General features: G+C 57.4%; 17 protein-coding genes, 1 long non-coding RNA gene and 1 other non-coding gene across 50 annotated transcripts; 8 read left to right on the top strand and 11 right to left on the bottom strand.

Annotated features, from left to right (window-relative positions):
* Positions 1–28,104: 28,104 nt before the first annotated feature.
* IKBKG (inhibitor of nuclear factor kappa B kinase regulatory subunit gamma) lies at positions 28,105–49,564 on the bottom strand. Of its 4 annotated transcripts, none has more exons than XM_055337529.1 (10): positions 49,417–49,564; positions 45,798–45,999; positions 42,851–43,062; positions 36,181–36,296; positions 34,125–34,277; positions 33,522–33,597; positions 32,256–32,399; positions 31,852–31,994; positions 31,377–31,438; positions 28,105–31,169 (listed from the first exon to the last, which is right to left on the bottom strand). In XM_055337529.1, exons 2-10 carry the CDS (start codon positions 45,982–45,984, stop codon positions 31,027–31,029), a joined length of 1,236 nt encoding a protein of 411 aa, XP_055193504.1. In that variant the 5' UTR covers positions 45,985–45,999; positions 49,417–49,564; the 3' UTR covers positions 28,105–31,026. The 4 variants fall into 4 exon arrangements, with proteins under 4 accessions (XP_055193504.1, XP_055193500.1, XP_055193503.1 ...); XM_055337525.1 differs by having other exon boundaries at positions 33,501–33,597; positions 36,181–36,299; positions 49,417–49,563; XM_055337528.1 differs by having other exon boundaries at positions 36,181–36,299; positions 49,417–49,563.
* A 266-nt stretch (positions 49,565–49,830) lies between these two features.
* Positions 49,831–64,747, top strand: G6PD (glucose-6-phosphate dehydrogenase). Of its 2 annotated transcripts, none has more exons than XM_055337523.1 (13): positions 49,831–50,051; positions 50,897–51,024; positions 58,335–58,372; positions 58,458–58,566; positions 59,144–59,361; positions 61,710–61,868; positions 61,955–62,080; positions 62,451–62,544; positions 62,833–63,019; positions 63,267–63,502; positions 63,576–63,652; positions 63,788–63,880; positions 63,988–64,747. In XM_055337523.1, exons 1-13 carry the CDS (start codon positions 49,940–49,942, stop codon positions 64,076–64,078), a joined length of 1,668 nt encoding a protein of 555 aa, XP_055193498.1. In that variant the 5' UTR covers positions 49,831–49,939; the 3' UTR covers positions 64,079–64,747. The 2 variants fall into 2 exon arrangements, with proteins under 2 accessions (XP_055193498.1, XP_055193499.1); XM_055337524.1 differs by lacking the exon at positions 49,831–50,051 and adding an exon at positions 50,207–50,338.
* A 4,812-nt stretch (positions 64,748–69,559) lies between these two features.
* FAM3A (FAM3 metabolism regulating signaling molecule A) lies at positions 69,560–77,040 on the top strand. The gene is made up of 9 exons (XM_055337522.1): positions 69,560–70,061; positions 71,741–71,854; positions 72,360–72,383; positions 74,106–74,229; positions 74,355–74,413; positions 74,924–74,974; positions 75,286–75,370; positions 75,447–75,573; positions 76,324–77,040. The coding sequence occupies exons 1-9, from the start codon at positions 70,049–70,051 to the stop codon at positions 76,417–76,419; spliced, it is 693 nt and encodes a 230-aa protein (XP_055193497.1). The 5' UTR covers positions 69,560–70,048; the 3' UTR covers positions 76,420–77,040.
* LOC129517600 (uncharacterized) lies at positions 75,306–79,613 on the bottom strand. The gene is made up of 3 exons (XR_008666079.1): positions 79,273–79,613; positions 77,349–77,520; positions 75,306–75,435 (listed from the first exon to the last, which is right to left on the bottom strand). It is a non-coding gene; the product is annotated as an uncharacterized LOC129517600 (long non-coding RNA).
* Positions 79,614–81,148: 1,535 nt separating this feature from the next.
* Positions 81,149–85,039, top strand: SLC10A3 (solute carrier family 10 member 3). 6 transcript variants are annotated; one of them, XM_055337295.1, is made up of 4 exons: positions 81,193–81,224; positions 81,869–81,902; positions 82,021–82,290; positions 83,228–85,039. In XM_055337295.1, exon 4 carries the CDS (start codon positions 83,366–83,368, stop codon positions 84,797–84,799), a length of 1,434 nt encoding a protein of 477 aa, XP_055193270.1. In that variant the 5' UTR covers positions 81,193–81,224; positions 81,869–81,902; positions 82,021–82,290; positions 83,228–83,365; the 3' UTR covers positions 84,800–85,039. The 6 variants fall into 6 exon arrangements, 5 of the variants coding, with proteins under 5 accessions (XP_055193271.1, XP_055193272.1, XP_055193270.1 ...); XM_055337293.1 differs by lacking the exon at positions 82,021–82,290 and having other exon boundaries at positions 81,206–81,224; XR_008666011.1 differs by lacking the exons at positions 81,193–81,224; positions 83,228–85,039 and adding an exon at positions 82,466–83,210 and having other exon boundaries at positions 81,235–81,902.
* Positions 85,040–85,578: 539 nt separating this feature from the next.
* Positions 85,579–86,664, top strand: UBL4A (ubiquitin like 4A). The gene is made up of 4 exons (XM_055338316.1): positions 85,579–85,705; positions 85,871–85,976; positions 86,154–86,368; positions 86,479–86,664. The coding sequence occupies exons 1-4, from the start codon at positions 85,658–85,660 to the stop codon at positions 86,587–86,589; spliced, it is 480 nt and encodes a 159-aa protein (XP_055194291.1). The 5' UTR covers positions 85,579–85,657; the 3' UTR covers positions 86,590–86,664.
* An 8,813-nt stretch (positions 86,665–95,477) lies between these two features.
* Positions 95,478–97,024, top strand: LAGE3 (L antigen family member 3). The gene is made up of 3 exons (XM_055338455.1): positions 95,478–95,715; positions 96,408–96,536; positions 96,738–97,024. The coding sequence occupies exons 1-3, from the start codon at positions 95,510–95,512 to the stop codon at positions 96,850–96,852; spliced, it is 450 nt and encodes a 149-aa protein (XP_055194430.1). The 5' UTR covers positions 95,478–95,509; the 3' UTR covers positions 96,853–97,024.
* Positions 97,025–101,926: 4,902 nt separating this feature from the next.
* Positions 101,927–116,573, bottom strand: PLXNA3 (plexin A3). Of its 3 annotated transcripts, XM_055338785.1 has the most exons (33): positions 115,486–115,587; positions 114,251–114,873; positions 113,451–113,990; positions 112,859–113,041; positions 111,744–111,872; positions 111,573–111,673; positions 111,088–111,211; positions 110,844–111,000; positions 110,665–110,764; positions 110,427–110,541; positions 110,058–110,258; positions 109,848–109,944; positions 109,519–109,709; positions 109,294–109,439; positions 109,099–109,219; positions 108,865–109,001; positions 108,584–108,754; positions 108,164–108,257; positions 107,827–108,066; positions 107,609–107,752; positions 107,198–107,432; positions 106,971–107,113; positions 106,631–106,887; positions 106,459–106,525; positions 106,212–106,358; positions 105,968–106,127; positions 105,714–105,817; positions 105,401–105,497; positions 104,952–105,142; positions 104,561–104,730; positions 103,922–104,134; positions 103,591–103,741; positions 101,927–102,762 (listed from the first exon to the last, which is right to left on the bottom strand). In XM_055338785.1, the coding sequence occupies exons 2-33, from the start codon at positions 114,845–114,847 to the stop codon at positions 102,667–102,669; spliced, it is 5,619 nt and encodes a 1,872-aa protein (XP_055194760.1). In that variant the 5' UTR covers positions 114,848–114,873; positions 115,486–115,587; the 3' UTR covers positions 101,927–102,666. The 3 variants fall into 3 exon arrangements, with proteins under 3 accessions (XP_055194760.1, XP_055194758.1, XP_055194759.1); XM_055338783.1 differs by lacking the exon at positions 115,486–115,587 and adding an exon at positions 116,523–116,573 and having other exon boundaries at positions 104,561–104,739; positions 106,971–107,432; XM_055338784.1 differs by having other exon boundaries at positions 106,971–107,432; positions 115,486–115,588.
* A 4,414-nt stretch (positions 116,574–120,987) lies between these two features.
* Positions 120,988–131,730, bottom strand: FAM50A (family with sequence similarity 50 member A). Of its 9 annotated transcripts, none has more exons than XM_055337735.1 (16): positions 131,587–131,730; positions 130,940–131,116; positions 129,646–129,730; positions 129,443–129,542; positions 129,036–129,181; positions 126,792–126,868; positions 126,615–126,681; positions 126,438–126,499; positions 125,991–126,067; positions 125,675–125,729; positions 125,463–125,511; positions 125,305–125,375; positions 125,112–125,222; positions 121,554–124,973; positions 121,374–121,453; positions 120,988–121,163 (listed from the first exon to the last, which is right to left on the bottom strand). In XM_055337735.1, the coding sequence occupies exons 2-14, from the start codon at positions 131,048–131,050 to the stop codon at positions 124,965–124,967; spliced, it is 1,020 nt and encodes a 339-aa protein (XP_055193710.1). In that variant the 5' UTR covers positions 131,051–131,116; positions 131,587–131,730; the 3' UTR covers positions 120,988–121,163; positions 121,374–121,453; positions 121,554–124,964. The 9 variants fall into 9 exon arrangements, with proteins under 9 accessions (XP_055193710.1, XP_055193708.1, XP_055193712.1 ...); XM_055337733.1 differs by lacking the exon at positions 131,587–131,730 and adding an exon at positions 131,451–131,553; XM_055337737.1 differs by lacking the exon at positions 131,587–131,730 and adding an exon at positions 131,320–131,407.
* Positions 131,731–131,807: 77 nt separating this feature from the next.
* On the bottom strand, positions 131,808–138,069 carry GDI1 (GDP dissociation inhibitor 1). Of its 2 annotated transcripts, XM_055337730.1 has the most exons (11): positions 137,913–138,069; positions 136,558–136,665; positions 136,320–136,419; positions 136,035–136,169; positions 135,378–135,576; positions 134,971–135,102; positions 134,105–134,204; positions 133,514–133,685; positions 133,078–133,222; positions 132,901–132,955; positions 131,808–132,811 (listed from the first exon to the last, which is right to left on the bottom strand). In XM_055337730.1, exons 1-11 carry the CDS (start codon positions 137,955–137,957, stop codon positions 132,659–132,661), a joined length of 1,344 nt encoding a protein of 447 aa, XP_055193705.1. In that variant the 5' UTR covers positions 137,958–138,069; the 3' UTR covers positions 131,808–132,658. The 2 variants fall into 2 exon arrangements, with proteins under 2 accessions (XP_055193705.1, XP_055193706.1); XM_055337731.1 differs by lacking the exon at positions 134,971–135,102.
* Positions 138,070–138,633: 564 nt separating this feature from the next.
* On the bottom strand, positions 138,634–146,314 carry ATP6AP1 (ATPase H+ transporting accessory protein 1). Its single transcript, XM_055339094.1, has 10 exons — positions 146,126–146,314; positions 145,763–145,889; positions 143,331–143,405; positions 142,858–143,051; positions 142,311–142,351; positions 141,422–141,507; positions 140,746–140,984; positions 140,047–140,094; positions 139,729–139,960; positions 138,634–139,486 (listed from the first exon to the last, which is right to left on the bottom strand). Exons 1-10 carry the CDS (start codon positions 146,266–146,268, stop codon positions 139,277–139,279), a joined length of 1,395 nt encoding a protein of 464 aa, XP_055195069.1. The 5' UTR covers positions 146,269–146,314; the 3' UTR covers positions 138,634–139,276.
* A 7,093-nt stretch (positions 146,315–153,407) lies between these two features.
* TAFAZZIN (tafazzin, phospholipid-lysophospholipid transacylase) lies at positions 153,408–166,770 on the bottom strand. Of its 3 annotated transcripts, XM_055338485.1 has the most exons (10): positions 166,410–166,770; positions 166,110–166,238; positions 165,061–165,106; positions 164,732–164,817; positions 155,456–155,536; positions 155,343–155,384; positions 155,120–155,182; positions 154,900–154,952; positions 154,397–154,474; positions 153,408–154,276 (listed from the first exon to the last, which is right to left on the bottom strand). In XM_055338485.1, exons 1-10 carry the CDS (start codon positions 166,516–166,518, stop codon positions 154,175–154,177), a joined length of 789 nt encoding a protein of 262 aa, XP_055194460.1. In that variant the 5' UTR covers positions 166,519–166,770; the 3' UTR covers positions 153,408–154,174. The 3 variants fall into 3 exon arrangements, 2 of the variants coding, with proteins under 2 accessions (XP_055194460.1, XP_055194459.1); XM_055338484.1 differs by having other exon boundaries at positions 153,408–154,474; XR_008666178.1 differs by having other exon boundaries at positions 154,208–154,276; positions 154,397–154,952.
* A 1,935-nt stretch (positions 166,771–168,705) lies between these two features.
* Positions 168,706–175,749, top strand: DNASE1L1 (deoxyribonuclease 1 like 1). 6 transcript variants are annotated; one of them, XM_055338307.1, is made up of 8 exons: positions 168,706–168,864; positions 172,330–172,536; positions 172,797–172,885; positions 172,965–173,051; positions 174,196–174,296; positions 174,450–174,562; positions 174,643–174,891; positions 174,973–175,749. In XM_055338307.1, the coding sequence occupies exons 2-8, from the start codon at positions 172,405–172,407 to the stop codon at positions 175,087–175,089; spliced, it is 888 nt and encodes a 295-aa protein (XP_055194282.1). In that variant the 5' UTR covers positions 168,706–168,864; positions 172,330–172,404; the 3' UTR covers positions 175,090–175,749. The 6 variants fall into 6 exon arrangements, with proteins under 6 accessions (XP_055194282.1, XP_055194284.1, XP_055194283.1 ...); XM_055338309.1 differs by having other exon boundaries at positions 172,324–172,536; XM_055338308.1 differs by having other exon boundaries at positions 168,706–168,868.
* Positions 175,750–177,018: 1,269 nt separating this feature from the next.
* Positions 177,019–179,921, bottom strand: RPL10 (ribosomal protein L10). 2 transcript variants are annotated; one of them, XM_055338311.1, is made up of 6 exons: positions 179,761–179,921; positions 178,827–178,885; positions 178,623–178,730; positions 178,070–178,208; positions 177,316–177,478; positions 177,019–177,231 (listed from the first exon to the last, which is right to left on the bottom strand). In XM_055338311.1, exons 1-6 carry the CDS (start codon positions 179,781–179,783, stop codon positions 177,079–177,081), a joined length of 645 nt encoding a protein of 214 aa, XP_055194286.1. In that variant the 5' UTR covers positions 179,784–179,921; the 3' UTR covers positions 177,019–177,078. The 2 variants fall into 2 exon arrangements, with proteins under 2 accessions (XP_055194286.1, XP_055194287.1); XM_055338312.1 differs by lacking the exon at positions 177,019–177,231 and having other exon boundaries at positions 177,359–177,467.
* Positions 177,526–177,659, bottom strand: LOC129518979 (small nucleolar RNA SNORA70). Its single transcript, XR_008666304.1, has one exon. It is a non-coding gene; the product is annotated as a small nucleolar RNA SNORA70 (small nucleolar RNA).
* Positions 179,922–193,757: 13,836 nt separating the features above from the next.
* Positions 193,758–219,006, bottom strand: FLNA (filamin A). 2 transcript variants are annotated; one of them, XM_055337559.1, is made up of 48 exons: positions 218,867–219,006; positions 215,374–215,861; positions 212,214–212,462; positions 212,025–212,122; positions 211,758–211,905; positions 211,141–211,259; positions 210,982–211,059; positions 210,728–210,890; positions 210,435–210,635; positions 209,811–209,948; positions 209,603–209,726; positions 209,384–209,520; positions 209,113–209,306; positions 208,852–208,965; positions 208,619–208,762; positions 207,775–207,898; positions 207,528–207,688; positions 207,351–207,441; positions 207,091–207,260; positions 206,704–206,821; positions 206,347–206,609; positions 205,541–206,138; positions 205,272–205,445; positions 205,027–205,189; positions 204,776–204,936; positions 204,512–204,682; positions 203,992–204,115; positions 203,737–203,893; positions 202,903–203,092; positions 202,724–202,747; positions 200,145–200,392; positions 199,952–200,047; positions 199,669–199,771; positions 199,442–199,582; positions 199,206–199,334; positions 198,846–199,019; positions 198,588–198,749; positions 198,289–198,492; positions 198,060–198,212; positions 197,821–197,943; positions 197,470–197,736; positions 197,203–197,340; positions 196,886–197,001; positions 196,239–196,371; positions 195,316–195,492; positions 194,949–195,167; positions 194,652–194,852; positions 193,758–194,270 (listed from the first exon to the last, which is right to left on the bottom strand). In XM_055337559.1, exons 2-48 carry the CDS (start codon positions 215,744–215,746, stop codon positions 194,083–194,085), a joined length of 7,941 nt encoding a protein of 2,646 aa, XP_055193534.1. In that variant the 5' UTR covers positions 215,747–215,861; positions 218,867–219,006; the 3' UTR covers positions 193,758–194,082. The 2 variants fall into 2 exon arrangements, with proteins under 2 accessions (XP_055193534.1, XP_055193535.1); XM_055337560.1 differs by lacking the exon at positions 202,724–202,747.
* Positions 219,007–224,563: 5,557 nt separating this feature from the next.
* On the top strand, positions 224,564–226,890 carry EMD (emerin). 2 transcript variants are annotated; one of them, XM_055337557.1, is made up of 6 exons: positions 224,564–224,808; positions 224,894–225,001; positions 225,163–225,240; positions 225,458–225,591; positions 226,011–226,080; positions 226,160–226,890. In XM_055337557.1, the coding sequence occupies exons 1-6, from the start codon at positions 224,727–224,729 to the stop codon at positions 226,534–226,536; spliced, it is 849 nt and encodes a 282-aa protein (XP_055193532.1). In that variant the 5' UTR covers positions 224,564–224,726; the 3' UTR covers positions 226,537–226,890. The 2 variants fall into 2 exon arrangements, with proteins under 2 accessions (XP_055193532.1, XP_055193533.1); XM_055337558.1 differs by having other exon boundaries at positions 224,570–224,808; positions 226,034–226,080.
* Positions 226,891–231,258: 4,368 nt separating this feature from the next.
* On the top strand, positions 231,259–234,749 carry LOC129518148 (collagen alpha-1(I) chain-like). The gene is made up of 2 exons (XM_055338153.1): positions 231,259–231,819; positions 232,626–234,749. Exons 1-2 carry the CDS (start codon positions 231,259–231,261, stop codon positions 234,747–234,749), a joined length of 2,685 nt encoding a protein of 894 aa, XP_055194128.1.
* A 7,778-nt stretch (positions 234,750–242,527) lies between these two features.
* Positions 242,528–269,183, bottom strand: TKTL1 (transketolase like 1). 2 transcript variants are annotated; one of them, XM_055338580.1, is made up of 13 exons: positions 269,050–269,183; positions 264,373–264,490; positions 259,744–259,841; positions 258,651–258,842; positions 258,440–258,567; positions 256,801–256,994; positions 253,181–253,345; positions 250,157–250,313; positions 248,407–248,537; positions 246,596–246,679; positions 244,914–245,010; positions 244,658–244,777; positions 242,528–243,387 (listed from the first exon to the last, which is right to left on the bottom strand). In XM_055338580.1, exons 1-13 carry the CDS (start codon positions 269,181–269,183, stop codon positions 243,215–243,217), a joined length of 1,791 nt encoding a protein of 596 aa, XP_055194555.1. In that variant the 3' UTR covers positions 242,528–243,214. The 2 variants fall into 2 exon arrangements, with proteins under 2 accessions (XP_055194555.1, XP_055194556.1); XM_055338581.1 differs by having other exon boundaries at positions 264,373–264,472.
* Positions 269,184–270,616: the final 1,433 nt, after the last annotated feature.

Raw genomic sequence — 270,616 nt, 5'->3', positions numbered from 1 at the left:
TCATATTGGATTTAGGGCTCACCGAACTCCAGTATGAGCTTGCCTTCTTCACTTAATTACATCTGCAAAGACCTTATTTCCAAATAAGGTCATACTCACAGGTAACAGGGGTTAGAACTTGACCATATCTTTTGGGAGGGGGGGGTCACAATTTAGTTCATAACAAGGAGCCTCAAACACTCAGTTGGTCCTCAGCTCAAGACATATTTGTATTTACTACATATCAATAGAATGGAGGAGAGAAATCACATGATGATCTAACTAAACACAGGAAAAGTATTTGACAAAATCCAACACCCTTCATGATAGAAATACTCACCAATCTAAAAATAGGGGTGCCTGGCTGGCGAAGTGGGTGGAGCATGTGACTCTTGATCTCCAGATCATGAGTTCATGCCCCCTGTTAGGAGTAGAGATTACTTTAAAACAGAATGTTTTAAAAAATAGAAAGGAAGTTCATCAACATTATAAAGTACATGCATGAAAAACTCACAGCTAACATCATACTTAATAATGAAAGACTGAAATCTTTTTCCTTAAGACCAGAAACAAACAAAGGATGTCAGGACTTGTTTTCTTTTTTTTTTAATTTATAAATTTATTTTTTATGGTGTTCAATTTGCCAACATATAGAATGACACCCAGTGCTCATCCCATTAAGTGCCCCCCTCAGTGCCCGTCACCCAGTCACCCCCACCCCCGCCCACCTCCCCTTCCACCACCCCTAGTTCATTTCGCAGAGTTAGGGGTCTGTCATGTTCTGTCTCCCTTTCTGATATTTCCCACTCATTTTTTCTCCTTTCCCCTTTATTTCCTTTCACTACTTTTTATATTCCCCAAATGGACTTGTTTTCTATTAAACATTGTACTGGAGTTTCCAGCCAGTATAGTCAAGCTAGGAGAAGAAATAAAGTCAGCCATAATGGAAAAGAAGATTTAAAATTGGGATCCCTGGGTGGCGCAGCGGTTTAGCGCCTGCCTTTGGCCCAGGGCGCGATCCTGGAGACCTGGGATCGAATCCCACGTCGGGCTCCCGGTGCATGGAGCCTGCTTCTCCCTCTGCCTGTGTCTCTGCCTCTCTCTCTCATTCTGTGTGACTATCATAAATAAATAAAAAAAAAATTAAAAAAAAATAAATAAAAACCACATTCTAAAAAAAAAAAAAAAAGAAGATTTAAAATTATCTCTATTTGCAGATGACATCATCCAGCATGTGGAAAAATCTAAGGAAAACACTAAAAAACTATTAAAGCTACTAAATGAGTTCAGCAAGACAGCAGGATACAAGATCAACATACAAAAATCAATTATATTTTATACACTTGCAATGAACAATCTGAAAATTATATAGGAACCTATTCCATTCACATACCATCCAAACCAATAAAATATTTATGAGCAATTGAGGCACCTGGGTGGCTCATTTGTTAAGCATCCAACTCTTGATTTCAGCTAAGTTTATGATCTCTAGGTTGTGAGATCAAGCCCCATGTCGGGCTCCCTGCATGGAGCCTATTTCTCCCTCTGCCTGTGTCTCTGCCTCTCTCTCTCTCTCTCTGTTTCTCATGAATAAATAAGTAAAATCTTTTTTAAAAAATCATATGATAAATAAACCTAGAATATCCAAAGCAATCTTGAAAAAAAAGAAAGTGGGGATCCCTTCGTGGTCGGCGTTTGGCGCCTGCCTTCGGCCCAGGGCATGATCCTGGGGTCCTGGGATCGAGTCCTGTGTCAGGCTCCTTGAGTGGAGCCTGCTTCTCCCTCTGCCTGTGTCTCTGCCTCTCTCTCTCCCTCTCTCTCTCTCTCTCTCTCTCTCTAACTCTCTCTCTCCTCTCTCTCTCCCCCTCTGTCTCTCATGAATAATGAATAAAATCTTTAAAAAAAGAAAAAGAACAAAGTTAGAGGACTAGGTACAGTAATCAAGACTGTTTGGAAAAAAAAAAGACTGTTTGGTACTGGCATAAGGACAGACATGAAGATCAATTGGAACAGAATTGAGAATCCAGAAATAAACCATCATATTTCTGATCGACTGATTTTCAACAAGGATGTCAAGACAATTCAATGAGGAAAGAACTATCTTTTCAACAAATAGTACTGGGGTAACTGAATGTCCACACACAAAAGAATGAACTTGGACCCCTACCTCATACCATGCACAAAAATTAAATCCTAAATGATTGTGGACCAAAAATTTTAGAAGCAAAACTGTAAAACTCTTAGAAGAAAACAAAAGTGTAAAATCATGATCTTGGATTGGATGATGGTTTCTTAGATATGACACCATAGGTACAAGCAAAAAGAAATATAGATAAACTACACATCATCAAAATTAAATTTTTTCTGCTTCAAGGGACATCATCAAAAAAAATGAAAATACAATCTACAGGATGGTGGATCATCCTGCAAATCATGTATCTAATAAGGGTCTACTATGCAGAATATAAAGAACTATTACAATTCACTTTTTTTAAAAGATTTTATTTATTTATTCATAGAGACAGAGAGAGAGAAGCAGAGACACAGGCAGAGGAAGAAGCAGGCATCATACAGAGAGCCTGACGTGGGACTTGATCCAGGGTCTCCAGGATCACGCCCCGGGCTGCAGGCAGCGCTAAACCGCTGTGCTACCGGGGCTGCCCACAATTCACTTTTTTAAAAAAGAAAATTTCCTAATTAAATTTTTTTAGTTATTTTATTTTAAGTAATCTCTACACCCAATGTGAGGCCACTGACTGAGCCAGCCCGGTGTTTCTGTTATTGTCTTTTTAAATATAGGCATCTCGATGGATATGAAGTGGTATCTTGATGCGAGCCAAGGACTCATGCTGTTTGACAAAGTCCAGGCATGAGGGTTAATCCTGAAAAATCGGGAGAAGCCACAGCTGGCTCCCACTGATTCCTTTCACTTTGTTTTTGGCCATCTTCAGCATCATAATATTATTGGGGAATTTTCATAAAATAAATGTGGAGTCTTAAAATAATCAAAATCTCTAACGTCCTTCTTATAATAAAACCCAATGCCCCGGGCTCTGTAATTTCTCTACTATGAGAAATGCTGAGTTTTTTAATCAGTCAAGGGTAAAAGAGATCTGGGAAGCTAGCCCAGTTAAAGCTGTCACGGAAGAAGTCCTTCAGGCACCTCTTAAGCGTCAAGACAAGGAGACGAAGTTAATTAACCAATGGAACAAATATTTAATAAAATAGGTTGTAGGTAGGTTGTAGGTATTGTTAACTGACAAAAGAAAGTTAAACACTTCTGCATATGACCTCTAGACTATACTAACCCATTTCATGTAACCATAGTACCATAGACTTGTTCTTCCACTAGAGTAGGTCACGCTCTGTCTAGCACCTTTGTCTTTTGTGTCGCGTTCACTGCTTTCTCAAGAAATCAATAAAGGTCGTGTTAATTATAGCAGTAGAAGCTGAAAGGAAAAACATTTTGTATGAAAAAGAGGTTTAGAATGATCTGAGATGCTTGCGATAAAATGTAAAATGTAATTACCTACTAACTGGGAAAACAAGGCAATGTAAAATGATAGAAATAAAGCCCCTCCGAAATGATCTGGAGATGTATGCACCCTGACTGTGTGTGTGCGTCTCCTCACTCACCGACACTGTCCTTTCCTTCAAGAGACCCACCCCAGTTGGAGCTGGACTCCAGCAGTATCTGATTCTGGTTTTCATTTACATTTCTCTGACGTCTAGTTATTTGGAGCATCTTTTCATGTGTTTACAGGACACTTGTAGGTCTTCTTTGGAGAAGTGTCTATTCAGACCTTTTCCTCCATTTAAAATTAGGTTGTGGAACACCTGGGTGGCTCAGCAGTCGAGCGTCTTCTTTTAGCTCAGGGCATGATCCCGGGGTCTAGGATTGAGTCTCGCACCAGGCTTCTTCAGGGGAGTCTGCTTCTACCTCTGCCTACGTCTCTGCCTCTCTTTTTCTCTGTGTCACTCATGAATAAATAAATAAAATCTTTAAAAAAAATTTGGTTGTTTAGGGGTGCTGGCTGGCTCAGTCAGGGGAGTGTGGGACCCTTGATCTTGGGGTTGTGAGTTCAAGCCCATGTTGGGAGTAGAGCTTATTTAAGAAAAGAAATAAAAAAAGAAAAGAAAAGAAAAGAAATCAAATTTTTCAATAAGACAGTAACAAATGTTAGCTAGGATAAGGATCAACTGGAACCCTCATGCATTGCTGGTAGGCATATTAAATAGTACAACCACTAATGGAAGACAGTTTGGCAGTTTCTCAATAAGTTGAACACAGAATTACCATATGGCCCCCAAATTTCACTCCTAGGTATATACTAAAAATACGTGGAAAGAGATACTCAAACAAAAACTTGTATAAGAATATTCATAGCAGCACTATTTACAATAGCCAAAAGGTAAAAATACCTCAAATGTCAATAACTGATGAATGGATAAGCAATATGTAGTATGCCCATACAATGGAGTGTTCTTCAGCCATAAGAAAGAGTAAAGTATTGATATATGCTACAGTAGAGACGGATTTTGAAAACATTATGGTAAGTGAAAGAAGCCAGACACAAAGGGCCACATAGTATATGATTCCATTTAAATGAATATCCGGAACAGATCAATCCATAGAGATAGAAAGCAGATTAGTGGTTGCTAGGAGCTGGGGGGCAGGTGGAAGGAAATGGAAAGTAACTGCTTAATGGATATAAGATTTCCATTTAGAGTAATGAAGAAATTCTGGAACTAGAGAGTGGTGATTATTGCACAACATTGTGAGTATACTAAATGCCACTGAATTGTATGCTGTAAAATGGCTATTTTTTTTTTTTAAATAGCAGAGTAGATGGAATGCCTGGGTGGCCAATGGGTTGGGTGTCTGCCTTCAGTTTGGGTCATGATCTCAGGGTCCTGGGATCGAGCCCCTAATCAGGCTCCCTGCTGAGGGAGGGAGCCTGCTTCTCCCTTTGCCCCTCCTGCCACTCATGTGCACTCTCTCTCTCTCTCTCTCTCTCAAATGAATAAATAAAATCTTTTTAAAATAAAAAAATAAAACTTTTTTACTGGAGATCCCTGGGTGGCTCAGCAGTTTAGCACCTGCCTTTAGCCCAGGGTGTGATTCTGGAGCCCCGGGATTGAGGCCCACATCGCACTCCCTGCATGGAGCCTACTTCTCCTTCTGCCTGTGTCTGCCTCTCTCTCTCTCTCTCTCTCTCTCTCTCTCTCTCTTTCTCAAGAATAAATAAATAAAATCTTTTAAAAAATAAAACTTTTTAAAACAATAGCAGAGTAGAAATTCCTACAGTCTTGTCAGTACTGTGTAGACAAAGACCCATACCCACTAGAACCCACTAAGGCTGTCAATTGAAAGCCCTAGTGAACCAGAAGTAGACTGCAACCTGGCATCAACATAGACCAGTCCTTAATTAGAGAGAGTATGGTGATCAGCCCCCAAATTCTATCTACCTAGGAGAAAAAAATGCTTAATCCTTTCTGGTGAAATATAAGTTCATTTTGGGCATCTATAGTATTTTTATACATCTTTGAGACTCAATTAAAATTAGTAGCCATGAGAACTGACAAGACCATATGACCAGATAACCAATAGGAAAAACAGATAACCAAGAGAAGCAGACTTAGGGGTGACCCAGGTACTAGAATGAGCAGAAAACTGGCTTTAAAATAACTATCACTAATATGTTCAGAAAAATAGAGAAGAAGGAGATTGTCCCAGAGAGTTGGGTGATAAAAGAATTAAGTGGGCATCCTAGAACTGAAAATGCCAATATTTGAAATTGACGTCAATGGATTGGGGCGCCTGGGTGGCTCGGTGGTTGAGTGTACAGCTTTTGATTTCAGTTCAGGTTGTGATCTCAGGGCCCTGGGATTGAACCCTGTGTTGGCTCAGTGCTCAGTGAGGTGTCTGCCTGAGGATTCTCTCTGTCCCTCTCCCTCTGTCTTTCCCCTTGCTCACACTCTCTCTAAAATAAACAAATATTGTAAAAAGTCAATGGATGACGGACCAAAAGAAATTATCTAAACTAAAACACAAAGGATTGATTTTGGAAAAACTGAACAGTCAAAAAGGCCCGTAGGACATGGTTAAGAGGTCTAATATACATGTAAATGGAGTTACAGAAGATGAGAAAGATAATGGAACAGCATCAATATTAGAATTCAGATTCTTCAACCTCTGAAACTAATAATACATTCATGTTGATTAATTGAATTTAAATTTTTAAAAAGAGGGCAGAGGAGGAGGGGCAAGACGGCGGAAGAGCAGGGTCCCCAAATCACCTGTCCCCACCAAATTCCCTAGATAACCTTCAAATCATGCTGAAAATCTACGAATTCGGCCTGAGATGTAAAGAGAGACCAGCTGGAACGCTGCAGTGAGAAGAGTTCGCGCTTCTATCAAGGTAGGAAGACGGGGAAAAAGAAATAAAGGAACAAAAGGCCTCCGAGGGGGAGGGGCCCCGCGAGGAGCCGGGCTGAGGCCGGGGCGAGTGTCCCCAGGACAGGAGAGCCCCGTCCCGGAGGAGCAGGAGCTGCACCAACCTTCCCGGGCGGGCGGAAAGGGGCTCGCAGGGGGGTGGAGCAGGACCCGGGAGGGCGGGGATGCCCTCGGGCTCCCGGGGACACTAACAGGCACCTGCGCCCCGGGGGAGTGCGCCGAGCTCCCTAAGGGCTGCAGCGCGCACGGCGGGGCCGGAGCAGCTCGGAGGGGCTCGGGCGGCGGCTCCGCGGAGGGGGCTGCGGGGCGGGAGCGCGAATCCACCAGCGCAGGCCCCGGAGCACAGGGCGCCGGGACACAGCCCAGGATCCGGCCTCCCCCGGGACAGGCAGAGGCCGGGAGGGCCCAGGACAGCGAGGACGCTCCTGCCCGGAGCTGAGCAGATCAGCGGCCCCGCCCGGAGCCTCCAGGCCCTGCGGACGGAGAGCCGAGAGCCCGAGCCGAGCCCCGTAGTTCCTGCGGGGGCTGAATCCAGGCTTCCAGAGTTGCCATAGCAACTGCGGCTGTTCCTCCTGGGGCCCCACGGGGTAAACAACCCCCGCTGAGCCCTGCAGCAGGCAGGGGCAGAGCAGCTCCCCCAAGTGCTAACACCTGAAAATCAGCGCAACAGGCCCCTCCCCCAGAAGACCAGCTGGACGGACCAGTTCCAGGGGAAGTCAAGGGACTTAAAGTCTACAGATTCAGAAAATACTCCCCCGTGGTTTTTGTTTGTTTTTTTTTTCTTTTTTTCTTTTTTCTTTTCTTTTTGATTTCTGATTGCTTCCCCCACCCCCTTTTTTTCACCTTTCTTTCTTTTTCTTTCCCTTTTTCTTCTCTTCTTTCCTTTTTCTTTTCTTTTTCTTTTTTCTTTTTCTCTTTTCTTTCCTTCTCTCTCTTTCTCTCCTTTTCCCAATACAACTTGTTTTTGGCCACTCCGCACTGAGCAAAATGACTAGAAGGAAAACCTCACCTCAAAAGAAAGAATCAGAAACAGCCCTCTCTCCCACAGAGCTACAAAATCTGGATTACACTTCAATGTCAGAAAGCCAATTCAGAAGCACCATTATACAGCTACTGGTGGCTCTAGAAAAAAGCATTAAGGACTCACGAGACTTCATGACTGCAGAATTTAGATCCAATCAGGCAGAAATTAAAAATCAACTGAATGAGATGCAATCCAAACTAGAAGTCCTAACGACGAGGGTTAACGAGGTGGAAGAACGAGTGAGAGACATAGAAGACAAGTTAATGGCAAAGAGGGAAACTGAGGAAAAAAGAGACAAATAATTAAGGGACCATGAAGACAGATTAAGGGAAATAAATGACAACCTAAGGAAGAAAAACCTACGCTTAATTGGGGTTCCCGAGGGCGCCGAAAGGGCCAGAGGGCCAGAATATGTATTTGAACAAATCCTAGCTGAAAACTTTCCCAATCTGGGAAGGGAAACAGGCATTCAGATCCAGGAAATAGGGAGATCACCCCCCTAAAATCAATAAGAACCGTTCAACACCTCGACATCTAACAGTGAAGCTTGCAAATTCCAAAGATAAAGAGAAGATCCTTAAAGCAGCAAGAGACAAGAAGTCCCTGACTTTCATGGGGAGGAATATTAGGGTAACAGCAGACCTCTCCACAGAGACGTGGCAGGCCAGAAAGGGCTGGCAGGATATATTCAGGGTCCTAAATGAGAAGAACATGCAACCAAGAATACTTTATCCAGCAAGGCTCTCATTCAAAATGGAAGGAGAGATAAAGAGCTTCCGAGACAGGCAGGAACTGAAAGAATATGTGACCTCCAAACCAGCTCTGCAAGAAATTTTAAGGGGGACTCTTAAAACTCCCCTTTAAGAAGAAGTTCAGTGGAACAATCCACAAAAACAAGGACTAAATAGATATCATGATGACACTAAACTCATATCTGTCAATAGTAACTCTGAACGTGAATGGGCTTAATGACCCCATCAAAAGGCGCAGGGTTTCAGACTGGATAAAAAAAGCAGGACCCATCTATTTGCTGTCTACAAGAGACTCATTTTAGACAGAAGGACACCTACAACCTGAAAATAAAAGGTTGGAGAACCATTTACCATTCAAATGGTTCTCAAAAGAAAGCAGGGGTAGCCATCCTTATATCAGATAAACTAAAATTTACCCCGAAGACAGTAGTGAGAGACGAAGAGGGACACTATATCATACTTAAAGGATCTATCCAACAAGAGGACTTAACAATCCTCAATATATATGCCCCGAATGTGGGAGCTGCCAAATACTTAAACCAATTATTAACCAAAGTGAAGAAATACTTAGATAATAATACACTTATACTTGGTGACTTCAATCGAGCTCTTTCTACCCTCGATAGGTCTTCTAAGCACAACATCTCCAAAGAAACGAGAGCTTTAAATGATACACTGGACCAGATGGATTTCACAGATATCTACAGAACTTTACATCCAAACTCAACTGAATACACATTCTTCTCAAGTGCACATGGAACTTTCTCCAGAATAGACCACATACTGGGTCACAAATCGGGTCTGAACCGATACCAAAAGACTGGGATCGTCCCCTGCATATTCTCAGACCATAACGCCTTGAAATTAGAACTTAATCACAAGAAGAAGTTTGGAAGGACCTCAAACACGTGGAGGTTAAGGACCATCCTGCTAAAAGATAAAAGGGTCAACCAGGAAATTAAGGAAGAATTAAAAAGATTCATGGAAACTAATGAGAATGAAGATACAACCGTTCAAAATCTTTGGGATGCAGCAAAAGCAGTCCTGAGGGGGAAATACATCGCAATACAAGCATCCATTCAGAAACTGGAAAGAACTCAAATACAAAAGCTAACCTTACACATAAAGGAGCTAGAGAAGAAGCAGCAAATCGACCCGACGCCCAGCAGAAGAAGAGAGTTAATTAAAATTCGAGCAGAACTCAACGAAATTGAGACCAGAAGAACTGTGGAACAGATCAATAGAACCAGGAGTTGGTTCTTTGAAAGAATTAATAAGATAGATAAACCATTAGCCAACCTTATTAAAAAGAAGAGAGAGAAGACTCAAATTAATAAAATCATGAATGAGAAAGGAGAGATCACTACCAACACCAAGGAAATACAAACGATTTTAAAACATATTATGAACAGCTCTACGCCAATAAATTAGGCAATCTAGAAGAAATGGACGCATTCCTGGAAAGCCACAAACTACCAAAACTGGAACAGGAAGAAATAGAAAACCTGAACAGGCCAATAACCAGGGAGGAAATTGAAGAAGTCATCAAAAACCTCCCAAGGCACAAGAGTCCAGGGCCAGATGGCTTCCCAGGGGAATTCTATCAAACGTTTAAAGAAGAAACCATACTTATTCGACTAAAGCTGTTCGGAAAGATAGAAAGAGATGGAGTACTTCCAAACTCATTCTATGAGGCCAGCATCACCTTAATTCCAAAACCAGACAAAGACCCCACCAAAAAGGAGAACTATAGACCAATATCCCTGATGAACATGGATGCAAAAATTCTCAACAAGATACTAGCCAATAGGATCCAACAAGGGATCCCTGGGTGGCGCAGCGGTTTGGCGCCTGCCTTTGGCCGAGGGCGCGATCCTGGAGACCCGGGATCGAATCCCACGTCAGGCTCCCGGTGCATGGAGCCTGCTTCTCCCTCTGCCTGTGTCTCTGCCTCTCTCTCTCTCTGTGTGTGACTATCATAAATAAATAAAAAAATTTAAAAAAAATAGGATCCAACAACACATTAAGAAAATTATTCACCATGACCAAGTAGGATTTATCCCCGGGACGCAAGGCTGGTTCAACACTCGTAAAACAATCAATGTGATTCATCATATCAGCAAGAGAAAAACCAAGAACCATAGGATCCTCTCATTAGATGCAGAGAAAGCATTTGACAAAATAGAGCATCCATTCCTGATCAAAACTCTTCAGAGTGTAGGGATAGAGGGAACTTTCCTCGACATCTTAAAAGCCATCTACGAAAAGCCCACAGCAAATATCATTCTCAATGGGGAAGCCCTGGGAGCCTTTCCCCTAAGATCAGGAACCAGACAGGGATGTCCACTCTCACCACTGCTATTCAACATAGTACTGGAAGTCCGAGCCTCAGCAATCAGGCAACAAAAAGAAATAAAAGGCATTCAAATGGGCAAAGAACAAGTCAAACTCTCCCTCTTCGCAGATGACATGAAAACCCAGAAAACTCCACCCCAAGATTGCTAGAACTCATACAGCAATTTGGTAGCGTGGCAGGATACAAAATCAATGCCCAGAAATCAATGGCATTCCTATACGCTAACAATGAGACTGAAGAAAGAGAAATTAAGGAGTCAATCCCATTTACAATTGCACCCAAAAGCATAAGATACCTAGGAATAAACCTCACCAAAGAGGTAAAGGATCTATACCCTAAAAACTATAGAACACTTCTGAAAGAAATTGAGGAAGACCCAAAGAGATGGAAAAATATTCCATGCTCATGGATTGGCAGAATTAATATTGTGAAAATGTCAATGTTACCCAGGGCAATTTACACGTTCAATGCAATCCCTATCAAAATACCATGGACTTTCTTCAGAGACTTAGAACAAATTATTTTAAGATTTGTGTGGAATCAGAAAAGACCCCGAATAGCCAGGGGAATTTTAAAAAAGAAAACCATAGCTGGGGGCATCACAATGCCAGATTTCAGGTTGTACTACAAAGCTGTGGTCATCAAGACAGTGTGGTACTGGCACAAAAACAGACACATAGACCAATGGAACAGAATAGAGAACCCAGAAGTGGACCCTGAACTTTATGGTCAACTAATATTCGACAAAGGAGGAAAGACGATCCACTGGAAGAAAGACAGTCTCTTCAATAAATGGTGCTGGGAAAATTGGACATCCACATGCAGAAGAATGAAACTGGACCACTCTCTTGCACCATACACAAAGATAAACTCAAAATGGATGAAAGATTTAAATGTGAGACAAGACTCCATCAAAATCCTAGAGGAGAACACAGGCAACACCCTTTTTGAACTTGGCCACAGTAACTTCTTGCAAGATTCATCCACCAAAGCAAAAGAAACAAAAGCAAAAATGAACTATTGGGACTTCATCAAGATAAGAAGCTTTTGCACAGCAAAGGATACAGTTAACAAAACTCAAAGACAACCTACAGAATGGGAGAAGATATTTGCAAATAACATATCAGATAAAGGGCTAGTTTCCAAGATCTATAAAGAACTTATTAAACTCAACAGCAAAGAAACAAACAATCCCATCATGAAATGGGCAAAAGACATGAAGAGAAATCTCACAGAGGAAGACATAGACATGGCCAACATGCACATGAGAAAATGCTCTGCATCACTTGCCATCAGGGAAATACAAATGAAAACCACAATGAGATACCACCTCACACCAGTGAGAATGGGGAAAATTAACAAGGCAGGAAACCACACATGTTGGAGAGGATGCGGAGAAAGGGGAACCCTCTTGCACTGTTGGTGGGAATGTGAACTGGTTCAGCCACTCTGGAAAACTGTGTGCAGGTTCCTCAAAGAATTAAAAATAGACCTGCCCTACGACCCAGCAATTGCACTGTTAGGGATTTACCCCAAAGATTCAGATGCAATGAAACGCCGGGACACCTGCACCCCGATGTTTCTAGCAGCCATGTCCACAATAGCCAAACTGTGGAAGGAGCCTCGGTGTCCATCGAAAGATGAATGGATAAAGAAGATGTGGTTTATGTATACAATGGAATATTCCTCAGCCATTAGAAACGACAAAATACCCACCATTTGCTTCGACTGGATGGAACTGGAGGGTATTATGCTGAGTGAAGTAAGTCAATCGGAGAAGGACAAACAGTGTATGTTCTCATTCATTTGGGGAATATGAATAATAGTGAAGGGGAATAGAAGGGAAGGGAGAAGAAATGTGTGGGAAATAGCAGAAAGGGAGACAGAACATAAAGACTTCTAACTCTGGAAATGAACTAGGGGTGGTGGAAGGGGAGGAGGGCGGGGGGTGGGGGTGAATGGGTGACGGGCACGGAGGGGGACACTTGACGGGATGAGCACTGGGTGTTATTTTGTATATTGGTAAATTGAACACCAATAAAAATTAATTTATTAAAAAAATAAAATAAACCAAACTCCAAAACTTAAAAAATAAAAATAAATAAAAATAAATAAAAAATAAAAAGAGGGCAGCCCGGGTGGCTCAGCGGTTTAGTGCCACCATCAGCCCAGGGTGTGATCCTGGAGAGCCGGGATCGAGTCCCACACTGGGCTCCCAACATGGAGCCTGCTTCTCACTCTGCCTGTGTCTCTGCCTCTCTCTCCACCTGTGTCTTTCATGAATAAATAAATAAAATATTTTAAAAAATAAAAATAAAATACAAAGAGAAAATCTTAATAGCAGCCAGATGAAAAAAGAAGGGGAAAGAACACTAAAATCAACAGCTGAATTCTGCACAGAAACAGCAGAAGCCAGAAAACAAGAAAATCATACAAAGTGCTAAAAGAAACTCATTTCCAATCTAGAACTCTATAGACTCAGTGAAAATATCCTTTAAAAATAAAGGTGATGTATGTGGAATTCCCAGTATGAGGAGGTTGACAAATCCTGTCCACAAAAAATCAAGTACAAAACTAGGCAATATTATCAAAAATATTGCCAGAACTATTGCAGGGTTCCGAAAAGCAACCAAAGGGAGACAACAAAGCATTACAACTTCAGTTAAGAGTAGCAGGAGTCTGCAGTCTTCTTGCCCAGGGCCACTCTCAATCTCCCATCCCTTTAATTAGGCAGTTGCCTGTCACAGGAGGTGGCCATAATTGGGGGAAGGGTGCAAAAGTCAAGGTTTTATTGGCTGAAAGTGGAGAATTTGATAGGAAACAAATGGGAAATCCCAGAGTTTGAATAACTTTGTGATCATGGGTAAGATGAGCAGGGAGCCACCCAGATATTTAACAGTCCTAAAGGTCAAAATAAGATTTCACTCATCCCTAGTTGACTAGGAAATTGCATACATGAGCCGGGGAGATCCAAGAGAGCCCAGCAGAAAGTGAAAGCTACAGGAGATTTGAAAGCTGTCTAAGGGGCACCTGAGTGGCTCAGTAGGTGAAGCGTCCTACTCTTGATCTCAGTCATGGCTTGATCTCAGGGTCATGAGTTCAAGCCCCTCACTGGGCTCCACATTAGGCATGGGGCCTACTTTAAAAAAAAAAAAGGTTGTGAAAGCTGTGTAAACTTGGAATGCACTCCCTGTAGAGGCCACTTTTAGGCAAACAGGCATAAGCAATGGGATGTAGAAAGAGCAAACCAAAGGAGACTCTTAACTATAGACAAGAAACTGAGGGTTGCTGGAGGGGAAGTGTGGGGGGGTTGGGCTCAATGGGTGATGGGCCTTAAGGAGGGCACTTGTGATGAACACTGGGTGGGTGTTATATGTAAGTAATGAATCACTAAATTCTACTCCTAAAACCAATGGTATACTATACAGCAACTATCTTGAATTTAAATAAAAACTTGGAAGAGGGGGACCTGGGTGGCTCAGCGGTTGAGCGTCTACCTTCGGCTCAGGTTGTAATCCTGGGGTTCTGGGATTAAGTTCCGCATCAGGCTCCCTGTAGGGAGCCTGCTTCTCCCTCTGCCTGTGTCTCTGCCTCTCTCTCTGCATCTCTCATGAATACCTAAATAAAATCTTAAAAAAAATCTTGGAAGAAAATAATAGTAGTTAATTAATTAATTAAAGTCCACAGTAACCACCTAACTGAACAGACAGGCCCAAAAGGTAACCCATCCAAGATATACCCATGAACCTAACTATCCAGTGAGGAACTCACAACCAAGCAGAGTTACCGAAAAAGGAACAATTCCATGTCACGATACCTCCTGACCTTCCCCCCTTAAAAACAAGCACTACCCACTGCCGTGTTGCAGGCAGCGTCTCCTTTGCTGTCCTGCCCACGGCTCCCTTACAGTATATACAATAAACTCCTATTTCCTTTGTTCTGCTTCAGGTGAATTCTTTTCACCATCCCCGGCACCAGCTTCTGTCTGATTATGACCCCACGTTTGGGAGCCCCCATCCAATCGAAAGAGACACCACACTCCCAACCCTCTCACAGATCAACCTGCAAGTAGCAAAAGTGTTTTGGGCTCAAGAAGTTTCAGCACAATCTCTCCCAAAATCACTGGCTTACCACTGAGCTATGCAACACTAGGAAGTCAGGTTAAAAAAATAAAAATAAGGGGCACCTGGGTGGCTCAGTCAGTGAAGCTACTGCCTTCAGCTCAGGTCGTGATCCCGGGGTCCTGGGATCGAGCCCCACGTTGCACTGCTCCACACTCAGTGGGGAGCCTACTTCTCCCTCTCCTTCTGCTTTTCACTCCCACTGCTTGTGCTCACGCTCTCGCTCTCTGTGTCAAAAAAAGTAAATAAAAGTAAGAATTTTTTAAATCTGAAGAGAAAAAACAGCAGCTGTACTTCAGGAGAAGACAGATTGTGGGAATGACCGATTCCACAGTTCAAGCCTAGGAAAGTCACTAAAACAGAGCAAAACAAAACAAAAACCAAACACTCAGAAAAACTCAGAAGCCAGAGTTGCTACATCATCTAAAATGCCCATTTTCAACAACAACAACAACAACAAACAGGTAAGGTGTAGGGGAACGGTAATTCTGTGTGGCACCCTGATGATCTTGCACATGTCCACATAGGGTACACAGGCAAGAATTGATTACAGTCTGACATGTGTCTTTGCAGAACACCCTGTGACTCTCCTGGAGCAAGGTTGGGGGGAAGGCTGGGATGGAGCTTCTGTGAGGCATTTTCCCATCCATATCTTATGGGAGACTTCAACAAGGCCATTTTCATCTATCTCCCCAGTTACAGCTGAGCAGAGAACTTTCACCTTGTCTCCCCTCAGCTTACAGCTTCAGAATTCTATACAATTCGGTGAACCCACTTGGCTGTAATTTTAGAGGTGACTACACAATGGCAAAGGGCTCCACTGCCTGTGTCACCTGTCATCTGGTCCCTCTGGTTTGGTGTCATCCTGTGAGACCATCCTGTGTCATCATGATCTGACACTACACTGATCTTACTTTTGGTGTAAGTAACAAAATTTCTGAATCCATTTGTGCTCATTGTTTTCCTACCAGCTGAATCTATGGAAATGTGAAAGCCAAAACCTAGAGCCACAGTGCTGCAGTTTAGGAGCCACCTGACAACCTGACACAAAGAAAATGGAAAGTTTGGCCCATGGGTAAAAGCAGTCAAGAGAATCTGACTTTGAGAGGGCCTAGATATTCAATTTCATAGTCAAAGGCTTCAAAGCACCCACTATGAATATCTTCAAAGAATTATAGGAAACTATGTTCAAATAATTAAAGGGAAATATGACAATTCATCAAATACAAAGTCTCAATGGAGAAGGAGAAATACATAAAATAACCAAATGGGAATTCTAGAGTTTAAAACTAAAAATTGACATGAAAACTCCACCAGATGGGCTCAACAGCAGATATGAGATGAAAGAGGAAAAAATCAGCAAACTCAAAGATAAAGCAATAGAAAGTACCAAATTCAAATAATAGAAAGAAAAATACATTGAAGAAAAATTATCATAGCTGCATATACTGGTGGATGCCATCAAGTGTCATAGCATAAGTGTAATGAGACTCCCAGAAAGAAAGGAGTTAAACAGAGAGGCAGAAAAAAGTACTGAAATAAAAATGGCTGAAATCTTCCCATATTTGATGAAAAATGTTGATCAGAACCAGGAAGCTCGGCAAACTCCGAATAGGACAAACAGAAAGGGATCCATACCTAGACACACCATAGTTGAACTGTTAAAAGCTATAGACAAAAAAATCTTGAAAGCAGCAAGAGAAAAGCAATTCATCGTGTACAAGGGAACAACATTTCCCTCAATGGCTGACAACGCCTCAGACTCAATGGAAAGCCAGAAGACAACTGATGACATTTTCAAAGTGTTGAAAGAAAAAAAACTGTCAACCAGTAATTGTTTCCACAAAAACTAGACTTGAAAATAAAATTAAAATAAAGACATTCTTCCATGTATTTGCTTGTTAGCCTCCTCAAACATGGGTGTATTTTAAAGACCTTTGGGACTAGAGTTAAGAAGAATGAAAAAGGATATTCAAGGAAAATAAGCACATCCACATGGAGATCTGGAGGACACTTTGGTCAAAGAATTTCTTTCTTTTTAGAGCATACTGTGTTCACGTTGCAGATATTTCCACATTGTGACATTTTTGAGTTTCTGAGGCACTGCCAGGTCTGTGAGGGGGTGGTAAAGGGGAATGTAACTCTATATGTTGTGAATATATATTATTTTCAAGTTGAAAAAAATTTAAGACATTCTCAGATAAAGAGTGAGAGAATTTGTTCCTCGTGGACTTAATAAGAAATACTAATGGAAAACTTTCAGTATAAAACAAAATAAATCCACGTGAAGAAATAAAGAAGGAAGGAAATCATAATACAAAAAGGGCTTTCAATACACCACTTAGAAACTTTTTTAGAGAGAGAGAGCATGGGGGGCAGGGGCCCAGGCAAAGGGAGAGAGAGAAGTGTAAGTGTAAGTGGAGTAAGAAGGCTCCCAGCATGGAGCATTGGACTCAGGTCCAATCTCACCACCCTGAGACCATGACCTGAGCCAAAATCAGGGGTTGGATGCTTGACCAACTGAGATACCCAGGCACCCTTCAATGCTCCACTTTAAACAATGGATAATCATCTAGATATAAAGTCAATAAGGAAACATTGGACTTGAACCACACCTCAGACCAAATGGACCTAGCAGACATAGACAGAACATTCTATCCAACAGCAGCAAAATATACATTCTTCTCAAGCACACGTGGAACATTCTCTAGAATCAATCGTGTTAGATACAAAACAAGTCTTAACAAATTTAAGAAGATTGAAATTATATTACTATCTTTTCCAACCACAATGGTATGAAACTAGGAACCAATAAGATCAGAAACAAAAGAAAACAAAAAGACAAAGATTCCCACTCTTAACAATTTTTTTTAAAGAGTTTACTTATTTATTTGAGAGAGAGAGAGTGAGCATGCACAAGCAGGGGGAAAAGCAGAGGGAGAGGAAAAGGGAGAAGCAGACTCCCCACTGAGTGTGAAGCCCTATGTGGGGCTCAATCCCAGGATCCTGAGATCATGACCTGGGCCAAAGTCAGATGCTTAACTGAGCCACCAAGGCACTCTCCATCTCTTCCATTTCTATTCAACATATTACTGAAAGTCCAGAGCAAGTAAGCAAGAAAAAGAAATAAAAGGCATCCAAATCATATAGAAAGCAGTAAAATTATCCCTAAAGACCACCCTAATCATCCCCAAAACTGTTAGAACCAATAAATGCATTCAGTGATGTTGCAGGATACAAAATCAACACTACAGAATCTGTTGTGTTTCTATACGCTAACAGCATACTACCCAAAACATAAATTAAATAAATAATCCCACTTACAATCACATCAAAGTGATAAAATACTTAGAATTAAATTTAACTAAGAAGGTGACAGATCTGTACAGTGAAAACTATAAAACATTAATGAAAGAAATTGAACACAACACAAGTAAATGGAAAGATAACCCACGTCCATGGATTGGAAGAATTAATACTGCTAAAATGTCTGGACTACCCAAAGCAATGTACAGATTAAAGCAATCTTTATCAAAACTCCAATGGTATTTTTCACAGAATTAGAAAAAACACTCCTAAAATTTACATGGAACTACAAAAAAGACCCCAGATGGCTAAAGCAATCTTGATCAAGAGGAACAAAACTAGAGGGATCGCACTTCCTGATTTCAAATAACATTACAAAGCTATAGCAATCGGGAGTCCCTGCGTGTGGAGAGTGTCAGAGGCAGAAGCAGAAGCAACAAAGTTCCCGGAGCTTCTCCAAGGCTGCCGTCTGGGTTGCCTGTTTTTTGTTTTGTTTTGTTTTGTTTTGTTTTTGTTTTTTGTTTTTTTATTGTAGTTCAATTTGCCAACATATAGCATAACACCCAGTGCTCATCCCACCAAGTGCCCCCTCAGTGCCCATCACCCAGTCACCCCAACCCCCCACCCACCTCCCCTTCCAGTACCCCTTGTTCATTTCCCAGAGTTAGGTGTCTCTCATGTTTTCTCACCCTCACTGATATATTCACTCATTTTCTCTCCTTTCCCTTTATTCCCTTTTTTCCCTTTCAATAATTTTTATATTCTTCAAATGAGTGAGACCATATAATGTTTGTCCTTTTCTGATTGACTTACTTCACTCAGCATAATACCCTCCAGGTCCATCCACATCGAAGCTAATGGTGGGTATTTGTCATTTCTAATGGTGGGTTGCCTGTTTGGCCACTCCCTTCCTGCCTGGCAAAGGCAATGGCTTCCAAATTCCTGCGCATGCAGTCATCCTTGGGCCACCTGGTTCCAGCAAGGGCCCCATGTGCCACAGGATCACTCAGAGCTTTGGCCTCTAGCATGTGTCCAGCAGCCACTTCTTGCAGGAGAACATCCAAGCCAACACCAAAGTTGGTGATATGCAAAACTGAAACCATAAAACTATGAGAAGGAAACGTGGGAATGCTCCCTGACATTGGTCTCGGCATCAATTTTTTTAATGTGGCACAGGGAACAAAAGCAGAAATGGACAAGCGGGATTAGATCAATCTAAAACAAACACTTCTGCACAGCAAAGGAAAGAATCGCCAAAATGAAAAGGCAACCTACAGAATGGGAGAAAACATTTGCAAACCATACATCTGATAAAGGGTTAATATCCAGAATATGTAAGGAACTCATACAACTCAATAACTAACAAATAAATAAACCTATTTTAAAATTGGCAAAGGACCTGAATAGACCTTTCTCCAAGGAAGACATACATATGGTAAATAGGTACATGAAAACGTGCTCAATATCACTAATCATCAGGGAAATGCAAATAAAAATCATAATGAGATATCAACTCACACCTGTGAGGATGGCTATTATTTGGTAAGAATGTAAATTGGTATAGCCAAGATGGGGAAAAATATGAGATTCCTCAAAATATTAAAAGTAGAACCACTATATTATCTAGGAATCCCGCTTCTGGTTATTTATCCAAAAGAGATGAAATCAGGATCCCAAAGAGATATCTGTACTCCCCTGTTCACTGCAGCATTATTCACAACAGCCAAGACGCAGAAAGAACCTAAATGTCCATCAACAGATGAATGGGTAAAGAAAATATGGTATAGGGGTGCCTGGGTGGCTCAGTTGGTTGAGTGTCTGCCTTCAGCTCAGGTCGTGGTCCTGGGGACCTGGGATCAGGTCCCACATTGGGCCTCCTACTCATTGGGGAGTATGCTCCTCCTTCTGCCCATCGCCCTGCTTGTTCTTTCTCTCTCAAATGAATAAATACGATCTTTTTAAAAAAAATAAAGAATGAATGTACGGTATATGCATACAGTGGAATATTACTGGGCCTAAAAAAGATGGAAATTTTGCCATGTGCAACAGCCCGGGGGACCTGGAGGACATTATGCTATGTAAGAAGAGCCACATACAGAAAGACAGTTGCTATCTGATCTCATATGTTGATCTGAAATAGTCCCACTCATAGAAGCAGAGAGTAGAACAGTGGTTGCCAGGGCCTGGTGGGAGGGGGAAATGGGGAGATGATGGTTACAGGGTACAGAGTTTGAGTTATGTAAGATATTAGGGACGCCTGGGTGGCTCAGTGGTTGAGATCCCAGGGTCCTGGGATTGAGTCCCTCATCGGGCTCCCTGCAGGGAGCCTGCTTCTCCCTCTGCCTGTGTCTCTGCCTCTCTCTCTGTGCCTCTCATTAATAAATAAATAAAATATTTTTGAAAAGTCCTAGAGAGTATAGCTAACAGTACTGTATTATATACCTAAAATTTGCTCAGAGGGTAGATCTTATGTTAAGTTGTCAACACACACAATGATGATGATGATGAGGATGACGATGATGATGATGGCAGGAGGAAACTTTACGGCACAGATTATGGTGGTGGTTTCACGAGTATACTTGTCCTCGAACTCAATGGGTTGCATACATTAAAGATGTACAGTTTTATACAATCATACTTCAATCAGTGTTTTTTGTTAAGGCAATAGAAGGAAGAGGAGAAAAAGGCAACATGAAGAATTATTACACAATAGTACGTGATTAAAACAGTAGCAAAACTAACAAAAAGAGTAACATAAAAGTCAGGATGGGGGATCCCTGGGTGGCTCAGCCATTTAGTGCCTGCCATTGGCTCAGGGCGTGATCCTGGAATCCCGGGATCAAGTCCTGCATCGGGCTCCCTGCATGGAGCCTTCTTCTCCCTCTGCCTGTGTCTTTGCCTCTCTCTCTCTCTCATAAATAAATAAATAAATAAATAAATAAATAAATAAATAAATAAAAGAAATATTTTTTAAAGAGTCAGGATGGTGGTTACCTCTAGGAAGGAAGTGGAGTCATGATTGGGACAAGGTACAAGGAGCTTTCTGGAGTTCCGACAATGTTTTCTTTCTCGCCTTGGGTGAGGGTTACACTGGTGTTATAATAATGTATTAAGTTGGACACTTATGTTTGTGCACCTGGCTGTGTGTTATATTTTCACAATACAAGGCTAAGAAAGAATGAGCCAAGCTGGTGTGTGTATCTCTAGTTCATTATTTTCACTGCTGCACAACACTCCAGAAACTGATAGCACAGGAGTATAAACAGGAAACACAACCTGATCACACAATTAGACGTGAAGCAGCTGAAAGTCAGACGTAACCCAACTGGTCACTGCCTTTCCTCCTCTGTCCAGCCTCCGGTCTCCAACAGAGGCGGACTAAGGTTTTTACTTTCGACTCGAGCTCATGGAAGGGAGGGGAAGGCCAGGAGTCGAGGCACATATTCCTTCCATCAGGAAGCCAGACGGAGGGAGGGTCTGCCCCGTATTCTCCACACCCAATATCCCCAGATCAAGTCATTAAAAGTCCCAACTATCTGGGAGATTCCAGATCACTGCCCCTGTCCAGGAAGTCCCCGCCATGGCAGTCGGGATCTTGATGCCAGAGCAACACCTGCCTCTCGATGGCGCCAAACCCCAGGTAGGATCAGAACAGTTTTGGGTGGCCCAATAGGCTTCCCCATTCATGTCCTTAATCCCATAATGACACAATTTCACATTTTATGTGATTGAATTTCTTGCAAGCTCTCTCTGACATTATGGCCGGGTTTAATATCGCTCCGATTTATCCGTTCTGCTGTTGACGGGCATTTGGATAGTTTCCAGCCCTTGGCTATGATAAACGAAGCTGCTATTTATCTAATTAGATCATCGTTAATTTCATGTTTTGTTATTTTCAGCTGAGAAGCGTGTACCTCCTTGGCTAATTCATTCCTAAGTATTTTTGCTCTTTTTGGTGCTATTCTAAATAGAATTGTTTCATTTCAAATTGTTCTTTGCTAGTGTCTAGAAACAACTAATTTTTGCTCGTTGATCTTGTATCCTGCTACTTTGCGGAATACATTTATTACCTTTAACAGTTTTTTGTGGATTCCTTAGGAATTTCTACATATAAGATCATGCCATCTGCAAAGAGATCGTTTCACCTCATATATATGCCAAATTATTTATTTATTTAGGGTCTCATTGCTGTGGCTAGAACTTCCAGTACAACGTTGAATAGAAGTGGTAAAAGTGCGCATCCTTACCTTATTCGTGATCTTAGGGAGAAAGTCATTGGTACAATGTTAGTCATGGGTTTTTCATAAATGCTCTTTAACATGTTGAGAAAGTTACCTTCTATTCCCAGATTTCTGAGTGCTCTGTCATGAAAGGGTGTTGGATTTTGTCAAATGCTTTTTCTGTCAAGGATTTTTTGGATCCACATTTTTAAGGGATATTGGTCTAGTTTTCTTGTGATGTCTTTGTCTTGCTCTGGTATTAAGGTGATGCTCATGGAATAAGGTAAAGAAACGCCTCCTAGGTGGACTAGGAAGCATTTCCTCCTCTTCTATAATTGGAATGAGTTTAGGAAGGATTGGTGTCAATTCTTTAAATGAAGCCATCTAGTCCAAGACTGGTCTTTCAGGATGTTTTTGATCACTGATTTCTGCGGTCTATCTGAGCTGCTTTAGCAAAATGCCCCAGCTGAGTGGGTTATAAACCACAGAAATTAGTTTCTCATCTGTTCTGGAAGCTAGAAATCTGACACCCCAGTGTGAGCACGGTCAAGCGAGACCTCTGTTCCTGGCGGCAGACTTCTCGTGGTATCCTTACGTGATGGAAGGGGCAAGCAAGCTCCCTGGAGCCTCTTTTATAGAGGCAGTAATGCCACTCATGGATCCCATCCCAATCACTTCCCAAGTGCCCAACCTCCGAATATCATCCTGTGGGGAGGGGGAGGACAGGATTTTGACATATGAATTTTAGGGGAAACAAAAATATTCAGATCACAGCAACGATTCAATCTCTTTACGCATGAAAGGTCTGTTGAGTTTTTCTATTCCTTCTTGAATCAATTTTCATAGTTTGTGTTCCCAAGAATTTGTCCATTTCATCTTAGTTACCTAATTTGTTGGCATACAACTATTCATAATATTCTCTTAGGACTCTTTTTTTAATGGTGGAATTCGAGATAATTTTATTAATAATCACATTGTTTATAGCTTACCAATAAACATATATTAAGGATGACAATTTAATACCGCCGCAGATATAAACAGAAATACATATTCTCAAAGGAAAGAAAAGCCTTGAGACAGAGTTCAAGATCTCAATAATAAGAGATGTGCATTCTGGGCAGCCCGGGGGGCTCAGAGGTTTAGCACTGCCTTCTGCCCAGGGTGTGTCCTTGGAGACCCGGGATCAAGTCCCACGTCAGGCTCCGTGCATAAACCCTGCTTCTCCCTCTGCCTGTGTCTCTGCCTCTCTCTCTCTCTCTCTCTCTCTCTCTCTCTCTCATGTCTCTCATGAATAAATAAATAAAATCTTTTTTTAAAAAGAGAGATGTGCATTCTGTAGCGCCAATAATAAATATTCTCACAGCTCTTCTCTTTTATTTCATTTTTTTAGTAATCTCTACAAGCAATGTGGGGCTCAAATTCATAACCCCAAGATCAAGTGCCACGTGCTCTGAATGAACCCGCCAGGCACCCCTCTCACAGCTTTTCTCTCTCAGGTGTAACAGGGTTAGGGTCTGCAGTGATGTCTTCTCAATTCTCCAACATCCACTCCACACTCAGGTGGCTCCACATAGCCCAGAGTGAGGCCCTCATAGATGCTCTTCTGGGACAGAGCACAATGTGGACTTCCAGCTTCCGTCATTAGGTCCCAACGTCCTAGGAACCATGTCTCAAATTAAGTTTGGTCACCATGAACTGTTTGATTAGAAAACCAGTAATGGGATAAAGCTGATATATAAACATTCCAAGTGGATTTCAGGGGAAGTGACAGCAAATTGGAAAGAGATACAAAGATATTTAGAGAGTCTTGGAAATTCACAAATTCATTTAAAAAGAAAATACCATTAACTCAATTTCAGGAAAAAAAAAAATCCCAGACTCCTCTAATTCCTGGTCCCTGCATCCATATTCTCCTAAGATGCTTCTTTGTTGAAAGAGGAACATTGAAGCTTAGGGAAAGATTTCAAGTATTTTCCTAGCTTTTCATTCCCTCTTGTATATATCCTCCAATTAAATGTTAACTGGTAGCTGGTCATCCAGAAGCACAGACTGTCGTGGCTTTTACGTCCTTCGTAGTGCCTTCCTAAATATCCACTTGTCAACTGCATCTTTAAGCTCACAAGTAAACACTGACGGCTGTAAAATGTAAACTCACTGGTAAAAACTGATCTTCGATCAAATAGATCATGGAAACATCACGTCACTTCCACTGCCAACACAATACATTCTAAAGAATCAGGGCATTTTTAAAAAAAGAATCAGGGTATTTCAAGTTTTTATTGATTTTTTGACGAGCGGGGGCAGAGGCAGAGAGAGAGTCCTAAGTGGGCTCCGCCCTGGGCATGGAGCTAGGCATGGGGCTCGATGTCATAACACATGACATCATGACCTGAGCAGAAACCAAGCCAGCTGCACAATCAAATGAGTCAACCGGGTGCCCCAGGATTCTATTCTATTTCTTTCTAAAGATCCCATCCGGGCAGCCCTGGTGGCTCAGCGGTTTAGCGCCTGCCTTCAGCCCAGGGCGTGATCCTGGAGACCCCGGATTGAGTCCCACGTCGGGCTCCCTGCGTGGAGCCTGCTTCTCCCTCTGCCTGGGTCTCTGCCTCTCTCTCTCTGTGACTCTCGCAAATAAATAAATATAATCTTTTAAAAATAAATAAAATAAGAACATATAATGTTTGTCCTTTTCCGATTGACTTACTTCACTCAGCATAATACCTTCCAGTTCCATCCACGTTGAAGCAAATGGTGGGTATTGGTCGTTTCTAATGGCTGAGGAATATTCCATTGTATACACAAACCACATTGTATGTTCTCATTCATTTGGGGAATATAAATAATAGTGAAAGGGAATATAAGGGAAGGGAGAAGAAATGAGTGGGAAATATCAGAAAGGGAGACAGAACATGAGAGACTCCTGACTCTGGGAAACGAACTAGGGGTGGTGGAAGGGGAGGAGGGCGTGGGGTGGGGGTGAATGGGTTACGGGCACTGAGGGGGACACTTGATGGGATGAGCACTGGGTGTTATTCTGTATGTTGGTAAATTGAACACCAATAAAAAATAAATTATTTAAAAAAAAAAACCAAAGGTGGTACCTTATTAAGAAGCTCTTGGCATGTCTTTGAGGTGGATTTCAGATTCAAAATGACTTTACCACACTAACTTGTTCACTCGGTATTTATCAATAACTTAGAGGCTTCATTCAAGAAGCTTACTGAGTTATAATTACCTGAAACCCAGGGTCAATCAAGGTCTTGTGGGGCCTGAACCTCATCTACTTTGGAAAATCCTGTCTAATAAAAACATGCAAAATCATGAGTATAAAAATTGCTAGGACTCCTCTCAAGACCTTGGAAGGGGTCTATGGAAGTGAGGTGCCCTGAAGTTCAAGCTTTGGTCAGTTCAAAATAAATCCACCTCAGCTAGGGCCTATAAATTTTACAGAGTTCTTTAATGCCAGAGAAAATATTGTTTCAACTTATAAACACCTTGGTAACATGTCACACAGGTAATAACATGACTAATTCAAGGGGTGGCATCTTCCCTTGGCAACTTGCCTTTGGAAAGAAATGCAATGAAGTTTGTATTTAACTATGGCCGAGATTTCCTAAAGCAGACTAGGTTTGTCTATTAGAAAAATTTGGCCCCAAACAAAAAAGGAGCCTAACCCGCAGTACACACTTACTGTATTGTGATAATCTTTCAGAAGGAACTGTGAATTAGTTTTCGAAGCTCTATTCAAGTCACATGACATGAGTATTAATTTATTATCAATACTGGCTAGGGGATCCCTGGGTGGCGCAGCGGTTTAGCACCTGCCTTTGGCCCAGGGCGCGATCCTGGAGACCCGGGATCGAATGCCACGTCGGGCTCCCGGTGCATGGAGCCTGCTTCTCCCTTTGCCTGTGTCTCTGCCTCTCTCTCTCTCTCTGTGTGACTATCATAAATTAATTGATTAATTTAATTTTAATTTAATAGACCTGCCCTATGACCCAGCAATTGCACTGCTGGGGATTTACCCCAAAGATGCAGATGCAGTGAAACACCGGGACACCTGCACCCCGATGTTTCTAGCAGCCATGTCCACAATAGCCAAACTGTGGAAGGAGCCTCGGTGTCCATCGAAAGATGATGGATAAAGATGATGTGGTCTATGTATACAGTGGAATATTCCTCAGCCATTAGAAACGACAAATACCCACCATCTGCTTTGACGTGGATGGAACCGGAGGGTATGATGCTGAGTGAAATGAGTCAGTCGGAGAAGGACAAACATTGTATGTTCTGATTCATTTGGGGAATATAAAAAATAGTGAAAGGGAATAGAAGGGAACGGAGAGGAAATGTGTGCAAAATATCAGAAAGGGAGACAGAACATGAAGACTCCTAACTCTGGGAAATGAACTAGGGGTGGTGGAAAGGGAGGAGGGTGGGGGGTGGGGGTGAATGGGTGATGGCACTGAGGGGAGCGCTTGACAGGATGAGCACTGGGTGTTATTCTATATGCTGGTAGGTTGAACACCAATAAAAAAATAAGTTTATTTTTAAAAAAAGCTCAAACAACTAAATATTTATGCTGCCAACATGGGAGCACCTAAATAATACAAACCAATTAACAACAAACATACAGGAAGTTGTGCTATATGTTGGCAAATGGAACTCCGATAAAAAGAAAAAAAGAAAGCACATCCCCGTCAGGCCATCCCCGTCAGGCCGCGCTTCCGCGCACAGGGCACAGCCTAGTGCTCTCTTTCCGGGGGATCTTGGCAGCTCCTCTCGGTGGTCGGTGGTCGGTGGGCGAAGCACATAGGATTGGTGGCAGCTCCGGGCATTTGGCTGCCGCCTGCTGCAGCTCCCAGTCATTAGTCAGCGGCAGCTCTGCCTTGCCCCGCGCCCCCGACGTCCACGTGTCAGGGAGCAAGAGCAGCCCTTTGCCCTGAAGGCCGCTGGGCACAGCCGCCCGCCGTGTCCGGCCCCCTGTAAAGCAGGGCTAGTGTACAAGGGGGTTGGGCTGACGTGTGTCCCTCCCTCCCCACGGACTGCGGACCCCCACGCCCCAGGGCCTCCTGGGAGCCGCGGCCTTCCCGAGGGGCCCGCTGTCCGAGGTCGGGGGGCTGCGCCCCGGTCCCACGGGCCCGCCTCCTGATGTCACGGGGCCCCCTGGACCCCCAGAGGGCGGCCAAGGGCAGACGCAGGGTGAGGACCACCGCCCGTGAGCCAGGGACCCAGGCCCGCACGGCCTCGCTCTCGGCCCGGAGACCCCCGCGCTTCCGGCCGCCGCCCCGGAGGGGCCACGTGGCAGGTGCTCGGCCACCGGGGCCCCGTGTCGCTGCCGCCCGGCCGACGCACGCGCAGCACCTGGAGGGCGAGGCGGCCACGCTCCCTGCTGGGCAACGGCAGTCCCCCCCCCCACGCGCCGCGCCCGCCTGCCAGGTCGAGGCCACCCACGCGCTGCCAGCCGCCAGGGAGCCAGAGCGCCCAGCACCGCGGTCACTGCTGCCAAGGCCGGCGCACACGTGCACTCACGCGCGGCCCTGGCCGTTCTTGCACAGCCACGCTTCGCAAGGTCTGTGTCTGCGGGCCGCGGGCGGCACACCCCGGAGCTTGGCTCCCACCAGCAGGGCTCCCCCAAACAGGGCTCCCGCCAGCACAGCTGCTCCGAGCAGGGCTCCCGCCAGCAGGGCTCCCCCAAGCAGGGCTCCCGCGCCAGCCCGCACATCAGCAGAACCCGCAGGCGCCACCACAGTCACCCCAGGCCCCGGCGGCCACCGCGCCCTCCATCCTGCCACGCCGGCCCCCCGGCCCACCGGGGGTCTCCCTCTGTTCCTGGCTCACACCCCCCTTCGCCTGGTTTGCGTGTTTCAGGTACAGGTCAGGGCCGGAAGCGTTCTCATCGGCGACTTTATTGCTCACCTGGGTTTCTCTTAAGCACCGACGAGCGGGTAACAGAGGGCACGCGTGTGCGAGCAACAAGAGGGGACACAGGTACAGCGGGAGGTGCTTCTAGCTGTCTCTATCGGCAAGGCCAGGGCCAGGAGGGTCAAGGGGCCGCAGCGAAGGAGGCAGGCAGGCTGCTTCCCCCGCAGGAGGGATCCAGATGCTTATTCTGGAAGCCCGATCTAGGGAAAGCCAAAAGGGAAAAAAGCGGAACCCCCCACTTCGGACTGAAAGGTCTGGCTTAAAGCCCGCACCGCCCGAGGCACACCGGGTCACACGGGGTGCCATCAGCAGCAGGCAGGGAGCAAGCGCACCCCGGGAAGGGAAGCTTCGGAAGACCCGTGGCGCCCAGCCACTGCCAGGCCCTGCCCCCAGAGCGTGGCTCCGCCGGCCCGGGGCCCAGGCACGAAGGGCTGCACAGCTCCTGGCGGCTGCTGCTGCGTGGCCCGCGTGGACGCCACAGCCAGAACCCCAGGAAAGTTCCCCAGGAAGTCACCGTCTGCCTCTCTCACTGCGCCTGCATCTCATCTTCGTCCTTTCAACTCCCATTCAGAGGAGGAAGCCAGAGGAGGACTCGAAGCCCAGCCCTACACCGCTGGTGGCTGTCACCCACCCGGTCAGTCCAACTGCTCTGTCCTATTGCAGGCAGCCTGCACCCTTCCTTCTGCCTGCAGCCACCGGCCCTGGCCGCGGTGTCCAGCAGGAGACGAGATGTCCCGAGGAACGGCAGTTCCCATACCTGCAAGGGCCTGCCCCACACCACACCAGCTTTCCTTCCCACGGAGCGCCAAGTGCCTCTGCAGCCCAGCAGCCACCCTCACCCCAGGGGACAAGCCCCCACAATGGAGCTGCCAGTCCTGGAGACACTGGTCCTCAACTGCACCTGCCCTAGTCTGTGGGCCCCAGGAGATATCCCTGTGCCGGGCCGAATGGTGGCCCGAAAGACATATGCACGTCCTACTGCACAGAATTTGTGATTATGACCCTATTTGGGAAAAGTCTTTGTGGATGTAATGAAGATAAGGACCTCAAAATGACGTTAACCTGGATGATGGAGGTGGGCCCTAAACCCAGTGACTGGTGTTCTTGTAAGGGACAAGAGAAGATGCAGCCAGGAAAAAGAAGAGGCCACGTAACCACAGAGGCAGAGAATGGAGTGACACGTCTACCGGCCCAGAATGCCACGGGCCACCACCCATGGAGGCTGGGAGACAGGCCTGCAGCTGATCTTGCCATGAGCGCCACCAAAAGAAACCAACTCTGCTGTCACCCTGATTTTAGAACCATGAGAGAATGAATTCTTGTTCTAAGCCAAGCTGGTCATTTGTCACAGTGGCCACGGGAAATAAATATATCCCCCGAAACTGAAGTGCTAATGCAGAAAACTGCAGGTCAGGACTGAAACAGCACCCGGGAGTGGGGAGCCCGTCTGCGCCTTTAACGTTTTCCCAAAGTTCAGTCATCTGCGAGGAGACATCCGGGGTCCGGGAACCGGAAAAGGTGCTCCCGCTGCTGCACACGCCAGGCGCCCCCCGGGCCAGTCTCGTCTCCAGAACGGGCTGCCGGCCAGGCTGTCTTCGGCGACACCCCATTCCCAACCAGGGGAGGCCAGGGCATTCTTCCTCCACTTCTGATGTCCTTTGCTGACAACTGCGGGCTTAACGCCCTTGGCTTTGGCATCCGAGGAAACAGCCAGAGATCTTGCAAAGCAACAGTAAGGGGCCCTCTAGCGTTCAGAACCTGCCAATTGTCACCAAGTGGCTTCCCTTCACAAGGCTGGGGCATTTGGGGCTGGTGTGGGGAGCAGCATCACAAGCTTCTGCAACGTGATGAAAGGCAGCCACCACACAGAGCGGCAACACTCTCCAGGAGGACAAGAGCACGCGGTGGTGGTCGGTCGGAAAAGGAAAGGAAAAGTGCACATGTGGAAGCACCTCCCGGTCAAACCATGAGCCTGTCACAACAATGGTAAACCCAAAGCAGGGAAGGGAAGGTGCACAGACATGGCCACACAAGGATGACCAACTTCAAGCCCAAAACACACTCACAAAGTTAGAGGAAGAGAAGACAGTGGCAGTTTCTATCATACACAAGAGCCCATCCCACCAGTGACCAAAGAGCTCAAACCCACTGAGGAACAAAAGACTTACAGCCCAACAGAAAAATGGGCAAAACGTACAAACGAGCCATTAAAAGCAGAACTGGAAAGGGTCCTTCAAGCTCCGCAAACACGCTCAGGCTCAATAGAGAGCGCCGTGCCCAACAGATGGCAAAAGCCCGCAGGCCGGGCGCCCCTCGTGTGGGCAGGACTCAATGCTCAGCAGTGCTGCTTCTAAGACCCTGACCCAAAGAGACACGTAAGTGACGCCCAAGGATGTTCAGTGCAGCATTGTTTGTGACAGTGAGTGGCGAGGGCCCAAGTGTTCATCCGAAGCTGACTGGTTAAATGGGCCGGTGGTGCAGCCTCCAAATGGAATACCACGCGGCCCACGAGGGCGCTGGGGCCACGGTGTGCGGGAGCGTGGGCGGGAGGCAAGGTTTCTGCCCATCTTGGCTCGAGAAGTTCTCTGAGAGCCCTGGCCTTGATTCTTGAGTTCCCCGGTGGACGTGGAAACAGAGGGAGCCCTGGGGCAAGCAGTTCAAGTGGACAGAACGAGCGAAAGGAGCAGAGCATCAGGCCTAACCGGGGTTCCACGGGCCCTAAAAGAGGCAAACCAGCAGATGGGGGAGCTGAAGCGTAAGGTCCTAGAGCTACCTCGTGGGGCGCACAGAAGTGGCCTGTTCTGTGTCACCTAGCCCATAACTCTGGACCGGGCAGGCAGGAGAGCTCGCACCGGGCCGTCCTGTGCTGCTTACTGGCAGGCAGCCCTACTCGATGCACTCCATGACGTGTATCTGCAGGGTGTCCATATCAGGGGCCTGATACTGGCACTTGGGGCAGCAGAAGTCCGGCGGCTCCTCAGGGGGGCTTCTCCTCTGGATGGACACGGGCACGTGAAAGGAGGCGTGAACTGGAGAAAGAGAGGAAGCAGCAGAGAGGACTGAGACTTGCTAGGCCTGTCGGGTCGGCCACTGGGGTCACCGCCGCTTGCGCCTTCCCTCTCGGCCCGCCCCGCCCCCAGGAGGGGACTGCACTCGGGACAATGACTCTGGGGAGGCGAGATGGGCCCTTCTCTGGCACCCTGCCCTCTCCATCCTCCCTCCGACCGCTCACTCACCTGGGGTGACGGGTAAGGGAGCCTGGGAGACCTCCACGTGCCGCTTCCTCAGATCTTCAATCCTTTGAGAAGAAAAACTGTCAGATCAAAAGTATGCACGGAGGGGATCCCTGGGTGGCTCAGTGGTTGGGCGCCTGCCTTTGGCCCAGGGCCTGATCCTGGAGTCCCAGGATAGAGTCCCACGTCAGGCACCCTGCATGGAGCCTGCTTCTCCCTCTGCCTGTGTCTCTGCCTCTCTCTCTCTCTATCTCTCTCTCTCTCTCTCTATCTCTCTCGAATAAATAATAAATAAATAAAATCTTTTAAAAAAAAAAAAGTATGCACAGAGCCAACGGAAGGACGGGGCAGGACAGGGCAGGAGAGGGAGAGCCGAGAGGGAGGGCAGGCTCAGCCTAACCTGACACATGCAAGCGGTCACCACCGGGACCCCCGCACCCAGTCCCACCCCCCGTGGGGCGGGTCCTCCGAGGCCCACCTGGCCGACTCCTGACAGCTGGCCTTCAGCCTACTGTACTCCCTCTGCAGCTGCTCCAGCTGATCCTGCAGGATCTCCTTCTTCTCAGCCAGCTTCTCCCGGGCCTGCCTCTCGGCCTGGAAGTCGGCCTTGTAGATATCCGCCTGGCAAAGCCAAGAGAGGGGCACGCCCGCCAGCTGTGGGCCATTCACTGCCTGCTGGGGGATCGGGGACAGCCGGCTCCCACCATCCCAGAGCTGGGGCACAGAGAGTCACCGCCAAGCGCAAACAGATCAAGAAAGAGCAAGGGGCTCAAAGGGCTTCCGTGAAGCCACCACAAAATGACACCAGGGACATACCAGGTCCCAGGGCCCAGCAGGCCCAGTCGGCTGACCCGCACACGGGCCACAGAGAAGTGCCCTCACCTGAGCCTTTAGCACCGGGACGGTCTCCATCACGATCTTGTGCTGCTCGGCCTCTTCCTTCAGCTTGTCGATCACTTCCTGTTTGGCCACCAGGGCCTCCTCGGCCTGCTGGAGCTGCTGCTTGAGATCCTCCAGCTGCATTCCCTAGGAACAGGCAAGGGGGAACTGCGGGAGCCCAAACTGGCCCACAGCAGGCACCAGGCCACCACCAGGCTGGCTGCTGCTCCAGGTGAGAACCAAAAGGAATGAATGAAAGATGGGCCCTGGCTGGCCAACGCTGGAGTGGTGGAGAGCACAAGATGACAGGGCGTGCACGGCACAGGAAAGGCAGAGGCTACAGGGAACCTCTGACGTCATGTGGCACAACTTCCCACCCAGGCCAACACTCCCTTCCCAGAATCCCCAGCCAGACAGCCCGCCTCTAACCTTTCAGTGGACAGGGCCATCCTCCCTCCTGAGGCCATCCCCTCCACGCTCAGCTGCTCTCCTGTGCTAACAGTCCACCACATGCCGCCACGAAGCTGAGACCTGTGGGTCCTGCCACCCTGCCATCCTACAAAGGTCTGCTGCTCCCTCCCAGATGCCCCCAGCCCCCAGATGCATGCACACACAAACACAGCCACACACGCCAGCAAGCCTTCCTCCTGATCGAAAGGCCACAGTTGTGTAACTAACTCTTCCTGGTGTGGTCGGTGTCAGGTGTTACCCTTACAAGCCTTAGAGATGTCCCCTGGGTACATTCGGGTTTGACAGCATCCTTCTTAAAATGCGATCACTTGACATTGCACCCAGCACAGGTCTGATGAAAACCAACCAGAAGAGGGCTCCCAGCACCTTCGGTAGTGTGATGAAGTGTCCCAGGCCTCACCTTGGCTCTGGGATCTCTGAGCCAGGAGCCAAGCTGGTGGGGAGGACTGGCCACAGAGACAAGCATGTTCCCAGGCCACACAGAGCACCTCCAGAGGCCCGGCCCAGGGGACCATAGGCCACAAACGGCACAGCCCTAGGATCCCAGTCTCCCACCACCCGCGCTGAGCTGTCACACTGTGACCTTGACAAAGGTCTAGGACAAGTCAAACATCCCCCCCAAAATCAAATTCTGGCAAGTGTTCAAATAAGAACTTGAGCTCCCATGGCCCTAAATCAGTGGCAGCAGGTCCCGAGCTCTGCTGTTTCTAGGCGGCAGGGAGAGGAAGCGAAGCAAAGTCAGTCCTACAGTCCCAGCGACAGCCCCACCATACTCACTCGGTTTCGCTCGCTGCTCACCATGCTGCTCTTGATGTGGTTGTCATACTCCTGGAAGAGCTGGTGATAGGCCACCTGTAGCTGGGCCAGCTTCCGCCTAAGGAAGAGGAGCCTTTGCTGGAGAAACCACCTTGTCCTGACCCCGCTCCACGGTCCTCCTCCTCCTCATGTCCACAGACCAGAAAGGGGCTTGCTTGCAGGGTGCGTTTGTGCCTTCAAGGCCAGCAGCCCTAAGACAGGCTTTACTAAATGCTTAGTATCCCTTTGCTTAAGGCTAACGTTTTCAAAACTAAAAACCGTCTATAATAAGGTGGAACAGTCCTGGGCTCTTCAAAAAAGTGAACTCTGTGAAAAACACAGAGATGCGGGAGAAGTGTTCTAGATTAATGGAGACTCCAAGGCACACCAACGGATGCAATGCAGGGCCTGGGACCAGACGCTGTCGCCGCGTGGGCCCAACGGGGGTGTCCGGATGTGGACTGGAGAGCACATACCATCGCATCAGAGATGGATCGTGTAGGTGTGATGACGGTAAGGGACGGCCCGCAGACGGGCTCGCTGACAGGCAGAAAGCCCCCGATGGCCCTCTGGTCTCTGTCCCCCCGGGGGCAGGAAGCCACTCACTTCTCCTCCGAGGCAGCCTGGCGCTCCATGCGCAGGGCCGCCTCCACGCTCTGGCTCTGCATGCGCAGCTGATCCACCTGCACGCTGTGCTGCTGCTGCAGTGCCTCCCGCTCACTCTCCAGCTGCCGGGCCTGCTCGCTGGCAGCCCGGGCCCTGGCACGGGGGAAGGGGGAGGTCATGGGAGGGCCTCGGCAGGAGTGGGGGGCAGGGTGTCGGGGCGCTCACGGGATCCCCGCGGCACTGAGGAGGAGCTTGAAGCCCGACAGCCCTGGAAGCTCTGCGGCCTGCAGGCAGAGCGCTGTCACGGGGGCAGGAGTTGCTCAGAACATCCTGCCAACGCACAGCCGATCTGCCGTGAGAAAGGACGTGGCTCTCGAATGTCAGGAGGGTGGGGGGACACACGTTACCAGAGATGGGACAACCACAGAGAGCCAGCTTGGGGGCGACTCTTTCCCTCCCAGTCACTGTTCTAGAAGCGGCAAGAAGGCGGCTGACCCACCTCCACGGCTCAGCTGCAGTCCCAAATGCATCCGCCTGCAAGAGGAGCCTCCCCAGCCTGGCTGGGTGACAGCAATGGTGCCACAGCTCATTTCTTCTCACCAGGCCCTCCATGCTCTAAGCCCTAGCACCCCCTAGCCCCCAATCTCCCATCTCTAGTCTCCTATCTTCTCACAGCTCCCCAGATCTCTAACCATGTCATCCTGCTGGCCCCAGGCCCTGCACGGTCCCCACCCCACCGCAGAGGCAACAGGGGCTGCTAGGGCGGAAGGGGGTGGGGCCTGCTGGGGATCATTGCTGGTCTTGCTGTTTCTCCACACCTGTCCAAACACACTGAGCATGTTTCCATCTGTGAGCTGACGTGGTCATCACCAGGTGGGCCCGCTGCCTGCCCAGGGCGCGGCGCAAGGGTGAGTGCCACTCCCGCAGGACAGACCCCAGGCTCGGGGGACCTCCGTGTGTCAGAAGCGTAAAGCTCTTCAAAGGGCCACACGGAAGGACCTGAGACACCAGCAGGGCTGTGAGGCCGAGCTGTCCAGCTCACCATCTATATGGCCAGCCACAGGGGGTGGGACACAGAAGGACACTGCCTGGGAGCCCACACTTGCTGACGTCTGTGCATGGTCGCTAATGGACCAAAGTTGCCCCCAGCGTTTTTTTTTTTTTTAAAGATTTTATTTATTTATTCGTGAGCAACACATAGAAGAGGCAGAGACACAGGCAAAGGCAGAAGCAGGCTCCCTGTGGGGAGCCCAATGCGAGACTCGATCCCAGGACCCCGGGATCACGCCCTGGGCCAAAGGGCAGACGCTCGACCACTGAGCCACCCGGACGCCCCACCCCAGCGGTTTCTTTCACGTACACAGAAAACAGGCAGAAAGGACACCAAATTGCCCTAAAAACGACACATGGGATTGTAGACACCTGGAGGCCGGGGCGGGGGGGGGGGGACACAGGGGCAAACAGCAACGCGACAAGCCCAAGGCGAGCAAGCACAACCTTGTGACACCTTTGCTCACACTCCGATTTCTAGATGGAAGCACGTCCACAAGGTCCCCCCAGTGCGGACACCGGCCAACACCATCCTGCCTCTCCCCTGGGGGGAAGGCAGCCCTGCCGCCACCACGGGGGTCCACCTTTCTCTCTGGAGGGCAGCACCCGGGGCCGTGAGAGCCGAGGAAGCACCGGTGCCTCAGACCCGGGGAGCCACTTACGGGAACCCCGCCGCACAGAAAAGAGCAACTGGCCGGCCGCTGGCTTCAGCGGGCCACTTGCGAAGTTGGCCCTCGGGGGGCACCTGGGCGGCGGGCTGCGGCGAGTCCCCTACGCCAACGTGACACCCGTACCACAAAGGATGGTCCCTGTGCCCGGACTGCTCGCACGACAGGAGAGTTTGTGCAGAGCGCCTGCTCTCCCGTGGGAGGCGGGAAACCCTTTCCTGGGATCATTACAGCTGACCTGACCCCTCGCGGACGAGGCCGCCAGACGCCCCTCAGCTGCCTCTCTCTTCTCGGGCACCCCAACGGCAGCCCCGGGGGGGCGTTCCCGTCCCACTCACCTGCCCTCTAAAGCCTGCCGCTCCTTGGTGGCGGCCTCCAAACGACTCTGGCTCTCCTGGAGCTCCCCCAGCAGGGACGTCACCTGGGCTTTCACGGAAGCCTTGTCTTCAGCCATCTGCTGCATGAAAAAAAAGCCACTTCCTGTCAGTGATGCTTTCTTGCCAGCTGCCACCCACCCCCGACATCCCCGAACCCCAGGGCAGCCGGCAGGTACTAAGACATGTCACCTGAAGGCTTCTGTCCTGGCCCCCGACACCACCACCCGTCTCACCACTCACCTCTGGAAGCTTCCCAGGCCCCCGCAAGGAACCGTCCCATGACCCCACACTCCCCAAGCCCTCCTCATGCCTGCAGACACAGGGGCCCAGAGCTGCCTCAAGTCCTATGAGGCTGACGAGCAAGCTGTGAAGAGGGAGTCCAGCAGGACGTGGTGCCGAGGGAGGTTAGACCTCATGGGTCTAAACACACGCTCCAGGGGCGCCTGGGTGGCTCAGTGGTCGGGCGTCTGCCCTTTCGCTCAGGGCGGGATTCTGGGGTCCTGGGATCGAGTCCCGCATCGGGCTCCCTGCGGGAAGCCTGCTTCTCCCTCTGCCTGCGTCTCTGTCTCTCTGTGCCGCTCATGAATAAATACACGCTCCACTCCGCAGGCCAAGGCCACCAGGAGAGAGCCAGCCTGACACTTTCCAGGAGGCCTCTCTAGCAGTGACAACACTCAAGAGTTATCCGAACTCCCCGATGCCTGGTCCCCCTCATCCAACCATCCAGACCAGGTCCCTGGAGACCTCCGGCCGCTCGGCCCAGAGTCGGCACCCAGCCCTCCGCATCCAGACCCCTCGGCAGCAACGGCCACTCCCGGCCCCCGAGCCCCTGCCGCGGCCTCCTGTGCGCGCCCACACCATGCCGGCCACTCCCTCCCTGCCCTGCGAGCGCAGTCCCAAGGCCCCGGCCCTCGTGCCCCAACGTGCCTGCGTGTGCTCTCGACGCCTGCCGTCCCCTGCAGGCTGACAGCTTCCAAAATCACACCTCCAGGACAGATTCCTGCCGTGCGCCCCGGCCTAGCTATGCAGCTACCTGCCCCCTGCCTCCACATCTGTGCCTTCAGCAGGCCCTGGGGCGCGGGCCCACCCTGCTCAGAGGCCCTCGCCAGGAGCTGCAGTGACTCCCACCTGGGCTCCCATCCACTCCTGGGTCATCTATAAAGAATCACGGAGTGGGGAGCTCGAGACACTAACAGCACGTCCCGGTTTGGGAGGCCAGAAGTCTGAGAGCAAGGTGTGAGCAGGGTTGGTGCCTTCTGAGGGGTTGCGGGGGGGGAAATCTGTGCCAGGGTTCCGCCAGCCTCCTGGAGGCTGCCAGCGGTCCCTGGCGCTCCTTGGCTCGTGGGTGCATCACCCCAACCTCTGCCTCCATCATCACGTGGCTGTCTTCCCTGTGTGTCTTTGCGTCTGTCTCTCCTCCGGTAAGGACAGCAATTGCTGGATTTAGACCCAGGCTAATCCACTACGACCACATCTCAACTTCGTTACCTCTGCAAAGACACTCTTTCCAGAACACATTCTGAGGTACAGGGTTTAGGATGTGGACTTTTTTTTTCGTGAGACACCATTTAATCCCGTAATACCCCTGCACACTCTGTAGCCTACAGGAAACCACATCAGGTCTCACGCTATCACAGCAGCCCCCACAGTCTCTGTCACGCTGGAGTCAAAGCCTCACTCCTTCCACTGGCCCTACTAAGCCCACATAACCAGCTCCTACCATGACTCTCCCCACCCACTCTTTAGCCACCTCCACACGGCTTTCAGCCATGTTTGCCTCTTTGGTGTTCCCTGAAAATGACAGGCGTGTCCCTGCCTCAGGACCTTTGCACATGCTTTCCCATCCCCTAAAACATGCTTCCCCCAGATACCCCTCACTGTGTTCTGGTCCTTACTAGAATGCACTTCAGCAAAGGTCTCCCCACTGACTAGTGCAAATACCACCCAGCACCTGGCCTGTCACATCAATGTCTCCACTTGGATATTTAGTAGTGCTCTCAAGACTGCATGCCTGGGACGACGCCTGGGTGGCTCAGTGGTTCAGTGTCTACCTTGGGCTCAAGGCGTGATCCCAGAGTCCTGGGATCGAGTCCTACATCGGGCTCCCTGAGGGAGCCTGCTTCTCTGCCTCTCTCTGTGTGTCTCTCAAAAATAATATTTTTTAAAAAAACTGCAAGCCTGGCAGCCCCCAAAAAGCCAGTTCCACTCACAGCCCTCCTTGTCAGCTGAGAGCAAATCCATCGTCCAGCTACCAGGAGAAAAACCTCGGAGTCCCTCCTGACTCCTCTCTGTATCTCACAGCTCACATCTAACGCATCAGGAAATCCTGTCAAAATATACTGATGGCACGATATGGTGTATCTATTTGATGACGCTAAATGATTAATGTTAACTGTTTAAGGTGAGATAGCGGTTTTGTAGTTAGTCTTTTTTAAATCCCTTTTTAGAGATGTACGCTGGAATTTTCACAGATGAAATCATGGTGTCTACAACTTGCTTCAAATTAGACGGGGAATTCCTAGATATTTACCTGATAATGAAAACACATGTCCACACGCAAATATTCATAGCATTACTGGGGGCGCCTGGCTGACTCAGTGGGAGAGGTAGGAGAATCCTGAGCTCGGGGTCATGAGTTTGAGCCCCACACTGGGTGTAGAGATTACTTAAATAAATAAAACTTTAAAAAATAAATACAAATCAAAACCACCATGAGATCCCACCTCACACCAGTGAGAATGGGGAAAATTAACAAGGCAGGAAACAACAGATGTTGGAGAGGATGCGGAGAAAAGGGGAACCCTCTTGCACTGTTGGTGGGAATGTGAACTGGTGCAGCCACGCTGGAAAACTGTGTGGAGGTTCCTCAAACGGTTAAAAATTATACCTGCCCTACGACCGAGCAATTGCACTGTTGGGGATTTACCCCAAAGATTCAGATGCAATGAAATGCCGGGACACCTGCACCCCGATGTTTCTAGCAGCAATGTCCACAATAGCCAAACTGTGGAAGGAGCCTCGGTGTCCGTCGAAAGATGATGGATAGAGAAGATGTGGTCTATGTATATAATGGAATATTCCTCAGCCATTAGAAACGACAAATAACCATTTGCTTTGATGTGGAGGGACCTGGAGGGTATTATGCTGAGTGAAATAAGTCAATCGCAGAAGGACAAACATTATATGGTCTCATTCATTTGGGGAATAGAAATAATAGTGAAAGGGAATAGAAGGGAAGGGAGAAGAAATGTGTGGGAAATATCAGAAAGGGAGACAGAACATAAAGACTCCTAACTCTGGGAAACGAACTAGGGGTGGTGGAAGGGGAGGAGGGCGGGGGGTGGGGGTGAATGGGTGACGGGCACTGAGGGGACACTTGACAGGATGAGCACTGGGTGTTATTCTGTATGTTGGTAAATTGAACACCAATAAAAATTAATTTATTAAAAAAAGAAACAAAAACTAAGTTTAGGTTCAGAAATCTATTAAAATTAATAATGAAAGTGAATCTTCTAAATATAATAATGAAAGTGAATCTTCTAAATATAAAAGCGATAGAAAAATCAATAAAGGAAAAATTCAATGAATTGACAAAAATTTCCAACTTCTGTAATAAAGCTCATAAAGTCAAAAAAAATAAAAAGAAAAATAAAAAAGAAATACGGAGGCGCTTGGGTGGCTCGATTGGTTAAGAGTCTGCCTTTGGCTCAGGTCATGATCCCGGGTCCTGAGATCCAGCCCCGAGTCAGGCTCCCTGCTCAGTGGGGAGTCCGCCTCTCCCTCTCCCTCTGCCCCCTGCTCATGCACCCGTGCTCGCTCACTCTCTAATAAACATAATCTTGCAACAGCTAAAGAGTGGAAATTACCCAATTGTCCATGAACTGGTGAATAGCTAAACAAAACGTGGCCTCTCCATACACTGGACCAGGACGCCACCATAAAAGGGAAGGACGTACTCCTACAGGCTACAACACGGATGAACCTCGAAGATATTTACACTGAATGAAAGAGGCCAGATGCGAGGGGCACGTACTGTATGATTCCATTGGTACGAAATGTCCAGAATAAGAAGCCCGCAGACAGAAAGCAGAGTGGAGAGTGCCAGGGGCTGAGGGGAAGGGCGCAGAGTGCCTGCTAATGAGGATGCACTTTCTTTGGTGGGGGCAGAGGTGGATGTTTTGGAACCAGGGAGCGGCAATGGTCACACAAGTCTATGAATATACTAAAAAGCCCCCGGATTCTATACTTTAAAAGAGTGAATTCTGAGGCACCTGGGTGGCTTAGTCAGTGAAGTGTCTTCCTTCAGCTCAGGTCATGGCCCCAGGGTCCTGAGACTGAGCCCCACGTCCAGCTCCCTGCTCGGCCGGGAGCCTGCTTCTCCTTCTCCCCCTCCTCCTCCCCCTGCTTGTGCCCTCTCACTCTCTCAAATAAATCTTTTTTAAAAAATAAATAAATAAAAGGGTTATTTTATGGTGTGTGAATTCTATCTCAGTAAACCTTTTTTTTTAAAAAAAAAAAAAACCTCCAGGGGATCCCTGGGTGGCTCAGTGGTTTAGCGCCTGCCTTTGGCCCAGGGCACGATCCTGGAGTCCCGGGATCACGTCCCACGTCGGGCTCCCGGCATGGAGCCTGCCTCTCCCTCTGCCTGTGTCTCTGCCTCTCTCTCTATGTCTATCATAAATAAATAAAATCTTTAAAAAAAATAAAATAAAAAAAACTCCAACCTATGGTTCTACTGGCTTCTCCAGTGATGGGCACTTGCATGGTGCCTGGGTTGTTGTGCCAGTCAACATGGAAGAGCTTCTCTTAGAGGTGCACCTGGGGTGAGGCTGCTGAGTCTGCAACCTGAAGACAAAATGCTCAACAGTTTTTCAAAGTAGTGGCGCCAACTGCCACTGCCACCAGCAATATGAAGTCGGGTCCCCTCCAATAGCCGCTACTGCCAGGCGTGTCAGCCAAGAAAGAGCACTGCGGCAGCGGCGGTCCTGATCCCTGCTCTACTCTGAAACCAGCATCCCATCCCGGGGCCGCACGGACAGATGCCCTGAAGGCATTCAGCAGAGAGCACAGAGTCCACCTGTTCAAGGCTGGGATGGGCCGAATGGTGGCCCCCAAAAGATATGTCCAGGTCCTAACCCCCAGTACCATAGATGGGACCTGATCTGGAGACAGGGGCTTTGCAGATGCAATCAGGTCACGACCAGTCATGCTGGAAGAGGCGGGGGTGGGAGATACAGTGACTGTGGAGAATTACAAAAGAAATCCGCACAAAAGACTTGGATTCCTTCCAAATCCCTGCGCTCCGCGACCTGACCACGCTTGAACACGGCTTCTAGCAGCCAAGGGCCGCGATCCTGGGAGACCCGGCCCCCCACAGGCATGTCTACCTGGGAAAGTTCAACGATGCCAAATCTGACCGGTTCAGCCACCACTGGACACAGGGCCCGCCCCTTCCCCAGAGCATTTGTAAGAGGGCTCCCAACTCGGAACCCTTCTCCGTGCCTTTGAAACGTCTGTGTACCTCCTACAACCCAGGAGGGTCTTTCTCAAGGCCCTGAGAAGCCCTCCTTTGAGCTGGACTCCCCATGAAGGACAGAGCCTCAGAAGCCCAGGCCCCATGCCAGAGGGAACCCTAACTTCCATAGCCAGCTCCCCTCCGCATTGATGCTGACCGACCCTCTGCGAGTCTTCGCTTCAGCACCTGCTCCCTCCTCCTTCCCCTCCTCCCCCTCGAGAATACAAGTCAACATGGAATGGAGCTCAGCTCTTTCCCCTGCTGTCAGTAATTACCAAATAAGACCTTTTCTCCCCACGGTAACTATGTCCAGCTGTATTTCTCTTCAACGCTGGCGTCTCTGTAAGAGGAGAGACGCACAGACACGCAGGGAGAAGGCGCTGGGATGACTGACGCGGAGGTGGAGCGATGTATCTACAAGCCAGAGGAGGCCAAAGACGGCAGGCAGAGCCCAGGCTGGGAGCATTCTTTTACTCAGGAACAGGTTCTCCCTGGGGGCATCCAGAATGTACCGACCCTGCCTGTATCTTGCTCTTGGACCTCTGGCCTCCAGAACTGGGAAATAATATGTTTCTGTTTCTCAAAGCCACCCAGTTTGTGGTCCTTTGTTATGGCAGCCCCAGGAACCTGGCACACTCACCAGGAGCCTCCCAAGTGCGGAAGGTGTAATTCCTTGCGGGGGGACACACCTCTCGGCTTCATGTCTGGGGGGCAGGGCCTGGGTATCCGAGGTCACCCCGTAGGAACTCCAGGTCTCCGGGCCCAACCCCACACCCAAGGCCCTGGACACCAGTACCTCGTGCAGGTTGTCACACATCACTGCGGGAGACGCTGCCCCTGCTCTCTCCCAGACCCTGCCCTGAGCTCCTTTCGTCCTTGCTGGTTCCAACCCGTGTGCTTTCACCGTGAGTGACCACAACCACCGTAACTGTGAGCCGATCTATGGCTCTTCTGAGTCCTGGGAGCCCCCCTGGTGGAGCACCGAGCCTCAGGGTGCGCTCGGGGAGCGCTGAGCATACTGCGACCCCCGTGGTTTTCAGAATGTAGGTGGCCGGTGTGACAGGCGGCCAGAAGCCCCGGCTGCTGGGGAGGGACCCAGGCCGCCCCTCTGGCTACCTGCTGACATCGCTTCAGGTGTTCCACCTCCTGCAGGGCCTGCTCCCTCTGCGTCCTCAGGTCGAGCTTCTCCAGACTCAGTCTCTCCACCAGTTTCCTGGCTTCCTGGAACTTCTGCATGAGGAACTCCTTCTCCTTCCTCTGGCTGCCCTGGAAACGCTGCAGCTCCTCACAGCGCTCCCGGAGCATCTGGTTGCTCTGCCGGATGGCATCTGTGGCAGAGGAGATGGGAGGGAGGTCAGACTCGGCAGGCGGGCCCATCACAGTGCCCTCCCTACTGCGCTGTGCAGCCTCTCACACAGAGATGGCCTTGAAACACTTCTTCCTATTTTGCATAACACTTTCAAAGTTATTTATGGCACTGATAAAGCCCCTAAATTTCTCCAGAGAGACTGAATACAACAGCTTTGTTTACAAGTGTGTGCCAATGGGACACCTGGGTGGCTCAGTGGTTGAGCGTCTGTCTTTAGCTTGGGGCATGATCCCGGGGTCCTGGGATCGAGTCCCACATCGGGCTCCCCACAGAGAGCCAGCTTCTCCCTCTGCCTCTCTCTCTGGATCTCTCATGAATAAATAAGATCTTCAAGTCAAATAAAATATAAAAGTATATGCCAAGTGCCACTTTCTTTGTAAGTGGCTCAAACCCATTGGTATCCTGGCCAGGTCCAGGGCTCACCAGCCTGCCCTGGGGCGCTCAGGCATCCCCTTCAGAATCAGGAAACCCCAGGCTACCCACAGACTCAGGGAAGGCCACCAGGGCAAATGGCCCCTTGGCATCGCTAGCCACAGCCTGGAAGGACCAGAAGGCTCGAAGTGCCCCAGTGAGTGGCCTCCCTGAGCCTCACCATCCCCACCTGCGTGTTCAACAGAAATAATCACACCCACCTCACAGGATCACAAGAGTTAAATGAAAAAGCAAAGTGCTCTGGGCACAATGAACGTTCGAGAAACCACCAGTCCCCCCATCACCAGGCTGAAGGATGAGTATGTGCCAAGGCCAGGCAGTCAGCAGAGGCTGAGGAAAGGAGAGCCACACACTCAGGGACACCCTGGGCAGCAGAAGACCATCGAGGGGTGACAAAACTGATCGGTGACACACAAAGGTTCTCACAAGTACAGAACTGTGTAAGATCAGAAAGAGCAGTAGCTTCATGTCACTCTCTAGTCAAAACCCTTCACTAGCTAACTAGTGCCTGTTGACGGAACATTCTTTTACTCAAAAGGCAGTAGCAGTGGCTTCTGAGCCCAGCTCACTCTACTGCCCCCATGTGACACCCCTCTGCAGGGGAGGCAAGCTGAGTGTGGCCCTTATACAGGGTCTCCTGCCTCAGGCATGCTTCTGCCACCCACCTCCACCCTCCCCCACCGAGCCTCAACTCATAGGCAACTTCTTTTTCTATCAAGGTAAAATTCGCATAACCCCAAATTCATCATTTTAAGTATTTTATAGTACACAGTCATTCAGGGGTTTCTGTGTACTCACAAAGCTATGCACAATCACCTCTAGCTAGTTCCAGAACATTCCCATCACCCCCCCAACAAAAAAACCTGAATCCAGTGGCAGTCACTTCCCCATCACCCCCAGCCTCTGGCATCCACTTAGCGGATTCTCCGGATCTACCTCTCCTAGACACGTATCATCAACAGACTCCTGCACTAGGTACATGCAACTTCTTTCCTAATGTCCCCCCGAAATATTGCAAGCAAAGTCTACATCCACTCCCCTGCCCCCTCCTCCCTAGGCACAGTCATCAGCATTGTTGGGGGTGGACACCCTCAGGGCCCCGGGGGGTTTAACCCAGGGCCTGACACATGGCACCCATTTGACAGAGATGTGCAGAGCCAACACTGTGTGGGGCCAACACACTGCACAACCGAGCATCAGCGCAGCTGGAGGTCATGCAGCTTCAAGGTCTCCATGGGCTACTAAAGCCTCAGCTCCCTGCGTGGGGAGCTGGTGGTGCCGTGATCCCTCTACAGCCAACCTGCCACACTCTTGTCCCCAAGTCTCCCTTGCTGGAGCACCCTCTTACAGCAGAAGCTACACACACAGTCATCGAAAGAGTGCACCCTCCCCACCTCCAACCTGACTCCCAGCTCTATGTGACCCCAAGACAGTTGACATTAGGGACACCGCTGGCTGTCATAACTGGAAGAGTTCTATTGGCATCTAGTGGGTAGAGGCCAGGGATGCTGCTCAACACCATGCAGTGGCCAGGACAGCCGTAGATGTCTAAGCATGATGACAAGGTGGGGGGCGGGTGAGGGCGGGCACAAATGTGGCCCACGCAAAGGCCGCCAGCCGCCCCCCTGGGAACCGGAGAAGCTGCCCACGCCCCATCCGCGTGAGGACAAGGCAGGTGAGCGCGCGGTGGTCGAGGTGGGGATGGAAATGGGACCCCTGGCCCCCCAGCACCATGGGCACGCAAACCCTGACCTCGCCTCCTGCCCGGGCCGGCCACGCCCCTTCCCAGGGCCGGTCACTCCCCCCAGGAGCCGCTGGGCCGCTCCCAGAACGACCTGGCGCTTAAGGGACCAGGATGGAGACACAAGAGCCCGGCCACGGTGGCCCCACTGGGGCAACTCGCAGGGCTCGCTGCAGCCCCTGAGCTCCCTGCAGGGTCGGCGGGCGCTGCTGTCCCGCTTCTCCCTGTGCCCACTCCCGCTTCTTCCCTGTCCTCTCCCTCCCTTCCCTTCCCCAGCGGGGGTCTGAAAGCACTCTAAATAAAAACTTCCTGGACGTCAATCTATACCTCAGAGTCCATTTCCAGGGAATCTCACCTGAAACAAGCAGGAAGGTGGTCGAGTTTGAATCACCAGCTGGCTCTCAGGTACACCCCCACCCAGACCCAGTAAAAGCAGACACAGATGAGTAGACTAAGCCTCCCCCACCCAACAGGGCTGGGATCTCTGACGTTTTACCCCGCACACTTGCTGCCCTCCTCACCTCGGAGCTCTTGATTCTCCTCCAGACAGCGTTGGTAGGTCTCAGGAGTGCCCTGCTCAGAAGGTAGGTGGAGCATAGCTGGCTTCCCCAAAGAAGACTCTTCACCCAGCACGTCCTGGTCCCCGGCCGGGCCGCCACTGGGCTGCACCATCTCACTTGGCTGACTCTTCCAGGGGGCCCTGCTCATCCAACAAGTCAGGGTCTGGAAGAGAAAGGCAGCAGAGGAGTCACATGACACCCCCCGCAGAATTCTCTTACCTTGCAGGACAAGGGGTGCAGTCTGTGCAGAGTTCTGGGGCTACACTTTAAGCAGAATGCTGAGCACTTTATCAAGTGTGATAGAAAGCTAAAACAGGCTTTTCAGTCCACAAGGTGGCATATACTCTCATTCCGAAGGGAGTTGCAGCCCCATACGTGGGGTCAGAAACGCCATGCTGCAGCACTTGTTAAAAACTACCAAGCACCAGTCTCCAGGCTGCAGACTAAAATTAAGAATTTCACAAGAGAACGGAAATTAGGGAGAGGGTTATTTTCATAGGGAGGTGTCAGTGTGCTGTGGATCCTACCTACTACATACACCTCCAAGCTGGAGTGAAGAATGTTAGCCCCCATCTCCTGTAGTACCTTGAATCCTGACCCCCCAAAACCTGTGAATGTGACCTTATTTGAAAAAAGGATTTTTTTGCAGGTCTAAGTAAGTGAAGGATCTTGAGATGAGATCATCCTGGATTAGAGTGGCCTTAAATCCAATGACAAGTGTCCTTAGAAGAGGCACAAACACAGAGGCCACATGACCACAGAGATTAGACTGACAGTGGCCACAAGCTAAGGAAGGCCTGGAACCACCTGCAGCTGGAAAAGGCAGGAAGGATCCTCCCCGAGTCCGCTGAGGGAGTGTGGCCCTGAAGACACGTTGATTTCAGACTTCTGGCCTCCAGAATTGGAGAGGATAAAGGTCTGTTGTCTTAGCCACTCGGCTTACACTCATCTCTCACGGCAGCTTTAGGAAATTAATCCACGTAGGATGAGGGGCTTCAAGGACACTTAGAACCTGATGAGTGTTTGCTGGAACTGAGGGCCTGAAGGGGATATATAGTATCTGATGCGTGCCAAGGAACCTAAAAGTGGGGCAGCCTGGGTAGCTCAGCGGTTTAGCGCCGCCTTCGGCCCAGGGCGTGATCCTGGAGACCCGAGATCAAGTCCCACGTTGGGCTCCCTGCATGGAGCCTGCTTCTCCCTCTGCCTGCGTCACTGTCTGTGTGTGTGTGTGTGTGTGTGTGTGTGTGTGTGTCTCATGAATAAATAAATAAAATATTCTAAAAAAGGAATCTGAAAGTGGGAGCTGCCCAGCCTAAGACAGCAGGGCAAAGACACACGCAGAGCTGTTTGCACTGTCCTATAAACTACAGAAGTTGGCCGTGAGGGACAGCACTAGCCTAAAGGCCTTTTAAATTCTGCCCAAGAAGACTACCTGGAGGAGGAGGCCGATCCTAAGACAAGCTTGCAGGAGCAGGCCCTGAGCTGAGAGAGGATGGCTTTAATGCCATAAACTGTTACATTTATACTGCTCCACTGGATTCCACTGAACTCCCCCCACGAACCCATCGGCGGTATCTGGGGAGCCACTGATCCTTCTCTGAGCTTCCAGAAGAGCCCACTCCCTGGTTCTCCCCCGCCTCACTGGCTGCTCCTGCTCAGACCCTTTCACTGGATCTTCCTCACTAACCCAGCCCATCATGTTGTGGTGCCCCCCAAGCTCTGTTCTGGGGTCTCTCCTCTACCTAGAGTCACTCCAGTACACAGTTCATTCAGCCTCACAGCTTTAACCCCCACTCTCATGCTGACGATGCTCCAAATTATACCTTTCCTCAACTCCAGACACCTAGCAAACTCAACATCTCCACTTGGTTAGCTGGCATTGCTCTCAAACTAACCTTAAAATCACACTCCTGACAGCCCTCCAAAGCCAGTTCCACCCACAGCCCTCCTTATTGTCAGCTGATGTCCAGCTACAGGACAAAAACCTCGGACTCCTGTGACTCCTCTTGACTCCTGTGTCTCTCAGCTCACATGTAATGCATCAGGAAATCCTGTCAAAATGTATCCCAGAACCTACTTGATGATACTAAGCAATTATTAAGTATTTTAAGTGTGACAGTGGTGTTGTGGTTGTTAATTCTTTCTTAGACGCGTGCTGAAATATTTACAGATGAAATGATATGGTGTCAGGAACTTGCTCCAAATAATGTGGGAACTTCTGGGTATCTACCTGAGAAAAACGAAAACACATGTGTACACACAAATGCTCGTAGCAGCATTATTCACACCAGCCAAAGCATGGAAATGAACCAAATGCCCGTCAACTGATGAGTAAACAAAATCTAGTACATCCACATGCTAAAAGATGGACAAATCTTGCAAAAATTATGGTAAAAACAAAAGCAAGTCATAAAAGCCCGCATATAATATTATTCCATTTACATGAAATGTGCAGAAGAGGCAAATCCATAGAGGCAGAAACATTGGTGGATACTTAAGGGCTGGGAGAGATGGGGTAATGGGGTGATAGCTAAAGAGACACCGGGTTTTTTGGAGTCCTGAAAGTGTTCTGAAATGAGATAGCAGTGATGGCTGCACAAGCCTGAATATACTACAAACCAATGAACTGTACACTTTACATGGGTGAACTGTGTGGTTTGAGAATTAGATCTCAATAAAGATGCTATTGAAAATAATAAAGGAAGAGGATTGTGAGGGGTATAAATTAAACAAAATTAACATTGAGTTGACAACTGTCAAAGCTGGAGAGTTAGGACATGAGATTCACCATACTATTCTTTCTACTTTCGAACATCTTTGAAATTTTTCATAATAAAATGCTCAAAGCATTTTGAGCATCCACCCATCTGGATTACTGCAGTGACATCCTAACAGATCAACCTGCTCCTATCGTTGTCCCCTATAGTTTGTTCTTCCCACAAGGGCCAGATCAGCCTAAAAGGGAATTCCGATCATGTCCGTCCTGTACACTGTTCCCTACCACGGTTCCTCATTGCCCCGCGTGTAAAAGCCAAAAGTTCTAAAATGGCCCGCAAGCTCTGAACGACGTGGTCCCTCATTGCTTCCTCTCCGAGTATTCTCCCCTCACTCACTCTGCTCCAGCTATAGTGGCCTCCTTGCTGTTCCTCGAAAATGCCAGGAGGGCTCATCCATCCTCGGGTCACAGAAAAGGTCTGAGCTCGGGTAAACATTAATCATTTTTGCAAAGTGAGTAAACTGAGGCACATGAAGATATGTAATTGCCAAACTACATCTGAGACCTTTTAAAAGAATTTAACAAGCTCTTATGTAGTCAAGTTTGATGAACAGAAAATGTCTCCAAACTATAGAAGAGTCACCCACGAAGCAAGGGTGTGGTCAGACTCCGCGACGGCGGCGGGAGAGGCAGAAACAGCCCCAAGGTAACCCGGCTCCTGCATCGGGCCAAGGCGGGCTCTATAAGCAGGCGGCAGAAACGAGCCAGGGCCCAACAAGAGGGGGAAGCAAGGACGTCCGAGCGAGTGTCGGAGGCGGCGGAACGCCCACCAATAGTACCCTGTCTTCGGGAAGAAGACCACACCTGTCAGCAGCGTCGGTCCGACGTGAAAAGGGCAGGAATGGCGAGCCTCGAGCACTCCTCGGACCCTGGCGTTCCGAGAAAGTCCGAGAACCCTTCCCTCGTCCCGCTGCCGAAACTCACACTTCCGGCTTCCGGTGTCGTAGCTGTGAGATCCGGAAGTAAAACACACAAGCCCCGCCCCTGTACGGGAACCGGCAGAGGCGTGCCAGAGGCCGTGCCGGAGGGGAGCCCGAGCCCGCCAGCCCTGGGCGGCCCGCAGGATGTTCCTAGTGATTTGTAGCACCTGCTACTTTTCGGGGGCGTCGCGACCCAATCTCCAACTCGTCTCCCGGGGGCTAGGCCGCCCCGCCCCCAGCCAGGGGAGGAGCTAATAAGGAGCCGCACGGGCTGTAGGAGGCCCCGCCCAGGAACAGGGTCGAGGAGGCGTGGCCACACCGCCGGCGGAAGTGGAGCCCTCCGCGAGGGCGCAGGGCCGCCCGGGGCGGGCTAGAAAGCTGGACCGTAGGGCTGGGCCAGGCCAGCGATGAGTACGCGGGCGAACGATGCAGAGCTGCACGAGGACGCGCGAGGCACCGAGGACGCGGCGCAGAGGGAGCGGGGACAGAAGGCACCCGGCGGCCGAGCGGCCCGCGCAGGTGCCCAAGGGGCGGGGCGGGCCGAGGGTGGAGGCTTTGCGCGGCGGGAGGGCGGGCTTTCCCCTCCGCCCCAGCGCGGGCTGCGCGCGCACCTCCCCGCGCCTGGGCTCGGCCCCACCCACGGGGAAGGGCCTGTTGCGGCCCCGCCCACGCGCCTCGCCTGAGGCGGGTCAGCTCAGCCCAGGCGCCCGCCCCCGCTGGTTAAATGAGCCGGCGGGGCGCAGCCCCCGGAAACGGCCGGGAATTCCGGGGCTTTGAGCGCGGCGTTCGACGGCAGCGGGGCGCAGGTAACGTAGTGGCCAGGCGCCGGGCCAGCGGAGGGGCGTGCGGTGCCGCCAGGCCCTTTGATTTGCCCAGCTTGGGAGCGGAGCAAAATCGAAAGGGCTTACCTGATCCCAATGCCCCCCCATCCCTCCGTTGGCCCCCTGGGGGGACTGAGACCCTTCAGAGGGGCCGCGACCTGCCGGCGACTCCCAGCTTAGCAGGAGGAGCGCCGGAACTGCCCTCCGTCATCGCCCGGTCTAACGTGCTCCAGCTCATTGTGGAGTTTGCGCTGGAGTTTGGGGTGAGGTGGTCCTGGGCAGGTTGTGCAATGCTCCAGCAGTTCCACTAGTGCTCTGAGTAACTCCGTAAAGTACGCCGTGCAACAAAGCCGCCTAGAGAGTATGGTGGGAGCCCAAATCCTGCAGTCCCTAATCCCCCAACCATCCTGTTCCCAGGCTACTCAGTGAGCGGTTTTAATAATCAGGCATCACTGGGTGAGACCCCAAAGGACCCCTCCAGAAGGGGGCCAACTTCCCCATGCTCTCCTGTTCTGGTGTGTCAACAAGCCTTTCTTTAACCAGAGAGCATCATGGCAGAGCAGGTGGCCCTGAGCCGGACCCAGGTGTGCGGGATCCTGCGGGAAGAGCTGTACCAGGGCAATGCCTTCCATCAATCTGATACCCATATCTTCATCATCATGGGTGCATCGGTGAGTCTCCCCCAGGCCCCACATCTCAAAAGCCAAGCTCAGAGTGTGCCATTGCCTCATGTCCCTTCCTGCTGGGTGCCTGGACTTTCCCAACTGATTGTCCTGGGGCCCCAAGGGCCCCGTTCGGTTGGTCTCTCCCTTTTGGTCCTGCCTGTGCGCCACTATCATCCCAGTACCGCCCAGTATACATGCACTGCCAGGCCGTTCTGAAATCTGTTTGTGGCCATTAATTGTAGACCCGTGTTCTGGAGCTGGGAGGGCCGTCAAGACTCTCTGGTTGGACTTCTTCTTTCACAGGGAAAACTGCAAAAAAAAAAAAAAAATACTGCATCTTTTTCAAATTTGTTTGTAACTTGGTAGATGTTATACGTTGATTAATTCCAAAGACAGGATCTGAGGTGTGAGCTCCACCTTGTCTGTCTCTACCCCAAGTTCCGTGGGAACAAACACTCAACCTTCCTGTGAATACCATGTCATTACCCCAACTTCCAAGGCCTGCCCAGGAGCAATGACCTGTCCCACCCCACCATATACCCTGGGGAACTGCCATTTTCTAGAAGATCAAAGGGTACAAGCAGAAGCAGAGGCATAGCACATGGACCGGAGGTGAAGGAGGGTGGGACAAGAGAGGGAGAGTGGGTCCTAGTGGAGCCGTGACCCCCAGACTAAAGCAGCCTGCTGGTGCGCCACATGGAAACAGGATCTGTGGGGCGGCAAGATGAGCTGCCAGGGTTTTGTCTCCAAGTAAAAGCTTTCGCTCTTTGCTTTCACCCTGGGCAGGACCAACAACCTGTTAACTGTCTTGTGACGTCTCTGCTGGTAACTTGCTGTATAATCTTAAGGAAGAATTCCACCAAAACTAGCTATCTGTGACAGGGGAGGCATCGTGTCTCTGCACCCATGTCAAGATGCCCTTAGCCTTAGAGGAACCTGCTTCTTCGTGCATCAAAGTGCCACTACCTTTGCCTTTGCATAGCCTGCTCTCTGCCAGCTGTTGGGAGTCTGATCAGAACTCTGCAAAGGAGAGCAGGAGGCTGGAGACAGTGCTGGGGGTGGAGATAGGGCTCTGCCAGAGGCAGGGACGGCGGGCCACCCCAAGCGCTGTCCTCTGACTCCATAATCCCGAGAGTAGAGGGACCCAGGGACATGGGGGAGGGGAAAGCAGGCTTAGTCTCTATCTACCCTGGCCCCGGCATGTCCTCTTTAGAGGAGCCATGCCTGTGTTGGCCACAAACCCTCATACCTAGGATTCTGACCATGAGTTCCAAGAAACAGGTTAGAGGAGACATTTACTTGGGATTATTACTCCTCTTCCTCCCACCCCCATAGCAGGCCGTCAGAGGATGCTCCCCCAGAGAAGCCCAGGCCACAATAAATGACTTAGGACCCCAGGCTCTCAACTGTCAGGTAGTTTCTTGAGAGCATCCAAGCTTGCTGTGTGACTGGCAAGTGTCTTTCCTTCTCTGCACCTCAGCTTTTCTTAGGAGCCAATGAGGACTTTTGAAACAAATGCCAAGAGACCTCGGGCTGAGCCGATTCTGTGACTGCTCACTGCCTTCTCCTGTGGCCAGCTTGGGGTTGGGCAACTTTTGTTTGCAATTGGTAGGGTTCCCCTTTGCTCTTCTCTGCTCCAAGAGTGACAACCAGATGCTCAGAGCAGAAATGGGAAGTGCTCCTACAGCAGGGTGGGGTGGGGAGGGACCCCTTGTCCGGGAGTTGTTTGCTCCAGGGGGTTGGGGCTGGGCAGGTAGGCAGGTGGGCCTCCCGTCCTCAGGCAGCATCTGGAACAGCTCCCACCCTCCAGCCCCTGAGGCTTGCTCCTGCCTGTTACGAGGTAGGCACAGTGGTGCTGAGGGTGCACTGTCCCAGAACCTACACTTCTGGGAACCCAGCAAGCTCACTGCTCATTCGTCCAACACTCAGTGATCAAGTGCCTCCTCTGCAAGCTGGTGAGCGTCGGCCCTGCCTTCCCTGTGTGATCTGGGTGGTGAGGGAAGGGACCCAAGGGGAGTCAGTCACCCAATAAGAGCTCGTAGTGGCACATGTGACAGAAAACAGAACTGGGCCCTTGGGCCCCACCGCCTCCAGCACACAGGTCCCACGAGGAGAGCCTGCGGAGTGAGATGTGCAGAGCCAGGGTCAGGGAGCATTCCGTGCAAAGAGCAGAGCAGACTCAGAGCCCTCAGTGGCTGGCAGATGCCCTGGGGCAGGCTGGGCCCACATGGCCCTCCTCTGCCCCTCCTTCCTTCCTTACCTGCTTACCTAAGCCTCGTTCTCAGGCCCAGCTTCCTCCCTGAGAGCGCCCTGGTGCTGGCTCATGGTTACCCAATAGGCTTTGAGCTGCTCTCTGTTCCTCATATGTGGCCACTTACCACCTCCTCGGGACTCCTGCCCCCAGCCAGGAAAGGAGTAGAGAGACTTACCGTCCCCATCTGGAAAGCTCTGGAATTAAAGAAACCAGTTTCTCCTTACAGACCAGTGTTGGGGGCAAGGGGCAACCCTGGGCCTGACAGATCCTAGCAGATCCTGGCCTCCCCCATCTGATAGGACCTCGGGTGGGCGAAGGACTCTCCCCCAACGGGGGGTGAAGGAAGGAGGGGAGGGCCGGGCAGAGACTAGGATGGGGAGTTGGGGGGGGCAGGATGGGCTCGCTGCAGGCTGCTCAGCAAGCCCCTCACCCCCCTGGACCTCAGTCTCCCCACCTGGAGCACAAGGGCCATGGACTTGATGGGTGTTCAGGCCTCCTCCCAGTTTGTGCCCAGACAAGGGGTGACCGAGCTGTCTTGGCCCCTCACTTTTTTGGGGATATTTCAGGGCCACTTTTCCCACCTTGGGTCGATAAGATTCTTGCTGTGTCATGATGACCTTGGCACTTCCCCAAAGGCCTGATGATTCATGAGCCCCAGGGTGGAGGAGGGAGCCTACATCAGCAGCCCCCAGGCTCTCTCTCCCCAGTTGCCAGGAGCCAGCTGGGCCCCAGCCAGGGCCCAGGCCCCACCCCAGGAGGCCGGGCAGATCCTTGACCCCGTGACCCTCGGGGGACTGGGCTGGCCCACCCCTCCCAGGCCTACAGCTGGCCGCCAGCCTCCAACGCCCTGAAATCCTCACACAAAGGTGTCGCCAGTGCTTGGGGCTTGTACAACTGGCAGCCGAGGTCAGAGCCAGGCGGCGACGGGCAGGCGGTGGCCCAAGGCCCTTTGCCCCAGCCGGGAGGGATACAGCGGCTCGGGTCTTCCTGAGGTCCTGCTTCTCCTGCCTGTGACATGTCCCCCGCGGCTCTTCCCCACTGTGCTCCCCAAAGTCAGGAGGCGTCCCACTAGTATGTCGCCCGCTGTGCCTGCGATTGCCGCCCTCAGCTTTGCTCCCTGTCTTTCCGTGTTGGTTCTTGCAAGTGTCTGGCGTAGGCTGGCGGGAGGCAGGCCACCCCACTTCCCCACTGGAGGAGCAGCAGCGCGGGCCCCCTCCCACCGCCCCGGGGTGCACGTCCCCCTCCCCCGATGACGGGGATGCTGCTGCGGCGCTGAGCTGAACAAGGCAAGCAGGTTCTGTCGGTAGTTAATCCCGAGGGGAGCAGAACAAACAGCTGGGGTGTTGGGCTCCGTGACTCAGCAGAGGGACACTAGGCCCCTGCTACGGGTCCTCTGAGCCCCTGGAATGTGATCGGAAGCAAACATTACCTGCCACAAGGGAGGTGAGGATGTGTTTGCAGGCCACTGTTCTGGTAGTTTCTCCGGGGTGCTTGTCCCCAGCAGGCCGGTCCTCCCTGGAGCTGCGGGGCTGAAGTGCCCTGAGCAGGGGTCTCCCTCCAGCCCCGCGATGGGAGAAGCCCGAGGCGGGCACTGGCACTCTGCCGTAGTGGGGGCCCCTGGACAGTGAGGGTCGCAGGCAGGGAGCCAGCTCGCTCCCCAGGCTGAGGCTTGGAGTCACACTGAAGGGCCAGGCGGGCAGCCATGTGAAGGTGGTGGTTACCACAAGGACCCACGGGCCTTGGGAGGTCAGTTGTGAACAGCAGACGTGAGCCAGGGCGCCAAGCCAGGGGACCCGAGTTTGGAAACCACCCGCTTCGGGCCTCCAGGATCCCAGGGGAGCCTGGAGATGACCAGCGGACACTTGACTGTGTGGGCCCAGTGCTCACTAGGATCTGGGCAGGGACAGACTCCTGGAGGGGTCCCCCTGCGGGTCCCCACCTACAACCCCGGGGGAACATGGGCTCACCCAGGGAGACTCGAGGTGAAGCAGACGACGGGAGGGAACTCGAGCATTCAAGGCACAGGGCCCCCGCCCCCGAGCCTGCACCCCCCCAGGGGAGGGATCTCCCATCCCAGAGCCCCCTGGGTGCTGTCCGAAGTGCTTGTCTCTGGGGGGCACTGAACCAGGCAGGAGCTGCTCTCGTCTGGTCACGAGGCTTCCGTCGTGCAGTCGTTCATGGAAACGAACTTATCCAGTGGTCACATTGCTTCCGAAAGGTCACTTCGTGTTGAACATTCAGGTCCTCATCTGTGGATTGAGCTCTGCCCACGGCAAGTCCAGTCCACCCCAGCCTGGCCCATTGTCTCCCCGCCGATTGGCAGAGCTTGGCGCCGCGCGTGGGCTTGCACCCCAGGCCCATCCCACGCTCTAATTACGGGGTGGGCAGATGAAGGGCCCCGGCCTCCTGTTCTTCAGCAGCCGGTGACCTCTCCCGCCCCCTCCTCTTCCACCTGGAGTACGGTGCCTTTGTCACGTTGCAAAATTACAGCATATTGCGATGGCGGCAGTGACCGAACTGGACCCCAGGGAGAAGGAAGCCTGTGATTCTTTCGAGGGAGGCCTCTGTTGAATCTGTGGGCTCCGCCGTGTTGTCACTAAGAAGCTGCCATATGTTCACACCCTTTTATTTTGGGAAATTTCACACATCCACGAAGTTGACACAACAGTGTGATGAGGGACGCCTGCACGGCCCAGTCGGTTGAGCCTCCGACTCTTGGTTTCGGCTCAGGTCGTGATCTCAGGTCGTGGGATCGAGCCCCGCATCGGCTCCGTGCTGGGTGTGGAGCCTCTTGGGATTCTCTCGCTCCCTCTCCCCCTACCCCCTGCTCGCTCACTTGCTCACTCTTAAAAAAAAAAAAAAAAGGAAAGAAAAGAAAGAGTACAACGAATGGCCGCTGTCCATTACCTAGTTCCCACGACATTCCGCCTCTTGTTTCGCCCACTCCCCACTCTCTGCTCAACTGTTGTTTTTGTTTTTCAGGGTTTTTTTTCTTGGACAAAACTGAAATGTGTTGAAATGCACGAATCCTAATGGTGCAGGTTAAACACCTTTATCGGGATCCCTGGGTGGCGCAGCGGTTTGGCGCCTGCCTTTGGCCCAGGGCGCGATCCTGGAGACCCGGGATCGAATCCCACGTCAGGCTCCTGGTGCATGGAGCCTGCTTCTCCCTCTGCCTGTGTCTCTGCCTCTCTCTCTCTCTCTGTATGACTATTGTAAATAAATAAAAAAAAATTAAAAAAAAAAAAATAAAAAAAAATAAACACCTTTATCATAATATAGGACCTTTTGGGGCACCCGGGTGGCATAGTTGATTAAACATCCGATTCTTGGTTTCAGTTCAGGTCACGATCTCAGGGTCCTGGGATCCAGCCCCGCGTCGGGCTCCACGTTCACTGACGAGTCTGCTTGAGATTCCCTTTCTCCCTCTCCCTTTGCCCCTTCCACGTGTGCGGTGTCTCTGTGTCTCTCGTCTCTCTCAAATAAATGTATTCTTTTAAATTAAAAAAAAATCAACATAGGACTCTTCATCTCTGCAGAAAGTTCTTAGACGGCCACCCCAGTCAGTCCACCCCAAACAACCAGCGATGTAATCTCTACCAGGAGAGATTCGTCTTGCGTATCCTAGAGCTTCACTTACAGCTTGTCCACCTACCTGGAGCCTTTGGGTTGTCTCCCACGTGGGGACACTGAGTTGAGGCTGCTGTGCACGTGCATGTGTAGACGTGTGCTCCGCATCCCCTCCAACACTAGGTGTGCTGCTTTCGTTTGCATTTTCCTGACAACTGAAGATCTTGAAAACTTTCTCGTGTGTTTGTTAGCCGTTCATTTCTCTTCCCCGCAAAGTATTTGATCAGTTTTTTTCTTTTTTTTTTTATTTGATCAGTTTTTAAGTGGGTTTTTTAATTTTGCTGCAGGAGTAGGTTATGTTTCCGGGTTGCAGACAGACTCTGCCTCAGAACGGGATTCCATCTTTCTGGCTTTGTGGTAGCCCCCCCCGCGCCCCCCGCCCCGGGAAAGCGTTCTAGTGGCAGGGTCAGTGTTGCCATTGCCTTGCTGGAAAGGTTTGTGGTCACAATCCAATTTCCTTCACGACCATTGCCCACTCGGGTCCCTGTCTCTGGGTAGGTGGCATTTTTTTAGAATTTTGCCCATTTCATTGAAGTTGTGTTTTCCTGGTTGTACTTGTGTTCTGTTGCACCCCTAATTCCTGGCACCTTTTAAAAAAGTCTCACCAGAGGGTTGTCGGTTTTTCTTCAGCTCTTTCAAACACCAGCTTTTGGATTTCTTGATATTTTCTTTTGGCTTATTTTCTATTTTATTTATTTAAGTTTTTCATCATTTCCTGCCTTGTAACTCGCTTGGCTTTGGCTTTCTAATCCTACTCTTTTGTCTGAAAATTTTTTAAGAATTTTATTTCTTTATTCACGAGAGACACAGAGAGGGAGGCAAGAGACCCAGGCAGAGGGAGAAGCAGGCTCCATGCAGGGAGCCCGACGTGGGGCTCGGTCCCCAGGATCATGCCCTGGGCCGAAGGCAGATGGTCAACTACTGAGCCACCCAGGCGTCCCTCTGTGACTTCTTAAATCGGACACTAATAAGCTCATTGGCCCCGACCTAGAGGCAGCAGCCCAGGGCACACCGCATAGGTTTTGCTCTTTGCTGTTTCTGTTCCGTTCAGTTCTAGAGTCTTCCTTCAGATTTTCTTCAGCCCGTGGGCCTTCGGAGGTGGGCTTTGGGGCCTGGCTGTGCTTTCCTTGCTTACACTGTGACCAGAGACCGTGGTCCGTGTGATCCCAGGGCCTGCAGGTCGGGCAACAGGCCTCCTGGCATGAGGTCCGTTCACCTCGAGGTGGCTACCGCGGGACGCGGGCGCTGTCACCTGAGTCAGGGTGAAGTGCCAGCGCAGGCTCCCATTCGAGCTCCTCCTGCTGCTTGCACGGGCACGACAGGCGCGCTCGCGGCCCAGTAGGGACCCTGGGCGAGTGCCCAGGTTGAAAGGGAGCAGACCGTCGAGGTCGTGCCCACGCTTCTCCTAAGCACCCCCTTCCCTCTGCTGCAGGGCGACCTGGCCAAGAAGAAGATCTACCCCACCGTCTGGTAAGCAGCGCCCGCCCCCGAGTCCCTGTGTCCCCGTGTCCCCAGCCCTCCCCATCCGGCCGCCCGAGTCACGCTCTGCCGTCAGGTGGCTCTTCCGGGACGGCCTCCTGCCTGAGGACACCTACGTCGTGGGCTTCGCGCGCTCCCGCCTCACCGTGGCCGACATCCGGAAGCAGAGCGAGCCCTTCTTCAAAGTGAGCGGCTTCCGGGGGTGTCCGTGAGGGGCGCCCCTCCCCTGCCTTGGTGGAGGTGCTCCCGCCCTGGCGCTTCTCACCCCCAACTCCCCACACACCCCGAGCTCGCACCCTGCCCACGACCCACACAGCCGTGCGCCGCCCGCTCCTGCCACTTCTTTGATGACCCAAGTGTCATGGAGCCCGGCGCAGGGACCCTGCCAGCTTGAGGCCCCCGTTCCCCAGCGCTCCCAGGGTCCTCCCTGCCGTGCCCCCCACACCGTCACCCCCGCCAGGGCCAGGAGCTGAAACAGCATCTTCCCACAAAAATCACAGAGCTGCCTCTTGCCCACACACCCGAGGCTGCTGGTGTGACTTCAGAGAGTCCCGCCGGGTCACGCCTGCTGAAGTGTCACCGCTGTGTCAGGGCCCCAGGGCCCCCGGGGGGTGCCTGCGGGCCGAGGGCCCAGCCTGGGAGTGCTGGAGCCCGTGTCCCGCCCCGTGGGCGCGCAGAGCTGACGGGAGGGGGCCCGCTGGGCTGTGGGGCGAGAGGGAGGGCCGGGCCGCGTCCCTGTGCCCACCTTTCTCACTGTCTCAGGCCACAGCAGACGAGAAGCCCAAGCTGGAGGAGTTCTTTGCCCGCAACTCCTACGTGGCCGGCCAGTATGACGACGTGGCCTCCTACGAGCGCCTGCACAGCCACGTGAACGCGCTGCACCAGGGGCCGCACACCAACCGCCTGTTTTACCTGGCGCTGCCCCCCACGGTCTACGAGGCGGTCACCAAGAACATCCGCGAGACCTGCATGAGCCAGACGTAAGGCTTGACCTCTGCCCTCCTGCCTCCTAGGCGCGCCCTGGCCCGCCCTGGCCGCTGTCCGTCCCCGGGGCGGCCGCGGCTGCGGAGTCCGCAGCAGGTGGCGACCCGTCTGCGCTCTACCTGCGTTAGCCCTCCGAGGCGCAGAATGGGGTCCCCGTGGGGGGGACGCCCGCCCCCCCCCCGCCCCCCCTCCCTCCTGGGGATCCTGCGGCCCCTGTGCCAGGAGTGCCCCTACCCCCAGCTGCTCCCGCGACGACCACCGGGGGGCGCTGTTGCTCCACGAACCTGGAACCTGCTGCCGGCGCTCTCGGTCCTTCGGGCGGCGCCGGGTGCCCTGGCGGCCGCGAGGTGGCGGCGGCGCTCGCGGGATTCCGCTTCCTCCAGCCCTGGCTCGGCTGGCCCTGCTTTTTTTTTTTCTTTTTTTCTTTTTGTTTCTCTTTTTTTTCTTTTCTTTCTTTTTTTTCTCTTTTTTCTTTTATTTCTTTCTTTTCTTTTTTCTTTTTTTCTTTATTCTTTTTTTCCTTTTCTTTTTTTCTTTTTCTTTTCTTTTTTTTATCATTCTTTTTTTCTTTCTTTTTTTTTCTTTTTTTCTTTTTTTTTATTGGAGTTCAATTTGCCAACATATAGCATGACACCCAGTGCTCATCCCATCAAGTGCCCCCCTCAGTGCCCGTCACCCTGTCACCCCACCCCCCGCCCACCTCCCCTTCCACTACCCCTTGTTCATTTCCCAGAGTTAGGTGTCTCTCATGTTTTGTCACCCTCACTGATATTTTCACTCATTTTCTCTCCTTTCCCCTTAATTCCTTTTCACTAATTTTTATATTCGCCAAATGAATGAGACCATATAATATTTTTTCTTTTCCGACAATGGAATATTACTCGGCCGTGCTTTTCTCAAAACCACAGTCATGTTTCACTTTGCCTCAGGTTTGTGGGGATTTTTTTCTTTTTTTAAAAGTATCATCGACATTTATTTTTTTTCTGGAGAACACCTTTTCTTCAGTCGTTGAGGACTTACCTCCTTACATAGACTTCGGTGGAGGTCGTGGGGCAGCACCCGCGGGTCTAAATCGGAGTGGGGGGGTGCTCGGTCCTTCCGCGCTTCATGAGAGTGATTCCTGAGTGGCACAACTCACGCAATAATAGAGTTTCACATACAGCTTGGGAAGCACATAGGCGTCGAAGACACTCACTTCAGAAATGTCCCTAACGGCGGCAGCCTCCACTATGTCCCGAATAATGAACTTTTTTTTTAAGATTTTATTTATTTATTCATGAGACACACACAGAGAGAGAGAGAGGCAGAGAAACAGGCCGAGGGAGGAGCAGGCTCCATGCAGGGAGCCCAACATGGGACTTGATCCCGGGACTCCAGGATCACACCGTGGGCTGAAGGCAGCGCTAAACCGCTGAGCCACCCGGTCCGCCCCACCAAATAACAAACTTCTTAATGGCCTTGTCCTTGAGCACACAACAGGCACAGTTGGTGCAGCGGATGGGCTGCACGTGCCACGGCCTTTTTTGGCACAACCATTATTCCTTCTTTTCTTGGTCATCTTGGCCACGGGACTAAGAGCTGTCCCACATTTTGTTTTCTCACATTTTTTTAATTTGAATTCAATTTGCCAACATACAGTCTAACACCCAGCGCTCATCCCATCAAGTGCCGTGCTCAGTGCCCGTCACCCAGTCACCCCAGCCCCCCCCCACCTCCTTTTCTGCAACCCTTGGCTTCCTAGAGTCAGGAGTGTCCTGGTTTTGTTTGTTTTTTTTTTGTTTGTTTGTTTTTAATTTTTATTTATTTACGATAGTCACAGAGAGAGAGAGAGAGGCAGAGACACAGGCAGAGGGAGAAGCAGGCTCCATGCACCGGGAGCCCGATGTGGGATTCGATCCCAGGTCTCCAGGATCGCGCCCTGGGCCAAAGGCAGGCGCCAAACCGCTGTGCCACCCAGGGATCCCCGTGTCCTGGTTTTGAAGGCAAAATGCCACGTTCACTGCCTGCGGGGAGCAGCAGAGAAAGGCTCCCCAGCTGTCCCGCCCGCACCCAGGCCACCTCTGACCAAGGACCCTGCACGGGGCTGGAAGGGAGTGGGGCCACCCAGGGGCAGCACCAGCGGGTCGGGCAGGGAGGCTTCAGAGCAAGTTGTCTGCGCGGCTCTGACTGGGGGACACGAGGTGCCGGGGGTGCAGAAGGGCCTGCCCAGCAGGGCTGTGCTGGGCACCTCAGGACGAGCAGGGGCAGGGAAGGCGCTCCCTCTTCTCGAGGAGGGGGACTTACGGGGTTCGGGGCCCTGCTGCCCAGCGAGGGTGTGGGGTGACACGGCGCTGGGCCCCCGCAGAGGCTGGAACCGTGTCATCGTGGAGAAGCCCTTCGGGAGGGACCTGCAGAGCTCCGACAGGCTGTCCAACCACATCTCGTCTTTGTTCCGCGAGGACCAGATCTACCGCATCGACCACTACCTGGGCAAGGAGATGGTCCAGAACCTCATGGTGCTGAGGTGTGGCCCGGCCCAGCGGCGGACAGAGGGGCCGGGGTGGGGGCCCGGGGGGCCCAGCACCACCCTCTGCCCTGCCCCTCCTGCAGGTTTGCCAACAGGATCTTCGGCCCCATCTGGAACCGAGACAACATCGCCTGCGTCATCCTCACTTTCAAGGAGCCCTTTGGCACCGAGGGCCGCGGGGGCTACTTCGATGAATTTGGGATCATCCGGTGAGAGCCTGTGTCCCCTTCCTGGGGAGTCAGCACGAGTGACGGGTGCCATCCTGCCGTTCTGCAGGGTCACCCCTCTCTGTTCTGGGGGGCTCCTTCCACGCCAAGGTTCAGATTCGTGGGTGGGTGTGAGTGCTCGGTGGTGGCTGTGAAGGGAGGGGTCCCGGCTCTTGCCTTCCCCGAGGGGACCTCCAGGGCCAGACACGGCTCAGGAAGCAGGTCTCACAGCTTGTTGCTAGAAAGCCCCACTTGAGGTACTAAGTCCCCAGAGCCTGGCCAACAGGGACGGGGCCGAGGTGAGCCCTCCTTGCTCCTTCCTCACCGCCCGAATGCCCCCCGAGCCGAGTTCCACGCACTTCTCCCTCTGCAGGGACGTGATGCAGAACCACCTCCTGCAGATGCTGTGTCTGGTGGCCATGGAGAAGCCTGCCTCCACGGACTCGGACGACGTCCGCGACGAGAAGGTGGGCAGAGGCGCACCCTCCTGGGTCCTGCTGCCAGGCCTGCGGTGGCTGTTGGGGGACCCCAGGCAGACTCATGGCGTCTAGCTCTCAGCCTCCCCTTCGGGGGGGGGGGTTCCAGGTGGTCCCACAGAGCCCTTGGGTAGGAGGGCCGTGGCCGTACCCTCAGGAGGGTGAACACGCTGCCTGTGCTGACCCGTCACCCACCTCCAGGAAGCCCACCCTGCTGGGTCCCGTGTGTGGCTGCTCCACCCGGTTACCCACGGACCCCGTCTCCTGATCCTCTTCCAGGTCAAGGTGTTAAAGTGTATCTCGGAGGTGCAGGCTGACAACGTGGTCCTGGGCCAGTACGTGGGGAACCCCAGTGGAGAAGGGGAATCCACCAAAGGGTACCTGGATGACCCCACAGTGCCCCACGGGTCCACCACTGCCACCTTTGCAGCCGTCGTCCTCTACGTGGAGAACGAGAGGTGGGATGGTATGTGGACGGGACGCCGCCGGGCCTGGCGGGCAGGGCCTCGGGGGCCCCATGGAGCCCTTGCCCTCCGGTCCGAGCCCCTCCCAGGAAGGGATGCTGGACAGGAGAGGCCCCGGGTCAGGGGACGTGGCCACGCATTGCACACGCACGTGCGCACACACCTGCACACCCGTCCCCACGCTCCGTCCCCTGCCCCTCCCACCCTCGGGGCGGCACCGCGGGGCCTGACGCCAGCCTCGCCCACCAGGGGTGCCCTTCATCCTGCGCTGCGGCAAAGCGCTGAACGAGCGCAAGGCTGAGGTGCGGCTGCAGTTCCGCGACGTGGCCGGCGACATCTTCCAGCAGCAGTGCAAGCGCAACGAGCTGGTGATCCGCGTGCAGCCCAACGAGGCCGTGTACACCAAGATGATGACCAAGAAGCCCGGCATGTTCTTCAACCCTGAGGAGTCCGAGCTGGACCTGACCTACGGCAACAGATACAAGGTGGGCACTCGGCCCCGGGGTAGGGGTGGCTGCGGTCCGCGTGGACAGGCGGCCTCACCCCTCCTCCTCGCAGAACGTGAAGCTCCCCGATGCCTATGAGCGCCTCATCCTGGACGTCTTCTGTGGGAACCAGATGCACTTTGTGCGCAGGTGAGGGGCACCCGTGTGCCATGTGTGTGCGGGGGGATCGAGCTGGGCTCCAGGTCAGGGGGCAGCCTTCTCCCTCCCTCGCTCCCCCCGTACCCCCCAGAAGCACCCCCCCAAGCCACACCGTGTCCCCCTCAGTGACGAGCTCCGGGAAGCCTGGCGGATCTTCACGCCACTGTTGCATAAGATCGAGCGCGAGAAGCCACAGCCCATCCCTTACGTTTACGGCAGGTGAGGGGCCGAGTGGGGAGGGAAGGACGGGACCCCTGGGCGGGGGGGGGGGGGCACGGGAGCCCAGGGCCTCCCTCACATCTCCCCTCTGCCTGTCACTCTCCCAGCCGAGGCCCCCCGGAGGCAGATGAGCTGATGAAGAGAGTGGGCTTCCAGTACGAGGGCACCTACAAGTGGGTGAACCCCCACAAGCTCTGAGCCCCGGGCCCCAGGTCCCCACCCCACCCACCTTGGCCCCATCTGTCTTTGTTCGTCTCACTTGCCTACCACCCTAACCCCACGTCGGGAGGGCTTCAGGACCATAGGCCTTAGCGTCACATTCCTGGTCCCTGGTCACCCCGGGCCTAACTACATTCCGCAACCGCCAAGCACTCGAGACTCGCGCCGTGACCATCCCTAGCTGCCACTGGCCCCTCCTGAGCCAGCCTCTGCCCCCAGGACTGAACCCCAACAGAAGCAAGTAGAGTGGCTTCTCCACTTGTCCTGGGCTCCTCCACCTAGGACAGGAGTAAGGGGTGACGTTGGGGGCGGGGAGGGGGCCAGTGGCCACCCCACACTCCTGCTGGCTGTGGGCAAGGACCTCGGAACTGGGGGTAAGGGGTCAAGCGCTCTCACAGCAGTCTCTGTGCCACTCGACATTCCTGGTCACCTGCTGGAAGGGACCTCCATGCTGCCCAGCAGTCAGTCCCCTGTGTCTTGAGCCCCCTGAATGTCCCTCTGCCCCACCAGCTCCCCCACCACCCCAGCTCTGCACTCCATGGCCCGCCCACCTCAGCGCACCTACAGGGGACCCCTCGCCACCGGAAATGCAGAAACAGCAAGTGGCACACCCCATCTCAGCCCCCTGCCATTAAATCCACAAACAGACCCACCTGTTCCCTGGTTGTTTCCTTCCTGCCACTTGTAACCGTGGAGGAGGCCGCCTGCGCCTGAGGCTGGCCCGCAGCCGCCTGACTCCCTGACCACCCATCCCTCACCCGGTTCTCCCCCCGCTCCCAGCGTGGGCGTGGCAGTCCGGGCCGCCTTCACCCTGACCCCACGTCTAGGCACCACTGAGTCCCGCCCCCCACGTGGGCTCTTCACTCTGCTCCACTCGGGGGTTTTCGGCACAAGACCACGTAGGGGTACGAGATGGGGTCACGTTGATTCACACCTTCCAGCAAATGCTTCCACTGCACGCGCTGCCCACGTGGGCCCCCACCCCGGTCCTGTCCCTGCCACAGCGAGGTCACATCACAGAATCGCTGAGGGCCAGTTACACTCCCTGCCGGTCCGTGGAGGCAAGAAGTATTTAGGAAGGAAAGGCAGCGGGCTTTTGTGACCAACCTTGGCGCGGGGGGGGGGGGGGGTAGCTGTGACAAGGCACCGTGTGCGGGGGACAGGGAGTTTAAGGCAACAGTCGTCCGTCCTCCCCCAGCTCCAGAGGCGAGAGGTGAGAAACCCAGGTGTTGGCAGGGCGGAGCTCCTCCGAAGGCTCCAGGGGACCTGCTTGCCTCTTCTCACGGCGGGTCGTGGCCAGCGTCCTTGGCCTTGCTTGGCTGGTAAACACAGCACCCCGGTCTCTGCCGTCTGCACGCACTGCCTTGTCTGTCCGTGTGTGTCTCCTGGTTTGTCTTAGGACAGCAGTCACGGTGGATCAGGGGCCCGCGCCGCTCCGTCACGTCAGGCTAACTTCCCTTGATTATCTCTGTAAAGTCTATTTCCAAATAAGGCCACGCTCCAAGGACCCGGGCGCACACAGATGGGGCGCTCTGCTCACCCCAGCACAGCCCAACAAAGGCAGCAGCCCCTGAGTGTCTGTCCTGCCCTCCCCCAGCTCTGCTCAGCTGAGCTCTGGGGACACAGCAGGAGCCTGGGTCCTGGGAGACGCAGCCCCCAGTACCAGAATGGTCAGACGGTGGTACACTTTACGGAGGGAACCAGCAACCCAGAGAATCACCAGCGTGGGGAGGCTCTGCTCCCGGCGAGGTGGCGACTTAGCCCGGGGCCCTGCGGTTGTCAGGGCCCAGAGGTACAGGACGGGGAAGGCTGGCGGGCTGTTAGCAAGGACTTGGCCGCCGCGAGTCCTCCCTCCAGCTTGTCCCTGGGCCCCTCTGGTCCCCCATCCCTGCTTGGGAACCAGTTGCCCAGGGCTATTTGCTCCAGCCATCCAGGCCTCTCAGCCCACCACTGAACACCAGCTGGGCTCCTGCGCTGTCCCCCTGGGCTGGGATGGCAACAGCTGGGGGGCCTGGTTAGGGGGACAAAGGCCAGGGTGTACCTGGCTGGCTGAGCGCCGGCTGTGGGGGTGAGGCGGGATCCAACCCACGAGCAATACGTGGGTGGAGGAGAGACTAACGGCAGGTGGTCTGTTCCCGTCCCGTGTGTCACCCTTGTGCACACAAATTGCACCCCTGGGTGCCATCTCCACTCTCCCTGTCCCCTCCTATAGCCAGGGGAGGTGGTGCCCCCAGATTAAGGAAGGAGGGAAAGGACCAAGTTCACCTGAAGAGGGAAGGAAGGAACTTGGTGGGGTAGGGACGCATCCCACACCCTCGAGTGTGGACTTTGCTCCGTGGGATGTGGACTCAGAATCCCGCCCAGCCCGGGGCCACGCGGAACAGCAGAGAAGACTCCCGCGTGGCCAGGATGGGAGGCCGGGCTTCGGCCCCGGGGCAGCGGCCTTGGTCCTTCCTGGTGCCCGTGGCCTCTGGGGAGGGCACCGCGGCAGATGCCCCCGGGGGCCGGTGGGACCAGCCTGGGACTCCCGGGCCCCCCGCGTAGCTGCAGAGGGGCTTACCCTTGACTGCGGTGCAGCCGCATGCCCTGGATGACACAAGGGGATGGGGTCGCAGAGTGGGGTCGCGGGGGGGGGGGGGGGGGGCTCTGCGGAAGTGGCCACGCCATCCTCTGCTTGCCACCAGAGGGTGCTGTTCTGCCCATGTCGGCCTGGGGGCCGCCTCCATTCCCAGAAGCTGTGGCCCGCGTCCTGGAACCTCCCATCCTCGGGCTGGGGACCAGAGGGTGACTTCAATCCCCTGGGGGTCGGGAAGAGCCCTTACTGACCCTGGCAGGTGTCTTCAAGCTCAGAGTCCTTTCCAGAGCCCCCACAGACATCCGTGGGCCCTGGGGACCCAGCAGGGCTGTGTTCTGGGGATGGTCTCAGGTCCCCAGGGAATCTACTGGCGTGGCATCACCAGGGAGGATGCCCCTGAAGGCGTGGGGGGATCCACGTAAGGGAGGCAGCAGGAGCCCAAAGTAGGAGAGGGACCCAGCTCCCCCGGGGCGCCCCACACGTAGTGACCATGTGTGAGTGGGGAGGGAGGAGGGTTGGGACCTCCCAGTCTCCTGCTCCGAGGGTCCCTACTGTGGCAGGCACAAGGACCCCGGTGAGGGCAGTCAGCTGACGCCTTGGAACTGGGTGCCACCCTGGGGCATACACATAAGGGCCTTGGTGATGCCACTCAACTGTCACCTGAGCCCTGGGTGACTGAGGAGCAAAGACAGAGGGACCCGATGAGGACAGTCAGCTGTCAGCTCTAGGAACCTATGGTGGAGAAGAGGCATGAGGTCCCAGGTCATGATGATCAGCTGTCCCCTCCACGATGAGGTACAAGCGTGAGGGGCCAGGTGAGGACAGTGGCTTGTCACCTCAGCTCGCTCTCAGTGAATACAGTCTGACACACAATTTAGGGCCTCGCTGAAGTGAGACAAGTGACACCTCAGTTTTGGAGTCCTACAGACCCAGTGAGGAGACACGTCTGTCACCTCGCATCCCTGTGTTTACAGCAGGCAGATGCAACCAATCCCAGGTTAGGAAAGACGTCTGTCACCTCAACTGTGAGGCATGAGGGGTCTGAACTGGCTCCAGATCCCTGCATGGGGATGGGACAGGAGGGCCCCTGTGAGGACAGCCCACAGTCCCCTCAGCTCTGGGTGCCCACACTGGGGTAGAGGCCCTGGGCCCGGTTCAACATTCAAGTAACATGTAACCCCTGGACGCCGACGCCAGGGCAAGGCCTGGGGCCGGAAGGGGAGCGTTCCCTTAGGGGTCAGCTCCTGGTGCCTCACCTTGGGCGGAGGGGTGAGGGCCTCCGACCGTGAGTTCGGACCTGGGCTCCTCCAGAAGCCAGGCCACCGTGCCCTCCCGCTGCAGCAGCGCCAGCTCCCCGGGAGCAGAGGCTGGAGCCACATGACAGGGTGCTCGGGCCTCCCCCGCCCCGTGTGGCACACGAGTCCCAGACATGAAGGCCTTGGGGCCCGGGTCCCAGTGGAAGGCCAGAAAGGAGAATGGGGCACTAGGTAGACACACAAGGGTCCTGATGACGACAGTGACATGAAAACGACATTTTGGTGCCTGTCCTGGAAAGCAGGACAAGGGGTCTTTGAGGTCATTCCAGCTGTCATTTAAGCTGTGGGCTGTGAAAGGCAGAGGCATGAAGTACTGGGTGGGAGAAACCAATTGTCACCCGAGGTTTGGTGGCCTAGAGTAGAGGCAAGCCGTGCGGGGGCCTACTCAGCAGAGGCATGTGGGCCTGTACCATCCCCTTTGACAACCCGCTTCAGTGTCTACACTGAGAGAGGCAGATGAGATCATTTGGGGACAGCCAGTGGCAGCTCAGCTACGGGGGAGTACATGGGCCCGGCGGAGATGAGTGCCACCTCAGGCTGCGCGGGCAGGAGGGACCTGGGGCCGTGACCCTGTCTACGTCCTCATTGAAAACAGCCCCGGGGACAATAAGGGAGTCCTGCAGGTGGGGCCCAGAAGGCACTGGATCCCATCACTTCTGTGCTGCCTGTGGGGACGCGGGATGTGCCAGTGGACCCTCTGGAGGACTCATTAAGCCGATCTTTCCGAATTGCCTGCTCGGAGCCAGATGTAAACACCGCGAGCTCCGAGCTCCGGGTCCGGCCGCGGCCGGTGTGCGCGCAGCGGCTCCCTCTGCTGGGCTCCGCCGGTGCGGCGCGCGGCCCGGAGCCAGGAGCGTGTGAGTTTGACGGGTGGTCCGCTTAATCTCCCATCCCAAACTCCATGAAAGAGAGAGAGAGAGAGAGAGAGAAACCCGAAGCCCCGATTGCAGCAGTAGAGACCTGAAACCGGTTACCTCGATCTCGAAGTTGCGTTTGCAACCTTACAAGGTCCCTGTGGGAGGATCGCTGGGTCCCAGGGCACGGGAGCCGCCCTCCAGACAGAACGGTGGGCCCCCGTGACAGCGGGGCAGCGCTCGGGTGCCGCCGGTGGTGACGGCGCGTCGGGCGGCGGCAGGGGGACCTTGTGGACGTGTGAGCAAAGGCGTCACAAGGCCGCGGTTGCTCGCCTCGGGCTCGTCGCGTTCCCATTTGCCCCTGTGTCCCCCCCCACCCGACCCGAGCCTCCCAGTGTCTACAGTACACACCTGTCACTTTGCAATCACTTTCTAATTACGCCCCCAGATCGATCCACTTCGTCCAGGCCTCAGAACCCCGACCGCAGGCCACGAGCGCAGCCCCAGGCCCGGAGGCCGAGGAAGGCCGGTATCCGCCGCCTTGGGGGAGCCGGAGGGAGCCCCCGCGGGAGCCGACGTGGGATCCGGCCGGAGCCGCACGGCCCCTCCCCTGCGGCGGCCGGGGGCGGGGCCGGGGCGGGGCCTCGCCGCGTCCCGTCCTCTGAGCGCCCGGCGGCGGGGCCCGGGTGGACGGCGGGGGTGGGGCCTGCGGGCCGTGGCCCCGCCCGGGCCGCCATTGCCGGGCCTGCCGGGCAGCGCTGCGCACCTCCCTCGCGTCCCCTCGCCGCGCGCAGCCGGGCGGCCGGCCTGACGGGGCTGCCCCAGCCCAGCTTGCGCCCGCCCCCACGGCCGGGGCAGCGCTCCAGCAGCCAGGCCTGCGGGGTGACGGCCGGCCCGGGCCCAGGGCCCCCCTCGGAGGAGGCCCGCGTCCGGGAGAACCGCCTTCACTTCCCCGCCCGGAGGCTCCGGTGGGCACGACCGTGAGCCGACGGGTTCCCGAGGACCGTCCTGTCCTGGCAGCGCCCCTGTGCGCGTGCCCGAGGGCCGGCCCGCTGCCGGGCCGAGCTCGCGGCGCAGCGATCGCCAAGCCCCCGCTCATCCTTGGGTCCCACCCAGCGCTGCGCTGCTGCTTTGCGGACCCCGGAGCGCACCGTCCCCAAGCAGCGCACCTGCCGGCGGCCCCCACCCCCCGGGAGCAGTGGACATGAGGTTGGCAGGTGAGTGGCTTCCACGGCGAACGGGAGGCAGCTGGAGAGCGGACCGCACTGGAGGCCCAAGGGGCCGCGGGGGCCCGGGTGGACCACAGAGTGTGGGTGTGGGAACGGAGGGCGCTGCTCAGACACTCTCTCTGTGACCTTGAGCGAACCCGTTCACCTCCCAGGACTTCAACAGCTGGGAAATGAGGATTCCCGCACTCGGTATTTGGGGGAGGCTCCTGGGAGCGCGGCGACGAGGTGGACAGGGGGGCGGGGTGTGGCGGAGGGGCGTGGTCTCGGAGGAGCAGCCGACCGGAGAGGCTGGACGGGGCTGGGTAAGAACCGGGGCCAAACCCGCGGCCGCCCCACAGCCACAGACCGCCGGGCTAGGGAGGGACAGGTGCGGGTGGACGATGGACAGCAAAACTCAAGAATTGCCGGTTTGCACCTGCTGATGTTGCACTTTGTAAAACGTATCCCAGCAGAGCTGACCCACGAGGAACTGGCTGCGAGGACGTGGCCTCAAGATCAGTGAGGGCTCAGAGACCTGGGTGGCTCAGTGATTGAGCTTCTGCCTTCCGCTCAGGTCGTGATCCCAGATCCTGGGATCCAGTCCCCCATCCGGCTCCCCGCAGGAACCCTGCTTCTCCCTCTGCCTCGGTCTCTGTGTCTCTTATGAATAAATAAATAGAATCTAAAAACAAAAATCAATGACGGCTGGAGCGAGAAAACCCTCACTGCCCTGTGTGTGAATTCCAGGCCGGGAGCTGAGGAGATCACCTATAGGGAGAGCACATTGCACGCAGAGAAGGCAGCCTGAGACGGAAGCCAGGGCACATCCAACTTTTCAGGGGAGAGTAGAGGAGGACGATGTAAGCAAGGAGGAAGAGGAACTGTCCACCCAAAGGGGTTAGAACCTGCTGTCTGTCACAGAAGCCACTGGGGAAGTGTTTCCAGCAGGAGGACCTGCACAGCCAACGGAGAGGTCAGGAAGGTCAGGGCCAACAGGTGACCCAGGGAGTTGGCCCCAAGAAAGTCACACGTGGCCTTGGCCACATGCTGCTTCAGTGGGGTGATGGAGACAAGGCCACACTGGAATACATTGGGAAAGAGTGATGGGGAGACTGGGAGCAGCAGACGGAGAGGAGAGGGGTCAGTGGCTGCATGGGGATGTGATTAGACGAAGGGCCACTCCTGTGCTTTCTTACAATGGGAGGTGTTGCAGGTAGAGGTGAACAAATGAGAGAGGACGGTGATTCCTGGGAGGAGAGCCCGGGGTCCAGCTCACAGAAGCTGCCGGAACTGCTCTTCAGAAGTAGGGATCCCACCCTCCGTCCCAGCAGGACAAAGAGAGGACAGGCCAGGTGGGATCTGCCTAGCTTGGTAACCACAAAGGCAGGAAGTTAGGGAGCTCCTGAAGGATGCTTGGTGCATCTCGAGCAGTGAGGTCTGGAAGGCTCTTCCGCATCTGCCACAGAGGACCAAGCCAAGAGCCCTGGATTCAGTGTCCCCCTTCCACCTACCTGGGAGCTCACATCCCCCTCTCAGTCCTGCTGGACGATGCCTGGCAAGTCGCCACCTTCCTGTTCTCTGCCCACTTCTTCCCAAGCGGCAGAGAGACTCAGTCCTGACAGGCCCCAGGGTCATCCGGGAACTCACTGGCAACCGAAGTGGCCTTGCCCCTGTCTGTCTGCCTCCAGGCCCCCTCCGCATTGTAGCCCTGATTGTCGCCGTGGGCCTCACCTGGATCGTGGTCAGCATCCTCCTGGGTGGACCTGGCAGTGGCTTTCCTCGCATCCAGCAACTCTTCATCAGTGAGTGTGGGACACTTCCTTGCTCTGCTGTGGAGGCCACCAGGGTGGGCACTGCAGGTCTTTGGTCAGAGGCTCAGAGTGCGGTAGGGGTGGCCTGGGTTTTCTGTCTCCTGGCAGGCCACGTCTAGCTGCCCCCAGTCTGCCTCCTGGCACCCGGCCTGGTCTTCCCCCTCCCACCCTGTTGCATCAGCTGGGAACTCCCATCCCTGCTAAATAGGACTCTGTGCCTTGTTGGAGTCCGAGTCTGAGTGACGGACAGGGGGGTCCTGCTGAGCTTTAGGGACGGCGACATCCCAGCTGTTCCCTGCAGGCCTCGGTGGACTCTGTTAATAGCACTTTGGCCAAGTACTGTTGACAGTTGCACTTGACCGTTTTCCTGGAGCAGGGACTTGCATCTGGCTTAGGCCCTGGGCCCTGGGCCTGACGGGCTCTCCACATTTACTTCATGGTATGGGGCCAGCCCCTGGAAGCCTCCACCCTAACACAAACAACTCTCTTCCCACAGGCCCAGACAACTCAGCGACCCCAGGTAAGGCCCCTGCCACTCCCCCGCCCCGCCCCATACCCAGCCCTCACACCGCCCCTGCTCTCCATTCGTCCCTCCCCACACTGGCCATCACAGCACACTGGAGCTGCTGGCATGCTGTGAACCTAGAAAACTAGTTACCTGCTGTCAGGATACACTGATGAGACAAGTGTAGGATAGACATTCCCTGGGAGGAATGAAGGGGTCACCAGTCCCCGCCAGTCTGAAACCCAGCAGGACCAATGCCATCAGGATTCAGGGCCCGAGAAGAATCATCTGGGCCCGTGCTGTCCCTTGCCCTCTGCAGCCACTGTTCTGCCCTCAGAGCACTCCTTGCTTCTTTCTGTCCTGTTTCTGTCCCTGTCGGCCCACGATGGCAGCGTTTCCGCTGGTATAAAATCCTCAAAAACCTTGTTGTTGTGTTGTGCGATTCATGAGGCGCTCAGCCGTAAGACAGGAGGGCCCTGCAGGTCTCTCCTGGACGCTCCCGCTCGATGCCCGGCCCTCCAACCACAGCCTTGCTCTTCTATCCAGAGCCTGCTTTCTCGCGTTTCGCACTAGCGCTAGACCGAGTATTTTCCAAGTGTTCACATTCTGGTTCCTCTGTGCTTGGCAATTCTGTTTTCAACGGCTCTTCCTGGGAGCAAGCGGGAGAAACCAGGCTGTGCCCTCAACGCTGCGTGGGGAGGCGTCATCACCTAAATATCCAAGTTCCGCACTTACAAGTCCCGTTCTACACAGAACGTTGGAATAGGATGTGGCCGAGTCGTTGGCCCCCTTCTGACAAGGCCCGCCTTGTCCATCCGTATTGTGCCCACAGTCCCGTGAGGCAGTCTTGGCCTGGCCTAGCTGCCCCTTGGAATCCTGCAGCCATTTCCCACGTGGGGGACCTGTAATGGCAGCAGCCCCCAACACCTGCGGTGAAGATCTGTCTCCGTTTCCTGGGGCAGCTGGGATAACCTACCACACACTGGATGGATTAAACACCACACATTTCTTGTCTCCGGAATGTTCGGGAAGCTGGAAGCCTGAAATCTAGCTGTTGGAGGGTCACAGCCCCTCTGCAGGCTCCAGAGGAGGGTCCTTCCTGCCTCTTCGGGCTTCCGGGGGCCCCGGGGGATACTTGGCTCGTGGCTGCATCCCTCCCGTCTGCGCCTCTGTCTGCGCTCAGTGCTCTCTGTCTCGGTGTCTTCTTTTCTACCTCTTATAAGGACCCTTGTCATTGGATTTCGGGCCACCCTGATCCAGGATGAGCTCATTTAACAAATCATATCTTCAGTGACTCTTTTTCCAAACAGGGTTATATGCGTAGGTGCTAGAATTAGGACCTCAACACATGTTTCGTGGGTCACAGTCCAACCTGTGACGGAGGCCACCCTCCTCCTGCCCTGCCACCTCTGCCTGTGGAGGTCAGGTGCTCTCCTCGTCACCGCATTCCTGCGGTCGCCCTCCCAGCTGCTCCCTTCCCCACCTCTGCTCTGTTCCTGCCAGGGCCACAGCCAAGGCCAGCCTTCCTACCTCTTGTCTCCCGCCAGTGGCAGAAAAGCCCCCCTGAGGTCCTGTCGCCTTGCCCTGAGGCCAGCCCCAGGAGGATGCGGTGTCGGTGGAAGTATCCCTGTTCTGTGGCCACTCTTACCCCCTGTGGGCCGGTCCTGACCTCCCCCCTCTCAGATCTCAGGTGGCCCGGGGCCAGGCCCATGGGTCACCCCTGCTGTCCCTGCCCAGAGCCACGAGCCCGGAAGTACAAATGCGGCCTGCCCCAGCCATGTCCCGAGGAGCACCTGGCCTTCCGCATGGTCAGTGGAGCTGCCAATGTCATCGGACCAAAGATCTGCCTCGAAGATAGGATGTGAGCTCTGTGGGCTGGACGGGGGATGCCGGGGCGGCGGGAACCAGAAGCTGGATCTGTGAGGGAGAGTGGAGCGAATGTGCCATCTGAGGGCCCTGCCTCCCGCTTCCCGCTCCCCCCGCTAGGCTCATGAGCAGTGTCAAGGACAACGTGGGCCGGGGACTGAACATCGCCCTCGTGAATGGTGAGTCCCTGTGACGTGGGATCAAGGTTCAGAGCACAGAAGCAGAGCTGGGCCGTGACCTGCCACCCTGCCCCCGCCCCGTGCTCTCCCCGTGAGCAGGTGTCTGGATATTTGCCTTGGTCTTCCCCCGCCTCCCTGCTGGGAATGCCAGGGAGGCCTGGGAAACAGTCTGTGCCAGCAGAAGCTTCCCCAGAAGAAGTGACCCAAGAAACAAAAAAGCACAGTATCCCTAAAGAACCAGAAGCTTCCAAGAGGTTGGAGGTGCTTCCTAGGGAGCCCCTGGAGAGCCTCAAATGGCACACGGAACCGGCACAGCCTTGGGTGGGCTGCAGCTGTCCGAAGAAGGGGGCACAGTGGGCATGAATATGGAGGCGTGTCTGAAAAGCTTCCAGAAGGTCTGCACCAGTGGCCACCGCTGTGTCCTTAGCTTCACCTCAGGGGGCTGAGGTGGTAGGGTAGAGCTGCCCTGGCGGCTCGCCCAGCAGGACCCCTCTCTCCCTCTCAACCCAGGGGTCAGCGGTGAGCTCATCGAGGCCCGGGCCTTCGACATGTGGGCAGGAGGTGAGTGGCCGCCATGGCCTCCTGCTTTTTGCCTGTGCAGCAGAATGACTGAAGTGCCGCCCTCTGTCCATTCACTGTGGCTTGAGCACTTGCCTGGGTTTGGGAAAGGCAGGGAGAGGGACAGGCGTGTGGTCAGAGGGATGGCCCTGGCCTCTTACACCAGTTGGTCCCTTCACTTACTTGGTGACCCTTGGTGGGTGTGTCCCTGGCCCGATCCCTGCTTTAGTTTCCTTGTTTGGAGAACGGGTTGGTGGGGAAGGGGTGCTCTGTGGTGCCTGACGCTCCATGTTCCGTGGGACCCGTCGCCCCAGATGTCAACGATCTGCTGAAGTTTATCCGGCCACTGCATGAAGGCACCCTGGTGTTTGTGGCATCCTATGACGACCCGGCCACCAAGTAAGTGACTGCTAAGGCCAGCCTCAGCCTCACCCTCCCACGGCGACTGCTTCTATCTCTTCCTTCTGTGTGGCAGGATGAACGAAGAGACCAGGAAGCTTTTCAGCGATCTGGGCAGCAAGAACGTGAAGGATCTGGCCTTCCGGGACAGCTGGGTGTTTGTGGGGGCCAAGGGCGTGCAGAACAAGAGCCCCTTTGAGCAGGTATGGGTGCAGAGCCTGGCACCCCCACTTCCCAGCCCAGACCAGTAACTCGGACCCCTCCAGGGTCTGTAAATGGCAGAGCTTTCACGGTGGCAAGACTCACAATTAAGAAAGCTTTCTCCCACACACCCTCAAGACGCTCGGTCCTGTCCCCGCTCCCTGCCACCCAGTGCCCCGATTCACACTGCACTTCCTTGTCTCACCAGCCCCTGCTGCCCTCTCGTCCACTGCTCCTCCAGAGCCACACTTGTTCAAGCCCCATTTGAGGGGCTGGGGAGCCCCAGGCACCATCCTTATGCTTGGGAGCCTCCTAGCCTGGTGACAGCCACGCTGCCCCCTCAGCCCCACCCCCCACAGCAGAACCAGGCAAATAGGCTGTTACAGTGCTTTCTGGAAGGCGTTTTTTGTGCTCTGTCACAAAAGCGCAACTCAGCACCCTGAGAATACATGCTCCCTCTGGCTTGGTTCTCCCTGAAGCTTCTAGCGCTCCCTGAGGGCCAAGTAGGGCAGGAACGTACGCGGTCCCTCCTTACCTTCCCGGTGTGTGCCGTGCTCACACTCCACCCGTGAGGGACACAGGCCTGTGCGGCAATTGCCGTTGTGTGGATGAGAAAACTGGGTGCTGGGGCAGACAGGGTGAGTGCCCCGGGCCTGCAGGCTTGCGTGACAGCAGCGCAAGGGCACTGACAGTTCTGTCCGTCCCTTACACCGAGGGCTGAGGCCCTGACTTCCGCTCCCCAAACCCCACAGCACGTGAAGAACAGTAAGCACACCAATAAGTATGAAGGATGGCCCGAGGCGCTGGAGATGGGAGGCTGCATCCCGAGGAGGACCGTGGCCGGCTAGCAGGCCGAGCGCGAGGACCAGGCTGAGGGAGGCTGCGTGTGCCAGGGCCAGTGCACGGCTGAGGCCTGAGCCCACGCCCAGCCGGGAGCACCGTCCTGCTCCACCACATCGGGGCTTCGAGGCAGTGACCGGGGACCAAGTGTGACAGGTGCTGAGGGCTGCAGGGGCCAGCCCCGGCTCACTTTGCCAGGGGAAGCCGGGTACCCATCTCCTTTGTCCAAAGCTGCTTCCCCGGGGGGAGCCCTAACCTGATCCCCAAGCCCCCGCAGCCACGCACGAGGGCCCGGGGTGCTCGCCCGCCTCGCTGCACAGACGTGGTAGCGGCTCTGCGGCAGGTTGGGACGTCTTCCAGAATCTCTCCATCCCAGAGCCACCCGCTGCTCTTTGGGCTGATCCTGTTTCCAGTGTGATTCCTTCCGATGCGCCACACCCGGTGGCCGCGTCGGGAAGCCGGCCGGCTGCCTGGCTCCTGCCTGCTCCTGCCCGGCTCCGCACGGGAGGGGCCTCGGCGCCAGCAGCGAGCCTCATCACCATCCTTAGCGCAGCAGACGACGGTTCCTGCAGTTTGCCGGGGGGCCCGCCTTCTAGATGACCTCTTAATAAATGAGTGGCCCCAGTGGAGTCAAGTGCGTTCAGTGGGGAGTGGGGTGGCGTTGTCCTGGCGGGGCGGGACATTTCCTGGAGGCTTGGCGGACCTGCTCCCACAGCCATCGTTTGCAGGGCTCCTGCCATGGATGGGCACGGGGACACTCCCCAGCTGGCATTCCCACGGCCTTGCCCGGGAGAGAGGCCTTTGCCCTCCAGGGATGCAGGAGACCCACCAACTCCCTCAGACACCTCCAAGGCCGGCGGAGACAGGGGTGAGGATTCCCACCCACCCGGGTGCTCCCCCGCTCCCCACAGCCTCCCCCAAGAGCTCGGGGGTCTACCTGCAACACTTGGCTTCCGACGCCTTAGAGATCAGGAGATCAGGGCTTCCAAGCTCAAGTGATACGAGCTTCTTGGCATTTCTTGAAGATTCTGGCTGTTTCCCTTCATGAAGTGGGAAGCAGCAAGAAACCAGTGCTGCAGGAGAGGCACATCCAGGGGCAGAGGGCCGGCCTGCGGTCAGAAAAAGGAGGCAGGCCACTTGGAAGTCCCTCGATGTGGGGAGTCCAGTGCTGCCAGCGTGTGAACGAAGTGTCAAGAAAGGAGAGTATCGAGGGGGGAAGCCGAGGAGGAGTGAGGGGCCCAGGGCCAGGCTGGGAGGAGAGGCTGCAGGCATGACGCCGGGCCCCCAAAGGTCAGGGACGCGGAGGCACGAGGAAGGCCGAGGTGCTTGCCCAGGAGCTGGTGGCCGTAGAGGTCAGGTCCCAGCCTCACCCCGACCCAAGGGCTTTATGCACATTCATTACCTATAGACTTTCTTAGAACAGTTTTAGGTTCACGGAAAGTTGAGCAGAAAGTAGAGAGGTCCCCAGCCTACACCGACACATTGTCATCACCCAGACTTGAGTTGATATTCGAGTCCCCTCCTGGTATTACGCAGTCTGTGGGTTTGACAAACGGTTAATGACATGTGTCTACGACTGCGGAATCCTACGTGTATTCCCTTTTAAACCTTTTATTATAGAACATTTCGAATGTCCCCCGAAGTTACAACAGTACCTACTGGGCCACAGTGACCACCATGTGGCCGCTGTTCCATCTGCACCCCCCACAGCACCTCTCACCTTAATGCTGCCACTGTCATTCCCGTCACACGTTCCCTCCCCTGGCCTCAGGATGACCCTAGCAGGAAAGGCCTCTCCCCATCCCCATTTATGGGACAGATCAAAGTCCCTGGCAGGTTCGAAAGAATTTCCCTGGGACCGGAAGGTTAGAAGCCAGTAAGTGGGGTTCCCCAAGGTTGGTAGCCTGTCCCCCGTGAAACAGAACCTCACTGAAAGTCCACACTGTGAGGCTGGGAGGTGGGGGCTCCACTGTCCTCTCACACTACTGCTACCATCGCCCGCCCGGCCTTCCCCAAACCTCCACCACGGGCCGGCTCTGGACTGGGTTACATACTGGGAGCGAAAGAGGGAGCCCCACTGACGGTCCCTAACTCCTCGGGGGGCTGTGCCCTCACCGGGAGTCGCCACAGTCACACACATGGAAACAGCAAGCCAGCTCTATGGTCCACTTGGCCCAAGCCGGGCTAGGAAGCCGGTGGTGGTGTGGCCCGCGGGCTGCCCGACCTTCCCAAGCAAGTAAAGCTTTGTCCTGCGTCCCCGTCCACCAGGGAGGTGCCCCTACCCCCACCCCACCACACATACACACGCCCTCTACGAGTTCTGTCACCTTTGGTCATGGGTGCCAGGATCCCAACTCCAACTGACTTAAGCAAAAATAAGTAATGACAGAGGAGGGGGCCCTCAGTGTTCCCATAGGGGGCCCCAATGCCCCCCGGTGAGTCTAGCCCCAGTTACGTTATCAGGACATGGGCTCTCTCCATTTCTTGGCTCTACTTTTGCCTGTATTCACTTCATTTTCTAGCATGCTGTCTCCTCCACGGAGGGGGAGCAATAATTCAGCGAAGAAAGAGCCCCCACCTTCGCGACAGTCCTCGTACAGGGCCCTGGGAACGGAGTCTCGTTGGTCCAAGTGCATCTGGGCCGATCCTTGTATCGGCGTGGCTGGCTCTGACTGGCTACCCCAGGCGTGTGCCCACCCCGAGGCCTGTGTGGGGTGATCCACAGGCAAAGCTTGTGTACTAAGTGTGGAGGAGGGTCGGTTCCTGCCACCAAAATTGAGGTGCTGTCACCTGATGCTGGGCAGGCCAAAATGACAGTTGTCACTCCTTCTCAGTCAATACCCAATGCGTGCCATACTTACCCCCATATAGAATGTGCCCTCCGTGTGCCGATTATCACGTAGAACTCCTGGAGACCAGGAGGTCAGCGTATGTCCCAGGGTCACCACTGTGTCCCTATTCCGTGGTGCAGTGGCAGGTCGGCCTTCTGAAGTGTGTCTCTGTTCAGGCTGTCACCATCATCTGTTCTCTATGTTCCCTCTGTCAAGATGACTTTTCTTCTGGAAGTGGGCATCCTTGACTGATTTGTAGAGCCCTTCCTCCTCCTCCTCTGGGGTAAATGATTAGTCCCCTAAACCAACTAGGAACATTCTCTTCCCTTTAATTTTCACCATCCTTTTTTTTTTTCCTGAAGGGGCCCCCGAATTCCTGCATGCCAGACACCTCAGCAGCCCAGTGTGGCTCTTCCGGGAGGGCAGAGGCGATTGGCAGTAACAGGGAGCAGCCTCCTAAGCACATTTGTTCCCTTTGACCCCTGGCACCAGTTTCCATTTAGCTGATTACAACAGAAGTTTGTCCAGGGCCAATTCTTTAGGGTTGCCTTTCCGAGCTCTTCCGGGTGACCCATTCCCCTCTCCACGTGGCCGCTAGTAGCTGGTCCTCACGCAGCCACACCCGCACTGCTCTTTTGCAAACGGCACTGTTCCTTGCTGCGCTGTGTCCAACGCAGGCCTCTCGCCCGTGCCAGGCTGCTTCCGACCCCCCCAATGTCATTTGGCGGGGGTAGTAAGGGGGATGTTCTGAGACCCAGAGTCCACACACACTGATGGCTTATGCCTTACCTGCCCTCTGAGGCTACAGAAGAGCCTAGAACTAGGGCCTTGACTGTGTTTCATCACCGACATCAATCAGCGTCTTGCACATACTCCCCCGCTGCGTGTCTGTGTGCTTATGTATGACATGCACGTATTCCTGTGAACTTCATAAAACAATTTTTTTAAGATTTTATTTATTTATTCATGAGAGAGAGAGAGAGAGAGAGAGGCAGAGACCCAGGCAGAGGGAGAAGCAGGCTCCATGCACCGGAAGCCCGACTGCAGGACTCGATCCTGGGACTCCAGGATCATGCCCAGGGCTGAAGGCGGGTGCTGAACCGCTGAGCCACCCAGGGATCCCCCATAAAACAATTCTTTAAGCAAAATATATCTAAGGTTCATCTAATAGGCTTTTATTAGTTATTATGTGTCTGAAAAGTGAAGTACGCTGCACGTGCTAATTTGTTTCATTTTCGGTCGCAGGGAGGCGTCTTCAGCCCCTCCCCGCGGGCCAGTGCCTGTGACTCAGGAGCACGAGTCACCGTCGTCGCAGCCGGGACAAGGTTTTGCCGAGCAGCGGGCGGCCACCGTCCTCGCGGTCACAATGCGGGCACCTGCCCTGCGGCCGAATGGTCGGGACGGCATGCCCGACCCCTTACACTGAGCCGTCGCTTATTGTCTCCCGGTGTCCCGTCCACACCCCCAGCGCCTGTGTGCACAGCTCGTGCCATCTGTTCGCATCCCTTTCCGGGAGGCCTGCACCCGGTGCGAGCGGCGCAAGTTGGGAAAGGCGGACACGCCCACCCGTGACCCTCGGTCAAGGCTGGAGCGAAGCAACGTGGACCGAGGCGGAGCCCGAGCCCGGGCCGCACCGTCCCGCGGCCGCAGAGCGCACACGACCGGCGCCGCGCCCCGGAAAGCCCCGCCGGGCCCCCCCGCCCGACCCGGAAGGCATCGAGCTCCGGGTCCCCGACGCTTCGCTCCCGCAGCCGTCACATCCGCTCGGGACCGGCCCCCGCGGCGAGAGGTGAGGCGGCTCCCGCGGGGGCGGGCCTAGGCGGGGCGGGGCCTCGGCGGGGCGGGGCCTCGGCGGGGCGGGGCCTCGGCGGGGCGGGGCGGGGCGGGACCCCGGGGCGGGGCGAGGCCCCGGCGGCCCAGCTCGCAGGCGTCCGCCGGCCGGGCAGGCGCTGGCCGCGGCGCCGAGCTCCCGGGCCTAGGCGGTAGGTGAGAGCGTGGGGCCGGAAAGGGCGGGCGGAAGGCGGCCTCCGGCCCCGGCCCGGAGCCGTGCTCGCCTGCCCGGGCGGCGGGGCCCGGCCGGGGACGGGCGCGGCCGCGGGGCCTGGGAGTGCCGTGAGGGCCCCGAGCGCGATCCGGGGACCTCGGGGGCCGCCCGCCCGCCCGCCGACCGCAGGACGGCAGCACGAGCCCGGCGGCGGCGGTGCGGCGCTCCCTCCTCGGTTCGCGCCCCGGCCCCGTGCCCAGCCCGGCAACTTCCGGACTCCCGGGCGGGCAGGAGCCCCGGGGCCGGCATGCCCGCTGCCCTAACCGCGAACGCGCGGCCGCGGTGCCGAAAGCGGCCGGCCCAGGGTTCCCTCCCTTGCCTGGGGGTGGACCGGCTCAGACTCTTCCAGCCCCCGAAGCAGACCCGGTGTGGGATCTGGGCCAGAACCCTCTGGCAGTGACTCAAAGCCGCCAGCCGTACTGCAAGGACAGGGTGGACGGCCCCTAGCCTCCTCTCCCTTCTGAACTGGTTCTCACCACCCCACCCCGGCGGCTTCAGGCCCGGCTGCTGTCATCTTTTCCCTGTGACTCCCCTCCGCTTTGCTTCTCATACTCCCTCTGGTTTTCCTGCCTCCCTCTTCAGCGGTGGGATGCAAAGCTGGACCAAGGCCTCCCGGGTAAGTGACCCGAACCCCAAACCAGCAGAGGCCACGGCATGCGGGTGTGGGAGACCTTTCCCAGGGCTGAGCTTTTGGCTTAACCTGCCCTCCACCCCCTACTTCCCCTGCCCTCCAGTCTCACGTGAGGTGGACAGGACCAAAGACTGATAGGATCCGGAGAGACAAGGGCCTCCTCCAGCACTGGGACACTGCAGACAAGCACTGTGCGGCAGCCAACAGTGGCGATGACAAACCGCTGTGTCCCGGTCCTGGTGGCCCCAGGCCCAGCACCTGATGGAGGCTGCCCAGACTGACAAGTGGAAGCAGACGAACCTCTGAGGCACCCTCCCCACACCACAAACACTCATGGTCCCACCGGAAGTTCTGGACTCTGCTAGAGCCACATGTGAGCATGGGGAGGAGCCCCTGGACCCCAAGCAGAGCCTCTCACATGTGACACAGTGCTTCTAGAAGCTCACATTCCAGGGGCTGCCAGGGGAGGCAGAGCTCGGACAGGAGGAAGGAAAGCACGCAGCAAACACATGGTCCCATCTGAACCCCCCTCCCACTTCCCCTTCCAGCAGTTTCCCTGGGGAGAGAGGACCTGCTCCCCACCCAGGACCCCTACCTCACACTGTCAGCAGGCGGGTGAGGCCAGGTACCCACAGCAGCACGATTCACCACTGCACAGCAGTGCTACAGGTCAGCCCCCGAGCCTCCGGCCAGATGGTTACCCGCTGCCCACACTACCTTGCCAGCTGCCTTCTGCCTGGCCGAGGACACACAAACGCCCTGCTGGCCTCTCACAGCAGGCCCAAGCCAGGGTGTCAGCGGCCTTCAGCACCCAGCTCTCAGCAGGCTTGTCTCCTTGCCATTCCCATGCAGCCTTTCAGAGATGTCATCATGCCTGCAGTGTCACCGTGGCCCCTCTGTGTCCTTCCCATGGAGCCCGTGGGGGGCAGGCTAGTGGTGACAGGACTGGAAAGATTAATCTCCTCAATCTCTCGGTATCAGAACACTGGTGCCTGTTGGCTATGCCAGAAAAGGACAGGGAGAGGGGCAGGTGCCAGTGGCCTGACCCGGAGATCCGGTCTGCCCGCGGCCCCTCCGGGTCAGGGATGGGAAACGAGGCGGATGTGCTGGGATAGGGGACAGCCAAATGGCTCTCAAGGGCCAGCACTAGGCATTGCCCTTCTGTTCCCGGCTTCGGGGCGAGCGGCTCTGCTGGGAGGCCAACGGGCTCTGCTGGGGCTCCCAGCCATGGGCTTGCAGATCCCATTGCTCCTGCATTCAACAGGTGCTCACCCTTACCAGCCACTTTTCTGTGTCCCTTCTCTCCTCAGGAAGAGCTCTGCCATCTGGGAACACAGCCCAGGGCCAGGCCCAGCCCATGGACCCTTCTCTGGGCAACCGGACGGCACCAGCGGGGCTGCTCTCCTGAGCCACAGAGGGCCTGGACACACGGTCTTCTGGGAGGAGCCATGGTGTTCAGGAGGGGCAGGGGCAGCTGTTGGTGGTGGCCTGGACTGGGAGTCAGGGGAGGTTGCCCAGGCCCCCTAGGCCTGCTCAGGGCTTCCTTGCTGCTTGTCAGCCTGCCTTTGGGGGCACGGGGAACAGCCAGTGCCAACCTCAGCACAACTGTGAGTCAGACGGTGCCACTGCCAGGGGGCCGATACTTGAGCATTGGGGACGGCTCTGTGCTGGAGTTTGAGTTCCCAGAGGAGAGCGAGGGCATCATCGTGATCTCCAGCCAGTACCCGGGCCAGGGCAACAGGACAGGGCCCAGGCCGGTGCTGAAGGTCACCTCCTTGGACACAGAGGTGCTGACCATCAAGAACGTGAGTGCCATAACCTGGGGCGGTGGGGGCGGCTTTGTGGTGAGCATCCACTCAGGCCTGCCTGGGCTAGCCCCACTCCACATCCAGCTCATGGACCCCCGTGAGACCCCGCCCATGCTAATTGAGGAACGGAGAGATTTCTGCATCAAGGTGTCACCTGCCGAAGACACCCCCACCGCCCTCGGCACCGACATGGTCCACTTCTCGGAGAACCCAATACTCTACTTGCTCCTGCCTCTTATCTTTGTCAACAAGTGTTCATTTGGGTGCAAAGTAGAACTCGAGGTTCTGAAGGGGCTCCTGCAGAGCCCCCAGCCTATGCTGCTGGGCCTCCTGGGCCAGTTCCTGGTCATGCCCTTCTATGCTTTCCTGATGGCCAAGGTCTTCATGCTGCCCAAGGCCCTGGCTCTAGGCCTCATCATCACCTGCTCGTCGCCCGGCGGCGGGGGGAGCTACCTCTTCAGCCTCCTACTTGGAGGGGACGTCACCCTGGCCATCTCCATGACTTTCATCTCAACAGTGGCTGCCACCGGCTTCCTGCCGTTGTCCTCCGCCATCTACAGCCATCTGCTCAGCATCCATGAAACCCTCCACGTGCCCATCTCCAAGATCCTGGGGACCCTGTTGTTCATTGCTATCCCCATAGCAGCAGGCGTGGTGATCAAGTCCAAGCTCCCCAAGTTCTCCCAGTTGCTGCTGCAGGTCATCAAGCCCTTCAGCTTTGTGCTTCTCCTGGGTGGCCTCTTCCTGGCCTACCGCATGGGGGTCTTCATCCTGGCTGGCGTCAGGCTGCCCATTGTACTGGTGGGCCTCACAGTGCCCCTGGTTGGCCTCCTGGTGGGCTACTGTCTGGCCACCTGTCTGAAGCTGCCAGTGGCCCAGCGGCGGACGGTGAGCATTGAGGTAGGGGTGCAGAACAGCCTGCTGGCCTTGGCCATGCTGCAGTTGTCCCTCCGGCGCCTTCAAGCAGACTACGCCTCCCAGGCCCCCTTCATTGTAGCACTGAGCGGCACCTCGGAGATGCTGGCCTTGGTGATTGGCCACTTCATCTACAGCAGCCTGTGCTCAGTCCCCTGAGGCCACTGGGTCGAGCTTTCACCACCCCTCGCCCCCCAGCCTCCAGCCACTGTCCCCACAGTTCTTGTGTACCAAAGGCCTTCAGCTCTCATGCACTATGCACTCAGACGAAACGAAAAAATCCAGGCTTATTTTTTTTACTCGTTTTTTATTCTCCAGCTTTCAGTGCCAAAGAGGCCATGCTGAGTTAGGTAGGTGGGCACTGCTCAGAAAATATATTTCAATAAAAGAGAGAAGCAAGCTGTGGTGCCTTGCAGTCTTTGCCCTCTGGGGCCTGGGGGTGGGGTGGGAAGGCGCGGGCCGGCTGGAGGACTGGGGTGCAGGACTGGCAACCTCTGCACCACAGTGTCTCAGCCCCCCTCCCCATGCATCCGCTGTCCTGCCGTTCTAGAATGGGCGTGGGACGAGGAGGGCAGGGGCCGGGCGGCTCCGTCGATCCCGCGGGGGCAGTGAGCGGGCTTGGCTTGGCGGGGCCGGGCCATCATGCGGACTCCCGAGCGACCGAGGCAGGGCCGCCCCCACCTGGCCCACAGCCCGCTGGGGCGACCGTGCTGCGGGCCCGCCGCCCGGAACCGACCTGGCCCGGCTCGCTCCCCGCCCCTCCCGCGGCGGGCGGCCCCGGGCGGCCCCGGGCGTCGGCGACGCGGGCTCCAAGGTGACTCCTCCACGGCAGCCGGGCGGGGCCGGGGGCGGGGCCTGGGCGGGGCCTGGGCGGGGCGGGGGCGGGCCCGAGGGAGGGGCGGGGCCGGGCGCGCCCCTCGCGCTGCTTCCGGCGGCGGCGGGCGGTTCCGGCGCGCGCCCGGGGCGGCGGCGCGCAGCGGGGGGCGGTTGGGGTGCGCGCCCGCCGCAGTGGACGCCATGCAGCTGACAGTGAAAGCGCTCCAGGGCCGCGAGTGCAGCCTGCAGGTAGCGTCGCCGGGCCCCCGCCGCCCCGCCGGCCTGCGCACTCCCCACCGGCGGGCGCGGGGCCGGGCCGGGCCGGGCCGGGCCGGGGAGGGGGAGGCCGGGAGAGCCGCCCTCGCGGGGGGGGCCGCGGACTCAACCCCCGCCTCGTACCCTCGGCCCGGCCAGGTGTCGGAGGACGAGCCCGTGTCCACGCTGAAGCACCTGGTCTCCGAGAAACTCAACGTCCCCGTGCGCCAGCAGCGGCTGCTGTTCAAGGGCAAGGCCCTGGCAGGTACCCGGGAAGCGGAGCCGCCCAGGGAGCCCCGCAGCTTTTCGGGGGACGGGGTGCCTGGGCCGGGTGATGGATGGGGCGCTGGCCGCTCCGCCCTCGGGGCGCTGACCGAAGCCTCCGCGGACGGCCGCCGCAGACCCCGCCGCGGGGAAGCCTCCATCAGTCTTTCTTTGGCAGATGGGAAAAGACTCTCGGATTACAGCGTGGGGCCCAATTCCAAGCTGAACCTGGTGGTCAAACCTCTGGAGAAGGTGTTACTGGAAGAAAGCGCTGCCCGCAGACTCGCCGAGGCGCCGCCTCCAGCCGCCCCAGCCTGGCAGCTGGTCTCCAAAGTCTTGGCCCGCCACTTCAGCGCGGCGGATGCCAGCAGAGTCCTCGACCAGCTACAGAGGGTGAGAAGGGTAGCCGGGGGCATCCCCGCCCAGCCGCGCCCATCCCCTGCCTCCGGCAGAGTGCACCCCCAGCTGCACCCCCCTGAGTCCTTCTGGCCTTCTGTCCGCAGGATTATGAGAGGTCCCTGAATCGCCTGACGCTGGATGACATCGAACGCTTGGCGAGCCGCTTTCTGCACCCTGAAGTGACTGAAGCTATGGAGAAGGGGTTCTCCAAATAAGATCCTCACAGCGTGGGGAGGAGCCTGGCCAGGCTGCAAGCTGCATGTAGCATTAAATGTGTTCTCTTGTTGCAATTTGACTCAATAATAATAATAATAATAATAATAATGGCAGGTACCTGGTTACCCATACCTGGTTCTTGCTAGGTGCCAGGTACAGCTCAGAGCACTTGACGTGGGTTTCCTCCCATGCCTCCCGCAAAAGCTTAGACAACGAGGCACCCAGCAGTGAGGTCGAGGAGCCAGCATCTGAGTGCAGTCAGCTTCTAGAAATGCCTCAGGGTGCAAAGGAAAAAGGGGGCTGTTTGGTCGGGTTCCAAGGGACGGCCTTTGGCATATCATGTTTAGCGCACTGAGAATCAGCCCTCCAGCACCTCCTCTTCAGGCCTGAAAGGGGAAGCAGCTGGGCCCTGCTGCCCAGTCCTGTCACCCGACCTCTGACAGGTTTGGCATTGGTGGGATGCCAAGTGACAGCCAAACCCTGGGCCCCCTCTCCCGGCTGCTGCGGCCAGTGTGCACTTGACAAGGCAAAGCAGGTTGGGGGGTCAGGGACCTCTGCAGTATGACCTTAGGCAATTCCTGGTGCCACGTTGGCCCCTGGTTCACTCTGCACAGTGGGGACCGCTCGTGAAACCTCCCATTTCCTTCATCCTTACCCAGCCCGGGTGACAAGTCTGCAGCACCCGTCCCCTGTGATCCATAAGCACACAGGCCAAAACCCGATGAATGGCCAAGCAAGCATGGCCCAGAGGGCGATTCCTGGCCCTTCGTGTCACAGCTCTTTGGGTACTCCGTCTGCTTGTGTCCCTCTGGGCGTGGGCATTTCTCACCTCTTAGGGATGACAGGTGACTGAGTCGAGGTCGCTCAGCCTTGGCCGGGCCCCCACACCCTGCGTTCACCCACAGTGTGGAAGTGGGCCCTTCCCCTGCCACATGGATACCGGCCTTTCACGCCGCACACCCTTCACAGCCTGAGAGGAGGCGTCAGAGTGCTGGGCCGGGGGGCATGGGCTGCCGCACCGATCCTCAAACCTCGCCTGGCGCGTGGGCACTAGAGGTCATCTAGGCGCCTACTCCCTGGCGGGGGACACCTCGGGCTGCCCTCCCGCCTGGGCCTCGCGGGCAGAAGACTGTGAACAGGGGAACGCAGTGCCCGGCCCCCGCGCCCGGGAGCTGATGTGTCTGCCAATGTACGTGACGCTCGCCCGTGCGCTCATTTTCAGTCCAGAGAATTTTTGTTGCTCCAATTCTGAATCCCACTGAAGGTGAATGTGAGACTGACTCTGATCCAAACGGAACTCTGTTAGCCAGGCAGCTTTCGGTTTCCGATAGTTGGTCGAACCATGAAAGACATTGGTTTAAACAATAAACATTGGTTTACAAAACTGAGAAGTCCCGGGGTCTTGGCAGCAGAAGGACCATTTCACCAAGTACCAGTCTCTTCCTACCTCCCGTCGCGCTCGGAAGTGTCCCCTCCGTCCCGGGCCGCTGCCTCAGGATCAAAAGATGGCTCTTTGCAGTTTCCCTGGTTCACAGCCAGCAAGGTTAGGCCTCCCGTCCTGCAGTGTGGCTCCTTCCTCTGATGCCCCAGCAAATAACCGCTGGCCTCTTACTGGTCGGAATCCGCTCATGCTCCAGTCACTTTGGCCAGGGCTGCGGTGGGTGGTGGGCCGGAGGGAGGGAGAGGGCGATTCTCTGCAAAAGCCAGGACTCAGTGGCGACCCCAGGCAGCAACCGTTAGCTGCAGGGGAGTGACACAGATGGGCATCCGACAGGCCCTAGACACGGTCGTCGAGTCCCTTGTGCCAGCGCCTTCTGGCCCACGACTGACAAGAACCCTCTGGTGATGAGGAGCCATCCACGGGCCACTTGGACGTGGAGGTCAGGATGGACGTGGAGACAGGAGTGAGGTGTTCAGGGTGTGCTGGGAGCCTGATTGGGAGAGCTGACTGGGCCCCCGGCCCGGCCAGTTCCAGAGCACTGTGCAGCGTCTACAGTGACCATCAGGACTTAGGTGGGCACGGGATGTCCCAGAATCTCTGAAGGCGGATGAGGTGGCCTCCCCGAGAGTGCAGGAAAGAGAAGAGAGGACTGGGCCTAGAGGCAGTTTGCCTGCTGGGGACACGGTAGAAGGCAAGGAGCTTCCTGACACTAGGCCACAGGGGGAGCCCCGGATGGGAAGCCAAGAGCACCCTTCCAGAAGGGGGCCGGTGTCTGGTACTGCCAAGAGGCGTTGGTAACAAGAAGGTCGTTGCTGATGTCGCGGAGCAAGAGGTGGCGGGAGGGTGGCGAGGGGAGGAGGTGGTGACAGTGACCCGGGACCGCGTTCTGGAAGCTTGTCTGCGCAGAGGCCGGTAGCTGTGGCTGGGCAGGACGGGAAGGCTGGAGAGGGGTGCGGTGCTGTGGGGCTGGGAGTGGGAGGCGCGGGGGCAGGGGGGCTGTGCTGTCAGGAGAGGAGCCGGGGAGTCCTGCTGAACCCCTGCGAAGCACCTGCAGGCTCCGCTGCGTCCGCCCAGGAGGAGGGAAGCGGCCGCCCGCTGGGCTTTGTACCCTGGCCACTGCCTGCCCCCAGGTCGGGGCGCGGTGGGGGCGCCGGTGTCGTCCTGCGGTGACACCAGGGGAGCACAGGAGCCCTGAGGTGCCCAGCTCGAGGGGCCTCTCAGACAGAAATGCTCTGGCACTGGGCTCCGATGCCTGTGGGGCCCTTTCCCACGGGGCACACAGGACTAGGGGCAGATTCAGGACGGCGGCCTTTGCTCTGGGGTGGGGCTCGCGGAGTTGGAGGTACCCCAGCAACTGGGCGGTCCCCACAATTTGCTGGCGCCTTCAGGCCTCCTGCGCAGGCCTGGCTAAAGCCCTGGGCCTCGCCAGCTCTGATAGGTCCAACAGGGGTGCAGCTCAGCTGGGCCGGGCGCTCTTGGGACTAGATCTGACCCTGTGGCCAGCCCCAGACCTCCGGGCCCCGACAGCCAGCCTTGCCCACCTCCCGGCTCCCGGGGAGCCGCCCTGTCTGCACGCCCCTTCGGGGTTCAGTCCTCCTCTGCTCCTTTGCTGGTTTCCTCCCCCCATACACCCGACCTCTTAATGTGGGGGGCTCCAGGGCCCTGTCCCCAGACCACTCCTCTCTGTGTCACTCCCCACGGGAGCTTGCGCACCCCCGTTCCCATTTCTGTGCATCACCCCCTCTCTGCCGAGCTCCACACCGCATCTGTACGGTGAGGCAGCTCCTGGCCCTCTGGCCGACACCTCGTCCATCCCTTCAGTACTCGTTCCTGAGCACCCAGCATGGCCCAAGTGCTGGCAACATGCCCTGGGAGACGCAGGGCCCTCCCCCTGCAGCCCCTCCCCTCAGCGAGCCGGTTGGCCCCACAGCCTGCCTCAGGGGATGGCAATAGCGCGCAGCCAGACTTCCCAGCAGGAAGCAGGAGACCACGGTTGTCTCTCAAAACTCTCCCTTTTGGGGTATCCGTGGGTGGCTCAGCGGTTTAGCGCCTGCCTTCAGCCCAGAGCAGGATCCTGGGGTCCTGGGACCGAGTCCCGCGTCGGGCTCCCTGCATGGGGCCTGCTTCTCCCTCTGCCTGTGTCTCTGCCTCTCTCTCTCTCTCTCTCTCTCTCTCTCTCTCTCTCTCTCTCTGTCTCTCATGAATAAATAAAACCTTTAAAAAAAACTGTCCCTCTCCATAAGCAATCAAGCAACAATATTTTTGAAAGAGTCCAAAGGGCTTTCCTTGTAGAATGTTCCAGAGTCTAGATTTGCCTGATTCCTTCCTCGTTAGATTCAGCCTAAGCGCTCTGACAAGCTGCTGGGTCCTTTGCCCTCCCCGCTCCAGCAGCTCCAAGAGGCAGTGGGGTCAGGCCTGCTGGGGAGGCTCAGATTGGTCACATGGTCAAGACCCTGTCTGTCGCGCCTCACAAAGTTGCGTTTTTCTTTCCTAAAGCACAAGTAGTCTGGGGTAATGCCCTGAGGCCGTCTGTGGGGGACTCTCTTAGTCCCCAACAACCTCAGTCTAGTGGTTTTCCCACGCAAGGATGAATCGCCCCGACGGCTCCACGAGGGGGGCTTGCTGATGCTTGCTTGCTTCCGGTGATTATCAGTGGGCAGCATTTCTCTTTCAAGAACTTTCCTTTTTCCCTGCTCTCTTTTCTTCATTATCATGGTGGGTGGATCAGGTTTCTTTTTTTGTTTTTTTAAAGATTTTATGTATTTATCCATGAGAGACACAGAGAGATTGAGAGAGAGGCAGAGACACAGGCAGAGGGAGAAGGAGGCCCCAAGCAGGGAGCCTGATGTGGGACTCGATCCCGGGACTCCAGGATCACGCCCTGGGCCCAAGGCAGGTGCCAAACCGCTGAGCCACCCAGGGATCCCCCTTTTTATTTATTTATTTATTTATTTATTTATTTATTTATTTATTTATTTAGGTTTCTTTATTCGACAACTTAGGGGGCACCTGGGTGGCTCAGCCAGTTGAGCATCTGCCTTCAGCTCGGGTCATGGTCTCTGGGTCCTGGGATCGAGCCCCACGTCCGACTCCCTGCTCAGCCAGGGGTCCCTGCTGCTTGTGCTCTCTCATTCTCTCTCTCTCTCTCTCAAATAAATAAATAAAATCTTTTTAAAAAACCGTAGAATCTAAAAATACTGGTTTGGGGGCAATTTTATTGAACTATAGTGCATTAATCATGAATGTACAGCTCAACGGAATTTAAAGTAAATACACCCATTTTCTGTCCCCCCCGGATCAAAATATAGAGCATCGCCAGCACTCCAGCACCTTCCCTGGCGCCCCCTTCCCAGTCACGCTCCTCCCTGAAAGGTCTAATATTCTTTCGGATGATCACATTGTTCTAGGTGTGGTTCTTCCTACTTGGTTCCTGAGTCCTTTGCCATGCCTCATCCTTTTGGGTTTTAAGCCAAAAAAACATTTTTTTAAAAAAGTAAGAAAGTTACTTTTTGGCACTGCAAAGTGCTCCGGGCTTATCTTGTATTTTCTCCTGCCCTGGCTCTGCCATCAGCCATTTCTCCAAGAAACTCTGGTTCCTTTTACTAGAGGATGGTACTGAGAAGCCAAGGTTTGGGTGTAAGGTGTGTTCATTGCTACCGAAGTATTCCTGCTTCTAGACTCTTCTACCAGACAAAACTAGGAAATACATATTTCTGAAGTTCACACCACAATCCTCAATTCCAACCCAATATCACAGTCCTTCCTCACCTTCCACGGTGAGAATTCTGGTTCTTGACAACATCAATATATTTCTCATCTGATGCACCAGATAGTCTACCTGGAAGTACACCCCAAGTAGCTTTGCTGTAGCCTCATCACCATCATTTCTGACAGCAAACCTATGAAGAATAAGGTTGATTCTTTTGGCCTTAGAATATAGCCCATGAAGGGATGTACAAGCAAAAAGCTGAGTTAAAAGTCACCTGAATTGGGGCACCTTGGTGGCTTGGTCAGTTAAGGTCTGCCTTCAGCTCGGGTTGTGATCCCAGGGTCCTGGGATCAAGTCCCACGTCGGGCTCCCTGCGTGGGGCCTGTTTCTCCCTCTGCCTGGGTCTCTGCCTCTCTCTCTCTCTCTCTCTCTCTCTCTCTCTCTCTCTCTCTGTGTGTGTGTCTCTCATGAATCCACCCTCATCTGAAGGCGGATGCTCAACCGCTGAGCCACCCAGGCATCCCTGAATTATTTTCTCTGTGTAGTTTTATTATCATTTCGATATGCAGTTAGGCTAATTTGTTTTGTTTTGTTTGTTTTCATTTGGTTTTGGTTTTATTCAATTTTCACATTTGATTTTTTTAAAGATTTTATTTGTTTATTCATGAGAGACACACACAGAGAGGCAGAGACACAGGCAGAGGGAGAAGCAGGCTCCATGCAGGGAGCCCAATGTGGGACTCAATCCCGGGACCCAGGGGTCACACCCTGAGCTGAAGGCAGACATTCAACCACTGAGCCACCCAGACATCCCTGATTTTTTTTAACTCTTTCAAATATACTTTTTGTCCAAAACCAAAAGTATACAAAATGATGTGATCCAGGGATCCCTGGGTGGCGCAGCGGTTTAGCGCCTGCCTTTGGCCCAGGGCGCGATCCTGGAGACCCAGGATCGAATCCCACGTCAGGCTCCCAGTGTATGGAGCCTACTTCTCCCTCTGCCTATGTCTCTGCCTCTCTCTCTCTCTCTGTGTGTGTGATTATCATAAATAAATTTTAAAAAATTAAAAAAAATGATGTGATCCAAGAAATCCTACCCCATCCTAACCCCCTATAGGTGACTATTTTGATTAGTTTCAGGTTTCTCCTTCCTTTTTTAATTTCTTTTTTTCCTTTTTTTTAAATTTCTAATAAGTGTGTGTCTGTTTCCTTTGCACTTTGCCTTTTTTTTTTACACAACAATATATCCTGGAAATCATTTCATTTTTCATTAGGGATTTTCCTTCTTTTTTTTTTTACTGCTGCCTAGGACTATTGTATGAATGCCCCATAGTTGATTTCAGCAGTTCCCTGCGGATGGGCATGTATATTTTGTCCATTAGTTTTCTGGGACTAATTGTGTTACAGTGAGTGATTTTGTGCATATGCTGTTCCATATTTGTGAAGTAGCTGCCTATATGGAGGATTGCTGGGTCCAGACAGTGATGACTTGTGTTTACTTAGGACTGTCTTTCATTAAACAAACAACAAACCACCTACCACAGAAATTGCTCTTACGGGGGCGCTGAGGTGGCTCAGTCAGTTAAGCATCTGCCCCTTGATACTGTTGATTTCCACTTGGATCATGATCTCAGGGTCTTGACATCCAGCCCCACGTTGGGGTGGGGGTTCCCCGCTCAGCAGGGAGTCAGCTTCTCTGTGTCCACACCTCCCCCTGCTTGGGCTCTCTCTCCCTAAAATAAATAATCTTTAAAAAAAGATACTGCATAGAACAACAACAAAAAAAGGAACCAGAGAGACATATGAACGATACAGAAGAACACAAGATTATCATTTCAGATTATGATGAATGCTATGCAGTAGAGTGAAATGGGCAAATGTACTGAATGATACCTGGGGGTAATATATTAGATTGGTGACCCAGAAGGCCTTCTTTTGGCCTTAGAATATAGCCCCTGAAGGGATATACAAGCAGAAAGATGAGTTAAAAGTCACCTGAATTGGGGCACCTAAGTGGCTTGGTCGGTTAAGGTCTGCCTTCAGCTCGGGTTGTGATCCCAGGGTCCTGGGATCTAGCCCTATGTCGGGCTTCCTGCTCATCAGGGAGTCTGCTTAAAGGCGACACTGGAGTCAAGATCCTAATGACAAGGAGGAGCCAGCTATGGGAAAGTTTGTAGACAGAGTCCTCCAAATAGAAGACAAAATGCAAAGAGGTAGGGGTAGGCCACCCTTGGTCAGGAGCAAAGAAAAGGCCACACAGGGTATAGAAAATGTGGGAGCAGACAGCTGAGGGTAGAGGATGGACAAGCTGGGAACTCAGGTCACACAGAGTTGGGTTTTTTTGGAGATTTACTGATTCATTTTTGAGAGCGGGTGGGGCGGAGAGAGAATCAGAATGGCAAGCCGACTCTCTGCTGAGCGTGGAGCCCTCCGCCGGGCTGGATCTCACCACTCTGAGACCATGACCTGAGCTGAAACCATTTTTTTTAATAAATTTATTTTTTATTGGTGTTCAATTTACCAACATACAGAATAACACCCAGTGCTCATCCCGTCAAGTGTCCCCCTCAGTTGAGCTGAAACCATTTAACCAACTGAGCCACACAGGCAGCCCCCCAGAGAGATTTTCTAAATGACATCAAGGAGTTTTGATGTGATTGCAAGGGTAACAGGACATCATTTTAGGATGTTAAACAAGAATGCAATGTGCTGTGATTTATATCAAAAATTAAGAGGCAGGGCAGCCCCGGTGGCGCAGCGGTTTAGTGCCGCCTGCAGCCCAGGGCGTGATCCTGGAGACCCGGGATCGAGTCCCACGTCGGGCTCCCTGCGTGGGGCCTGCTTCTCCCTCTGCCTGTGTCTCTGCCCTTCTCTCTCTCTGTGTCTCTATGAATAAATAAATAAAATCTTTTAAAAAAATTAAGAGGCAATTCTGTTGTGTAGAAAATGGGCTGTAGAGGAGCAAAAATAGTAGAAAAGCAGTCAGGAAGCTGTTGAAGGAACTGAGGGAAAGATCGTGGCTTCCACTTGGGGCTTGCAATGGAGAGGGGTGGAAGCGGTCGCCGTCCAGGCTGTGTGGAGGGGGCCATCCAGCAGGATGACACAGGTCCGCTGCGTGTCCCCCGTCCGGATTCCCCAAGGGGGAACACAGAAAACGGACGCGACACTCCGCCAGGGCCGTTTCGTGTCCCCTTACACACCCGTTTTGCCGGGCAGGGGCGCGCAGGCGGCTGGCAGGTGGGGGGGGGGCGGTCGCTTGCGACCCTTGGCCTGGGGGCGCTGAGGTTCGGGCCCCGGTGGGGGTAGAGCGTCCGTACAAACCCCAGAGCCCTGAACGTGCTGGCAGGTCACCGTGGGCCTCCGGGGGGGGGGCCCAGAAGGCCTCCGACCGCTCGGGGGGGCACCTGCCAGCCCCCTGCACAGCGTTTGTCTGGGGACACTGCACCCCAGGAAGGGACGGGGGGGGGCAACGGGCCCCGAGCCCCGCGGGGAGGGCAGGCGCCCCGGGGCTGCGGCGAGCGGCAAGCGGCGGGGCTGCGCGAGGGAGCGCGGCGACCCCGCGGCCCCCGCTGCCTCCGTTTGGCGGGAAACTGCCGGGCGCCCGCAGCCCCCCGGGCCGGTGTGCGCAGGCGCGGGGCGGGGCCGGGGGCGGGGCCGGGGGCGGGGCCGGGGGCGGGGCTCCGGAGCCGCCTCAGTCGGTCGCCGGCAGCGTCGAGGGCGGGCGGGCGGCGCTCGCTCGGGGCGGAGTCAGAGGCGGGGCGCGGCGGCCATGCAGGCGGCAGACGCAGGCGCGGGAGGCGGCGTGGAAGGCGCGGACGATGGCGCGGACGGCCCCAGCTCTCCCGGCGGGGCGGGCGAGGCGACTGCTGCTGCCCTCGGCAGAGCCCCGCCTGTCACGCGGCCCCGGCACGCCCCTAGGCCCGGCGGAGACGCCGCCGCCACGGCTGGAAGGTCGGGCGGCCGCACCTACGTGTTGTATCCTGCGCGAGCCGGCCGGGGGGCGGCGGGGGGCGGCGGGGGGCGGCGGAGCCTGAGCGGGGAACGGGGGGCGGAGGTGCCTGAGGGGCGGTTGGGGGGGGCGGCGGTGCCTGAGGGGCGGCGGGGGGGGGTGGCGGTGCCTGAGGGGCGGCGGGGGGGGCGGCGGTGCCTGAGGGGCGGCCGTGGGGGAGCGGCGGTGCCTGAGGGGGCGGCCGTGGGGGGGGGGCGGCGGTGCCGGGGGGGGGCGGCTGGGGGGGGCGGCGGACGGGAGGGGCGGCGGGGGGGGCGGCGGTGCGGGGGGGGGGCGGCTGGGGGAGCGGCGGTGCCTGAGGGGCGGCTGGGGGAGCGGCGGTGCCGGGGGGGGGGGCGGTGCCGGGGGGCGGCGGTGCCGGGGGGGGGGCGGCTGGGGGAGCGGCGGTGCCTGAGGGGCGGCCGTGGGGGCGGCTGGGGGCCGGGCCGGGGCTGCCGCGGAGAGAGCCAGCACAGCACGTGGGGGCGCAGGGGCGCCGCGTGGGGGGCCGAGTTGGGAGTGGGACGCCCACGAGGAGGCTGCGGGGGGGAGGGGAGAGGGGCGATCGCGTGGCGGGGGGCGGGGCAGGAGGGGGCGGGGTGGCCCGGGACAGGGGTCGCGGCCGAGCAGGGCCCGGGGCGCCAGGTCTTGCCGGAGGTCCCTTGACTAATGCCCCCAGTGCCTTCTGCGTGCCTTTCCCGTCGGCCGTGGAGGCAGAGATCGCCTGCGGGTCCCTGGCCCCCGACGCCGAGCCCCACGGAGGGGCCGTCGAGAAGCAGCTCACCGTGAGAGGCAGCGTCCTGGCGGTGTAAGTGCGGGAAGGGGCGGGGGGGGGGGGGCGGGTCCCCAGGACGGGCGCGCCGCTGGACTCGGGGACACCCCGCCTGGGTGCGGCCTTCTTCCGGGGACCGGGCTGCGGTGCGGGCCTGGGCCGGGGGCGCCCGGGGGGTGTCCGGGCGCGGGGGGCGGCGCCTCCAGGTCCCACAGGCCGTGTCTGCTGCGCTTCCAGCCGCTGGAGAGCTACGAACCCCCGTCTCCTCCGAATCTCCATCATCAGTTTTCTGGACCAGCTTTCCCTGGTGATGCGGACCATGCAGCGCTTCGGGCCTCCCGCCACCCGCTGAGCCGGCGCGGGGCAGGGGCCTCACCTGCTGCCCTTTCCTGGGGCAGCCATTACCAGAGCAGCACCCCCCCCCCGCATTCTGTTCGTCCTGCCCTCGTGGCCCCCGGGGTCCCTTTGTTTCGTTGGGCGCCCCAGTGTTTGTGACTGCAGAAAATAAATGTGATGTTTGCTAAGATACGCGCACTGTCCCTTGGGCCGCGGCCCCGCCTCCGGGTACACCTCCCTTTGACCTCAGGGTGCGGAGGAGCCCCTGGGAGGCCGACACCCCGGAGCTGAAGGTGACGGGATGCAGCTGGGGCGGGGCGGGCCTGGCTCCATGGGTGAAGCGGCTGCCTGGGCCCGGGGTCCAGTGCCCCTTCGCGGGAGCTCCGCGTCTCAGCTTCTCTGCTCAGGCGCGTACCCTCGCAAATAAGTAAATCTCTTTTAAAAAGACCGTTTCGGGAAACGGCAGCCTGTGGGCTGTGTCCTTGAGTATCTGCGGCTGCGGACCTGTTGGGACGCGCCCTTGGTTTTACCCCCGGCGCTATACCCACGCCCACAGGAATACGGGCGTGTACTGTGTGCGTGTCCCGGAGAGTCTCCGCCGAACGTAAGTTTCTCCGTAAAACCTTTGAAAACCTTCTCGAACAGGTGCGTGAAACATGCACTATCATGACTGAACGTTTACGTTCTCTTCGACTTTTTGCCAGATTAGAGTAAGGACTCAGTGCAGCTCTTGCATGTGAGTCTTGGCATGAATGATGCTTCCTTAAGATAGGTTAATAGAAATAGAATTACTTGCTTAAATATTTACTATTTTTTAAAGATTTATTTATTTCAGGGACGCCTGGGTGGCTCACTGGTTGGGCGTCTGTCTTCAGCTGAGGTCATGACCCTGAAGACCCAGGATCAGGTCCCACGTCTCCCTGCATGGGGCCTGCTCCTCCCTCTGCCTGTGTCTCTGCCTTTCTCTGTGTCTCTCATGAATAAATAAGATCTTAAAGGGATCCCTGGGTGGCGCAGTGGTTTGGCGCCTGCCTTTGGCCCAGGGCGCGATCCTGGAGATCCGGGATCGAGTCCCACGTCGGGCTCCCGGTGCATGGAGCCTGCTTCTCCCTCTGCCTGTGTCTCTGCTTCTCTCTCACTGTGTGCCTATCATGAATAAATTTAAAAAAATTAAAAAAAAAAGATCTTAAAAAAGATTTATTTATTTGACAGAGAGCACGTGGGGGGTGCAGATGTTGAGATAGAATGTCAAACCGACTCCCTGCTGAGTATGGAGTGCAGCTTGGCCTCCGCCCCACAACGCTGCCAAATCAAGAGTCATGCTTAGCTGACTGAGCCAACCAGGCACCCCACTATTTTTTAAAACTTTCACTCGAGTGCAAACTTAGCAGCACCTCGGTGGCTTAGTCAGTTGTGTTGAACTCTTGATTTCGGTTCAGGTCATGATCTCAGAGTCCTGGGATCCAGCCCTGCACCAGGCTACATGCTCAGCATGGAGTGTGCTTGGCCCCCTCCCTCCGCTCCTCCTGCACTCTCCCACTCTCTCTTTTATTTATTTATTTATTTATTTATTTATTTATTTATTTATTTATTTATTTATTTATTTATGATAGTCACACAGAATGAGAGAGAGAGGCAGAGACACAGGCAGAGGGAGAAGCAGGCTGCATGCACCGGGAGCCCAACGTGGGATTCGATCCCGGGTCTCCAGGATCGCGCCCTGGGCCAAAGGCAGGCGCCAAACCCCTGCGCCACCCAGGGATCCCTCTCCCACTCTCTCTAAAATAAATAAAAAATAAAATCTTTTTAAAAAGAGCAAAGTTACTCTCCAGAAAATGTACCTTCGCCAGAATGCTGGTTTTCCTACACCTGTCACCACTAGCCCTTTGGCCGATTTTTTTTTTTTTAATTAGTTTGCACGAGATGGCTCAGTGGGTTAACTGTTTGCCTTTGGCTCAGGTCATGATCTCCAGGTCCTGTGATGGATCTGGCATCGGACTCCTCCCTCTCCCTCAAATAAATAAAAATCTTTAAAAATAAGTAGGGGCGCCTGGGTAGCTCAGTCGGTTAAGCATCTGCCTTCAGCTCGGATCATGATCTCGGTCCTGGGGTCAAGCCCCATGTCTCAGGCTCCCTGCTCAGAGGGGAGTCCACTTCTCCCTCTCCCTCTGCCCCTTCTCCCTGCTTGTGTGCGTGTTCTGTCAAATACGTAAAATATTTTTAAAATTATCTAAAATACATAGTCTGCATGAAAAGAGCAAACAACTCAGAAACAGTAAAATCAGAGTTTTGTGGCTGACTGGGCTTAGCTGAGTGAAGAAGCCTGCTGTGACAACTGTTGGAGCTTTTTGGTGGAAGGAATGTGCTCCCTCTAAAATACTGTGTCCTGCAGACTTACCAAGCCCAGGATGCCTGGCAGCTCTTCGGTGGATGTTGTGGGATTTTCTCCGTAGGTGACCGTGTTTCCTCACAATAAAGGCAATTTTACTTCTTCCTTTCCAATATGTGTATCTTTTTTATTTTTTAAAGATTATTTATTCATGAGAGACACACGGAGAGGCAGAGACCCGGGCAGAGGGAGAAGCAGGCTCCATGCAAGGAGCCCGACGTGGGACTCGATTCCGGGACCCCAGGGTCACACCCTGAGCCGAAGGCAGATGCCCAACCAGTGAGCCACCCACATGCCCTCCAGTCTGGGTGCCTTTTAGTGAAGAATTTGTCTCCTGCTTGTAGGTTGGATTTCCCTGGTTGTCTGCATGCCTGGTAATTTTAGGTTGGATGCCAGACAGGCTTTTCTTTGGCGGTCGGATACCTTTGTCTCCCAAATAGGTTTGTGAGCTTTATTCTGCGATGTTGTTAAGTTACCAGGAACGGTTTGATCCTTTTGAGTCCTTGAAGATTTCTTGCATGGGATGGGGCCAGAATGGCTCAATGTGGGAAGCCTTTCTCTCCCACACCTTGCTGAGGCAACACCTTTGTAGGTGGCCTGCCTGATGCCTCCCGAATTGTGAGGTTTGCCCTCTTGGTGGTGGGGCCAGATACTGGTCGCTGTCCTGCTTGAGCACTGGACAAAGTTCCCTTTCATTCGTCTAGATGGTCCTCACCCCCACCCTGGGTAGATTCCTCACGCACTTGTGCTGAGGCCAGCTGCTCACTCAAGGCTTCTCTCCCTGCACTGCTCCCCGGGCCCTCCGCCCTGCCAACTCTGGGCCCTCGGAGTTTCAGTTCCATCTCCTAAACTGGGAGTGTCCGCTGGGCTCCACCGGGAAACTCCCTCTCCAGACACCGAGCTGGGGCAATTGCAGGGCTGAGTCCTTCCATTGTCCTTTGTGCATGACACCTGGTTTCTTCACAGGCATCATCTATCGTGTCTGGTTTGGGGGGTTCTTTCAAGGAAGTGGCAGGGTCAATCCATTCCCTGTTCCATCATATGACAGAACAGAGAGTCTGTCATTGAGGACCAAGGAGACTGCTCCTGTTGCAGGCTGGAGAGACAGAGGCGCTTGGGGGGGGGGTTGTCGTGATGGTAATGACAATAAGACCGTCCCCTGACAGCAGGCAGCAGTTGAAGTGGCTTTGGCAAGGGTTTCTTTTGTTCCCTTGCTTTCTTTTTAAGAATCGCTTTTTAAAAGATTTTATTAATTTTAGAGGAAGAGAGAACAAAGTGTAGGGGCAAGGGGAGAGAGAGACCCTCCAACAGACTCTGCACTCAGCACAGAGCCCGATGTGGGCCTCGATTCCAGAACCCTGACATCACAGCCTGAGCCGAAACCAAGAGTCAGATGTTCAACAGAATGAGCCCCCCAGGCACCCCTTAAAAATCCTTTTTATGACTTTTTTGAGAGATGAGAATTTCACTTTTATCCCACCGCCCACTTCACCTCCCCTCTTCCTTCTCCCAAAATGGTTCTCTTCTATTCACTTGGGGTTTCTTTCCCCCCAAGGATAAAAATTGCTTTGATTAGTCATTCATTGGCTTAGTTTCTGTGATCTCAAAATGCGAATGTTCTAAAACCATCTTCCTTAGCCTCCGCGGTCTCTTCCCACGTACTTCCCCCCAGGCCACCTGCCTGCAGAGCGGCCATCCGACCACTGCCCTTGGTCTGGGCTTCAATCCTTACTCTGGGTCAAGCAGCTTTCTCTTCACCTCTCTCATTTGTGTTTGAAGTCCGGCTCAGTGAGGTTCAATTTCCATCCTGTAAACCTCCCCCCTCTTAGGTGTCCAAGTCTAGTAGTTTTGGCAAATGCACAGTTTTGGAGCCGCCACCACCATAGCCCGTTGCCTGCGGGGCTGCGGAAGCTGCTGGGGGCGCGACAACGGTCAGGCCCCTGACCTCCGCACTCCAAACCCTCCCTGGGCTCCCCTGTCCCTCCGAGAGCAGCACCTGGCCCTTCCAGTGGCGTACGCGGTTGGATGTGACCCTCGCCCCCCACATCTTCTCTGGCCTCCTCCTGTCCTCCCACCTGGTCCCTGTGACCCCGCCACACTGGTCTCCTCCCTCGTCTGCCACAGGCCAGGCCCAGGCCCCCTCAGGGCTCTTTGCTGTGGGAACTCTCTGCCCTGGGTCCGCCTGGCTCACCGCCCCCGGTGACGTTAGCAGGCCTGCGGGCGGGAAGCAGGCAGGTGCGGCCCAACGGAGACGCCGCCCAGCCACCCCCCGGGAGGAGTGTGGGTGCCACGAGGACAGTGAGGAGCCGGGCACGGAGCCCGACAAGGTCCCCCCGATGTCCTCTCAGGTCCCCAGACCCACTAGGCGGAGAAGAGGGTGGATAAGGGCAGGCGGGGGCAGCAGCGGGGACACGACCCCACACCCCAGCTGAGGGGCACTAGGCCCAGGGGGACTGTGCCGGTGGGTGTGGGTGCTGACGGGGTGGGGGAGGCTGGCAGGGGGAGCCCCCAGGGCTTTGCTGACCACGGGTGGCCACGGCCGCCCTCCCCGGATCCCAGACCCTGCACCCCCTGACCCTGCCTCCTGTTCGTGCAGAGGCTGATGCCCCCTAACCCCCGCACCTGCCCCCAGGATACCCCCCACCTGCCCCCAAGACACTTCCTCCCTCAACCTGCCCCCAGCATGAGGCCACACCCCGACTCCACGTTCCCGACGTTTAATTCGGAGAACAATCCGCGAACAGCAACAACGCAAAGTTCATGCCAGAGACGAGGAGGGGACCAGTTTGCGGCCCAGGACACGCAGCCCGACTCCTCCTCCTCCTCCGAGGGAGAGCCAAGGCCTAAGGCACGGCCCCTCTCGGCCTCGGGGGGGCCCCCCCCCACAGGGCGGCTGAGGGTGCAGGCAGGGGGGCCGGGGAGGGGAGGGCTCACCCGGGCCCCCAGACCCGCTCAGGCCCCTCCGCCAGCCCCCCGGGCTGCAGGTGCTCAGAATGCGGTCCCCCCCAGGGCGCGGAGGGGACACTGCGGCCCGGCTGCGGGGGGCCCCAAGCGCACCCTGCCCCTGCCCTGCACCCCCACCCCAAGGGCTGCTCCCCCGGCCAGGCCCCCACCCGTTGGGCCCATAGGAGGAGGAGGGGTAGCGGGGAGCACTCGGGAGGAGCCGGGAGGCTGCCGCCGACCCAGGGGAGGCCGCGGTGCCACCCGCAGATGGCGGGGGGGGGGGGACATAAATTAAATAAATAGGTGGCTGGGGTATAAATAGCGGGGGGGGGGTATTGCTGCCGCGGGGCTCAGGGCTGGGTCCCGTCCCCCTGCCCCACGCAGGGCCCGAAGGAAGGCACTCAGGAAGGGGCCCGCGCGTCCCCGGGGGCTGTTGGCCGGCGCCGCCCCACTCCAGGGCCGCCCAGGACCGCGGGCCGGGGCCGGCCGCCCCCTCGGTCAGCCGTTGCCCGACGCCAGCCCGATGATCTGCTCGAGCTTCTGGCGCAGCTTCTGCTTCCGACAGGCGGCGTCCCGGTCCAGCGCCGCCAGGACCTGCGGGGGGCCGCGAGCCGGGCTGGCGAGGGCCCCGGGCCTTCCCCGGGGGGGCGCCGCCGCCCCCGGCCCCAGCCCTTCCCCCCCGCGCCCCGCGAGTCCTCCCCCACGGCCCTCCGGCCCGCACCCCGACCTCTCCTGTGCCGGGCGCAGCCCCTGCTCGGGGCCTCCTGGCGCTCGACCATCAGTGGCCCCCGCGCCGCCCCACGCCCCGGCTTCCTGACCGCCTCCCTCCGGGGGTGGACGGGGGGGGGGCTCATTCCCGTGCCAGGAGGCCCCCCCCGCCCTCTCGGGGTTCCCCCCACCCCACCCCTGCCCGCTCCACCGCCCCGCCGCCCCCTCCCGAGTGTCCCCGGCCCCGGCTACGTGGGGCTTTCTCCCTCTGCCCCTGCTCTCTTCCGGAGGGGAGCTGGGGGGGCTCGGGGCTGCCAGGGCCGGGCTCGCAGGTCCTCACTTCCGGTAAGGAGGCATCCTCCAGTGCACACGTGTGCGCCACACGCCCGGGGGCCCTCTAGGGCTCGGCCCACCGACCCTGCGGCCTCCCCCCCCCCGCCCCAGCGCACCCGTCAGCCCATCCGTCCCCTGCACCTCCACCAACCACAGCTCCGTTCCCTGCCCAGCGGCTTGTCGCCTAGGCCTCTCAAACCCCAGCATCCCTGGAAAGCCGGGGGCCGGTTGGGCGAGGCGTCGGGAGCGATCTACAAGGTGGGCTGCGTGTCCCCCCATCCCCTCCAGCACCCTGCAGCGCCCTTCACCCTCGCTGAGCCCACCAAAGGCCCCGCCTTTGCCACCAACCGTGTCGTCAGGGCCTGTGGGCCCGGCACGCACCTCCTGGCGGTACTTGGTGACGTAGAAGTAGAGTTCGCTGAGCGCGCTTAGGATGTTGAAGTCACTGGCGTGGAGACGGGACTGCTCCACCAGGTAGGCGTCCATGTCCTGGTCGCTGATGGATGCCATCTTCGCGATGTCCCGGTAGTACCTGCCGGAACCCTGAGGCGTCACAGAGGCAAGTGCGCCCAGGCTCCTGCCGTGGCTGCCAGGCCAGTCCTGGGCCTGTCTCCTCAAGCGGACCCAGCCCAGGGAAGGGGGTGCGGAGTGGGTTCCCCGGGCGGCCTGGCCCCGCTCCCCCACCCGGCCGGGGCCGCAGGGCAGGGCGCACCTCTCCACCCAGCTCTTGTAGTTGGGGATGTCCTTGGCGTAGAGCAGCTTGTTGGATGGCGAGTCCTTGCCCAGGCGGTGCTCCGACGTGGAGCAGGAGTCCATGAACGTCTGGGCCACCACAGACAGGCAGGCGTCCGTGATGCTGCTCTTGTGGATGTCGAACACGAACTGCGGGTTCTTGATCACGTTCACCCAGAAGCGCAGGGGCAGGCTGCAAAGAGGAAGAAGCCCCCGACGCGCCCTCCCGTCACTGCTCCCTTCTCGGCTTCCTGGCTGGCCCGGGCACGTCTTGCCCACGGGCAGCCAGGGTGACACACGGACGTCAGCGGGCTTGTGTTTCAGCGTCCACCGGACCTCCAGCCTTCTGCGTCGCTGCACTCCCCCTCCGCCACAGCCGCCACAGCACCTCTGCCCCATGCTGGCCCCGCTACCAGCGTCCCACGTGCCCCACAGAGCCCACGTCCGGCGTCACGCTCACTCCTCTCTGCCTGTGCCAACACTGACGCACGTCCCCTCCTGCCCGGACACCCACTCCAGCCCCCATCAGCCACCCTACCCCGTGGTCCCCAAGTGCCGCCAAAGCACTCGTCTCCTCCAGCCACCCGTCCCCCAGCAGCAGCCCAGCACCGGGCAGTACCAGTTGCTCTTCCAGGTGTGGCGCACGTCGGGGTCACTGATCTGCCGCTGGTCGGCCTGCTCGTCCAGGAAGTCGAACATGTACTTGATGGCCAGGGGCAGGGCCGAGCCGCGGTGCGCCGTGCTGAACACCGTCTCAAAGAGGTCATCCACAAACTTCTGCAGCGTGCCCTGCGGGGGCTCAGCAAGAGCACAGGCCGTGAGGGCGCCCGGCGGGCACGTCCCCGCAGCGCACGGGGGACGTAGGGCTCCCCTGCAGGGACCACCTCGAGCCCGGCTGGGAGTTCCCGAGGCCCTCAGAGCCACCTGCTGGGTCTGACCGACCGTGGCCTCCCCCCCAGGCCGGGCCATCCGCGGGGCCGAGGCCAGGGCGGCCCGGGGCAGGCCCACACCTTGGTGGCCAGCAGCCGTGTCAGGTAGATCTCCGAGACCATCTTGCTGCCACGGTCCCCCTCGCGGTGGTCGGCGTGGTCGTGGTTCTTCACCAGGTGCCACAGCTTGGTGCCCGTTTCCTGGTCGGGCGTGATCATGGGTGCCCGAGAACGGAGGCTGTCGGGGCTGCTGGCCGTGCGCAGCAAGCTCTCTGGGGTGGGGAACAGCGCGCTGCTCAGGCCAGTGGGGTCCCGGCGGCCACGACCTCAGCTCTTGCCCCCCTCTGCTCCAGGAGCCCAGCAAGCCGAAGGGGACCTGCCCACTCTCACTGGCCCTCCCTCCCCACCTCTACGCTCTGCGAGCACCCCCAGGCGCCAGCCCACCGTTCGGAGAGGGGGCTCCCCATGACGGGTGACGCGGCCTCGAAGGGCATGGGCCTGGCAAAGGCAGCCACACCAGAGGCACGTACCATAGCGGCTGAGCGAGCGTGTAAAGGTGAAGGAGTTGGCCATGTTATAGGCGGACACCTGTTTGGGCACCAGCGCCACCAAGGAACCGTCTGTCACCTGCAAGCCCCAGAGACAGAGGGAAGCAGTGCGGGAGGCTGAGAGGCCTAGGGGCCTGAGCCAACGCCCAGGGGTGCACACGTCGGGAGGCACCCGAGGGTCCCCGAGGAGGGACCGTGAATGCAGGAGCAAGATGAGGGAGGAGGGGGCCCCAGCTCCTGTGTCCTCAGGGCAGGGCCATGGCTCCCAGGTGGAGGAAGGCCCCCAGCCCCTCACCTGGTAGTGAGCCAATGAGTTGACCCTCTTCCAGTCACACTCGATCTTGGTGGTGACATCTTCGTCCTGCAGGATGATGCGGGCCATGCGACCCTGACGCCACTCTGCAGGCCACAGACAGCCCTTGAGGTGCAGCTCAGGGTCCCCGGTCCCTGGACCTGCTCCCCTCACAGGACAGAGCCCAAGTGGGGGTGTGAAGGCCCGACAATGTCATATGGCTGCAGGGTGGGGACCAGGAGGCAAGGGCAGGTCACCTAGGTCCATGTCCTCGGCTTTGGGGCGCTGGGAGTACGGGAGGCCCTTGTACACAGCGTCCAGCAGCTTATCTTTGGCTTGGGTGATGCTGTCACAGTTGAGCACCTTCACTGGGACCTGCGCGCTGCTCTCGCCCTCCGGGAACACGCAGTGCAGGGTCTGAGCGGGAGGGGAGCACAGGCTGGGACCCGGGCGGAGCTTCCCCCCGTGCCTGGAGCCCTGCCCGCCTGGCCCCCAACTCACCAGTGTCTTATAGTCGATCTGCTGCCGAATGAGCTTATCCTCGCTCAGGGAGTAGCGGGCCTCGCCCGTGATGGCATCAATGGGGCCCTTCTCCATCTGCTGTTTGATGGCGCAGTAGAGCAGGAAAAGCGGCTCTCCGGCGCACTCCTGCGGCGTGGATGGGGGTCAGGGTGGGGGTCGAGGTCGGGCACACAGCTTGCGGCTTCCCCCCACCCCTCTGACCCTCTACCCACCGCCCCCAACGTACCTTCAGAAACTTGTGCAGCAGGAACGTGAACCAGTTGGTAAGCATCTTCTCGGCCACCGACTCGGTCCTAGGGCAGAAAGGGCGCTGGGCCGGCGGGCAGAGCAGGGGCCCAGGCGGGATGTGCTCTGGCAGGGGTGGGGGCGGCGGGGGGCGGGGCTGGGCCTCGCGGTACCTGCGCAGCAGCAACTTCGGGTGGTTCTTGCTCTGCAGGTTTTTCTCTATGAGGTCGGCCAGCAGCTGCTTGAGCAGCCCAGTGGCGTAATCGAGGCGACTCTGCAGGACCACCATGGTGAGGGAGGCCACGGTGCCGCGGTCCCGCATGGAGAAGCTGCTCTGGGCCTCCAGCGTGTGGATGAAGGTGAGCACGAAGGCGCGGCTGTGCAGCAGCTGCCCGAAGAGGCGCAGGGCCTTCTCGACGTTGGGGGGCGTCTGGGAGGGACGGCAGGTCTCAGACAGCGGGCCGGCCCCAGGGGACGGGGGACGGGGCGGGGGCGGGCAGGGCAGGGACTCACATCCAGCTCCTTGAGCACCGGATGGGCCTCGATGCCCGGGAAGAGCACGCGCACGGCGTACGTCCGGTAGTCCAGGAAAGGGATCTGCACCCCGTCCATGTGGCTTGTCAGCTCGTGGATATCCGTCTGCAGCTCAGCAAAGGCTGTGGAGGGGCAAGGAGGGAGAGTGAGCAGAGCAGGACGGGGCCCCGGGCCCCCCGCCCTGCACCCTCCCCCGTGCCAGGCACCTTCCTTGCATTCCAGAGCCACGCGGGACTCCAGGTTGTCCATCTGGAGCTGAAGCCGCTTGAGCGTGCGGTCGGCATCCTGCGTCTTCCGCTTATAGGCCACCAGCACGGCGGCGATGGCCAGCAGCAGGAGGCCGCCGCCCGCCGCCAGGCCCACCGTGGCCGGCAGGGTCAGCGCCCGGTCCGCCGTGATGTGCAGGGTTCCCAGCCAGAACTCCAGGCCGCCTACCAGCACCTGCACGCCGTGCTCGCCGTGAGCCCGCCTCCCTGGGCCCCGGGCCCTCCCCACGCGCCCCTGCCGGCCTCCCCGGGCCCTCCCCGCGTGCCCCTGCCGGCCTCCCCGGCCCCGGTGCCCTCCTCGCGTGCCCCTGCCGGCCTCCCCGGCCCCCGTGGCCTCCCCACCCCACCCACCATGACAGGCTGCCGGCCCGTCTGGCTCGGTGAGTCGCACAGGAGCTGCGTGTCGGAGACGGTGAGCGCGCAGGGCTGGCCCCCGATCAGCACCGTGTAGTTGAGGCGGGAACTGCCAGCTGCCGCGGGGATCAGATTCTTGCCCTGCGGGTGGGGGACACGGTCAGCCGGGGGCGCCCAGCCCCCTGCCTCTCCCGGTCTCTGTGCCTCACTCGTACCTTCAACACTACGTGGGAGCCAGGCTTGACGTCCAGGACACCAGAGGGCCCAAGTGGCTCAAAGCTGGGGTCAGGGTAGTAGGTAAAGGAGGACCGGTTCAGGGAGCGGGCTGTCTGCACGTGATCCAGCAGGAAGCCAAACTCGTCCGGGTGTTCACCCTGGGCCTGGGGCTGGGGCCGCCCCAGGAAGATGCCGGGGGCCTTACAGAGCATGGCAGTGTCGTTGATCACCTGGCATGTCTGCGGGAACGAGGGCGAGCAACCTGGCACGTGAGGGCACAGGGGGCAGGGGCGGGGCGGGGGTGGGCAGGGCATGGTGTGGGCCACTGGTACTCACGTTGATGGTCTCGATGCCCCGGTACTTGGCCCGGACCCGGGGCTCCTGGACTGTCAGCAGGTGGGTCCCGCTCACGGTGATGGCAGTGCTTCCACTGGGGGCAGTTGGGGAGGGGAGCCTGAGGCCCACTCCCCAACTATGTCCCCCTGCCCCCCGCAACTGCCCCCAAGCTAGCTCTGGAAGGTTATCAAGGCTGCTGGGGAGCCCAGGGCCCCTCCATGTAGGGTGCGTGGTGAACGCCAGGGGCTGTGTTGTTGGGAGGACTCTCCCATCTGGCGATGAGGGCTCGGGCTCACCGGATGTGTAACTCAGCGCCCAAGGCCCTGGTCACCAGGCAAGGCCCCGGGACAGGAGCTCAGGGCCACAGTCCCTGATCCCCACCGATGCTGACCAGGCTCCCCGTCTCTCCTAGAGTCTTACTTGATTATGCTCCAGGTAGGCTCAAGGCGAGTGACAGTGGGGTCCTGGGTGTAGGTGTAGAGGACTCCAGGGCTGGAGATGTTGGCGCGGTCGATGGCCAGGGTGATGGGGGCCTGGCTGGGGCCCAGGGTGGACACGGGCGAGATACACACGATTGCCTCCGCGTCTCTCCTATGTGGGCAAGGGGGGCATTCAGGGCAGGCGGCCCGGGCCCACGACCCGTCCCGTCCTCGGGGCCTCCTGCCCAATGCCCAGGCCGGGGCTGACGGGGCCCTGCCCACCTCACAAACTGGCACTCGCCATCTCTCACAGTCACCATGACCCTGCTGCCGGCATCCAGAGAGCTCCCGGAGATGGTGAGCCGTGTGCCCCCGGACGCCGGGCCCCGACTGGGACTCACGCGGTCAAATGCTGGGGTCTGTGGGAGAAGCAGCCCTGAGGGGAGGGAGGAGGCAGCCCGATGGGGGTGGGGGGTCAGAAGGGGTGGCAGCGGAAAGGGCAGGCAGCCCACGCACCACAAAGCTGTAGAGCTGCTCGGACTGCGTCCGGAAGTCAGCGGAACAGTCGCCCACACAGAGCTCCGCAGGCCCTGGCGGCGGGCTGGGCACCAGCGACTCCTCCATCTCACACACGATCCTAGGGGTCGATCGGAGCCAGTGAGGGCAGGCGCGGGCGGCCCAGGGCCCAGGCACCCGCACGGCCGCACTCACCTTTCGGCGCTGACGTACTCAGAGGGGATGGAGTTGCAGCGCACGCCTGCCACCCGCAGGCCCACCTCGCGGTAGCTGAGGCCCAGGTTCTCGCCCACGATGGTGACCCGCGTGCCTCCCTCCTTGGGGCCCATGAGCGGGTGGATCTGCAGAGCAGGAGAGGCGAGAGGGTGAGGCCAGAGTCGCGGGCGCCCGGCAGACAGACCGGGGGCGAGGGCGGCCGACCTGGGCGATGCGGGGGTGGCTGCAGCGGGTGCCCTTCTGGCTCGGGTGCATCCAGTTGGTCTTGGGCGCCGGGCAGTGGGCCCGCAGCTGGCACCTGTGCTCCGAGACGCACCAGCCGCAGTTGAAGCGAGGGTCGGCCTTGAGGCAGAGGCCGCAGCTGGGCCGCTGCGCCCAGCACTTATACAGGAGAGCTGCGGGCAGAGGGCGCTGCTGGTGGGGGGGCAGCTGCAGGCAGCCGGGGGCGCTGGGACCCCGACGAAGGGTCTCCCCTCCCACCTTCCCGGCCCCAGCTCATGCCAACTGCGGCCCAGGACCATCCCGCCCCTTACCTCGGAAGGTGGCAGGCTTGTCGATGGGGAAGTCCCCGTCCCAGACCACAGAGAAGTCCAGCTCGGTGTCACCGTACTCGTCGCCCTCATAGGAGTACTGGGAGAGAGGGACCGCGTGACCCCAAGAAGGCGTGCCAACGCCCGGCGGGAGAGCGGGGCGCCCCGGAGCCCCCACCCGCCCCAGCACCCCCAGCCCGGCCCGGGCCGCACCGAGGCGTTCTGGCACTGCACGCTGCTGCTGTTGAAGCGCACGGCGGGCACCCGCTGCTGGCGCCCCTGCACCCGGACCACGCACTCGTAGTTCTTCTGGCCCGACTGGGGCTGCGGCAGGTTCTTGGCCCGCAGGGTGAGGGGCTGCATGACGCCCACCGGGATCAGGAGGTCCCCGCTGGGCAGGATCTCAGGGCAGCCCTGAGGGGAGAACGTGCCCGTCAGCCACACGCCCACCGCCACCGTCTGGACCCAGCGGGGCCGGCCCCGGGTTCAAGGGGCTCCAAGGAACCAGTGAGACGAAAGGCAGAAAAGCCAGCGGGCAGCCCCCGTGGAGCCCAGCCCCCTCGCGCCCGGCACCCGCCTCACCTCAGGGCTGTGGACCCTGCCCTCCTGGAAGGAGCACTCGTGGGGGTGGCTGGTACACACGTGGCGGTACTTACACCAGTGGCAGGGGTAAGGGCTGCTAACGCAGGACATGCACCTGCGGGGGAGAGGCTTCACGAGTCACAGAGAAGTCTCTCTCCTACGGAGGCCCGCACGAGGACGCAGCAAGGGACAGGGACAGAGCGACGTGGGGACAGGGCGGGGAAAGGCCACGACTCACGACTGGAGCGCGCTGCAGTTGTAGAGGACGAAGTCCACGCCGGCGAACTTCACGCCAGTCTCCCTGGAGAGCAGCCGCAGCCGCACGGTGCGCGTGGCCCCTGCGGCGAGCCCAGGGGCGGCGGTGAGCAAGCCGGGGACCGGAGGCGCCCCCAGCCCGGAGAGCCCCAGCCCACTGACCGTGCCCCCGGGTGAGCGCCCGGAGCTCCTGCGGGGACGGCGAGGGGCACTGCAGCTCCCCGGAGGGCAGCAGGACGGCCTCGCTCGGCGTCGCCTCCTCAAAGGCACAGCTCACACCGGCGCGGAGGTCTGGCACGTTGCGCATGGCCAGCGTCAGCTGGGAGAGGCACACGAGTCAGGGCAGGAGGCGCCCCCGTGCGCCCCGCCGCGCGCCCCGCCACAGCCCGCCCACCACGCCACTCACCTGCACCCCGGGGGATGTCACCGAAACGTTGTTAGGCCGGACCCGCACCTGGACACACTTGCTCAGCTCCTCGGCAAAGCCGTGGGGGGCGGAGGCGCCCGGACAAGCCCCTTGGCGGCAGCACCTGTGTGGGATCGGGCCGGAGCCGGCTAGGCAGCTGCCCCGGAGGGCCCTGGCCAGGGGTGCGCTGGCGCTCTGGAGGGAAGAGGGGACACCCGGCCCAGCCCGTAGTGCCAGGCAACGGCGCGCTTTGGCCTCATCCCCCGGAGTGCAAGGGCCGTCACTGGGGACGTGGGTTCTGCTCATTAGTCGGATGAAGCAGAAGGGGAAGGCGGATGAGGCCACAAGGGCACGACTGGGAGGAACAGGCACGTGGGCGGGGGCAGGCAGTGCCCCCCCAAGCAACAGCCGGCCTCGCTGGCTCCTCCCCAGAGCAGGGCCGCTCCAAAGCCAGCCTCCCACCGGTCCCCCGCCGCCACCCTCACCTGTGCTGCAGCACACACCAGCCGCAGTGGGGGTCCCCGGAGCCGAGGCAGGCTGCGCAGCTCGCGTACTGCTCGCAGGTCTCCACCGGGAGCTGGCTCACCTGGGGACAGGTGCATCAGTACCCACCCCGCCCCCACCCTGCCGCCCGCCGCCGCCCGCCACGGGCCCACCTGCTTCTCACTCAGGAGGTAGATGTGCCGGTGGTCAGGGCTAAAGAGCAGGTCTCGGAGAATGGGGCTGCCATCCACCACAGGCACCGTCTCGTAGAGGTGGGCATACTGGGAGCCATCAACCCGGACCTGGGCCGCAAGAGATGCCAGCCTGAGGCCAGAGCGCCACCACACGCACCCAGGAAGTCCTCTTATCAAGGCGGGGCCTTCCCAGGCTCGACCAAACTGAAGCTGGGCCCAGTGGGGCCCGGCACCCGACCTGCCCACTACCCCAGGCCCGCACAGGCAGGGAAAGGAGGGTCCGAAGGCCACCCTGGAGGCTGTTGAAGGTGACTCAGCCACTCAAAGAGGCCCCCAAGAAAGAGAGACGGGGAGATTAATGTCGCCTACGCTGAGGGGAGAGGGGTGAGTGCTCCAGTAGGAAGGCTTTTTAGGGGGATGACACCGTCCTGGAACAAGAGAGCGGTGAGGGCTGCCCGGCCCTGCGAGCTTGCTGAAAGCACGGAGAGGCACACTGTAGAGGGGGAGCAGCGTGTGGTTTGGGAACGATGCCTCCCAACGAGGGCCCGAGAGGGGAGCAGACCAGGCCCCCAAGAACCCAGCAGCTCCCTTTACAAACCTGCCCCCACCCCCCGCCGTTCTCAGACCTCAGGGGGGCAGCTCCATAGCTGCCCAGTGTGCCAGCGGGTGAGCACGTGGAGGCCGTCCTGACTCCTTCCCTTCAGAGCTGGACACTGGAGCTCCCGTGCGTCTCTCCCTTCCCACTACCCTCTGCCCCGGAATGGAAGCGGCCCCGGTGTCCGCGAGGGGACAAGAGCACACAGTGGATTGCATCCAAACTTCTTCCTCGTTAATGCAACTGAGGACTCGGCAATGATGGCTCAGCCAGGGCCCTGCTCGCTTAACAGGGACACCCTGAGACGGGTCTGGGCTGTCACACAGCCGGCAATTGAGGCCACGGCAGGCACTGGTGCTGGTGAGTGCGGACGACCGAGGAGCCACCCGTGCAGTGTGGCCGGGTCTCCAGGGCCCGGCCTGGAAGTCCGCCTTCCCCCGTGGGCCGGGTCCCCTTCAGGGCCTCGCAGTGCACGATCCTGCCCGAGCCCCCGGCCTACCTTCTTCAGACTGCCGTTGCGAGTGCCGATGAAGACCACGGAGTGCTGGCGGTAGGTGTAGGCAGCCACGCTGGCCATGCCGTCACTGCTGTCGGCCAGCAGGGGCAGCCCCTCGATCACATGCAGGCCACCCAGGGGCTGGTTCAACACCAGCCCGCAGAAGTTTCCATTTATCTGCATGGGCTGGTGAAATAGGAGGGATAGAGTGAGAGTCAGAGCTTGGGGGCACCAGCTGGACCGAGGCCACGAGACCCCATATTCTGGAAGGAAGCGGGATGCGGAACTGGCTTCCCAGCAGCCAAGACCAACTGGTCGCCCTGGGACCTCACGGGAAGGCAGGGGCTGAGGAGCAGGAGCGGGGAGGGGAGGGGGAGGCGGCAGGCGGCCCCAGGCCCAGATCCGAGGCCTGCAAGACGGGGCTGCCTGGGAGCGGGAGCCGGCCGCCGGCCGGGCCGGGCCGCGCACAGGAGGGGCCAGGGTAGGCCGCGAACAGAGAGAAGGCAGGCCGGGGAAGGAAGGACCGGCGAGGCCGGGAGCTCCGGGCCGCACAGCACCCAGGCGGGGCCGCGGCCAGGGGCGAGGGCGCGCTCACAGTATTGATGCAGGGCAGCTCCTTGTTCAGCAGCCAGGGCAGGGCCAGCGTGCCTTCCCCGCGGTAGCAGGACTGGATGCGGCGCCGGATGTGCGCGTTGATGTTGCTGAGGGTAAAGAGGCAGAGGATGGTCTGCCGCGGCGGGCTGGCCCGGTTCTTCTGGCCCTGAGAGAAGACGGTGAAGAGGACGTCCTCGTCGGGCGGCACCCCCAGGTCCTGGGCCAGCAGCACGCCGGGCTTGGCCAGGTGGGCACTCTGCACCAGGCGGTATTCCACGCCCCGCCAGGAGCAGCCGATGGGGAACTCGACGTAAGAGTAGAACTCCGAGTCCCCAGCGCACATGCGCACGATCTTGGACGTGAAGAACTTCTCGCCCGCCGTGTCCAGCAGCGTCTGCTGCGTGTCCAGCTGCAGCGTCAGGAAGTACACGAAGGAGGCGCTCACGAAGCCATAGATGTAGTAGATGTCGAAGGCGGGGTACAAGGACAGCGTGTCCGAGGGGATCTTGATCTGCGAGGAGACAAACTCGTCCTGGTACACCTGGGGAGCAGGGTGACGAGAGCATGGGCTCCCAAAGCCTGGCCTCGCGGCCCCCACGGCCCCACTCCAGCCCTGCTCCCACAACACGGCCCCTGCCGTGGCCAGGAAGGCCACAGAGGGTGCGCGGCCCCATCCTACACCCTGGCCGTGCCCGTGCCCCGCAGCCGCCCCCCTCTCGGACCGGGGCTCTTGCCAAGGCGCCGATGGCGGGGCAGGGGGCCTGCCGGCGGCCGGGAGTGTGGGGGCGCGGGCTCACCCACCAGACTGAACATGTCGGCGCTGTCCTCGTCGCTGATGAGCTTGCGGGAGCTGAGGGTGGGGAAGTACTCCGACTTGCCGTCCACGGCCGTGCCCACGAACAGCTTGCTGGGCCCCTGGCCCTGCTCCACAATGACCCCGGCCATGGAGTCCGGCTCCTGAGCCCCTGACAGGTAGTGTTCCTTGCGGTGGTGGGGCTCCCCCAGCTTGAAGAGGTCATCGAGGCGCAGGAACTGGCAGATGCCCTGCCAGATGCTGCCGCAGGCCACCAGGCGGCGGGCCGCGTAGTCAATGAGCAGCAGCTTGTTCACGTTGTCCACAGGTGCCAGGCGGTGGGCACACACGCGCATGCTGGGGGGCGGGTAACAGCGGGCATTGTCCTCCACGGGCCCCGTGACGTGGGCCCGCAGCTCGGTCAGGTTGGGGGCCAGCTTGAAGACGCGGTTCACTGCACCCACGAACACCTCCCCGGTGACCCGGTGCACGGCCAGGTGGGTGAGCGTAGTGTCTGTCACCAAGAAGGCAGGGAAGGGCCTGCTGCTGCCCACGGCCCCCGCCACGGCAGGGAGCACCAGCAGGAGGAGGCAGGCAGCAGGCATGGCCGGCAGCTGCGCCGGGCACCGGCCTGTCGGGGCAGAAAGCAAGTGCCAATCAGCGGCCCCCAGCGGGCGCGCCCCGGCCGCGGGCGGTGGGGCCACTCGTCCGCCCCCAGACCAGAGTCCCAGGTGGTGACCGCGGCCGGCGGGACGGGCCTCCGCCAGGGCGCAGGAGCGAGCCGCGGGCGCAGGCAGGCTTGCGGGCCATCAATCATCCCCCAGCCCCCGCTGGAAGGGAGCCAGGAGGCCTCCCCTCAGCCGGGCCACACCCAAGGGGGCAGCAGAGCCAGATGCTGGGGAAGGAAGGCGGGAGGCCCGCCCAGAACGAGACCCCAAACAGCACATCCCGGAGGCGATGGTGGCCGGCCACACACCAGAGCCGCTGTGGGCGCGCCCCGGGCCACAGAGCCACCCCACGCCCAAGTCGGGGGGAAGGGGAAAGGCAGAGAGTGAAGAATCACGAGTGTGTGTGTTGGGTGGGAGGGGGGACAGCACTGCAGAGTGGCACTGCCACCGGGAGACCCAGGCCCGAGGTGTGAGGCACGCGGGTCTGGGGTGGCCCCAGCGCCAGCACGTCCCCCTCGCCACCCCGGGGCCTCCGTGAGCTGGCCGTCCCGGGGCCTGGTGTGTGGCCTACGCACCGCCACACAAAGCCGAGCTGTGCCTGTCCCCACAGCCACGCGCCGAGACACAGAAGTCAGCCTCTGCTCAGGCGCACCAGCCAGATGGCCCCGGCAGCAGAGCGCCTCTCCCTCAAATCCAGGGGCAGCCGCGGGAGGGGCGGTGTGGGGGGCACCAGGCGCCCCGGGGAGCATGCGAGGTCCCCAAGTAGGCAAGGCCTTGGGGGCGGGGCCGGGGCCAGTGTGCGGGGTGCCCAGCTCGGCCAGGTCGGCACCCCCAGGCCACACCCAGCTCCAGGCAGCAAAGGCAGCAGAGCCGGCGGTGGCGGCCGGCGGTGCAGGGCTCGTGCTACCCTGTCTGCGCGCCAGCCCCCAGGGACACCCAAGGTACCGGCTTGGGGCGCAGGGCAGCGAAGGGACAAGGCCCGGGAGACAGGAGCTGGGAGACGCCTTTGCTACAAGGAACAGGCCCTGCTCGAGGCCGCAGAGTCCGGTTCACGCTGCTCGTCTCTCTGGGGCTCTTTTGTCGGGTCTGCATGCTGGACCCCCGATGCCGCGGCCAGGGAAGGAAGGGGGGCGCAAGGCAAGGGGCCGCATCGCACCCCAACCTCCTGCATGCCCCGCAGGGATGGAGGCGCACGCAGGCCGGGAGGGGGGGCAGGGGCAGGCTGCGCACCCCCGGCCCAACCCAACGTCCACCTGTAAGCGGGAGCCCGAGGGGGCGGCCCGAGTCCGAGGCGGCTGCAGCGCCCGCCCGCAGCGCCCTCGGTGCCGCGGCCCGCAACCCTGCCCGCGCAGGGGCGCCCTCGGCCGGGCCCGAGTGCCGAGTGGGCGCAGGCGCCGCCACAGTCCTTGCAGGGGCCGCTCCTTGGCCACAAAGGGTCCCCATGGGGCCGGGAGCCGGGCTCGGACCGGCCGTCCTCGGGGCGCTGGGCACGAAGGACCGGCGAGGCCGGCGCCCGCAGCGCCCCACGGGCAGGGCCCGACCCCCGAGGCCGAGCCCCGGGCCGCCGAGCCGCCTGGCCGCGCGCGGGCGGCGGGGCGCGGGGGCCACCTACCTGCCCGTCCCTCCGCTGCCGCGGCTCCGGGTGGCCGCCCGCCAGCCACGTGGACGCGCCCCCGAGCCCCACCGCGGCCCCGCGCGCGCGCCCCCGCCGCCGCGCCCCGCGCGCGCCCCCGCCGCCGCCCACACACTGGGCAGGCCCGCGGCCGCCGGGGCCTTTTAAGCCCGGACCGTACCACCGCGCCGCGCGGGGGCGCCCGGGGAGGCCGGCGGGCGGGCGGGGGGCCCGGAGGCGCGCCGCCCCCGCCCCCGCCCCCCCCGCACAATGGCCGCGGCCGCGCCTCTCCGCCCCGCCCCCCGCGCCCCCGGCCCGCGCGCCCCGCCACACCCCCTCGGCCCCGCGCGCTGGCGCCGCCGCGCACACGCCCCGCCCCGCCCGGCGCCCGAGGCGCGGCCCGGCCACCTGCTGCGGGAGCGGCCGGCCCCGGGGCCTGGGAGGCGCCGAGGCCGGGCGGCGCGGAGCCTGCTCGCGTGGTGCCGCCAGGTGCGGCGGGGACGGGGGCGGCCGCCCTGCCCTGGGCCTTCCAAGTAGCTCTGTTGAGCTACGACGCACCTGTCACACGACACCTGTCGTTGAAAGCCAGACGCTCGATGACCTGCAGCATATCCACAGACTCGGGCCACCATCGCGCCGCCAAACTCGAGGACATGGCCCCCCCCGGGGGGGACCCCCGGACTCCCAGCAGTCACCGCCCCACCCCCGTAAGCTACTTTCGGACGCTGGGTGTGCCTGTTCTGCGCACATCATGCGCGTAGACCCACGCATTCCGCGCGTGTCGCTGCTGTCTGCGTCCCTTCCCTGGGCCGCGGTGCCTCCGAGGCTCATGCTGTTGCAGCGTAGATCGAGCTTTGTTTTTTTTAGGGCCAAATAATATTCCCCTGCATGAACATACCGCATTCCACGGGTGCGTTCAGGGGCTGCTGGGCATCTGGGAGCGTCTATCTTCTCCCTGCTGTGAATAATGCTGTTAGGGACATTTGCGTACAGACTTTCTTTTTTTATTCGCAAAGATTTTATTTATTCATCAGACGCACACAGAGAGACAGAAGCAGAAACACAGGCAGAGGGAGAAGCAGCAGGGAGCCCGACGTGGGACTCGAACCTCGGTCTCCAGGATCACGCCCTGGGCCGAAGGCAGTGCTAAACCGCTGGGCCTCCCGGGCTGCCCCTGTATACAGATTTTCATTTCCCTTCCACCTAGGGGTGGGATCTCTGGGTCACGTGATACCTATTTTTAACATTTTGAGAAAAACGGCCAAAGAGCTTTCCTTTTTTTTTAGATTTATTTTTTATTGGTGTTCAATTTGCCAACATACAGAATAACACCCAGTGCTCATCCCGTCAAGTGTCCCCCTCAGTGCCCGTCACCCAGTCACCCCCACCCCCACCCCCCTCCCCTTCCACCACCCCTAGTTCGTTTCCCAGAGTTAGGAGTCTCTCGTGTTCTGTCCCCTCCCTGATATTTCCCACTCATTTTCTCTCCTTACCCCTTTATTCCCTTTCACTATTATTCATATTCCCCAAATGAATGAGAACATACACTGTTTGTCCTTCTCCGACTGACTTACTTCACTCAGCATAATACCCTCCAGTTCCATCCACGTTGAAGCAAATGGTGGGTATTTGTCGTTTCTAATGGCTGAGGAATATTCCATTGTATACACAAACCACATCTTCTTTATCCATCATCTTTCGATGGACACCGAGGCTCCTTCCACAATTTGGCTATTGTGGACATGGCTGCTAGAAACATCGGGGTGCAGGTGTCCCGGTGTTTCACTGCATCTGCATCTTTGGGGTAAATCCCCAGCAGTGCAATCGCTGGGTCGTAGGGCAGGTCTATCTTTAACGCTTTGAGGAACCTCCACACAGTTTTCCAGAGTGGCTGCACCAGGTCACATTCCCACCAACAGTGCAGGAGGGTTCCCCTTCCTCCACATCCTGGCGAACCCTTAGTATCTGACTTTGTTTCTACCCTCCTGGTGGCTGTGAGATGATACCTCATGCCAATTTGCATTTCCCTGATGAATAATGACGTTGGGCACATCCTCGTGAGTTTGCTGGCCATTTGTAGATCTCCTGTGACACGAGCAATGTGACACGTCTGCTCCAGGTCTTTGCCCATCTTGTGCTGGGCCCTCTGTGCTGTTGTCAAGTTGTATGAGCTCTAAATATATTCGGGTTCTTAATCCCTTATAATTCGCAAATATTTTCTCTCATGCTCTGGGTTCTCTTTTCACCTTCCTGAGAGTGTGCTTAGATGCACAAAAGTTTTGAATTTGGATGACATGTGCCGGAGCCTTCATTGTTGCTTGTGTTTGTTAGAGCTAAGGAACTGTGGTTTCATCCAAGGTCACAAAGATTTACCGCTCTGCTTTGTAATATGAGTTTTATAGTTTTTGCTCTTAAATTTAGGTCTCTGGCTCCAGTCAGGGTTAGTCTTTGCATATAATGTGAGGTTGTGGTCCAGCTTCATTCTTTTGCATGTGGCTGCTCTGCCATTTGTTAAAAAAGGATATTCTAGGGATCCCTGGGTGGCGCAGCGGTTTGGCGCCTGCCTTTGGCCCAGGGCGCGATCCTGGAGACCCGGGATCGAGTCCCACGTCGGGCTCCCGGTGCATGGAGCCTGCTTCTCCCTCTGCCTGTGTCTCTGCCTCTCTCTCTCTCTGTGTGACTATCATAAATAAATAAAAAAATTAAAAAAAAAAAAAGGACATTCTAAAAAAAAAAAAAAAAAGCTATTCTTTCCTCATTGAATGGTCCTGGCCCCCTCATCAAAAATCAACTGACAATACATATGTGGGCCTATTTCTGGACTCCCTCAATTCTGTTCTGTTAACCTATATGTCTGTCTTTACGCTCACATCGCCCTGTCTTGATCACTGTAGTTGTGTACTGTTTTGAAACTGGGAATTGTGAATCCTCCAAATTTGCTCTTTTCTGAGAGTGTTTCGGCTGTTTAGTGTCCTGTACACCTCCACAGGCATCTTAGAATGACCTTATCAGTTTCTGGGGGGAAAAAGCCAGTGGGAGTTCAATAGGGATGAAATTGAATCTGCAGACCAATTTGGGGAGTGTTGCCATCTTAATAAGATTAAGTGTTTCCATCCATGAACATGGGATGTTGATTAATTTTAGATGTTTATTGATTCCAGCTTGGCTAGGCTGTAGTCCCCAGTTATTTAAGCAAGCATTCACCTAGGTTGCTGTGAAGGTATCTTGCATATGTGGTCAACACCTACAACTGAGTGACCTTAAGTAAAGAGTGCCCCTGAAAAAGAAAAAAAAAATAAAAATAAAAAAGAGTGCCCTCTGCAGCTTGTGTGGGTCCCGTCCACTCAAGCGAAGGCCTTAACCGCAAAGTTAAGGTTTCCTGGAGGAGTTCAACGGCCTCAAGATTGCAACATAGGAATCCCGCCTGAGTCTGCAGCCCGCTTGCCTGCCCTGCAAAGTTCGGGCTTGCCAGATTGCCGGCCCCCACGCCTGTGTGAGCGGGTCCTCAGCGTAAATCCTGTGTGCGTCCTGCTAGGTTTCTCTGAGGAACACGCACTAAGCAGATGTTTCTGTTTACTCTTCTTTCAGTTCTTTCAGTGATACTGTGTAGTTCTCAGGGTACAAGCCGGGTACTTCTTTTGTTGCATTTATTCCCCAAGTGTCTTTTTCTTCCTGTTACTATTTGTAATGAAATAATTTTCTTGATTTCAGTTTGGGTTGCTGATTGCTAGTGTATAGAAATCCAAGTGGTTTCTGTCATGATCTTTTGTCCAGCAACCTTGTTGAACACATTTGTTACTTCTAACCGGTTTCTTTTTTTTTAAGAGTTTTATTTATTTATTCATGAGAGACACAGAGAGAGACACAGGCAGAGGGAGAAGCAGGCTCCCTGTGGGGAACCCGATGAGGGACTCTGTCCCAGGACCCGGGGTCACACCCTGAGCTGAAGGCAGACGCTCAACCGCTGAGCCACCCACAATCCCCTACTAAGGGGTTTAAAATAAGAGACAGTCATGGTCCCCAGCTCCGGAGGCTGGAAGTCAGAGATGCGGCTGTGGGCCGGGCGGAGCTCCCTCGCCGAGCCCTCCTCGCCTCTTCCAGCCGCCGCTGTTGCCGCAGTGTCCTCGGCCCGCAGGAGCACTGCTCCTGTCTCTGCTGTCACACAGCTTTCTCCCTGCATATCTGTCTCCTCTGTTAGGACACTGGTCATCTTGGATTAGGGACCATTCTCGAGTATGATCTCATCTCAATTTGATTCCATCTCAAAGCCCAGGTCGCAGTGAAGGGTCCTGGGGGCGGGTACTGCAACATTTCTTTCTAGGGACACAATGCAACCCATCACATCGAGGGGTCAAGTTCACTTTTTCCACACAGGTATCTGACTGCTCCAGCATCATTTCTTAACCAGAAACGTAAGGATTTATGTCTGGACTGCTAGTTCCGTGCCCCCCACCTCTGCACCTACCCTCGTGCTTAGACCACATTGCCTCGGTCACCGTGGCTTCATAGTAAGCTCTGCAATCAGGTAATGAGAGCCCTGCAACTTTGCTCTTCTTTTTCAAAATGGTTTTTGGATTTCTAGGTCCTTCGCGTGTCTATATACCCTGACGGTGAGCTTGCCAGTTTCTACAAAAGAGCACACTGGGGTTTGGACGGGGATTGCATGGAGTCCACAGATCACTGGGGCAAGTTGTCATCATGGGGCCAGATCCTCAGATGGCCCCAAGGCTCCCACCTCCCAGCATACAGGCCTGTGTCACCCCCTCCCCTGGAGGCGCACACACACGTGCACGCACGCACACACACATGGTGAGCCATCCCTCCCGGGGTTATGGGGGTTACGTTACTAACCAGCTGAGTTCCTCCAAAGGGAGAGTGTGCGGGACGGCGTGGCCTCCTCAGGGGAACCCCGCACTGCGAAGGGGCCCTTCCTGCAAGGAGAGATGCTTGAAGCAAGAACGGGCCTCGGAGGGCACCAGGTGGCACGGCATGAGAAGAAGGACCTGAGTCCTAGAGTCCCAGGAAACTGACCTCTACCAAGAATGACGTGAGCTGGGGACAGGCCCCAAGTCTCTGATGAGAAGGCAGCCCAGGCGACCTCCATGGCGACCTCCATGGCAACCCCGCGAGACCCGGAGCAGAGGACACAGTGATGTCATGCCGGGACCCGTGAGCTGCAGAAAGTGTCAGGTAAGAGCCCGGTGTCGTCACAAGCCACTGAGTTCTCACCGATCTGTTACACGGCAGCAGAAACCTAGAAGAGACACCCCGACTACCGAGTCCCCCAATCCAGGAGCATGAAACGTCTTTGCCTCTAAACAGAACTGTAATCGTACAATTCCATTCCTGTGAAATTTCCAGAAGAGGTAAAGGCACAGAAACAGAAGTAGATGAGTGGTTGTCAGGAGCTCGGGGAGGGGATGAGGGGAGGCTGCTGAATGGGCACAGGGTCTCCCTCTGCGGTGACGGGAATGTTCTGGGACCAGACAGAGGTGACAGCCGGACTATACTGTGAACATACTAAATGCCACTTTGATACGTATGTTTTTCAATGGTTACTGGTTTTCTGTTCTGTGAATTTTTCCTCAGTTGCCAAAAAGTACTTCTAATTAAATAAGGGGCGTCTGGGCGTCCTAAGTCGGTTAAGCACCTGATTCGATTTCGGCTCAGGTCATGATCTTGGGGTCCCAGGATCCTCAGTGGGGCCCTGCACTCAGCGTGGAGTCTGCTTGGTGGTTCTCCATCTCCCTCACCCCTTCCACAACTCCTGTGCTCTCTCTCTCTCTCATAAAAAAATCTTTGAAAATTAAATCAAACCCTATGCTGGGAGAACACGTGGCTCAGGTTGCATGTCCGCTGGTGGGGAGTGACAGGACCGCGGGCATCCAACCTCTGGCTCACATCCCAGGCTCCACCTGTCTGGCCTGCCCCCCGAGCCCCGCCCTGCTCACCCGCAAGCTGCCCGCAGCATGCTCTGCTGGAACACCCCGTCCTCCGTCGTGGAACGGCTGACTTCTCGCCCCTGCTCGCGTCAGGACCTCAGGAGGGCCTCTCCATCTCAGGCGCTTCTTGCTGCCGCTTGGTGCTTCTATCGCCCACGTGCGGACTCGCCCCCCAGCAAGGAGGCCTGGCCGAGCAAGAGAGGGCCGGCCTTGTCTCTCGGGTGCATCCTTGGCACCTGGCCTCCCCGGCCCACGCTGCCCCCCCCCCCGGGCCGGCTGGGTGACCGCTCACCGGGCCTGGTGGCCTCGTGTAGTTCCAGAGCCCAACAGCCATCCCCGCAGCTTCCCAGCTTGTCTGCGGTCCATCCTCTGTGAGCAGCACGTTCAAACGGGTGCAAGGTCCCAAGAAGAGGGCCCCCAGAGCTGCAGCGCCCTCCTCCCAGGAACTCCGGCCCGGGCCAGCCAAGCGTGAGGCCAGAGGCCCGGCGGCAGCAGCCTCACTGAGGACAAGGGGCCCTCTGTCAGCCCCAGCCCCACCGTGGCTGCGATCCTTCGCTGGCTAGAAGCTGGCTAGAAGGAAGCGGCTCTCCCTTCCTTCCAGACCCCCTGCCCCCGGCCCTGACCGCGAAGGCTGCCTCCTGCCCCAACCCCACCCAACCTGTGCCTCGAGGACTGAGGCCCCGCTTCTCTCATTGGCTGTTGGCCAGGGAATGCCCTCCACTCCCAGGGGGCTCCCCTGAGGAGGCCACGCCCACCCGCACACTCTCCCTTCGAGGAACAACGGAACCCCAGGAGTGGGACCCCGGGAGTGCGGGCCCACCTGGCCTACCGTGTGTGTGCGCCTCCGGGGGAGGGGGTCACACAGGCCTGTATGCTGGGAGGTGGGAAGCTTGGGGCCATCTGAGGATCTGGCCTCACGAGGACAATTTGCCCCAGTGATCTGTGAGTTCAGTGCTTCCAGAACCAGGTCGGCTCCGGCCGGGAGCCAAGACTGGGCCTTAAGGCGCTTGCTTTCCGGAAGCTGTGGGGCCTGAGGCGGTTCCCTTGCAAACCATTTCCACTGGGTAAGCTGGCTGAGAGGGGTTCCCTGGCCGGGAGAAGCCTACTCTTTTCAAGGACGGCAGGGGGGTTGGTGCAGAAGGCCAGATGATCCCTTCTCCAGGCTTCCCAATGCCATACAAAAGGCCCCATTGAGGTCCTCACACTTGTCCCCCACATCCAGTACCTAGGGTCAGGCTGGGCCACCCGTTGCCTGCCGTGCCCGGAGGTCTCTGGCCTAGGCGACTTCCCTCCCCCGCCTCCTCCTCCAAATGACCCCGGATGGCTCTGCCCCAGACACAGGGCCAGGAAGCCCAAAAGAGAGCTCCTAACTGCCAGCCAGGAGTGGCCATGCCGCATCGGAATGGGACACAGAGCCCTGCCCGTGGGAGGAGGGCACAGGAGCTTCTGTACCTGGCGAAGTCGCCCGCTGTCATATCTATGTATTTGTCCAGCACGTGGGACCGGACCCAGAGCTGGGATGCTGACTGCCAGCCAGGGCTTGACCCTGTTCCCTCTGCTTACCCGACGGGAGCCAGGGGATCTGGCTGTTGCGGCAAGGACAGGGAGCAAGAGCGCCCACCCCAAGGCAGGTCGCCCTCGGGGCCAGGACGGCAGTCCGAGCTGAGCAGCGAGCACAGGGCACCCCCAGCAGCCTTCCCACGCGGGGACTGCGAAGAGATGCCGGACGGGCTGCAGCCCCGGGAGGGCAAAGTTCGTTTCTAGAGCTGTGGTGGGGATGTCGGGCGGCTGGGAGCCACAGGGCAGCCGTGTCCCCTTCGGACTGGCAGCTAGGAGACAGAAGAGGAACCGCAAGACCACTCACAGTAAACGACCGCAGGGCCACGAGGTGCCCTGCGGGGTGCTGGTTGGCTGCCGGGACGCGGGCCCACCAGGCCCCAGTGGGTCACCCACGGCCCTCTGCAGACTCACGTTACTCTTCCACCCTCCCACCGCCACCAAGTATCCGCTTCCTCACCAGATACAAAGACCAGAAACTGTCTGATTCCATTTCTGTGAAATATCTAGAAGAGACAAGTCCACAGAGATAAAGTAGACAACGGGGTACCAGGGGCCGGGAGAGACTGCTAATGGGCATGGGGCCTCCTTGTGGGGTGACAGAGGTGTTCTGGAAGTAGAGGTGATGGCTGCACAACACCGAATGTACTCAAGACCCCCGAATTGTACACCTTCAAATGATCAGAATGGTGAACTTCAGCTCGATAAAAAAACGTTTAGAACAAAGCACAGTGCAGGTGCTCCAACTCTGACATGTGCATTTATTTACCATAAAAGAAACAGAGAGGTACAGGACGCCACCGGGGGCAGGGGACGGCCAGCCCCGTCGTGTCTCACCCCTGTCACGTCAGGGCTGAGGGAAATGGGGGGCGGGAGCAGCGCCTGGAGTCCCGGAGACCCCGGGAGGGGCCGAGAACCAAGGGAGCCCGGGGAGCCTCGACGTTCACCGGATCTGGCGTGACAAGAGCACAGAGGAGGCTAGTGTTGCGGTGCCACCCGCGGTGGCTCACGGTTGCTCTTTGGGCGGCCACCCTGCAGCCAGGCTGGCTCCCGTGCCCCCAGCTCGGGCCACCCCAGGGGATCCACTCACCGTGTACTTGTCCCACTTCTTCTCAGGATCGTAGGGCTCCCAGCGGCTGGCGGGGAAGATGTGCTTGTTCTTCTCGTACCAGCTCCGCAGCACCACCTTGCCCGCGTGGGACTGAGGAAGGACACGGGCCGGGCCGTCAGCTCGGGGCTGCCAGGCGCCTGCCCTCCTGCCCACTGCCCCCGGGCCACCGCACCTCGTCCTTCTCCACGGTGGCATCACTGAGCAGCCGCACATCGTCGTGGACGTCAAAGTTAAAGAGCGGCCCTGCGGGGAGAGAGCTGCTGTCGGGGCGCCCTGCGGCGCTGGGGCCCGAGGTGCTGGGAAAGGGGCAGGGCTGGCGGGCGCACTTACCACTCTTCCCTCGCGCCTTGGTGACGATGAAGTCGTAGAAGCTGTGGTGCTAAGAGCCGAGGGCAGGAAGCGATGGCTCAGGACCCGTGTCGCCTTCTCCCGCCCACACGTCCGACCACCAGCCCCACAGGCTGGGGTGCGGGGACACTGGCGAGAAGCCCCTAGGCACCCCCAAGCCCCCACCCAGGGCCGCAGGAAGAGAAGGGACTCACGTGGGGTATGATCAGGTCCTCCTTGATGTACATGAGCTGCTCCACCCCTGCTGACCTGAGGGAGAAAGGCAGGACGGTGGGGCCGAGGGGAGCGGCCAGTCGAAGAAACCCGGCGCACAGCCGGCGGGCAGCGGTCTGGGCGGCAGCCCCAAAGGCTCCGGAAGCACGCTGCAAGGCTCGGGAGCCCAGGACCCCACCGCCCTCCACTCCGGCGCCCCGACCTGAGTTCCCCGCCTCAGAAGCACAGTGCCCAGGCTGGGCATCCTGGTGGGAGTCTCGGGGAGCCGAGCCGGGCGTACGCCGCCTGCACCCTGACCTGAGCTCGCTGAAGTCTTTGCGCAGGATCTCCAGCGCCTTCTGCAGGAACTGCTGCATCGTGTTGCCCTTTTTCATCTGCACGAGCGCCCGAGTGCCAGGGTCCGGGAAAGTGAGCGGTGAGGAAGGGGACATGGAAGCCTGGAGAGGCACTCTCCAGAGGGCAGGGGCCCGGAGGCCGCGGCCAGGCACCCTGGAACCCCTGGCTACCCCTCCAAGGGCCAGGCCCCCGTCCCTGCTCCCCCGGGGGCTCTGGGGGCCCACCCACAGGAAAGGGCTCATGAAGCACCCAGGTCGGGATTGAAAGCTCCTTCCAAATAAGTAAATTAATTAATTAATTAAATTTAATTTATTTTAATTTAATTTAATTTAATTTAAAAAAAAAAAAAAAGAAAGCTCCTTCCAGAGGAGCTCCCGGGGAGCGGGGTGCGAGCCCCACACGACCTACCTTGACCGTCCGCCGGTGCCCAGACCCATCCCAGTAACTGAAGGTGATTTCGATCTCCTCACCTACAAAGCAGAATTGCGCCTTGGCCTCTGCAAGTGCCCAGGAGCGCGGGGCGCTGCCCTGGAAAGTGGGGGCAGCAGCAGCCTCTGCCCCACATCCCCCGCAGCAAGCACTCACTCTTGATCTTCTCCTGCTTGGCTTCCCACTCCTGCCGCAGCTCCTCCCGCAGCCGGTTCTCCTCTTCCTGGGAGAGGAAATGGGTCAAGGACGGAGGCCCAGGGCTGCTCGGGGGGCACACGGTGCCCCACGGCCTGAGCAGAAGCCCCGGCCCGAGCCGAGATCAGCCTCTCTTACCTCGCGGTCTCGGTCAGGCAGGAAGCTGGTGTCCACATCGGGGTTCTTCCCCAATTTCCTCTTCTTTGTGGAGACCTCTGGAGCAAAAAGAAACAAGGAGTCAACTGCGTCACAGGCCCCACGTCCAGGGCACCTGGAACCCTTGTTTCTCAAGCCTGAGCTCTGACACGACCTCCTCGGAGGCTCCCTGGAGCTTGCTGGCCCTGCCACCTGCTCCCAGCCAGAGCAGCCGGCTGTCCTCCCCACAGCCCCGTGGAGACCCATCCCGGCCAAGGGGCCTTGGCCTCGGTCTCCAGCACCGAGCTGGGCAGGAGATGGGGGCCTGTGCTCTCACCCCATCAGCTGTGGCCTGACGTGCGTCGGGGGCCCTAAGGCACCAGTGCCAGCATCTGAGGGAGCGAAGGCTGTGCTGCATGGGAGGAATGGGGGCACCCTCAGAAGGCTGGACACCCAGACAGGACCCCGCCACGCCAGGCGCCGTGCTGCTCACAGCTGCACACCTGACCTGCCATCCGAATGTCACGGCAGCCCCAGGCCCGTAAGCGCTGCTTGCTCCCCGGGAAGCAAACGGAAGCCCGAAGCCCTGCAGCTACAACACCGGGTCCGGAGGGGAGATGGGAGAGAAGCCCCACCAGGGCTCGCCCGGCATCTCGGACTCTGACTCAGTTTCCACAATCAGGACATGGATGAAGTAGCATGGCGGTTCCTCCGCTGGCTGCGCTAGCACCCGCGAACACTCTCGCGGCTCCGAGGCCCCTGGAGAGCGCTTGTCTAGGGGCGGGGGGACTCCGAACCAGGAAGGCACCGCTCTGTAGGCTAGAGTGATGACGTCATCACGCCCCAAGCTCAAGAGAGACCGTGATGCAAAAGGCTGAGAATGGTTTGGGCACAATCAGGAAAGTGGTCTTGACCTCGCAGACCCCCTGAAAGGGTCGTACAGACTCCTAGGAGCACTTTTTAGAAACCGGGGACCTAGAAGACGAGCCTACACGCCAGCCTGCCGCTCCAGGGCAGCGGTTCCAGAGGCCGCCTGCACCTCACACTACCCAGAGAAGATCCTGCGCTACTGCCCCGTCGAGGGGCCCCCTAAACCAAATCATGGCGGGGTGAGGGGGGGAAGTATTCGCGACGCCCTGGCGACACGCAGTGACCTTAACAGCCTTGCCCCCAGACCCGAGCTGTCCCAAACAGTGGTCCCCCTGGGATGCCACCAGACGTTACTCAACACTTAATATGACCGAATGGTACTGAAAGCCCCCTAATAGAGCCACAGTCCCTTCTGCGGCTCTGGGAACACACGAGACCCCAGGAGGCGCGCGCTCTTCCTCCTAACGGCACCCATCACGGCGGCGGTGGCCGCACCGTGCATGCCATCCCCTGCTTCAGTTCCCCGGCCACCACCGCCACAGCCCCCCAGGGTTTCAGATGTGGCCCCCAAGCCTGCCCCCGCCGGCTCTGCTTCTGGGCACACTCATCACTTGGCGCTACACGCCCCCCCCCCCCCGTAGTCTCTCTGGTTGCTCGTGGAATTCTCCTCATCCTAAAGGCCCATCTCCACTGTCCCCCCACGGGACGCTTTCCCTGGCCCCGAGCTGGTCCCCGACCCCTAAGCAGGGCACAGACCGGCCTGCGTGACTCGAGGAGAGGGATGGCACCCCGCCTGTCGGCCTCGGGGCCGGCCCAGAGCAGGCATGGGCCACACGGGGCCCGTGCTGGTTCATCCTTGTTACCCGGCCTTCCCGAACCGTCCCTTCACCCCACTTTGGCCTTCGGCTGAGACCTCTCCTGCCCACTGAGTAGCCCCTGGGCATCTGGGGCTGTGTCAGTTCAACCTGAAATTCGTCACAGTGCACAGTTCGGTGTCCCAGTCACACCAGCCACATGCTCGGCAGCCACCTGGCCGCACAAACGTGAACAATTTCACGATCACAGGAAACCCATTCTTCCTGGCACTTGTGAAGGGCAGCTTCCAGAGACGTCTTGCTGAGGCATCAGCCTCCCTCTGGCGGCCTCTTGGCCTGAAGGCCCCGTGGCCCGGCGCAGAGGCCAGCCACCTGCCTCGGATTCAGGTGGGGCCTGGCGGCGAGCCCCACCCCATGAGGCTGGACCCCGTGGTGCGTACCGGGTCCCCTCTGTGGCCTGAACCTCCGCCTGAGCCTCAGGACCGGGAGCGCAGGGGCCACCAAGGCCAGTGGCAGGGCCGCGTCTTCCTGCTGGAGCCTGGTCGCTAGAACCGGCCCTCACCTTCCCTTTCCAGCTCCTCTTCATACACGGCCACCTCATCCTCCTCGTCCCCGGCATCCTCCTCTTCCTCCAGGGTGAAGGACAGGCTGGAGATCTTCCGCTTGGCCTCCTTCTTGCGTTCCTTCTCTCGTAGCTTCTCGAGCTTCCTACCAAGGCACACACACCATGAGGCACCACGTCCCCGCCTCAAGGCTCCTCCCGTGACCCAGAGCTGCCCGCGCTCAGTGGGGGGGGGGGCGTGCAGCACAGGCCCAGAGCGGTCCTAGCGGTCCTACCGGCCTGGGGCATGTCAAGCTCACGGGCAGACCCCACCAAGGGGCAAGAACAGCCAGCCTGGCCTGCCCCCCCTCCCAAGCACTGGCTCTGGCTTGAGGGGAGGACTGACAGCTGAAATGACGGGCACCCACAGCTGCAGCTCCTTCGACTGCTCTTTCTTGGCCAACTGCTTCTCCCGCTCCTTCACCAGGGCCTCCTGCTTGGCCTTCATATCATTCAGCGTTACGAGACCTGTGAGGTGCAGAGAGATGGGAGGCAGGGTCGGTCACCCAGAGCCAGCCAAGCAACCGGCATCCGGGTCCAGGATGGGGTGGCACACACAGGCTTCACTCACCCACGGTGCTGGACTTGAGCTCCGCCTCCACAGCGTCGTAGTGCGCAGAGAACTTCTTGTCGATGTTAGATTTCATTATGTTCTCCTGTTGAGGACAGAGGATAGCAGTGAGGACCACCCGCCGCCCCACTGTGGAAGTGGACACCTGGGTTCTAGTCCCAGGTTGGCCTCTGGACTCGTGACCTTGGGCAAGACATGTCCCCTTTCCTTGGTCACTGGAAGGTTCTACGGGGCTATGAGGGGCCCTTCCAGTGCTGAGGATGCCAAAGGAGGTGGTTCTCAGAGCCCTGTGCTCTCCTGGCCCCTCCATGTCTCCTGCTGGGGCCCAGAGCTCCCCCAGTGGCCTGGGCTCACAGGCTCTACGTGCCTTTGGTGCTCTTCACACCCAGCCTTTAAGCTCCACGTGGAGACCCCAGCCAAGGGGTGACAGGGCAGAGTGAAGACCGGCCAAGGGACCTAGTCCTCCACGGAGCCATGTGGCTCTGTCTTGGCCCTAGATGTTGCCAACAGCTCCCATGAGCCCGCGCTCCAGCCCAGCCCCATCCCACTTGGTACCACACAGGTCCCCTCTGGCTGGTGGCCTCCAAAGGAGGTGGGCAGCAGAGAAAGGCAAGTCCAGCTGGCCAACGGGTCCACCCTGAGACAGCAGCGCCGGGAACCCAGCGTGAAGTGAGGGAGCCGGGCCTCGGCGTGCGGCTGCTTCCTTGGGCCTGGTTTCCACCGCGCCTAAGGTAGCCCACTCTCCCTCTCGCCCCGAGTCCCTGCTCTTTGGACAAGTCTCCCCAAAAGGCCCAAGCAGAGGAACCCTTTCTTCCGGACAGTCCACCGCCACCGGCCACTCACTGAAGCCTCGGTGAACCACCAGCGCCCAGGACGCTGAACCTTGCCTTTGTTCCGGCGCAGAGGGCTCTGCAACGAGCCTCGGTGGCCGGTGGAGGTCCAGGGCCTGTGGGGCCTCCCTTTCCCAGCATCCATTGGATCAGGGCAGAGGCCTGGTTCTCAGGCCTGAGGGGCGGGGGGGGGGGGAGCCCTAATTCCCCCAATGGGACCCCTGGCTATGGCTCCCTCCTGTCGGAGGCTTGTCACAAGCTAGCTCATCTCGGCCACCTGGGCACGTTTTACGGATGAGACTGTCGCCGGATCGCTTCCGCCCTTTCCTGGAGCTGAGCAAGCAAGGGCCCCGCCCCGGCCCGCCATCGGGGCCGTGCGGCCGCCGCCCAGGCTCTCGCGGGGCCCGGGAGGGCCGGGGCGGCGGGCAGCGCGCGTGCTCGGGGCAGCCCGGCCTGGCCCGCACCTCGGCGATCCGCTGTTTCATCTGCTCCATCTGCTCGCGCTGCTTCTCCCTCTTCTTCATCAGGTGCATGGCGCGGCCCGCCTCGCTCGCGGCGCCCTTGTACTGAGCCATGGCGGCGGCGGCGGTGGCAGAGACGGCGGCGGCGGCAGAGGCGACAGCGGCCTGGAGTCTCAGCAACTGCAGGGACGGCAGCAGCCGTGCAGTCAGCTGACGCCCGCGCGGTGACGTCGGCCACCAGGGGACGCGCAGTCGCCCCGCCCCCCGCGCCCCGCCCCGCCCCGCCCCGCCGGCCCCGGGGCCGGACCCCATTCCCGGCGCCCTTGGTTCCCCGTCAACTCCTCCGCGTCAACCCCGGCCCGAGACCGGGTCCCCAGCCCTACTTCGTGCCGCTGCCCCAAGCCCGAGGGCCGCGCCCCCGCTGCCGTCCTGAGCCCGCTCCAGGGCCCTCGCCCCGCCCGAGGCCGCCCGGCTTCCCGCTCCTTCCCTCGACCCCACCCAAGCGCCGGCCCACCTCCCGTGCGCGCCGCGGAGCGGCCCGGATGCCCTCTGGGTGCCTCCTCCTCGACCTGGAGCCGGGCCCTGCTGCCGCTTCCGCTTCCTCCCGCGCCCTGGGCCGGACCCCTTTCGCCCTGCGTCCCCCCGCTGACCTCCAGGGGCTGCCGGCCGGTGCCAGCACCAACTTGCTGGGTGGCCGTCGGCTCGCAGGGGGCAACACTTGCCCTTTTGACCCAGGAGCTAATCGCCTGATGAAGGGGGCCGCCTTGTACACTCCCGGAGCGGAAGTCTGATACTGATACAACGTAACAGCCCAGGAAGCCAGCGCCCCGCCCACTGCCCAGGTTTGGGAAATAAGACTAAAGATCTGGGCTCAGGTTTCAACACAGTTTTATTGGGAAGTTTTCTGTGAAATACACTAGAGGTTGGGGAAGGGGACACATTCACTTTGCAAGGTAAGGGGTTCCCACCACTAAGGGACAGGTCGTGGGGTGGGGCAGGGCATACTGGGGTTTGGATCCATTTTCCCACCTCCTTCTGCTTTGCTCACATTTCTTTTCTCTCTCAGCAAATGCCAGAGAACACAAACACAAAAACAAGAAACAAAAACAGCAAGATCAACCTTCAACTGGGCCGCACCCAAGCCCTCTCCCCTCCCAGGCCGCACCACAAGGCTGCGGGCAAGAGGCACAGTGCTCCCTTCTCAGATCGGGCGGGCCAGAGTTAATAAATTAGAATAAATTAACGAGGGCGGGGGGGGGGGGGGGGAGGAATGCAACTTTGTGCTGGGAGGGCCCCTTCTCTCCAACACACAAGAGAGTTGGTGGGGGGAGGCAGGGGGCATCTCCAAAGGCCACTACAGTAGGGGTAAGAGCAGTGGGGGCAGAAGTCAGCTTTTCCTCCACGTTCTTCCCAAACAGAGCAGAAGAATTAAGAGTGGAGGGGGAAGAGACACACACAAGGAGAAGAACCCTCTTCCCAGAATAAGGAAGGGCCAAGAAAGAGGATGCTATCCAACCCCCCCGTCTCCCAAACCATCGCTAAGGTTAAGGATTTGGTCAGTGAATCAATGAGGTGGGTGACAGGAATGTAGAATGTGGTGGGGGAAGCAGAGAATGCTGAAAACCGGGGTGCCCAGCCACACCCATCTCCCCAGCCCTCGAGGAGAACAGACTTGGGTCAGGAGAGGGGGCACCAAGGGCTGGGTTGGGGTGGGGTCGCCAATCACTGGTCAGCTTCTCCAAACACGTCATTCTGTTTGCGCTTCATGTTCTCAAAGTCAAAAGCGGAGCCTGCCATGCGCTTGTAGATGTCTTTGATGTCATTGCAGGTTGTCTCGAAGTGTGTGGTGGCATCATAGGAGCAGGAACAGAACACCTGGAAACATCCAGAGCCCAGGGCCAAGGTGAGTCGGGCAAGGGCCCTGGGTGAGCAGCTAGGAGCTGGGGCCAAGACAGCCTGCTTACCTGGCTCTCAGAACCGTCATCAATGGGCTCGTATAAGTCACTGATGGCCACAAACCTGAGGGGCAGAGAGGGGAGGGGGAAGACCTCGCAACAAGCCTTCGTCTCCTTGGTCTCTGCCCCCCAGGCCCTTGGCCCCCTTCTTTCCCCCCAGCCTCAGCCTCGGCCCCAGCCCCTCACTTCTGGTCAATGGGCTCCAGGAGCTCCAGGGCAGGCTCAACCTCCTTCTCCGGCTCAGCTGTCTCCACTGTGGTGCTGGCAATGGCGATGTACTTGCCCTGTGCAGCCACGTTGTGTGCGTAGGAGATCATGCACACGTAGATGTCTGCCCACAAGAAGGGTCTCCGTCAACATGGGCAGAGGGCTCCTGGAGGCTGGACTCGATTCAGGTGTGCCGGCCCACTCCTCCCCAGCCCTGCCCAGGAAGCAGCATCCAAACCCACCCTCACAGAGGAGAGTCCAAGCCACCTAATCGCTAAGGCCCCAAGCTGTGGGGACTGCTACGCAGGTCCCCGTCCTTCCATGCAGGGATTAGGCAGTCCCAAGAGTGACAGAGAAAGGCAGAGCCACTCTCAAGAGAGAACACACTGGAAGAAGTCACGTGAGACTCAACTACCTGACTTCCTGTTAACTTGGTTCTGGGGGATAATGATTTGGCAGGAGTTGGCATCATTGGTGTTCTTGATGGGGTGGCTGAGGATACAGATGATGCGGATAACCTGGCCGGCCTTCCGCACTCGGTCCGGAATGTAGCTGGGGTCACAGATCAGCTGCTTGCAGCGGGCCACCTGTGAAGACACCAGCGGGCCCATCCAAGCACTCCCCTGGGTGGTTGTGGGGCTGAGTGCACAGTGAGGGCCGGCACTACGCTCCTCTGAGCTGTCACCACTGACCCTCCTATAGTGTTCCGCTTCATCCTGTACTTCAGGGAGCTGGCCCCCCTATGCAGGGCTGGGAAAACCCTTCTGCTGAGACACTGTGATCAAGAACACTCCCTGGTCCCTGACGCGGCACGTGGGTTTGAGATACCTCTCGCCAACAGAATTAGCTACGTGGACTTCTTCTGGAGCTCTGGTCCCCAGCCCAAGGCTCTTGGACCTGATTAGCAGCAGGCCCAGCAGGGCCAGCGTCACTCACTGGGCAGAGTGCCCCGAAAGCGGCCAAGCCCCACCCAGACCATGATGCTTGCACTGTGGCGACGACATACCTCTCCCTCAGACTTCACACCCACCACCTTGCCATTCTCCATGATGATGTCATCCACAGGTTTGTTCAGCATGTATGTCCCTCCGTAGATGGCACTCAATCTGTGGTGGGGAGAACGACCAGAGAATCCCTTTCCAGGAGGAAACAGGGACTAGTGCCACTGTGCGCTCCCTCCACCAGCAGTGGGGTACAGAGAAGGCTGCCCTAGGCAGGCAGAGCTCAGGAGACCTGGTGGTTCTTCCCAGCTCTGTCACTGCCACAGACTCGGGATTTTATCCGGAGTACTCCTTCCTCTCTGGAGCTTCCACCTAGAATATTCTGCAAAGAGCTAGTATGAGGGTGGCCTGAAGGTACAGCTAGCTCCTCTGGGGAACAGAACAAAGGCCTCTGGAAAAGCCCTCTGACTCCAGGTTCTTTTTTTTTTAATTTTTTTAAATTTATTTATGATAGTCACACACACACACAGAGAGAGAGAGAGGCAGAGACATAGGCAGAGGGAGAAGCAGGCTCCATGCACCAGGAGCCCGATGTGGGATTTGATCCCGGGTCTCCAGGATCGCGCCCTGGGCCAAAGGCAGGCGCTAAATCGCTGTGCCACCCAGGGATCCCTGACTCCAGGTTCTAAAGCTCCAGGACCAGCCCTGGTGCTGCCTGACTCAGGCTGGAAGCCAAGCAAGCCTGCTGGTGCAGGCCTGCACTTCAACGCCCTGCTGCAGCACACTGCCCCCCACCCTGTCATCCAAGCACGGCAGGAAGTAAATTAGACCATGCAGGGAAACTACGAATGCTAGATGCTCAGGGGGGCCATTTCCATTCTTGGCTTTAGTCCTCCTGAGTTCTGTCACCAGAAAGAAACCATGCCCTCACCTTGCAAAGCCCTGGGGCAGCTCACCAAGGCCGTAGAGTGGGTACAAATAAGGACTCTTTCCATACCGAGCCAGGGACTCACTATACAACTTGATGCGGTTGATGGTCTCAAGACAGGGCTGGTCCAGGTAGCTGGGAGGACGGGGTCAAGAGAAGAAGCTCCAGCGGCAGCAAACCCAGCTCACCTCCACCCAAGCACCAGGCCGACCTCCCCCACCACCCTCTACAGCCTGGGGAAGATTACGGGTCAAATAAATGCAAAGAAGGAACAACAAAAAAAGGCAATGGATGAGCATGTGGCTGAGTACGAGAAATGTGCAGGGTGGGTCAAGGGAGCGGCACACGGGAACGGGGAGAGCAGGGTGCAGGCCAACAGGGGGCGGTCTGCCATGCCAGCTTCCCCTCACTCATCAGTGCGGTAGAGGGCCAGGGCATGGCCAGTGAAGTCGATGACATCCTGGCCCAAGTCAAACTTCCGGTAGACGTCACGCATGCTGGTGCTCTGGGGGTCAACACCCTCGAAGGTCTTGGGGTCATTTTCATCAAAGTTTGCCACAAATACCAGGAACTTGCGGAAACGGCGTTTCTCAAACATGCCCATCAGATCTATGGAGGCAACGTGAGAAGAACCCTCACGCCACAGACCGGGAACATCTCCTTACCACCAGGCAGACCAGGAAAGCGGGCACCCTGCTCCCAGCTGTGTTTTGCTGCTGACAGCAGTGTTAACTTTAAATTAGCCTCTCTGAGCTTCTTGGCCTGTTTCCCCATCTGTACAAAGAGGGGATTGGACTGGACAAGCTCTGAGGACCCTCCTGGCTGCAACACTTGGGGATATTTCACCGGTCGAGTCCAGCCCTTGTCAAAAGGCTTAAGTCTTTCAAGATAGAGCAACCACCCACGCATTCCCCTTGGCACGTGGACTTCCCTCCTGGCATCCATCGTGCGGCTCAAGGCAACTGAGGGAGCACAGAGCAAGCGGGCTTCCGGTACTGCACGGGGAACGCTCCCTTGGGCAAGGGGCACCCTGCTCTCTGCCCCTCGCCATGGGAACGTGTACTCACTGGAAGCCAAGGCTTCGGTCTCAGTGGATGGCACTTTATAGATCTTTCCCCCCTTGTAGACGAAGCTGCCCTCCACCACCTTGAAGTCCAGGTAGCGCGTCACCTCTGTATATAGCAGCATCTTTACCAGCTGCCCTGTGAGGCGGTGGGGCGAAAACAACATCAGCATACTTCCCCCCCCCCTCCCAGAAGCTCCCTAGCTGGTGTGGCTGTCCCTTTTCGGGAGCCTGACCCTACTCTAGTCATCGTAACCACCGCCCACAATATCTCTTTCATCCCTCTCACCATTGGCCATGAGGAACTTCGGGATCAGGTCAACGTTCCAGTCTCGGCCCCTGCCCATCGCCTCAGGGGGCCCCTCCAGCAATTGAAAACGCTTATAGAGCTGCAAGCAGGAGAAAGAGAGGCACCTCGAGGACCATCGCTTCCTGTCCCTGCCCCCCTTCCCAGAAAACCTGGGGAGCTGCTGTGGCACCCTACGGGAGAGGTTACTGGGGGATGGGTCCAGGCCTGGCAGCCTCACCTCTTCCAGGGGTGTGATGGAGGAGCTCTCACCCCCATAGTAGGGGTTCCGGTCCATATGCAGCACTTTCTTGCCATTCACGGACATGATGCCGGACAAGATACATTCCTGGGGAAGAGGGCAACATGCGCGGCACTCCCACCTGCCCACGTTCCCACCAGCAGCCCTGATTTGTTCCCCACCCTAAACCTGAGAGGAGAGCAAAGCTAGCGACTTTGCTCCAGTGAATGGTCCTTCCACCTTTTAGGCTGCCTTGCCTAAAATCAGGGGTGACCACTTCACCGGGCCAGTCTCTGCTGTAACTTTGCTGGGTAAAGGGTTGAATGAGGGAAGACAAATAACAACGGTGCTGAGAAAAAGAGCGTCCAGCAGACCCAAGGATGGTCTTCTGGCAACTTCCATGCCAAGAAAGTCATCTACCTAGGTAGGGCCATGCTTAAAGGCAGACGAGACACAATGAGCCACAGAGGAGGAGATCCAGCTGAACAGCCAAGGGCACCAGAAAGGGAAGTGAAGAAAGGCCGAGCACTGTCCCGCAATCTCAGGCCCCACCCTGAGCTGCTCTTCCCTCAAAGGACAGGAGCCTCTGACCCCTGTGCCTGCCCAGCCGCGGGAGGGGCTCGTGCACCCTGACACGGGCAGAGCAGTGTCTCCAGGGGAGCTGTCCAGGAGGGTCCGGGGAAAGGGGAGCAGAACCGCCCTCCGCAGTTACTGTCAGCAGGCCAAGGACAAAGGCTGCACATACTACTCCGCCCGAAATCTCCATGGGAAACCGTGGTGGGGTAGCGGGAATGTGCTCACTGGCCCCACTGCTGCTCCTTCTGGAACATTCCTTGGGTCCCCGGGCCCCATGAGAAACCAGGAACGCAGGAGGACGGCCCACGCAGGCGAAGCCCCCCTTAGCCAGGGTCCTTGTACTTCATCCCCACCGGAACCACCACAGGCCAGGGGAGGGGGGGATGCTGGGCGGGTGAGGGGCGCGGATGACGGGTGGGGGCCGGGTGGGCGGGGTCGGGGGCACGGAGGGGGGGCCTCGGGCCGACGGGGCTGCGTCTTCGGGCCCAGGAGGCCTCGACACGGAGGGAGGGAGGGACGGGCCGGGCGTCGGGCCCCGGGGGCCGAGGGGGCGGCCAGGGAGGGGACCGTGTCACGGAGACGGGCCACGGCGGTCGAGAAAACGATGTCGCGGACGGGGGAGGAGGTGGGGGTTGGGCACGGGGCTGTCGTCTCGGGAAGCCGGGCGCCGGGGAGGCAGCGCGGCGGCCGCGCCGGAGGATGGGGGCGGCGGCCGGGGGCGGCGGCGCCGCGGGGAGGAGGGCCGGTGCGGGCTCCCGGGCGCCCGAGGCCGCACTTACGGTGAGGCCGGTCCCCAGCACGATCACATCGTATTCCTCGTCCATGGTCAGGCCTAGCTGGCAGCGCGCGACGCTCCTCCTCCTCCTCCTTCACCACAGCCGCCGCCGCTGCCGCCGCCGCACTGGACCAAAGATGGCGGCGGCCGACGCCGCTTGACCCCTCCGCCGCGTCAAAGAGTCCCGGCCCCTCCCCGCGTCCCGCCGCTCCCGCCGGGGCCCCCGCCTCCCCGGCGCGCGGCCCGGAGGGGCGGCCCGGGCCCGGGCCCCAGCGCCAGCGCCGTTGCGCGGTCGGCCCCGCCCGCCGAGGGCCCCGAGGGGGCCGGAGAGGGGCGGGCGGGGCGGGGCGGCCGGCGGCCGGTGCTGCGGCCGCGAGGGATCCGTGCGCGGGAGCCGCGCGCCCACCGCCCCGCCCCGCCCCCCCCCCCCCCCCCGAGGCTGGGCGCGGCGGGCGCGCGCTGCTGCAGCAGCCGGGGGCGGCCCCGCGGGACGGCAGGGCGGCTATTGTCACGACGGGCCCCTCCCCGCGGGCGCCGGCCGCCGCGCCCTGCCCGCGCGCCGCAAACCCTCCGTAGCGTCGCCCGCCGGGCCCGGCTTGCCCTAGACCCTCCGGCCTCCCCTTGGGCCTGGCTCCGGTGCGGCTACATCCGGGCGCCTCCCGCGGCAGCCCTCAGCCCAGGGCATCCCCTGTGCCCAGCGCAGAAATGAGGGACAAGAGGCCGGAGCGTGTCAACCTGTCTTTATTTTATTAGGAAGGAAACCACCGAGAAACCCAGGCTCCTGCCAGGCACTCCTGCCTGGAACGTGCCAGAAAACCAGTGATCACCCCCGGACCAGCTGCTGTGGAGGCCCCTTGGTTCTCAGGCCACAGAGATAAACCCCAATGTACTGCTTATTATTAGCACAACATCACCAAAAGACAAGGACACCAGCCAAGCGGGGCGGTTAAATAGTACTTCCACACCCCCCAAACTCAGGGAACCTCCAGCTTGTAGCTGCTGCAGGGACCCCCTTAAGCCCGGGGAGGGAGCATTTGCTACACAAAAGCACTATAAACAGCAAGGGGTGAAGATGGAGATGAGAATAAATAAGGGGGAGGAGAAGGGCCATAGAACTCATGACCTCTCCTACAATGACCGGGCCTGGGAGATTTGTCTACTATCTATGAAGAATATGTACACCTTGTTGGTACAAATAGGGGTGGGAAGCCCCTCAGTAGGTTGAACGGGGAACAAGACAGGCTGAGGGAAACTGGGGGTTCATGCTACGGTTAGGAAGAGGGGAAGCCGTTCGGTCCAGGATGCCTGGAGGTGGGAAACTGACAACCTGGACACCATCACGCCTGCAACCCCCCCACAGGAACAAGGTCACACGATCTGGGTCAAAGAGATGGTGGGGCCCTTGTGGTCGTCAAAGCGGTCCATGGTTTTGAGACTGAGGATCATGTGCAAGCCATAGGTGAAGATGAACAGCATGAACAGAGAGGTAAGCAGCCCCATCCAGATGCCCGGGGAGAAGAAGCCCGCACAGTCACTGGCGTAGGAGAACTGCTCGCCGCTCACGTTGAACGCTTGGATCTGGGAGGGGAGAGAAAGGACCATGTGGCCCCACACCGAGGGAGACCCAGTGAGGGCCACCGTGCCCAAATTAGTGGGTAGTCCAAATCTCGTGGGATGGGAGCACTGTGGGACAGGATTCTGGACTACATGTCCGAGCCCGAGCCCGGACCCAGAGATGCTGCGACGCCATCGGGTCTCTGCTCCCTCCCGCCTCTCTACCAGTACCCCACTATCTCCAGTCTGGGCCCCACGTTCCCTACCTGGAAGTCCCGAAGAGTCACCTCCCAGAGAGACGGCTGCAGGCGGGGCACGAGGAGATTGCCGTTCTTGCTAAGGCTGCTGACATACTCGCAGTGAAAGGAGTAGATGCTGGGCCCCGTGACCTGGGAGGCATTGAAGTAGGCGACAGAGCCATTGCTGTGGATTTCGAGGCGTTCCATGGTAAACCAGTGCCGGGCAGACACTGGGTAGAAGCGGTTGGCCAGAATGAACCTGAGGCAGGCATGTGGGGTGTCAGGCAGCTGGGAAGGCTGGATCCACGCCAGCCTGCCCACATGTCAACTGCACCTCCGACTCACCTGAATGTCACTGTGGTACCAAAGAGTTCCTCATAGGTCAGCGAAAGCCTGCAGGGCCAGAGTAAGAGGTGAGCCTGCCCCCTGGGAGGGCCTTTAGCATCTAGCCAGAGAGCGAGCTCCTCTGGCCTAGCCCATCTATGCTGCCCCAGGTCCTTACAGCCTCCCGGGAAGCAGTGCCCCCCCAACGACAAATGGGAAAACTGACGCCCTATCACACCCAGCTCAGAAACCAGCACCCAGGTTCCGCACCTCCAGCTGAAAGCACCTTCTTCTGGTTTCCCTGAGCCCACTGCCCCTCCTTTCAGCTCCCCCTTGAGGTTACTTAGATGCCTAGATTGGGCTTTGGGGATAAAGGTAGTCTGTCCGTCAGTATCTGTGTCTGTCTCTGTGTCTGTCTCTCCACACAGGGAGGGTACAGAAGCCTTTAAAGGACCTCAGGCCTGGGAGATGCCCCCGGGCAGTCGCCCTGAGGCTGTTAAGGGCAGGGGTAGGGGTAGGGGAGTGTCAGGTTCCCAGGTGACTGGGAAGTGTTAACAACCAAGGTTCCAGGAAAGGACTAGAAGGCATGGAGAGGCAAAACTCTGAGCAAGCCCCATCCCCAGAGCCCTCCAGCAGCCCCACCCCACTATCCCATCTGCTTCCCACAGTGAACACCTCCCCCACACCCACCCACCTGCAGGGACAGGTACCTGCCCTTACCTGGCGTAGGAGTCATTCCAGAAGGAGCCAGTCAGGTTGAGCTCCTGGATCCCAAAGGTGAGGAAGGTCAGATCCTCCCAATGGTCCCTGTATGCCACCGAGAAGTTCTGGGCCCAGAACAGGATCCGGGGGGCAGTATCATTGTAACTCACAGGGGGATAGACCGTAGCCGACGCTAGCTGTTTCTGCAGCAGCTGGCGACCTAGCCCCCCGGCCACCATGGCTACATCACGGGCCACCTGCACAAACAACCCACAAGCCTTCTCTCAGAATGGCCCAGAATCACATGACCTGCGCTCAGTGTCCCCACTGGGCACCCCGTCTAGCATCTGCAGTTCTATTGGTCATGCTCAGAGGCCCCTCTCCAGGAAGCTTTTCCTGGCTGAGCCCTAAGCCCTGTGATGTTCCTGATCTCCCCAAAGTAGGAACACTTGGACATACCATCCGACCAAGCCAGGAAATAAGACCCACCGGATAAGAAGGAAAGCTACCGCCTGGAAGGAGGAAGCAGGACTTTCTGGTCCATCCTGGTCCCCCCACCCCGGCCTCCACAGGCCCAGGGAAGAAGGCGACCCCCCTAAGGCACTCTGCTCAGAGCCACACACCCTCCAGGCCCACTCGCCCTGCGGTGGCTGCCCACACCTCCCAGAGCCCTGCCGAAGGCTACGCTGCCTACCCTGGAAGGGCGGACCGCTGTGAGGGCCGCTGTGTACGGGACATCTTCAGACTTGAGTGTGCTCAGCACCTGCCCGATGACCTCATCTGAGGAGCAACAGGGAGAGCAGAGGACCAGGTCGTGGGCAGCTCCTCACAGCAACACCCTAACGCCGGCTAGAAACCATCTGGCCGTCCCACACAGAAGACTGCTGACATGAGGCCGGGCCCTTCCATGCGCCACATTAGTGGGGTTCAGGGGGATCACGTCGTTGGGGTGGGGGCCAGCAGACATCTCCCACCCCTGGCAACTGGCACGTCCTCTGTGGTGGGGCGCTGAGACCTTCCCAGAGCCGGCTCCCATCCAGCTTCACTCGTTTTTTCCGTTTCCACCAAGGCCCCCCAAGAGCAGCTACTCCTCCTACCCGTCCACCCCAGCCTCCCTGGGGAAACCTGCGGCCGGCCTCAGTAGTTGCCTCCCTAATGCCAAGCCCCAACTAACTTACACAAGACAGAGATCAAGAAAACTCCAAATCCGCCTATACGTTTTCAATGACCTTTCCGTGGGGAACGACTGCCCTTTATGGCAGAAAAGGAGTCCTCAGAACTGTTTTTTGAAACGTTGCTGGTCTCCCAAACCCAAACTTCTAGGACTCGTGCTGCTGGAGTGGAGACTGGCTCCACAGGCTCTCACTCAGAAGGCCCACAGATGCCCTAACACCTCTGCCCAGCTGTGGAGGGGCGAGGCCCGGGGGGCCGGCATCTTTCTGCTCAGCTGCCAGTTGTTCCGGGGAGCAGGGGAGCCGCCCTGGGAATGAAGAGGGACTGAGGAGGAGCCGCGAGGCAGCTCTCTGCAGCCAAGGGCTGAGTGAGGCTGGAAAACGTGTGCCCTCCCTGACCCTGCTACTCACCATTGCCCGTGAGAACCTCCCTCGGTGCCATAAGACCTGAGCTGTGGAAGAGAGACAGAGCATGAGAGCCCCCGCAATCCGGACAGCACCCCACCACCTCGGGACAGCTCCTGTCTACGCCTCCAGCATGCCCTCCCCTCCAGGCCACCGTCCTTCCCCACGGGCCGCGTTCAAGTAGCACAGTGTAGCTGGGGGCTCTGGAGGCCACGCTCACTCCTCCCTCTGCACCTTTGCTGACTGCCTGGCCCTGCCCTCGTCACCCCTGTGCCAGCTGCTCCGGGAACATGTCCCAGCTCAGGGAGCTAGCTCCCGCACCAGCAGGGCCCACGTCTGCCGCATCTCTGGAGGTCCGACAGGCCTCACTCAGTGCCGGGCACTAACTCCTGAGTCCCCGCTGACCAGAGGCCCTTCCTGCCTCTTCCGGACACACAAAGCACCTTCTGATGGGGCTTCAAGGGACTGAACGGGAGGACCGTTGTCTCTGGCTGACCTGTGCCACCACAGCCCAGAGCCTCACCACTCTCTGGGCTCCGAAGCTGGGGCATACCTGGACGTGTAGGGCAGGCGGATAAGCAGCAAGGCCGGGAGGCTGGCATTGAGTTTCAGCTCCCGCAGGGTGGCCAGGTCCACATGCAGGGGGCTGGCCCCGAGCTTCTCCTGCAGGTAAGTGGTCAGAGTGCTGACCGCATACCAGTCGACAGCAGGAAGCACCAGAGAGGAAGGTGCCAGGTCCAGGGCATTCTGGGGGCCAGGGAGAGACAGAAGGATAGGTTAGCAAGGGACCAGCAGGCCTGAGCCAGCCCCCAAACCTCTCTGGCAAGGCAAAGGCACACCCACACTCACACCAGGGTCTTATTCAGAGTCAGAAAGAAAACACCCCACACTCCTGGTCCCTGACATCTCAGGCCTTTCTACCCTCTGAAGCCAGCACCTCTGGTTCCTAATGGGACAGTATTTATTGAATGGAGGTAGAGAGTGCAGGAGAGCCCCCATGGCCCTTGGCTGGGAGAGGACTCTTACCTCCAGGTTAGAAAAGGCGCTATCCTGCTTGTTTCCAAACACGCCGCCATATGCTGTGAAGTCCTCAATGCTCAGCTAGTAGGGAAGCAGAGAAGGTGCCTCAGAAGGTTGGGCCAGGACAGGGGGCAGACACCTTCCCTGCGCATTGGCAGGGACAGCCAAATCTCATTTGCAATCAGACACGGTCTAGTCAAAAGGGTGGACAAAGGCACGTTTGGGGGTAGCGAGTAGAGGGATGGGAGGTTCTCTTTTTCTCCTTCCTGGTAGGGTGAGAAAACATGGAAGGTGGTCATAGGGTTGGAAGGCAATCTGCAGGCAGCTGACTCGTAACCTCAAGATTCAGAGTCAGCCACCTGCCTTTAGATGAGGAACTGGCTGGGGAAGAGGGAAGCTGGGGGAGGGGCTGGGGGACAGCGAGGAACATTTTCGGCAGCTCCCCCACTGCCACCGCCGCCCCATCCCCGGGGCGGAAGTCAGAGAAAAGGAGAACCTGCGTGCCAGCTGCAACGCCTAGCACCGCCTATGTCCAACCTGGACAAGACCCTTTTTCAAAGAGAGCAAGAAGTTCCTTCCCTGCCTGGTTTTGGTGGAAAGGGAGAGAGGAAGATGGTAGAATCTGCGGGAAAGAGCACTGAAGTCCTTGGAGCTCTCCGGACCAGAGTAACCACGATCCCATCCCTTTTCCTCTCCAACCTAGACGTGTCCTTCAACTCCTGCCCTCCACCCGACTCCCAGCTTCCTCTGGCTTTTCCCAGTTAGGCCCAGAAGCGATCTTAATCCATTTCCCTAACCTGATTCTGTTTAGTATACACACTTGCCCAGCCTCCTCTGCCATCTAGACAGGAATCCTAACCCTGTTTGGCTGCCTGGGCTCTCATTCTGAAAGCCCAGGAACCACCACCGTGTCCTCTCAGGACTCCTTGCTCAAAATTGCCCAAAGCTTCCTGCCACATTTAGAACTGCAACCAGCCTTTCCCCGGTTGTCATCCCTTGGCTACCTGGCTACCTGGCTCTCCCCTACTACACTCCAGCCACACCAGCTCTTTCATGGGCTTGCCAAGCGCACTCCTTGCCCAGGGCCTTTGGACCTACTGTTCCCTCTGCCAGGAGCACTCTTCCACCCATACCCACATGGCTGAGGTATCTGCTCAGCCACCCTCCACTGAGGTATCTGCTCAGATAGCCCTCCTCAGTGAGCCCCTGTCTGATCACCCTTATCTTAAACGGTATCACTAATCATTCTGTTCCCATGGCCTGCTTCTTTCTCTGAAAACTACAGCAGCATTGCCATTATATCATACACCAACCTAGCATGTACCTGTTGCCCTCCCGAGGCTGCCAGCTTCCTCCGGGAGGGGCTTGGGTTACTCTGCTCGCTGCTATGTCCCCAACACTTGCTACCTAGGACACTACAGGCAGTCCATATTTGGCCAACGAATGAATGGATGGATGCCATAGGGGGATCCCGGAAAAGTGTTTTACGAGGCTTATAAGAATCCCTCCTCACAGTCTTCTGATACAGGTGGTATCTTCATTGTACAGAGGAGGAAACTGGCATTCACAGATTATCTCCCACATCCAAAGGGTGGTAAGTAGTAGAACCAGAACTGAGTTCCCGTCTAACTACATTATTTACCACCTCCTGGAAGGAGTGCAGGCCAGCATGACCACCACGACATGCCCAGAGAGCAACTGAGCAAGACCACAGGAGAATGAGCCACACAGGCCACCCCTGAGGAAGGAATAAGCAGAGGCTCAATAAGTTCCCAAACACCAATTCTACACTGCCCTAGAATCTTCTCATGGTCCATATGCCTGCTTCGGAGGCAGAGACCTGCATGGCAGGGAAAACTGTGTGCCTGAGCACAAAGTGGGGGGTGTCTGACAGACTCCGGCTGGAACCAAGTGTGGTGAGCATAAGCCACGGATCATTCGTCAATGGTTGCACCTCTACCAGCCTTAGTTTCCTTGGCAGTGAATCCAAGATAATGACATCAGCTTAGCACCGTGCATGTGAAGCACTCAATTAAGTGATCATTTTTCGATTACCTCTACTATCGTCATTAAAGTTAGGATCACAGCTCTGTCACCCATTAGCTGAGTGACCCTAGGCAAGTCATTTGCCGTCCTTGGACCCGAGTCTTCTCATCTGTAAAGGGGGACGATAATCCCCCCACACGCAGAGTAGCTCGTATAAGTGCTTGGTACTGGGTAGGCATCTGGCCTCTGACCCGGGGCTTCAACCGAATCAAGTCAGTGCCATTTCAAGGCCCTCACCGTTCCCACGGAGCCTTCCCAAGAGAGGAGCCACACTTCCCTACGGTTGAGACAAGGTCACTGAAGCCTCCCCTGGGGAATGGGCTCGGTGTCCTGGGGGGAGGGGGGGCCTGACTTCTTCCGATGACAGGGAGAGAGGGCTGGGGCGGGCGCACCTTGTCCTGCAGGAACAGCAGCACATTCCGGGGGCCCAGCTCCAAGGCGGGGTCTAAGTAGGTAGAGAGCTGCATGTCGCTGGTGATGTGGCCCTCGTGGGTGCTGGCCGCAGGACCCCACAAGTCCCTGGCAGGGCACAGAAGAGGTGCTGTCAAGTGGGGGGTGCAGGCTTACGACCATCGTGACGCGCGGGGCCCCGAGCTCTGACCCAGCTGGCTCCCCACGGGCCGCCGAGTAAGGGACAGTCCGCCTCTGCCCCCCTCTGCCGCCGCTCGCTGAGGACAGCCCCAGAGCCGGGCGAGGGCGCCTCAGCCGCCGCGGCGCGCAGAGCAGCCTGCCCCGGCCCGGCCCGCCACGCTCACCGGTCACTCGACCACAGCACCAGCGGCACCTGCTGCTCCGCCGCCGCCACCGCCACCAGCAACAGCGGCAGCCACCGCATCTGCCTGAGCGCTGGGGCCCGGCGCGTCCCCGCCAGCACCCGAGCCACAGCCATCGCCGCCATCACAGCCTCGGCCTCCACTGCCTCGGCCGCCGCTGCCGCCGCAGATCAGGTGACCGCCGCCTCCGCCCGAACTCCGCCCCGCGCTCCCATTGGCTCGGGCGCAGGCCGGCTCGCCAGACGCGCCGGTGATTGGACAAAGCTCACGCCACTCACGGCCGCTCCTTCGCACGGATTGGCTGTACGTGCCTCCGGCGCGCACGCTCCGTGAGGGAAAGGCGGCAGGGCGGGGCTCGGCCGGCTCCCACCGCGGGCTCCCAGCGGGAGCGGGGCGGGGCAGGGGCGGCTCGGCTCGCCGGGTCCCCGCCCTCCGGGCTTCGCGTCTCCCGGCTTTAATCCTCCTTTCGCTTAAAATGGCAGGAGTGGCTTCTTTTTCCCAGAGGTGGGCCCCGCCGAGACAGAGGAGGCGGCCGGAGGGGCCGGGCTAACTTCCAGAGGAAGGTCCCGCACTGAAAATGGGCGGGGAGGAGGAGGAGCGTCAGGGGGGAGGGGAGGAGCCAGAGAGAAGCGCGGTTTCAAGGGCACCAAGATGAGCAATGTCAGTGTCACCTGCTGCCACGAAGCACGTAGGATGAGGACAGAAAACCGTTTCTTGGACTTGGTAACACCTGGAGGCCTTGGCAGGAGCGATGTCAATGGGAGGAAGGAGATGTGGTTGTAGATCGTCTTTTCTAGACGTTTGCTTTAAAGAGAGGAAAGAGGCCGTGGGACAGCTAGAGTCAAGGTGGGAGACACCGCGTCAAACCCATTAGAAGACTTCCCTTTTCCTGGGTCATTTTTGATTTCTCAGGTTGGTGACTATTAGAGATCAACAGTCGAAACACTGGAAACTATAATTAAATATTGAGCTCCCGTTAAGGGTATGCACACTGATTTCGGAGGAACTGAAGTGATGCCCGCAACTCAGTCTGAAATGCCCCAAAAATAAAATAGAGCGAAGTGGGACTACAGACATAGGTTTGTGATGAAGCAACCATAGTAAACTGCTAATGACAGAACCTAGCGGGTGGATCTATGGGTGGGCACTGTAGGGTTGTTTTTTGACCTTCCTATATGTACTGGATATAAGGTTGACCCCCTAAATTCATAATCCATCCAGAAATGTGGTCTTATTTGGAAATAGGGTCTTTCCAGATGTAATCCAGATACGGTCATGCTGGATTCAGGTGAGCCCTAAACCCCATGACTAGTGTCCTTATAAGAAGAGGAAAATTTGAACACCGAGAAAAAGGCCACGGTACAGTAGAGCTAGAGTAAGGAACCCCGGGACCCAACAGAAGCCGAAGAGGCAGGAAGCATTCCTTCCTAAGGGCTTTCATTCAGAGGGAGTGTGCACCTGCCTGTACCTTGATTTTGGACTTCTAGCCTCCAGAACTTCTCTTCTCTCCAGAGAGAAGAGATTTCTGTTGTTTTAAGCCTGCTGATTTGCGGGGCGTGCCTGGGTGGCTCAGTCGGTTAAGCATCTGCCTTTGGCCCAGGTCATGATCCCAAGGTCCTGGGATCAAGCCCGCATCAGGCTTCCTACTCCACTGAGGGGAGCCTGCTTCTGCTTCTCCCTCTGCCTGCCGCACCACCTGCTTGTGTGCTTGCTTGCTCTCGCTCTCTCTCTCTGTCAAATAAATAAAATCTTTTTTTAAAAAAAGCCTGCATTTTTGTGGGAATCTGTTATAGCAGCCCTAATAAACTAATACGCTGTATGTTTGACATTTTTCATAATAAAATATAGAGAGAAGAAAGTTTGATAATGATCCTGGAATCCCAGGATCGAGTCCCACATCAGGCTCCCTACATGGAGCCTGCTTCTCCCTCTGCCTGTGTCTCTGCCTCTCTCTCTCTCTCTCTCTCTCTCTCTCTCTCTCTCTCTGTGTGTGTCTCATGAAGAAATAAATAGAATCTAAAAAATAAAAAAAAAACTAAGAGTAGTTTATCCTGACAGTTTAAAAAATGTAGAATAATTATAAAATACAAAACTCACGAATTTCAAGAAGAATTAAACATGTAAGAATTTGAAATCCATTTCTCTTTCAGGGAGAAATATTCGACCGGGACATGGACTTCTAATTTTGAATTTCTGGCCCAAATTTGCCACAACAACACACCCAAAATAAATTACCCACACCTCACCAGCAATTCTAAAAACTGATGGCATTATGTGAGTAAATCAGACGATTTCTCTGGCATGCCCAATGAATCAAAAGGAAAGCGGAGAACAAATGATGGAAGGCCAAGAAGGGACAGGCTCAGGGTAGTGCTTCAATCTAAGCCAAAGAAGCTGCAGACACTCAAAAAGCAACGTCAGCACAGAGTCTTCCATGTATACTCTGGTTCATAAACCATCTATTTGAATTTGGGGCATTTCTATTCTCTAAGTATAGCATATTCTATACTTCTAAGAAAGAAAGACAGCAAGAAAAATAAAATTCAATTATTCAGGTGAGGTACTTGGATTTATATATAGGGGCTGACAAAATGATACTTGGCAAAGTGTATATTTATAGGTAACTCAAAAAAGAGGCATTAACATGTTCATATAATCAGTCATAAACTTTAGCCCAATCACTCTTAAGTACTTTTCATTCTACGACTAAGTGTTAATTATAGACAAGGCTACTTTACCTAGAAGGCCACTTGACAACCCTGTATTGTTTTTTCTAGACCAAAGACTCATAACTTAAAAAAAAAACAACCATTTACACTTACTAAGAAAAGCAAATATTTATTTCAAATTGCAGTATAGGCTTTTCAATCACAAAAAAGAAAGAAAAGAACAGTGATCTGACAGTGATTGCATCCTGGGCAAAAGATCTGATACAAAAACAGTAACACAAAGTATTTGAGCTGCTTACACTACAGGGGATAAAGGAAATAACAGTAGCTGAAATACTGCACTCCTGGGGATCAACTTCTAAACCAACAGAATGCCTTGGAAATGATTAAATTTATTCGTGTATTAGTAAGAAAGCCCACCACCATAAATGGTACAATACTTAATTTTTTAAAATTATATAGTGCATTCTTTTATTTGCAAACTAGGAATTGCAGTCTGAGGATCATTTAGAAGGGTAAATTCGGGGATCCCTGGGTGGCTCAGTGGTTTAGCACCTGCCTTTGGCCCAGGGCACAGTCCTGGAGTCCCGGGATCGAGTCCCACGTTGGGCTCCCGGCATGGAGCCTGTTTCACCCTCTGCCTATGTCTCTGCCTCTCTCTCTGTCTCTGTCTGTCTCTCATGAATGAATAAATAAAATCTTAAAAAAAATAAAAATAAAATAAAATAAAAAATAAAAATGAGTATTATGTTAAAGACTTAATTTGAGACTTTAACCTGCTGGCAGTGCTAAATGAAATTATGCAACTTTGATAACATATTTCTTTTTATTTTATAAATTTTATTTATTTATTCATGAAAGGCACAGAGAGAGAGAGGCAGAGACCCAGGCAGAGGAAGAAGCAGGCTCCATGCAGGGAGCCCGATGTGGGACTCGATCCTGAGACCCCAGGATCACGCCCTGGGCCGAAGGCAGGCACCAAACCACTGAGCCACCCGGGGATCCCCCATAGTAAACTTTGATACCTGGTAAAGTTCTCCCACTTGTTCTTTTTCAACAGGCTCTTCTTGGGCTACTTTGCTTCCATATAAATTTTAGAATCAACTTGTCAGATTCATTAGATGATTTCTAAAATCTTGAGTATTTAAAATTGTGGTAAAGTAGGGGCACCAGCGTGCCTCCAGTTGGTTAAGTGTCTGTCTTCCACTCAGGGCGTGATCCCAGGGTCCACGTCGGGCTCCCCGCAGGGAGCCTGCTTCTCCCTCTGCCCGTGTCTCTGCCCCTCTCTCTGTGTCTCTCATGAATAAATAAGATCTTCAAAAAATAAAAAAAAACAAATAAGATAAAGTTGTGGTAGATAAAATTGTGTGGCACAATTTGCCATCTTAGCCAATTTTTATTTAATATTTTATTTAAAATCAATTTGCCAATATATAACACCCAGTGCCCATCCCCCAGTTACCCCATCCCCCCGCCCACCTCCGCTCCCGCAACCCTTTGTTTCCCAGAGTCAGGAGTCCCTCATGGTTTGTCTCCCTCTCTAATTTTTCCCACTCAGTTCCCCTCCTTTCCCTTAGAGACACTTTCACTATTTCTTATATTCCACATAGGAGTGAAACCATATGATAAAATTTTCCTGTAAAATATCCATAATACATTTACATTTTACCCATTCTCTAAGTGGGCTCCACATCCGGGATGCCTGGGGGGCTCAGCGGTTGGGTGCCTGCCTTCAGCCCAGGGCCTGATCCTAGGGTCCCGGGATCAAGTCCCACGTCGGGCTCCCTGAGTGGAGCCTGCTTCTCCCTCTGCCTGTGTCTCTGCCTCTCTCTCTCTCTCTCTCTCTCTCTCTCTCTCCCTCTCCCTCTCTCTCTGTGTGTGTTTCTCGTGAATAAATAAATAAAATCTTTTTTAAAAATCTTTAAAAAATAAAAAAATTAAATCTTAAAAAAAAAGATTTTCCTTATATGGGTCTTTCACATATTTTGTTAGATTGATTCCTAGGTACTTTGTAGCTTTTGTAAATAGTGTCTTATTTTCAATTATATGATTTAATTCTTTATTGCTAGTGTGTGTATAGAAATACAATCGAGGGCAGCCCAGGTTGCTCAGTGGTTTGGTGCCTGCCTTGGGCCCAGGGCATGATCCTGGGGACCTGGGATTAAGTCCCATGTTGGGCTCCCTGCATGGAGCCTGCTTCTCCCTCTGCCTGTCTCTCTCTCTCTCTCTCTCTCTCTCTCTCTCTCTGTCTCTCATGAATAGATAAATAAAATCTTAAAAAAAATACAATCGATATTGTACATATTGATCTTATAGCTGGGAAACTTCCTAAGCCCTTATTTCAAAAAAAATCGTAAATTCTTTTGGGTTTTCTATGTAGACAATCTTATAATCAGCATACAATGAATGTTTTCTTTCTTTCCTTACAATCAGTATATTTTGATTTCCTTTCCTTGTCTTACTCGTCTGGTACCACCAGCACAGTGTTGGCATCCTCATTTTGTTCCAAATTTTGAAGGGAATGTTTCTAAAATTTCAAACTCAAAAAATAATATTTACTCTAGTTGTTTATAGTTTACATCAGATTAAGAAAGGTTTTTGGGGGGCACCTGAAGTGGCTCAGTTAAGCATCTGCCTTTGGCCCAGGGTCCTGGGATCAAGTTCCGCATCAGGTTCTCTCCTCGGCAGGGAGTCTGCTTCTCCCTCTGCTCTTCCCCCTGCCTTGTGATCTCTGTGTCAAATAAAAAAATAAAATCTTTAAAAAAGGGTTTTTTATAGACTTTTTCAGATTAAGAAAGTTCCATTTGGGGGATCCCTGGGTGGCACAGCGGTTTGGTGCCTGCCTTTGGCCCGGGACGCGATCCTGGAGATGCGGGATCGAATCCCACGTCAGGCTCCCAGTGCATGGAGCCTGCTTCTCCCTCTGCCTGTGTCTCTGCCTCTCTCTCTCTCTCTCTCTGTGTGTGACTATCATAAAATAAAAAAAATAACAACAACAAAAAAGAAAGTTCCATTTGAGGCACCTGGGTGGCTCAGTCGGTTAAGCAGCAGACTCTGGATTTTGGCTCACATCATGATCTCAGGGTTGTGAGATCGAGTCCCACATCTAGTTCCGTGCTGGGAAGAGTCTGCTTAAGGTTCTCCCTTTCCGTCTCCCTCTGCTCCTCCCCATCTCTCTAAAATAAATCTTTTTTTTTAAGTTCCCTCCCAGGGGCACCTGGGTAGCTCAGTGGTTGAGCATCTTTGGCTCAGGGCATGATCCCGGGGTCCTGGGATTGAGTCCCAAATGGGGCTCCCTGCAGGGAGCCTGTCTCTCATGAACAAATACATAAAATCTTTTTTTAAAAAAAAGCTCCCTTCTGCTCATAGTTTAAAAATTTTTTAAATTATGAATATCTTATCAAGTGCATCTTCTGTATCTATTGAAATAACCACATGGATTTTCTCCTTTATGCTTTCTTTTTTTCTTCTTTAATATGGTGAGTGGTATTTATAAATTTCACAATCCCAGGACCAGCCAAATTTCACTGTGAACATAAAACTATTCTAAAAATATAGTCTATGTGAAATAATCAAATTGCAGGAGCATCTGGACAGTAAATATCTGTAGTTGTTCAAATGAATATATGTGGGAAAAAAGTGATGCCACATTTGGAGCTGCGAATGCAAATTGGCCGACAGCGTGTCTCCCTGCCCCCAAGTGATTTTTTTCCCCTTCTGGTGATTTTTAAAGACATTATATTTTGAAATAATTGCAGATTTGCAGTTACAGCCCTGATCGTCTTCGAGTCTTCCCTTCTTGCTGGCTCACTCCTGTGGCTCCAGCTTTTCTTTCTTTCCACATTTCTATTATTGTCCATGATCCATCTCTGTCCATTTCAGAAGTTCCTACAGGTTTCAAACTATCGTTTCTGCAGACACTTCCATACATTCGGTGATCTTTGCGAAGTCTTGTGGGTTGATCTTAACTTGTGGATGAACTGGAGACCCAAACCGGACTCACTTTTCTCTAGAGGATTTGCTTTTGCTTCTACTAGGAGCACCACCACCACGGCCTTTGCTCCTACCAAGCGTCTCAAGCTCAATCAAGGTGTTGCCGCTCTCCCCTCCCACCACAGCACGTTCACCGTGGCTGGCTGGGCCCTTCGGAGAACTCCTCCGTCCTGGGAACTGGCCTGGAGAGGATTGAATTGTATTTGCTTCTCCCTACCTTACCAGATTTGGGTTTTGAAACGAGTCCATTAGCTCTGCTCGGCCTCCTTTGCAAAGTAAGATTAACCCCCACTTTTGCAAGGTTGTTATAGGGATTACAGATAGTGAGTGAAGTTTTTTCTTTCTTTCTTTTTTTTAAGTAGGCTCCACACTGGGCCTACTCAACACAGGGCTTGAACTCCCAACCCTGAGATCAAGACCTGAACTGAGATCGAGAGTTAGACATTTAACCAGCCAAGCCCCCCAGCGCCCCGATAACGACTTTAGTTTTAAGTGACTGATGCACGCGGAGAGCTTGACACCCACCTGCCCAGGTGCTCTTGTTGCTCTAAGGGTGTCCAGCAGGTCACCTCCCATGCCCACCCCTGTGAAGAGGCCAAAGGTAAAACACGACACAGATGCTTTATTGGTTACAAAATACAAAAACCCAGGCCCAGGGGGGACTCCTGTGATGCCAGAGAGCTGGACAAGACAGAGCAGTTGGTGGGCCCTGGCACGTGGGCAAGTGGCTGGGTGCCAGGCCCTTGCTGCAGGCTCTGTTCAGCTGGCTTCCACTTCTGGCAAAAGGCTGCTCTTCTGCTTGCAGCCCAGGGTTGGGCCCTGCCCGAGGACCCCACATCTGCGGGAAGTGTGGGCAGAAGGAAGACGTGGCTGCGGCCATCCCTGAGGAGGTGCTGGACAGCTCCCAAATCGGGGCCGGTGGGTGGATGCCGGGCTAAGGGCCTCCTGGACCCCTTACCCAAAGTTCTGGCCTGGCCGCCCACCCCCCTTCAAGTACCCTCCATCCTGATGCCAGCCCTGGCGGAGAACACCTGAAGGCAAGGAGGAGGCAGGCCCCCGCCAAAATTTCCTCCTCTTTTCGTGGCCAAGTGGGAGGAGCACTTCCTTCAACTGAAGCAGCTCAGAGCAGAAGGAATGCTCACCAACGAGGACACGCTACCCATCAAGGGTTAAACATAAATCTGTCTAAAAACACGTATCTGATCTCAAAACATCAGCGCATCCCCCCAGTTCAGCTCTGTGTGGGGCAAGAACCCAAAGGCAGCCCCGAGAGCAGGCAGCTGGGGCCTGGGTGGGAGCTGCCTCCCCCCAGGCTGGGGGCCAGCGGCCCTGCAGGAGGCAGCGAGGGCAGGTCTGGGCCGGGCGGTGCCTAGCTCCCGGGCTGCAGGTGGTTGTGGAGCTGCTCCGCCTGGACCTTCAGGCGCTGGAATTCTTCCTGAATGAAGTCGGTCAGAGCTTTGCGCATCTCCACCTGAGGGGAAGGACTGGGGCTGGCCTGCAGCCCTCGGGGACCTTCGCCCAAGGGCCCGGGGAGGCTAAGACAGCTACAGGGGAGCCGGGGAGGGGGAGGGCGGGGAGAAAGACAACTCACAGCCGACTTGTTCTCTGCCCGCAGCCGTTCGAGCACAGGCAGGGCACTGAAGGGCCTCCCGATCAGCACAGTGATCTTCTGCAGGGAGAGCGGCCACAGCGGGTGACAGCAACAGGGACAGTGGCCACCGCCACAGCGCCACCGCCCCAGAGAGCCAGAAGCCAAGCCCTGCCCCTAACTCGCTACATACTCCCTCATGACCACGCTCCCCCTTTAAACCGAGGTGGTCAGGCTCGGTGACATTCGGTCCTGCTGTCCATGCTCCAGATGGCCTGTCCTGTCCAAAGCCCGGGGCTCACCTCAGCCCCACCCAGCCAGATTTCTTTTGCTCTCCTTCTACCAGCCTTGGTGCCAGGAAGGCCCCCCCCCCCGTCCCACTCGGGTCCCCCTGCTGCAGCTTTAAGCTCAGCTCCTCCTGAATCTGGCTTCAGTGGTGCCGAGTGGGACACACGAGGCAGATGGCAGACAAGACAGATGGGTGAAGGTCGGCAGCCCCTACCCACCTGTCCAAAGCGGGGGAAGTAGGGCGGGCTGTTAGGAAGGACATCGTTCATTCCTGCAGCACAATGGACAGAGGCCAGGAAGCGGGCATGGGGTGGAGCAGAGCAGTCTGGGAACAGATGAAGCCCCAGCCCCCACCCCAGGGCCCCCCCCACCCCCCACCACCCCATCTCTCCCACCCGCATCCCCAGGCTGCCGACTGGGCCCCAGAGGGAGGCTCACCGACGTGCCACAGCGGCAGGATGACAGGGTTGAGATGACACTCAGCAATGAGGCGTCCAATTCCTGCCCCAGGGAGAGGCAGAAACGTTGGCACGAGCAAAGCTTCGGTGCCAGCCTACAGCGAAGCCACCCCCGCCCACTTCCAAGCAACACCAACTCCCGTGGCCCAGCTCCTCCGCGAGCCCCGCCACCCCCGCCCCGGCCGGCGGGCAGCAGCACCTACCCCACTTAAAGCGGAGGAACTCGGAGCTCATGTTCACTTTCCCTGTGGAGAGAGAGGCCAGAGGTGAGGCCTGGGGGGCTGGGGGCATGTCCAACCCCGCCAACCCCACTGACCTTCGGGGAAGATGTGCACCCAGTCCCCGTGGTTGAGCTTGTCCAGAATGAAGTCCATTCCCTTCTGGTAGACGCCGTCTCCTGCCGAGAAAAGGCCTGTGCCGTCGGTCCCCGCTCTCCCAGGGCTCCCTGCTTCCCCTGGGGATGAAGCAGCCGCTCCAGGGCCTCCTCAGCCCCCGCTGCACCGTCCACATGGACACCCTCCAACCGCCGTCTCTGGGGACTCAGACTGCTTGCACCGTGGCCCCTGCTGTCCTCGTTCAAGGACGACCTCTAAGTGTCTGTCACGTGCATGGCGGCGACACTGCCTCCAACTCAGATGCCGAACCGGCGATTCCAATGTCCACCAGCCTCCAGCCCGCCCTGCGCCCGCTGGTGCCACCGCACAGCCTCCCCAGCTGAGCCGCGACACCTGCGCCATGCCCTACCCTCCTGCCCGCCCTCTCCAGCTCCCGGAGCCTTCTCTGTGGGACGCCCCGGCCCTGGCGCGAGCCTACCATCTGCTGCCCCTGGCCCCGAGCTGCTGGAGCAAAGCACGTCTGTTCGTGATCTCCAGCCCCCCTTGGACCCCAGATCCCGTACAGCCACCCTTTCCTGAGGTCTCAGCGAGGCCAGTCCCCACAGCCCGGCCTCACGGGCCTCCCAGCCCCACCTGAGCCCTCAGCCTCACCATCCCTCCCTCCTGCTGACCGCTTCGCCCCTGAAACGAGACAGTTGCTTATTGAGGACTCTTGGGAAAGGGAGAACATTCGATGCAACACATGGTGTCACTGAGAGTTGGGAAAGACTCAAACTTGTTGGGCTGAAAACAGGGGGATTCAGCTGCCCCCAAGGCTAATGACATTCACCTTGGAGACACCTGGAGACCATGACACTGGACCCAGGTGGCCTGGCAGTTAGCAACAACACAGATACAGATGCCTAATGCTACGTGCTGGCTTTCAACTGGGAGTCCTGTGGAGACAATCTGTGACCACACGCAGTAAGAATCTCCCCAACCTTGTCCATATAGTGGACAGTGACGGACAGACTTATCGAGTAGGGAGAGACATGGCATAAAGACAAGGAGACAGGACAGCCCAGGCGGCTCAGCGGTTTAGCGTGCCTTCGGCTCAGGGTGTGATCCTGGAGACCCGGGATGGAGTCCCGCGTCGGGCTCCCTGCATGGAGCCTGCTTCTCCCTCTACCTGTGTCTCTGCCTCCCTCTGTCTCTCATGAATAAATACAATCTTTGTATTGTATTGATAAACCTCTAGCTAAACTCATCAAGAGAAAAAAAGAGAGGATCCAAATAAAATCAGAAACGAAAGAGGAGAAATGACAACTGAGATCACAGATACACAAAGAATTATAAAAGAGTAATATGAAAAATGTTATGCCAACAAATCAGACAACCTAAAAGAAATGGATACATGCACCAAACAGAATCAGGAAGAAATAGAAAAGCTGAACAGGCTGCCTACTAGTAAATGATTATTTGAATTGAGAATCACAACACTCTCAACAAACAAAAGTCCAGGACCAGAAGGATTCACAGGTGAAGTCTGTCAAACATTTAATGAAGAGTTAATACCTACTCTTCTTAAACTGTTTCAAAAAACAAAGAGGAAGGAAAGCTTCCAAATACATTCTGCAAGGCCAGCATTATCCTGATACCAAAACCAAATACGTTACAAAAAAGAGAACTACAGGCCAATATCCCTGACGAACATAGATGCAAAAACCCTCAACAAAATATTAGCTAACTGAATTCAACACATTAAAAGGATCATTCACCACGATTGAGTGAGATTTATTCCAGGGACTCAAGGATGGTTCAATATCTGCAAATCAATCGATGCAATACACCCCGTTAACAAAATGACGGATAACAATCATACGGTCATCTCAATAGATGCAGAAAAAGCATTTGATAAAATTCAATATCTGTTCATGATTAAAAACTCTCAAAAAATTGGGTTCAGGGGGAACTTAACTCAATATAAAAGAAGCCATATATGACAAACCCACAGCTAACATCATACTCAATGGTGAAAAACCGAGAAATTTTCCTCTAAGATTAGGAATAAGACAAGGATGTCCACTCTTGCCATTTTTACTCAACATAGTACTAGAAATCCCAGCCACAGCAGTCAGACAAGAAAAAGAAGAGGCACCCATGTTGGTGAGGAAGGAATTAAGCTGTCTCTATTGCAGATGACATGATACTATGCACAGAAAACTGAAGAGGGACGCCTGGGTGGCTCAGCAGTTGAGCGTCTGCCTTTGGCTCAGGGCGTGATCCCAGAGTCCCGGGATCAGGTCCCGCATGGGGCTTCCTGCATGGAGCCTGCTTTTCCCTTGGCCGATGCCTCTGCCTCTCTCTCTGTGCCTCTCATGAATAAATAAATAAAATTAAAAAAAAAAAAGAAAACTCTGAAGACTCCACCAAAAAAGTTTTAGAAGTAGGGGCACCTGGGTGGCTCATCGGTTGAGCATCACCTTCAGCTCAGGGCATGATCTTGTAGTTTGGGGATCGAGTCCTGCATCAGGCTCCCCACGGGGAGCCTGCTTCTCCCTTTGTCTGTGTCTCTGCCTCTCTGTCTGTGTCTCTCATGAATAAATAAATAAAACCTTTTAATATTCTTTTTTTTTTAATTTTTATTTATTTACGATAGTCACACAGAGAGAGGGATAGAGAGAGAGGCAGAGACATAGGCAGAGGGAGAAGCAGGCTCCATGCACCGGGAGCCCGATGTGGGATTCGATCCCGGGTCTCCAGGATCGCGCCCTGGGCCAAAGGCAGGCGCCAAACCGCTGCGCCACCCAGGGATCCCTAAATAAAACCTTTTAAAAAAAGTATTAGGGACGCCTGGATGTCTCAGCAGTTAAGCTCTGCTTTCAGCTCACGGCATGATCCTGCAGTTCAGGGATCGAGTCCCACATCGGGTTCCCTTAAGAGGAACCTGCTTCTCCCTCTGCCTGTGTCTCTGCCTCTCTCTGTGTCTCTCATGAATAAAGAAATAAATAAAATATTTTTAAAAAGTATTAGAAGTAATAAATGAATTCGGGATGCCTGGGTGGCTCAGTGGTTGAGCACCTGCGTTTGGCTCAGGGTGTGATCCTGGAGTCCCAGGATCGAGTCCCGCATTGGGATTCCTGCATGGAGCCTGCTGCTCCCTCTGCCTGGGTCTCTGCCTCCCTCTGTCTCTCATGAATAAATACAATCTTTTTTTTAAAAAAGTAATAAATTAATTCAATAAAGTTACAGGCTACAAAATTAACATATAGATGGGGTGCCTGGGTGGCTTAGTCGGTTAAACATCTGCCTTCAGCTCAGGTCATGATCTCAGGGTGCTGGGATGGAGCCCCACATCAGGCTCCCTGCTCAGCAGAGTCTGCTTCTCCCTCTCCCTCTGCCCTGCCCCCCTGCTTCTGCTCTCTCTCTCAAATAAATAAATAAAATATTAAAAATTAACATATAGGGATGCCTGGGTGGTTCAGCGGTTGGGCATCTGCCTTTGGCTCAGGGCATGATCCCAAAGTCCCAGGATCGAGTCCCACATCAAGCTCCCTGCATGGAGCCTGCTTCTCCCTCTGCCTGTGTCCCTGCCTCTCTCTCTCTCTGTGTCTCTCATGAATAAATAAATAAAATCTTTAAAAAATTAACATATAGAATCTACTGCATTTCTATATATTAATAATGAAATAGCTGAAGGAAAAATTAAGAAAACAATTCCATTTACAGTTATACCAAAAAGAACAAAATACCTAGGAATATACTTAACCAAGGAGGTGAAAGACACGTACTTATAAAACACTGATGGAAGAAATTCATCATGATGAATGATGACACAAAAAAAATGGAAAGATACTCCATGCTCATGGATTGGAAGAATTAGTGTTGTTAAAACATCCATGTGACCCAAAGCAGTATAGTACCAGCACAAAAACAGACACACAGACCAATGGAGTAGAATAGAGAGCCCAGAAATGAACCCATGCTTATATGACCAATTAATCTACAACTAGGGAGGCAAGAATATACAATGGGGAAAAGACAGTCTCTTCAATAAACCGTGCTGGGAAAAACTGGACAGCCACATGCAAAAGAATGAAACGGGACTATATTATATCATCATACACAGAAATAAACTCAAAATGGATTAAAGACCTGGAACCATAAAACTTCTAGAAGAAAACACAAGCAGTGGTCTCTTTGACATTGGTCTTAGCAACATTATTATATGCATGTCTCCTCAGGCAGGGGAAACAAAAGCAAAAATAAGTATTGGGAGTACATCAAAATAAAAAGCTTTTGCACAGTGCAGCAAAGGAAACCATGAACAAAATGAAAAGGCAGCCTACTGAATGAGAAAAGATATTTGCAAATGGTATTTCCAAATATCCAAACTTTATAAAGTACTTATATAACTCAACACGAAAAATCCAAATAATCCAATTAAAAAAATTAGACATTTCTCCAAAGACATACAGATGGCTAATATACACATGAAAAGATGCTCAACATCACCTATCATCAGGGAAAGGCAAATCAAAACCACCATGAGATACCACTTCACACCTGTCAGAAAGGCTAGTATCAAAAAGACAAGAAATAACAAATGTTGGCGAGGATGTGGCGTTAAAGGAACACTTGTGCACTGTTGGTGGGAATGCAGACTGGTGTGGCCACTGTGGAAAGCAGTACGGAGGTTCCTCAAAAAATTAAAAATAAAAGTGGCATATGATCAGCAATACCACTACTGGGTATTTACCCAAAGAAAACAAAAACAGTGGGACGCCTGGGTGGCTCAGCAGCTGGGCGTCTGCCTTCGGCCCAGGGCGCGATCCTGGAGTCCAGGGATCAAGTCCCACACCGGGCTCCCTGCATGGGGCCTGCTTCTCCCTCTGCCTGGGTCTCTGCCTCTCTCTGTGTGTCTCTCATGAATAAATAAATAAAATCTTAAAAAAAAGAAAAAAAAACACTAATTCAAAAAGATATGTGCACCCCTATATTTATTGCAGCTTTACAACAGCCAAGACATGGAACCATGTTATGCGTCCACTGATAGATGAATAAACGTGATGTGCACATACACGTGTACACACACACACACACACACACACACACACACACACAGAAAATTACTCAGCCATAAAAAAGAATGTGATCTTAGGGGTACCTGGCTGGCTCAGTCAGTAGGGCACAAGACTCTTGATCTCAGGGTTTTGAGTTCAAGTCCCACACTGGGCATGGAACGTACTTAAAAAAAAATAAAAAAAATAAAATGGGGATGGCTGGGTGGCTCAGTGGTTGAGTGTCTGCCTTTGGCTCAGGGTGTGATCTGGGATTCCTGGGATCGAGTCCCACATCAGGTTCCTTACATGGAGCCTGCTTCTCCCTCTGCCTGTGTCTCTGCCTCTTTTTCTGTGTCTCTCATGAATAAATAATATCTTTTTAAAAACTTAAATAAGTCAGTAAATAAATAAACAAACAAATATACAAGGGGCCCCTGGGTGCTCAGTTGGTTAAGCATCTAACTCTTGGTTTCAGCTTAGGTCACGATCTCAGGGCTGTGAGATCAAGACCCATGTCAGGCTGATTCTCTCTCCCCTTCTGCCTCTCCCCCACTGTTAAAAACTGACAAAAGATATTGCCATCTGCAACAACATTATCCTAAGAGAAATAAGTCAGAGAAAAACAAATACCAGATGACTTCACTTATATGTGGAATATCAAAATCAAAACAAACGAATAACCCAAAAGCAGAAATAGACCCACAAATACAGAGAACAAACTGATGGCTGCTGGAGGAGCAGGGGTGGAGGGATGGGCAAAATGGGTGGAGAGTGGGACATGCAGGCTCCCAGTTGCAGACTGAATATAAGTCACATGGGTGGAAGGTACTGCACAGGGAATATAGTCAATGGGATTGTAATAGTGGTGTATGGTGACAGGTGGTAGCCACACTTGTGGCGAGCACGGCGTAACGTATAGGTCAATCACTACGCCGTATGCCTGAGACTACTGTAACAGTGTGTACCAACTATACTTCAATAAAAAAGAAGAAAAGAAATCTTAAATAAATAAAAGGGAAAAACTACTACTACTATAATTTTGGAACAGCACACAAATATTTAGCTTTTGCAAATGCTATTTCTACTCACTTGTGTAACTTGTACAAGGTCCCTCTGATACTTCATGTCATATCGTAAGGCCTATGTTTGAGGGGGAAATGGAGTATTTTGTAATACAGAAGCCAAATACGCCAGATGCTTCCTTTGCTTTAACACATGTTGTTAGATCTCTGCTGCACATCATATATGTTGGATTCACATTCACAGGTTGTCCCTGCCCACTTTCTGTCACTGAAGGTGCTTAGAATTAAGATTTTGTTTTCTGGGGACGCCTGGGTGGCTCAGTGGTTGAGCGTCTGCCTTTGGCTTGGAGTGTGATCCCGGGGTCCTGGGATCTAGTCCCATACTGGCCCCCCTGAGGAGAGTCTGCTTCTCCCTCTGCCTGGGTCTCTGCCTCTCTCTGTGTCTCATGAATAAATAATAAAATCTTTCAAAAAAATAATTGTTTTATCCTTCTAATTATACAATAAAACTTAGATGCAAATCAAAAAGAACAAGACAAGGAGTTGACATGGAGGGTGTTTGGGTGTTTTCATCAGAAGAGCATATGACGCTTGACCTCAGGGTCATGAGTTCGAGCTCCCCTCTGAGTGTAGAGATCACTAAAAAAAAGAAACTTAGAAATCAATCAATCAATCTTAAGGGGCACCTGGGTGGCTCAGTGGTTGAGTGTCTGCCTTTGGCTCAGGTCATGATCCCGGGGTCATGGGATCGAGTCCCATATTAGGCTCCTTGTGGGGAACCTGTTCATCCCTCCACCTAGGCCTCTGCCTCTCTCTCTGTGTCTCTCATGAATAAACAAACAAAATCTTTAAAAAAATGTAAACAAATCTTAAAAAAAAGCAGACTTGGAAAGCCTCTGCATGAGGCTACAGAAAGGAGGTACTGGGACTCAGGAACAGGGTACCCGAGCAGAGTCTCCATCTGTCAGGTGGGCTGTGATAAACAATTCCATGGTCACTAGCCACAACACTGTAGCTTCTGCTTCTGTTTCAGAGAAATGAAGTAGCCTTCAAATGTAGCAGGAAGTGAAAGCGTCCAAGGCAGTTAGTTGTCTCTAAGGAGTAGATCTGAGGATCTTGAGGGGTGGGCACTGCAGCTTTTCATTAAAAGCTCTTCCTTATTTTTTGAGGTGACTTTATTGTACTTCACATTTTACTTTGACCAAGTAGAAATAAGAAACTCTCCCTTGGGGACACCTGGGTGGCTCAGTGGCTGAGCGTCTGCCTTTGGCTCAGAGTGTGATCCCGGGGTCCTGGGTTCAAGTTCTGCATCGGGCTCCCCACAGGGAGCCTGCTTCTCCCTCTGCCTGTGTCTCTGCCTCTCTGTCTCTTATGAGTAAATAGAGTAAATAAATAAATAAATCTTTTTAAAAAAGAAAAGAAACTCTCCCTTGCCCTGTGACTCCCTTTGGTTACCTCCTGCTCCTCCTCCTCATGACTGAACTGCTGAGAGGAGGGGACATCCCTGCTATCTCTGCTCCATCCTGTCCCGGCAGCTCCTACAGCTGTCACTTGACAGAAATGGCTTATCTGGGGTCAGTGGAGGTTTCCACAGTGTCAAGGGGCCCTGCGTGCTTTCCTTCCTTCCTCTCTGGCCATTGCTTCCTGCTGCCTTGGTGGCCTGTCTGTCCATTCACGCTCTGAGGGGCCGTCTTGGCCCCTGCTCTCCATCTGTTCTCCGTCTCAGCAATCTTTTTTTTTAAGATTGTATTTATTCATTGATGAGAGAGAGAGAGAGAGAGAGAGAGAGAGAGAGAGAGAGAGAGGCAGAGACACAGGCAGAGGGAGAAGCAGGCTCCATGCAGGGAGCCTGATGTGGGACTCAATCCCGGGACTTCAGAATCACACCCTGGGCCAAAGGCAGATGCTGAACTGCTGATCCACCCAGGGATCCCTCTTCTCAGCAATCTTATCTCTACTTTTGCAACTTTGTTAGTGCTTATGTCCCTAATATGTCCCCGACTGTTCCTTTGAGTTCCAGAACTGCACCTCCCACTGACTGTGGGACTGCCCCCTCCTCGGGCAATAGGCTCTTCGGATGAAACATGTGCAAAGCAGAACTCAGTTCCCCCTCCCAACCCTCACACTGCTTCGCCTTCATCCCACCCTCCCAGTGGCTCAGTGTCATCAGAAGTCACCTTGTGGCATCTTCGAGCTATCTTTTCCTTACCCCTCCTCATTCCCAATCTATGAACAAGTTCTACCAGCTCTGCGTCGTCCGGAGCAGCCCCCTTGTCCAGCTCTCCATAGCAGCCTCCAGCGGCCCAGCTACAACCCTCTGCTGCCAGAATTACTGAGACAGCCCCAACTGGGCTTCCTGCCTCCCGTGGGCTCTGCTCCCATCCACCAGCCACGCTGCAGCCAGGGTGCTCTCTCTGAACCACAGATGAAGGCACATCACTACCCTGATGAGCCAATAGAGTCCAAAATTCTTAACGTGATTATTCCAGAACTTTCACATGGGGCCTGCAACCTACATTTTCTACCTTTACTGCTTACCTCTTCAGCGCCTGGCATGCGCTTCCTGTGTCTAGAACATCTTGCGTTTCATACTCTGCCTAGAAAATGTCGGACTTCCCCAGAGGAAAGAGCAACCTGGAATCAAACCCTCGCTCTGCCATATGTCACCCCATGATGCTGGGCCAGCAGCTTAATCCTTCCAAACCCCTTTATTTGGAGAATGGGCATCAAAATGGTCCCTATCTCCTGAAGTGCTCGAGAAGTGCCGAGTAGTCACTCAATGTCATACTCTCACCCCAGAAGCCTGTTTGTTCCCCAAACTGTGCAGCCTCCAGCACATGCCACCACCATCGCAGACCAATGACACCTCACTGCCATCAGGGAGTCTCTCAGCTGTGGGCAATGCCTCCCTGACAAGCCTCATGCAGTCCCGGGAAATGAGTCCTCACTCTTCTAGCAACCAGTGCCACCCCTGCAACCACACCATGCAACTGAGACTCACACTAGTGGGGTAGTGGCCTCTGGCTCCCTTCATTCCCAGGTTCCATGTCCCACCTGGGTCCCTCCACTCCCCGTACTACTAAGCCAGAGGCACTAGCCACCAGTCCTCACTCCAAAGTAAACCAGAGAAGGCCTCAGGGGTGCCTCCCTGCGTTCACTAGCCCACGAGCCCCTTTTTGGAGGATCAGCTTACCTCGGCACACAGGCACACACTTGCCCAAGCTGAAGAAGCGGGAGTGTAGCTCTTTTGTGAAGCAGATGTCTGCAGCCGCGGGGGTCCTGAAGTAGGGACAGATGTGGTCATCCCGGCCTCCCCTGCACCCTAATTCCCTACCCGCCGCCCAACATGATGCCTGACATCGTCGGCAATGTGGAAAGGCACAGGAGGGCCTGTGGGATCCCACCCCATGCCCTGCCTGTACTGCTGGATGCCGCCTCCTGGGCAGAGCAGGAGGAGGGCAAATCTGGGCAGAGATGGGTGAGGCCTGCCAGGCCCAATGCCAGGGGCCCATTCCTCCTCACCAACGCATCAACTTCAGGTTCCAGATGTGGCGGAGTTTCAGGATCCCTAGAGAAGAAACGGCTTCATGCCCCAACACGCCTTGTCCCTAGGGAGCATCTTTTTCTGTCACCTAGTTTCAGGGAATGAGGAACAGGGAGGGCAGCACTACCATCTCCCTGTGGCCCAAAGTAGAATCTTCCAGACTCTTGGGCTGGACCCCAAGTTGTCTGTGGTGCTCTCTCCCTCCCACCCCTGCGTATACCTGATTAGTCAGCACATCTGGCCTGCCTAGCACCCTGGCACGTTTTGCCACTGCCTATTCTTCTCCCCCTCCCGTGTTACTGCCACCATCCTACTCCAGGTTACTGAATGGCCCTAAAAGCTCCTTCCTGGCCTCATGGGACCTGCCTGTGGCACTGTACAGGCCCTTCTCTGCTCAGTGGCCAGGGTGAGGCTTCGATTTGCCCAACTGGCTTCCCATGAGCTCTCGGACAGTGTGACCTTCTGAATTCATCAATAAAAGCTCTGGGTACCTCTACCCAGGCATCGGGGATACTGGGGCCGAGCACGTAGCTCCCTGTGAAGTCAGCAGAGCAGGACCTCCCAGGCGGCAGACTCTCAAGTGAGGCAGGTTGGAGGGTACAAGCTCAGCCTGCACCAAACCTGGAGCCAGGACAAGGCCACTGAGCCTCTAGCCAGACCTTCCCTAACGGGCCACGGTACAGTTCCCAGACTTGTTCCAATAGTTTGTGGGACTTTGAATGCTTTAGAGAATGGAGGGTTGCATCAAGGTGAAGCAGCCATCAGACTCTGCCCTGCGGTCGTTTCCTCACTTCCTCATTCCCTCCGAATCTCTGTGGCCCTCGCCACATCATTTTCGGAGAGAGGATCCTGAAGAAGTCCCAAATCATATTTTCATCGTTGGGGCAGTCCCCCCGCCCCCCCCCCGGAAGCAGGAGTCCCAGGGATACGTCCAGAGCTCAGTGAAGAGTGCGTTTGCTCTGCTCTTTTGGCCCCGTCCCAGGTTGTCCCCAGGCCTCCCTGTGCCCAGAACCCTGGTGCCAGGTACCCCAGAGATGAGGGTCATCCATGCAGGACTGGTGATTGGAGACGGTGATGAGAGGCGTGGCTGGGCCTCGGTTTTCGATGAGCTCATACAGCACCTCCTTGTTGTGCACGGTGAGGTGGTTCATGCACTCTGGGGGGGAGAGCCGGACCGTGGGGAGGGGTCTTGGCCTCATCCTCCCTGGGGCCCGGGGCTCCCCAGCCCAACCAACTAGCCCCTACCCGCGCCCACAGCCCGGAACCCCAACTGCGGCCGGGCGCGGGGAGCCGTGACCGATGCCGCCTCGGCTTCGGGTCCACTCACTGGTCCAGAAGCAGCTGTAGGTGCCCACCAGGCCCATGACGACGCTGCTGGCCAGAGTCCAGGTGAACGGCGGCACGGCGGGGAACGGCCACTTCACGTGGAGGGGCATCGCCCCCGGCGCCCCGGCGCCCCCGCTCCGGCCCAGGCGGCCGCCGCGGCCCCGCGCGACGAGGGAACTCGACCAAGGTCACGTCGCAGGTCAGGCCGCCCCGGGCCCGCCCAGCTCCGTCGCCACAGCCGAGCCGCCCCCGGGCTCCGGACCCGGGGGTCGCAGCGGGACGCGAGAGGAGGGGCGGCGGCCGCAGCCACGGGGGCCCCGCGCCCCCGCGCCCCCGCCGCAAACCGAGCCGGCGACGGCGGCCGGCTCCCCACGGCCTGTCGCAAAATGCTCGCAGGCCGCTTGACGACAGCGGAGGCGGGTCCCCGGGCTCCCGCCCCGCCCCCGCCCCCGCGCGCTCCCGGCCTCGGCGGCCGCGCGCCCCTTCGACCCCTCGGTTCGTCCCCGAAGCGTCCCCGCCGCCATCGGGCTGGCGGCGCCGTTACCGGACCCCGCGCCCCGCTTCGTTGTTGTCGAGACTAAGTGCACATCGCGGAATTAACCGTTTCCTACGGTCTTGTAGCATTTTATATTACACGCTGTACTTTACGCGCATATTATGATACATTGTGTGATTTTACCTGCCGTCCGCACACAGTTGCCACCGTTGCAATATTACAGGCTTGTGCGATACGTGTATACATATGTTATGTGCAATATGTCACGGATATTCCAACACAGGCCTAGGATCACAAAATACTATGTATCATTGAGTGCACTTCCAGTGTTGTCCACCACGGCCTTGAGCTAGTTCCAGAACATGGTCATCACCCCAGAAGCGAGCCCTGGATCCGCTCAGCAGCCTATATTTTTTCTTTATTTTTTCTAAGCCTGTAAACACTTTTTGAGGTCAATCCAGCTGTGCTTCAAAAATAAGAAATAGGAGCACCTCGTCGGCTGAGATGGTAGGGCATGCACCCTTGAATTCAGGGTCCTGAGTTCAAGACCCACATTGGGCATAAAGATGACTTAAAATCTTTTTTTTTTTAAGATTTTATTCATCCATCAATGAGAGACACACACACAGAGAGAGAGGGGCAAACACACAGGCAGAGGGAAGAGCAGGCTCCATACAGGGAGCCCGATGTGGGACTCGATCCCAGGACTCTGGGATCACGCCCTGGGCTGAAGGTAGGCACTAAACAGCTGAGCCACCCAAGTATCCCCAAAATCTTTTTTTTAATTTGTATTTATTTATTTATTCATGAGAGATACACACAGAGAGAGAGGCAGAGACACAGGCAGAGGGAGAAGCAGGTTCTTCGCAGGGAGCCTAATGTGAGACTCGGTCCCGAGACCCTGGGATCATGCCCTGAGCTGAAGGCAGACGCTCAACTGCTGAGCCACACGGGCTGCCCAAAATCTTTAAAATATAATAAAAACCAAAAAACTTTCGAGAGGCAGCCCCGGTGGATCACGCCCTGGGCTGAAGACCCAAAGAGTGAGTTTCTACATAAAAACCAGTTAGAAGGGGCACCTGGGGGGCTCAGCAGTTGAGCATCTGCCTTCAGCTCAGGACGTGACCCCCCGGGGTCCTGGAATCGATTCCTGTCTCGAGCTCCCTGCGGGGGGGCCTGCTTCTCCCTCTGCCTGTGTCTCTGCCTCTCTGTGTGTCTCATGAATAAACAAACAAAATCTTAAAACTTTCGGGGATCCCGGGGGGCTCAGCGGTTTAGCGCCTGCCTTCGGCCCAGGGTGTGACCCTGGAGTCCCGGGATCAAGTCCCACATCGGGCTCTCTGCACGGAGCCTGCTTCTCCCTCTGCCTGGGTCTCTGCCTCTCTCTCTATGCGTGTTATCATAAATAAATAAAAATGAATCTTTAAAAAAAAAAAAGGCTTTCGAGTCGTCTCATCTCAGTTCCAGTCGTAACGTGCTAACGCCCACGGGTGCTGCCAACTGGACACTGCCCTCGCGATCGCGCCGCCATCACCCGCGAGGACCCGCCGCCGGCCTACAGAGTCCCCGGAGTGCCCGGGTCGTCCCCACGGCGACAGAGCAGGCGCCCACGGGCCCCGGGCTGCGGGCCTTGTAGCCCCCCCCTCTGGGGCGCGGTCCCCCGCGGGCGGCTCCCGGTGATCGCCCAGCCGTGGGGACGGGCGCAGCCTCCGCTGGCCTGGTGCCCCGACGGACTCAGGCCGGTCACCGCCCGCAGCCCCGGCCGCCGGCGCCTGCTTCCACGTCGGGGGCGGAGGTGGAGCCGGGGCGCCGGCCCGCGGGGCACACCAGCGCCAGGAAGGGCGGGGCGGCCCGGCCTCTTCCTCTTCCCCCACCCGGGCCTGCCCAGACGGCGCTGCGGTCCCGCGGGGGTGCTGCGATCTGCTCACAGCTCCGCGGGCGCGGATACCGGCCGCTCTGAGTAGGTAGGGGCCCTGCGGGCGGAGGGGGGTGACCCCTGCCCGAGGACTGCGGTGAGAGGGGAAGGGAGCCCCGCGGCTGGGGCCAAGGCTGGGGGCTGGGGGCCGGGGCTGCGCTGTGGACTAGAGCCGGGAGACTCACTCCGGGTCTTTCTGCCCTGATGGCGGGGGGAGGGGACCCCTGACCCTAGAACCCCCAAGCCTTCCCTTGATAGCCCCAGGCTGCTCAAATGTCCACCGTACATCCCAGAATAGTAACCAGGGCAGGACACCCAAGCCAGCATGAGTGACAGAGCAGGTGGCCCGGGAGAGCCGGGCACTCAGGCCAGCCAGGAGCGTGAAGGAGACGCAGAGACCCGATGACAAAGAGGGAGGAACAGAGAAGAGACGGGGTGAAAGAGGCATACAGGGCCTGAGTGAGGCACACAGTGAGCCCCCGGGGGAGGTGACCAAGTGGCAGCTGGAATGCACTGGGAAGTGACTCAAACAGAGCTGAAAGGGGCGCCTGGGTGGCACCGCGGGCTGAGCTGAGCATCCTACTGGGTTTCAGCTCAGGTCCCAATCTCGGGTCCTCGGGGTCATGAGATTGAGCCCCGAGTAGGGCTCTGTGCTCAGTGTGGAGTCTGCTTGGGCTTCTCTCTCCCTCTCCCTCCCTATTTGTGCTCTCTCTAAAATAAAGAAATTCATCTTTATTTTTTTTTAAAGATTTATTTATTACAGAGAGAGATGCAGAGGGAGAAGCAGCCCCGTGCAGGGAGCCCGAAGTGGGACTCGATCCCGGGTCCCCAGAATCACATCCCGGGCCAAAGGCAGCACTAAACCAATGGGCCACCCAGGCTGCCCAAGAAAGTCATCTTTAAAAATACAGAAAAGGGGCAGCCCTGGTGGCTCACCGGTTTGGCGCCGTCTTCAGCAGGGGGTGTGATCCTGGGGACCCGGGATCAAGTCCCACGTCGGGCTCCCAGCATGGAGCCTGCTTCTCCCTCTGCCTGTGTCTCTGCCTCTCTCTCTCTCTCTCTCTGTGTGCCTCTCATGAATAAATAAATAGAATCTTTAAAAAAATTAAAAAAATAAAAATAAAGAAGAGGGCTGAACGTTATCAGCAGAAGGGACGGGGGCAAGGGATAAAAGCAGAGGACGAATATGATTCCTTTTGCAGAGCCAACAGTTCCAGCCAAGAAATGACCCAACTAACTAGGCGTTCCACCCCATAGGCCCTTGCTAGAAGGGTCTTGCCCCGATCGCGCCTTATGTGAGCCAGTCTGAGCTAGACTGGAGCTGAGCGCCAAAGCTCTTCTGAGTTCTCCTTTTTTTTAAAAAAAAAGATTTATTTATTTGTAAGAGAGAGATAGAGAGAGAGAGACAGGCAGAGACACAGGCAGAGGGAGAAGCAGGCTCCATGCAGGTAGCCTGACGCAGGACTCGATCCTGGGTCTCCAGGATCACACCCCAGGCCAAAGGCAGGCGCCAAACCGCTGAGCCACCCAGGGACCCCCTCTGCTGAGTTCTCCTAAAGTAAATCTCCTATAGGCACAGCTTTCCACCATGTTTTGTTTTTTTGCTTTTTTGAATTTTTTAATTTTTTTTATCCACCATGTTTTGAACATACGTTGTATGCACTAGCATGTCGACGTGCTAGGCACGCACAGTTGAGCCAGAAGTGCCTGTGTAAGCCTCCTGGCCCCTCCCGCTAAGACACGGGATAAAAGCTTCCTGTATTAGCCTCAGGGGGAGACAGTACTTGGAGATTTATCTCCATTTCTTCTTACTTGTAACAAGAAGTTAAAACCTCTTTGCTTTCAACATTTTCTTGGGTTCTGTTCAATTTGGGGCACCCCAAGTGGTGAACCCTTTGAGTTTGGTTACAAAGATGACAGAGAGAAACAGGCAGACAGAAGTAGAGGGACTTATGTTGCTTAAATGACAATGACACAGATGGGGATCAAGCGAGGGGGCTGAACCCCAATGACACGACAAAGTTTGGGTGCATCTGCACCCAAAAGCGAGCGAGAGACGCTCCGAAAGAGGGGGTTTCAGCTGGTAGGATGAGCAAGAGGAGCTGTCCGGTGGTGGCAGGGGTGTGGGAAAGGGGTGCATCACACACTGCCGCGGGGGATTTGGCCTGGCTGAGATCACTTCCGGTGCTATATGCCCTTGAACCCAGCCATTCCACTGGTGGGAGTTTGTCTTGGAGATATCATCTCAGCAGCAGGGAGGTAGGTGTGAAGGCGATCCTCCTGTTGATAATGGTGGTGAGAAGTTGAAATTAGCTGTGAGGTTGAACTCTTGTGACCTGTTGTTGGTGGGAATGTAAAAAAAAGGGGGGGGGATCCTTGGGTGGCTCAGCGGTTTAGCACCACCTTCAGCCCAGGGCCTGATCCTGGGGTTCCTGGATCGAGTCCCGCTCGGGCTCCCTGCATGGAGCCTGCTTCTCCCTCTGCCTGTCTCTGCCTCTCTCTCTCTCTTTCTGCATGTGTGTCCCTCATGAATGAATAAATAAATAAAAATCTTTTAAAAAAAGAGAGGAAGGGGGCTTGCTGGGGGAGAGGGGGTGTCTAATGGTGACAGTTTCAGTTTGGAAAGTTGGAAAAATTCTGGCGATGGATGGTGGTGATGGTTGCATCACAATGGAAATGTACTTAATGCCACTGAACTGTACCCTCAAAAATGGTTAAGATGGTTTAAAAAAAAGAAAGAAAGAAACCCGGCTAAGATGGTAAATCCTATACTATGTGTATTTTACCATATTTAAAAAGAATGAAGTCCCAGGGGCACTTGGCTGGCTCAGTCAGTGGAGCATGAGACTCTTGATCTCAGGGTTGTGAGTTTGAGCCCCACGTTGGATGTAGAGATTGCCTAAAAATCTTTTTTAAAATATGTATTTATTGGGCAGCCCCGGTGGCCCAGAGGTTTAGCACCGCCTTCGGCCCAGGGCGTGACCCTGGAGGCCCAGGATCGAGTCCCGCATCGGGCTCCCTGCATGGGGCCTGCTTCTCCCTCGGCCTGTGTCTCTGCCTTTCTCTCTCTGTGCCTCTCATGAATAAATAAATGAAATCTCTTTTTTTTGAAATCTTTTTTTTAAATATGTATTTATTTTAGAGAGCGCGCATGTGAGCAGGGGGAGGGGTGGAGGGAGAGGAAGCGAGAGAGAAAGAGAGAGAAGCTGACTCCTCCCAGAGCTTGGAGCCCGACAACACAGGGCTCGGTCCCATAACCCCGAGATCGTGACCTGAGCCAAAATCAAGTGTTGGCTGCCCAACCGACTGCACCACCAGGATCCCCACTTAAAAATAAAATCATAAAAAAAAGAATGAAGTCAAGCCATATGTGCCGATGTTGAAAGGTGTCCAAAGGGACAAAGGCGGGAAATCTGCAGTGCTGATGCTGGCACTTCTGGGAGGTTCGAACTGGGCAGCAGGGTGAGCATCACTTCCTCTGTTCCATATGCCATGTCCTCTGAGAAGCAGAACTGAGCCTCGCCGGGACCGTACCCTGGGACGACCTGGATTCCTCCAGAAGGTCCCAGCAGCGCCCACACAGCCATGCATTACCCAGCCGTGCTCCTGCTTCTCCTGCCCGGTGGGGCTGAGGCCTTTCGCATCTGTGCCTTCAATGCCCAACGGCTGACGCTTTCCAAGGTGGCCAGGGAACATGTGATGGACATCTTTGTCCAGGTAGGTGCCCCCGCCTGAAGCCCCCTGCCCTGCCTGCCCAGAGGAGGGAGGACATCGAGACACTGACCCCAGTGTCCTCCTCTGTGATGCGGGTGCGGCGTGGTTGGGGTGGCACTCAGGCTTCTCCCGGGTCCTGTCTGGTCCCGGTGCTGTCTGGGGGCCTCAGCCAGAGAGCCGCATTGGTGCCACTTCCCCAGGGACCCCACCTTCCTCCTGGGGTTGCTGGCACTGAGCGGGGCCGGCCCTCCCGGGTCTTGCAGATCCTGGCTCGCTGCGACATCATGGTGCTGCAGGAGGTGGTGGACTCTTCTGGCAGTGCTATCTCCCTCCTGCTTCGAGAACTCAATCGGTGAGGAGGGCTCTGGGGGTCTGACCGAGGGCCCCCCAGAGCCTCAGGGCCCCTGACCTAGGTTTCCCTGTCCTGGCAGATTTGATGACTCCGGGTTCTACAGCTTCTTGAGCAGCCCCTTGCTAGGGCGCAACACATACATGGAGAAGTACGTGTACATCTACCGGTAAGCGCAGGTGGCGGCCAGGGCGGACTTGGCATTGGCCGTGTGTGAGATGGCTCCGTACTCCCAAGAGCTACAGGCTCCTTCCTCCTGCAGGGGCCCTCGCCTTCTCATTGCACTTTTTTCCTCCTCAGTGGTTTTCTTTTGGTATCTTACTCCCCTCTACCCCAGCCCGCTTTCCCGCCCACGTGTCCCTACCACAGGAGGCCTTCCCTATCCATGCTCAGATGTGGGGCCCCCCTGCAAGGGCTCAGGGCAGGCTGGGCTGCTCTTTGAGAATGGCCGGCCGAAGCTCCTGGGAAGAGACAATGACGGGGGCTGATTGTGGGCCTTGGGCAGGCCCGCTCTCCAGAGACCGCCCTAAGTCCTTCAGACAGCCTGGGGTGGGGGGAGCCCTCCAGGGTCAGGATAGAGAGGGCAAGGGGGGTGGTCAGGTAAGGAGATCTATTTATATAGATGAAATCACATGTCTAGAATTCACTCCCAAATAATGGGGGCAGGGGGTTGCAGAAACACATCCATGTAGGATTGCTCATAACAGCCCCAAATCAGAAGTAGCTATCCAGGTGCCCATCAGCCGCTGACTGGGTAAACAAAAGGTGGTCTCTTTGTGCACTGGAATGTCACCCAGCCACAGGAAGGAGTGAAGCTGGGAGCCATGCTGCAGAGTGGATGGGCCTTGAAAACCTCTGCTAAGGGAAAGGAGCCAGACACAAAAGACCACGTAGTATTTTCTTTCCATTCACACCAAATGTCCAAAACAGGCAAATCTACAGAGGAAAACAGATCAGTGGCTGCCAGGGGCGGAGCAGAGGGGCATGGGGGGGGGGCACTGCTCATGGGTACGAGATTTCTCTTTCGGGCCGTAAGAATGTTCCAAAACGGATCATGGCGATGGTTTGACCACCCTGTGAATGTGCTAAGCGCCACTGAATTCTGGGTTTGAAACAGGTGAATTCCGTGGTATGTGCGTGTGAATTATGTCTCAATAAAAAACAAGTTCTGGAAAAGCATCAAGAAAGGCTGCAGTCACATGAAACAGGGCTGGTCGTGGAGGGCCCCTCGCTGAATGCCAGCTCTGACGTAGGCACTTGCAAAGCCAAATCGGTGATGGGGGGCCACTGCTTCTCATCCCTCGGTCCCCCAGGTCCCACAAGACACAGGTACTGGATTCCTATGTGTACGAGGACAAGGACGATCTCTTTGCCCGGGAGCCCTTCGTGGCCCAGTTCACTTTTCCCAGCAAGGGTAGGAAGGGAAGAAGGGTGGCCCTGCTGTGTGGGAGCGGGCAGGAGGGTCTGGCTGGTTCCCTGAGGGCTTTCAAGGTTTTCAAGGTTACTGGCAGAGGGTGGGTGGGGAATGCCCGGAGCAGGTGGGAGCCGTCGTCCTGGGGCCTTGCAGTCCTTCCCAGCCTGGTGCTGGTCCCCCTGCACACCACTCCGAAGGCCGTGGAGAAGGAGCTGAATGCCCTGTACGACGTGTTTCTGGACGTCTCCCAGCGCTGGCAGAGCAAGGTAGGGCTGGCCAGATCGCACAGGAGGGCCAGGGACACGATGGCTGGGTGGCCGGGCCTGACTGCTGTCCCCCTGCCCAGGACATGATCCTGCTTGGGGACTTCAACGCTGACTGCGCCTCACTGAACAAAAAGCGCCTGGCTGAGCTGGCGCTGCGGACCGAGGCAGGCTTCCGCTGGGTGATCGCCGACGGGGAGGACACCACGGTGCGGGCCAGCACCCACTGTGCCTACGACCGCATCGTGCTGCACGGGGAGCGCTGCCAGAGTCTGCTCAGCTCCGCGGCCGCCTTTAACTTCCCCAGGAGCTTCAGACTCAACGAGGAGGAGGTAAAGGGGCGAGGCAGGGATGGGCTCACGGCCAAGTCCCCCCGCCCGACACTGACGCTGTCCCCCACTGCCTTCCCCCAGGCCCTCAACATCAGCGACCACTACCCTGTGGAAGTGGAGCTGAGCCGGGCGGCACCCAGGGTCCAGCCTCTTGGCCTGGCTGCTCTGTTGCTGTTGCTGCTACTCCTGCTCCCCTAGCCGGGCCGGTGGCCTGAACCAGCCTGGGGCCTGCTACCCACAGATGGGAGGACTGTGCTGCCTTCGGGACTCAAATCGTGGTCTCTCCTGTCTGCTCCCGGACTGCTCCGGGGACCCAGAGACTCCTGAGGGGCTTCGGCTGCAGCCCTCCTCCATCTGACCATAGCTCTGCCGCACTGGACTGCAACCCGTCTCCACCTGCCTTTTCTTTGGCTTTGGTTTGTGTTCTTTGGTTGGGCCCCTGCCTGGCATTAGGATGTAGAAGGCGGCAGGGACCCTGAGGCTAGACCCATGGCACTCTGCCCCTGGCTAGTGTCACGAGAGGGAATAGAGTAGGCTCTAGGGCTGGGGGAGGAGGAAAGGGGGCTCAGGTGATTTTGGCTCAACTGCAAGACTCAGAAAAGGGAATCACAACAGAACAGATTTTATTATAGGACAAAGAGGGAACTTACATGCTGAGAAAAAGCTAAATTTGGGGATATTACACATGTGGAGCAGATGTGCCAGGGAGCCATTTTTATTGCATACAGGATTCACAGGAATCTATATTAAGATTCCAGCAGATACAATGACCGATAAGCAGTTTACACACACAGTAACTAGTGAACAGAGCATGTTTAAACTCGTTGTAATCTAATAAACCAAAAATAGCTGCAAACAGCCCTGCTGCTGCCTGCTGTCAAGCCCACGTTCACGACCATTCACAACCATTGTGCAGCTCAGCCTCCCTCCGCCCAGGGTACCGTCAGTCCGCACTGACTGGCAGGTGTAGGAGGCATGGCTCAGGCTGGTTACCCAGGCGACAGGTGCATACAGAAAATAGATGTAACACTTCTCACGTAATAGCAACCGTGTGGATATGCGGGCTTGTAGGTTAAGGACTCTTTATTAGGACGTCGGGATCACAGAACTCTTCCTTTCCCCAGTTTCAATTTCTGGGGAACAGCTCGGTAAAACCACCTAGCAGGATATCAGGGCCATTTTAGCACAAATACTTACGGTTTAGAACCATTTCAAGGCCAAAAATAAAGGGGGTTTTAAACCTTAGAAATGGCTGTTTAGTAATGATTGCAAAAGGCCAGAGGACGGGCCACAGAGCTTACATGCAGCACACAGCCCAGCCTGGGCAAGCAGTAGAGAGTCTCTGCAACCACTGTGCCCTGCTCTGGAGCCAGATTCCTTTAGGATTCTCTTCTGGGTGCAGAGCCACGCGCCATCAGGCCTAGTAGAGTTCCTGGGGTATCTTTCTTCCCCCAGGATGTGGAATCCAACGCTCTTGTAAACCTGGCACACAATTGAGGTGCCAGACAGCACTCCGGAATCCCCAAGCCCAGGGGAGCTGCACACTACTTGCCATGAGGTCTTCTTGCTAAGCCCTATGGGCCATTTAAGGTTGGGAGCTGGGTATCAGAAAGGACACTGGCCACAGTGACCAAGGATGTGAAAGGAGTCCCCAGGAGTGGAGTCAGGACTGCTGCCTGAAAACTTGAACACAACTCTTCATGAGCCAACTTCAAGACCTGTCTTCTAGAGGACTGGCTAAAAGGTGTCTGGAACCAGGCCTATTCTCACTTCTCCCCATTTCCAGTTATGTTTCCGATAGGGTCCTCAGGGAGAACTTTTGCAGCAGCTCCAAGTTAAAAGTTAACCGTAGGCCACAAGCCCTTTTTCATCACAATGGGGCACGGCACTGGACTAAAGCAGCATTCAATGCCTATGGAGTCATCACAGCCTGGACTTGTGAAAAGATATTCTGAACTGAATTTCTGACCTAGGCAGGTCCAAATCATAGTGCCATTTAGGCAACTTGGAGGATGGGGTGTTCTAGGCCATATTCCTAATGTTTCCTTGCTGGCCCAGGGCCAGTTTATAGTCTTTTCATGATTTCCAAAGAGCCCCCCACCCTCCATGAATCCAGATGCACAGACAGACAGACAGGAAGCAGGATTTATTGGTGGGCATGAATAGGGTTCGGGTGGTGCAAGGTTCTCATGAGTGGAGAGCCCTCCATTTGTCCAAGGGGCCACGATTAGGGATGTATTTGACCCCACAGCCATCTGGGATGAGCCGCTTTTCGGCCACCATATCTTCAAATTCGTCCGCATTAAACTTAGTAAAGCCCCACTTCTTGGAGATGTGGATCTAGGGAGAGATGAAGAGAATGGCATCAGGCAACCTATACACTGGGGCAAGCAAAGGCAGGATGGTGGTTTCAGCACAACTCACCTTCTGGCGGCCAGGGAACTTGAACTTGGCCCTGCGTAGGGCCTCAATCACATGCTCCTTGTTCTGCAGCTTGGTACGGATGGACATGATGACTTGGCCAATGTGGACCCTGGCTACTGTGCCCTGGGGCTTCCCAAAGGCACCTCGCATACCTGTCTGCAGCCTAGATTGGAGATAGCATGATGTCAGACCTCAAAGTTGACCACAAAGGGCTGTCTCCAAGGTCCCTTAGGGCAACCCATACGATCAACAGGCTGCATACACTACCAAGGAGGCTACTGTTTGCAACCATGGCACACTGGGCCCCCATGGAGAAAGAGCACAGTCGGCTTAATTGGCTGCAGAAAACAAAACTCAAAACAGACTAGCCAGTCCCTCTAAGGGGTCATTGGCTCATCTGAAAGCCCTCCAACCTGTGACTGCTTCAGCTACCTGCTTGCTGGCAGATGGCTGGCATCAGGATTAAAGTTACTCCCTCAGAAGCAGCCCCCTCCACCTGTCACCAAGAGGCTAAGACAGTCACAATGTCTTTTGTGCTTGTTTCTGCAAATCAGTTCTCTGTGGTGGTATGGGGCAAAAATGGCCCATTAAGATCCGTTTGGTAGCCTAAATTTAACCTGGCTGTATTATTAAATGGTTGAATTTTGTATGTGAGGCCATCTCTTTGCCCTAATGAAAAAAAAAACCAAGCCAAACAAAGGCCTCAAGTTATGGGTAAACACTTGAAAAGGCAGAGACCCAAGACCCAGCTCACCTGTCAGCTCCAGCACAGGACAACATCTTGTTGATACGGATAACATGGAAGGGATGGAGCCGCACTCGGATGTGAAAACCATCTTTGCCACAGCTTTTCACCATGTACTTGTTGGCACAAATACGGGCAGCCTCCAGGGCTAGGGTGATGACATGTGGCAACAGAGTGAGAGGAGATAAACACACACGTTTTTATTGTAACCCTCCCCAACTCACAGTATATCTGTACTGATGGGGGAGTTTTTCAGAAAGCCTCACCGTTAGGCACTCATTAAAATAGAAATCCAGGGATCCCTGGGTGGCGCAGCGGTTTGGCGCCTGCCTTTGGCCCAGGGCACGATCCTGGAGACCCGGGATCAAATCCCATGTCAGGCTCCCGGTGCATGGAGCCTGCTTCTCCCTCTGCCTATGTCTCTGCCTCTCTCTCTCTCTCTGTGACTATCATAAATAAATAAAAATTAAAAAATAAAAATAAAATAGAAATCCAGTGCAGTGTGTTCTGGGTCTGGTGGGGGGCAGCTAGAAGGGACAGCCATTAAGGAATCCTGCCTCACCTTCAGAGGAGAGCTGCTCATACTCATCTGACACCATGTGGCCACATAATGGGAACTCATCCACTTTTGCCTTCTTCCGCCCCAGATCAAAGATGCGAATCTTGGCATCTGAAAAGACCTTGGTTAGGTGTGTGGGGGAGGGGGATGCCATTGGCAATTGAGTCAGTACGGCCAAACCAGTTTGGGAGCACGCCCACTACTTACCAGGGACACCTCTGCAGAAGCGAGACTTTGGATACGGCTTGTTCTTACAGTACCGGTAACTGCGGAGACGGGAGGAAACCGAAGTTTAAAGTTCACAAGTAAATGTAACAATAAACACTTTGAGGCTCCCTTAAGTTAAGACCAAAGGAGGGCTGCGAATGGGGAGGGCAACAACGTATCAATCTGTTTCCAGTTCTGGAAACTGGATCTAAGCAAGACAACCAAAACATGGTGGTCAGAACTTAGAAAACACCCATTCTAAGAATATAAAAGCCCAAAAACCTCGCTTGATCCTTTATGGCCTCATACTTCTAACAGATCCTAGGGGACTCTTCTAGGTACCAAAAAAAAAAAAAAGGCCCTCTCACTTCAAGACACGGAAGATTTGCTGCGTATTAGGGAGTCAGTTTCATGCTATCCACCGACTTTTGGGCACGTGGCATTAAATCGGGGCTCCGGACCACGTGTGAAGAGATTCTAACGCCCCCTGCAGGGCACACAAGGCGACTGAGCCCGCTTTTCAGGGCGGCCCTTGGCGCCCGAGGAGGCACGGGCATGTCGCCCGGAAATAAGACCGGGATAGCACACAAAGGCCCTGAAAGGATATCGAGCTTCCTAAGGCGGCGAATTTCCAAGACAGGAAGGATGCAAGGCGGATGTGGTTTCCAGGCCGAAAGTGACGGAGCGCAGCCAGTCTAAGGAAAATCGGCCACCCCAACACCCAACAAAACAGAAGATGCTCTGAAAAGCCGCATGGACCTTAAACAGTATAATCGAAGATCCCAAGCGACCCGGGAGGCACTGGGAGAGACGTGGAGTGTGTCCCCAGCACAGGAGCGCTCCACTCGAGGCCCCACCCCACGGCTGCTTTTAGCAGCCAAGCGCAGTCCTCCCTCCTTTCTCAGCTGCCAAATTGTACGGGTTGGGCACTCACCACCGGGCGGGGCGGCGACCCATGGCGACACCAGATCTTCAGTGGCTGCAACGAAACAGACAAAGTCGGAAGAGAAGACGGAGACAGGCCTCCAAGCAGGCCAGAGAGTCAGAGAGGGCACGGGACAGGCCCGGAACCCCGGCTACTCACCGCGCCGAAGGAAAAAGAGGCGCTCCCACGCCTGCGCAGGCCTTATATAGGCGGACTATCTTCCCGCGCAGTTACCATAGAGTCGCGGCCGGGGCGGGTGGGCGCTCTGGCACACTTCCGGACCACAGATGCAGCCGCCCGGTGCGCCTGCGCACGGGCGTGGCGTCCGGACCTGCGCGGGCTGGGTCCCCGCCCGGAGCTGGTGCGCGGGCGGCCGGCCGGCCAATCGGGCGTCGCCACATCGGCGCGGAGAGGCCTGTTTCCGGCTGGCCATCTTGGGTGTAGGGCTCTTGCCCGAGGCTTTGCCCTAACTGTGAGAGACCTGTGGTCCTGAAAAAGAAGGAAAACACCCTCGAGTGGGGCTTACGCGGCTGCGTGCGGGTTCCTGAAGGTCACGGGGCTGACACCCTCCCTCTGGGCTCCAGGGCCCCACGACACACGCCAGGCTGGAGTCTCGCTCAGCGTTCCTTTGTCGGCGGAGCCGCCGGCTCCCCCCGCCCACGCCTCCCCCGCCCTAACCGGACGCTCCGGACCTGGCTCGGCTGGGAACCACGCGCAGATCCCTCGTTCGCCGGAGGCGCAGGGCGGGGCTGCGCGCTCTCGCGAGAAAAAGGTCCGCGCGGGGGGGGGGGGAGCGCCTCACCCGTGATCCGGGGCCCGAGAGACCCCGTGTGCTCATTTGCTCCCGCCCCGCCTATCCCCTCCCCGCCCACCCTGACCCGGCAGAGAAAAGAAACTTGGGGCGCCCCGGGGTGACTTGGAGAACGAGGGCGGCAACCCCCACCCAAGACGGCGAAGGAGCACTGTCATTCCTTCTCTGGCCGCGCCCCACTCCTAGCCTCTGAGAGCGGCCTTAGTGGGCGCTCGTGGGCGCTTCCACCGCCCCCGGCCCCAGAGGGTGGCCCTGCCGCACACGCCCCCTTGCCCCGCCGCTGCGTGCCAGCGCCGAGAGTGCGCCTCCGAAATGGATCGCCCTACAATAAAGCCCCCCCTCCCACAGGAGTGGACTCCAGTAGGGCCGCCCACGCGGCGCTGCAGTTACCAGCCATCTCAGTCCCGGCCAGAAGTGCCCACCGTTCTGGAGGTGGGGAACAGGACAAAGATGACAAGGTCTTAACCGTGTCACTTGATAGGTGTGGCCTACCAAGGAGGCACTCCTGACCAAGCACACCAGTTCTTCTCCAGGACGACTGTCAGTTGAGTAAATGCCTGCAGGTCTCCTGTGGTTTCTCCTTGGAGCAGTAGTGCAGAGGGCTTCCCAGGGAACCCAGCTCCCTGTGGTTCTGGAAACTCCGTAACACTCTATGATTCCACCAGGACAGCGAAAGGTTATTTTGTTCCCAACCTACAGCATTTAGAGTTATGTGTATCAAACATGGTACACCGTTCTGGCTTCTTATTTCATTCATGATGATCTTTAAAAAAATTTTTTTTTTGAGGGCTTGAACTCTTGACCCAGGGATCAAGACTCTCATGCTTTACCAGCTGAGCCTTCCAGGCAGCCCCATGGTGAGCTTTTCAGAGCTTTTGAAAGATGCAAGGGTTCCCACTCTAAATGTTCTCTCAAAGCTTCACTGAAAAGAGCTGCTTCGGGGTCCCTGGGTGGCTCAGCAGTATAGAGCCTGCCTTCTGCCCAGAGCATGATCCTGGAGTTCTAGGGTCGAGTCCCACCCCAGGCTCCCTGCATGGAGCCTGCTTCTCCCTCTGCCTGTGTCTCTCTCTTTCTCTCTCTCTGTATGTGTCTCTCATGAATAAATAAATAATCTTTTAAAAATTAAAAAAAAATAAAAAGAGCTGCCTCTAGGCCTTTCCATGGAACATAGTGAGTGGGGTGTTCAGATCCACTGTGATGAATCTACCTACAAATTGCCCTCCCTCTAACACTTTTTTAAAAAGATTTTATTTATTTATTCATGAAAGAGAGGCACAGACAAAAGCAGATGGAGAAGCAGGCTCCATGCAGGGAGCCCGACGTGGGACTCAATCCTGGGACTCCAGGATCACGCCCTGGGCTGAAGGGAGGCGCTCAACCACTGAGCCACCTAGGCATCCCTCCATCTAACACTTTATTTTTTTTTCTCCCCCTACCACGTTGGATTCCCTTCTCTACCTCATACGAAGGCAATCCTAGCACTGAAACCCATCAAGTACGGAAACCTGGTGGCACAGTGGTTGAGCATCTGCTTTGGCTCAGGGCGTGACCCCGGGGTTCTCGGATAGAGTCCCACATCAGGCTCCCCACAGGGAGCCTACTTCTCCCTCTATCTATGACTCTCTTTGTCTCTGTGTGTCTCATAAATAAATACAATCTTAAAAAAATCAAATAAGGGGATCCCTGGGTGGCGCAGCGGTTTAGCGCCTGCCTGTGGCCCAGGGTGTGATCCTGGAGACCCAGGATCAAATCCCACGTCGGGCTCCCGGTGCATGGAGCCAGCTTCTCCCTCTGCCTGTGTCTCTGCCTCTCTCTCTCTCTCTCTCTCTCTCTCTCTCTCTCTCTGACTATCATAAATAAATAAGAATTTTAAAAAATCTTTAAAAAAAATCAAATAAGGACAGCAGTGAGTCCAAATTGCAGTCAACAAACCAAGTGTGGGGCTAGATTTCCCACCAGCGCATGCACTACCGCATTCAATCTGGAACTTCTCCTAAGTGCACCACAATCAGTGATTTCAGCACCACTGAGTGTCTCAATTCACCTCCTTACTTACTCTGACAACCCGAGAATGCACTGCGATGCAAAATCAAATTGGACTCATTTGTGAATCCCCAGTTAAATCTGGGGGTTTATACTGATCTGTGGGCTATTTCCTCATGGTTCAGACTTTGTCCCCGTGGCACATACTATTATTGCACCCTAGTAATGGGTTGAATGGTAAAGGGGCTGTTGCACGGGGACTCAAGGACGACTGAGCTCCCTTGCAAGGCACCTACCCCAGAAGTAATGCCACATTCCTCTAGCGAGGAAATACTACTCCCTTAGTCGCAAAACCCAACTACTTCCACCGACAAGCAGGGCTCAGAGGCACCCAGGGCACCCCAATTCTCAGCTCCCAGCGAGGCCCACCGTGGGTCCCAATTCCGGGCTGCAGGGCCGCGCTCCTCCACGCCGGCCTCCCTTGCACGTGGGAAACGCAGAGAGCCTGGGAATTCCACTGACGTCGGCATCTGTGAGCCGCACAATGAAACCCCGTGTCTGATTTCCAGCCCTGAGCCCTTGAGGGAGAGCGAGTAAGGGGATTTGGGGGGCTGCGGTGCAGGGGCGCTGCTGGTCCTACTGTGAGCCGAGCGGACAGGGAAGGACCCTGCGCTCATCCCCGCCTCGCCGCGCGCTGCCGGGGGCGCCCCGGGCTCCTCGCGCACCCCGACCTCGCAGCCATCGTGAGCGCCACGACTGCAGGGGAGCACCCGCCCGCCCCCGGCTCCCCGACTGGGGGCTCCCTGCCGCCCGCCCGAGAGCCTCACCCCCCCAAGGGCAAGGGCGGAGCCGGCTCCGGGGCCGCGCCGGTTCAGTCCCCAATCAGGCGGCAGGAGTCAGCATTCTAGAAACAGTCCCTCCGCGGAGGGAACTGCACGCGAGCAGCAGGGCCCCCGGCCTGCAGGGACTGCAGGGACTGCGTGGACGGGCAGCCCGGAGCCCCCCGGAGCCCCGGGGCTATGGGAGGAAGCTGAGGCCCAGGCCTAGGGCAGGAGGGGGGAGGCTGGCGTCGGAAGCCCCGAGGGCCCTGGAAGAGCCAAGCCCTGGCCTCCCTGGGGGGGCTGCTGCCGAGGGGGGACCCCCGCGCAGGAGGGGGCTGCTGAGGCCCCAGGGGCCCGCCTCTGCCGTACCCCCCCACTCCCCCCCCCCTGCCATTCCTGCTGCAATGACCCTGGTTCTTAGGCCTCCTGTGCTTTCCCACACCTGCCTGGATGCTTCCCTGTGTTTGAAGGAAGCCCTACACCCAGCCTGGGGCTGGGACGCCCCACCCCGACACCCAGAGGTGCGGCCCTGGCGACCGGCCGCCCAGCTGCGCCTGGCCTGGGCCCCTCGGATGACGGCTCTTCCCGGCACACCTTGCCCTGGGTCCTCGGGTCCGTGTAGCTCAGGGGCTGTTGGCCACGTGGGGAGTGAGTGGCTTTCTACCCCTGTAGTGCAAAACGTGTGTAAATACCTGTGAGCACCCTCCGTGAGCTCAGCAGGATCCAAAGGTCAGTCCCTGAGGTGCAGCCCCCTACACACACGCGCACCCACACACGCACACACACGCAGTTAACCACGTGGGCAGGCCCTTCTCGGGCTCACCCTCCGCCCTCGGCTGCGTGCTGGCCCGAGGCCCCCGGGGGTACTCGCCTGGGCCCCCCTCTCAGGCCTCAGGAGCCTGCGGGATCCCCGGGGGACTGTAGAGCAGGCCCCCCGAAGGGCTGGGCTGGCAGCCCCGCGGCCTGGACGGGGGCCTCAGCTGCCTGCCATTCGGGGGTGCAGAGGAAGCCGCCCCACCCGCTGGAGGGCTCTCCTCCGTTCCTCACCTGGAGACGGGGCTCCCCCCTGGGGAGCTGGGCCAGGAGCCAGCAGTGCTGGCAGGACGGCGGGGGGCGGCTCCTCCAGCAGCGGGGGGGCCCGCTGGAGCCCCTCGGCCCCGCAGCCTGGGGAAGGCAGCCCCTGCTCGGGGACACTGGGACGGGAGTGGGGGGATCTCCGCCGCGCCCCACCCACAACTCATTCACACCCACCTCTTTTCCTATCCCTGTCCTTCCTTCCCCCGCGGACCTCACCCTTCCCGAACCTGGGCTTGGGTTTGGCGGGACCTGCTGTCCCTGCTGAAAGCCGTCCCCCCTGGCACCGGGAAACCCCAGGGCAGCTCCCCCCCCCCCCCCCCCCCGCCCGCAGCCGCGGCCTCATCCCCGCTCGCTCCTCTCATTCCCCGGCTCTGCTCCCCAGGGATCTCCCTGGCTGACCTGAGGGCCACCGATGCACCGAAACAGCGTCACTAACCTTTCCCCATTCCCCACTTCCTGCCCCTCTCCCGCACTGGACTGGCATCCCGGGTCGGCAGGGCCGGGGGGGGGGGGGGCAGAGCGGCGGGGCCGGCCCCCACCCTGCGGCCCCGGGCAGCACGGGACCGTGTGGACGACGCCCGGGGCCGCGGCGATGGGCCCAGCGGGCCACCCTGCCAGCGCGGGGCACGGAGGGACTGGCAGCGGGGACTGCCGAGCTCCCCCCGAGTCACCTGACCGGCCTCACGCGAGGGAAGAGGCCTTTGTGCCCGGGGTTGTGCGACCCCCAGATCATCGACTGGGAGCTTCGTACATTTGGTCCTACAAACGAGTGCAACTTCGGGGCGCCTGGCCGGCTCCGCTGCTGAGCAAGCAACTCGACCTCGGGGTTGTGGGTGCGAGCCCCACGTGGGTGTACACAGCGCTTCAAAGTAAAATCTTAAAAAAGAGGCATAACTTCTCTTTTTTTAAAAAAAAAAAAAAAGACTTTTTGAGTGGTATCTCTGGGTGGTTCTGTGGTTTAGCGCCTGCCTTCGGCCCAGGGCATGATCCTGCACCCGGGATCGAGTCCTGCGTCGGGCTCCCTGCATGGGGCCTGCTTCTCCCTCTCACTGTGTCTCTGCCTCTGCCTGAGAGACACACACAGAGAGAGAGGCAGAGACACAGGCAGAGGGAGAAGCAGCTCCCTGCGGGGAGCCCAGGACCCCGGGATCACGCCCGGAGCCAAAGGCAGACGCTCAACCGCTGAGCCACCGGGCGCCCAACACCCATAACCTCTTGACAGCCCAAGCAGCAAGCTGAGTCTTTCAAGACAAAGACGTACTGAGGGAAACATGTGCAACATTCGTGACAACTAAGAGCCCTAGTGGAGGGCAAGTACCCGTCTTTCGGGGAGGCAATTACTTGGCGTATTAAGACGTCCAGTGCGCACTGGTCTTGACCTGGCGATTCCACCAGGAAGAGGGAGCGGCCTGGCGGGCGATTGACACCTTCACGGTGTGGACTTGCAGCGCTGCGATGAACCGCAGAGACAGAGGAGAAAGGGACAAGTACCACCGACTGGGGGGACGCATTATGTAAACTATGGTACATGGAGGCTGTCAAAGCCATGCAGCCAGAGAAGCAGTGAGCTGGACATTTGTTTAAAGACCTGGAAGGGGGATCCCTGGGTGGCGCAGCGGTTTGGCGCCTGCCTTTGGCCCAGGGTGCGATCCTGGAGACCAGGGATCGAATCCCACATCGGGCTTCCGGTGCATGGAGCCTGCTTCTCCCTCTGCCTGTGTCTCTGCCTCCCTCTCTCTCTCTCTCTCTCTCTCTCTCTCTCTCTCTCTCTGTGACTATCATAAATTAAAAAAAAAATAAATAAAGACCTGGAAGGTTTCCACAGACCTTTTTTGTTAAAGATTTTATTCATTTATTCATGAGAGATTTCATCCTGATTCTCCAGGATCATGGCCTGGGTCAAAGGCGGCGCCAAAGCGCTGGGCCATCAGGGCTGCCCCTCCGGCAGGTCCTTAAAATTAAGCGTCCAGGGGCGTGGGCTGGCTCAGTCTGCAGAGCGTGGGACTCTCGATCTCGGGATCCTGAGCCCCAGCCCCACAGTGGTGCAGAGAGGACTCCAAGAAGATAGACTTTATTTTTTTAAAGATTTATTTATTTATTCATGATAGACACAGAGAGAGATAGAGAGAGACAGAGACACAGGCAGAGGGAGAAGCAGGCTCCATGCAGGGAGCCCAACCCGGACCCATCCCGGGACTCCAGGATCGCGCCCTGGGCCCAAGGCAGGTGCTAAACCGCTGAGCCACCCAGGGATCCCGAAGAAGATAGACTTTAAAGCCAAGCGTCCATCGCCACAGGCCCCACCATTGTACCCTTGGCCATTTATACCAAACAGATGGACACAGGATGACACAGAAACGTGTCCATGAATGTTCCAGCAGGTGTAGTGGTAGGAACCCGCAGCTGGCAACAGGCATCCCGCCCTCCGCGGGGGGGGGGGGGGGGGGGAGGAAGCGCGTGCCCCCTGGCTGCCCCAGGGCAAGGGCTGCAGCTCGCAGTAGGAAGGAAGAACCGACTGTGGACACACGCAGCAATCTGGATGGGCCTCCACGGCGTGGTGTGAGGGGAGGCGGCGGGGGGGGGGCATCGCCCCAGGTTACTGATGCGGTCTGCACAGCGCGCCGGTCCGTTTCCCTCAGTGATCAAGGGACCAAGCGCAACACCAAAACACAGCACTGGTGGCCGAAGGGCGGGAGGAGAGGGGAGGAGGCTGTGCTTAGGCCAACGGGGGGCTCCTCGGGAGGGAACGAGTGGGCAGGATGCGCGAGGGGTCACTTGGATCTACCCGCGTGCGGGGCCGCGCGCGCGCACACGGACGCACCACGCTCCGAGCGGCCCTCGGGTGCCCCCGTGCCATTTGCTAGTGCGCCACCGCGCAGTCGTGCAACACGCCGGCCCTAGGGGAACCGCGCGAAGCGCCCTGGCGGCTCCGGGTCACTCCCCGGAGTTTCCTCGCTCCCAGACCCAAGTTCAAACCAAAGCACACAGGCAGGGCTTGGCGAGGGCCCACAGGACGACTCGGCGACTCTGCGGAGTCCCCAGTCCCCACGCCACCTCCGAAGAACGGGGACCCGCGTGCAGGCCTCCCGCCGGTCCCGGGCCGGGGGCTAGGAGGGGGCGCGGGGGCGGAGCTCGAGGGGCCTGCGGGTTGTGATTGGGCAGCGGGGCGTCCGTCAGGCTCCCAGGGGCCGGTCTTTCTCAGTCGGCCAGGGGGCGGGCCCGTCAGGAATCGAGCTTCGTGATTGGCGGAGCGAAGCGGAAGGGGCGGGCCAGGAGGGCGGGCCCCGCTACGGGCGGGGAGGGGCCCCCGCGCCTGCGCAGAGGGATGTGAGGGGGATTCCCCTGGGCGTCGGGGCGGGGCCAGCGCGCGGGAACCTCGGCCCAGCCTTCCCGTCGTGCCCGGGTCCCTGGGCTCCGGCCCCGCCGCTCCGGGGATCTGGGCTCCGGGGGTGTGGGCCCGCCCGGAGGCCGCCTTCCCCGAGGCCAGGGGGCCCCGTCCTTCCGGGCGGAGGCCGAGGAGAAGCCCCTAGGGCGTCCGGGCCCCGGGGCGCCGCGGAGGGCTCCGTCGGGCTCCTGTCCCGCGCGCCCTGCGGGTCCCGCCCGCGCCGTCCTGGGAGTCTGAGCCGCAGGCGGCCGGGCGTGGTGTACCGGGGCCCCCGGGGCCGGAGTCGGGGCAGGGGGGGCGGGGAACCCCCGGGACGACCGGGGACCGACTCTGTCGCAGGCCTGGCCCCTGAGAGCGGCTCGGCGGGGGGCTCCTGGGCGATCCCCCTCGCAGGGCCGACCCCGGCCGTGGCCCTGCCACACGCACGCGCGCGCCCTGCTCCTCGCCCCGCCCGCCGCGGGCCCTGCCGCGCGCACCCCCTGCAGCAGGCCACCGTGTTCCAGCGCCCTCGGGGTGCTTCGGACGGTTCTCTGCAAAGCGCGGGTCCCGGGGTCCCCGCAGCAGGTGCACACGCACACGCACACGCGTGCACACACACGCCCAGTACCCGGGCAGGTGGGCAGGGCGGCGGCCAGTGCGCGGGGGCGCGGTGCTCCCCGGGGCATGTGTGCACTCTCGTGCGGTGGGCACCGCAGGAAGGTAACGCAGCGTTTCCCGCGGCCCTGGGCAGGTGTCCCCGGGAGGGAGTCGTGCACCCGCACGCCCGGGCCGCTCCGGCCTCCGCCCCGCGGCCGTCAGCTGTGCCGCCTGCCGGCCCGTCGCGGGGAGCGCAGCAGGGTGCGCCGGCACGGGCGGCTCCAGGCTGCTCCAGGAGCGGGGCCTTCCGGACCCGGGCGCGCCGCGGTTCTCACGCTGCAGGGCCGCATGGGAAGCCCCGCAGGGTGTGTTCACACTCGGTCGCGGGCTCCGCCCCGGACTCTGACCTTGCACACCTGAGGTGGGGCCTGAGAACAGCGTCTCGGGCAGCTCCCTCCGGGCTGCTGCGGCTGCGCGGCCGGGACCGCCCCCCCCCCCCCCCCGTGAGCAGCGGTGCCCGGGCCGGGAGTCCTAGGTGTGCGCATGCTCCCTGCCCTCCTGGCCCGGCTCCTTCGCAGGGTCCCCGTGGCCGGCGCAGGGCGCTGCAGCCCTCGAGGGGTCGGGACTTACTTCCTGCTGAGCGGCGGTCGCCCTGCCCTGCCTGGGTGGGCGGGGGGGAGCGGCCTCGGCCCGGGGGCAAGGGGCGTCGGCTCGGGGCGCTGCCGGGCGGCCCCAGGCCCGGGTGACTGCACGTGCACACCAGGACACAGGGGCGCCGGCCAGGGAGACGGGAAGGGCGGACCTCGGACTGCAGGGCGGAGACCCCGCGGCCGCGCTCGGGCGGGACAGGAGCGGCCTGGACGGCGACAGTGGCCTTGGGGAGCCCGGGCCGCGGGCCTGCCGCCGAGGGCCCCCAGCGCTCTGCTCCGCGCGGGCCTCTCCTGGGGCGCTGCCCCTCGCACCCCTTCTTCCCAGCTCCCGGCTGAGGCCCGCTCCCTGCCCCCCGCTCCCCCACCCACGGCGGCGCTCGGGCCCGGGCTCGCGGTCGGTGGGAGCGGCAGGTGGAGGGCAAGGCCGGTCCCTGGCCACGGTCTGTCCCCGGAGCGAGCAGCTCGGGGACCCTGGCCCGTGAGCGCGTCCTGGCCGCGGGTCCGGTGAGTGGCCTTCGGCTGTCCTCGGCCTCGGCCTCCCGGGCCCTCCGTCCGCGGGCGCCTCGGCCTTTTCCTCGTGGACACTTGGCGCTCTGCGTGTCAGGAGACAGCGCTGAGTCACATCTGCCTGCTATTTTTTCCCCGCCTGTCACTTGTCCCTTGACTCTGTGGTTTGGGGTTTGTCTTTGGTCAGGCACACATCTTGAGTTTGGGTGTCATCAGACTCTCCAGGCTTTTCCTTACTTTTCTTTTTTAAGATTGATTTAGTTGAGGGGTGTCCGGCTGGCTCAGCGTTGGGGTGCCTGCCTTGGGCTCGGGGCCTGATCCCGGGGTGTAGGATCCAGTGCCCTGCCGGGCTCCCCGCGGGGAGCCAGCTTCTCCCCCTGCCTGTGTCTCTGCCTCTCTCACGGATAAATAAATGAAAGCTTTAAAAAAAGAAACGTTTATTTTTTGAGACCAAAGGGACCAGGAGGGGCAGAGGGAGAGGGCGGGACAGGATCCCCAAGCCGACTCCCCGCTGAGCCGGGAGCCCCACGGCCTCCATCCCAGGACCCTGACACCGTGACCTGAGCCCAGACCAAGAGGGGACGCTCAGCCCACCGAGTGAGCGGCGGCTCCACGGCTTCAGAGGGTCCCCGTCCTAGGGCACAGCCCCGGGGGGAGGGGAGGCCCGAGGGGGGGGCGCCTTCGGGCCTCTGGCAGGAGTTCGCCGCCCCGTGCAGGGGAGGCCCAGGAAGCCCTTGCCGTCACCGCAGCCCGGGGGCGCCCCGCGGGGGAGCTGTCGTCCCCCCAGGCTGGGTGGCAGCAGGTTCCCGGCTCCCAGGGCCCCACCCCGTCCTCTCCTTCCACCCCGTGGGGGGAGCGGCCGCCCTGAGGCAGGGGTCCCCTCTGTGTGCACACAGGCCTCCTCCCTGGCCTCCCCGCCGTCCAGCCTCCCCGGCGGCTGCCAAGTGGGCGGGGGCAGCAGGTGCAGAGGACAAGCCCCAGGGGCACAGCCCAGGTGGGGGCGGCCCGGCTGGGGGTGGCGGGGCCGCGGGCAGGGGCACAGAGGAGCGGGTGTCAGCACGTCCTTGGTCCGGAGAGGTGCCACCGCGTCCTCCCCCCGGCGGGGACTCGCACGGGGCTCCCCGGTGACACGCTCCCACTCGCTCAGCAGCTCTGCTGTGTCATGCAGCTTCCGGGGACTGCTTGTCCTGCTGCCTGTCGCTGCGGGGCCCCTGGTGGCCACCCTGTGCCCGTGGAGCCCGAGGACGGTGCGTGTCTCGGGAGCGGGGCCGGGCTCCCCGGGCGCAGAGGCACAGGCCGCGGTGCTGGCTGGGCCTTCCCCTTGCCTCGTGGACGTGCTCGGGCTCCCGGGGACACCCGTCAGCAGGGGCAGGGCCGCGGGGTCCTGAGAGGGCTCCCCCGACACACCGAGGCCCCGGGATCCGCAGCCCCGGGCCACCCGCGACCTCACCATCCCGCCGGCCTGTCCCTCGGAGGCCCGGTGGGTGCTCAGCCCTCCCTCCCGCCCCTGGCACGGGGGCTCCCCCTGGTGGCCGCTGTGGGAGTGGCCCTGCCACCCGGCATAGGCCGGTGTCCACGCCCCGCCCCCAGGGGCCAGCCTCTCTCCCCGCCGCGTGTGCAGGCCTGTCCTCTGCAGGGGTGCTGACCCAGGGCAAAGGCAGCCGCCCCCACTGTGCAGGGCTCCCCTCACCCTCCGACGCCCCTGGCTGCGGCCTCAGGGTGGCTCAGGGACACCTTCAGGAACCGTCCCGCCGGGAGTGGCGGAGGCGGGCCCGTCACCCAGTCTCTGAGCGGGTGGGGCGGGGGCTGCTGGGTGACGTGCCCCTGGAGGCACCTGCCCCCGAGGAGGAGACCCCGCAGTCCGGGGCAGCAGAGCGCTGAGTGCACCTGAGGCCCCCGTGTCACCGGGCACCTGCGTGCTCCCGGCCCTGCCTGTCTGGGCGGCCACCCCAGCCTCGTCCCCCTGGCTGTGTCAGGGCCCTGGCGGTGGGGCTGCCCTGGAGCACCTTGGCCCCGCGCCCTGGAGTGGGGTGAGCCCACCGGGGCTGGGTGGCCCAAGGGACCCCCGACGGTCCCCAGACTGACGTTCCCTGTGTTTAAGTGCTGGGACTCCGTCACAGGCTCAGTGGAGCGGCAGCCCCAGCCCCCCCCCCCCGCAGGCCCAGTGCTCCCCTCTCCTCACGGGGGGGGGGGGGCGAGGGGGGGACACAGGGGAAGGTCTGCCACAGAGGTGTGGCTGGGCCAGGGCTGGAGGCTGCCTGTGGGGCGGGGGTGGTCAGCTCCGCCATCTGCTGCCTGGGCCTGCCTGGACCCGGGGACCAGCCGGGACCCACGGGCCGGGGGTGCTCCCGACCAGGGTGACCCCATCCCCTCCCTAGACCTAGTGGATGACGTGGGTCCGGCCCTGGTGGGGGGCACCTGTCGGCGGTCGGGGCTGGTGTGGGGCCTGCTGGGGCTGAGCCTCGCCCCCTGCTGGCTCTGGGGGACCTACCAGGCCTCCTCACCTGGTGCCCGAGCCCGGGAGCCTGGCTGGGGGCGGGGGGGTAGGAGGGTCCCAGGCCGTCTGTCCCCCGCAGGATGGAGCCCTGGCGCGCCTTGGCCAGGTGCCATGGGCCTGTGTACCCCCGAGCCCTCCGCAGGGACGGCCTCCCGGTCCCGCTCTCTCCTGCCCCCGCCTGGGGGGGCGTCGGGCTCGGGCCCGGCCTGTGGCCTCCGTGCGGGGCTGTCCCCCCGCTGGCATCTCCTGGCCTAGCTGCCCGACGCGGGTCACAGCCACCTGGGGAGGGCCAGGGACCCCGGGATAGCAGGGCGCGGCTCCGGAGCGTCTCCCGTGGGGGCCTGGCCAGCTCGCCCGGCGGCGGGGCCTGAGCGCCTTCTCCGGTGCCCTCTGCCTCGGGTGGGCAGGGGTGTCCCGGGGCTGGCCACCGGGAGCCCGGGCGGCAGGCCCGCACAGTCACGAACGGAGATGACCGAGCGGCACTCTCCTGGTCAGTGACTCCACGTGCTGTGGGTTTTCCTAGCGTGTTTGGGGGAGGGGGTCTGTGGCTTGGGAGGGTGGCCACTGCCTGGTCCTCTTTCTCCCTTTCCTGGGCTCCTGGGGCTTCAGAGGACTGGGAGGAGCACCCCTAGGCGCTGGGTCTCGCTGGCCCAGAACGTGCTTCCTAATGCAGGTGTTGCCAGCAAGTCTGGAGCTGCCAGGTGGGGGTGGGGGTCGGGGAGGCCTGGAAGCTGAGGCCTGGTTGTGTTTAAAGCCCTGCCCTGCACGTGGGGGTGCCATAGAGGGGTGGCTGTCCGGGGCCGCAGGGAGATCAGCAGTGCTGTGTAGATGGCCGCAGAACTGGGCCGGAGCATTGGAGGGTTTGATAGGTTTTTTAGACTGGAAGGTAGTGGGGTGGTACATGGGAAGTGAGGGATGGATGCCGCGTAGGAGAGAAGCGAGGGCCTCAGGTGGCCCCACTGTGCTGACAAGAGGGATCCATGGCAAGGCCTTGTCAGGGCAGGAGGGAGGTGACACAGGGCTATGGGGCTGGGGTGGGAGGCCGACAAACTGGCCACCTCGAATGGGTCCGCCTGTCTGCTGAGCGGCCTTCTTGAGATCCCTTGCAGCAGAGGTCTTCAAGTCAGCCCCTTGTCCCACGGGCACGGTGGCACATTTAAGAAGCCTGGCAGGGCAGCCCAGGTGGCTTGGCGGTTTAGCACTGCCTTCCACCCAGGACGTGATCCTGAAGACCTGGGATCGAGTCCCACGGTGAGCTCCCCGCAGGGAGCCTGCTTCTCTGCCTCTCTCATGAATAAATAAAATCTTAAAAAAAAAAAAAAGCCTGGGATATGGCCAGGGCCTGCTGGGACTTCAAGGCCTGTTTATCCGGCCCTCCCACCCAGCACCTTGCCTCCAGCAGTCTGATCTTGGCCTGGCTCCTTCTTAGGACCGGATCTGTACCTGGTGTGGCCTGGGGAAATGGCACCGGCGTCAGGTCCTGTTCTGGGGGCACTACACACCTCTCACTCTACGTTGGTGTGAACCCAGGAGGGCAGAGAAGACTTGAGCACCAGTGGGCCTCCTAGAGTTGGGGATGGGGCATGGGTGGGGCAATACAGGGGCCCCCGGTGCCAGGCCTGGAGAGCTAGCAGCTGTGGCTCGCACCCGCACTTTGCTCCATCCTGCAGGCCCCACTCCAAGAAAGCTCGAGGCACCCTCAGGAGAATGGAAGCAGAACGTTTATTCTTCTTGGCTGGGGAAGAGAATTAGCGGGTGGTCGTGCGTACTACCCCCATCCCTCACCCCCCCCAGAACCGAAGAAGATAGGCAGAGCCACCAAAGGCTACCTCTGCCCGCCTCTCTCCTTTGCCTAAGTGGAGGCAGGTGAGTGCAACGCAGGGCTGGGGTGGCTGCGGTGATGGGGCGGCCAGGGCTGGCCGGGGCTCCAGGGCTGAGGAGACCAGGGGGGCTGCTCAGGTTAGGGGGATGGGTGTGGGGGCACGTCTTGTCCTGGGATCTGGCAGCTGGCACAGGCCCAGAGATCAGGGGACCAGGACACGATAGGGGCTGCCCGGGATGTGCTCGTCACCCCACTTGACCACCAGCGTGTACTCTCCCTTGTCCTTGAGTAGGTAAGACACGTTGTAGAGCCGGCTGCCCACGTGCTTCACCAGGATCTCCTCGCAGGGCGTCCGGGGGCCGTGCACCCCTACCAGCAGCATGTTGTTGCCTGGGGGGGGGAGGGGCCTCAGTGGCATGCCCCAAGCCCTCCTCCCTTCAGCCGAGCACACGCTGAGCCCTCTTCTTTCCGCCCTGGTGGCCTCCCCCTGCCACCCACATCTGTTGAGGGGTGACACAGCCCATCCTGAAGAGTTGCCAGCTCCCCTGCTCCCCAGGCCAGTACAGGAAACTCTAGTTCCTCCCAAGCCACTTTCCTGAACGGTAGAGACGATGGCGGGGTGGGGGGCAGATGGAAAGCGGCTTTAGAAGTGCCACACATGTCTCCAAAGGCCCTCCTACCCCGTGTAACCCTCCCCCCGTCCCCGGGCACTGGTCATCCCATCCTATCTCTGGCCTCGTCTTTCTGGAAGGGCGGGGGCGGGGCACCCACCTGCTTTGCTGCAGTCCACCGTGAAGCTGCTCTTTTGGCCCACATAGGCCTTGCTCAGCCCCAGGCCCTTGGCCAGCACCTTGCTGGCATCAGTGGAACCTGCCAGGGCCCCGTGCTGGGGGGCGCTGGCAGTCTTGGTCAGGGAGTCCACAAACACCGATGATGTCTCATGGAGGCTGTGGTTGCTGACGAGACGGGGACCTGCAGGTAGGGCAGGGCAGGGCAGGGAAGGGCACTACAACGTGGCCAGGGGGCCAGGCATTGGGTTGGGCACCAGCAGACTGGTGCCAAGCTCACCTGTGACTTTGGCCTTGAAGGGGCTGCCCCCGATGTGGTAGGGGCCACCATACTTGATGGAGATGAGGTAGCTGCCAGGTGCCATGGGAGTGTAGGTGACACGGTAGCCCTCGGGGCACTCCTGGCAATCCATCTTCACCTTGGAGGGCCCATCGATGGTCACCGACAGGGCACCAGCTCCCGCGTTGCTCGTGTTCACGATAAACTCAGCTGGGCTCCCTGGGGGCGTGGGAGGTCAGGAAGGGCCAGCCTGGCCCATTGCCCCATCCCCCGACTCCCACTCCCCGCCCCCCAGCGAAGCTCTGTCACCTCCACGCGGCCCCCTGTCGTCGCTGAGACACACTGGAAACTGTGCCCACCGACCTACCTGTGACACCACCTTCTAGGCCGGCTCCATAGGCAGACACCAGGCCTGGGTCCCCTCCGTGCCCAGGCTCCCCAACTCGGATCTTGAACGGGCTTCCAGGAATGTGGGTGCCATTGAACTTGACATCAATTAGGTAGACCCCGTTCTCCCGCGGGATGAAGCGTACGGCATACTTATCTGAGGGACAGAGGGCCGTGCTGTGGGCCTGAGGTCCCCGCTCTCCAGTACCGAGCACGTGGCATCCGGGAGGAGGCCCCCTCGCCCGCCGGTCCAGCAGGTGTGTGTGGCTCACGCCCCTTCTTCCAGGGACCGCACGGGGTACCCGCTCCCCGCAGCACCCACTCCCCGAAGCCTGACGGCTGCAGCCGTGGATGGCCGAGCAGCCCCCCGTTGGCGCTCATGGGGCCTGCAAACCTACGAGCCGAGCACCTGCCTTCCTGCGTCCCTACGGATTACCACGGTCGCCACAGCCCCTGCGTGTCACCAGGGGCGCAGAGGCTGTGGGAAGGTCTCAGGGCTGCGAAGGGGCGGGACTAGCCGTGAGACTAGTGAAGTTGGCTGAACCAGCTCCGCTCACCTCCAGGCTGCCTCGGTCCCGTCCTGCAAGGGCCAGGCCCTGGCTGAGGAGGGGCCAGCCTGTGGCTGGACTTCGGGTGTCTCCCCCAGGAGCGTGCATCGCACTGCCTACAGAAGGCCTCCTTCCTAGTGCCTGTGGCTTCTGAGCCAGACGCCTCCCCCAAGGGCTTGGGTCAGGAGTCGGGGAGGGGTCGCCTGGCTGCGGGAGCCCCAGTTTGGGCCCTGCTTGCAGAATCTGTACCTTCCTTTTGTACTCTCAGGCGGCTTCCAGCCAGCTGGGTAGGCCCGCTGCTCCCAGCAGGGCCAGGGAAGATGGGTGGGTGGCCCGGGCAGGGACAGGGCCTCACCTTGGTCGATCTCTGTGACATAGCACTCCTCCAGGGCTCCCGAGGGGCTGTGCACCTTAGCATCGATCGCCCCCTTGGCCCCGTTCAGGCTGACTGCAAAAGAGGCTGGCTGGTTGACCTTTAGCCCTGACTCCTGGAAGCACAGCAGATGTGGTTAGACACGGTGGCTGGGGCATGGGAGAGCAGGGCCCCAGCAGCAGGAAGGCCCCTGGGGTTACACTTACCCATCTGGCGTCCAATTTGGTTTAAAGAGGGAGAGCCACGGATTCTTGGGGGCCAGAAAGCTACACGCACACGCCCCCGCCCCCAGATCCACACTCGGCACTCACACACCCAGGCAGCAGGGACGGAGGGCAGCTCTCAGCCCTGGCAGGCTGTCCCTCTTTAAACCTCAGCCCCAGTGCACAACGGGCACAGGCTTCTGTTCAAAGCCTTTAGACCTGAGACACGAGAAAAACTCCACACAGCGGGCAGGGGTGGTTCCTGCCAACCCCAAGCGTGGGCTGCACCCGGCCAGAGCAGAGGTCCGGCGCCCCGAGCTGGGCTGGGCGGGTCACTTGACACAGGGCCAAGGCCTGCTCTGTGCGGCGGCTCTGGTCTGGCCGGGCCCAGGGGCCCCAGGCGGGCGGTTTCTCTCGGTGCCTCACCTGAAGACTAGAAACAGTAAGGCGGCGGGCATCGCCAGACGGAGAAGCCACAGGCACTACGAAGGGGCTGTCGGGGATGTGCTCCTCGTTGAACTTGACTGAGACCTCGTAGTCACCTGGGCAGGGAGAGAGCACAGAGGACGTGCTTGGAGGGCCCTGACGGTCAGCGCGGACGCCTCCCACTTCCCACAAACAGCCTGGGTGGCCCTGGGCCCTCAGGGTGGAGGGTGGGAGCCAGGTAGAGCTGTCGGTGTAGACCCAGGCCAACACCCACACCCAGGCGCCGCTCCCCGCGACCCCAGCCAGGCTCTCCGTACCTGGCTCCTGGACCACATAAGCCACACCACAGGACCCGTCCTTGCGGTCCTCGAAGGAGATCTCAGCCTTGCTGGGGCCCTCGACAGCAATGGCCAGGCCCCCAGCGCCAGCTTCCCTGGTCCAGATGCTAAATTCAGCTGTGGGAAAGCAGGGCGTGCTCATGGAAGGCTGCTCTCCTGACGTCAGCACGGCTGCTGGCTCCTTCCTCAGCTGCCCCGCGCCGCCCCAGCCCCACGGAGCAAAACCCTGGCGGGAAGCAAGTGTACCTGGCACTCCAGCTTCAGCCCGCTCCAGGCCGGGGCCTCCAGCGCGGACTTTGTGTGCTCCCCCTTCCCCCAGGGGCCCCACGGTGAACTGGAAGGGGCTCCCGGGCACGTGCTGGCCCTTGTACTTGACGCTGACCGTGTGCATGCCCATCTCAGCAGGCACGAAGCGGATGCAGTAGGTATGGTTCTCCCCTTCTACGATCTCGGCCTCGTGGGTCTTGCCCGATGGGCTGGTTACCTGGGCTGTCATGTCCTGGATGCTAATTTCTGCAGGTGGGGACAGCCTGGTGAGCAGGAGGCCTGGGCCCCGGGGCCCCCCAGGGCCCCTCCCTGGCTCCCCACAGTGCCTACCGGGGATCTTCAGGCTGAGGTCACAGTGACTGCCAACGTTGGCTACCGACGGGGCCCGTCGCCGGCGTGTGATGCTCTCCTTCACCCGGCCCTCTCCGGTTACCTTCACGGAGAAGGGGCTGCCTGCGGGGACAGAGCACAGCTCACGCGTCGTACGGGTCACGTTTCCACGGGTGGGTCTGGGGTGTGGCACAGAGGGTGGCTCCATCCGGGGGGCCGCGTGTGGGTACCCCACTCACCGGGCACGTGCTGGTCAGCGAACTTGATGTTGATGATGTAGTTTCCGGGCTCCGTGGGGCAGTAGGTGACCCTGCAGGTGCCATCCTCTAGGTCCTCTGTGTTGATGTCCACCTTGCTGGGGCCCTCAATGGACAGGCTAAGCCCGCCATAGCCTGTGGAAGGGACGCCGCTGAGCCGGGGCCCCGAGCACAGGGCTCTTGCCCCAGCTGGTCGGCGCCCCCCACGTACCTGCGTCACGGGTGTCGATGATAAACTCCGCAGGCTCAAACGTGTGGCCTTCGTGGAGGCCCTGGCCGGAGACCCGCACGCGGCTGGCATCCCCGATCTCCGACTGGCTGATCACCACAGGGATGGGGCTGCTGGCCACGTGCTGGCCGTTCTTCTTCACGTGCACCAGGTGCTCCCCTGTCTCCTTGGGCACGAACGAGATCCCTGGGCACAGGCCGGGGCGGTCAGCGGGGGAAAGGCCTGCCCACCCCCCCACAGCCTCCCTCCTTTCCAGAAGGCCCTGCCCCCCAGCCTCTTACCCACGTGGCCGTTGCGCAGGCGCTTCAGCAGACAGGGCTCCTCCCGGCCCGAGGGGGGCACGACAGTGGCCGTCAGCAGGCTGAGGTCCGTCTCGGAGATATTGATGGGGATGTCGGCAGCGGAGCCCACCTTCAGGTGGGACATGCGCATGGAGTCGTCACCTGCCGGGGGACGATTGCTGTATGCCCAGGTGCGGAGGGGGACCGTGGCCACCCTGCCACCTACCTGCTTTTGTCACTGCTCCCAGTGCCACCCACCTGTGACCCTGGCGGTGAAGGGGCTGCCTGGGATGTGCTGCTCGTTGTACTTGACCAGGATGCTGTAATCCCCGGGCAGCACGGGCAGGTAGGAGACGCTGCATGTCCCATCTTGGTTGTCGGTGCAGCTGATTTCTGCCTTGGAGGGGCCCTCGATGGCCAGGGACAAGCCCCCTAGAGAGAGTCACCAGTGAGGATGGAAACCACGCCCAGGACCGCCGCACTGAGGAGGGGAGAGGCCAGGGAGGCAGCGTGGGGAGCCCCACTCGGGGAAGCATCTCCCCTGCACCTGGCTCGCCACTGGATGCGGGCGGGGGCCCCGCGGCACACAGCCCAGCTAAGGTTCGAGCCGCCGCTCACCCTCTCCTGCATCCTTGGTGTTAACGGTGAAGACAGCAGGCTTGTTTACCACTCCGTGCGTGAGGCCAGGCCCGTATGCAGTGACGTGGCCGCAGTTGACGTAATCCACGTAGAACTGCAGGGGACTCCCTAAGGCAGGACAAGGGCCATGTGCACGGGGATCTTGTGTCCCCTTCCCGGGTTCCCCACCAACCCAGGTCCCTAGGAGGCGGCGACAGCGTGCTATCGAGGCGCACCTGGAATGTGCATGTTGTCATAGCGGATGTCCATCTCGTGTAGGCCGGCTTCACTGGGTGCATAGCGAACGGTCACAGTGCCGTCCTTGTTGTCGGTGATGGCTGGCTGCGCCACCTTGCCCGAGGGCATCCTCACCTCCCCTGCGGGGCAGCGGGGCCAGGGTCAGAGCACCCTCTGGCAAACCCTGGCCTCTGTGGCTCTCGAGCTCCTTCCTGCTCCCACTCACCCGTGATCTCGCCTTTCTTGATGGTGAAGGGGATGACGAGGTCAAAGGGCCTCAGGCTGGTCACATCCAACCCATTGACACCCATTAGGGGTCTCTCCGGGGCCTGCGGTGGAGACCAGAGGGCCTGAGTGACAGGCCATAGGAGGGGCGGAAGTCCCAGGGGAAGCATCTGGGGGTCCCTCCTCACACGTGGCAGGATGGGGCCTCACAGGACACCCCACTGGCCTGTCCCCAAGTGTCCCCCAGGGCTAGGAGAGCCCAAATGAGGCAGGTGAGGCCGTACCCAGGTCTGCTGGCCACCCTGGGCATAGGTGTAAGGTGGGGCCAGCTGCTGAGGCCGAAGCGGGGGCTGCGCTGCAGGCTGGTCCCCAGCTAGAGCCTGCGGAGCAACACAAAAGGGGTCGGAGAGTCTAGTGTCTGGAGGGTGGGGACAGGGCAGGCTCCACCCCGGCCCCTCGAGCCTGGCCCCTCCTGACCGTCACTTGGAAAGGGCTGTTGGGCACGTGCTCGCCGCCAAAGCGCACGCAGATGACGTATTTGCCCGGCTGGGGGGCCGTGTAGAAGATGTCAAAGGTGCCGTCCTCGTTCTCCACCACGTCCACGTCCACCTCAGAGCCGTCGGGTGTGCACACCGTGCAGGTCACCTTGCCCTTGCCCGCCGCCTTCGTGTCGACGGTGATCACCGTCTCCTCCCCGATCTGGATGGTGGGGCCAATGCCAGCACCTGGTGGGGCGGGGCGGGTCCCCAGAGGGGGGGCCGGCGTGTGAGCTCGGCACCGGAGCTGCTGCCACGCGCCTGCCACCCGCCCGGGGCCTTGATCGCCACCACCAAGCGCAGCCAGGCCTCCCCCCCACCCCCCAAGCCGGGATGGTGAGGGGTTTCTCAGAAGGCAGGAAAGGTTCCCTGAGCCGCCTCAAGCCAGGGAGTCCTGTCTTGAGGAGAGCCCTCCGTGGGAAAGGCCTGATGGGTGGCACACGGGTGTCTGGGACCAAGGAAGGGCCCGGAGGCCCACGAGGCCACCGCTGCTGCCAGGACACGACTTGTCCACTGCCACCTCCCTGGCCCCCGTGGCCTCAGCCGGCGCCGTGGGCCAACACGGGCCCCCTGGCTGGGTCCACAGCACCTCCGCCCCTGCAGCCTGGCCCTGGCAGCGCCACGTGCAAATGCGGTGAGGCAGAGAGTCCTGCTGCAGCGTGGGGTGCGAGTGTGACACTTGCCCCCCGCCCAGGCCTGAAGGTGCAACTGGAGTTTCCTGACTACTGAGAACACTCGCTCAACCGGGGGCTCGTGCTGAGGGGTGGCCGGCGCGGCCCGGCACAGGCAGGGGGCTGGGAGCGGGGAAGCAGGGAGGTAGCGGGGTTAGCACCCAAGCAGCACAGCGCAGCAGGCAGTGGCAGCACCCAGGGGAGAGAGGGACAAGGGGCCCAAGCCACAGCCACCGCCGCTAGGGTGCAAGGGCAGAGCAGCTGAGCAGCCTCTAGGGCCCCAGAGTGCCCGAGGAAAGGGGGGGGGACAGTGACGTTATGGTTTGAGCCTAGCCGTGGAGGCCTGGGGGGCTGTGGGCTGCGAGGCCTGGCAGTGAGAGTGCTTCCTGCAGCCCGGCCCCGCGGGGAAGCAGCTAGGAGCACCCAGCCCACTCAAGGGCTGCTTAAGGGGTCCCCCTGGCCGGCCTGCCGCTGAGCTCCCCCACTGGCCGAGGGCTCCTGCCGTGCCCGGCTCCGCGCTGGCCTTCCACGGCTCCCTGACGCTCTAGACCTGGCCCCTGCCACCCAGCCCGCCCCGGGAGGCGTCACCTCCCCCCCGGCCTGCTCTCCGCGGCTCGTGATCTGGACCCCCGTCCAGTTAGCGGCTGGCACCCTGACCTCGGTCACCTCCAACTGTTCGCTTTCCCCGCCCAAGTCCCTGGGCAGGTCTTGGCTGCTCCATCCTCAAACTACCCTTCTCAAGTTGGCTCCCCGCTTAAGCCGCATGGCTGCCAAGCTGGCCCAAGCCACCACTAGGTCTGATCCAAAAGTGGGGTCTCCTGTCGGGCTCTCTGCCTCTGTTCTGCGCACGGCGGCCAGGTCAACAGAGACCACTCCTTCGACTACGTCTTGGTGCTGTTCCCCTGGTCCCGAGGCCCCGGCCCCCGCCCTGGGCACACGTGCCTGTCATCTCAGACCCTGGCGCCTACGCTGCCAAGCCGTTGGGCCCTTGCCCAGAGACTCTAGCCACCCTCTAAACCTTGTCCTGGCCCCCCCACCCAAGCTCCAGGCCTGCAGCCTCCAGAGGCTCCCACGTAACTGCCGCCTCTTACCGGGGTCCCTGGGGTGCCTGGCTGGGGCAAGAGCTGCCCTCCCATGCCCAAGCAGGAGAACCTCCATGCCTGGTTGGGTCCTATCTGAATAACGTCACTGCTGGGGAAGGGGGCAGGGGGAGGGAAGGAGGCAGGGAGGGCGGGCAGGCCGCCGAGTGCACTTTGGGGCTCTGAGGCTGGGCTGGGCCCTGCCATGCTACCCGCCCAAGCAGTCGACGCTGGTGCTATTGCACTACCAGCCCGCCCCACCCACTCATGCAGTCTGTTCCTCCCCCGGCCTGGGACACACAGGCCCCTGGGACGTGGGGATGGAGGTCTGCGGATCTGGCCAGGGCCCGGGACTCCCACTGGTAACGGGAGACCCCTCGTCCCCTCAGCCCACGCAGGAGCCCTTGCCACGGAAGGAGGAAGTGAGAAGGCAGGGCCTGCTGCTGCCCACCCCTGGGACTTCCCCAGGGTGCCAAGATCCCCAGACCCCAGAGCCCCTCAGTGTGGTGCGTCTCAGGATGCACCTCACCCCAAAGCTCTCAGCTGCAACCCGACGTCTCAGGTGGGGAAACGGAGGCCCAGAGAGAGGGAGGGCCGGAGCACTCACGCTCTGCTCTGGAGGCCTCCCCGGGCGCTAACCCTCCAGCTCCCCCTCTATCCCTGCCAAGAGCTGCAGCTGGAACTGTCCTGGGAATCGGCACGGAAGAGGAAAAAGGAAGCTGCCCTCTGGGCAGGAGGGGCATTGGGAGTGGCCCCAGCAAGCAGCTTACCTAGCCCGTGACCTCCGATTGACACTGAGGTGAGAGGGCAGAGAGCAAGGAGAAAGGTCAGGTGAGTCACTCAGGGGGGCGGCCCCCACTCCCACACGCCGCCCCAAGCAGCGAGCCCTTGCACACAGGCACACCCAAGCCCCGTGCTGAGCGCCGCGGCCGCAGGCAGGCCGGCTCACCTGTGACCGTGCACTTGCTGGCGTCGCCGGTGGGCACAGCCCGGACGCGATAGGGGGAGAAGGGGATCTCGTCGCCACCATACTTGATTAGGATGGTGTAGCGGCCCGTCACGTCTGGCACGTAGGCCACCGTGTACGTGCCATCGTGGTTGTCTTGGATGTGCGTCTTCTTGGGCTTGCCCTCGGGGTCCTGTGCGGCAGAGCACAGCGCAGGCGGTCGGCCCGGGGCCAAGCCAGGCCCAGGAGGGCCTCAGACCCTCTCGGAGGAGCCAGCACCCGGGGCCGCCTCCCAAACACTCAACCGCTGTGGCTCCAAACAGCTGCCTGCGCCCGGCGCCAACCTTTACTTCGCCACAGCCGGGATCCAGAGGGAGGGCCCGAATGCCCGACGCGCCGCTGCGTGACAACGGCCAGGGCCGGGGAGCCGGGTGCCCGGCCTGCTTTAGTGCCATGACCACCTCCTGGCCCCCATCCTTCCGCCCCAGGGCCTGCTCCAGCACTCGGAAGAGCCCCCTGGAAGATCTCGGGGTCCTCCTACCCACCCCACGAGAATGTTCCGGGTGGAGAAGCTGAGGCAGCAAGGGCTCTGGCTGTGTGCTCGAAGTCCGCACTGAGCCAGTGTGTGCGTGGTAGGGGAGGGCCCGTGCCCGTCACCGGCGGCCTCGAGGCAAGGGATCTGGCCTCGCTGGCACGGCTCCCGAGGGAGGCCGCGGACCTGGGCTGCTGCCCCCTCGGTGGGTGCACGCCCTCTACCGCGCGCCGCTCGGGCCTAGGCTCCTCTGTCCCTCGCCACCCGTGCGCCTGGGGCTGCGATTCGCTACGTGGCCAGCTCACCGTGATCTGCACGGCCAGCAGGCCCTCTCCCGCGTCCTTTGCGTCGATGGTGAACTCCACGGGCAGGCTGGCGGGCACACCGGTGGTGTTGAGCCCGGGGCCGCTGGCCTTCACCTTGCTGGCATCGTGTGTAGGCAGCACCTTGACCTTGAAGGGGCTGTGGGCCGGGGAGGGGGAGGGTTACGTGAACGGTCAGGAGGCCTCCTGGTGCTCAGCGCAGGCACCTTCCCGCTGGCGGCAGGCCCGGCCTCCTACCTGCGGGGCACCTCTTCCTCCCCGTACAGCACGGAGATGCTATAGGGCCCCTCCCGGCTGGGCACGTAGTTGACGGTCTGGGTGCCGTCAGCGTTGTCCACGACGTCCACGGGCTCCACCAAGCCTGGTCCCAGTCCCAGAGAGACACTCAGCCAGTTGCCTGGGGCCCCAGTGCCCCCCAAGGCTTGGCTGTGCCTTCCCGTCCCCACCCCAGGCCTAGACCTTGCTTGGTCCTCACCTGCCCCTCCCTAGGTACGGTCCTGAGCCCCTGTGACACCAGACACTAATCTGGGTGCCACCTTGGAGCCTGGCCCGCCCTCCCCTCCTGCCACGTCTGCTCAGGGACCAAGTGTGTCTGTTCTATGTCCTGGCGGTCCTCTGTCCTGGGCCACTGGCTTCCCTGTGGCCTGAGGCCCCTCCATGAACTGCCTGAGTGCCTGCCCCAGCCTCTGAGTGCTGGACATCATCCAAGAAGACAGTGCCCTCCTGCCCGCCCACTCCCAGGCAGGCGAGCACTCACCTTTGGGCCCCTGCACTTTCACCTGGAGAGGGGCCACACCAGCCTTGCTCGTGTCTACCTGGAAGGACTGAGGGAGGTTGGCACGGACCATGCCAGGGCTCAGGCCAGGCCCAGAGCACTTGACCTTGGACGCATCTGTCACATCATGCACTGGGACCTTGAAAGGACTGCCTGCAGAGGGAAGAAAGAGGACGGCTGTGTGCGTGCGAGAGCCGAGGGCTGGCCACCAGTCGCGGCCCAGGCCGGGCTACGAGGCCCCCTCACCTGGTACTTGGTGGCCACCGTAGGTGACGTTAAGGCTGTAGGTACCGGCCTCATAGGGGATGTATTCCACCGAACAGCTGCCGTCCTTGTTATCCATGCAGGACATCTTGGCCTCGGAGGGGCCCTCGACAGCCAGGCCCAGGCCCCCGGTGCCGGCACCCCTGCTCCAAACAGATCATCCGTTATCTCGGGGGGCTCCGAGGCCCACAGTCACAGCCCCACAGCCCCTGGCCACCCAGGCGCGGGCTCACCTCGTCTCCACGGTGAACTTGTTGGGCTTGTTGGTGGTGCCACTCTGGATACCTGGCCCGTGGACCCGCACTCGGGAAGGGTCGCAGCCCTCGGTCACAGGCACCTGGAAGGGGCTGCTGGGCACAGGGCTGCCGTCATAGGTCACATCCACAGAGTGGAGCCCTGGAGGAGGGCAGGCCGGGTCAGGGGGAGGCGAGGCCACCCTGTGTCTGCGGCCCCGTCCCCCGGGAGCCCCGGCACGTACCCTCCTCATATGGCGTGTACTCCACTTTGTACGTGCCGTCGCCACAGTCCTGCACGTACGTCTCCGTCAGGTTACCCGAGGGGTTGGCCACACGCGCCTTGACGTGCGGCCCTCCGGTCTGCGTCAGGGCCCGGGCGTCCACGCTGAACTCGGTGGTAGCCTCTCGGAAGACACCTGTAGGGGCGGGCGTGGGGAGGAGGCGTGGGGCTCCAGGGGACCCTCGGGGCGCTGGCCTCCGCCCACCCCCACGTCCCACGGCAGGGCCTCACCTTGGCCCTCGATCCCAGGCCCATAGCACTGGACGCCCGAGGTGTCTACGGCAGGCTCCACCTGCAGCTTGCTGGGGAAGTTGGGCACGGGCTGGCCGCCGTACTTGATGGTGACCGTATAGGCCCCGGGGCAGAGCGGGATGTAGGTGATGGTGTGTGTGCCGTCACCGTGGTCCTGGATGTGCACCTCGGCCGGCAGCCCCGCCTCGGAGCGGATTTCGATGGTCAGCTCCGCGCTGCCCGCGCTAGAGCAGTCTACGTGGAACTGGCCGGCCTCCCCCGCCGTGGCCCGCTCCAGGCCGGGGCCCGAGCACTTGACCTTCGAGGCATCGAAGCAAGGAACCACGTGGGCCTTGAATGGGGAGCCGGGGATGTGGGTGTCAGCAAAGAGGATGTTGATGTTGTAGTCCCCGGGTTCGGTGGGCACGTAGGACACGGAGCATGTGCCGTCCCCGTTGTCCAGGCACTCGAGCTGGGCCTCGCAGGGGCCCTCCACCGTCAGGCCCAGGCCGCCCATGCCGGCCCCCTTGGTGTCGATAGTGAAGCGGGCAGGGGAGCCTGCGCTGCCCCCCTGCAGCCCTGGCCCGAACGCCTTCACCTGAGGGAAGAGGGACTGGTCAGGCGCCAAACCCAGATCACCTCCCTGCCCCTTGACCCCAGACCCCCAACCTGACCTTTCTCTTCTTCTGGCCACCCTCCCCCCACCGGCTAGGGGCCCTGGGCAGGGCCTCAGGCCATAGGACAAAGCTGAGAAAGGGGGAGGGCGAGCCTGGGCAAGAGGAGGTGGGCCCTCCCATGCCCCTTACCTTGCTAGGCTTGGTGGGAGGCAGCGCTTCCACAGGAAAGGGGCTGCCGGGCACAGGCACGCCATCGTAAGTCACCTCGACCTCATAGGGCCCCTCCTCTCGGGGCACGAAGCGTACCACGCTGTTGTCAGCCCCCAGGCCTGGCTCCACCTTGCAGGGCACGGCTGTGCCTGAGGGGCCCGTGATCTTGGATGCCACTTTGCCTTGCCCACCGGCACCCTTCGATTTGACTGTGAACTCCTGATCTTTGCCGACATCTACCTCTGTTGAGATGATGAAACGAAGGAGAGAAATATGGCAATTGGCCGAGGCAGCCCCTGGGGCATCCAGTGCCATGATGGGGCCCCGGCTACTTACTGTCTCCCAGGCCAGACACCTTGATCTTGCTGAGGTCTAGGGTCGGAGACACCCCCACCGAGAAGGGGCTCTTGGGGATGGGATCCCCTCCATAAGTGACATTGATGCCCACTGGACCCTGGAAAGGGTGCAGAAAGGCAGAGTCCGGAGTCAGCATCCTGGTCGCCCTGGCCTGTGCCCTCCCCACTCGGGCACGGAGGAGGGCGAACCACGGGCTTTGCCCCCTGCCCCACCCCCAGCCTTCCGTGCTAGCTCTCTCCCAGCTGGGACTCGAGAGTGAGGGGGGGAGCTGTCTGGAGCAGCCCGCCCAGCCCGCCACTCCAGGAAGCCCACGCGCTCAGTAGGGAGGTGTCGTTGAGGAGTGCGCTGCTGGGAGGTCAAGGTTACCTGCTGCACAGGAGTGTACTTGACCGTGTAGGTGTTGTCGTGGTGGTCAATGATGTCCACATCACGCACCGCGTCCCCCTTGGCCAGCCCTGAGAACTGGACGTCCGGCTTGCCTTTGCCGGCCGCTTTAGCATTGATCGTGAAATGGGTGGGTTTTCCAAGCTCAACGCCTGAGGAAGCACAATGGCCATGTAGGGGCACCTTGCCCCAAGCCTCCTTGTGGCCCCCCGACTATCCCACAGGGTGCTGCTCCTCCTCACCAGTGCGACTGAGGCCAGGGCCCTCGGCCTTCACCTTGCTGGCATCGTGGGAAGGCTCCACCTTGACCCGGATGGGGCTGGTGGGTGTGGCCTGCAGGGAGTGGGAGGAGTAGGGCTCAGGGGAGAGCAGCACCCCCACACTGAGCACCGTTAGGGGCTGGGGGCAGCGGCACCCACCTGGTCAGCAAAAAGGACCATGATGGTATAGCTACCAGCTCCACGGGGCGTATACTTCACCGTGAAGGTGTCATTGTCGTTCCGGATGATGTCAAAGTCAATGTCGGCCTCAGTGGGGCCCACCACGCCAGGAGCACACTTGATGCCGATGCTGACATCACCTGTGGAGGTGGGAGCAGAGGCTGGGTTCGCATCGGGCCACCCTGCCCCTTGCGCACCTGCCCACCTGCCCGGGGCGGGGCCTCACCCTGGCCGGCCTCGGTGCAGTCCACAGTGAAGTAGGTTGGCTCGTGAGCCTTGAGCCCCGTCTTGGCTACTCCAGGCCCGTATACCTTGACCTTGTTCGGGTGGCTCCCGGCTCCCACGTTCACCTGCAGGGCACGGGGGGCAAGGGCAAGGGCATGACCAGCCTGGAGGAGAGCCAGGGCTTTTTCACCCAGCGGCGGGCGACAGGCACACCAAATGGTACCACCACCTCGGGAAGGGGTTTAGTGGTTCTTCAAATGATTAAACATCCGGGTGGCCACCTCCCACAGCAGTTCCACCCGGAGGTGACGATGTGTCGGGAGGGAGGAGGTCACTCATCCCCACAAACACTTGTCCTCAAACGTTCACAGTGGCATTACTCCAAACAGCCGAAAAGCAAAAAAAAAAAAAAAAAGAAAGAAAGAAAAAGAAAAAAGTCCACGTGAAAAAAGTCCACGTGGTCCGTGCCCACAACAGAAGACTCATCGAGGCCTGAACAGGTGGGAAGTGCTGATTCACGCTACAGGGGGGATAACGAGCGGGAGCAACCGCGTACAAAAGGCCACACACCGAACGAATGCGTCCCGAGCAAACGTCGGGAATAGGCAGCGGCCGGGACGCAGAGCAGCGGTTGCTCAGGGTAAGGGGGGTGGAGGGGGGTGGAGGGGGGACGGGTTTCTTTGCGGATGATGGAAACGTCCGAACGCGCAGCAAGCGGATGCCAAGGCACCCAGCAGAACACTAGAAGTGGGGGACCCGGGCGGTGCCGGGGTTCTCTGTAACTGACCCGGATGAGACCCGAAGCAGGCACCCGAGGCAGGTGGGCGACGGGGCGCCCGGCTCACCCGGAAGGGGCTGTTGGGAATGCTGACGCCGCCCCAGGACACCATGGCCGTGTGCTTCACGGGCTTCCTGGGCACGTACGAGCAGCTGTACGTGCCGTTGCCGTTGTCCTTGACTGTCGCATCCACGGGGCATCCCTCGTTGTCCTGGAACGCAGGCGGGAAGGAGCAGCCAGGGGTCAGTGCCCCGGTCCCCACCCGCCCCGCGTCCCCGCCCCACGTCCCCGCTGCCCCACCTGCACTTGCACCCGGAGGGCGGCCTTCCCGCCGTGCTTGGCGTCCACCGTGAACTCCGCCGGCTTATTGACAGCCACACCTGTCTTCTCCAGCCCAGGCCCGCGCGCCTTCACCTGAGGACGGGCCACCCAGGTCTCAGGACATCAAGGGTGGTCCCCCGCCCCCCGCGGGGACCCCGAGTGGCAGGAACACAGTGCCGCGGATACCAGGCCAGCCCCGCGTGCCCAGGTCCCCAAGCGGGGGCGGCAGGGGCCCCGTACCCTGTCCGGGTGGAAGTCCTGGGGCGCCTCGCGGATGTCGGCCATGAAGGGGCTGAGGCGGATGTCCTCGCTGTTGCACAGCACGTGCACTGCGTACTCGCCGGCCTCCTGGGGCCAGTAGCGCACATCGCAGGAGCCATCGCCCTTGTCATCACATTCGATCTTGGCCTGCGACGGGCCCTCCACCGAGAAGCCTGGCGACAGCCGCGAGTCCCGTGAGCGCCCCGGCCCCGCGTGGTGGCCCCCCCGCCCCCCCCAGCCCCCAGCTCACCCAAGGTGCCCACGTCGTCCCCGATGGCCTCCACCACGAAGTCGGCGGACTTGCCCACGACGCCGCCCTCCAGCCCGGGGCCCCAGGCCCGTACCTTCTGATTGCCACACTCGGTGCCCACCTTCACCTCGAAGGGGCTGCAGAGAGACGGCAGGGGCCGTGAGGGCCCGGTGGGGGGAGGGGGGTGCCACCTGGCCAAGGGCTCCTCCGCGGCCTCACCTGCGCCCGATGTTCTGGCCGCCCCACGTGATGGTGACGGTGTACGTGCCGGGGACCGTGGGGTAATACTCGAAGCCGTAGACGCCGTCCCCCAGGTCCTTCTGCTTCACGCGCTCCTCGCCCTCTGCCGACACAAGGGAGGGCATCAGGCCTGCCGAGCCACAGCCCCGAGGCCACCAGCGGCCATCCCAGCTGCAGCCCGACTTACTGGGGCCCTTCACAGTGACCTTGAGGTCCCCACTGCCGGCGCCCTTCGTGTACACCTTGAAGTCCGCGGTCTCCTTCACCCGCACGCCCTTGGGCTGGAGGCCCCGGCCAACGGCGCGGCAGGCGCCCGGGTTACAGGCTGTGGGGAGAGGCCCAGCTAAGCCACCGGGAGCCGGCACCGGGGGACCCCGCCCTCCCCTCCCACGGGGCTGGGCCGTCCGAACCTGGGGGTCCCACAGGATGGTGAAGGACATGCAAGAAAGAACCGTGCCCCCGGGACCCGGGGGGCCGGCCCCCCGCCCGCCGCCCGCCCGCCCACCCCCTCCCAGAGGAAGACAGATCCAAGTACCGTTGACCCTGTGGGCAGAGCAGAGAGCAGCAGGTTTCTAACAGCTGGAGCGAGATCTTCTGAAGGTGAAAGCGTGGAGGAGAGAGACGGAGGAGGGCGAGAGGAGGAGGAGGAGGAAGGGCCCCAGCAGGGGAGGAAAGAGCGCCCGGACAGTGGAAGCATAGAGGCCCAGGGAGCCAGGGCAGGGGCTGGGGGGAGTCTCGCCCTAGCTGCGCCCCCTCCTGAGGGAGGCCCAGTCTACAGCGCCCCACGTGGGGGCGGCTGGGACCGGCCTACCTTGGCCAACAGTGACAGTGTAGGGGCTGCGAGGGATGGGCACGCCAGCGAAGGTGACGTGCACCGTGTGGACGCCCTCCATGGTGGGCTGGTAGCTGCAGCGGTACGTGCTGTCGCCCCGGGCTTCCAGCTGAGGCTCCACGGTGCCCTTCTGCCCCGTAGGGTCCTGGATCACGACCTCCACCTCACCCGTGCCAGCTCCTGCCACAAGGGACCGGCTCAGTTCCTAGATGGTCCCTGGACCCCAGCTGCTCTGCCCTCAGACCTGCCGGCCTCAGCAACAGCCTCCTCACCTGCCGTGAAGATCTCGAAGTAGGTGGTCTTGTTGGCGATGTTGCCGCTGGGCTCCAGGCCAGGGCCCTGGGCAGTCACCTTGCTCGCATCACCCTGGGACTTGTCCACATACACCTCGAAGGGGCTCTTGGCGATATGCTGGCCGGCAAAGAGCACGGTGACCTGTCCCCGGGAGGGGCGGGCTGTGAGGGCAGGGTCAGGGCCCTCCGGCCACTGCCCCCACCGCCAGCCTCCCCGTGGGCTGAGGGCTCACCTTGTGAGTCCCGGTCACCTCCGGGACGTACCAGACGGAGAAGGTACGGTTCTTGTCGTTGTTGGCTGTCACCTTCGCCTGCGGTGGGAAGGAGCGCGTGAGCCCCGCTCTGAAGGGAGGCGCTGCTGCACCCGCCCGCCCGCTGCTCGGTGGCCCTACCTCCTCCTGGTGGCCGGCGGGGTCCTCCACGTACACCAGCACCTCTCCCTGGCCTGCGCTTCGGGTCTCCACCGTGAACTCCGCCCGCTTCTTCACCATGTTGCCCGTGGGCTCGATGCCTGCCAGGCAGGGCCCGGGAGCTGTGAGCCGTCTCCCAGCACTGCCACCCCACCCCAGGGCCCCTCCGCTTCGGGTCCAGCGTCCTTCGCTGCCATCATCCCTTCAGGGGTGTTCTGAGCCGGGTCCACGGATTCCCGGTGAGCCCCGGCCCAGCGCCCCTGCTGCCTTCTCGCTGTGGGACAGGCCTGGTGTCTGTTTTCTGGAACCCTCGCTCGGGCGTGCCTGGGCCCTAGCTCCTGCGTGACACCCTGGCGGGGTTTTGTCTCTGCTGACGGTAACGCAGCCGGCCGCTCCCTCCCTGACCACGCTCCACCTTGCGCTGACGACTCGGGGAACTTCTGGCCGGGTGGCCAGGTGTGCGCAGCCTCGACCCATTCTTTGGACTGCAAGGGGGTACCTGATTACCCAGCCCCTACGGAACCAAAGGGTTCCCAAGACCTCCGAGCCCCGAGGAGACGTGGCTGGCACGCAGGGCATCCCCAGCCCGCCCTCCTCACCTGGCCCGTAGGCTCGGGCTTTCTTCGGGTTGAGTTTGGGCCGCAGGGGAGCCCCTGGCTTCAGCTTGGCCTTGGGGAACTGGGACAGGTAGGTCATGACGGAGTGCTCGTCCACATTGGGATCCACGATTTCCTCGGGCGTGATCACCTATCACAGATGCCAGATAGAGGCCACTTGAACGCCAGGCCTCAGGTCCCGGGATGTGACACAGCTCCCCACGGGGACCGCAAGCCCTGGATGGCCCCACGCAGCCGGGCAGGGGGTACCTGAGGGATGCCCAGCCAGTCATCAGCCTGCTGCATGGCTTCCCTCGCGTTGTTCACGGGCTTGCTGGCGTCCCAGGAGTCCCAGTCAGGACACAGGCCTGCGGCGCAAGGAAGGCTGTGGGTTGGAGGGGGAGACGTCCGCGGGCCCCCTTGCAGGCCACCCCCACGCCCCACTCCTTCCCCGCTCACCTGGGGCACAGCTGTCGACGAGGGCACCCAGGGCCCGGCCGCTCTGCCAGTCCCGGCTGAAGTTGGTGATGGGGAGCTGCGGCAGCTTGTTCTGAATCCAGCCCAGGAGGCGCTGCTTGGGCGTCTGCTTCTTGGCTTCCTCATCCTCCTCCTCATCCCACATGGGCATGGAGATGGAGTAGTGCAGGATCAGAGTCCAGATGAGGCCTAAGATCAGCTTCAGGTTCCCATCCACGATGGCCTTGCTGTCTGTGAGGAGAGCGAGGCCTGAGCGGGCAGGGGGCTGCTGTGGGCGTCGCTGTGTGCGCACAGGCTGCGTGGCCACTCCAGGCGACTCGGGGCCCTAGGGAGGGGGCGGGGCCCCCCAAGGGTAGCACGTGGGTCACCTCTCTGCTAGGCTCTTTGGGAGTAAAGGAGATGAAAAGGACTGCGGGGAGGGACAGATCCCCACCGTACAGCCGGAGGAGGGGTGCTGCTGGAAGGGCTCTGGGGCCGCCCGTGTCCTGGGGTCCCCAGGGGAGCGGTCAGGACAGAGCGGCGCAGCAGGCCTCGACACGGGCCCCTTGAGCTGACCCTGGCGGGGGGCCGGGGCCGGAGCCGAGGAAGAGGAAGGCTGCCCAGTGGGGCGGTTGGGAAAGCAAGCTGTTGCCTCAGGGTGGGTGGGCGGGTGGGCCAAGGGCCAGGCAGGGGAAGTGGAGGCAGGGGAAGTGGAAGCGTTGGGCAAGGACCCTTTGGGTGGAGGATGTGAGCCCCACCCCCACTTCCTCAGTTCCCCCACCACCCCCCACAGACTCAAACTGGGAGCCGGCCTGGGGAGGGTGGCAGTGAGGACAAAGGAGCCGCCGGTGGCGCTGCGTGGCCCGGACTTGCGGGGAGCCAGCAGAGATGGGGTGCCAGCTGGGGTGCCGGGCAGGACACATTGCAGAGAGCCCCTCACCCGGCCTGAAGAGGAGGGGAAGGGGGAGGGGGAGGAGGGCCGAGCTGACACGCCTGGGTGGGGCACCCGGGGCCCAGCTTGGGAGCTGGGGTGGCAGGAGCCATGGGTGGGGTCCTGGAGTCCTGCTGCCTCAGCAGAGCTCGCCGCCGCCGCCTGCCCTCCTCACCACCTAACGGGGTGCTGGGCCTCAGGCGGGTGGCTGCCAAGCTCACCACAGGGGAAGTGGTTAGGGCGGGCACCTAGCACCCTGTCGCCACGGTAACCCCTCCAGGCTCTGGACCCCACCCAAGGCACTTGTGGGTCTCAGCTTCCTAAGGGTGGGGCCCTGAAAAGGGGAGGGCGTTCTAAGAGCCACTGGAGTCCTGCACCCCCCATCGACATCAAGAGAAAATACTTGTGGGATGAGTCAACTCGAGGGTGGGAGGGAGGGGATGGACACCAGCAAGAGGGCCACCAGTGACAGGCAGCCTCTGAAGCCAGGAGGCAGGACCTCGAGGACCAGCCGAGGCACCCAAAGCAGGTCCCAGACTGAGCTTGCTCCCAAGTTCTGCACTACCGCCGCGCCGTCCCCACTCAGCAGGTGGGGCTGGCAGAGGGGCTTCAGGCCAGGGATGACTGGAAGGTTCAGAGAAGACCGAGGGCCCAGGACCAGCCAGGGCTTCCTAGTAACCCCACCGCCAGAATCCTGTGGGGACTTGGGACGCACAAGGCCAAGCGCATCAGCCTTAGTGGGTTGGGCTGGGCCCTCCCCCTGGTCCATGGGAGGCCAGCCTAAGCCCTCCTCATCCCCCTCACAAAAGAGGGAGGGAAGAGAACCGGGGCCCAGAGTTGGGAGACAGCCCGTTGGAGTGGCCCCGCCCCATCCCACCCCCTTTCCCCAGCCCCCGGGCTAGCCTGCCCCCTCCCTCCCCTAATCACCGCTGCTTTCCAACATTTTTTTGCCTTATATGGCAAAGCTCTGGGAACTAGGCCTGCTCCAGCCAGCTCACAAGAGGAGGAGAAGACGGGAGGAGGGAGGAGGAGACCCCCCCCAGACAGCTGGGGTGTGGCCTGCCTCCCCACATCCGGTTGCCCCCCCACCCAAGGCTCAGAGATGACTCAGCTTGCCTAGACGGAGGCTGGGACTGAGGGGTGGGCCTCAGCCTCGACTGGCATTCCAGAGAAAGAGGTGGGGCCCCAGAGACCTGCCCTCTGAGTGGCTGGGGGCACCTGAGTCCCGAGTCCCTTAGACTCCCAGGCTCCGTAAGGCTCTTGGCCTCAGGGACAACTGGGAGAATTGTGAAGAAAAGAAAGCGCTCCTCCTGCCGCTGTCACACGCTGCCCCGAGTCACCAGTCCTGGTGCCTGTCCCTGAGTGGCCCCCATCCTGAGAAGAGCCTGGGATGCTGCAGTAGGTCTGGTCAATGCCAGCCTCATGAGTCCGGTGACACGGCCGCCGGGTTGGCGGCGAGCCCAGTGCATGCTAGAGTACCTCCCAACCAACTCGTGCATTCTAGATGCAGAAAAGCGAGTCGTACATGGAAGCAAGAGTTCGGCTCAAGCTCCACAGTAACTTGGTGTTGGAGTGGACTACAGACCAGCTCCCTTCACTGGCCAACTCCTCTCAAGTGCCCTTTGGCTAGCCACGGTCCTCTGTGGACCCCAGTTTCCCCAGGGGAGATCTAAACTGGGGGTTGGGGCCATCTCCAATGAAGGACCCACCTCCTAAGGCCAAAGAGAGCCAAGAGCCCTAGACAATGGGACCCTTAAGCTCTAGCACCCTGTTTAGGAACTACAGAAGCTCGGGAAGGCCAGAGGGCCCTTCCCAGACTGCTGAAAGGGGTGGGGGGTGGTGAGCCCCGGGCTCCCCCTCCTCAGGGATGGGGTGCTGGGCGCAGGGCCAGAGCCCGGCCAGTGCCCGCCTTCGGCAGGCCGTCTCCCACCGCGGGTGCAGTGGCGGGGGCGCGGCCTGCGGAGGATGTGAGCTCAGCCTGGGCGCGGGCCAGCCGGGGTGCGGCGGGCGGGGGCGCGTAGCGGTCTGCACGCCCGGCCAGCCTGCCAGCGCGCCTTTGTTCTCGAGGCCTGCGTGCAGGAGCCCGGCGGCCCCGGGGGCAGCGGCGGGGCTGGGGTGGGGGGTGGGGTGGCTGGGAGGGGCCAGCCCAGGAGAGAGGAGGACGCGTGGAGCCCCCGCCCTCGACCTCGATCTCGATCTCCCCCGTGCCACAGGAGCGACCCGCGCCCTCACCGATGGACACGAGCTTGATGCTCTCCCGGTCCAGGAACTCGAGCGCCACCGACACGTTCTCGAGCTGCATCTGGCGGAAGGTGGGCCTCTGGTTGTGCTTGCGGTGCATCTTCTTCTGGCTCAGCACCTCCAGCAGCGCGATGAGCCGCAGCCCATCGCTCAGGTCCGTCTGCAGGTTGGCGATGCGCTTGCTCACGCACTTCAGGTGCTCGTTGCACCAGCGCGTGAACGTGTTCTGCTGGATCTTCTTCCACGGCGCGTCCTCGGCCAGGTCCTTCTCGGTGGCTGGCATCTCGGCGTCTCGCGTGTCGGCGCCGCCGCCCGGAGCCGCGCCTGCCGCGCTCTGGCCCGCCCGGGAGTGGGAGCTACTCATTTTGAGGCGCGAGGAACTGAGGGGCGGTGCTGCAGCCTCGGCGAGGGGACGGCCCTTTAATTAAAGTCGCAGGCACCTCCGCGCGCGCGGGACGAGGCAGACAGTGGAGATTGTGCTGCGGAGAGAATGAGCCCTTTAAATGCGGGCGGGGGCGGGTTCCGCGGGGGCGGAGCCACAGCGGGGCGGGGCCGCGGGGCGGGGCTTCGGGCTGCGCCCGCCCCGCCCCGCCCGTCGGAATGCCCCCTTCAGCCGCTTGTCCCAGCGGCGCGGCCCGACCCCGAGGCCCTGGGGAGGTCGCCGCGCCCTGAGGGGGTCAGGGTGCACCCCAGCCCCGCTGCCCTGCACCAGCCCTGCAGGAAACGCTGCAGCAAGGAAAGGCTGAGCGGCGTCTGGCTGAGCTGGAGCACTCGGCCTCCGGCAGGCAAGCCATACAAGGGACTTTCCTCCGCCGAGGCCCCTGAGGAGGAGGGGCGGTGTTCCCGCTCCCTGAGTCACGCGGGCTCCGACGGTCCCCGCAGCCCCCTGCCCCCTGCCCCCTCCGCACCCCGCGCTCCCCGGCCCCCGCGGGCCGGCCGCGCCTCCGCCGCAGCGGGAAGGGACCCCGATCCCGAGAGCGGGCCCAGGCCCCGGCAGCAGCCGCCTCGGCCCCGGTGCCTGCCCCGCTCCGCTCTCCACCTGCGCCCGTCGTCCCGCAGGTCCCCAGCGCCTCCCACCCTCCCTCTCTCCCTCCCACTGCGCCCGGCAGGAAATGGGGCAGTGGGCCAGGAAGCCGCGGGCACCCCAGGAGCGGGCATCCTTGCAAGGCACTGGGCGTGCCCGTGGGCGCTGGCAGGGGGCCGAGCCCAGCGTGCGGGCGGCGGCCAGCGTGCGCCCGACCCCCCGCGCCAGCCACCTGGGGCGCCAGGGCTTTCCTCTGCTGTCCAGGGCGTCCCCGGGGCAGCCTGGGGGGGCGGGGAGCCTTCCAGCCCCCGACGACCTGCTGGGCCGGCTCTGCGCGCTTGGGCCTGGGTGGGTCTCGGGGTGCGCCGAGCACAGGGGGCCCCCGGAGTACTCGCGGGTGCGCTGTGCAAGGTTGCAAGGCCGTGGAGAGCTATTCACTCAAAATCAAGTTTCTGGTGGTCACACTGGGGAGACCGAGACCGCAAAGGCACAGCGGCCGAGGCCTGCCCAGACGCCACTGCCACCCTCTTCCTCAGGAGCCAGCCTGCTGGAGCTCACTGAGCGGGGACTCACTCCTCCAGGTCCTCTGTACATCCCTCTGCAGGGTCCCTTCTCTGCGTCGGCCAAGGAAGGCAGGTCTGTCTCCCACTTGTTAAACCGAACTTCAGACTAGTAGTAAGTCACGTGATAAAGAGCAGAGGACGAGGGCAGCCTGGGCCACTCTCTAGCGCGGCCTTCAGCCCAGGGCCTGATCCTGGAGACCCGGGATCGAGTCCCATGTCGGGCTCCCCGCGTGGGGCCTGCTTTTCCCTCGGCCTGTGTCTCTCTGTCTCTCATGAATAAATAAAAATTTAAAAAAGAATCTTAAAAAAGAGCAGAGGACGAGGAGGCCCGGGTGGCCAGCGCGTCATGCCCAAATATGGCTGAGTCTAAGGCAGCCCTGGATGCCTGCGTTACCCATGGTGGGGCTGCCGTCCCACTCGCCATCTACCCTGCCCTCCAGTACGCTCACTTTGGGGCTGCCTGTCACCCCACTGAGGTTTCCAGTCGGAGACCCACCCCATCTGCACTCTTCCCTCTGCTGACCACTGTCAGACACACCTGCACAAAGCACACCACGGTGCCTGGGAACTGGGGGCGGGAACCCATATGGACGTCTCCCTACGCAGGGCCCATGCAGGGCGAGGCGATATTTGTCCTGGTCTGTCCCCCTGCCCCACTGGAAAGCAAGTTCCCAAGGACAGAATTATACGGAGAATTGGTTTTCTCTCCACTAAGTGCCATCGACTGGGTCATGTGTTCATTCCGTGACGGTCAGCGGCCAGGGACACTAAGTCGGAGCAACCGATCCGTAGTCCGCTCCAGCAGAAAGGAGCACAGAAGCTGGGTGTCCTGGCTTCCTGTCCCACCCTCTCCCTATTTGGGGGAGACTGTCGGTGGGTGTACAGGGGGTTTGGCCCCAGGAAACATAGTATCGCCACCAGATGGCGCCCCATCCCAAAGCCCCCAGATCGGGCAGTCCTTGGAAACCAAAATCCTGCTCTTTCATATTTTCCCTTATTTGGAGTAGATTCTGGGATGTTAGACACACCCCGCCCCCCACCCCACCCCGGGGCCCTCAGACCCCAGGCCAGGCCCTCCTACAGGGGCGCTTGGGCGGCTGGAGAAACCCGCAGAATGGCACGGGGAGCAGAGAGCGGGGCGGGAAGAGCCAGCCCCGGTGCCGCAGGTGAGGACACTCATTCCCTGAGCTCCCACCTTGACCCTGTGGCCTGGAGCACGTGCAGGTGGACCTGCCCGGGGATTTCACCTACTTTTCCTGGACCCGGCTGGCAAGGGCATGTGGGGATGTTGCGCTCACATCCTGACTGGCGGTGAACATCCAGCTCCGCGCCAACCTGGGACCGGGCCCAGCCGGGGAATGTGGCCCATAGGAGGAGCCCCTGCCTTCGCGCCTGGCCACACCCCTGCCCCAGCCCCCATGGAGCGCCGCAGCCCCGGAACCAGCTCCCGGGTGCCCCACGCAGCTGGTGCCAGCGGGGAACCCGCTGTTGTCCACCCCCCAGGGGCCACACTGGCTGCGGACGGTCCCAGGTGGCCACTCGCGCTCAGCCCGCACAACGTCCTGCTCTCGGGGCCCTTCTTCCCCAGACAGTAACGCGGTGGCTGGCTCACAGGCACCCACTTGGCCCACGTCGCGCCACACGGCCCGACACCCTGTGTCTGGGGGACCCCTGCGGCCTGGGGCTCCCACACCCCTGGGCGCGGATGGACGTTCGCGGGTAAAGCAGGGCCGGCAGCCCCCGGGCACCGCGCTCCCAAGTTCAGGAATCCCAGCTGCGCCCGGCCTGGGCGCGGTTCCGCGCCGGCGCCTGCGTTCTTGGCACCCCTCCGCCCTCCTTCGGCTCCCCGGGCCCGGGCCGCAGGCTGCGCGGTGGCCATGTCGCGCGGAGGCCTCACCTGCTGTCCCTGCGGGCGGCCCGCGACTGCGGGGATGGCGCCGGGGTCGCCTCTGCGCCCGCGCCCGGCGCCTCGGGGTTCCGCTGGCGTCCGCTGAGCGCCGCGCGCCTCCACGCGAATGGGCCGCCGCTGCCCGCCTTCTTTTGGCCGCACCCCCGCCCCGCGCCCGCCCCGCGCCCGCCCCGCGCCCGCCCCGCGCCCGGCCCGGCGAGAAAGCCTTAATTGGTAAAATCGCCCAGGAGCCGGGGGGCGGGCGCGCCGTGAGCTCCAGCGCTCGGCCGCCCAGCGACGCCGCCACCCCCCGCCCGCGATGAGCTCACCGCCCGGCGAGGTCCGCCTGGGGGGGGGCTCGCCTCAAGATCCCGCGGGGTCTCGGGGCCCACGGCTCAGCCCAGCGGCCAAGGCCACGCCCTCCAGGGAGCCGCCCACAGTCGCGGCCCCCTGCATTTGCCCCAAGCCGGGGCGGCGGGGCAAGTGGGGCTCTGCCCCCTGGGCTGGCGGGGCTGCGGGTGGGGTCGCGGCAGGCCGCGGCAGGCCGTTGCAGGTGTGCATTGAGCTCCTGGCGCCCGCAGGGCCGCCGCGGGCAGGGACCCGAGGAGCGAGCTCCTGACTGCCCCCCACGCGGCCCCTGCTGGGTGCCAGGCCCGGCCTGGGAGCCCCCTGCGGACCACGACTGGGTGCAGCCTGCAGTGCGGGAGGGCGCCGTGGCCGCGGCCCGGTACTGCTGACCGGGTGGGCACCTCCGCTCTCGCGCTGCCAGGCCCCCTTCCTCTTCCACAGGCCTACTTCTTGGTAGCTTCAGAGGCGGCTCAAATGTCACTTCCTTGGGGAAGGTCACACAAAGAAGTGTCATTTTAACATTTTGCCCACAACCCTCAGTGAGAACTAGGGTTTCTGTCCCGAGCCAGTGGCGCGGCCCTGCCGGTGGGAGAGTGCTCACCCTCGCACACACGCACACGGACGCAAACAACTGAAATAAACGCTTCACAGAATGAGACTTTTCCTAAGTACCTGAAAAGTGCTCTGACCTTTTTTATTCTTTTCTACTTCATTAAAAGGGAGGAAGAGGGGCGCCTGGGTGGCTCAGACAGTTGAGGGCGGGACTCTTCATCTGCGCTCAGGTCAGGATCTCAGGGTCCTGGGATGGAGCCCTAGGTGGGGTTCTGTGCTCAGTGGGCAGTGGGCTTGGGGTTCTCTCTCCCTCTGCCCCACACCCCCCCACGCAGGTGCGCTCTCTCTCCCCCTAATAAATGAATCTAAATTTTTAAAAAGATTTTATTTACTTATTCATGAAAGACATCAAGAGAGAGAGATAGAGAGGCAGAGACACAGGCAGAGGGAGAAGCAGGCCCCATGCAGGGATCACACCCTGGGCCGAAGGCGGCGCTAAACCGCTGAGCCACCCGGGCTGCCCTAAAATTTTTTTAAAAAACAAGAAAGGAAGGGAGGGAGGGCAAAGCTGGTGGTAGCTGCTGAGCGCACTGGGCTAGCCACCTACAGTCTTAACACTAAAGGAGGGTGCCGTTGTCCCCTAAGGCCCCCAGGCATTCACTGCCACCTTTGCTAGCTCTACTGGCGATGGCCTTTCCACCTACACCCACAGTGGCATCTCCTAAGAGGGTGGGGGTCTCCTGCTGCTCCCTCCGGTGGGAACCCCCCCACACACACTGCTGGGGAGGGCAGTGCTTTGCGTCACTCGATGGATGAGCACAGATGGGCAGCAGGCATTCGGGCCTGTGGGGTAGCTGTGCTGGAGCTCACGGCCAAGGCTGTCCTTCAAGGACGGAGGCCCGCCCTACCACAGACATTACAACGGGAGCCACTGCAACAGGTGGGGGGGCACGAGGGAGGCTCCAGCCACATGGCTGGACCAGGGGACCCCCACCCCCGTTTGAATCCTTCTTTACACCTACCCCCCTCCCTTCCCCTCCACGTGCAAGCCAGAAAGGCAGGCAGCTCTTGATCTCTCCTTCCTCCGGGCTTAGGGGGAGCGAAGTTTGTACGGCACCCACGGCACCCACAGCACCCACAGCACCCACGGCTCTCTGGTGAAGATCAAACGAAATTACAGGCTTTTTTCTCCTTGCGTTGAAGGTTCTGCAAAACCACTGGAATCAGCTCCATTCTTGCCACCAAGGCAGGCTGAATCTCCACCTGGCCATGTCAGTAGTACCAAGATGAACCAATGTGTTCTTTGAGAGGCGTTTAGTCAGCTAACCATTCACTGTTTTATATTGATTGAGACAATCTTCCACATATTAATTTTCACAACACTCATGATCTTACAACTTTTGTTACTCTCTGAGCAACGTTTCTTTTTCTTTTTAAGAATATTTCATTTACTTATCCACGAGAGACACAGAGGCACAGACACAGGCAGAGGGAGAAGCAGGCTCCCTGCGGGGAACTCGATGACAGGGGCCAGCATTGCAGAAGAAGGCGGGACTCGATCCTGGGACCCCAGGGTCACGCACTGGGCCGAAGGCAGACGCTCAGCCGCTGAGCCGCCGGGGCGCCCTCTGAGCAATGTTTCAGTGCATTTGAATACCAGCAGGTAAAATCCAAAGGATCTTTGACATCCTTGAAAACTTCAGTTTTTAAAAAAATATTTAAACAATTTTTAAAGGACTTTATTTAAGAGGCAGCATGAGCAGGGGGAGGGGGAGAGGGAGAAGCAGACTCCTCACTGAGCGGGGAGCCCGAGGCCCTGAGGGGCTCAACCCTAGGACCCTGAGATCCTGAGCTGAGCTGAAATCAGGAGTCTCTGAGCCACCCAGGCGGGCCAAAGAGTTAAGTTTCGTATCAAACTAAAGTATTAGGAAGATTTTGATTTTAAAGAAAATGTTAATTGCTCACTGAACAATCTTCTCCTTGGACACGAATCCTGAGAAATGTGCTTGAGTTGATACATTTCCTTTAACCTTCAACCCTGCTGGGAGTCTAATTTACACTGTATACTGCTTAGAACCATTCCCATCCTTAAAAGAGAAACTTTTTTCTTTTTTCTTTTTTTTAAGATTTTATTGGGGTATGCCTGGGTGGCTCAGCGGTTGAGCGCCTGCCTTCGGCTCAGGGCATGATCCCGGGGTCCTGGGATCGACTCCCACATCGGGCTCCCTGCAGGGAGCCTGCTGCTCCCTCTGCCTGTGTCTCTGCCTCTGTCTCCGTGTCTCTTATGAATAAATACATAAAATCTTAAAAAAAAAGATTTATTTGGGAGGAAGAAAGCACACACGCAGGGAGTGGGGCAAAGGGAGAAGCAGACTCCTTGCTGAGCAGGGAGCCTGACTCAGGGCTCTATCCCAAGACCTTGGGATCATGACCTCAGCTGAAGGCAGGCACTTAACCGACTGAGCCACCCAGTGCCCCAAAGGAAACTGTCTTTTTATTCTTGACTTGGAATCAGTGGTTTCCTACCTCTTCCCACCCTGGCTGCAGTTCCAGAAAAATTCTTCTTCTTATTTACCTGTGCACACCCTTCCCAGAAAGCCTCGCTAAAGGCTGAAGATTCCCCCCACCAGCCTCTCCGAGGACTCAGAACCCCCACTGGGCCACACCGTCCAGGCCGTTGCCCTGAGAACTAGGACCCAGCTGTGGGAATGTCCGTGATTGAATTCCTGCACTAGAGGTCCTTGGGCAAGTGTGCTCCCTCTCTAGGCCCCCAATTCCTCCTCTCGGCGATGGCGGTGGTGCGGAGGGCCTCTTAGCTCCCGTGGTCAAGAGTGTGTCTGGTTTCCGGTGGTCTGAGCAGGTCTCCACTGCGGCGGGGCTGGACCTGGGCTACAGGTGCCCACGGGGCGGGCGCACGGAAGCATCACAGTTCAGCCTCCTGGTACCATCGATGGTGGGATCCCCATAGTGGGGCCATAGGTGGGACATAAAAGGCAGAGTGCCGAGGCAGGTGCTGGGGGAGGGGGTGCTCCTTGGGGAGAAGGCAAACCTAGAATTCCTTGACCTCATAAGGAAACAGCTTGGATCCCTACAGGGAGGGGTGGCATGGGGGAGGACTGAGCCTCTGGGACAGGGGCCAGCATTGCAGAAGAAGGCTTGGAGAGGTGCTGGGGAATCTGATCTTGCCAAAACTCCAAATTCCATGAGGCAGCCTCTGCGCGCCAGAGTCCAAATGCCATCTCCTTCCCTGCTCTGAAAGATAAGCAGCAAGTGCCTGCCCTGCCAAGGGCTGTCCTCCCCTTTACTGCCATGCACTTGTCGGCAGGCCCACGCACCTCCTTCTCCTATTTCAGGAGATGGAGCAGCTTGGCCTGTGCTCTGAAACACTGAAACCCCGCCAGGGGCACGTCTAGAGTCTATGCATGTGTGTTCACACCAAGGCCCCATCTCACCACTCCCTGTGTGGCTTCCTCTTCTCCACCCTGTGACCCAAAGAGAACTGGTCTGTGACCCTCACCAGCTGGACCAGGATGGATCGGAGACCTGTCTCTTGTCCCTGTCACTAGCTATCATCTGATATCAAAGATAGCACCTCTTCTCCCTATGCTCCCAGTTCTGGGCCTCCGGGGGGGGGGGCACTTCATTTGGACCCACATTCCCTGAGTTGGCTTCATTTAGAATATGATTGTCACCTCCCTTCCAATTCCCCCAGGAACAGCTCTTTGCGACCAAGGCCCTCACCAATTCCTAATGACAGTGCAACCTTGCGCACTCACCCGCGAGTACGCCGGGGCCCCCTGTGCTCGGCGCACCGGAGACCCACCCAGGCCCAAGCGCGCAGAGCCGGCCCAGCAGGTCGTCGGGGGCTGGAAGGCTCCCCGCCCCCCCAGGCTGCCCCGGGGACGCCCTGGACAGCAGAGGAAAGCCCTGGCGCCCCAGGTGGCTGGCGCGGGGGGTCGGGCGCACGCTGGCCGCCGCCCGCACGCTGGGCTCGGCCCCCTGCCAGCGCCCACGGGCACGCCCAGTGCCTTGCAAGGATGCCCGCTCCTGGGGTGCCCGCGGCTTCCTGGCCCACTGCCCCATTTCCTCCCGGGCGCAGTGGGAGAGAGGGAGGGAGCGAGGGAGGGTGGGAGGCGCTGGGGACCTGCGGGACGACGGGCGCAGGTGGAGAGCGGAGCGGGGCGGGCACGGGGGGCCGAGGCGGCTGCTGCCCGGGCCTGGGCCCCGCGGCCCCGAGGGCCCGCTCTCGGGATCGGGGTCCCTTCCCGCTGCGGCGGAGGCGCGGCCGGCCCGGGGGGGCCGGGGAGCGCGGGGTGCGGAGGGGGCAGGGGGCTGCGGGGACCGTCGGAGCCCGCGTGACTCAGGGAGCGCGAGCCGCGCCCAGCGCGTCAGTCCTGCGCCGCTTTCCTGTCCTGGCCGGTTTCTGCCGGTTCGACTTGCGTAGGCCCCCACCCCCGCCCTCCCGACCCCGACACGCCAGCCGGTGACGCCTCGGTCGCCCGCCCCGCCCCCCACGTCGCGGCGAGCCCACGCTCGTCCCCCGCCCCCGCAGGCCCGGCTCCTTGCTCGAGCCCCGCCCCTGCGCGCCGGCGCGTGACGCCCCTCGGCCGGCGGGCCCCGCCCCTCCGGAGCGCGGCCCCGCCCCTCCGCCGCCGCCAGCCTATCCCGCCCGCTTGCGACGTCCGACGTCATGACGCCCGCCCCGCCCGCTCCCACGGTCCCTGCTCCGCGCCGGCGCCGCCCGCGGCCCGGCCCCGCCCCGCCTCGCGCGCAGTCCGCAGAGCCCGCGGCCGTGACGCGAGCGTGACGCAGGCGTGACGCGAGCGCTGCCGCTCCCGAGACGCTCGCGCCGCCCCCGCCGTGCTCGGAGGCAGTGGTAGCTGGGCCCGCGTCGCCAGGCCCGGGCCCCCCCAGCTCCCCGCCGCCCGCCGCCCTCCAGGCCCGGGCCCCCGGGTCCCCGCCGCCCGCCATGGACGACTACGCGGTCCTGTCGGACGCCGAGCTGGCCGCCGTGCTGCGCCAGTACAACATCCCGCACGGGCCTGTCGTGGGTACGCGGCGGCGAGCGCGCCCCCTCCCCGCCCCCCCCGGGGTCCGACCCGCGGCCCTGACGCCCCGTGTCCCGTGTCTGGCCAGGTTCCACTCGCAAGCTCTACGAAAAGAAGATCTTCGAGTACGAGACCCAGAGGCGGAGGCTGTCGCCCCCCAACTCGTCCGCCTTCAATTTCTCCTATCGGTTCTCGGGTGAGGCCCCCACCCCGGATCTCCACCTGGCCTCCCAGGGGGACGGGGTTTGGGCGACGGGGGGGCATGGGGTCCGGAGGGTGTGGCAGGGCGGTGGCTGGGAGGGGCACGGGAAGAGCGGAGGCGAGCCAGGGGCAAATGGTCCTGCCCCCCCCCTTCAGACTTAGATTCGGCATCCGTGGACTCGGATATGTACGATCTGCCCAAGAAAGAAGACGCCTTGCTTTACCAGAGCAAGGGTAAGGCTGGGCTGGGCGGGGGGGCACCCTACAACTCTGCCACCCTTACCCCCTCCCTTAGGGAGCCTGGTGTTGGGGGGACCTGGGATCTCAAGCCCGTCATCCTCAGCAGCCCCAGATGGGAGAGACCGTGCCACAGGCTCCCACATGGGACTGAGATTAGGGCAGGTGGGTGCAGCCACTGTGCACCCTGCTACCGCTGTCCCCCCTTCCCAAGGCTACGGCGATGACTACTACGAGGAGAGCTACCTGAGCACCAGGACCTACGGGGACCCTGAGCCCGTGGGCTCCTCCAAGGGCTTCCGCCAGCCGTCAGCTTCACTCGCAGATTCGGACACCTTTCACCACCAGGTGAGCTGGCTGCCGAGCACCTGCGTACAACCTGTGGGGGTCATAGCTGGGCTTGGACAAAACCTGGACGGGGGGGTACGCAGTAGGCCCTGTGCCTCCCTAGAGGCAAGGTAAGTGCACACCTCCCTGGGCAGGGCCATCCTTGGGGGAGTGTCAGACCTAACACTAGGGCACCTGGGACGTGCCGTGCACCCTGACCTGGGATCTAGGTTTGAGATCTTTCTCAGACCCCCCCGGGGCAGAAAGTAAGGTGCAGGTGGCCAGGGTACCTGTCGAGTCGTGGAGTGGGTGACAAAGCCCTACCGGGCTAAGGCTGGGAACTCAGGAGAGTTTTGGAGGGAACAGGGTCCGGGTGTTTCAGCTGGGCTACTTTGCAGTGAGGACGGGACAGGCTACAGGCTGCTGACCCTGCTGGCCAGTCCCCTCTCCCTGTTACCTGCAGGTGCGCGATGACAGTCTCTTCTCTTCTGAAGAGGACAGCAAGGACAGGTGAGTGGCAGGAAGGGCCAGGCAGCGGGCGGTTCTGGGCGCAGGCCCCCTGGCTAACCTGCTGTCTTCTCTGCCTCAGGGAACGCTCCGGGTATGGCCGGGACAGCACCTACCAGAACATCGTGCACTACCGCCCTGTTTCCAACATCTCCAGAAGCTCCCTGGGCTTGTCCTATTATCCCACACCCTCTTCCACCTCTCCCATATCCTCATCTTCATCTTCCCCCACTTCGTGGCTCACCCGTCGTGCTATCCGGCCAGAAAAGCAGGCCCCTGGGGCTGGTCTGGGCCAGGACCGCCAGGTCCCACTCTGGGGCCAGCTGCTCCTGTTCCTGGTCTTTGCTGCCTTCCTGCTCTTTGTTTACTACTCCATGCAGGCTGAGGATGGCAATCCCTTCTGGACGGAGCCCTGAGGGGCTGGCTTTGTGGCCAGCTGTTCCCGGAAGTCCTGGCTGACTGCCTTAGTAGTGTCTGCTGGGGGAGGGGGTGGGGGCTTTTCTGTGTGTTCTAGCTTCGGTGTGCTGGGCTTGGCCCAGGGCAGTGCTTGCTCCCCCTGCCTCGTTCTGCCCGGGAGGTGGCAAGCCCAGGCCCTCCGCGGCATGGCGGGCCCGGGCAGGCCTTCCTCTGGAGTCTCCTGGTCCTGCTTGCCTCTGATCCAGGGCCCAGGAGGGTGAGACCCTTCTCCTGGAGAGGAGAACATGGTTGTTGTCATTGCATGCCTCCTGTCTGTTGTCACCTCGTCGGGGGGATTAACCCAGGCCACCCTGACTTTGTTTTCGTGGACACAATAAAAAGACCATTTATTTTTAACGTGTGGGCTCTCTTTGCTGGGAAGGACTTGGGCTGGGAGCCTCCAGGCCTTGGGTCTCCACGAGCAACATCTGGCTTTGTTCGCTCTCCCTTCTTGCTTTGGGGTTGGGGTAGGGACCGCATGCTACCCACGGGCACATTTGTGCTTTACTGGTAGGGTTCGCTCCCTGACTCGTGACCCAAAGCCACTGTAACTAGGCAAAGAAGCGTGCCCCCACGGGATGCAGAGAGCTCCCCCATAAATGCAGGCGAGGGTGCGTGCACAGCACTGGCTACAGATGTTCTGACGGGGAGGAGCCGACGGCCGGCCTCAGTACCCAAGGGCAGGTGGATGGGGAGGAAATGCGGCCTGTGGCGGGCTCTTCCCGGGCGGCCGCTTGTCCAGGGCGGGGGAGAGGCCCACAGGATGCCGCATTGCCCCTGCGTAAGTCCCACCCCTCACCTGCCTATATTCTTGCTTATCTCCAGGTTTTCTGTGCGGGAGGCGAGCACCTCCACCTGCAAAGTACACACATGTTTATTATTTATTTATTTATTTATTTATTTACTTTACTTACTTACTTATTTAAGGTTTCTCAAAATTTTCTTTTTAAATATTTATTTATTCATGGGGGGGGGAGCAGGGCAGAGATACAGGCAGAGGGAGAAGCAGGCTCCATGCAGGGAGCCCAACGTGGGACTCGATCCCGGGTCTCCAGGATCACGCCCTGGGCCGAAGGCAGGCGCCGAACCGCTGAGCCACCCAGGGATCCCCACACGTGCTAAGGAAATGCAAGGCAGGGTGTCCCGTGAAGCCACACACAGGGTTCGGTGGGGCAGCCCAGGGGGAAGCGCTCAGCTGGAGGCAGGGGCTCCCGTGGACTTTCCCGACAGGAGGGGCCCCGGCCTCACTCCCTGGCCTCTGACCAGCTCCTGGTTCAGGCCGTAGGACTCGGAGTGAGCTTGGGTCAGGGCTGGAACTGGGACCCCACCTACCCCTGGCTCCCGGCTGGTTCTTTTTCCTGCATGCTAGTCTTTCTCCCACGTTTGCGGGTGTGCGTGCATGTGTGTTTTCCTAAAAGTAACACGTGCATTTAGAACACGCAGAAAAACCTAGAGGAGTTGGTTCTTATTTTCACATCCCCCCCCCACACACACAGCTTCGGCCTTCCTTGTTGGCTGCAAGCCACTCCCTCCGGGTTTGTCCCCTGGGGGATGGACTTCCCCCAGGCTCCTGCCTCTACCCCTCACCGTGTCAGTGCCGGGGCGGAGACCCAGATGTTCCGTGGCGCGCAGTGGGCATGGACACAGCATAATGCCTCCTCACCGATGACAGGGGCCCAACGGGCAGGTCAGTGGGCCTGTGTCAGGTCTCCAGTGCACCAGGACCCCGCAGAAGCACATTGAGGCAGCTCCTTTCACCAACTGATCCCAAATCAAGTGTGTTCACGGAAGGGACTGACCCTGCCTGGGAGTGCAGCTGCCCCCAAAGCACTCAGTGCCTGGGCAGGCTATGGGTCTGGGCAGAAAGGCAAGGGGAGCCTAGTGGACCCAACACAGGGCCTGGGGGAGTGGCGACGTTGACATGGTGACGCTCTGGAGTAGTTGGGGCCGAGCGAGGGGACATAGAGGAAGGGGAGCTGAGCTTGGGGCATCCCAAGGAAGGGAGAGAGATGACATGGCTTCTGGATGGAATGGTGCTCGGTAGGCCTTTACCTGTTGCAGGAAAGGGGGAAGCCCGGTGTGCTTGGCACCCCCTGTGGTTCCTTGCAAGAGAGAAGACAGGAAAGGGGAGAAATTCCCACCCATGTGCCCTAGTCTCCCCCTTTCCATTAATTTATTCCCCAAGGACAATCATCTCCATTCATGTTCATGTGCCAGATGGAGGACCGCTCAGTGCTCCCAGAGTCCCTAGAGAGCACCCCCCACATCCTGCAGGGCTCTGAGGCAGCCCATTATGTGGAGTCTTGATAGCTAGGGACGGCACCGGGCTTCCCCGGAACTGCGCTTCAGGCTTTGCGTCACGTCCCAGGGCTCCCTGTGCCCCTGAGTGCTCCCACACCTCTCCCAGTGCCCTGGGCCCCACCTGGTATCGTGCTCAACCCCTAGGGCCCTGGAACCCCATAAAGGCACCTGAGTGCTCCCTGCTGCTCTCACTGCCCCAATCCAAAGGTTGTCAACGGCTCCACGGGGCTCTAATGGAGCCCCAGACCTCAAGGTCTTCACCCAGTGCTCTCTAGGATTCTGGGACAACCTCTCGGAAAGCTCCCACAGGCCTCCTCCCTAAAGCCATCCAGGGCTGTGGAGTCACCCCACCAGGGCAGCCAGGGCTCCAGGACTCCCCTTCCCCAGGCTCAGGCCATCTTCTTTCCCCTTCATCCACACCAAGGGCTCCTGAGGTAGCGGGGCCACAGCAAGGGGCCAGTGGCTGCTGGTCCTGAGCACAGTGGCTCTGCTTGGTGCCAGGGTGGTGGATGCGATGGGGCAGAGGCCCCAGCAGCCCGAGGTAGGGCACTGGGGGTGCAATTTCGGGGCTGCCAGTGAGGGCAGAGCAGCATCCCAGGACGGGGGCAGAGGGGGTGCCCTACACACCCAGCGAGGGGTAGAGGCTGCAGGTGCTGCTCCTGAGCCTGCCTCCCCGCTGCGGCCCTGACACTTCTAGGGGAGAAGGGCCCGCACAGGGCGGACCCGAGGTGCACCTGCCTTGACACCTTTGCACCCAGGAGCCGGAGCTGCCACCTGCGCGGATGGCTATAGGGCCACTTGGTCCCAGCACAGCGTGGGCACAGCACAGACTCCAGCTCCAGGCGGCGAGTGCATGGCTCCCGAGATAGAATACCCCAGGCCTCAGCGCCTAAAGGGCGGGACACCGGCGGTGGGGCCCCGCTGTTCGTGACTGTGCGGGCCTGCCGCCCGGGCTCCCGGTGGCCAGCCCCGGACACCCCTGCCCACCCGAGGCAGAGGGCACCGGAGAAGGCGCTCAGGCCCCGCCGCCGGGCGAGCTGGCCAGGCCCCCACGGGAGACGCTCCGGAGCCGCGCCCTGCTATCCCGGGGTCCCTGGCCCTCCCCAGGTGGCTGTGACCCGCGTCGGGCAGCTAGGCCAGGAGATGCCAGCGGGGGGACAGCCCCGCACGGAGGCCACAGGCCGGCCCGAGCCCGACGCCCCCCCAGGCGGGGGCAGGAGAGAGCGGGACCGGGAGGCCGTCCCTGCGGAGGGCTCGGGGGTACACAGGCCCATGGCACCTGGCCAAGGCGTGCCAGGGCTCCATCCTGCGGGGGACAGACGGCCTGGGACCCTCCTACCCCCCCGCCCCCAGCCAGGCTCCCGGGCTCGGGCACCAGGTGAGGAGGCCTGGTAGGTCCCCCAGAGCCAGCAGGGGGCGAGGCTCAGCCCCAGCAGGCCCCACACCAGCCCCGACCGCCGACAGGTGCCCCCCACCAGGGCCGGACCCACGTCATCCACTAGGTCTAGGGAGGGGATGGGGTCACTCTGGTCGGGAGCACCCCCGGCCCGTGGGTCCCGGCTGGTCCCCGGGTCCAGGCAGGCCCAGGCAGCAGATGGCGGAGCTGACCACCCCCCGCCCCACAGGCAGCCTCCAGCCCTGGCCCAGCCACACCTCTGTGGCAGACACTCCCCTGTGTCCCCCCCTCGCACCCCCCCCCCGTGAGGAGAGGGGAGCACTGGGCCTGCGGGGGGGGGGGCTGGGGCTGCCGCTCCACTGAGCCTGTGACGGAGTCCCAGCACTTAAACACAGGGAACGTCAGTCTGGGGACCGTCGGGGGTCCCTTGGGCCACCCAGCCCCGGTGGGCTCACCCCACTCCAGGGCGCGGGGCCAAGGTGCTCCAGGGCAGCCCCACCGCCAGGGCCCTGACAGCCAGGGGGACGAGGCTGGGGTGGCCGCCCAGACAGGCAGGGCCGGGAGCACGCAGGTGCCCGGTGACACGGGGGCCTCAGGTGCACTCAGCGCTCTGCTGCCCCGGACTGCGGGGTCTCCTCCTCGGGGGCAGGTGCCTCCAGGGGCACGTCACCCAGCAGCCCCCGCCCCACCCGCTCAGAGACTGGGTGACGGGCCCGCCTCCGCCACTCCCGGCGGGACGGTTCCTGAAGGTGTCCCTGAGCCACCCTGAGGCCGCAGCCAGGGGCGTCGGAGGGTGAGGGGAGCCCTGCACAGTGGGGGCGGCTGCCTTTGCCCTGGGTCAGCACCCCTGCAGAGGACAGGCCTGCACGCGGCGGGGAGAGAGGCTGGCCCCTGGGGGCGGGGCGTGGACACCGGCCTGTGCCGGGTGGCAGGGCCACTCCCACAGCGGCCACCAGGGGGAGCCCCCGTGCCAGGGGGGGGAGGGAGGGCTGAGCACCCACCGGGCCTCCGAGGGACAGGCCGGCGGGATGGTGAGGTCGCGGGTGGCCCGGGGCTGCGGATCCCGGGGCCTCGGTGTGTCGGGGGAGCCCTCTCAGGACCCCGCGGCCCTGCCCCTGCTGACGGGTGTCCCCGGGAGCCCGAGCACGTCCACGAGGCAAGGGGAAGGCCCAGCCAGCACCGCGGCCTGTGCCTCTGCGCCCGGGGAGCCCGGCCCCGCTCCCGAGACACGCACCGTCCTCGGGCTCCACGGGCACAGGGTGGCCACCAGGGGCCCCGCAGCGACAGGCAGCAGGACAAGCAGTCCCCGGAAGCTGCATGACACAGCAGAGCTGCTGAGCGAGTGGGAGCGTGTCACCGGGGAGCCCCGTGCGAGTCCCCGCCGGGGGGAGGACGCGGTGGCACCTCTCCGGACCAAGGACGTGCTGACACCCGCTCCTCTGTGCCCCTGCCCGCGGCCCCGCCACCCCCAGCCGGGCCGCCCCCACCTGGGCTGTGCCCCTGGGGCTTGTCCTCTGCACCTGCTGCCCCCGCCCACTTGGCAGCCGCCGGGGAGGCTGGACGGCGGGGAGGCCAGGGAGGAGGCCTGTGTGCACACAGAGGGGACCCCTGCCTCAGGGCGGCCGCTCCCCCCACGGGGTGGAAGGAGAGGACGGGGTGGGGCCCTGGGAGCCGGGAACCTGCTGCCACCCAGCCTGGGGGGACGACAGCTCCCCCGCGGGGCGCCCCCGGGCTGCGGTGACGGCAAGGGCTTCCTGGGCCTCCCCTGCACGGGGCGGCGAACTCCTGCCAGAGGCCCGAAGGCGCCCCCCCCTCAGGCCTCCCCTCCCCCCGGGGCTGTGCCCTAGGACGGGGACCCTCTGAAGCCGTGGAGCCGCCGCTCACTCGGTGGGCTGAGCGTCCCCTCTTGGTCTGGGCTCAGGTCACGGTGTCAGGGTCCTGGGATGGAGGCCGTGGGGCTCCCGGCTCAGCGGGGAGTCGGCTTGGGGATCCTGTCCCGCCCTCTCCCTCTGCCCCTCCTGGTCCCTTTGGTCTCAAAAAATAAACGTTTCTTTTTTTAAAGCTTTCATTTATTTATCCGTGAGAGAGGCAGAGACACAGGCAGGGGGAGAAGCTGGCTCCCCGCGGGGAGCCCGGCAGGGCACTGGATCCTACACCCCGGGATCAGGCCCCGAGCCCAAGGCAGGCACCCCAACGCTGAGCCAGCCGGACACCCCTCAACTAAATCAATCTTAAAAAAGAAAAGTAAGGAAAAGCCTGGAGAGTCTGATGACACCCAAACTCAAGATGTGTGCCTGACCAAAGACAAACCCCAAACCACAGAGTCAAGGGACAAGTGACAGGCGGGGAAAAAATAGCAGGCAGATGTGACTCAGCGCTGTCTCCTGACACGCAGAGCGCCAAGTGTCCACGAGGAAAAGGCCGAGGCGCCCGCGGGCGGAGGGCCCGGGAGGCCGAGGCCGAGGACAGCCGAAGGCCACTCACCGGACCCGCGGCCAGGACGCGCTCACGGGCCAGGGTCCCCGAGCTGCTCGCTCCGGGGACAGACCGTGGCCAGGGACCGGCCTTGCCCTCCACCTGCCGCTCCCACCGACCGCGAGCCCGGGCCCGAGCGCCGCCGTGGGTGGGGGAGCGGGGGGCAGGGAGCGGGCCTCAGCCGGGAGCTGGGAAGAAGGGGTGCGAGGGGCAGCGCCCCAGGAGAGGCCCGCGCGGAGCAGAGCGCTGGGGGCCCTCGGCGGCAGGCCCGCGGCCCGGGCTCCCCAAGGCCACTGTCGCCGTCCAGGCCGCTCCTGTCCCGCCCGAGCGCGGCCGCGGGGTCTCCGCCCTGCAGTCCGAGGTCCGCCCTTCCCGTCTCCCTGGCCGGCGCCCCTGTGTCCTGGTGTGCACGTGCAGTCACCCGGGCCTGGGGCCGCCCGGCAGCGCCCCGAGCCGACGCCCCTTGCCCCCGGGCCGAGGCCGCTCCCCCCCGCCCACCCAGGCAGGGCAGGGCGACCGCCGCTCAGCAGGAAGTAAGTCCCGACCCCTCGAGGGCTGCAGCGCCCTGCGCCGGCCACGGGGACCCTGCGAAGGAGCCGGGCCAGGAGGGCAGGGAGCATGCGCACACCTAGGACTCCCGGCCCGGGCACCGCTGCTCACGGGGGGGGGGGGGGGGTGCGGTCTCGGCCGCGCAGCCGCAGCAGCCGCAGCAGCCGCAGCAGCCCGGAGGGAGCTGCCCGAGACGCTGTTCTCAGGCCCCACCTCAGGTGTGCAAGGTCAGAGTCCGGGGCGGAGCCCGCGACCGAGTGTGAACACACCCTGCGGGGCTTCCCATGCGGCCCTGCAGCGTGAGAACCGCGGCGCGCCCGGGTCCGGAAGGCCCCGCTCCTGGAGCAGCCTGGAGCCGCCCGTGCCGGCGCACCCTGCTGCGCTCCCCGCGACGGGCCGGCAGGCGGCACAGCTGACGGCCGCGGGGCGGAGGCCGGAGCGGCCCGGGCGTGCGGGTGCACGACTCCCTCCCGGGGACACCTGCCCAGGGCCGCGGGAAACGCTGCGTTACCTTCCTGCGGTGCCCACCGCACGAGAGTGCACACATGCCCCGGGGAGCACCGCGCCCCCGCGCACTGGCCGCCGCCCTGCCCACCTGCCCGGGTACTGGGCGTGTGTGTGCACGCGTGTGCGTGTGCGTGTGCGCCTGCTGCGGGGACCTCGCGACCCGCGCTTTGCAGAGAACCGTCCCCGCGCACTGGCCGCCGCCCTGCCCACCTGCCCGGGTACTGGGCGTGTGTGTGCACGCGTGTGCGTGTGCGTGTGCGCCTGCTGCAGGGACCTCGCGACCCGCGCTTTGCAGAGAACCGTCCGAAGCACCCCGAGGGCGCTGGAACACGGTGGCCTGCTGCAGGGGGTGCGCGCGGCAGGGCCCGCGGCGGGCGGGGCGAGGAGCAGGGCGCGCGCGTGCGTGTGGCAGGGCCACGGCCGGGGTCGGCCCTGCGAGGGGGATCGCCCAGGAGCCCCCCGCCGAGCCGCTCTCAGGGGCCAGGCCTGCGACAGAGTCGGTCCCCGGTCGTCCCGGGGGTTCCCCGCCCCCCCTGCCCCGACTCCGGCCCCGGGGGCCCCGGTACACCACGCCCGGCCGCCTGCGGCTCAGACTCCCAGGACGGCGCGGGCGGGACCCGCAGGGCGCGCGGGACAGGAGCCCGACGGAGCCCTCCGCGGCGCCCCGGGGCCCGGACGCCCTAGGGGCTTCTCCTCGGCCTCCGCCCGGAAGGACGGGGCCCCCTGGCCTCGGGGAAGGCGGCCTCCGGGCGGGCCCACACCCCCGGAGCCCAGATCCCCGGAGCGGCGGGGCCGGAGCCCAGGTACCCGGGCACGACGGGAAGGCTGGGCCGAGGTTCCCGCGCGCTGGCCCCGCCCCGACGCCCAGGGGAATCCCCCTCACATCCCTCTGCGCAGGCGCGGGGGCCCCTCCCCGCCCGTAGCGGGGCCCGCCCTCCTGGCCCGCCCCTTCCGCTTCGCTCCGCCAATCACGAAGCTCGATTCCTGACGGGCCCGCCCCCTGGCCGCCTGAGAAAGACCGGCCCCTGGGAGCCTGACGGACGCCCCGCTGCCCAATCACAACCCGCAGGCCCCTCGAGCTCCGCCCCCGCGCCCCCTCCTAGCCCCCGGCCCGGACCGGCGGGAGGCCTGCACGCGGGTCCCCGTTCTTCGGAGGTGGCGTGGGGACTGGGGACTCCGCAGAGTCGCCGAGTCGTCCTGTGGGCCCTCGCCAAGCCCTGCCTGTGTGCTTTGGTTTGAACTTGGGTCTGGGAGCGAGGAAACTCCGGGGAGTGACCCGGAGCCGCCAGGGCGCTTCGCGCGGTTCCCCTAGGGCCGGCGTGTTGCACGACTGCGCGGTGGCGCACTAGCAAATGGCACGGGGGCACCCGAGGGCCGCTCGGAGCGTGGTGCGTCCGTGTGCGCGCGCGCGGCCCCGCACGCGGGTAGATCCAAGTGACCCCTCGCGCATCCTGCCCACTCGTTCCCTCCCGAGGAGCCCCCCGTTGGCCTAAGCACAGCCTCCTCCCCTCTCCTCCCGCCCTTCGGCCACCAGTGCTGTGTTTTGGTGTTGCGCTTGGTCCCTTGATCACTGAGGGAAACGGACCGGCGCGCTGTGCAGACCGCATCAGTAACCTGGGGCGATGCCCCCCCCCCGCCGCCTCCCCTCACACCACGCCGTGGAGGCCCATCCAGATTGCTGCGTGTGTCCACAGTCGGTTCTTCCTTCCTACTGCGAGCTGCAGCCCTTGCCCTGGGGCAGCCAGGGGGCACGCGCTTCCTCCCCCCCCCCCCCCCCGCGGAGGGCGGGATGCCTGTTGCCAGCTGCGGGTTCCTACCACTACACCTGCTGGAACATTCATGGACACGTTTCTGTGTCATCCTGTGTCCATCTGCTTGGTATAAATGGCCAAGGGTACAATGGTGGGGCCTGTGGCGATGGACGCTTGGCTTTAAAGTCTATCTTCTTCGGGATCCCTGGGTGGCTCAGCGGTTTAGCACCTGCCTTGGGCCCAGGGCGCGATCCTGGAGTCCCGGGATGGGTCCGGGTTGGGCTCCCTGCATGGAGCCTGCTTCTCCCTCTGCCTGTGTCTCTGTCTCTCTCTATCTCTCTCTGTGTCTATCATGAATAAATAAATAAATCTTTAAAAAAATAAAGTCTATCTTCTTGGAGTCCTCTCTGCACCACTGTGGGGCTGGGGCTCAGGATCCCGAGATCGAGAGTCCCACGCTCTGCAGACTGAGCCAGCCCACGCCCCTGGACGCTTAATTTTAAGGACCTGCCGGAGGGGCAGCCCTGATGGCCCAGCGCTTTGGCGCCGCCTTTGACCCAGGCCATGATCCTGGAGAATCAGGATGAAATCTCTCATGAATAAATGAATAAAATCTTTAACAAAAAAGGTCTGTGGAAACCTTCCAGGTCTTTATTTATTTTTTTTTTAATTTATGATAGTCACAGAGAGAGAGAGAGAGAGAGAGAGAGAGAGAGAGAGAGAGGGAGGCAGAGACACAGGCAGAGGGAGAAGCAGGCTCCATGCACCGGAAGCCCGATGTGGGATTCGATCCCGGGTCTCCAGGATCGCACCCTGGGCCAAAGGCAGGCGCCAAACCGCTGCGCCACCCAGGGATCCCCCTTCCAGGTCTTTAAACAAATGTCCAGCTCACTGCTTCTCTGGCTGCATGGCTTTGACAGCCTCCATGTACCATAGTTTACATAATGCGTCCCCCCAGTCGGTGGTACTTGTCCCTTTCTCCTCTGTCTCTGCGGTTCATCGCAGCGCTGCAAGTCCACACCGTGAAGGTGTCAATCGCCCGCCAGGCCGCTCCCTCTTCCTGGTGGAATCGCCAGGTCAAGACCAGTGCGCACTGGACGTCTTAATACGCCAAGTAATTGCCTCCCCGAAAGACGGGTACTTGCCCTCCACTAGGGCTCTTAGTTGTCACGAATGTTGCACATGTTTCCCTCAGTACGTCTTTGTCTTGAAAGACTCAGCTTGCTGCTTGGGCTGTCAAGAGGTTATGGGTGTTGGGCGCCCGGTGGCTCAGCGGTTGAGCGTCTGCCTTTGGCTCCGGGCGTGATCCCGGGGTCCTGGGCTCCCCGCAGGGAGCTGCTTCTCCCTCTGCCTGTGTCTCTGCCTCTCTCTCTGTGTGTGTCTCTCAGGCAGAGGCAGAGACACAGTGAGAGGGAGAAGCAGGCCCCATGCAGGGAGCCCGACGCAGGACTCGATCCCGGGTGCAGGATCATGCCCTGGGCCGAAGGCAGGCGCTAAACCACAGAACCACCCAGAGATACCACTCAAAAAGTCTTTTTTTTTTTTTTAAAAAAAAGAGAAGTTATGCCTCTTTTTTAAGATTTTACTTTGAAGCGCTGTGTACACCCACGTGGGGCTCGCACCCACAACCCCGAGGTCGAGTTGCTTGCTCAGCAGCGGAGCCGGCCAGGCGCCCCGAAGTTGCACTCGTTTGTAGGACCAAATGTACGAAGCTCCCAGTCGATGATCTGGGGGTCGCACAACCCCGGGCACAAAGGCCTCTTCCCTCGCGTGAGGCCGGTCAGGTGACTCGGGGGGAGCTCGGCAGTCCCCGCTGCCAGTCCCTCCGTGCCCCGCGCTGGCAGGGTGGCCCGCTGGGCCCATCGCCGCGGCCCCGGGCGTCGTCCACACGGTCCCGTGCTGCCCGGGGCCGCAGGGTGGGGGCCGGCCCCGCCGCTCTGCCCCCCCCCCCCCCGGCCCTGCCGACCCGGGATGCCAGTCCAGTGCGGGAGAAGGGCAGGAAGTGGGGAATGGGGAAAGGTTAGTGACGCTGTTTCGGTGCATCGGTGGCCCTCAGGTCAGCCAGGGAGATCCCTGGGGAGCAGAGCCGGGGAATGAGAGGAGCGAGCGGGGATGAGGCCGCGGCTGCGGGCGGGGGGGGGGGGAGCTGCCCTGGGGTTTCCCGGGTGCCAGGGGGGACGGCTTTCAGCAGGGACAGCAGGTCCCGCCAAACCCAAGCCCAGGTTCGGGAAGGGTGAGGTCCGCGGGGGAAGGAAGGACAGGGATAGGAAAAGAGGTGGGTGTGAATGAGTTGTGGGTGGGGCGCGGCGGAGATCCCCCCACTCCCGTCCCAGTGTCCCCGAGCAGGGGCTGCCTTCCCCAGGCTGCGGGGCCGAGGGGCTCCAGCGGGCCCCCCCGCTGCTGGAGGAGCCGCCCCCCGCCGTCCTGCCAGCACTGCTGGCTCCTGGCCCAGCTCCCCAGGGGGGAGCCCCGTCTCCAGGTGAGGAACGGAGGAGAGCCCTCCAGCGGGTGGGGCGGCTTCCTCTGCACCCCCGAATGGCAGGCAGCTGAGGCCCCCGTCCAGGCCGCGGGGCTGCCAGCCCAGCCCTTCGGGGGGCCTGCTCTACAGTCCCCCGGGGATCCCGCAGGCTCCTGAGGCCTGAGAGGGGGGCCCAGGCGAGTACCCCCGGGGGCCTCGGGCCAGCACGCAGCCGAGGGCGGAGGGTGAGCCCGAGAAGGGCCTGCCCACGTGGTTAACTGCGTGTGTGTGCGTGTGTGGGTGCGCGTGTGTGTAGGGGGCTGCACCTCAGGGACTGACCTTTGGATCCTGCTGAGCTCACGGAGGGTGCTCACAGGTATTTACACACGTTTTGCACTACAGGGGTAGAAAGCCACTCACTCCCCACGTGGCCAACAGCCCCTGAGCTACACGGACCCGAGGACCCAGGGCAAGGTGTGCCGGGAAGAGCCGTCATCCGAGGGGCCCAGGCCAGGCGCAGCTGGGCGGCCGGTCGCCAGGGCCGCACCTCTGGGTGTCGGGGTGGGGCGTCCCAGCCCCAGGCTGGGTGTAGGGCTTCCTTCAAACACAGGGAAGCATCCAGGCAGGTGTGGGAAAGCACAGGAGGCCTAAGAACCAGGGTCATTGCAGCAGGAATGGCAGGGGGGGGGAGTGGGGGGGTACGGCAGAGGCGGGCCCCTAGGGCCTCAGCAGCCCCCTCCTGCGCGGGGGTCCCCCCTCGGCAGCAGCCCCCCCAGGGAGGCCAGGGCTTGGCTCTTCCAGGGTCCTCGGGGCTTCCGACGCCAGCCTCCCCCCTCCTGCCCTAGGCCTGGGCCTCAGCTTCCTCCCATAGCCCCGGGGCTCCGGGGGGCTCCGGGCTGCCCGTCCACGCAGTCCCTGCAGTCCCTGCAGGCCGGGGGCCCTGCTGCTCGCGTGCAGTTCCCTCCGCGGAGGGACTGTTTCTAGAATGCTGACTCCTGCCGCCTGATTGGGGACTGAACCGGCGCGGCCCCGGAGCCGGCTCCGCCCTTGCCCTTGGGGGGGTGAGGCTCTCGGGCGGGCGGCAGGGAGCCCCCAGTCGGGGAGCCGGGGGCGGGCGGGTGCTCCCCTGCAGTCGTGGCGCTCACGATGGCTGCGAGGTCGGGGTGCGCGAGGAGCCCGGGGCGCCCCCGGCAGCGCGCGGCGAGGCGGGGATGAGCGCAGGGTCCTTCCCTGTCCGCTCGGCTCACAGTAGGACCAGCAGCGCCCCTGCACCGCAGCCCCCCAAATCCCCTTACTCGCTCTCCCTCAAGGGCTCAGGGCTGGAAATCAGACACGGGGTTTCATTGTGCGGCTCACAGATGCCGACGTCAGTGGAATTCCCAGGCTCTCTGCGTTTCCCACGTGCAAGGGAGGCCGGCGTGGAGGAGCGCGGCCCTGCAGCCCGGAATTGGGACCCACGGTGGGCCTCGCTGGGAGCTGAGGATCGGGGAGCTCCGCGTGCCTCTGAGCGTCAGCCTGCCGGAGGACGCGCGGGTGAGCGTGGGCACGCCCCCTGCCCGCCCCTTCCCGGGCACCCGGGCCCTACCTGGAGTGCTGGGCGTCCCCGGTTGTCCTCCCGTCCGGGTAAGGCAGGCCTTGGGGCGTGTGCCCCGCGGTGTCGAATTCGCGGCCAGCGCCCCTGGGCCCGGGGTCCCGGCGTGGGGGGGGACAGCGCCGCTCGGCTGCTGCGCCCGCGGGGGAGCTGCTCCGTCGACGACTGCGCGCGCACCCCATGATGTGCTCCGCCGGCCTGAGTTTGAGGATGATCGCCGTGTCGCCTGTCATTTCCCTCTCGGCCTGGCGGCGCCCGCACAGCCCTGCCGCCGCCCTACCTGCAGGTCCGCCCCCCGCCCGCAGCCCTGTCCCTCCGGGCGTCACCCCCCGCCGGCGGCGTCCCTCCGTCTCGGGCGTACCTCTGGCCGTCGCTGGAACCCGACGTTAGCAGCAGGGCTCCCTCCCCCAGCGGCGCCTGGGCCCCGGGCTGCTGCGCCCCTCTGGGCGTGGGGGTGCGCTCCTCCGGGCGGCGGCCTGGCGCCGACGCCGCCCATTGGCTGGAGCACAATGAGTGACGGCACAGACCCCAGCACGTGGCCCGCGCCGCCCGCGGACTGCCCGGCCCAGGGGGCGCAGGGCCGGGGGGCGCGGCCGAGCGAGGCGCTGTGTAATGGTGGGTGCAGGGACCCCCGCAGGGACGGGGCTGGGCCGGGTGCGAGGAGGAGAGGGCGGGGCCTGCTCGGGGCTAAGGCGGGATGCGGGGAGGGCGGGGTAGGCTGGGCCCGGGGTGCGGGCCCGCCTGGAAGGAAGGCGGCCGTCCGTGGGGACATTCCGAGGACACCTCGAAAATCCTGGCCACGGGCCTGTTAGCTACCAGCAGCAGCAGCACCGTCATCCCTTTACAGATGAAACAAACTGAGGCAGAAAGGGTCTCACACACACACACACACCCCCGCCCCAACGTGCCGACGGCTTTCAGCACCTGCGCCACCTGACGCTGTGCGTCCGCCCGAAGTGACACTCAGGAGCTACAGCGGGCGCAGCTGGCCGCAGGTGCTCAGGCTGCTCTCGGGCCTGTTTGTGCCCAGCACCCGGGGCGGCCGAGCGGGGGCTTCGGAAGGGCACTTTATTACGGGGCATATTCGGGACTTTGTTCTAGTTCTGGTGTGGATTTCACCGGATGCGGCATTTTACACCTGAATCCAGCAGGTGTGCTGCTCGTGCTTAGTCCTACATTCCGGGTGTACTCCCAAGGGCCTTCCTAAGGGTACCCAGTGCCTTACAGATGGCAGGGCACCTTCACACTCCCTCCTCACGGAACTATTCACGCACACACCCACCACAACACTCGAAGTAGTAAACAGATTGCCCCAAGTCTGCAACTCCACTCCTAGGCTTATATACACCCAAGGGACGTGAACACTCACATCCATGGACTTGAGTGGGAACATCGGTAGCGTTGGTCACGATAGAAAGTGAAAGCCACCCAAATGTCCCCGACTGGTGAACGGATAAAATGCAGTACTTACACTGAAGGAAGGGATTATGTGGCCAGGAGGAGGAATGGAGGCCTGGCACATGTTACATGAACGAGCCTCAAATGCATTACATGAAGCAAAAGCAGCCAAACCCCAAAAGGCCACATACCCTGTACGACTCCACTCCAATGTCCAAAACAGGCAGATCCAGACAGAAAACACACGAGTGGTTGCCAGAGGCTGGGGGCTGGGAGTGACTACTTAAGGGTTCAGGGTTTTCTGGAGTGATGCAAATGTCCTGAACCTGACCAGGGGATAGTTGCACAACTCGGTGATTATACTAAAAACCACCAGATTGTAGTTTGAAAACGTGAATTATATGGAGTGTGACATGGTTAGTTAAATGAGGTCAAAATTTTTTGCTTATTGAGGATCCCTGGGTGGCGCAGCGGTTTAGCGCCTGCCTTTGGCCCAGGGTGCGATCCCGGAGACCCGGGATCAAATCCCATGTCGGGCTCCCGGTGCATGGAGCCTACTTCTCCCTCTGCCTATGTCTCTGCTTCTCTCTCTCTCCCTCTGTGTGACTATAATAAATAAAAAATTAAAAAAAATTTTTTTTGCTTATTTTGATCTTCTAATTTTTGAAAGATTTGACAGAGCCAGCACAAGCAGGGGGAGCAGCAGGCAAAGGGAGAGGGAGCAGCAGGCTCCTTCCTTAGCAGGGATCCTGATGCGGGGGCTGATCCCCAAACCCTGAGATCATGACCTGAGCTGAAGGCAGATGCTTAAGTGACTAAGCCACCCAGGCACCCCTCTATTTTCTAAATTTTCTACAGTGACCCTAGATCAACTTATTTTTACCAATAATCCAGTTTGGTATTTTTAATATTTTTGTATATTAACTTTTTTAATCTTCTAATTGTTTTACACAAAAATTAATGTTTTTGAAATCTAGAGATCTAAGGAAACAAGCACAGCAATCATGCTCATTTTATAGACTGGGAAACCAGTTCAGCGATTTTTTTATTTTTTTTATTTTCTTTTATTTTTTTTCAGTTCAGCGATTTAAATGCGCAGGAACAGAGTGGGCCCCCAAGAGGACTCCCAAGTGCCAGTGTAGTTCCTGGGTCTCTACCATATATTCTAGAACAAAGACCCCTGATGACCACTGAATGAGGGAAATAAAAATTAGTAGGACTGTAACAGACACTTCCAATCAATTATAGATTTAGTTTTCAACCTTGGTCCCATCTTTAACTTTTTTAAAAAAGATTTTATTTGTTCAGAGAGAGAGAGAGAGGCAGACACACAGGCAGAGGGCCGCACACTGTCCTCTAGCGGCACACCTCCTAATACCCTTTCCGTGGTCTTTTGTTGCAGAGAGCGTACTCTCTTTCCTGGCTTAGAAACTTTGTCCTTAATTTGAATTTTTATCGAGGAGAAACCAAATCCCACATATGAAGCACAAAAGAGTAAAGCAGCTGGTTTTTTTAAACATTTTATTAATATTAACTAGTATCCTTAGCAAACAAATATAATTGAGCTAACAGTTTGGTGTGATCACTGGGCAAATAAGTCATTTCTGAAACCTCACAAAAGAGCACACTGTGGAGACTAGAACTAGTTGTGTCCTCTCTTCACAGAACAGTCACTGCAAGCAGCACAGGACATCCTGAGAGCTTTCACTGCTGCTGCACAGCCTCTGCACTGTTAAGGGGAAATGAAGGCAAACACCAGAGGTTCCAGAGCAACTGCAATCACACTGTCCCCAAGAAGCTGCAGGTAGGACGGCAGCACACAAACTCTCAAACTGGGACAGCAGTGTGTGGCAGGGTGCGACAGTGCCACAAAGCCTTAGTGATGCAGTCTACAGTTCAATTTACTTCTTTACTTCTAGGAAAACACACATTTAAGAAACGTACCCTACACTGATCTCCAGCCCAGTTACTTATTGTCTTATCAGAAAACTTTTATCTCCAGTCCAGTTACTTACTTATTGTCTTATCAGAAAACTTTTATGTGGTTCTCTTATCAGCTATTCTCTTATCTATAACCTTATAACACACTTTAATGAGTCAAAGATATGCACTTGTATATGTAGTTATGGTTTAACAGGAAGACAGTTAACTTGTTCTACTTTTTAAGAAGAAAACAGTATGATTTAAATGATAGTCTGGCAACAGGCATAAATGTACGGTACAGAAGCCAGTCTTCTAAAAGCCAGTTATGTATTCTAGTTCATTAAAATACATTTCACGGCCACTATGATATGTCTGGCACTGACTCCAAACATATCCAGCAGCTCGCCCGGCTTCCCACTGCGAGGCACTCCGGCCACTGCCAGCTGATGGACCAAGATGTCAGGTTCCATGGAGACAGCTGCACAGACAGCCTCCCCGATGCCACCTGGGGAAACAAGGGACATGAGGAGGCTCTGTTCTGGAATTGGCTAGTCAGCTTTAAAGCCCCTAAGTATAGAGGCCTCTGAATTTGCTGGTTCCTAGGGAAAAATATTTTTCACTGGCCACTGATTTATCTAACAGTCATCAGTTGACTAGCCAGCAGAGTTCTCATTCAAAATGTGGGTCTCCAAATTGCTCCCAGCCCCACGACACTCCCCCCCAAACTGCTCTCAACTGGGGCTCCACCGATGCAGGGCTCTGTAAGCTCAGGTTCTTAAAGCTGTCGGGAACTGCCAAACGATTAAACCAACCAATAATATATACAGAAAAGAACGACCAGCAGGCCTGAAGCTGTTAACTTCAGCAGAGCTACCTGCACGGATGGCCCTTGGGGGACACCTGGGCAATGGGCTGGTGCGAGGCCCCTGGAGTGACTGCTTTCCTCTGGGAGTCAGGAGAATTGGTGCATGCTCCCAGAGGGGACCCGTGTGACCACCACCCAATAAAACCTGCGGTCCTGAGTCTCAAGTGGGTTCCTTAGGTCTCTACGTGATGCGTTTGCCACTGCTGGAGAACGGAGAGTGCTCACTGGGACCCTCATGGAGGGGAGGGAGAGAAGGATGGGAAGGTGTAGGGGTTCTCCACCCCTGCCCTGTGTCTTCTTCCTTATGGGTCCTAGTGTGTGTCCTTTCCCTAGAATAAACCTCAGCTGTGAAAGCACTCAGAACGCTCCTAGAAAATCACTGTAGGACACAGGTATGCTCTTGGGGCCCCTGACACAGGAGCACATGGAACTCCCCACTCCCTCATATGCCCCACCTAACCTTCCCAGCTCCTTCTCCCTGACACACAGTTTTTCTGCATTTACTGTGTTCTCTGCTTGCAAGGCACCATTCCCATTTTGGGAGGGAAGCAAATTATTAATCACTGAAAAGTCAAGCACAACTGTGAAGCTTTTCAAGACCCCTCCCTACTCACAATGCTGAGTTAGACACTCCTTTGTGCTGCCACTGAGCCACTTGGGCACTAGGTGCTATATACTATGCTGGGGTCACACAAATGAGTATGGGTATGACCCCACCCTAAGGAAGCAGTGTAGGTGGATAAGAGACCCCTAAAATGATACCCTTGCAGCAAAAGAGCAGTAACAGAGGTTGTTGGATTAGTGCCTGCCTGGATGACACCCAGAAACATGTCATGCTTCTAACCATGGGAAACAAAAACACATCCCGCCAAAGCAGACATTCAAAATGATCCTCAAGGCCTGTACATACCTTCTGGGTAGTGGTCCTCCACGGTGATAATACGGCCACCTGTGGCTTTGGCATTGGAGATGATGGTGGTAACATCCAGGGGTTTAATGGTAAACAGGTCAATGACACGGATGGAAATATCTGGAGAACAGCAATAGCAGCTTTGTATGTGAAACAGACTTACAATAAAAAGACCAATTAGGGCACATGAGGCAGCCCAAGTCCTACCTCTCCCCAGCTTAAACTTCAAAATCCAGCTGACCAACAACCAACTGACCTTCCTTGGAAAGATCTTCGGCAGCTGCTAGAGCTTCATGCAGAGTAACTCCAGCTCCAATAACAGTGACTTTGTCATTGACATCATGGCGGATGACCTGATGATGTGCCCATAAAACAAAAAAGCTGTAGTTACTACAGAGTGCATCTCCAAGAGAATACAACACCGCTATGCTGCTTTTCTCCAATCCTACCAATTTCACTCAATAATTCATTATAAAAAAAAAAGCTGAATTGGCACACTAACAAGGACTCCCTTTTTGATAAAACCTACTTCATGTTCATTTTACAAATTCATTCATCATGCTTTGTGATTTATGGTGCCAAATTACTAAGTTCTTAGAGAATACCTTTGGCAAAGGAGGTGGATTTCAAACTGGGATCTGAAAGGCAGGCGGCCAGAAGCAAGTTGTATGGGCCATGTGCTGCAGACCACAGCCTCATCCAGACAGGGTCTAGAAAGGCACCCTCTCTGGACTATTTGAACATCTTACTGGGGCATGCAAGTTATGAGAAAGCTCTGCACATCACATGATGTCACGGAGACATTCCCCCTCCCCGCCTGCCCCTGAACCCTTACAGGCAAACACATGGTCTTGAGTTTCAATGGGGGAGTATAGGCGGGGAACAACTGAACCTGGAGTCAGTAGTAAAGGTGAGTACTGCCACTTTCTCATTCAGTGCTGCCCAGCTACCTAGCAGCAGGTCACAGACTGTTCTGGATAGGCCCGCAGTTTTGCAGCACTAAAACCAATCACTGCTCACTCATTCTGAGCATTGAAAACCATGAATTCTGCAGCAGCTTGACTCTTAGCAATCAAGTCAGAGGTCACCTGTTGCTCCTTTCAGCCTGGCTATTGCCCCTTTCATAATTTAAGTATTAATGATATTCTAAAAAAACCTAAAGATAAAAGATATAAAACTTTCTGATGCAGCATGATCTCCATTATGTAAAATATACACATATGCCTAAAAGAGCTGGAAGGAAACATGCCCCAACACTTGTAAGCCCTGCTATCCAGCTGGTGCAGCAGAGCCGCTTACTTTTTCCACAGACTGCTGGTTTTCTGCACACATGGCCCTGACAGAGACCAGGTCAATGCCCAGGTCTGAGTTTTGCTCTTGCTGCTCACTAGCTGTGAACCCTGAGTAAGCTGCTCATCTTCTCTGACTCTCATCTACAACACAGGGCTGCCAACAATTTGTGCTTCTAGGGCTCTTGTGAGAACACGGAAGACAGGAAGTGCCCAGTGATGCTAGCCTTTATCAGGCCAGTGGGCAACGCATTCACATTCCCTTTTATTCTTGGCTTGGATCTGCAAACCCCCAATCTAACAGATTACACATTTGAAATAGGTTCTATCATTTGTTTATGTTGAGGCTGTGGTAATTTACACCCAAAAGACTCAAATATCTTTTAATTGTTAACCACTTTATCCTTAAGAATTCAATGAAGAAAGAAGAAAAACTCCCGTTTGGAGAAAAGTTCACCTCAGACTGACAGTGACAGAATGTTCCTTTCTGAGAAAATCAGGCAAAGGTCACAACTGATTAAAAAAAAAAAAAACTAGAGCAAAGAAAGGATCAAGTCTTGACTGTGGGGATACCTAGTGCTAGCTTTAGACCACTAATCTCCATCTGAAATGGTACTAGGAGACTCTGGGGGAACTTTTAAGGCCTTACCTTGGCCTGTCCAACTGCAAAGCTTTCTTGTGGGGTGTAAATAACTGCAGTTTCCGGTCGGCTGGCTCGAATATAGCACATCCCCTAGGGCATAAGTTAAAACCAGAGCCACAGTTTAAAAAAAATCAAAATTTCCAACTAATAAATTCATTTTAAAAAAGGGGAGGGGGAGGAAGACTTAGTTCTTTTGACTAAAAACAAAGTGCATGTTTTGGAGCAAAGAATAAGCATCTACAACCACTGGCAAACAGGTCAGGTATCCCTGATCAGATTACTACCAAGCCAGGCAAAAGCCTAGGTAGGACCCTGGCAGATGCCCTGACAAGCTTTCTATGCTGTCACATTCAATGATTTAGGAAAGCTTTCCCAAATATACAGGCTTGTTCAGTCTTCACAAAACACAAATTCAGGCCACACCACTGACTCACATTTTAATACAAAGCCCAGAACACAATGTTAAGCAAGCAACTAATTTTTGTCATAATGGCTTTTAATACTTCATTCTTAGAAATACCTTAACACACTAGAATATAAAAAGACTCGCTATTTTACCAATGAGAGGATGTAAATATGTTTATCAACTTGAACACATAAATCAGAGTATAAATGAACACTCAAGTGTCTAAAAGTATTTGTTAAATCACACACATATTTAAACTATACATTATAACCTGATATATTAATTTAGAAATACAGGTTGTGTTCATTCCTTCACATTATAAACCAATCCTATTCAGTGTTTTTATTGAGATAAAATTACTTAAGTGCTCTATGAATTCTGACAAAGGCATACACCACGTGACCATCACCCAAGTGTGAATAACATTTGCACCTGCCAGAAAGTTTCCTCTGGTCTCTCTCTCCACTCTCCCCACCTGAAAAGCAACCTCTAATTTCTATCACCACAGCTTTGCCTCTTTTGAGCTTTTGAGAGATGAAATCTTCCAGCACAGAGGAGATCACTCTATATATGCACAGACATAAAGCAATTTCCAGAATATAGTAAATTAAAAAGTACAGAACGATACAGTGTGAGCCCACTTAGGTTTTAAAAAAAAAGAATCATATGTCTCTAATGTGTCAGAAATGCTTAGGAACTTGTATTGCCCATCCCAACCATGCCCAGGGCTGTCTATGCAGGGCCATGGGTGGGCATAGGGATGTGTAGTGAGGACAGTCTGGGGTGACCATTAGTTGGAGCAGCTGAAAAGGTACAGACTCTGTACTCTAGCCTCCCCTGCAGCTGGGTTCTGGACAGGAATTAAGTTGAGTCCATCTGCTGCTCTTGTGTGAAACTTGAGGAGCAGCAAGTGGGGCAGAAGCCATACTCTTGCCTTTCTAAGTCGTTTCTGAGGGAAGACCAGGGCTAAGGACTCGGAGGTTTGTTTGCAGTGGAGACACTGGCCACCTTTCTGGATGTCAGGAGACAGCATGGGGTGTGTCTAAGGCCAGTATCTAATAGCTCCCTGCTGGAGCCCACTCCTGTGGCATTGCTGACAGCTCCCTTCTTGGGAGCCTCTAGAGCATCCTCTCTTCTCAAGCTGAGCTCTGACCCTCAGGTGCCCACTAGATGTTGTTTGGCCTCCTTTCACATGGTCTTTTACATGATCGTGCTTCCATTTTATGTGCTTAATCATCTTTTTGGGGGTAATTTTTCTGCTTTTTAAAAGAATCCTTCAACATTATCTTCCATAATGAATATTACCTTTACACTAAGAAGGAAAAATGGGAAAAAACCCAACCATCAGTTTCAAACTAGTAGCAGAGCCCAGAAGCATTTTGTCTTCAACCAATGTCCCCTTAAAAAATACCTTAGTATTGGCTGCCAGGAGAATAGCATGCTCAGTTGAGGTGGCATCACTTGGATAGAATATAGTGCAGTTGGGAACAGATCGGAACATGGCTAGATCCTCCAGGGCCATCTGGGAGGGGCCATCTTCACCTGAGAAAGCAAAGCCACAGGCCAACAAAAACATGATCAAGGGTCAACTGGGAATCTGCCCTCTTCTGGACAAGCAACAGCTTACTGCCATGGGGGCCCCACACCTGTAGCAGAGCCCTACAAAACCGTCCAATTCTTGGGTCTTATCTGGCCCTGACTCTTGCCAGTGTCTGGCACTTGATCATTGGCACTGCTATCCATGGTGACTCGATGCTCTTTTCCCTGAGCACTGGTAGCCAAGTTGGCCCCATCAAGTCTCTGTGCCCCTATCCTCTTCTCCTTAGGAGGGTCCCCTCAGGCTCTGTCCTTCCTTCTCTCCTCTCCTCTTCTATATTCTCCATCAAGAGACTGGAATTTTCAAATTGAAGCAGTCTTATTCATTTCTTGAGACCTTCAAAGTAGCTGAGCATACCTTTGGGGCACTCTTGAGGTGCTGTCTGAAGTAAAGGGGCCTTAGGGTATGTGTGGGAAGAGAGCTTCTGGCCAGAAATACTATGCAAAGAGAAAGCCCAATGTACACTGGGGCAGCCCAGCTCTTCCAGCTAAGAAAGGGACTGTCACACTTTGTACACTGCCTGGGACAACTATCTAACCTTAGGACCCCTTGTTCCTCTGGTTGGACTCAGAGCCAGTTCTCTACTTAGCAGACTGATTTTAACAGAGCACACCTGGCCCCAGACAAAAACCCTGGACCAGGTCCTCTGCCTGGCTCACTTCTGAAATGCTGTTGGCCCTTCTCTCCCCCACTCTACACCTACCATCTGGCCCATTCAGAGACTTCTGGTTAAGTCCCAGAGAGGACTCCCAAGCCCCCCTCCCTTTAGGATTCTAGCAGTTTAAGCTGCCACGTCTACCTGGATGACCTAACTCCACTACAGACACGTCAGGTGCCTCATCTTTTCCACCAAGTCCTCATTTCTGTCATTCATAAACACAACTCCCTGATCTCTCTCAAGCAACAAACTACTAGACACTTTTTTTAAACTTTTTGTGCAATTTTGGACTCCTGTACCTGTCTGCAATGTTGAGCTTTCCTCAGACTCACCCATATTTTCTATCCACTGCTAATACACACCATGTATCTCAATCCTTTCTCTGACTTCCCTGTTTTCTGTTGTCATCTAGCCTGTCCCACCAGGTTAATGTCCCAGAGCTGTATATGCCTCAGCTTCACTCCCCTGCATCCCACTCTTCAATGCTTCTGGTTCCATTTGACCAGCCTGCTCAGCTCAGGCAGAGAGCCCTGGGCGAGCTATGCTCCTCACTTCCCTGGACCCATGCTGCTTATCCCCACTTAGAGAGTACCACACCAAGAGCAGAAAGGAAGTCCGTGATACTGGGCTGGCCTGATTCATATCCAATATGCAGCTCAACACATAATGGGCACTCAGGACAGATCACTGTTTCTCAATGACTAAAAAAGCAAGCACTTTACAGTAACACCAAGAAGTCCTCTCAAAAGTAACCCAGAGTGTCTAAAACTTTTAAAACACAACATGGCGTTAAAAAAGAGAGGTTACAAATCACCAAACATCATAGTATATTGGCGGTTCAACTGCTCACATGCCTTCTCTGTAAAGGAGTAAGACTATCAAAATGAGGGCACTGAGAAGTCATACCAATGGATACCCCACAGTGGGACCCAATAAGGTTGATGTTGGTTTCAGAGATGGCTCCCATACGGATTTGATCAAATGCTCGGGTCAAGAAGGCAGCGAAGGTGCTAACGAAAGCAACAGTGCGACCACGGGTGGCACATCCCAGCGCCACGCTCACCTGCAACAGAAAGAGGACAATCAGAACACCCTTGGAAAAGTTGCTCTATTAAAAAAATTAAAATGTAAAAGCCTTAAAAAATGAAACCTAGTAGTACCCCAAACCTGGCAAACCCATGGTGTTCCCTGAACTGCCGGAAAGCATAAGGGGAAATGTGGCACTGACCGGATTCCCTCAAATCAGAAAGATAGGAAGAGCAGACAGATAAGGAAGCTAGGGACACACAAAGCCTCCCCCCACAGTCCTTCGGGTCTCCTTCTGCACCCCCTTCTCATCCCCTCACCTCACACCTCCTGGGAAGTGAGAAGTAAACAGTGGAGGCTTTCCTACTGGCCCCCAACCACTCACCTGCTGCTAGGAGACATGGCAGCTCTGCACCTACCATGCTGAGTCTCACCCTTCTCTCACATTCTGAAGGGGATCTCCAATAGTCCAAGTATCCCCCCTCCTCCTGGATTCAATTCCTTTCTCCCTTTCTCTTGGATCATTCTCTCACCTTTGAGTATGTATTAGTATCTTCCATCTTTCCCTTTCCACCTTGTCCTCCCCCTCCAGATACTAACCTTCATCTATGCTCTGCTTCATAGAAAACTGCTCTCAGCACCCTCCCTTTCCCATTTCCCTACTCTCTGCACAGCCTCTTTTGTGTATCACTAAAAGGCTTTCATGCATAAAATCATTAAGGCAATAGAATGGAAATAAGAATTTAAGTAAAGGAACTTCTGACAACTAAGGAGAGTCTTCATGTAACCTTTAATTGGATAATTTCAATATTGATTTAAAAAGTCTCAAAATTCAATATATGGAAAATTACATCCTTACAGCTACTTAAATTTATGATAAGAAATTCAGATGTTATCTTTAAACTAGGCAGAAAACATAGTTTAGAAAAACACACTCAGTGGTTTGGAGAGCAAATGCATTTGAAGACAATTGATCTACCTAACCCCTCCCCCAACAGGTAACCCTGACCACCCCACCCAGGGCCCAGAGCTCCCACATCCTCCAAATCCACTCTTCCCCCACAGTTTTGTCCATCTCAGGAAGTGACAGCACTCTGTGCCCAGGTGCTCTGGCCCACTCCCGAGTGCCAGCCTTAGCTCCTGTCCTGACATCTGTCCTATAGCATCCTACTAGTTCTCCTGCCCAGATTCCAGAAGATTCCACTTCTATCCAACCTGGTCCAAGTCCTCACCTCCTGCCACCCCCCACCAACTTCTCTGACAAGCTATTCTTCACACTGCAGGGTCCTGTGAAACACATCATGTGGTTTCCCAGCAAACTGCAAGAGAACCTGAGACACTGAAAGTGGTCAGTGAAAGCACCATATGAGCTGGCCCCTGGTTACCCTGCCAAGTCAATTTCCTTATGTACTCACAATGTTTCTGTCACTCAGTCCTTCCTTCTGTTCCCAAGACAGCTCAGATTTGGGCCTGCCACAGAGGTAGCTGTGCCCTCTGCTGGGAATGCCATCCTCTGGGTATGTGTATGGCTCTGTCGCTCAAGTCTCAGCTTAAATGTCACCTAATCCAAGAGACCAACCTTGACTGACCCTAGCCACTTGTACTGTACACCCCAGTTTCACCGTGGCACTGGATACCACCTGCTGGCTGCTGCTTTACTAGTCTTCTTCCAACTGTGAGAACATATCAGTAGGCACAGAGTATATGCTAATGAATGCTGCTGACTAAAGAAATCAATGAAATGGGGAGCCAGCTTTCTGATAATAGACTCAATTCAGCAAATTATGGATTGTATTTTTTCCATTCAAACAGGAAATAATGAGATCCACAGAAAAGCGTACATATTCTTATAGATGCAATGACCTACTTTACTGAACAGGGCGGCTTAAATTCTAATACCAACAAGGCCAGAGAAATACCATGAGTGAATGTGCAGGCTGGCAGAGGCAGGGACATGGCCAGCTGGCTGTGGACAAGTACCTAAAGGGAGCCCCTGCTTGGCTCCAGCCAACTGGTAGCAGGATGGAATGCTGTCTCGGTGCTGACAGATCTTCCTATTCTTCAAGAGAATCCAGAAATTTGGATTCTATAAATAGACTAATTTTAACAGCTGACCACGAATTTTAAAAATTTACAAATGCTATTTGTTCCAAATAAAATCTTTCTGGTTATCCCGGTGGTCCCATGAGATCTGCTGACCCATAGTTTTCTGGCTAGTGCTGTTTTTGGCCTCTACGATTTGTAGATAGATATGCATTGTCCTTTCTGGTGGCACAGAGCTTTAGAAGTCAGTGTTTACTTGGATTAACGGCTTTTTCTCGAGAGAGAGAGGGGGTGTCATGTGGGGATGTGTACATGCATAAAAGAGACTCCCTGGTATTCTGAGGAGAGACTGAAGCACTGGTATACAGAACAGCTGAACTCAAGGCCATCTTGAGGCTGCAATTAGGGCAACATCTGAGCATCTATGATATAGTAGGCTCTATGCTACAAAGGAGAGAAACCAGTCCTTTGTAGCTTTCTCAATCTAATGGCCTCTGGGTGGTTGTAGGATTGCTTGGTATTGGACTTGGCTGAGCAGAAAGAGAGGGAACACCTAATACTCCTGGCAAGCTTGGGGTACTTTGGGCCTGGAGCCCTGGGGTCATGGCTGAGACTCTTGGCCTGCTGCCCTGAGTGGACCTGGTTCTGGGCAGTCTGCTATGCCGCTCCTTGCAGTCCCAGAAGCCACTCCACAAACTGCCTGGCTATGCTCTACTTGTTTCCTCAGAGACATTTTTTCCCTCCAGTTTCTTTGCTTTTATAAATGGAAAGAAAAACTAATTTGAGGCTGGCCTCCTGTGTCCAGCAGGCCACACTTAAGTCAGTGAGAAGGCCCAAGAGAGATGCCCACAGCACACGTACCATGTTTTGCTCAGCAATAAAACATTCAATGAAACGCTCAGGGTGCTCCCTCTTGAATATGTCTGAGAAGGTGGAGTTCTTGGTGTCACCATCCAGCACAATGACTCTATTGTTTGCATGGCCCAGCTTAGCCAGAGCCAAACCACATGCCTTCCGAGTAGCTATCTGGAAAAGTCGAACAGCAGAGTTTCTTAGTGCAGATTTAAAAAGAAGATGGAATTTTGTGGATTACAAAGTGTCTTCTACCTTGATAAAGAAAAATTCATGATTCACCAATAAACTCTTTAGTATCACAAAAATGGATTGCTGGCCAATCTTAAATCCATACTTGGCTCACTGGGTATCAATTCTCAACAGTAGGTTGATTCTTTTGCCCCATTCATATACTTCATCAAAAATTTAAATGTACCAAAATGCAAATGCCTGAGATTTTTTCACTATAAAACTCAATGTTCACTGCAAGTATTATCCCATTAGGATACTATTTGAGATTGGACTGAATTTATGGATTAATTTAGGGGAGAACTGACATCTTCACAATATTGAATTTTTGTACTTAGAAATCAAAGTTTGGCATTTCCTCAAAATGTTAAAGAATTACTACATGACCCAGCAGTTCTACTCCCAGGTATATGCCCAAGAGAAAAATGTATCTCAACAAAAACTTGTACACAAATGTTCAAAGCAGCAATATTCACAACAGCCAAAAAGTAGAAACTAAACCCAAATGTCCATCAAGGACTGAATAGGTAAACAAAATGTATGGTACATTCATAAAATGGAACATTGTACATGCCACAACAAGGACAGACCTGGAGAGCACTGTGCTAAGGCAAAGAAACTAGACAAAAGGCTCACATGTTGCATGACCCCGTTTATATGAAATGTCCAGAATAGGCAACTTTATACAAATAAAGTAGATGAATGGTTACTAGGGGCTGGACAGAATGGAGAGTGACTGCTAATAGGTGTTGGGTTTCATTTTTTTAAGATTTTATTTATTTATTCATGAGAGACAGAGAGAGAGAGAGATATGCAGAGACACAGGCAGAGGGAGAAGCAGGCTCCATGTAGGGAGCCCGATGCAGGACTCGATCGGGGTCTCCAGGACCAGGCCCTGGGCCGAAGATGGCGCTAAACCGCTGAGCCACCCAGGCTGCCCCATCTTTTTTTTTTTTTACATTTTATTTGAGAGAGTGTGTGAACAGGAGTGTGTGTGTGGGGGGCAGTGGCAGAAGAGAGAGTAGCAGGCTCCCCGCTGAGCAAGGAGCCCAATATGGGGCTAATCCCCAGGACCCTGGGATCATCACCTGAGCCCTAAGCCAGATGCTTAATTGACTGAGCTACCCAGGCGCTCCAGGTGTGGGGTTTCTTTTGGGGGTGATGGAAATGCTTAAGATTGAGTGTGGTGATACTTGTAGGATTCTGTTAATATACTTAAATCTTGAAATTGTACACTTCAAATGGTTGGATGATATAGTCCTAATAAAGCCACTATTTAAAAAAATAAGGTTTGGGGACACCTGGGTGGCTCAGCAGTTGAGCATCTGCCTTTGGCTCAGGGTGTGATCCTGGGATCGAATCTCACATCAGGCTCCCTGCATGGAGCCTGCTTCTCCCTCTGCCTGTGTCTCTGCCTCTCTTTTTCAGGACTAAATAAAATCTTAAAAAATAATAAAAAAACAAGGTTTGCTTCTTCACTTGTCTTTGTTCATTCATCAAAACACCTAAAATATTTTTTTGGGGGGGAGGGGGAGAGGGAGAGAGAGAATCTCAAGCAGCCTCTATGCCCAGCATGGAGCCTGATATGGGGCTTGACCTCACACAACCCTGATTTCATGACCTGAGCCAAAACCAAGAGTCAGATGCTTAACTCAATTGAGCTACCCAGGCACCCCTAAAATATTTTTAAAAATACGTAATTCATGTGGACAGTACAGAATTCAAGTTCTGAAAGCCTATCGAGCAAAGAGGCCATCTTCTCTCTGATCTCCTGGCCCTCAGCCACCCAGTCCCCTGTCCAGGGGTATGCAGAAATGATAAGTCTATGTAGCTTTTCGGGAGTGGTCTATGCACAAATATTTGTTGAGCACCCAGGTGCCCCTATGATGCCCCCTTTTAAGATTTTCTGCACAAAAAGAGAATTATACTCTAAGTTGGTTTACAACTTTAAAAAATTTTAACAATGGGGTGCTTGGGTGGCTTTGTCAGCTAAGCATCTGCCTGCGGCTCAGGTCATGATCAGGGGTGGGTGGGGTCTCCCGCTCAGCAAGGGGTCTGCTCCTCCCCACTCATGTTCTCTAATAAATAAATCCTTTAAAAATTTGTTTAAAAATTTTATTTATTCCTGAGAGACAGAGAGACAGAGAGAGAGAGAGAGAGGCAGAGACACAAGCAGGCTCCATGCAGGGAGCCCAACATGGGACTTGAATTCAGGATCACACCCCAGGCTGAAGGGAGCGCTAAACCACTGGGCCACCGGGACTGCCCTAAAAATTTTTTTTTAATAGAGATGCCTGAGTGGCTCAGCAGTTGAGCCTCTGCCTTTGGCCCAGGACGTGATCCTGGAGTCCCACATCCGGCTCCCTGCATGGAGCCTGCTTTGTCTCTCATGTGTCTCCTTTGCCTGTGTCTCTCATGAATAAATAAAATCTTTAAAAAAAATCAAAAAATTCAAAAAAATAAAAAATAAAAAAATTTTAATAAAAATATAAATAAAAATTCTAATAATAATTTGGGTGAGCTCTTAGCCTCTACCTGAGTGGTTTCTAATTTCATGAGCGTTTAATGCTGCAATCAACATTCATTCTTCTAGATACATATGCACACTTGTGTAGGATATATTCCTGTGAATTGTACTATTAGTTCAAAGGGTGTGAAAAGTTAAGGTGCTGCCAAAGTCTTTATTAATATGTGCTTTTTCCTGATTAACACCTTTCTTCCGCTTTTTGTTTTCTAATTTCTTGAAGTAGTCTGTTCACCTTATCTTAACCCATTATTACCAGGCTAAGAAAACATAAAGCAATACACTAAATGTCTCTAAATAAAGAGGAAAAAAACCCCCAAAAGATCAGAAAATATTTTCTTCCTCCTTGGCTCATCACCTTGTTTCCTTAGGTCCTGAAGACACTGCCTATTTTGGGTCTGCTATACTGTACCAAAAGGCAGGATATAAACATGGTAAAAAGCTTATCAGGGTTTCATGCCTAATTTGTATCCTTTCTGAGTAACTGGTTTTTGATCAACTGACCTACTTCTTTCTGTAATCCAGGGAGTAATATGTTCAAAAGCTAGGCCCAGCCAGGCTCCCACCCTTAGAGCAGACAGGATTGTGGCAGTTTCATGCACATGAGACCATCAGACCACAAACTGAATTTTTCAAACAAAAGCTACACAGTACTAGGTGCGAGTGAGTACAACTGACTGACAAGAAAATTCAGACTTAAGTTTGAAATTCAAAGAATACATATAAAAAATAGTAAGAAGATAAAATCATCTCTATTGCTTATAATTTTTAGTTACATGTCATGCAATCTAATAACTGGTTCATCCATGGAGATCAGAGTAAATGAAGAGTCCTGCGTATTTTTAAAAAGCAGAGAACAAAACAGTTTGCCTACCTGCTCACCAACTGTGTAAGCAGGTGGAGAGGCCATTTCTATATCCAGGATATTGACTGGAGGAGAGTCTTCAATAGGGGGTTTTGGTTCAAGATTCTTGTTGGTCTCTATCTGACTCTCAATTAGTTTGATAATTGCATCAGCTCTTTCTTTTGGCATTGGCTTTCCATGCCAATTTTCTGCATCTTCAACACCTGCAACCAAATAAAAGATGTTAGTACTCCAAGTATATAATTGAATGTTAGGTCATCTGAAAGACATCCTGATAGAAAAGATGTCAGCCAAGGACTCACAGGAGTAAAAGCCTGGTACAGTGGCACAGGGAGCCTGAGTTGGTACTGCAGCCACACAGGACAGCTTGAGAAGTCCCAGAGGCTCTTGATGGGGGGCCACTGGCCCATATGCTGTTGAATGGAGGGAAGAGTGTAGGACAGGAGGCTGGAGAGACAGGCAGGGTGGGCCGTGGAGGGTCCTGTGTGTATAAAGAGTTTGAATTTTGTCTGAAGCAAGACAGGAAACCACTGAAGAATTTGAAATGGGGAGGTGACTGATCAGATCTTAAATGTAGGAAGATCACCATGGTGGCTGTGTGGAGACTGGCCTAGGGAGACTATAATTAGGGAGAGATGACACAGACAGGTCTGAGCATGGGAGATGGAGAGCAGTGAGCAGAACTGATATATACTGTAGAGGCATTATCAATTAGAACTGATGGCAGACTGAAATTGCACGTAGGAGAAACAAAGTTAAGTGAAGGCAAATACCAAGAATTCTCCCAGGAGCAAATTGGTCAAGTGGTCATTTACTGAACTGGGGATACCATAGTAAGACAGTAACTTAGGGAGGAATCACAGGAACCATTTTACTCTAAAGCACCGATATTAAAACACACCCGTAATCACACCCTTTGCAACTATTTGTACTTGAAATTATTGACTTCAGGCGTCAGCTTTGAAAACTGCACGATGACTTTCAAGACACCCTTCCTTCCCCGACCCTCAGTTCCACAGGTATCTTTTCCCAGAGGTGCGCCACTTCACTAGCTCCCTATGTGTCCTGCAAGACAGTGTGGGCACAGGCAAGGGTGAGTGCACGTACACATGCCTTTATTTGCGTATGAGTTTTCAGGCACATAATAAGCACACTTTCTCACTCTGCACCCCTTTGCAGATCACTCTCTCTCAGTCCTCTGATGGACTATCCTAGCCATTCCTCCTGCACGCAGAAAATCACTGCTCACTAGCTGGGCATCTGGGCTTCTCCTGCAACCCTAATTAGATCTGCTATCTAGAAGGGCTAAGCAGGGACCCCTGGGTGGCGCAGCGGTTTAGCGCCTGCCTTTGGCCCAGGGCGTGATCCTGGAGGCCTGCGTCGGACTCCTGGCATGGAGCCTGCTTCTCCCTCTGCCTGTGTGTCTCTGTTTCTCTCTCTCTCAGGAATAAATAAAATCTTAAAAAAAAAAACAACAACAAAGAAACAACGAAGGGCTAAGCAGAACAAGAGCCTCCAACACATATTAAAGGCATAATCACTGAGCACTAAGCCAGCTTGTCTGCCTGGCCATCCTGAGTCTCCTGCTGCATTGCTGTGCAGACAGATGTTTTTAATAACCCTAAGCAGAAAAGAAACATTTGCTTACTTGGAATGCCGCGGCCCTTGAAGGTCTTGGCCACTACAGCAGTGGGCTTGTTCTTCACTTCACTCGCCTGCCAGAACACCTGGCACAGTGCCTCCACGTCACGACCATCCACCACGTAAGTATTCCACCTGTCAACCCAGGAGGAGGCCAGGTTACAAGATGAAGGTGGGATGGAGCAGAGAAAAGGGGACATAAAACAGGATACTGTTACCCAAATGCTTCACAGCGCTTCTGATAGATGTCTATGCAGTGCTCAAGGGGCAAGCCACCACTGTGGCCTACGCGGTTCACGTCGAAGATGGCCACGAGATTGTCCAGATTGTAGTGGGAAGCAAAAGCCAGTGCCTCCCAGACAGAGCCTTCTGAGGATTCACCATCTCCCATGAGGCAGAACACCCGGTAGCTGGGGCAAGCCAAGAAAGGTTAAGACTGTGCTTAGGGATCCTCTGGGTCACTCAAACAAATATATTTCACGGAGAGAAACAAAGGAACAGACTGAAAGTCGCTTCACATCATTAAGTTCCAAAGCCTATTTTCCTTGTCAATTGTGTCCAAACTCCACAGCTAAGGAAATAACTTTAAAAACTTGGGCCTCACAAGACGGGCTTCACCGTTGGCTATTTTCTCATTCTAGCATTCCTCTGCCGCTTCCCTGGGACCCACAAACAACAGGGGATAGGGAAAAAGTAGTGCCCTTAACACCCAAATGACTTTCTAGATAAAGTTTCTTTGTAAGCTTCGTTTTAAGTACTGCCATCTTCTACTTCTGACCTTACATATTTACGATAGTAACAATCAAAACATTCTACCTCAGGAGCATATGTTCTGTCATGAAAAGTAAACTTCTACACAACAAAAACACAAGAATGTTAATATCAATAAAACAATCCATATCCCACAAAAAATTAAAAAAAATTTACCATAGAATAGGGACTTAGACCATAATGAGAGATGAAAGAGCCACTGTAGAAAAAGAACCCTTTCATTATTAACTTACAGGGTCCCCAAGGCAAATGCTCCAGCTATTCACTCTATAATGAAGCTCACTGAGAGGTAGAAAACAAAGTCATCACTCTTAGAAAATAATAGAAATAAACCAGTTTCCACACTGCAGGCAGCACTTAGAACTCAAACCAGAGAAGCCAGAATAGTTTCCAGAAACACGATTTCTTTACTGTTTGGACACTTGGTAGTCTAAGCTTTTAAAACAATCACTGTTCCCCAACTAATAAGCAATAAATAAAGCCACAGTACCTGAGTGGTAGGGTGGGAATAGGTAAGCAGTTACTGGGTAAGCGCCTTACCTGGCTTTGTCAAAGTACTTGCCAGTATATGCCATCCCACAAGCGGCCCCCAGTCCTTGCCCGAGCCATCCGGTTGCCACATCAACAAATGACAGCCTCTGTAAGAGAAGGGACCAAATGAACCTAGACACACAGGCTGCCTTTTGGGGTTAAAATCCTCTTTACCACACCCACATGCACCCCAAGTCTCAGATCAACATCACAGACAGGGGAAGCCATAGTAATCCATGGTCAACTGGACCTGTGGGAACATACCAAAGGACAGTTTCTCCACACAGCAGCCTAAATGGAGCCCAAGAGCAAAGCACAAAATATAAGCATGAGCCTTGCCATTTTCACCAGGTCTTTTCTCGAGTCATGCACAAACCAGGTATTCAATCTTTTTGGAGAACATGGGTTCTTAAACAGAAACCAAAAACACTGAAGAAGATTGCAATTTCCCTGGTCTGAAAAACTCAGTCAAATGAGGTTTCAGAAGTGGTCATCTAGAATGCCAGAAATGAATCACTTTACACCACTCTCCCCTCCTCCTGCCTGTGTCTATGCATAGAGAAAATCTCTATCTCCTGGAGAGAATGCCCTCTAGGCACCACAAAGCAGGGTGAAAACTCCCAAGCTTCCAAAGACATAAGGAACCTATTCAATGCTTCCACTGCCACCACCTCGAACTGGCCACAAACATCTGTCACTGCAGTGACCTCCCAACTTTCCCCCGTAGCTGTTCTCAACATAGCCACCAGGGGGAGCTTGTTAAAACCCATCCACTCCTCCCGCTGCGGATCTCCATCTCCTGCCAAGTAGAGCCCAAGTTCTTGCACCAGCCTGTCTACTCCAGCCCCCATCTGACAGGTTGGTTATCTAGGTTTACCGTCTGACCCTTCCCACCATGCAAATGTCAGTTCCATTCAAGCCAAGACTTAGGTGTTGCTGCTACCGAAGATGGGCCAATGGCACTTGTTAGTCTCATCCCTCTCCTGTCCAGCTCCACCTTACTGCTCTGCTCCTCCTAGGGCTCTTTACCTTCTCTATTTTCTTCACACACTTTGTGGCTCCAGAGACTCCCTTTCTGTTTTGTATCTCTAGCCCCAGAGAACCATCCCACTGAATTTTCTCCTTCCACTCCATGGTTCCCAGCATCTGGCCCCCAGTTGCCTGGTGTGCTCTTGGACTGAGCCAGGGCTCCACACTCAGACCAACTCTGCTTCCCCCTTGCTTTAAAGCAGGGGTGGGGAGGGGCAGTAAATGAGCTCACTTCCTCTTTAAGACTTCATTTTGTGGGTACAATGAAGAGTCCCCTTCAGGCAACAGGAGGCTGTAGGACTGAGAAGATTGGCAGGAACCAGCATGATGCCTGGCATCAGAGAAGTACTCCCACATGGGGGTTCCCTAAGAACCCTTATGCTGGGTGTGTGCGTGTGTGGGGATACACTAATTTAAGGGAGACAAAGCTAAAATAAAAATGCAAGCAATGCACTGTGCGCGCTCATTTTTCAGATGGTACTTCTCACCTTTGTTCTGGCACAAAGTATGCCTCAAGAACAAGTTTACAAAAAGGTCATTTGGCTTCTTCCCTGGCCTGCTTGACTGGAGAAAACAAGAGCTGATAAAACAAAAACAAAGGCCTGGTGGGGGGAATAGGGGGATCACAAGACCCTCCCCACAAGCCTTCATAGTACCTCATAGTAATACTGATAGTGCCAGGCCTGAACAGTTAGCCTCCTAACACAGTTGTCTGCACTGGACATTTACACCTCGCAAGCACCAATCGTGAAGACCTTGGCTCCTCTGCTGTAGTAAGTCCATTTATTCCATTCTCAGCCAATGCCAAGATAGACTATGCTCCTTTGTGTTTTCTCTTTGCTTCCAATTTTATCTGCTTCTTAAATCTGATGTATATATAAGTTCTGGCACCTGAACAGTGCCCAGCCTACTACAGCGCACCACAAAGCCTCTGTATTTCCCACTCATTTTCTTTTTTCCCCTTTAATCCCTTTCACTATTTTTTATATTCCCCATATGAATGAAACAGAACATTTGTCCTTCTCCAATTGACTTACTTCACTCAGCATAATCAGAGAGAGTGACAAAACATGAGAGACACCTAACTCTGGAAGACGAACAAGGGGTAGTGGAAGGGGAGGTGGAGGGGGGATGGGGTGACTGGGTGACAGGCACTGGGGGGGGCACTTGACAGGATGAGCACTGGGTGTTATACTATAATGTTGGCAAATCGAACTCCAATAAAAAAAATATACAAAAAAAAGCCAAAAAAAAAAAAAAACCCAGAAAGCCTCTTTATCCTTCTAAGGCCAATGACTGTGAATATGATACCAGCAGTTATGGGACAGTCTAGCCATCTTACTATTTTTTATTTAAAATTATTTATTCATGAGAAACAGAGAGGATAGAGAGAGAGAGAGAAAAGCAGAGACAGAGGCAGAGGAAGAAGCAGGCTCCATGCAGGGAGCCTGACGTGGGACTCGATTCCGAGTCTCCAGGATCACCCCCCCTGGGCTGAAGGCAGCACTAAACCCCCAAGCCACCCGGGCTAACCCATCTTATTATTTTTTAAACCAGAGATCTGAATGCTCATCCTGTGTTTGTACACCCACGTTTGTTCAATTTTTATCATGAAAGAAGGTCAAGCTCGTAAAGAAGTTGTAGGAACAGTACAATGAAATCCCATATGCTCTTCACCTAGATTGCTAATGCACCACTTTACTTCACCTTGCCCTTTCTACATGCACACTCACAAATTTTATTTTTTACCAAACCTCATTTGAGATAACATTTCAGACATTAAGACATAGATTATAATTAAAACCCCAGATACTTCAGCTATGTCCATATTCTGATTTTTTAAAATTTTTTCCCCAAAAATGTATTTGACAGAGTACGCACAAGCACATGTGCACGAGCACGCGCGTGCGTGTGAACACACACACACACACACATACACAGGGAGCAGCAGAGGCAAAGGGAGAAGCAGCCTGTCTGCTCAGCAGGGAGCCCAACATGGGGCTTGATCCCAGGGTCCTGACATCATGACCTGAGCTAAGGCAGATGCTTAACCGAGAGCCACCCAGGTGCCTTTTTTTTTTTTTTGAAGTAGGCTCCATGCCCAGTGTGGAGCCCAACATGGGGCTCGAACTCAAGACCATGAGCTAGCTCAAAAGTCAGATACTGAACTGATTGAGCTATCCAGGCACCTTTAGACTTTCCTCTTTCAACTAATTCCTACTGCCCAAATCTGGAGTTTCTGTTTGTATGTGGTGCTCAACCAGTTGAGTTTTAAATGTTTTGCTTACGACACACAAATTTTCAAACAGCATCAAAAGAACTGCATGTTCTAGACTGACCTTCCTTTTAATATTACTCCTCTTTCCTCTCCGCCAATGTCATGAGGTACCTGATACTAAGTATAATGATAAAGACCCTCACTGTGTCAGGTCAGATCTACGTAGAAATAGAAAGTAAAGATAAGGGGATCCCTGGGTGGCTCAGCGGTTTGGTGCCTGCCTTCGGCCCGGGGCGTGATCCTGGAGTCCCGGATCAAGTCCCACGTCAGCTCTCTGCCTGGAGCCTGCTTCTCCCTCTGCCTGTGTCTCTGCCCCCCTCCCTCTCTCTCATGAATAAATAATTAAAATCTCAAAAAAAAAAAAAAGAGAAAGTGGGATCCCTGGGTGGCGCAGCGGTTTGGCGCCTGCCTTTGGCTCAGGGCGCGATCCTGGAGACCCGGGATCGAATCCCACATCGGGCTCCTGGTGCATGGGGCCTGCTTCTCCCTCTGCCTGTGTCTCTGCCTCTCTCTCTCTGTGACTATCATAAATAAAAAGAAAATTAAAAAAAAAAACCTGGTATCCCTCCCTAAAAAAAAAAAAAAAAAAGTAAAGGTAATTAACAGGTGGACTCTTTCTCAAAATTAAGCTCAAATTTCCTTGAGCTCAGCAAGTCAGATCCACTGTTGCCCACCTCTACCCAGGCAGCAGAGGATGGGAGCATGACCCTGTCAAGGTGGGGGCTTTAGTGCTAGGTGGGATAAGGCAGGGCACCAATGAATGAAAGGAAGGATGGCCAGTTGCCATAAGTCATGGTTCCTTCCACTGTAGTCCTTGCTAGAACACCATTTAGATCTTTATAAGATGCCATGATCTGAATATTAGTGCCCCCCCAAACCCATATGTTGAAAGTCTAAGGCCCAAGGTGATGGTATTAGGAGGTGGGGGTCTATGGATGGTTATTAGGTCACAAGGGCAGAACCTTCGCAAATGGGATTAGTTTACCCTTATAAAAGAGGCCCTAAAGAGACTAATTCCCTTCTACTATATGAGGATACAGTGAAAAATCTGCAACCAGGAAAAGGACCCTCACCAGAATGGGACCATGTGACCTTGATCTTGAATTTTCAGCTTCCTACACTGTTGGAAACAAATTCCTATTGTTTATAAGCCACCCAGTCTGTGGCTATTTTGTTACAGCTGACTAAACAAACTTCAACATGGGGCAAAAAAAAAGAAGAACCAAAAGGATAAACTGCACCCATTTCAGGCCTTATTGCCACATGGTGGCTTTTCGAATGATTTTAAGAGCAAGCATCTGAGCAGGCCCTAGGCTCCTGTGCTGACTTACCTTAGAGACGATGAAACGATCATTGTCTGGGTTCTCCGGGTCCTCCTGTTTGTATCTCATGATGTGGAAGAACAGCACGGACATGATCTCAGCAGCACTGCTGGAGGATGTGGGGTGGCTTAAAAATAGACATAACACAGGTCATTTTTTACAGGTAAGTGATTTACCAGGGACATGGTACATGAGTAGGCCTTTTTAGTACATAGGCTCTCCAGGCGTGGAAGCAGCAGTCATTTCTCCCAGGCGTGGAAGAATCCAGCCAAGAAAAAGGGATCCAGCACTGCTGCTTCCCAAATCCATCGCTTTTAAGGTGCTGTAAGGCCCAGTAACCTCGTAACCCCCCCCACTCCCCCCACCCCCCATGGAGAGAAAGACCTCAAAGACCAGCCCCCTTCTATCAATGGAGCACCTGCATATTTGGGGGAGGTTCCCCTGGTGACACTGTAAGCACATGAATATTCTTTAACTTGTTTGAATTTATCTGTGATATCATTAATCAGAAATACCACAAAGCAGAAATAAACCCGTGCAAATATAAGAAACTAATATTTAACAAGAAAGGCAAAAATATTCAATGGAGAAAGAACAATCTCTTCAATAAATGAAGCTGGGGAAATTGGATATTCACAAGTGAAAACACAAAACTAGAAATCCTACCTTACACCACTTACAGAAATTAACAAAAGAAGTTAGGATTCAAATGTAAGAACAAAAACCATCAGATGCCCAAAAGAAAACAGGAAAAGGGGATCCCTGGGTTGCTCAGTGGTTTAGCGCATGCCTTTGGCGTGATCCTGGAGTCCTGGGATCGAGTCCCACATTGGGCTCCCTGCGTGGAGCCTGCTTCTCCCTCTGCCTGGATCTCTCATGATTAAATAAATCTTTTTTTTTTAATTTTTTAAAATTTATTTATTTATGATAGTCACACACACAGAGAGAGAGAGGCAGAGACACAGGCAGAGGGAGAAGCAGGCTCCATGCACCGGGAGCCCGATAAGGGATTCGATCCCGGGTCTCCAGGATCGCGCCCTGAGCCAAAGGCAGGCGCCAAACCGCTGCGCCACCCAGGGATCCCTAAATAAATCTTTAAAAAAAAGAAAACAGGTAAAGATCTCCTTGACATAGATCCTCATACTGATTTTTTTGGGGTATGACAACTAAACCCCAAGGAACAAAATAAAAAATAAATGAGTGAGACTACATCAAACTAAAAAACTTCTGCACAGCAAAGAAAACCATCAACAAAGTGAAAGAACCACCTACCTACAGGATGGGAAAAATACTGCAAACCATATATCTGATAAAGGATTAATATCCAAAATATATAGAAACTCATACACAATAGACCCCCCAAATCAGTTAAAAAACAGGCAAAGAACCTGAACAATTTCCCAAAAAAGATATATGAATGACCAATAGGCACAGGAACTAATGCTATCACTATTCATCAGAGAAAAACAAATCAAAAACCACAATGAGGGATCCCCAGGTGACTCAGCAGTTTGGCGCCTGCCTTTGGCCCAGGGTGTGATCCTGGAGTCCTGGGATTGAGTCCCACATCGATCCCACATCCCACATCGGGCTCCCTGCATGGAGCCTGCTTCTCCCTCTGCCTGTGTCTCTGCCTCTTTCTTTTTCTGTGTCTCTCAGGAATAATAAATAAAATCTTAAAAAAAACACAATGAGGTATTACATCATCTTTTAGAATGGCTATCATCAAAAAGCCAAGAGGTAACTACCAAAATAAGCACTGCTCTTAGAAAGCAGTTGACATGGGAGTCCAGCCACTCCCTCCTTAATTTAGGAGGGAAGAGGGGACAGAGCAGGGGAACAAAACCAAATTTCCATAGCCCTTGCCTCAACTTTCAGAAAAGATTTTCTGTCCAGCTCATGTGTGTTAACCATTTCTTCTTTCAAGGTTCACAATTAAAAAATGGAAACCTAAACCTCTTGCCTTCCAAGTAGCCCTAAGTGGATGACATGGTTTAAAATATCGTTAGATACCTTTAAAAAACAAATAAATAAAAACTGCTAGATACCTTTAAAAATGCAAACCATTATTAATTTTGAAAGTGAAAGGAGCAAAATGAAAAAGTGCAAAAAAATTCCAAAATATGCAATCTGGAACACATCTAGACTGTACTTTTAACATAGCTCAAGAAGGAAAACAAGATTTTAAAAAGAGACATCATGCAAAATATTTTATTCCACTATTACAGAAATTAGAAATCAGTAACAGAAGGAAAACTGGAAAACCTACACATTCATGAAAATTAAACACCACACCTTTTAAAAAAATAGTTTACCAGGGAAAGAAAGTGTGCAACAGAAAGCATAAGGGGGGAGGGAAAGGGAGAAGCAGGCTCCAACCCAGAACCCTGGGATCATGACCTAATGGAAGGCAGACGCTCAACCAAATGAGCCACCCATAACCCATAAACACCCTCTTAACCAATGAGTCAAAGAAGAAAACAGAAAATTAGAAAAGAGAAAATTGGAAACAAACCCAGCAAACTCTATGGAATACAGGAAAAGCAGTACTAAGGCAAATATACAATGTAAATGTTCACATTAAAAAATAGAGATCTCAAATCAAAACCCGTAACTTACAACTTAACTAGAAAAACTAAACCCAAAGCTACCAAATAGAATAAACGTCAAAACAAAAATAGACGCAAACCCATAGAAAATCAAAAAAGATCGGTTCTTTAAAAAGATTAACAGAACCTATCTTTCCACTATATTAAGTAAAAATTAAAAAAACTTAATTTTTAAGCATACTAAATTAACTTGAAATTACCAAATTTTTTTCAGAAAAGAATGGTACCAAAAAATTAAAATGCTACCAACTGTACAGAAATAAAAATGACTACACAGTACCATAAAAGAAGCGTACAGCAATAAATCAGTTTAACCTACAAGAAATTTCTAGAAACACAGAATTCAAGAAGGCTGAATAAAAAATAGGAAATTTTTTTTAAGTAGGCTTCGTGCCCAATGTAGGGCTTAAGCTCCCCGGCCATGAAGAGTAAGTGCACTACCCATGCAGCCCGCCAGGGGCCCCAGAAATAAAAATCTTAAATAAACCCATAGCTAGCAAGGAGATTGAATCAGAAGTCAAAAAGCTCTCCACCAAAAAGAAAACTCCTGACCTGATGGCTTCGCTGGTGAATCCTACCAAATAAAATAGCTAGACAACCAACATCAATCGTCCTCAAACTCTCCCCCCAAAACCTGGGGAGAACACCGAAACTAAGGCGCCGCCTTGTACCAAGGGCGCTCAAGCAAGCCCCTTCCAGGCCAAACACGCTAAGAACACGGAGTCGAGCCTCCTCAGCAAGATTCAAGCTACTGTAAAGCTCCTTTGCTCCCACTCGCACTCGCCCCTCGCGGGCTTCCCTTTGTTCCAGCCCACGTGCTGGCCTCGGGACGCGGGCGTCGAGCGCAGCCACTCACGGAAAAGCCCCGCCCCGCTCGGCGTTCGGCGCCAGCCCCGCGGCCATCCCGGGATTCAGCCCCGCCCCCCCCCCCCCCGCCAGGTTCCTCCCACCAAACCCCGTAAGGCGGCAAGGCCACAGCGCAGCGGCCAGCATTGGGGTGGCATCCACGCTGCCAGGGCCGTAAAACAGGGCTTTTACGACCGAGCCGGCCCAGCCCCCCACAACCGGACTGAGCCGGCTCAGCCCCCAACGACTCGACTGAGCCCGCGCAACCCCCCACAACCAGACTGAGCCGGCCCAGCGCCCCCCACGGCTCCATCGAGCCCGCCCAGCCCCCCACAACCGGACTGAGCCGGCCCAGCCCCCCACAACCAGACCGAGCCCGCCTAACCCCCCACGACCAGACTGAGCCGGCCCAGCGCCCCCCACGGCTCCATCGAGCCCGCCCAGTCCCCCACAACCGGACTGAGCCGGCCCAGCCCCCCACGACCAGACTGAGCCGGCCCAGCCCCCCCCACGACTCCATCGAGCCCGCCTAGCACCCCACAACCGGACTGAGCCGGCCCAGCCCCCCACAACCAGACCGAGCCCGCCTAACCCCCCACGACCAGACTGAGCCGGCCCAGCGCCCCCCACGGCTCCATCGAGCCCGCCCAGCCCCCCACAACCGGACTGAGCCGGCCCAGCCCCCCACAACCAGACCGAGCCCGCCTAACCCCCCACGACCAGACTGAGCCGGCCCAGCGCCCCCCACGGCTCCATCGAGCCCGCCCAGTCCCCCACAACCGGACTGAGCCGGCCCAGCCCCCCACGACCAGACTGAGTCGGCCCAGCCTCCCCAGGACTCGACCGAGCCCACCAAACCCCCCATGACTGGACCGAACTCGCCCAGCCCCCAACCGCCTGACTGAGCCCGCCTAGTCCCTCAACCGTCGACCGAGCCCGCCTACTCCCTCGACGCCCCACCGAGGCCGCCTAGTCCCCAGACGACTGGGCCGACTCCGCTCAGCCCCCCGACGGCCCCATCCTGTACCCCGAAGACCAGACGAAGTCGGTCCAAGCCCCCACGACCGAGCCCGCCCAGCCCCTCAACGAGCGGACCGTCCGCTCAGCCCCCTCCGACCGAGCCCACCCAGGGGTGCCGCCCCCCCGCCTCGACGGCTCTCTTCGCTTTAGGTTTTTGTCACCGCCAGGCCGGCCACTTGGGGCCACGAGAAATTGGACGAGGGAACCTTACCCAGAGCTTGAAACGCACGTGGCCCTGATGGAGTGGATGCGCAGGCGGTTGGCCATGTCGCGCAGCACCTGCAGAGTCTTCGAGTCGGGCTTGGCTTCCTCGGGCATCGGCGCGGGAATCTTGGAGTCCGCCATCGCTGCCACCACGCTGGCGTCTGACGAGTGAACGGCGCGGACTGTCTTAAGTAGTGTCGGGTGCGCTGTGGATCCCTCCGCGCCGCTCACTCCGCGCGCTGAGCTGTGGGGCCTCGCGCCAGCCCGGGCGGCTCCCTCCGCGCCACGCCCTCCGCGTGGTGAGGCCCGGCTCCCTCCGCGCGCCACGCGCCACCTTCTTCCGTGCGCCTCTTACCCCAGCTCAGTGGACTTTGAACCCTTGGCCTTTGCGTGTGGACATTGATTGAAATAAATTAACTTCTTTATATGTTCCTTTGTGGTATCAATTCGAAGAGGGCGGCCTCCGCGGCGGGGGGGGGGGGGGGAGGTCCAGGATGTACTTTTGTGGTGATGCGGCCGGGCTGGAACTAGACGTTGCACACGTCCCGCATGTGCTGAATGTAGCGAAGGGGACTTCTTCACGCTCTTTACAGTGTTACAATGGTGAAGTTGCGCCGTAAGCAATTCTATCGCAAAAAAAAAAAAAAAAAAAGCCACGCTAGAATTGTACTCTTTGTTGGTCCCCTAGCCTCCAAAGCAGCCCTTCCCCGGGTAGGCTTTTCAACAGATGCGGAACGCTGTCCTCAGTGTGGTGTCCTTCTGCTGACCTCTGTCTCTCTAGAACCTTCCGTAGGGCAGGCCACAAGCTCCTTGTGACTGCTGGCGTGGCGTTAGCCCAAAGCTAGCCTGCAGCTTTCACGATGGAGCTTGTCTGCTGGGAGCTCCCAATCTCAAGGTCACAATGTAGTCTCAGGGAGTTGGTCCCCTTGACTTGGAGGTGATCTTACAAAAATCAGAAAGGCTCCCGCACTGTGACACCCGCCCCCACGACACTATATCCTAAGTTCAACTGCTGGGGAGCATCTTTACTCGAAGCTGCCGAGCTACTGGGAGCCCTCGATCGCCCCTGAATGCGGATGGGCTCCCCCGCCCCCCCGTTCCTGTTCGGGCAAAGGGTATATCGTTGACAGTGTCACCTGATCCGGCCTGGGTGCTCATCAAAGACCTGTACGCCTCGGATGACTGAGGGCCCGTCTCCCCACCCCACAGCCTCAGCAGCACTGGGTATCGTTAGTCTTTCTAACGCGCCGCCTTCTCACAGACCAGAAAGTTCTATTCGGTCATTGCTTTGATTTACGTTCGCCGGATAACCTTGTAGTTGCACGTATTCTGTGTGCGTGTTGCCATCGGTGCTTGTCCTTTCTGATTTGTCTATTACCGTCCTTTACTGGTTTGATGCTGGGTTGTTGGAGCTTTTCCACTTTGTAGTTTTCCGCGTCGATGAGCTTGTTCTCCATCAGACCTATTGCAAATCTTGTTTTCACGACCTGTTGCTTTTGGGTTTTCATTGATTTTTGATTTTTTAGAAAAGGTTTTATTTCACGGCTTCTCGCCCTTTTGGCTAAGATCAAGTG

This window comes from Nyctereutes procyonoides, unplaced genomic scaffold (assembly GCF_905146905.1).
Source record: "Nyctereutes procyonoides isolate TBG_1078 unplaced genomic scaffold, NYPRO_anot_genome, whole genome shotgun sequence".
Taxonomy (NCBI): Eukaryota; Metazoa; Chordata; class Mammalia; order Carnivora; family Canidae; genus Nyctereutes; species Nyctereutes procyonoides.
This window is presented reverse-complemented; position numbering and strand designations above follow the sequence as displayed.

Excerpts from the sequence above, each read along its gene's own strand:
- IKBKG (XM_055337525.1), bottom strand. The coding sequence starts at position 45,984 with ATGAGCAGGGCCCCCTGGAAGAGTCAGCCAAGTGAGATGGTGCAGCCC. Across the intron at positions 34,278-36,180 it reads CGGCAGGCTTTAGAGGGCAG|GGCCCGGGCTGCCAGCGAGC; the intron begins GTGAGTGGGACG and ends CCCCCGTGCCAG. Across the intron at positions 32,400-33,500 it reads TGAGCAGCGAGCGAAACCGA|GGAATGCAGCTGGAGGATCT; the intron begins GTGAGTATGGTG and ends GCCTGTTCCTAG.
- G6PD (XM_055337523.1), top strand. The coding sequence starts at position 49,940 with ATGAGTACGCGGGCGAACGATGCAGAGCTGCACGAGGACGCGCGAGGC. Across the intron at positions 51,025-58,334 it reads TCATCATCATGGGTGCATCG|GGCGACCTGGCCAAGAAGAA; the intron begins GTGAGTCTCCCC and ends CCTCTGCTGCAG. Across the intron at positions 62,081-62,450 it reads GATGAATTTGGGATCATCCG|GGACGTGATGCAGAACCACC; the intron begins GTGAGAGCCTGT and ends CTCCCTCTGCAG.
- FAM3A (XM_055337522.1), top strand. Across the intron at positions 74,414-74,923 it reads GAACATCGCCCTCGTGAATG|GGGTCAGCGGTGAGCTCATC; the intron begins GTGAGTCCCTGT and ends CTCTCAACCCAG. Across the intron at positions 74,975-75,285 it reads CTTCGACATGTGGGCAGGAG|ATGTCAACGATCTGCTGAAG; the intron begins GTGAGTGGCCGC and ends CCGTCGCCCCAG.
- SLC10A3 (XM_055337293.1), top strand. The coding sequence starts at position 81,876 with ATGCAAAGCTGGACCAAGGCCTCCCGG. Across the intron at positions 81,903-83,227 it reads GCTGGACCAAGGCCTCCCGG|GAAGAGCTCTGCCATCTGGG; the intron begins GTAAGTGACCCG and ends TTCTCTCCTCAG.
- UBL4A (XM_055338316.1), top strand. The coding sequence starts at position 85,658 with ATGCAGCTGACAGTGAAAGCGCTCCAGGGCCGCGAGTGCAGCCTGCAG. Across the intron at positions 85,706-85,870 it reads GCCGCGAGTGCAGCCTGCAG|GTGTCGGAGGACGAGCCCGT; the intron begins GTAGCGTCGCCG and ends CGGCCCGGCCAG. Across the intron at positions 86,369-86,478 it reads TCCTCGACCAGCTACAGAGG|GATTATGAGAGGTCCCTGAA; the intron begins GTGAGAAGGGTA and ends TTCTGTCCGCAG.
- LAGE3 (XM_055338455.1), top strand. The coding sequence starts at position 95,510 with ATGCAGGCGGCAGACGCAGGCGCGGGAGGCGGCGTGGAAGGCGCGGAC. Across the intron at positions 95,716-96,407 it reads GGCGGCCGCACCTACGTGTT|TGCCTTCTGCGTGCCTTTCC; the intron begins GTATCCTGCGCG and ends TAATGCCCCCAG. Across the intron at positions 96,537-96,737 it reads AGAGGCAGCGTCCTGGCGGT|CCGCTGGAGAGCTACGAACC; the intron begins GTAAGTGCGGGA and ends CTGCGCTTCCAG.
- PLXNA3 (XM_055338783.1), bottom strand. The coding sequence starts at position 114,847 with ATGCCTGCTGCCTGCCTCCTCCTGCTGGTGCTCCCTGCCGTGGCGGGG. Across the intron at positions 110,765-110,843 it reads GGCGCTCACCCGGGGGCACG|GGGCCACGCGCACCGTGCGG; the intron begins GTCAGTGGGCTG and ends GGCTCGCCGCAG. Across the intron at positions 108,258-108,583 it reads CCTACCTGGAGCATAATCAA|TGGAAGCACTGCCATCACCG; the intron begins GTAAGACTCTAG and ends AACTGCCCCCAG.
- FAM50A (XM_055337735.1), bottom strand. The coding sequence starts at position 131,050 with ATGGCTCAGTACAAGGGCGCCGCGAGCGAGGCGGGCCGCGCCATGCAC. Across the intron at positions 126,682-126,791 it reads TGCCTGACCGAGACCGCGAG|GAAGAGGAGAACCGGCTGCG; the intron begins GTAAGAGAGGCT and ends TTCCTCTCCCAG. Across the intron at positions 126,500-126,614 it reads CAAGCAGGAGAAGATCAAGA|GTGAGGAGATCGAAATCACC; the intron begins GTGAGTGCTTGC and ends TCTGCTTTGTAG.
- GDI1 (XM_055337730.1), bottom strand. The coding sequence starts at position 137,957 with ATGGACGAGGAATACGATGTGATCGTGCTGGGGACCGGCCTCACC. Across the intron at positions 136,420-136,557 it reads CCATCACACCCCTGGAAGAG|CTCTATAAGCGTTTTCAATT; the intron begins GTGAGGCTGCCA and ends TCCTGCTTGCAG. Across the intron at positions 135,103-135,377 it reads GCCCTCTACCGCACTGATGA|CTACCTGGACCAGCCCTGTC; the intron begins GTGAGGGGAAGC and ends CCGTCCTCCCAG.
- ATP6AP1 (XM_055339094.1), bottom strand. The coding sequence starts at position 146,268 with ATGGCGGCGATGGCTGTGGCTCGGGTGCTGGCGGGGACGCGCCGGGCC. Across the intron at positions 143,406-145,762 it reads TGCTGTTCCTGCAGGACAAG|CTGAGCATTGAGGACTTCAC; the intron begins GTGCGCCCGCCC and ends CTTCCCTACTAG. Across the intron at positions 141,508-142,310 it reads GGAGGTTCTCACGGGCAATG|ATGAGGTCATCGGGCAGGTG; the intron begins GTGAGTAGCAGG and ends GTTGCTCCTCAG.
- TAFAZZIN (XM_055338484.1), bottom strand. The coding sequence starts at position 166,518 with ATGCCCCTCCACGTGAAGTGGCCGTTCCCCGCCGTGCCGCCGTTCACC. Across the intron at positions 165,107-166,109 it reads GGATGACCCTCATCTCTGGG|GGATCCTGAAACTCCGCCAC; the intron begins GTACCTGGCACC and ends TTTCTTCTCTAG. Across the intron at positions 154,475-154,899 it reads ACTTCCCCCGCTTTGGACAG|AAGATCACTGTGCTGATCGG; the intron begins GTGGGTAGGGGC and ends CTCTCCCTGCAG.
- DNASE1L1 (XM_055338307.1), top strand. The coding sequence starts at position 172,405 with ATGCATTACCCAGCCGTGCTCCTGCTTCTCCTGCCCGGTGGGGCTGAG. Across the intron at positions 173,052-174,195 it reads AAGTACGTGTACATCTACCG|GTCCCACAAGACACAGGTAC; the intron begins GTAAGCGCAGGT and ends TCGGTCCCCCAG. Across the intron at positions 174,297-174,449 it reads GTTCACTTTTCCCAGCAAGG|TCCTTCCCAGCCTGGTGCTG; the intron begins GTAGGAAGGGAA and ends GGGGCCTTGCAG.
- RPL10 (XM_055338311.1), bottom strand. The coding sequence starts at position 179,783 with ATGGGTCGCCGCCCCGCCCGGTG. Across the intron at positions 178,209-178,622 it reads TGAGCAGCTCTCCTCTGAAG|CCCTGGAGGCTGCCCGTATT; the intron begins GTGAGGCAGGAT and ends TCATCACCCTAG. Across the intron at positions 177,479-178,069 it reads TCCTGTGCTGGAGCTGACAG|GCTGCAGACAGGTATGCGAG; the intron begins GTGAGCTGGGTC and ends TCTCCAATCTAG.
- FLNA (XM_055337559.1), bottom strand. The coding sequence starts at position 215,746 with ATGAGTAGCTCCCACTCCCGGGCGGGCCAGAGCGCGGCAGGCGCGGCT. Across the intron at positions 204,683-204,775 it reads CGGTGGCCACCAAGTACCAG|GCAGTCCTTTCAAGGTCCCA; the intron begins GTGAGGGGGCCT and ends TTCCCTCTGCAG. Across the intron at positions 197,944-198,059 it reads CGCTGACCAGCACGTGCCCG|GCAGCCCCTTCTCCGTGAAG; the intron begins GTGAGTGGGGTA and ends CTGTCCCCGCAG.
- EMD (XM_055337557.1), top strand. The coding sequence starts at position 224,727 with ATGGACGACTACGCGGTCCTGTCGGACGCCGAGCTGGCCGCCGTGCTG. Across the intron at positions 225,002-225,162 it reads TTTCTCCTATCGGTTCTCGG|ACTTAGATTCGGCATCCGTG; the intron begins GTGAGGCCCCCA and ends CCCCCCCTTCAG. Across the intron at positions 226,081-226,159 it reads GAAGAGGACAGCAAGGACAG|GGAACGCTCCGGGTATGGCC; the intron begins GTGAGTGGCAGG and ends TCTCTGCCTCAG.
- LOC129518148 (XM_055338153.1), top strand. The coding sequence starts at position 231,259 with ATGGTGAGGTCGCGGGTGGCCCGGGGCTGCGGATCCCGGGGCCTCGGT. Across the intron at positions 231,820-232,625 it reads AGGCCAGGGAGGAGGCCTGT|AGCGCCAAGTGTCCACGAGG; the intron begins GTGCACACAGAG and ends CCTGACACGCAG.
- TKTL1 (XM_055338580.1), bottom strand. The coding sequence starts at position 269,183 with ATGGCGGACTCCAAGATTCCCGCGCCGATGCCCGAGGAAGCCAAGCCC. Across the intron at positions 259,842-264,372 it reads ATCGTTTCATCGTCTCTAAG|AGGCTGTCATTTGTTGATGT; the intron begins GTAAGTCAGCAC and ends CTTCTCTTACAG. Across the intron at positions 258,568-258,650 it reads AAGCGCTGTGAAGCATTTGG|GTGGAATACTTACGTGGTGG; the intron begins GTAACAGTATCC and ends CTGGGTTGACAG.